Source organism: Polypterus senegalus, chromosome 5, assembly GCF_016835505.1.
Source record: "Polypterus senegalus isolate Bchr_013 chromosome 5, ASM1683550v1, whole genome shotgun sequence".
NCBI lineage: Eukaryota > Metazoa > Chordata > Cladistia > Polypteriformes > Polypteridae > Polypterus > Polypterus senegalus.
The window spans coordinates 31275679-31564036 of record NC_053158.1 but is presented as its reverse complement, the minus strand read 5'-3'; the positions used below and the strand labels follow the sequence as shown (position 1 = coordinate 31564036).

Genomic DNA, 288358 nt, shown 5'->3' with positions numbered 1-288358 from the left:
TCTACTTTTTTGAGTATATGAAAAATATGATTGTGTGCTTGTTTATCTTTAACAGATGTTTGCTTTCAAGTAAAATTTATATTTCTCTGCAAGAATTTTTTTTTTTATTGTAGGGCAGCTTGAGTCTTTTACAGTTTGCTGGATTAATGCATGAATGATTGGTAAAGGTTATAACAGACAGACTGATTCCATTGAATCTTTCAATATGATATTTTACAACTATTTGTGGTCACGAATGTGCTGTAAGACCCAAAGTCTTGAGTTTATAACTCTTATATATTTTAGAAATTCCATATACACCTTTAAATTGTAATCAATGATTCCATGACTTGCAAGCCCAGAGGCAGCACAACCTGTTTACGCAGCTAGCCTCACAGTTGGGATGATGTCTTAGTGTTATATGCAGTATTTTATTGTTTTTCAAGCATAACACAGTATGCTTTAACCATATTATCGAACATTTCTGTTCCCAGAATGTTCCAGTAATGCTGAATGACATGCAGCATTGTTTGAGAGCAGTGATTTTATGTATGGCAACTTCCCATAAATACTATTCATGGATGCTGGCATTAAGTGCATGACATGCCTTGGAAATCCCTAGCTGTCACATTATGACCCTTTTTTACAGTGATGTTTACAGGACCTCCACATTGCTAGAGAGTAGCAATTGTACTGCTCATAAAAATATCTCGTTGACTAAAATTCACAACTCCTGATCATCCTTTTTTTGTCTTTACATGTTTATCCCCATCTCTTGATCGGGAATATTTAAACAGCAGCAAATGATGGTATATTTTGAAAGGGAAATGTACTGCTTGGGACATGTCATCTTTTAAAATAGCCTGTTTACTGAAAGAAATAAATCCTTAACCCTATGCTCATAATGGAGAAGTGTAATATGGCACAGAATCAAGGATATACTTAACTACCATTTTGATGTGAGCTCTTACTCCAGAAATAACATTTGAAGAGAATCCCAGTATAATAATTACAGTTCCATCATTGAGTGTCCTGACCTTGCCAGCTGCTCACATACCAAGTAGGAATAAGGATTTTCTTCCAGGTTTGGCATTGGGATTTTGTTTTCCATGAATGAGCTCCAGAGTGTACACAGTGTGACCACCCCTTTAAAATCCTGGACCAAGCTTTGTTTATAGGTTTACCAATGAAATGCAGGCCCTTTTTACAACTGGCTGCATGCTACTATGGGTAACATTTGCTCCCACCATTCCTTCCCAGGAGTCAAACAGCTGATCCAACCCCACTCTGCAATAACATTTAACTTTTTAGAAAGTTCCAGACACTTGTGCTGTCACTGTAAAATGTATTGTTTGTGCAAATGCCTGTATACTGACTGTAAAAATGTTAGTTTTGCAAGTATTTATGATGCACTTATTGTAGTAAATCACTACTATTTCATGTCCATAGCCATATAAAACTTAAATATTCCCTGAATTACATATAAAACAACTTCTCTTCCTTCCTACTTTAAATAGTTTTGTGTAATACACAATTTTAGATTAGGGTTTAATATTGAATTCTAATTTCAAGTTTCAGAGAATTTCCCTGTGAGGCAGTGCTTTCTTTTATTGTAAAGGGGACAAAAGAAAAATAAGATGAGATGGGAATGAATACTTAAGTTATAACCAACTGTGCACACATTTTGTTTTTCCAATAATTTGCAAACTTAACTTGTTTACAAAGTCAGTGTACAGTATATTGTTTTCCTTTAATTGTTAAAATGTTTCTATTTTTTACAATCCATTGTGCTTTCCAGAGTATGCAGAGTGTCCCCCAAAGTGGAACTGTAAACATAATGTATAATTACTACAAAATAGAAATTCTTACTTAATCTGCAGCTAAATAATTCTGTGGTAATGCAGTTGTGGATATGAATATAAATGTAATGATTGGTGGTGGATGTTCAGTTTAAATGCTTATTCATGTCTGTGCATGTTCTTGTCCAATGTTGGTCAAAATAAATATAAAAAAAAAAATCCATTTTTGGGGAAATCCTGTTACTCTTGTCATATAATCCACATATGTAGTCTTCCAGTCATATGCTTACATGGGATTTTGCTAAAATATTAAATTAAAATGGACCGTGTTCAGATGCAAATGAGCACAACTCTGGATTGGATAAGTGGGTTTCCATTCTCACTCAAAGGTTGCTGCAGTTTTTAAAATGCAAAATTTAAATTATTGGCTACAAAAGTATTGTTGAATTTGAGTAAGCTTGGCAGACATTGTTTTTGTAATTTGGACACTGTGCATCTTCGTTTTAGGATGAAGAAAATAATCCATTGGAAACGGAATTTGGGCTTTGTACATATAAAGATCATCAGACTCTTTCTATTCAGGAAATGCCAGAAAAAGCTCCTGCTGGCCAGTTGCCACGCTCCGTAGATATAATTGCAGATGATGATTTGGTAGATAAAGTGAAACCTGGTGACAGAGTTCAGGTAGTGGGAGTCTATCGGTGCCTGCCTGCAAAACAAGGCGCATACACATCAGCTACGTTCAGGTAACGCTTCCTTAAATGCATTGATCTGAGCGCACACTATAATATCGTATGAGTGCCTGGATTCTCATATATTTTATTTATTTATTTTTTTTTTTATATATATCTAAGTTTCTCATGTGATACATTTTCCCAGTATAAAGGTTAATCCATGTTTCTTGTAATGCTCCTTCCCTTTTATTAAATGTAAGAGGTTTTATTTAGCATGAGTAATTTTTATTGTTATAAGATCTGATTCGATGCAGATTTTAATGTTGAAATTAGGATGCAGTGGTTAGTGAGTTTTGTTCAAATTCAAGCCTGATAACTCTGCACAATGTTTAAGTGTGTTTCTTCTCCTTGCTTGAGTTTTCTCCAGGTAGTCTTTTGCATACCAGTAGACATTATTTATGTTGATCAGAATGGTAAGGTGATTGAGTGTGCTGTCCGGCCCTGTGCTTAGTGTTGCCTGGGCAACTAGGTTTGTAAAATTATTTTGTGTATTATAATGTGTTTCTCTTTGATGTGTTTTTAATTTAACAATGGTCTATTTATATAGCTATTATAATGATGAGAAAAAAAAATAAAATGAATGTTTAATGGAGGATAAAAAAAAATGCTGCTGCTTCGTGAAAACTATAGGGTCAAGACAGTTATTTCAAGAAGTAAATGTTGTTAAATCCTACAGTAACTGTATTACCCCCGTGACCCTGTAGTTAGGATATAGCAGGCTGGATAATGGATGGATGGATGGAGTAACTATATTAGTAGTAGTATTGTTGCATGTACATAGTACTTGTTACTAGGAAATTTTTACCAAAACCTAAAAATGAATTGGACCATAAAATGCCATAAATGCAAATTCCTATGTAAAACATCTGTGATTTTGTCACTGTAAAGTGAAGTTAATTCTACTGGAAATAATGAACCTTATGAGCTAGTAGAAACGCTTCTAGACCACCAGGAGCCATTACCAACTGCTGAGGACATTTAATAGTAATGTATTTTGTCTGCTTCCTCGGGAGCATAATATATTAAAAATGAAAGTAAAAACATTTCACCTAAATATGCTGCATCTATAGAGAAGCTTTGAAGTTTTAGTCGGTGGTGAAAACGAGGCCACATCAAATCTCCAAATTCCAGCACTCTGGGATTGCTGATTTAATGCTGCTTCTAATGTTTGAGTACATTTGATAATAAACTCTCTGGAACTCTATCTAAACAAAATATGATGAGACAGCTACTGTCAAATACTTTCAAAAGATGAACATTTTTATTCTGTAAAAGTGCTACCTTTAACTTGCATGGGCAGGACAGTACATTAATACAAAGTGTCTAACCTGTCTGTTTGAACCTGTTAGCAAATGTAATAATGCCACACAGTACCTAATTTTATATTGTGAATTTATCATACAAGGCAAAACACCATTATTAAAATTAATGAATTTGAGTCATCAATTGTTTTTCGTCAAGTTTTACTGTATGTATTGCCATTTACAGTGTAATCATAAGAGTGCACTACAGGGCATATACGATTACAATACAGTATTAAAATGACAATTCTTGTCTTCTATTCATTAAGAGTTTATGGAGTGTAGGAAGTCAGGTCATTGTCTGTTTGTAGTTTGCTCAAAGTAGTATTGTCATGTACAGAATACAGTAAAATTCACACTTGCATGTTAAATCTGTGATGGCTTTCTGAGTACTTCGATTACCATCCACCATTTTGGATAGCCTGTAATTTTGCATTAACTGGGAATGAGTCAGTGTGGGAGCTTCTCTGTGCCAAATGGTGTCCTGGCATTCGATCCAGGATTAGTTTCTGCCTAGAACCTGATAAAACTGCAACAGAAGAAATAATAAAGTGCAACAAATACATTTTTTGTGAAATTTGTAACTGCAGTACTAAAGGAACTCTGATTATATAAAAAAAAATAAAAAAAAAAAGTTATAAGTGCATTTTACTCTGCCTCTCCCATTTCTTTTCTATAATGGAAATAATGTAATTCTGGATAGCGGTACATGCTGTGGTCTTAACTGCAGAGACTAGTTTATTGTTCAGTCAAATTGTGTAAAGTTTGATCATTTGCCTTATGTTTTAATGTTTTTTTTTTTCTGTTTTCACTGCATAGGTGTTTCTATGTGATTAATTGAATACTCTAAATTTGCTTGAAAAGAGTGAGTGCCCCAGGATGGCCATTATACCCTTACCATGTTGATTCATGTATTATGCTTATCAGATTTTTTGGTCCTCCCAGCTCTGTAATGAAGAAATCCCACCAGAACACAAATGGATGGACAAATAATGCCCACAATGTTAAGATTTAAAATCATTAAAGTGTTTATGTATTTTTTTTTTTTTTTTTTGCATTTTTAATAAATACTAAATAGGACCATTTTGTTGGCCAATCACATTAAACTGATGAGCAAAGAAATTACACCAACATTTTCAGCAGATGACGTAAGCAAGATAAAAAAATTTTGCAAAGCTCATTCAAAGGTATGTGTGTGTGGTTTTTTGACTTTCACTAAATATTTTGTTCTCAAGGTTAAAATGAAACATTTTAAATATTCTTCATAAGGTTGATACAACACCACCTCTTGTGTTAATTATGTAGTTGTATGTTGTCCCGTGTGTGTGTGTTCACATTAATCAATTTATTTTTGGCTATTTGTGTACCTTTTAGAACACTCTAGATGAGAACAGGCCATTCAGCCCAACAAAGCTTGCCTGTCCTATCCACTTGTATCCTCCAAGAAAACATCAAGTCGAGTTTTGAAAGTGCCTGTCTTACTGTGTACCACACTACTTGGTAGCTTATTCCAAGTGTCTATCGTTCTTTGTGTAAAGAAAAACTTCCTAATTTTTGTGCAAAATTTACCCTTAACAAGTTTCCAACTGTGTCCCCGTGTTCTTGTTGAACTCATTTTAAAATACAAGTCTCAATCCACTGTACTAATTCCCTTCATAATTTTAAACATATCAATCATGTCACCTCTTAATCTTTTGCTTAAACCGTAAAGGCTCAGCTCTTTTAATCTTTCCTCATAATTCAACCCCTGTAGTCCTGGAATCGGCCTAGTCGCTCTTCTTTGGACCTTTTCTAGCACTGCTATGTCCTTTTTGTAGCCTGGAGACCAAAACTGCACACAGTACTCAAGATGAGGCCTCACCAGTGCATTTATAAAGGTTGCGCATAACCTCCTTGGACTTGTACTCCACACATCGTGCTATATAACCTGACATTCTGTTAGCCTTCTTAATGGCTTCTGAACACTGTTGGGAAGTTGATAGCTTAGAGTCCACTATGACTCCTAAATCCTTCTCATAAGGTGTACTCTTGATTTTCCGACCGCCCATTGTGTATTCAAACCTAACATTTTTACTTCCTATGTGTAATACTTTACATTTACTGACATTAAATTTCATCTGCCACAAATCTTCCCAAGCCTGTATGCTATCCAAGTCCTTCTGTAATGATATAATGGATTCCAAATTATCTGCTAATCCACCTATCTTGGTATCATCTGCAAACTTAACCAGCTTATTACTTATATTCCTATTTAAATCATTTATTTATATATATATATATATTAAATATAAAATGATATATATATAGCAGCGGCCCTAGCACTGACCCCTGTGGAACACCACTCTTGACATTGGCCAGTTCTGATGAGGTTCCTCGCACCATCACCCTCTGCTTCCCATGTCTGAGCCAATTCTGCACCCATCTAAAAACCATCACCCTGAACTCCCACTTCTTTTTAACTTGATGCCCAACCTCTCATGTGGCAGGTTATCAAATGCTTTCTGAAAGTCCAGATAAATATCATAAGCTCCACTTTGATCGTATGCTTTTGTTGCCTCCTCATAGAATTCCAACATGTTAGTTGGACCTCCCTCTTTTGAACCCATGCTGACTATTCAGAATAACTCCTGTCCTTGCCATGTGTTGCTCAATCTTATCCTTAATTCCTTCCATTAATTTTCCTGTAATGCATGTTAAGCTTACTGGCCTATAGTTGCTTGGATCTGCCCTGTCACCCTTTTTATATAAATGGATGATATTTGCCATTTTACAGTCCTTCGGAATCTCTCCAGTGCTCAGTGACTTCCTAAAAAAGTGTCAAGGGTTTATATCTGTACTCACTAGCCTCCTTAAGAACACGAGGATAAATATTATCTGGGCCTGGTGATTTGTTTGATTTCATCTTATTTAATCTGAGCAGCACTTCTCCCTCTACAATTTCCAAATCCCTCAGTACCTTCTTAGTAGTTGTGTTTACCTCTGGGAGGTTATCCACTTGCTCACTTGTAAACACCTCAGAAAAATGTAAGTTTAGGGCATCTGCTATTTCATTGTCTCTTTTAATTCTCCTTTACTATTCCTGATGAACTTGACCTCCTCCTTAACTGTTCTTTTATTACTAAAATACTGAAAGAATCTCTTGGGATCTTCTTTCGCCTTATCTGCTATATTCCTCTCCAACTGTCTTTTAGCCTGTCTGATATCCTTCTTAATGGTTGCCCTCATGTTCTCATACGCGCTACGATTCACTTTGCAGTCATTAGTCTTATATGCCTTATACAGCAGTTTTTTCCTTTGCAACTTCTTTTTTAAATCTTTATTAATCCATCGTGGAGTTTTTCTTAGTTTCCTATTAATTCCAAATTTAGGTATGTATCTGTCCTGCATTACATGTAAAACATTTTTAAACCTGTTCCACTGCTCCTCAACTGTCTCCACATTTAAAAGCTTATCCCAGTCTATCCTACTTAGACTTTGTCGCATCTCCTCAAAATTAGCCCTACCAAAGTTCAACTTAACAATTTTAGTCTTTGCATCTGTACTCTTTAAAAAATAGTGAGAATTGTATTATATTATGGTCACTTGACCCTAGGGGTTCAATCACCTCTACACCCTCAATTCTATCCTGATTATTACAGAATACTAAATCCAGACCTCTGACCATAGTTAGCCTCAGACTTGTAAGCCAACAGTGAATACAGTTTGGTCCCTCCATGTTTCTTGGATTTGTTTTGTATTGCAGAATTTGGCAGCATCATTCTACTCATGTAGTGGTTTTCTTTTTTGGGAGTATTTAGAGAGTATTAAAACCTTAATGAAGAACCACAAGGACTAATGGCAGTTTGACTGCATTAGCTAAGACTACAGTGGTATTCAAATCAATGTCTTTTCAATATTATACTTTATAAAAAATAAGTGAACAGACTTGGTCTGATTGGAACCAACAGGATCAGCAACTGTATCCTTTAAGGTGTTTGCTGTCAAGTTAACTGTATGCAAAATTTGCTAATATGATAAACTATGTAGATCTCTGTTACAAGCATTATCCACTTAACCAGACTGAAATGACTAAACTCGCCACTTTCTGTCCTAGACATTATCAAAGCTCAAAGATTTGTATGGTTTATTTCCTCTTTTAATCAGATTTCCTCCATTTTTGGCTTGGATTTCAGTCCTGCATAACTCCACTTTTGCTTTCACCTTGAAAATGAGTTGTTTCAGACTGCTACCAACAAAATCACTCCAACTAGGTGTTTGTTCTGGTGTAGTAAACCTTTTAAACAAGTTAAGTGTGTATATAAGATGAATGCAGACTTTAAGGATGCCAGATATTGAAAAATGTAATCTATGAATTCTTAATTTACCAAATATTTAAATTAGTTTGTGTATACACTAAATGTTCCTAAAAGGCTATCTTTTCTTTGTCAGGATATATTTGACCGTTTGAGTAAATCCTTGGCCCCAAGTATCCATGGTCATGATTATATTAAAAAAGCCATCCTTTGTCTGTTACTTGGAGGGAATGAGAAAGTTCTGGAAAATGGAACTAGAATCCGAGGGGATATCAATGTTTTGTTAATAGGTAAGTTAAATCTGAAATTTTCTTTTACCGTTGTTTTCAGTTTTTTCGAAGCACAAGGCAAGTTGCCAGTCCATTGCATGGCACATTCATGCCAGCTCATATCAACTCATAGTTTGTGATAGAAACGGAAGGTTGTAGGTTTGAAGTTAGATTCGGGAAAGTCCAATGGGGCAGGGTACATATGGGTGGTAAACAGTTTGGGGGGGGAAAAATACAGTTTTTTGGAGGATGTGGGTATGTAAAAACAAATGTAGTGACTTTAAGAGTGGTCTGCACTTAGCAAGTGTTGGATGTTTTGAAGAAAGTAGGGAAGTTCTGCTACTTGGTTGAGTTCATTTTATAGAAAAATGTATAAGCGACAATCTACATTTGAGTGTTGCAGCTTTTTTTTTTTTTCTCCATCCATCCTTCTAAAAGTCAACATATTTTGAACATATTTTTAAGTTGCTGTATTTGAATTTTAATAATCATGACTATGAGTGATGGAGAAGAATATAGTGCAATATCAATGGCTGGCTTTACATACATCAGGAACCACATGGAGGAAGTCATGTACAGCTGTCCGCTTTGTCTTGATTGTTAAAAGCTGAGCACAATACAATATAGAAAATTGCACTGACCTAATCCAGGTGTTCAGAATTCTTGAAAGTGTTGATAAATTAATTCAGCAGAATTCTTTCAATTAAGTAGCTAATTATAAATTATAGCACCAGCGTAAATCAAGAGGAAATACATATTTAAGAATAAAACCAAGAAGTAGCACTTCTAAACCTTGTGGAACTCTCAAACAATCTGCTTAATCATGATGTTGAAGTGGACATTTCCAAATACTTTTAAAGAGATATTGGGACAGTTTTGTAAAGCCGATTCTTTGGGTTGTTTGCTTTTGGCCTGTTTGTGTTAATTGTAAATTAAGTGCCTAAAGTCACTACAGGTTCAGGACAAGACAGAATTGTTAATGGAATGCCAATGATGTGCTTGAATACTGGCAAACACAGGCATACACCAGAGCTACCAACTCCAGTCTGCCTTGTATATGTCTGTGGGCCTGAAGCCTAATATACTTTTTAGGATGGCCAACTGAAGGCTAAATTCATTTGGTTTGAGTGTAGGAGGGTGTACAGTATGTCTTAGAATGAACTAGTACTCCATAATGAGTAGGCCTTGGGCCTGTGCTCAGTAAGCTCAAGAGGAGCTTTGTCTCAACTTGGTTTTAGGGTCTAGTAAAGATGATTCATTGAATGGATGAAGGAATATTCATTTTTAGAAAGAATAACACTTCGTAGATCATGATGGTAAAATTTATTTGCTAAATTACTTTAAAACATTCATAATTTTGATTCATAACAATCTGTTTTAAAAAGAGTGAATTTGAAATGCTGTAACTTTTTTGCTTAAACTTTTAATGTTAAAATTGCTGACTTTGCAAAATTATTAATACTTATAGGTGATCCTTCAGTAGCAAAGTCTCAGCTACTTCGGTATGTGCTGCACACTGCCCCACGTGCTATTCCTACTACTGGTAGGGGGTCAACTGGTGTAGGATTAACAGCGGCAGTGACAACTGATCAGGAAACGGGTAAGTTATGACTCTTCATTTTTGTTTAAAACATTTACTCACATTTTAGGTAACATATCTGAGTTGCTTATATCTAACCTCAAACGTCTTTAACTAAACTATATTTTAAATATATAAAAGCCTGCTTTAACAGTTGTTACTACTGGTGCCTCAAAGCTCCAGGGACCTGGATTCAATACCCAGTTGAGTCACTTGTGTATATATAAAATTTTTGCATTTTATTGCTTGAAAAGAGTCTTCATATTTAAACTTTTTTTACCCTCAAAATGTGTTATCTCAAATGAATACGTCCATTACAAAAAATGAATAACTAAAATTGAGAATTGTTTGGATGTGTTAAATGAACATATGTAGTAAATTGGAAAACTTTGCTTGAATGCAGAGGGCCACTCAAGCATTTAAAGCCAGAAGCTGTTTCCGATTTTTTTGTGTTCCTCTCCTACAGTGGGTGTAGAAAGTATTGCTGCTACCACAATTTATTGTTGCTACCAAAATGTGCATTTTATTCAATTTTTTTAACACAAAATGCACTTGATATTTTTATTGGTTATTATCAATTTTACTTTAAGTGTAAAAGTGTTTTTTTTTTTTTTTTTTTTTTTCTTTTACATATCAAAAAGTGGCATCACTACTACAATGTTAAACTACCATAATTTAAAAACAAAAATAAACAGCAGATCTGAAACAAGATGTGAATGATTAATGTCATTCTTCTGTGAAAAATTACAAATAAACATCCTAAACTACTAAAATGAATTGCCCATTTACTAAATGATCACAATGACAGGGCTCCACTTAAAGTATAGCAACCAATCTTGGTACCCTTGGATATGACCGTCTTTCCTATGAACGTAACATGCCAATCATAGAGAGTAAGTCTGTTGCGAAATAGTATGGGCTAATTACTTGATGAAGGATAGTGTCAAAATAGGCATAAAATCATGGTCAGACCTGCAAGTAAGAATTTAAATGATCTTTGTATATGTGACAATACTTCACAACACTGCTACTGCACAATGAAAAAATGTTGATATGCAAATGACTGAATTAGTAATGATGCTCAAGCAAAGCATATATTGTAGAATAAGGTGTTTGCTTTAACATTTCATTAATAGGAGACAAAATTTAACAAACTAATTTCTTATTGGTTGATGGTACTCTATTTGAAGGTGCCTTCCAAGTGTGATTACCCTTTGAAACCTAAATCTAGTTAACAAATGTCATTAAAGTTTTGTCTGTCCTTAGGAGAAAGACGCCTTGAAGCTGGTGCTATGGTTTTAGCTGACAGAGGTGTTGTCTGCATAGATGAATTTGACAAAATGTCCGACATGGACAGAACAGCCATCCATGAGGTGATGGAGCAAGGTCGGGTGACAGTTGCAAAGGCTGGCATTCAGGCGCGACTAAATGCTCGCTGCAGTGTGTTGGCAGCTGCAAACCCAGTCTATGGCAGAGTAAGCATCTTTGTTTAATTTTTAAAGCATCTATTTTTAATTATATTGGAGTCGCTTTATAAAGGGTAAATGTGCCTTTATGTACTCTTTATTTTGTTTATTCATGATGAGTTTAAGATTAATCTGCTAAAGCCTTTTAAAATATAAATATGCTATTTATACACTGTCAAGTAATGGTTCTTTGGCTAAATGTAAATCAGCTGCTGCTTTCTTGCTTTAATATTTGCTCTTCACCATTGCAGATTAGGCATTTAAGGTGCATTGAAGTGTTTGTTTTTTTTTTTGTTTTTTTTTAATCGGGCGATTCATTTGAAAAATGTCTGTCTGTTTAAAAGTGGATAGAAACTGTTTTGTTTTATGTACAAGATAAAATAGTCCCTTTTTATGGAATTTTTTTTTATACTTGCACACAGTTTCTTTAAAATGTACACATTATAACCAGTATATTAATTTATCATTCACAAAATCCCACACCCAGCCATCCCTGTTCAATTTTATGTTTCCACAGGCCAGCAGGATCAGGCACAAAACTAGAAGAAACCCATCACTGGACACCCAACAATATAGATATACATGGAAAAAATGTAATAAAACACACACACATGAATATTCAGAAGAGACATCTAGGAATAATACATACCTTTTATTTAGGTAATCTATCTCCAGGGCTGTTTTAACAGCATTATAGGCTCCCGGGCAAAGGAGTGCACTGGGGCCCCTACCTACACAACCACTCAAAGTCACAACATGCATAGATTAGTGTGGGGCCCCCAGGCAACTGCCCAGCATGCCCATGCGTTAAGACGGCCCTGTCTATCTCCATAATGAGTACACCATATCAACTGCTAGGTTTTCTTTTAGGTTAAAATCTGTCACCATCTGGTTCTTTTAGCTTATTGTTCGCTTTTTATATAAAGCATTGCAAGTAAAAATATAGTTTCAAATTATTTATTACTAGACAATATAATTTGAATGAACGTGTGCTGCTCTCTGCAGTAGTTCTGTTTCCATTCTTGCATTCTTACAGGTTTTATACTGTAAGTAAATTTGGGATGGTGCTATCTGTGAAGTTGCTGCATTTCATAAAGAATTAAGATTTAATGCATTTTTAGGGTCTGCTCAAAGTGCAAATACATTTAATTTCATATAGTGTCTCTATACTGAATGCTGCCCAAATAAAGTCATCTAGTACTGATACCTCGTGCAACACTACATAAAATTGTAACAACATACAGTATGCATATAAAGTGTGTATGTAAAGTGTTTTGTTCATTGCCACAAATGGGAGCAGGAGCTGACTTTGACTTTTCCTTTTCTGGTTTAGAGAACAGTCCATTAACCACTATGTCACATTGTCTACACGCGTTTATGCTCGATTTGTATAAATACCAAAATTTCATAAAACCTAGAAAGATGAGTCAAAATTCTCTTACAGGAGATTTTGTATTGAATGCCAATGGACTTTCCATGTAAAATTCATTTTTGACTTATTCATCATGGTTAATAACACAGGTGAATTATTGGTGCTGTAAGTCCCTTTTCTCCTAAGCAGGAATTAATATTTTCTTAATGCATTACCTTACTTGCTTTTTACCCCACACAGGAGTGAGGGGAGTGCATGTGTAGGAAAGCCACTATTAGTAGGTGCATTAGCACAAGACACTGCTCTGTTCTGAAGTTTTTTGTATTTGTGCTCCAAGTTGCAAAATTTACAGAATGCATGCATCTTTCTCTCATTAGATTCAAATTACATTCAATTCAATTTTATTGTCATTGATTTAGTACGAGTATCATGAAAATGAAATGCAGTTTTGTATCTAAGCAGAAGTGCAAATAGAAGTTAATTGCAAGTAATCGGATAAGTATAAAACTTAGAGTATACAGAATTAGTGACAGTTAAAATACAATATGGACAGTGCATACAGTAAATATAGTATGGATAGAATGCATACAGTAAAATATAAAAGCAGTTTAAGTAATAGAAACTGACATACGGGCAGTTATATAGGTACAAGTACAGCAGAGCCCTGGTAGTTCTAAGTTGGCAAGAGTCCAAGACAATAGTGCAAACGTTCTAGACTAGAGGCAAAGTCAGAGCTCCATTAATTCCACTGAGTTTTACTAATATTCAAGAATTCTCGGTCTCCCCCATCTACAATCATATTTGTTCACTAATACTCCTGTACTGGATGTGAGTTACTCTTTAATTACTCCTTTAAATATATACCTGTCACTTTTTGGTACCCAGTATTTAGTTTCTGCTTCAAAAGCATATTCAGTCATAATGTTTTATTAGCTGGAATATTTTTTTTGTTTGCAGTATGATCAGTATAAAACTCCGATGGAAAATATTGGACTGCAGGACTCTCTGTTGTCAAGGTTTGATTTGCTGTTTATTGTACTGGATCAGATGGATCCTGACAGCGACAGAGAAATTTCTGATCATGTCCTGCGTATGCACAGATATCGAATGCCTGGAGAGCAAGATGGCACTGGTGAGAATTTTTTCTCTTTCTTTTTGGTTTAAATAACCCACTAACTGTATTTCTAAATATAACATACACTGATTTACTGTTCATTGGTTTATTTATGAATAGTTATTACTTTTGTAAATGAGGTTTACTGTAGGTGGTTTGGATCTGAGATTTTATTAATTGATAAACCACCTAAAAAGTAATAGTTTCTTGGAATAGTTGGGTGGTATGTGTGTTTGAAGGAGATTGTTACTCTAGAAACTGTTATAGTATTTTAAAGCTTACCTTAAATGAAGAGATTAAGACCCATTTCTGGTGGCAAACCATAAGGTAGTTGTCCCTATTGAACATTTTGGAGGGAGTCGGCCTAAATATCTGCAGGGGGCTGCTATGAGTTGACTAACTACAAAGTGAAGGGGTGGTGTTTCTGGGTGTTGCCAGTATGGTGACAGGCAGGGGTGGGGCAGGAATAAACTTTGCACTGCAAAATAAGTGATGAACAATCCCTTTCAAAAGCACTCTATTCTAAACTTGTAGAAACAATTTTGGGGTCATTACACAGAGCTTAAAAACCACACAAAAAATCTGAATAAATCTTTAGCAGCAAGTCCGGTTCAGTAACCTGTTATCAGATTCAATCCTATTCAGATTTCTACTTCAGAGCTACTCTCCTTCAGAGGGGCAGTGATATTATCCATACCGATCTAACAGATAGATACAACACACCTGAGGAAAGGCTTTTTATTGGAGGAACACATGCTTAAGGCAAGATATATGATTTGCATGTTAAGGCAGTTGCACCTCTGATTATTCATGAAAATGAAGACTAGACACCAGAACTTCAGGTTGATTAAGAGTATTAAAAACGTCCCATGCGAGTGTGGGTGAGTACAAGAGTTGGCCCAGAGGATAGACTAGGGCCATGTCCAGGGCTGTTTGTTGCCTTACACACAGTGCTGTCAGGATCGGCTCTGATCTCCATGGTGTAGATTGCTTTTGCACTTTAAATATGTTCAATTAAAAGTCCCATTGCCTCTTCTAGCAATGCCTCTTGGATGCACAGTGGATGTCTTCACTACAAGTGACCCAAATATTATTGATGCCGCAGAGCAAGAGCTGAAGATTTATGAGAAACATGATAATCTTTTACATGGTTACAAAAGAAAAAGGTGATGTGAACAAAAGAGCTGAAAGTATATCATTTGAACTCTATGTAAAGTGAATATTATATAGTGTTTAATTGTGGTACCAGATGTGTGTTTAAGACTATTTTTTTTTTCTGTAATTGTCAATGGATATGTGGTATAACACAAAATTACCCAAAGTTGTCACTTTAAATGTACGCTTTGAATTGTTACCAGAGGTGTTCTAGATACCATAGTTCAAAAAGGATTTTTTTGCACAGAAAAGTAACAGGTGTATATTCTTTACCAAAGTGTCTCAGATAAATGGCATCTTCACCACAAACCTGGTTTCTTATTTTGATTGTATAACAAATCCAGTTGTGTGTTCTATCAGACATTGTTTTGTGAGGTGTTGCTTTTTTCACCTGATAATTTGATACCAGAAATGCTTGCTTAGCTTGGTATCTCGGTTGGATGCAGGCTTCCCATCCAGGTATGTTTGTCCCCCTACACAAATTCGATGTTTGGTTAAGCCACAGAATAATCATTCATGAATGTTTATGCCTACAGTTGATTTTGTTTCATTTTATGATCTTTTATTGCACTGAGCGATAAATTCAGAACAGTGAGTTGGAATGTTTGCATGCATGAACCTGTACGCTTACGGGTACCATCTTAATGTGTGCTTGTTTAATTAATTTCCTTGGCTTTGGGTTGGCTGAGAAGAACAGTGAGAATCTGACATGGAATTGTGTAAGATGAAATTCTGTTTAGTTTATTGCATGTGCACTCTGGCATATTTGTTGTAAACTGAAAACACTTGCAATTTTATATTTATTGCAATTGTGCGTTGTTCTCACTCTGCTGCTGATGCTACAGAACAGATAATGCTTTCCTAAATGTAATGGTTATTGCTCAAAAAAGATGACTTAACGCCTAATAAATGAACTGCTTACCTAAACCATTTTGAAATAAAAATGGTAAATGGCACCATCATGATGGAGCTGCAAATGTCAGTGTCTTCCCTTATTGTACTGTTGCCTGAGATGCCCAAAATGTGGCCTTCGGATGTTCTCTTCCTGGTTATGTAGGTTCCTGTTTGAACACCATTTTCTCCACTATTATCCAAAGGTCAATTGACAACTTGAAATTGGTCTCATGCCAGTGTTCTAATTCTGCTCTGCAAAGAAATGGCATCCTTATCCAGTGGTGATTTTATATTTTGGATTTGTTAATATTAATTTTTTTTTTCACTTTTTCACATGGTGTGTATTTTTATACATTCCTGTTAGGTAGGCAATAAGGTAGGCGGTTCTGTTGTCACTAATTACATTTTTACATTCAGCGGGAGTAGAAGTAATTCATTAAAAGAATGTTTGGGTTTTTTTTTTTTTTCAAAATTAAGTACTTTATGTCCTATTTGAATACAGTAGCTATCCATATGAGAAGTGGTTTCATGACCACCAGAAGCCTTCCTAGACAGACTGAATAGTTTTGTGTTTTTTTTTTTCCCCCCCTCATATTATTATATATATACACTAGCAGAATACCCGCGCTTCGCAGCGGAGAAGTAGTGTGTTAAAGAAGTTATGAAAAAGAAAAGCAAACATTTTAAAAATAACGTAAGATGATTGTTAATGTAATTGTTTTGTCATTGATGTGAGTGTTGCTGGCATATATATATATATATATATATATATATATATATATATATATATATATATATATATATATATATATATATATATATATATATATATATATATATATATATATATATATATATATATATATATATATATATGTGTATATATATATATATATATATATATATATATATATATATACACACATATACTATATATACATATATATCTATATTAGGGGTTGGACTCGATTAAAAAAATTAATCCAATTAGAGGCTGTGTAAGAATTAATCTTGATTAATCGTATGTAATCGCTACGTAAATTTGCCCCAAATCGCAAATGTTTTTTTTTTTAATTTAAAACGGGTTTTAGTGGGCTTACAGAATCAAATAATAGACATGGACATGAATATTGTAAACTGAAGCTGTTTTAATTTCTGAAAAAAAAGCTTTTAAACTGCATTTGAATTCAAAACAGAAACAAAAATATCATCCCTGGTTAAAATTGGGCAGACTTAAAAATAAAGTGGTAGTTTAAGTACTTTAAGTACATTTTCAGAATAGTATTGTCTTTAAATAATAATAACCAAAATTTCAACATAAAGTGCAGTTTTCTTCTTAAAAAAATAAGTCAGAAACATAAAAGGTAATTTGACCAACTTAATCTTTAAACTCTGAGTAACATTAGCCAAAATTATTTTGTACATTAGGCTAAAACAGTGTGATCATTGAACATTTTGTAATTAGATGTATTTAGAATTACTAACGGTCACGGAAGTCCAATGATCCCCAGTAAGAGCCACAAAGTCCGCTTTCTGTAATGCATCTAATTTTGCTTGCTTTTCAGTGTGCACAAAACCATGCTTTTATCAAGGCTTCGCCGGGTAGTCGAAATGATCAGTCGTAGGAACGCGCTTTATTCCGACTCTAACATTTTTGTAGCTGTGATGTGTGCATCAGTGTAATGGATGTACCAGAAAATCATGCATTGACAAAAGTTCCCGTTTGCTTGGAATTGAAAGTGTGATTAAATGCGTTATTTTTTAACGCGTTATGGAGTACATGCATCGAAGCTTCTCAGCTGTGCTTGTGCTAAGAAAGGGAAAATTTAAAAATAACGTAACATGATTCTCGTTAACCTAATATTTTTTCATACGCCCCAAACCAAGGAGATGCTAAGGTAAAATGAATCAGGTAGCGCACATAGTCAGTACACCCCTCTCGAATCGAACCTCGAAAGTCGGAGTTAGAGGCTAAGACTCTACAATTAGCCACAGCGTGTGGCTTGTCTATGCTAAAGTATGTATTGTAGATCGGGTATATATATACATTTATATATATATACCCGTGTATCAGTGGAGAAGTAGAAGTTATGAAAAGAAAAGGGAACATTTTAAAAATAACGTAACATGATTGTCAATATACAGTAATTGTTTTGTGAGTGTTATTGAATGTTGCTGTCATCAAGGATTTGATTATCATTATTTCTTTCAATCAGGCTCGTATTTGTAGGATGTGTTCAAGTTACATTCCGTGTTTGTCAATCGTTGTAAAGATAAGAGGTTTCATTCATCGATTAGTTCCTTACTGCATCAATAAACAGCTCGTCTTCCTCTTTATCTGAGACGTGACAAACTGCATGCACGTTTTTTTTACACTGTCTTCCTTTAGCGGGACATTCACTTTTTCCACCGTGTGCTTTGTTTCCGCAGTAGCTGCACTTATGAATATGATTGTATGTATAAGACGCTTCATATTTTTTTGCTGCCTTCTCAATTGTGTAATTCGGTGTTAGCTCAGCACTCTTTGGAACTGTTGCTTTTTGTCTGCGCATTGCGTCAGTTCACGTGAGCCGCTTGGTGTTCTTGCATCGAAGGTTCCCAGCTGTACTGGTGCCATCTCGTGTAATGTCAGCTAAGACCCGCACTTAAAAGTTTCTCTCGCAGTTTCAATGAGTTTGTGCCAAACACCACCCTGACCATCTCATCTTCCTCTGCATAAGCGCAGTCCTTCACCCGTGAACATTTACCGGCAGTGTTTGTATTGGATTGCCGCTGATGGACGGCCTTATATGGGCAGGCACTAAATTACAAACGCTAGTGGCAGCCTGTCTATGAACTTAATTTAATATAAACTTACAGTTCACGCCGTGCTTTGTTTCCGCAGTAGCTGTACTTATGAATATGCTTGTATGCATCATTTGCTTCATAATGTTTTTCTGCCTTCTCAATTGTGAAATGGCGTTTTGTGCTCATCGCTAGTTTGGAGTTCTTCCGTGTTCTCTACGTACTTACGTAGGAGGCGTGATGATGTCACACGAAACTCCGCCCCCCACGACCATCTATAACTCAAGACTCCATTACATTATATGGGGAAAAATAGCTTCCAGTTATGACCCTTATGCGTATAATTTCGAAATTAAACCTGCCCAACTTTTGTAAGTAAGCTGTAAGGAATATGCCTGCCAAATTTCAGCCTTCTACCTACACGGGAAGTTGGAGAGTGAGTGAGTGAGTGAGTGCTTTGCCTTTTATTAGTATAGATATATGTTTAAACAGTGTGATGTTCCCTTTAGAACTGTGCTTTTCCCCCACCATCATGATGTCCAGAATGTGTTCTGCTTTTTCACATGTATGGTAATTGTGAGCAATTAATTGCAGGTTTTTTTGTTTTTTTTTTTTCTTTCTCTCAACAGGGACAGCATTGTCAGCATGGAGTTCATTAGGAAATATATACATGTGGCTAAACTTGTAAAGCCAGTGTTAACTCAAGAAGCAGCGGATTACATCTCAGAAGAATACTCCAAACTTAGGAGTCATGATCAGATGAGTTCAACAAGTGCAAGAGTAAGTATTAACATGTCAACAGTGAAAGTGCATTTGCCATATATGTCTGAGAGTAAAAGTTAGATATGTCAGTTTATATCTCGTTTCCTGTATTTGTGGTTACCTTTTAAATTCTTTGATATGGTAATCCATTCATTGGTTACCGTCGGGAAGGTGGTCAGTTCTAGGTGCCTTCCATTATAAGACAACACTAAAAGAATCATAACTTCTATTAAATTGATTACTTCAAATGATCGTAATGAACTTTGTGTACTTCCCCATGTAGAAAGTAAGAAGAAACTGCCTGTAGTGCGAATTTTTATGTTCAACTATGTTAGTGTTTTGATCAGGACTATTTAATGCTGTATAAAGCAGATGAAACATTCCATGATTTCTAGTCTTTGGATATGTTAAACTTGCCAGATGTGAATGTCTTCACCTGACTATGTCAGTTTACACGATTATAATAACTGGGCAAGTAAAATTTAGTGACTGCATGTCAACCTTCTAGTATAATGGTGTCTCCCTTTTTGTGACGGTCAGTAGCATGCTGCCTGATGGCTCTGTATGAAAGGATAGCAGATATGAAGAGGTATGGTAAACATGAGACATCAGACACTCAAGCCTCTCCTATTTGTGTGGTCCAAAACCTCTGCATTCCTTATTCCTCGTCACTGCTTAACACAAAGATTAGCCATAACATGAAAATCACTGATGGGGGAAGTGAATAAGCTTGATTGTCATTAAACGGTGGCTGTCGATGGGTGGGATATATTAGGCAAATACACAGTGCTTGAAGATGACGTTTTGTAAGCAGGAAAAATGGACAAGTAAGAATCTGAGGGACTTGGACAAGGGTGAAATTGTGATAGCTAGATGACTGGGTCAGATCATCTCTACAGCAGGTCTTGTGAGATGTTCCTGGTATGCTGTCGTTATCTACCAAATGTTGTCCAAAGGAGGTCAACCAGCAAGGTCATATGTGCTCAAGGCTCATTGGGTGTGGAGATGGAAAGTTAGCCTCTAGTGGCCATGAGAGAAAAGTGTCAGAACACAGTGCATCACAGCCTGCTGCAGACCCTTTTTGTGTCTAGAAATTGGCATGTGAGCATTAGAACTGGACCGTGGCACAATGGAAGAAGGAGGCTTGGTTTGATGAATGTTTTAGATCATGCGAAGGGCTGGGTGTGCATGAGTTTTCCTGCATAGACATGGCAACAGGATGCACTTTGGAAACGAGCCAGTCGACGGGGGCACTATGATGCTCTAGGCAAAGTTCTGCTGGGAAACCTTGGGTCCTGCCATTCATGTGGAAGTTACTTTGACACATACCACTGACATAGATTGTTGTAAACCAAGTGCACCCCTTCATGGCAACAGGAATGGTTTGAGGAACATGACAGAGCTCAAGGTGTTGAGTTGGCCTGCACATTTCCAGATATCAATCTGATCGACCATCTGTGGGATGTGCTGGAAAAACATGTTCGATTCATGGAGGCCCTTCCTCACATCTTGCTGAACTTAAAGAATCTTCTGCTAACATCTTGGTGCCAGGTACCACTAGACATCTTTTAGGGCTCTTGTGGATTTTATGCATTGATAGATCAGAGGTATTTTGGTGGCATGAGGGTAACCTACAAAATATTAAGTAGGTTGTTTTAATGTTGTGGCTTATCGGTGTATGCATTGTACTTCCAGCTGAGCACTCATTGGTTGTCAGCTCTTATGCGTACACGGCCAACCCTACGAATTAAGACCAAATCAAACCTGTCTTATTTTTGACATAGTTTGATATGAGTTGACCGGCTCTCATGGGCATACTCTTGCTACTTCCTCCCACTCTAAGGTTATGTAAATAAAGGCTGTGACTGAAAATCTCTGAAAAAGTCCTCTAATGTGTTGTCTAATTAGTCCCTTTTTTCCCAACCTTTGATGCATAATAAAGATCAGGATATAGTCAGATAAGTATCCATGCTATACTGAACACTGCCATAAACCCAAACTGCAGTAAGTTCTTGAATGTCGTTTGTGTTTTGGTACATTCATGATAGATTTTCACATAACACAAAAATCTAAACAACCAAAGTAAGTATTAATTGCTCACAGAAGAAAGTTATTTAACGACAGTTTTAAACTATATGGGAACACAAACTGAAATAATTCAATGACAGCAACATCACCATTCCTAGTTGACCAAAGATTCCATGTTGTTGCTGTGTTTAGAAAGTTGACTTTGTGTAATAATTGTAGGTTTTAAAGGTCAAATACTAAGGAATTAAGATCGGTTATCCTTGGGATAAAGCAAACTCCTAAAACGATAAATATTTTTTTAAACTTAAGTGGTTTCTTGAATAAAATCAATTTTTAAATAAGTTATGCTTCTACAAATCTAGCTTTGACTGTTTATTCACTGTCCATTTTTATTTTGCATGGGTTCCTGTGGATTTTATCTTGATCAAATTTCCTTGTCCCATCTCAGACTTGCATGATTAGTTGGTGTCTAAAAAATGGATCTGACTGTTCCTTGTGATGGACTGGAGATGTTTGGGTTTTTTTATATACAGTTTTACTGTAGTTTCTGGTTTACTTATTAAGCACACAGTGGAAAGAAATTTCATTTAAAGTCTGTTGTACTTGGGTGGGGATTGAATTCTGTTTTGTTAAATTCAGCTTGATTTTAGAATGTTTTCTTCAAATTAAATTTATAAAAATGTAACTCTGCTGCAGACCAGTTTGATGAAGCCTTTGATCCTATCAGCTGTATCTGCTTTGTCAAAATTAAACTTTTCTGTACTTTGTAATGCATTCTGTCTACAGACCATGCCAGTTACTGCTAGAGCACTAGAAACTATGATTAGACTGTCGACAGCCCATGCAAAAGCTAGAATGAGCAAAACTATAGAGCTGCAGGATTCTGAGGCTGCCCTGGAACTTGTTCAGTTTGCATATTTTAAAAAGGTATTTGGATTCTTTTATCTCTTATTTTTAAAGTGCATACTCTGACAGCTACATGAGCACACCTGTTGTGTGTGTTTAAGTTGTTATGTATTATCTATCACCTTTAGTCTCTGAAAGACCTGCAGTTGATACTCTGAACTCCTGAGAAACTTGAATTTGTGGCACAGCCACTCTGTCAAGCACAGATTCTTGATTTGTTCCCAGTGCTGCTGGGATAGGCTCTAGGTCACTATCAGCCCTCTACTGAAAAAAGAATGTCTGTAATAGGAATGGATAACTGTTAGGACTAAATATGACATGAAAAAAATGTTTTGATACTTTTAACTAAAGGTAATGCAGATGACTAAAATATACAGTGGAACCTTGGTTTACGAGTGTTTTGCAAGACGAGCAAAATTAAATTTTAACTTGATAAACGAGCGATGTCTTGCAATACGACTAGTATTGATACACTTTGCTGAGCGTCATCTGGTCACAACTGAGCTGATGGTGGTTCTCTCTCTCTCTCTCCTCTTCGTCTCCTATTCTCCATCTGAGTCTGTGTGCCTCACTCATATAGTCAACATCCGTACGAGCGTATACGGTTTACTACAGCATTGTGACTGTGTGTGTGTGTGCGCGCACGTTTGTGTTGTGAAGTGCGAGTCCCCATCTTGCGCCCCAAAACACAAAGCTGAGTCTCAGTACTTTAACATCAGCTTTATTCAGCTTGAAACAGCAACAGTGCTGCTGTTTATTGTAGCGGGATCTTTATAATGTTCCTTGTATGACCCATTGACGACAGGCGCTTATAGCATGTCTGCGATCTTTTTGGATACGCTTATACGGCGAACTGCTACAACGCTGGGAGACTGCGATTTGCTTTGGGACGCTCTTCCAAGTGTCGTCCCGTTGGGTGGAATCCCACAAGAGTTTAGAAACTCCCTCACACCAGCCATGATTCTTTTTAAAGGTAAAGTGCAGGTTAATTTGTTTTGTATTTTTACTTTATATTTTGTATTAATCATTTTTATATGAATAGTTTTGGGTTGTGGAATGAATCATCTGAGTTTCCATTATTTGCTATGGGGAAATTCACTTTGATATACGAGTGCTTTGGACTGCGAGCACATTTCCGGAACGAATTATGCTCGCAAACCGAGGTTCCACTGTATTTTAAATTTCAACATTTTACAGCAAATGACACAAATGGTGGTGGTACAGTTGATGATTGTTGTCAGTTTTACCTCTCAAGGTTTACACTTCAGCAGCTTATTCCTGTTAAAGTAAAAGTCCAAACAGATTGGATTAAGCATGGGATGCCCCTTCTACTCGGTGTCAAGCCAGGACAGGCACCAATTTCCTGCATTTCTGAACTAGATAAATTAATCAAAAATTAGTTTAAAAGTACAAACTATAACAGATTTGGTTTTGACATGTTAACCAAATCATTGTGTTAGCTGACTGTAAAATGACTTACGTGAGTGAATAAAATACTTGAAGTGTGATTCTGATAAATTAATTTTTATTTGTGAATTTAGTATTTGCGAACCATGTTCTTGCTTCCCTAGATTTTGGAAAAAGAGAGAAAGAAGAGAAAGGAAGATGAAGATGAAGGTGAAAATATTTCGCCAAGTCAGCCAGAATCAAGCCAAGACGGCACACGGTGAGATGTGAACTTTCTAATGTAGAAGTCCGTTTACAGCATAAAACTACAATATAATTTTTCATCTTTCTATAGAAAGAGCTCCCGGCTCATTGCTAAAGGAATGGATGTGTCAGGAATTGGAAGTGATGCAGACCCTTATGAGTTTTCTGCAGATGGACGGGATGAAAGTAAGATTTCTATTTTGTTAGCTTTTTCATCGTTGCTATACTTCTGTATACTGCATTTCTGTTTATTTTAAGCACAAGCACTGCGATAGGTCTTATTTTAACATCCTGAATGGATGCTCAAAATACACAATTTTAAGTAATTTGTAGATGTCCATAGATTTCCACTATTGCTTTCAGTAGAAATCATAAAGGCAGCTTGCTATATAATGTATTATAAATATTACATGTAAAAGCAGATCCATTTCCTATTGCATTGAATCCGGCAAACAAATGTCAATATTCAATACACTAGTATGTCCTTTTTAAATCATTAATCTTATATTTGGAACCAGGTTTTTTTTAATTCATATTTGGTGGTGCAGTAGTTATCACTGTAACCTCAAACCTTCAAAACTCTCAGTTCCAATTTAGTCAGTGCCTTGGACGAGACTGCACTTTCTACACATACTCCTTTCTTCCTGCATGTTGATTGGCATCTCTGAGCTGGCCTAGTATGAATGAATGCAAGTTAAAATGTCCACTGATGAGCTAGCAACAAGGGCAGCAATAAAATGAATATTTTTATCATTTACATAGTGAATAATAAAACAATTTATTAACTTACCTGAAAATTTATGGATTATGAAATACACTGGAAGCTTTATACTTTGAGACCTGTAGGTAGTGCACCTGCACATCGAACACTAAGGCACAATCAAACCAAACAAGTAACCGGTTCACGTAGTGATGTATTTTATTTATTTATGTAAAAAATAAAAAAAAATAAAAAAACTTTTACAGGTTTTATCACCTGATAAATCAGTCACCATTTTTCTTTTGTACCTACACTCTCCTCTAAGCAAACCTTGTTCACCTCTTCCCATTTCTGACCCGTGGATGATGCAGAGTGGCTGCTGGCTGCTTTTCAACATGAACCCTGGAGAACAGGATTCCCACTGGAAGTACTTCTGGGACTGGTGGAACCTGCTCCCACCAGCTCTTTGTAGTGGCACCTGAGAACACCAACAGGGCTGCTAGACACAACTACATCTCTCAGGCAGCCCTGTGGGTATTCAGTCAGGAACCATGCCAGAGGGCTACTGCCACCCAGTGGGAGGCAGTTGCCCTCTGGCCTCCTGATTGGGAATAGTACTACTAACCAACCCAGTCAGGATGCCATTTATATTCTTCCTTTATCATGACTTCCTGGCCGGACTAGTGACCATCCACCATGGCTGGGGTGTCATTCAATTTGTATATTCTCTGGCAACTTATTGTGAAAACAGATGTTGCATGAGAACTTGAAATTGCATGCTGTTAGCATTGTGATTTTTAAAATCATTTAAGCACACAGATCTTGCATATGTCATTTTTCTTTCAGGTGAATGTGCCATTTTAAAAACTAGTTTAGTTTGTCCTTTAACAAAGTGTAAAGTTATGAAGGGACTTGTACTAATGGCACTAGTGGGTGCTGGGCACAACAGTTTGATTGGCAATGCTTTGAAGAGGATGCTAAACAATTGTGGTTTAAACCTGCTATCGAGTGATAGTGTTTAAAACCGCGCCATGAGGTATCAGTTATCCTATTCCATGAAGACCCATGATTAGCATACAGTATAATGAGTCATGACATGATCCTGTATTGATGCTAAAGCAGGACTGCATTGTAGTCTCATCAAATACTGGACCTGCTGCCCAGAAGGGATTTTCACAATTTTGTTACATTTACGCGTTAGTTACCAAAATGGTTTTAATATATTCAAAACACTAATTCAAAATAATGCATGCAAAATAACTGCATGTCCATTTTCCATTGTAGTTTTGTTATTTTATGAGACTCCTAAGTTAACAAATACAGTACAACTGCAAGGCATTTTGTTTCTGTAGATGGCTCTTTAAATATCGACAGTCTAGGTGCTCTTGGAGAGAAAAAGCAAAGTCTTGTGTTAAACTCAATAAAAACATTAGATTTTTTTTTTCTTAATTCACCCTTCATCAGAAATACATTTTAGTGTGGTCTTGCCTGTTACCCAATTTTCTTGCAGCTGCTGTTCTGCATAATGTCATTTTGGTAACACTGTGTGTGTGTGTGTGTGTGTGTGTGGAAATGCTCATCCATGGCTTCTTCCATTTGCACTCCGTGCTGGTGAAATCCTTTGAGTCCTTTGTAAATTTGTGTGTATTTCTTGGGGTCTAAATTTTTTTTAAGTCCAGCTTAGGCCTCTGCTAACAAGTTAGCTATTTATTAAAACATAATTACTTTACAAATGTATTTTCTTTGGCAACATTCTCTCATTTAAACTCTCATTCTCTGAAAATGTGGGAATTACTTTAAAATAAATGTACTGTGATACCAAGCATTTAATCTGCCTATTGGATTTTTGCTTTTATTTTCTTATAGTAATGACTTTACTGGTGTTGCAGTTGGTAGAAACTGTAACTAACTTAATTATGCCAGAGATGATGCCCTTAAGTAATTCAAGTGGGGGCTACAAATGCAGGACCTATGTTTTGGGGCAGAGAGGCAGAGGGCCAAAGATCTGGGTGGTATGTCATATACAACCTTTCAAAAAAAGTGTTTGAGTGCATTTAATAAATTACAAAAAATAAAATAGCAGAAACAGTCAAGTGGTAACCCTAGAGCTGAAATGGAAAATGCCTGACTTAGAGAGTGTTCCCAAAGTAAATTTGAAGTTGGAAAGTTATTTAATCTCCTCCTTGAACCGTCACCTTATCGTGGTGGAGGGGTTTGCGTGTCCCAATGATCCTAGGAGCTATGTTGTCCGGGGCTTTATGCCCCTGGTAGGGCCACCCAAGGCAAACTGGTCCTAGGTGAGGGATGAGACAAAGAGCGGTTCAATAAACCTCCAATGAAAATAAAACTTGGACGCGTTTTCCCTTGCCGGACGCTGGGTCACCGGGCCCCCTCTGGAGCCAGGCCTGGAGGTGGGGCTCGATGGCGGCGCCTGGTGGCGGGCCTGCACCCATGGGGCTTGGCCGGGCACAGCCCGAAGAGGTAACGTGGGTCCTCCTCCCCATGGGCTCACCACCTATGGGAGGGGCCAAGGAGGTTGGGTGCAGTGTGAGTTGGGTGGTGGCGAGGCGGGACCTTGGCGGTCTGATCCTCGGCTACAGAAACTGGCTCTTGGGACGTGAAATGTCACCTCTCTGAAGGGGAAGGAGCCTGAGCTAGTGCGCGAGGTCGAGAGGTTCCGGCTAGATATAGTCGGACTCACCTCGACGCACAGCTTGGACTCTGGAACCAATCTCCTTGAGAGTGGCTGGACTCTCTACCACTCTGGAGTTGCCCCCGGTGAGAGGCGCCGAGCAGGTGTGGGCATACTTAGCCCCCACTGGAGCCTGTGCATTGGGGTTTACCCCGGTGGGCGAGAGGGTGGCCTCCCTCCGCCTTCGGGTGGGGGGAAGGGTCCTGACTGTTGTTTGTGCGTATGCGCCGAACAGCAGTTTGGAGTATCCACCCTTTTTGGAGTCTCTGGAGGGTTGCTAGAGGGCATACCTTCTGGGGATTCCCTCGTTTTGCTGGGAGACTTCAATGCTCCGTGGGCAATGACAGTGAGACCTGGAAGGGCGTGATTGGGAGGAATGGCCCCGATCTGAACCCGGCGGTGTTTTGTTATTGGACTTCTGTGCTCGTCACGGATTGTCCATAACGAACACCATGTTCAAGCATAAGGGTGTTCATATGTGCACTTGGCACCAGGACACCCTAGGCCTCAGGTCGATGATCGACTTTGTGGTGGTCGTGGACTTGCGGCCATATGTCTTGGACACTCGGGTGAAGAGAGGGCGAGCTGTCAACTGATCACCACCTGGTGGTGAGTTGGCTTCGATGGTGGGGAAGATGCGGTCAGACCTGGTAGGCCCAAGCGTGTTGTGAGGGTCTGCTGGGAGCGGCTGGCAGAGTCCCCTGTCAGAAGTAGCTTCAACTCCCACCTCCGCAGAACTTCAACCCGTCCCGAGGGAGGTGGGGACATTGAGTCGAATGGGCCATGTTCCGTGCCTCTATTGTTGAGGCGGCTGACGGGAGCTGTGGCCGCAAGGTGGTGGTGCCTGTCGTGGCGGCAATCCCGAACCCGTTGGTGGACACCGGTGAGGGATGCCGTCAAGCTGAAGAAGGAGTCCTATAGGACTTTTTGTCCTGTGGGTCTCTGGAGGCAGCTGATAGGTACCGGCAGGCCAAGCGAAGCGCTGCTTCGTTGTTGCTGAGGCAAAACTTCGGGCATGGGAGGAGTTTGGAGGCCATGGAGAGCGACTTTGGACGGCTTCGAGGAGATTCTGGTCCACCGTCCGGCGTCTCAGGAGGGAAGCAGTGCAGTGTCAACACCGTATATAGTGGGGATGGTGCGCTGCTGACCTCGACTTCGGGCGTTATGGGTCGGTGGGAGGAGTACTTCAAGACCTCCTCAATCCCACTAACATGCCTTCCAATGAGGAAGCAGAGCCTGGGGACTCTGAGGTGGGCTCTCCCATCTCTGGGACTGAAGTCACCGAGGTGGTCAAAAACTCCTTGGTGGCAGGGCCCGGGGTGGATGAGATCGCCCGGAGTTCCTTAAGGCTCTGGATGTTGTAGGACTGTCTTGGTTGACACGTCTCTGCAACATCGCATGGACATCGAGGACAGTGCCTCTGGATTGGCAGACCGGGGTGGTGGTCCCCCTCTTTAAAAGGGGACGGAGGGTGTGTTCCAACTATAGAGGGATCACACTCCTCAGCCTCCCTGGAAAAGTCTATTGGGGGTTCTGGAGAGGAGGGTCCGTCCGGATAGTCAACCTCGGATTCAGGAGGAACAGTGTGGTTTTAGTCCCTGGTCGCGGAACAGTGGACCAGCTCTTCACCCTTAGCAGAGTCCTGGAGGGTGCATGGGAGTTTGCCCGACCGGTCTACATGTGTTTTGTGGACTTGGAAAAGGCATTCGACCGTGTCCCTCGGGAATCCTGTGGGGGTGCTCGGGAGTATGGGGTAACGGACCCCCTGATAAGAGCTGTTCGGTCTCTGTACAACCGGTGTCAGAGCTTGGTCCGCATTGCCGGCAGTAAGTCGAGCCCGTTTCCAGTGAGAGTTGGACTCCGCCAGGGCTGCCCTTTGTCACCGATTCTGTTCATAACTTTTATGGACAGAATTTCTAGGCGCAGCCAGGGTGTTGAAGGGGTCGGTTTGGTGGACTCAGGATTGGGTCACTGCTTTTGCAGATGATGTTGTCCTGTTTGCTTCATCAGGCCGTGATCTTCAGCTCTCTCTGGATCGGTTCGCAGCTGAGTGTGAAGCGGCTGGGATGAGAATCAGCACCTCCAAATCCGAGAGCATGGTCCTCAGCCGGAAAAGGGTGGAGTGCCCTCTCAGGGTTGGGGGAGAGATCCTGCCCCAAGTGGAGGAGTTCAAGTATCTCGGGGTCTTGTTCACGAGTGATGGAAGAATGGAGCGTGAGATCGACAGGCGGATCGGTGCGGCATCCGCAGTGATGGGGCTCTGCATCGGTCTGTCGTGGTGAACAAGGAGCTGAGCCGTAAGGCAAAGCTCTCAATTTACCAGTCGATCTACCTCCTACCCTCACCTATGGTCATGAGCTATGGGTAGTGACGAAAGAACGAGATCGCGAATACAAGCGGCTGAAATGAGTTTCCTCCGCAGGATGTCTGGGCTTTCCCTTAAAGATAGGGTGAGAAGCTCAGTCATCCGGGAGGGGCTCAGAGTAGAGCCGCTGCTCCTCCGCATCGAGAGGAGTCAGATGAGGTGGCTCGGGCATCTGATCAGGATGCCTCCTGGACGCCTCCCTGGTGAGGTGTTCCAGGCACGTCCAACCGGGAGGAGGCCCCGGGGAAGACCCAGGACACGCTGGAGGGACTATGTCTCCCGGCTGGCCTGGGAACGCCTTTGGATTCTCCCGAAGAGCTGGAAGAAGTGGCCGGGAGAGGGAAGTCTGGGTCTCTCTGCTTAAGCTGCTGCCCCCGCGACCCGACCTCGGATAAGCGGAAGAGAATGGATGGATGGATGGAAGTTATTTAATCTGTCCTTTTAGAGAGGTCGAGCATTTCTAACAAACACTTTAAGGGCATCGGAATAGACCATATGACGTGGGAACCCCAGTGCTTTAAGTGTGTGTGTGTGTGTGTGTGTGTGTGTGTGTGAAAGTCTTCAGTATTGAACAATCATCTAGGAACACAGTGTTTTGGCTTTTGGGCACCTATCATCACATTTCACAAAATGCTTCCAGATGGTTTTAAAGACCCTGGTGAAATAGTTTTGAAAATGTGCATTTTTTTTTCCCCCTTTCTTCACAATTGCGACAGTCCAGCAGTGGCTTAAGGTTGTGTATAAGAATCAAAAAAGTAATGAAAATTTAAACAAAGTAAATGATCCAAATTATTTTCATTCCGCTGAATAACTTACAAATACTTTTAAATTGCATTGTAAATTACAAAATATTATATAAATAATACTTAATTGTTGTTTGTTACTTATTGAGTATGCTTTACACCAGAACCTTTTTGTACTGCTGTATTGCACCTAGTTTAATGAGAAAACGTGTGTGCGTGTTCTTGCATTAAACTATATAGATAAATATCATTCACTTAAACTGTTAAGTACTTTAGCATAGCATTAAAAGAAAAATAAGTGTGAGAAAGACATTTAGAATTAACTTAATTTGTAGCCTGTTCTACTTAAATAACCAATACTCCATGTAAAGAAAAGGTGGAGGTCCTCCATGAGAGAATTGGCTGAAGTCGCGCCATATTTTCTCATTTTGATATCACGTTTATAACATTTAATATTGTGCATTTGAAATTTGATATCACACTTTTGAAATTTGATATCGAGCTTTTGAAGTTTGATATCAAACCTTTGAAATTTATCACGCTTTTGAAATTTGATATCAAGTTTTTAAAAATGGATATCAACATTGTAATGTTATCAAGTTTCCAAATTGATATCGCTTTTTTAAAATTACGTGAGCTTGAACTGGCTGCACACAAACAGGGGTAAACGCTGATGATTGCAGGCTCATCTAAGTGCAGCGGCTGAATCCCAGAGACAGTGGTGCTGCAGTTTTGCCGAGGCCGGCAGTAGTCGTGAGCTGGCTGCTCAACGAATGTACGGCACTGACTGATCAGCTCCAGCGTGCTGGCAAATTGCTCTAAGAAGCAAATATAGCCGGTTGCGGGGTTCAATGAATGTACGTCGCCGAATATATCCACGCCCTGCGTGCTGGCAAATTGCACTGAGACACGACTATAGCCGGTTGCGGAGTTGAATGTATGACGCCGCATATACTCGGCTTCGACAACTGACTGTAGCCGGTTGCGGCGTTCAACAAATGTGCTTTTCCGAATATACTTGCGTGCTGGCAGTAATTAGCTTGTTACATATTTTAGTCCGTTATTTTTTATTTTGGCATAATATAATACATGATGTGAAAAACTACAACACTTTTCCTTCAGAGTGTGATGATTTAACATCTTTCTCTGACTGCGAAATCATTGCTATGTATTCCTGCTACCTGTACTCCCTCTGAGCGTCTCTTCTCAGCAGCTGGGAACATTGTCTCAAAGAAGAGAGCCAGCCTCACACCAGAGCACGTCGAAATGCTCACGTTCCTGCACTGCAATCGGGAATATATGAACAGAGTCTTTTTTTATATAAACTGTACATTATTGTTTTATTTGAATTGAAGCTTTATTTAAACTTTTGGACTTGAAGACGCATTTGTGGCCATTTTTTGTTGAGTTAAATGCACTTTTTTGTTTAAAGACTATGTGCACTTTAGTTTGTATTTAATGTATTTTTTCATGATGGTCAAACTAATATAAAACATCTGGTTATTTTCAGGGGGAAAATGGAACGATTAGTCGACTACCAAAATCATTAGTTGCAGCCCTAAACTTAATTTAACGTGGCTAGTTCAGGGACTGGGGCCCTTGTTAAAGTTGAGGGTCGGATGAATTCAACCCAATATCAACATTCTTCAGGATAATGTTCAAGCATCAGTCACAAAGTTGAAGTTACGCAGGGGTTGGATATTCCAACAAGACAATGACCCAAAACACAGTTCGAAATCTACAAAGGCATTCATGCAGACTTGAATATCATCGAAAATCTATGGAATGATTTGAAGCAGACTCGTCCATGCTCGGCAGCCATCAAATGTAACTGAACTAGAGAGATTTTATATAGTAGCATGGTCAAAAATGCCTCCATCCAGAATCCAGACACTCAAAGGGTATAGGAGGCGTTTAGAGGCTGTTATATTTGCAAAAGGAGGCTCAACTAAGTATTGATGTAATATCTCTGTTGGGGTGCCCACATTTATGCACCTGTCTAATTTTGTAATGATGCATATTGCATATTCTGTTAATCCAATAAAATTTAATTTCACTGCTGAAGTACTACTGTTTCCATAAGGTATGTCAAATATTAAAAGGAAGTTGCTACTTTGAAAGCTCAGCCAATGATGAACAAAAATCCAAAGAATTAAGAGGGGTTCACAAACATTTTTCTTATGACTGTAATTTTAGAGGTTCCTACATGCTGTTACTAATTTTTTTATTTTTTTTTTTTTATTTACCTGTTCACAGGTTTTTCAACTGTAAAGTCAAAGCTAACAAGAAAATCTCCTGTGGATGAAGGCAGCAGTCAAAAGAAAAAAATTCTTAGCCGTGACAGGTATATTCATTTTTTGTCTTTGTACTAATTAATTTGCAGTTTTTCATTGGTATTACTTTTGTATTAACATTCAGGTGAGAGACAATAGAATTTCAGAAAATTAATGAGTATTTCATTAAACCCAGTTCTTAAGATGCTAACATGTGCATTATGTTGCTATATATATATATATATATATATAGAAAGAGTTACTTTTTGGTTAGTCATTTTAACAGAATATGAATACTTTTGTCAAATCCTTTGCTAAATATGGTCATTAGAAAAGGGGCCTAATGCTGAAGCTAGTTGTGGTCGCCTTCCAAGCTATTGAAAGTCCAGGGAATGGTTGGCTCCTTTTTATTAAATGTAATATTACAGCTGTATATTCCTTCCATCCTACCCTCCCATTCTACTCAAGATTGGTTCCTGCCTTGCACTCAAAGCTGTCAACTTTGGAAAGTGAATGGATGGAGGGGTGTGTATTTTACACCTCTTATCACTGTTGGTTTCTAGAGTTGAGCAGAACATTCCCATTATATAAACATTGAAGTTTAGGTACAGAATTTGAAGTGAATTGGTTGATAGCTATCATTTTCTGATTCTGTCCGATTATATTCACAAAGCCCATGTATAGTGTGTGTTCATTACAATTTTCTTAATTATAACACTTTGGTAATGTTCAATATGTATGGCAATGTTAACTCTGTACAGTACATATGAATCTCTGAACATGCGCAAGAGCTAATGGCACATGGCATATTTCTGGTGTGTACCAATTCAAAAATAAGAGGTAACCCTAATATTTAACAATGGAAACTTCATGTTCAGTTAACATTTAACAGTATTGGAGATTTTTAAATCAAGCTTAATAATTTAACCAAAAAGTTGATTTTTTATTAACTTTTTTTTTTTTAAATGTTTATTGTTGCTAAGCTTATTAGGTTTAGAGAAATCCCTTTTTGAAAATGATGTAGTAGTGTTTTAAAGCTTAAAAGACATGCAAGAACTTTAATACCAGTAAAAAAAAGTATGCATTTAAATATGTAATACCAGTAATATCACATTGAGAATTTAACTAATTTTTACCTTTTGGATTCTCAAGTGAGAATGCTTATTTTGCAGTTTTTGCCAAAAAATAAAATTGAAAACCTTGGTAACAAAGGAAAGCAAGAAGGGAAACTCAAGACATTCTTGATCCCTTCACCTATTAGGTTAATGTTGTATATTTTGTTAATGTTTAAAATTTTACACTTTATGCATCATTAAAGAAATGCATCATTACTTGAACTTCTCACTATAGTCTGTTTTCTGCATTTATATGCAGGATTTTTCTCTAATCCATATTAGTTATGTACTGTACTCTGTACTGTAAAATTTAGAAATAGAAATATTTAATGAATGTAAATTGTAATTTGATTTTGAATTATGGAGCCTTTTCTCATTTTAAAGGTTTAGTTCTTATGCTTACCTCTTTATTTCTTTTTACATTGTTTCTTGTTTCAAAAAACGTATAGCCATCTGGAAATCACATTGCAGAGACAATGTTCTCTTTGTATATAAACATGTCCTTAACTATATTGCTTCTTTAACATAATTTATTATAACCCACTGTATTAAACTCCTGTTTTACCATTTAGTCCCCTCCAAATGCAAGTTCTGTTTAATGCCATTTCAGAGCAGTTTTCCATTTTCCCCATCGTCCTTGCTTTTCCTTGTTTGTATATTGTCTGACTTGAACATCATTGTTCATTGACCTTATGATGGTTTATATGCTAGTTATGTATTAATACAATGACATAGTAATGGGGGGAGGGGTGTTGTTACATACATTCAAACATTTTAAGGTCATTTATGTGTAGTGTGGAAATGTAAACATTTCTTTGGGGACAAAATGCTTCCTTAATACAGAATGACTGGAAACTACAAAGATTCTACACCATTCTGCCTTATTAAGCAACAATTTTTTTAGTTTGATCAACTTACACTTTTTTAGGCAATATATGCATCACTCATATAATGAGGCATAGGCTAATCAGAGAATGATGCAAACATTTAATCATTTTGGTAATAGTAATTTGTTGGTGTTTTTTTTTGTTTAAATCATGTAAAGAATTTTTTTTTTCTTTTGACTGAAGTCCTACTGATTTGAAAGGGATAGGAACAACTTTATGTGAATAATACTGGCAGGAGATTCAGTGGAACTTTGTATCTACACTAGTGTTATGTTGAACATACTGTAAGCTATATACAGGGTAAACTACATACATGTACTGTATACAGTGTGTCTGCATAAATATGTAAAAATGTATAAATCAACAATACAGCACCATGTGGTATGCAAGAATCAATTGCTGGGAGGGAGGAAAGGGTGCAGCAGTTTTCACTGTTTTATGGATGAGAACACTCCAGCTGTGTTGGTATGTGGCCAGGCTTAAGTGAAATAAGTTAAAGCATATCTTGGACTTTACACATTGGTTTATACACAGGCTTAATGTACAAAACATGTGATTGCTGTTATTTTGAAAGATTAACAGTATCTAGAGTGCTTTGATACCTCTTGGAGAATACTGATCTAGTATAACTCTCCTGGTGTTTTTAGACGTTGTTTTTCCTGGTGCAGATCACTCTAAGAGGATGCAGGCTGGGATTTGGGCTGGTCAGGGCCTTTCTTCCATAAAATGGTCCAGAGTAAACAAACTGACTTTTCCTACAGCAACAGTGACAAAGCCCTCTGTCCACAAAACCCATCCTGCTGCAACTATTAAAACTGGCTTGACTTCATGTAGAAAAACCGTAGCTATCCTCCTAGATTGTCCTTTTCAGATTGTATAAAACAGCCTTAAGCAGTGAAAGATGTGAAAATTAGATTACTCTGCAATCATGGCACTATAATTCCCTAGTTTAGTAGGGGAGCCTACCATCGATAGTTAAAAAAAAAACCAAAAAAAAAAAACCAGTACAAGTAATGTCTTAATGAGCAAAATATATTGAAGTGTTTTTTGGGGGGAAACGCAAATCAGCAGAATTAATTTCCATGCTTTGTATACAGTAATTGGTGACCAATTTCTTCAATTTTTTTTTTCCAGAATGAAGTTATTTAAGGCTGCGCTACTAAAAGCTTTTAAAGTTACCCGATCTCAGTCCACCTCAATTGCAGATCTGGTCAAACTTATCAATAAAGGAAACAATGATCCTTTTGAAGTAGATGAGGTAAAACAAGCGCTAAATCAAATGCAAGATGATAACCAAGTTATGGTTTCAGATGATGTTGTATTTTTGATCTAAATCTGTATTGTTCAAACTGGAAGTCTTACTACTTTTACAATGGCATTTTTCTGTTTGTGTGTATTTATAAATAAACACATTTTTGCATTAGATTAAGTACTTGCTTGTTTTACAGTGAAAATTGATTCTAGATGATTTTATTCATGTTGAAGGGAGAGAAATGCCTTGTTTGAAATTATGAATAAAATTCTCCAATTCCTTTGTCATCTTCGTTCCTCCTCAAATTCCTGTATTGACATAGTGTGTCTATACAGCATTCTTCTGCAAATAAAAAAAAAATATATATATATATCTTTTCATCTCAGAATATACACTGTTTGATAAAAATCAAACCTGAATCCTACTAAACTGGCTGATTGACTCGGGGGAACAGAAAATTAAGTTTATTATACCTAAAACTTTACACATTCAAATCTTAGTAATAACTAATCAAATAGGAAGTTGTTTGGATTAATAGCTAAAATTAGTTTTTGTGAGTTTGCAGTTAATGAAGTATGAAAGTAAAGTACTTCAGCCCTATGAGGTGAAGGCACTTGAGTGTATGGCCTGTGCTGTAAAAGTTATTAAGCAGTAATTGGTAAATTTATTTTGTAATGAACAAGGCATATGGACATTTCATTTCATCACCATAATAGCCGGCCTCATTTTGTTATATTTTGAGGGTTTTTTTCCACTTACATTTTGTAATATTATTCCTTGATCTTTGCTTTTCTTTTTGTATTTCTTCTTAAGGCAGCATGTACTTATTATAGTAATAACAAGCATGACTGCAAAAACCACAACAGAAGATACTGCTGCTGCGATAACTGTGTCCTCTTTTCTTCCTTTTGTTTCACATCTTTCCCCAAAATACCACCAGTCTTCACCTACTGCACATCTGGAAAAATAAGTTTTTTACACTGTATGAATTGCTATGACTGCTAATATAATGGCCAGACTTTATGGTTAAATGTTTTCAATTTCTGTTACTAAATAAATGTACTTTACCTGCAAGTCGGTTTCATGTCTAACTCGACACAGATTCCATCATTTTCACATACAATATTTTCGCAGAGCTTTCCAGGAGGTAAAGTAGTTACCGGCTTCTCAGTCAATGGTGGGCTTGTAATTGTTGGCACATCCTGTGTCTTGAGTAGGTGTGAGACATCTATAATGAAGTCATTTTTTGCTCATAGTGTGTTTTTTGTTTAAATAATTAAACATTGATACTTTTGTATTAGTTCTGGTTTATTAACCCTCCACACCCTTATCTGGCTTAACCACTCTGATTGACTTACCTATATCAAATCATCTTTAGACTACAAAATTGTAACTCCAAACCGTTCAAAGTACTTGCAGCCATAATCCTAAGTAAAATGGGCCTATTAGATACTGGAGGCCATGCGATAGTCAGTCAATCCTAAAGTAGAAGTTTGCAATTTGCTCATTGTGACCCTGAGCAAGTCAAACTGCAAGTACCCCACCGTACAAAAATGAGAAGTCTTTGATATTTAGTACAGAGAGATTATATATAATGTTTCTCTACCCTACTGCCTCATTCTGTAAATCACATTAATGTTTGCATCTCCTGCTCTGTGAAACACTGTCCTTCAGTCTGTGTATGAAGTTCAGTTATTCATGATGTCCCCATTTCAGGTGCATTTGTATGTTCACTTATTCTTCAAGAAAATTTGTCAAGACAGTTCAATTATCAATGAGGTCACATTATCAATCTTGATGATTTGCCATTGAAAACCATATTAACAAACTAAAAACATTCTGAGTGATTTCAAGTACAAATTAGTTTACTGTTTCAATTTCTCTTTGAGAGCAGGGACTTCAGCTTGTACATTATTTTAAAAATGTGTTTTTTACTCATTTGACTCCAGATGGTAAAAGAGTGAAACACCTGCATTCGTGCACGCTGAAGCAAGTAATCTTCTGGATGGGGAGGGGTTAGTTGTGGACACAGTTGGATGACATGAGAATTACCATTTAAGAAAGGTACAACTTTAGTTGTAAATTGATATATTCATTTCTTTATTTGTTCAATGCAGTAGTAATGACCTTGTATGGTAATGAACAATCAATTTAAATGCCATCCCATACTTTTCGGAGTACAGAGGACGGCCTTGCCATATGTTAACAGTCTAGCTTCTGCCTTTGCCCAAATCTGCACTTCTCTGTGGCTGCGTAATGGCTTGTCTGATCCGCTGTCACAGCAGCTTGTTTATCATGCTTTTTGAAATCGAAGTGTGTAAGCAACCAGACGCTCATGTAGGTAAACATATATTAAACGCAACTTATGTAGAAGTGTATGAAAGATTGGTCTGACGCATTACGCTACAGTGACTAAACGTGTATTCGTGTTTTACATTCCAGTAAAATCAACCTCACAGCTGCATTGTCTAAAGATTATAATGATTCAACACTTCTCTGGGACTGTATTTAATCAATAGAGCTTCACAATGATCTATGTAACAATTATTCGGATGCAGCCATCAATTGTACTTTGCTAGTTGAGCATAATAATTTAAATCACCATTAGCTACTCTGAAAAATTGTTAATGAAATTTGAAATAACAATTAGTTGCAAACTCGCCACATCCAACTAACAGCAACACTTGAATCTTTACTTCACCTGAATTGGAATCTGCCATCTGATAATTTCAGTCTCGTCTTTTGGTTGCCCCCATTAGGGGTGACTACAGCGAATCATCTGTTTTCATATCTTCCTGTCCTCTACATCTTGCTTTGTCACAACCAAAACCACCTGCATGTCCTCTCTCACCACATCTGTAAACCTCCTCTTGCCTGGCAGCTCTATTCTTAGCATCCTTCTCCCAATATACCCAGCATCTCTTCTCCACACATGTCCAAACCAAAGCAATCTTGCCTCTGACTTTGTCTCCCAACCTCAGCTGACCCTCTAATGTCATCATTTCTAATCCTGTCCATCCTCATCACACCCAATGCAAATCTTAACATTAACTCTGGCACCTCCAGCTCTGATTTCCTTTTACTGCCACCATCTCCAACCCATATACCATAGCTGGTCTCACTACTGTCTTAACATAACCACATCTAAAAACACTTGTATATTACACCATACATTTTCTTTCTTGGTACTTGAACTTCATTTGCTGTGCACATTTATTAGAAACTGCGTTAGGAGTGTTTACAATTCATATACTGTACTTTTCATGCAGTTGATCAGTGCCTTGACTTGGAGTATTAAAATCGCAACATGTTTATAGTAAAAAAAAAAAAAACAATTCATCCTCTGGCTTTCTAAGCAAGTGTCTTTCATACTCTGTTATAGACTACTTGTATTTCCTCAGCTTGGGAGATGCACAATTTTTCTCTTTTCCAAGGCTTTGTGATACTTGGCATAAACTCAAATGTAGCTTTCTTTCTCCTACCCTTTTGAAGTCACTCTTCAAGGCTTTTTATAGGACTTCATAAGCATTAATGTTTAAAACAGAATTAAAAGCACACTACTGCCTTGTGTATCATCTCCATACATTCTGTATCTGTCCACCCTGGCCATCGGACCTTACTCTTCTTCTATGTTAATTAATGTTGACTTATGTTTCTTTTATTGTGTCTTCTATTTCTCTATTCATTTTGTAAAGCACTTTGAGCTACATTTTTTTGTATGAATATGTGCTATATAAATAAATGTTGGTTGGTTGATTGATTGATTGATTGATTGTATTTGAATCTCAAACTGCGAATATCCACCTTAACTACAGTGCATCTGGAAAGTATTCACAGTGCATCACTTTTTCCACATTTTATGTTACAGCCTTATTCCAAAATGGATTAAATTCATTTTTTTTCCTCAGAATTCTACACACAACACCCTATAATAACAATGTGAAAAAAGTTTACTTTAGGTTTTTGCAAATGTATTAAATAAAAAAAACTGTGAAATCGCATGTACATAAATGTACATAATGCATTGGCACAGCCTTTGCTCAATACTTTGCACATTTGGCAGCAATTACAGCCTCAAGTCTTTTTGAATATGATGCCACAAGCTTGGCACACCTATCCTTGGCCAGTTTCGCCCATTCATCTTTGCAGCACCTCTCAAGCTCCATCAGGTTGGATGGGAAGCGTCAGTGCACAGCCATTTTAAGATCTCTCCAGAGATGTTCAATCGGATTCAAGTCTGGGCTCTGGCTGGGCCACTCAAGGACATTCAGAGAGTTGTACTGAAGCCACTCCTTTGATATCTTGGCTGTGTGCTTAGGGTCGTTGTCCTGCTGAAAGATGAACCGTCGCCCCAGTCTGAGGTCAAGAGTGCTCTGGAGCAGGTTTTCAGCCAGGATGTCTCTGTACATTGCTGCAGTCATCTTTCCCTTTATCCTGACTAGTCTCCCAGTTCCTACCGCTGAAAAACATCCCCACAGCATGATGCTGCCACCACCATGCTTCACTGTAGGGATAGTATAGGCCTGGTGATGATCGGTGCCTGGTTTCCTCCAAACGTGACGCCTGGCATTCACACCAAAGAGTTCAATCTTTGTCTCATCAGACCAGAGAATTTTGTTTCTCATGGTCTGAGAAGTCCTTCAGGTGCCTTTTGGCAAACTCCAGGCGGGCTGCCATGTGCCTTTTACTAAGGAGTGGTTTCCGTCTGGCCACTCTACCATACAGGCCTGATTGGTGGATTGCTGCAGAGATGGTTGTCCTTCTGGAAGGTTCTCCTGTCTCCACAGAGGACCTCTGGAGCTCTGACAGAGTGACCATCGGGTTCTTGGTCACCTCACTGACTAAGGCCCTTCTCCCCCGATCGCTCAGTTTAGATGGCCGGCCAGCTTTAGGAAGAGTCCTGGTGGTTTCGAACTTCTTCCACTTACGGATGATGGAAGCCACTGTGCTCATTGGGACCTTCAAAGCAGCAGAGATTTTTCTGTAACCTTCCCCAGATTTGTGCCTCGAGACAATCCTGTCTCGGAGGTCTATAGACAATTCCTTTGACTTCGTGCTTGGTTTGTGCTCTGGCATGACCTGTCAACTGTGGGACCTTATATAGACAGGTGTGTGCCTTTCCAAATCATGTCCAATCAACTGAATTTACCACAGGTGGACTCCAGTTAAGCTGCAGGAACATCTCAAAGATGATCAGGGGAAACAGGATGCACTTGAGCTCAGTTTTGAGCTTCATGGCAAAGGCTGTGAATACTTATGTACATGTGCTTTCTCAATTTTTTTTTATTTGTAGTAAATTTGCAAAAATCTCAAACTTTTTTACGTTGTCATTATGGGGTGTTGTGTGTAGAATTCTGAGAAAAAAACATGAATTCAATCCATTTTGGAATAAGGCTGTAACATAACAAAATGTGGAAAAAGTGATGCACTGTGAATACTTTCTGGATGCACTGTATGCAAATGCATCTAGTGATGCTTCTGTACACATCTTCCGTGATGCATTTGGCATCCTCAGATTTTTGGGTTCTTTCAACATCATACACCCTACACCAGGAAATCCAGTTAAGGCTGTTCAGGTCCCCAGCATCTGTTCTGCTGGCTTACTAGCGATTTGTCCCCATTGCTCTCCTCTTGTGCGACAAAGCTACCTTAAGGCTTCTTATGGCACGGAGATGTTGCAGAAGTCTCTCTCTCTCTCTCCCTCCCCACAAAAACTGAAAAGAGGCTTGTCTGTCTGTCTCTTGTGTTTGTAACTTTACAGAAAGATGGGCGTAGACTATGGCTGAAATTGCCCTACCTTAAAAAAATACTTGTACAGTCATCAGTATTATGAGAGAGCACATTCATTTTCCTATCAAAAGAAGTCAGCGGTGAGTCGCAGGATCTGTTATCCTCTCTGATTCGTAGAGGTTCTCAAGATGACACGATTCAGCCAGTAAGTCTGACATGCTGTTGAGCTTTTGGGTTCAAGAACATGAAAGGGATCAACATTCTTCTTCTTATTCTGGTTGCTCCCATTAGGGATTGCCACAGTGGATCATCTTTATCTTTCTGCCCTCTGCATCTTGTTCTGTTACAACCATCACCTGCATGTCTTCCCTCACCACATCTGTAAACTTTCTCTTAGTCCTTTCTCTTTTCACCCTCTTTGACAGCTCTATCCTTCGCATCCTTTTCCCAATATACCCAGCATCTCTCCTCTGCACATGACCAAACCAACACAATCTCGCCTTTCTGACTTTGTCTCCTAACCATCCAACTTGAGCTGACCCTCTAATGTACTCCTTTCTAATCCTGTCCATCCTCGTCACACTCAATGCAAATCTTGGTTGGCATCTTTAACTCTGCCACCTCCAGCTCTGTCTCCTGCTTTCTGGTCAGTGCCACCGTCTCCAATCCATATGACATAGCTGGTTGCACTACTGTCCTGTAGACCTTCCCTTTCACTCTTGCTGATATCAGTCTGTCACAAATCACTCCTGACACTCTTCTCCACCCTGCCTGCACTCTTTTTCACCTCTTTGAAAGGGATCAACATTACTGCTTTAAAATTTTTTTTAGGTTTATAGCATTAGTTAGAGCTAATTTTAGCTTGTCTTTAAATTTGGTGCCTTTCAGAGCCAAATAATTCAATCTGATCAAGATGACGGTTTACTACTTTTTGTTCCAGCATTGGCTTTTTCTTTATATTGAATAATGACAGATTTTTGCATAGACACACCAATTGCTGCCTCACAGTACTTGATCCTCAGTTCAGATCCTGACCAGAGCTCATGTTCTCTGTGTTTTTGTGGATTTTCTCTGGGATTTCTTACCTTGTTTGTTTGGATTTTTCCTATCAATGCGACCTGTTCAAATATTGTATCCATAGACCTTGATCATATGATTATTGAATGTCTATTTATAGAACACATTTAAAACATCTGTAGTGATGTAGCCCAAGTGTTTACATTAAAACATATAATGAAAATAAATAAAAGTACAGTAAAACAAAATCCAGCCAGGAGTGAGATAAAGAAGATGACTAAGAGTAGGGAAACCAACCATTAGTAGCAGTGAAGGTCACTGAAAGCTACAGAATAGAAATTAGTCTCCCATTTCCTATTATGTAGCAAGGCCTTAACAAACACTTCTTTGGGTCTTCATAACTCCTACAAAGCATCAGTGAAGTGTCTCTTCATCTCTGCAATGTGACCTACTAATAAAACTTCACTTTGGAGTGCTCTGAGTTGGCTTAACTGAACACACGGCTCTTGATGTTCCATATTTAGTATAACACCTGTGAATCCTCCATATTAACACGTAATTTTACCATCATGTCAATGTGCCACACTGCAGAGAGATGAGTAACAGATCAACTGATTTTTTACAAGTGTTATGAAGACCAAAAGAAGCCTTTGTTAAGGTCCTGTTACATAAGAGTAGATGATTAATAGATGCATTTTTGCAGTACCTAAAGTAAAGTATCACCAATGTTCTTTACATATCCAGGTTATGCAGCCTGAAGACTCTCCCCTTTACCTAAAGTGTACTGCTTACCTTCCACTGTTAAGAGAAAAATCACTGAATCTTCTTTGATGAAATCTCTGCTTCTCAGTCTTTCATGTGTTAGAAAAGATGATGTGCCTTCTCCGGGACCCCGAAAGAAGGCGTTTCCATCTTCATCTGTTACTTTGTTTCCAAATTTACTAGGATTGTCCCAAAAGTATCCGCCGTCTTCTAAAAGAAGAAAAAAAATTGGGTTTTTTTTTTAAAACCCAATTTCTTAAAATTAATTATTGCTGTTAAAACAGTTATTGCAGATTCCCCACGCTTAATTGCTTATTTTAGTCTTGAAACGGCTGCATTTACTGTTTTATATAGTCTTTCTCAGCAACAAAATGCAAATGATAGCGGGACCAGCCGTTCTCCATTGAACTTGTTTCTATTTACACCTGTGTATTCATCCTCAACTATCTCACTGAATAATAATATATTTGGATGGAAATGGAAAAGAAAAATGAAGGACTGAGAATCACTCATCTTTTTCAGGCTGCAAATCACTTGAAAGAAATTCTTGGAAAAAAATAAAACTGATAGTGTAGAATGAAAACCCCAACAAACCATAAAATTTGTTATTGGTAAGGATTGGATACTAATTAATTAACTGGGCTGGAACAGGACCCCTGCTCTGGATCGCTACACCGATGACTGCATACACACAGACTTATTCCTCAAGTGGTTGTAATCTTCATTAAGAAAATGACATGCTGTTTGTGTAAAATACAAAATGACTAAATGTTTTCCTATTAGCAGTGCAAAGAGGAAGTGGAGGCTACAGCAGGGTGGTTAGTCTGAGTCTGCATGGAAGGCACCAACAGCCCTCCATATTTGAAGGACCCATTTCTCGCATGACTAGTCAAGGCAAGCAGAACCACTCGGTTATGAAGTTCTTTATTGGAAACTGCAGAGCCAAGTGATTCTGTTCCGCCTCTCATCTTGATTAGGTTATAGTTTCCAACACCCACTGGAATGTTTTGCGTGGCTAAGATGAGACTTATCATGTGTAAGATGTGTTAGAGAGTTACATCAACAGATGGGTCAACTTTAGTCATTGGAAATAAGCTGTATAGATGTCTTTCCACTTATGGTGCTGCCTCAGATCCACAAGGGTGACAAAATAACTGCAGCAACAACAAAAATAAATCGTGACACATCTATTTCTTTATACAAGAATTTTAATGCCTAAGTAGGTAGGTATGTCTGATACTTCCTTATCAATCGAATATCGCATACATTCCTAAATGCTAGCTTATTACTGCTTGGCGTGCACTGTTCATGTTGCCTTAACGTATGTATTCGTGTAGAGTGAGCTCTGTACAAACGTATTATACATGTGTGTGCACTAAACGGAATGGTAGTATAGAAAAACGATATTTTGCATTAAGTCAGCTTGGCTTCTGCCGCAAACTGAGCACAGGTTACAACAATCTAGCAGGAGTCAGTCGTAATAACACCACAACAATACATTCTGGAAGAAATTATTTAGTTTTTGCAAAATAACACCTACACTACTTCAGGTCCATGTCGATTACCCTGGGTAGGTCTTTGCAATTCACTGATGCCACTACAATACGCAACTCTAGAATCGGCCCCCTTTGAGTGCTGGAGCTTGACTTGTTTTATAATAAGCTTGTGTTAAAGAATCATTGAGCACAATAACAGACTCTGCTGTGAGATCCAAATGCATATCTGCGTGGTGAATGTTGCTGTAGCAGTTAGACCGCACTCTTTCAGTTAGCTGAGGCGCTCTCAGTACAATGGCTGTCATGTCCAGATGTTTGTCTGTGTCCAGCATTCAGTGGTAGTGGCATTCTCAATGCTAACCTGTGGTAACACTTTTTTTATTATTACTTTAAGATAATATTTTGTTGAAACAAATCATTCTGTGTTTAACCATGAACTCTTATGCACTACCAATTGCTGAAAACAAAGGACTTGCTCAGTATTTCCACCAGACTGTGAAATACTCTCACTTCTGTCACCTTCAGTAAGTCACTTAACCTGCCTGTACACTGACAAAAAAAAAAAAAATTAAATCTGTAAATGGTTATAACACATCAGCAGGTAATCCACTTTAAGCTAATTGTTTTTGGGCCCAGCTGGTGTTTGGATGGGAGACCAAGGTGTTGGTGGGGCCAGCGGATGGCACATACCCCGTGCTCTGAAGGTGGATCCCAATGCCCCAGTGCAGTGACAGGGACACTATATGCTGTAAAAATGGCACCATCCTTAAGATGAGATGTAAAACCAAAGTCCTGATTCTCTGTGACCATTGCAGATCCCTGGCCATTCTTTGTAAAGAGAAGGGTTTATCCCGATGTCCTGGCTTGATGGCCCATCGCAGCCTCTCATCCCTTCACCCCCTAAAAGCTAATGTGTGGTGAGTTTACTGGTGTAAAATGGCTGCCGTCGCATTATCCAGGTGGATACTGCACATTAGGGGTGATTGAAGTTGATCCCCACTCAACTATGTAAAGTGCTTTAAGTAATGAGAAAAACATTACATAAATATAAAGGAAGAATTATTATCATAATCTTAGTCACCATGGAAGACATTCTCTTAATATACAATGTTCAGTCTGTGTCCCCACCCTCACTTTTGGGCCTAAGCTTTAGATAGTAAATGAAATCCTGGGTTCAAGTGACAGACACAAAGCTCTTTATTGTTCGCTAGTCTCTCTTGCTCTGACAGGGTGAGAAGCTCAATGATGTCACAAATCAGCGGCTTGCAAACAGCAGTGGTGCACTGCTTAGTGTTGCTCCTCATGCTTGGTGGCATTTGAAGGACTAGAGTGTTTTCTATGCATCCTCCGATCTATAGCATATAAACATTTATCCTTGTGGATGTGCTTTTTGGCTTTATCTGAATTTTTCCAAAGTGAAGTGCAGATCTTGTATAATCCCTCGTGTAAACTAACTCAAGTCGGTTTTAAAATTAATATTTTTTTTTCTTATTAATTGGATGGGTAGTAAGCAATTATTAATATGAAAATGCAATAAACATAAGCAAAACAAACCTGACTTTTTATTAGGATCAGTAGTTACACTTCTTTGATTAGACATCTGATGGCGAATATCTGGGTTTTGGTCCAAGAGCAGCATTGTTCCCTGTTTCCATGGGCAGGGCCAGGCCAGGTTATTGTCATTGTCTCCAGAAGTCAGATGAAAGTAAATGGCAAGATTCCCAGGATTAGCAGTAGTTCCATTCAAATATAACCCAATTTGAAAAGAATATCCCTCTTTCGAGAGAAATCGAGGACTGTATATCCTTCCAGAGGTACCAGGGCTGCTTGTAGCTAAAAGATGAGTAAAATTCTTTATGTGCCAAATATGATGGGAACATTCAGTCTCAGAGAGGTTGATGTCATCAATAGAAAGACCTCCTTGTGACACTCCAGCTCCTTTTTTGCCTTCAAATACCACACGGAACTTATTTGAGGCCTTGAGGTTAAACTGATAAAACTGCCAGTAATTCTGTGGTTTGCCTGGAATGAAGAGAATACAACACACATTGTAACCTGCATAGTTATGAGCCCCATTTACCAAAAACTGCAGAAATATAGTATACCCTATACATAATACAACATGCATTGTAAATAAATTATGGGCTCCCAGGAAGCACTTCTTGACATCAAGAGTTGTGGGGTTCTGGAAAAAACTACTGAGGCATGTGGTTTGAAGCAGAAATCTAAACAACCTTCAACAAGACGTTGTGAGATATTGAAAACTTTGCTATTAACTAAACAAACTAGTTTGATGAACTGAATACTCTCATCTCGTTTATCAAATAATACCTTACATTTAATTACAACAACTTTATCAATATACCATTGCTTCTTGGGTAGGCTTTAGTATCCAGTGAGCCTGAAATGGATTAAACATTTAAGAATATGTTGTTATGTAAACTGGCTGGTTGGCACAGCGTAGAGTTCCACTGGGACTTTTGTTCAGTTTTTGGGCTGCTTAATGTCAGCTTACAGTTTCTCCAGTTTTTCAAGTGATTTTTTTCTGAGTGCACATTTATGTTTAAGGAAATTGTGATTCCATTTCTATAATGGCCTAGAATGAGCACTTTTGTTGGACAAGCCAAGAACACCCGCCCTCCAGTAATCTAGGACCAGCGAGTCCGAGTACAGATAGACACAACAAGATGCTTTACAAAGAACAAATACATTTCTTTATTAACAATTCTAAAAATGGTCTATTGAAAGTGTCCTAATTGTGCAATAGATAACTTTAAAAAATATTCATAAAAAACATCTATACAAAATTCTCCTCCTTTTCTCTCAGCTAAATTAAAGGGGGATAGTCTTGTCTTTTTTTTATTGGCTAAAGGTTTTCTTTCCTGTGGGAGCTTTGAAAAAATCTTTGTCACTGCTCTAGTACTGGAAGGGTGGAAGAACTCCAATCCCAAGAATCAATGTGGCAGTTATGGCATGGGTTGGCCACGCAACTCATAGCTGATGTCGATGCATTGATGCCTGGAATTTTGAGTTCTCCCACTAGCTCAATATTAGACAAATGACGCCACCAATACACTGTTTGGCTATCTTATGAAAATGGTTGCATCATCTCACGTCACAATTTTTTCAAAGTGCCATCGTGGATGAATGCTTTTCGCTATTACAAAACAGAAAAAACACACAGTTTTCCTTTAAATCATGTTCGCATATCCCCTCTTTTTACCCCTTTCATTGGTTCATTGAAGCCCCACAGTCAGCCTTAGACTGGATGCTTGCAACTACTTCATCTCGCCAAGTTCTTCGTGCTCTGATCGTATGCCTACCCTCTTCTCAAGTCCTGATGTTTTCTTTCTTTCCATGACAGTTTATGGTACTTTTTAAATTGTGTACCCATCACATGACCTGGCAATCTCACAGCGATTACCTGCCAATACTTGTTAACGGGTCAATAAATTAAGTGAGCCCAGATACGCACACACCAACCCTACCTGAAGTCCCATCACAAACATGCACCTGCATGACATCCTCCACTAAATATGTGGAACAACAGTGAACAGCTGCCACTGGTCTCTGAGATTAGTAAAGAGCTCTGCTTTTTAGGTGTGCTCACATATAATGAGTGAAGCACCTACTGCGATAGCCATGTCTGTTCGCATGAAACTACTCGGTCCTGAAAAAGGACAAATTTTGTTGGAAATTGACAGACATTTTCTTCAAAGAAATTTGTTGAGATGGTTCAGTTTTTGTTGAGATATCTTAAGATTGTGCTGTACACAGTTTTAAATTTCAAAATCTTCTATTCAAAGGTATTCTTGAATTTTCTAGCTTGTCTGTTTTAAAATAATGCAACCATCTGTGTGACATCAAGTACAACTTAGTTTACTGTTTCAGCTTGTCCATTTTGTATACTTTCCTTTTTCATCTTCGATAGCCACTACTAGTAGCAAACAGATCCCCAGTGTAAGTTAATGAAACCTCATCAGACTGTGTGTGAGTGAGTGGGAAGTTGTTGTCATTGGCTGCTTCAGAGTGCACAGGACTGCAGTCCAAAGCACACACAACTTAAGTAATAAATATCATCTAATGGATTAATCATTTCTACCCGAGGGTGAAAGATTGATTAGGAACTTATGTTAAATTTGAACAGCATCATAATGAGGACCAAGAAGCAGACAAAAATAGAAAGTACTGCCATTAAATTGTTTCCACATCATTTTTTTTTTGGTGCCCTGTTCATAAAGCAGACATGAAACCAGTGAGGATGGACTTTGTGTAGGCATACATGCCACACAAGTGTCCCAGTTTGGGATTTTGAATATCTGGTCCTTGGATAATTTACCTTCAGAGTGCCACATTCACCAGTTGCCCATAATGGTCACCCACTGTAATAATGTTTGCCTTTCACTTCTGTTATTCCCAAACATTTGTTATAATTGAATAGCTTAACAGTCTGTTGAGGGCTCTAGTGCCTGCACAGCTCTTGACCGCCCCTGAATGTCATGCCATGCATACATTTTCTGACTTGTTTTCTCTGTTCCTGACACTGTACCACAGAGTCAGCTTTACTTATTCATCCATCCATTATCCAACCTGCTATATCCCAACTACAGGGGTCATGGGGGTCTGCTGGAGCCAGTCCCAGCCAACACAAGGCGCAAGGCATTAAACAAACCCCGGGGAGTGTGCCAGCCCACCACAGGGCACACACACACCAAGCACAATTTAGGATCGCCAATGCACCTAACCTGCATGTCTTTGGACTGCAGGAGGAAACCCACACAGACACGGGGAGAACATGCAAACTCCACACAGGGAGGACCTGGGAAGCGACCCCAGGTCTCCTAACTGCGAGGCAGCAGCACTACCCACCGTGCCACCCAGCTTTACTTATTTATTTTCATAATCCCTTATCTAAATGTGTGCGATGGTGCATAACTGAGTACTGTCATGGACTGGTGTCCCATCCATGACTGGTTTCCAGCTTGCACCAGTGCTACTGGGATAGACTACTTTTGTTATGTAATGCTAAAGCTTTATTTATCATATATGGTTTATTCAACTGCATTTGAAAAATAGTCTAAAGTGTTATTATTTTAGCCTGATAAATTGTAGAAAATAAACATGTTTTATGATGAATAGAATTGTTGTGTGTAGTTTGTTTATCATTCTGTTAGTTTTCTGAGCCCAGCTCTTCCATTTTGCCAATATCACTGTCAAGGAAGGAGCAAGGTAAGAGCCAGCCTTAGTCAGGGGATAATAATTAAGGGTGTAGACATGAAATTATCTTTATTGAGGGTCAAGAAATACCTGAACTAATCAATCAGTTGGAAATGTCACAAACTATTTTAAGGGGATTTATATCTGCCACCCTGACTACATTCACTGTACTTGGCTACCCCATCACAAGGACCCACAAGTCCAACGTGGAATCACCAGTGAACCTGACCGACATGTCTTTAGGGATGAGTTTTGAAAAATAGAGCACATGGAGATAAAACCACACAGACATGTTGTGAATGTGCAGACAACACATAAACTGAGACTGGCTTGTGATCCGAAGTCAGGATGTTGGATCTGTAAGGCTGCAGAGCTAACTACTGCACAATGTGCCAAAAAAACAAATTGTTTTGAATATTATACTGATTTTTTTAGAAATTAAATACAAAAATTTCTTAGCATTTTATCCTTTTATATTGTGAGTATGGAAACAACACTATACAAATATAATAATATATTAATAATGTAAGCTCAAATATAATGCACATTGTACAGCTTTTAAGTATCAGAGATATTGTATTAAAATGTGAAGGAGAAGGAATCGGATGTCTTTGTCTTAAAAACAGGGCCATATGGAACAGAAGCTGAGATTTTAAACTGTAATCCCCTGTAAACAAAACACATAACTTGTATGTACTCAAATTGTAAAAAATAACATGAAATGTAACATTATAAAGATGTCTGCCAAATGTAGAGTAATAATAATATGCAAGTTTCCTGGGATAAAAGAACCATCTTAATGTGTATGCATAAAGAATATACAGTTTTGCACGTACCTTTTATTTGCCCGAATCCTTTCAGTGTGCCATTACTTTCTGAATCACTGTATTGTCTGACGTGGATATTCAGTTCGTCGTTCTCATTACCACTGTTGTAATAAAAGAACTGCAAGCACTGGTAATTCCTTTTTGGGTACAGGGTCCTGCTTTCCAGGTATGATTTGCTCCCCACTGACCCCTCTGCTGTGCTGAAGTGCATGAAATATCCTGTGCCTGCAATAAGAAGAGCACTGACAACACACTGCGGTACGAACCATGTTCTTATCAGTCAAATGTTATCTGCTTCTATCAAACAATAAAACATCTCCTGAACATACTAGGGAACTTTTATTTTTTTTTTTTTTTAATTAATTTTATTACAATCCATACAAAGCAAAAAAAAAAAAAAGAAAAATTAAGTTAAGAACAGATCGATCCCCACCCCTGAGAGAGAGAGCAAGCCCAACGGCGTTAAATTTAAGGCTTGTAAACATACCTAAATTAATAAATTCTCTGTGCTTTATGAGCTTATTTTAAAATATTACTGATTAGATCCTGCCATGTTTTGAAAAAAGTCTGTACGGATCCTCTGAGTATTTGATTTTTTCCAATTTCAAATAGTATAACACATCGGTTTCCCACTGACTTAAAAGAGGAGAGTTTGGGTTCTTCCAGTTTATCAGAATAAGTCTGCGTGCCAACAGTGTAGTGAAGGCAATCACAATTTGTTTGTCTTTCTCCACTTTAAACCCATCTGGAAGAACACCAAACACAGCTGTTAATGGGTTAGGAGGGATTGTGAGTCCAAGGCTGTCTGAAAGGTAATTAAAAATGTTGGTCCAGAATGATGTTAATTTGGTGCAGGCCCAGAACATGTGACCTAGTGAGGCTGGGGCTTGGTTGCAACGTTCGCAGGTTGGATCATGCCCTGGATACATTTTGGAGAGTTTTAGTCGAGACAGATGTGCTCGATATATAATTTTGAGTTGTATAATTGTATGTTTTGCGCATATGGAGCTCGAGTGAATTCTCTGCATTGCTACTTTCCACTCCTTTTCTGATAAATTAATTAAGAGATCTTTTTCCCAGTGTCCTCTTGGATGATCTTTGAAAGGGAGGGATTGTAAAATGATTTTATATATTGTAGAGATGGAGTCTAATTCCTTAAAATTGAGCAATATTTTTTCCAGCATGGATGAGGGTGCAAGATGAGGAAAATCTGGAAGGTTCTGTTTAACAAAGTTCCTGATTTGAAGATAGTGAAAGAAATGTGTAGCTGGAATGTTAAATTTGGAATGTAATTGTTCATAGGATGCAAAGACGTTGTCTATATAAAGATCTCTAAGCAAGTAAATTCCAATTTTTTTCCAGATATTAAAAACTGCATATGTTTGTGAAGGTTGAAAGAGGTGCTTCTCTTGCAGAGGTGCCACAGATAGAAGCTTCTCTGTCTTAAAATGCTTTCTGCATTGGTTCCAGATTCTAAGTGAGTGAAGCACAATTGGGTTATTAGTGTATTACCGATAACGTGTGTTTATTGGAGCACAGAGCAAGGAATACAAAGAAGTACTGCAGGATTTTAATTCTATTGCGGTCCATGCCTGTGTATGTTCTTCTATTTGTGTCCAGGTTCTTATCGACTGTATATTTGCTGCCCAGTAATAAAACTAGAAGTTAGGTAGAGCCATGCCACCTTCTGCCTTTTGTCTTTGTAGGGTCGCTCTTTTGATGCGTGGATGTTTTGAATTCCAAATAAATGAGGTTATTGTTGAATCTAATTGCCTAAAAATGATTTATTAATGTATATTGGGATGTTTTGAAATAAAAAAAGGAGTTTAGGAAGAATATTCATCTTAACAGTGTTTATTCTTCCAGCTAAAGTGAGATGAAGGGTTGACCATCTATGCAAGTCTTGCTTAATTTTTTTTATGATGACAGCAAATTTTGGTGATAAAGAGCTTTATGTTTACTTGTGATGTTTACCCCGAGGTATTTAAACTGTTCTGCAATGATAAAAGGAAGGGTGTCTAATCTAATATTATATGCTTGCGAATTCACTGGAAAGAGTACACTTTTATTCAGATTAATTCTGAGACCAGAGATCTTTTGAAATTCTGTGAGTGCTGCTAAGACTGCAGGCACTGCATGTTGAATTTTTTTTACATTATTTCTCACTTTGGATTTTTTTTTCATGAATATTAAAGCCTGATTATATTTCTTTTCATTCTGGACCAAGTTACAAGTAGTTAATTATGGTACATCAGTTCAAAAAAGTTTATCTTGGGTAACAGTTATCTAATGCACACGATTAAGGCTCAACAGCAAAAACTTTCTTAAATTGCTTTTTCATAGTTGTTTTTTTTTTTTTGGTCCAGTTCCAATAGATTATATTATGTTTTACAATATAATTTACTGAATAGATATGCAATTATTATTAACAACTACTATTCTCTGTTTTCTTTTCTGTTTTTCTTCAGCACTGTTGTCTGATCAAAGTACTTTACAGCTACTTGTGATGTTGGAAGGATTGTGAACACTCCAATTTTCTGTGGCAGAGCACCAAGAGAGTAATGAACGCCTTCATGGTACATTTATGTTTTATAGGAAGTTCACTGGGGCCTTGGTGTCCTTTTGGCCTTGCAGGTTTATTTTCTACAGCATCTTGCCAGTTGGAGTTTTTGTTTTTCTGTCCTCCCTGCCCATCTGATCATAGCGTCAGACTTACCATTATAGCCATCAGAGACCTTAATGAGTTTAGCAATTTAATCCCAATTTTAGGACTCTTCTATTACTTTTTAATGGATGCATTTCATTTTTTTTTTATATGTAATTTCATTTAATTATTTATCCTTAGTGTCTGGAATTTGTTTTTGGAATATCTTTTAACTCTTTCAGGGCTGAATATGTTTTCCAAAAATCTCTGGCTGCACAGGGACGGGTCAATGGCCAGCAGGAATACACTGCAGGCCGGCTACCTCTCTGTCTTCCTCCGCTACACAAATATGTTCAGCACCACAATTAACTGGGGACTGATAGGCTGATGCAGGTACCTCATTTTTCGTTTTCCATCTCCAGATCACTTGCATCAAATTCAGAGTTTGAAAAGTCAAAGTCTGATTCATAAATAATATGTAAATCTTCCATGGAGTATTTTGCTTTGCACATTTGCTTTAGTCTCTCGCCAGATGTCGCTGCCATTTTAGAGGCTGTTTGCTCTACACTACTCATGCACGTGCAGGGAATCGAGGTCAATTCAACAAAGCTACGTAACTTTCCTTCAAGCAAAAGAGAGTTGAACTAAAACATAAAGGGCAAGTTTTGTTGCAGTTTACAGCTGATTACCGTCCTCTACCCCTGAATTTTGATAAATAAAAATCAACATCAGCCCTGAAAGAGTTAATAATAATTCTTTGCATTTATATTGTGCTTTTCTCACTACTCAAAGCGCTCGGCAATTGCAGGTTTAGGTCCTTGCTCAAGGGCCCAACAGAGCAGAGTCCCCTTTGGCATTTACAGGATTCGAACTGGCAACCTTCCGATTGCCAGTACAGATCCTTAGCCTCAGAGCCACCACTCCACTTTAAAAAACACTTTGAGTTACATATCTTGCATGAAAATGTGCTATATAAATTAAAGGTGTTGTTGTAATGCTAGATACCATATTAGCTGAAGGAAAGGGGCCGACCCATTCAAATGAAAATATGAAATTTTCTGTGTTTGGTTTGCTGAGAACTGGCTTTATTAATGGTTTGATAAGGAATCAAGGGGTTACACACTTGGCCCAGCCATAATTTACAGTAAGCTTGGTTGACAGGTGTCAAAACTGTAGTGCATGGGTGTATGGGAAAGTAAGTAGCAAAATGGTCAGAATAACACCACTACAATGACGAAAAAAGATTCAGGTCAGCAAATTATCTGGTAGATAACTGAAGCTGAACAGAACCAGCCACCTGTAGAGACAAGGCAAGACACTGGCTGACAAAGTACAAAATTCAAAACCCAAAAGGTTCCTACGGTATTCCAAACCCCAATGAGAAATCCTAAATTTGAAATCAAATATCAAGCATTAAAGTAAAAAACTAAACGTTTTTGCAATTTGGTGTGCTGATTGTCTACAATCTTGGACTCTGCGAAGCATGTGGCACCAGATTTTGAATTGTCACTTTGATGACATCACATAGCAGTGCCCACGAACACCAAAAGCCCAGGCAAGAAAAATATTCAAATTCAAAAAAGAAAGGTAATGACACATGAAATCCATAAAAAACTAATGTCCTTAATAAAATGGCCATTGTCTGTGTTTTGTTTTTAATATCTCTAATTGGTTTCTAAGTCTTTAAAAAAATGTGAAACTTTGTTTTGGTTATTTTGCAGGCCAGGAAATTCAAGAGTTATGTTTAGCGAACGTGTTTTTAACAATTCTAAACATGAAATGCCTTGTCTTGCAGCACCATCTTGCCTTTTTGCTTTTTGAGTTTCTCTTGACAGTTGCTAAGCTGGTGTGAGGTACATTCAACTGGAACTGTGCGACACGTGACATCACCAGGTCCAAGTTTGTGAATACAACTTAAACCCCTCTACTGAGTTGCTTTGAGTTTTAAATCAATTTCTGGCTTCAGACATTTTCTGTAAATTGACCACATGCTCCAGTTTGTATCTTGGCCCTGTGCACAGATTACTTTATTGGTTTTCCATTCTTTTGGTACACCCCCTTTAAACAGACTTTTGGTTTCTCATTCTGAACTTGTTTCCTTGATTCTCAATATCCCTGTTTTGACCTTAGCTTATTTATACTACCAGCTCCCCTCACCTGATTCATTTATTTTGCGACTGCTGCCATTTGCAAAAGCAATAGTACTAAAAACAAAAGGATAGCATAAAATATAAACTAGCCCCTCTGTTAGTAGAGTTAAATGTTGTGCCACTTTTTGTAATCATCTTGTTAAGTTGCAGCGCCAGCTCCAGGATTAAGTTGTTGCCCACAAGTGCTGCCATTAGGCTGTGCCGCAGTATCTGAGGATTATATTCAGCACCTGCTGCCACCATTCACCTGCAGTGGCATTAGTTAGTATGAGCGGCATTCTTCTGCTCCCTTTTGGGTGCATTTTTCGATTAAGTTTAGAAGTCTTTTGATTTTTGTTTTCAATTTTTGTGTTTTTTTTTTTTTTAATTTTGGCTCTGTATAAATGATTTATCTTCATAGAACTGTGGAATTTGACTTCATGGTTTTTACATTCTTGTTTAGAGATTTTTACATTTCTGTAAGTTGTTGTCTTATATTACGTTTAATTTTTTTTTGTTTTATTAATTTAGTTTTGTTTGTTGATATTTAAATTTTTGCATATTTTAATTCTTCCTTTCTCTTTAATTTCACTCTCTATGTGTAATAAATAAAACTGGCCAGTGTTTTTCCTAGTGAGTTGCCTCCACCTTTGGCATTCATTTAAGAGTGAAATCATAAATGCAAGCACATGCGGACAGGACTGAAGACTCAAAACATCAAACTTCAAAATAATTTGAGTCTTCAAAAAAATCTTTTTGTTTCAGAATAAGTCTTAATAATTGTTTTAGTGCTAGAGCTCACTGTTACTGGTGGTATGTGCCAGCATAGCAGCCATTGAGAATGAAAATATGATTATTATTACCAAGAAGGTTAGTTATGAGAAAATTTTATCTTGTTACCACTAGTCCCTTGAAGAGGCCGCTCTGTGCGGGCGGCTTCATGCTATAATCCCCCGGAGAAAAAGGGGCACACAACTTCAGCTGTCTGTTTTTGAGAGCATCAGAATATGAAACTTTTGATTGACTTTGAATTAGAAACATGGATATGGAAATGATTAGTTTTTCAGTATTGTATGGAAGGCTAGGTCTAAGGCAGCGGTTCTCAACCTTTCTAGTGCCGCGACCCTTTAATACAATTTCCCAAGCTGTGGCAACCCCAACCGTAAAATTATTTTTATTGCTACTTCATAACTGTAATTTTGCTACTGTTATGAATCATAATGTAAATATCTGATATGCAGGATGTATTTTCATTGTTATAAATTGAACATAATTAAAGCGTAGTGATTAATAACAAAAACAATATGTAATTATATATTGTGAAATATTTATTTCTAATTACAAATAAATTAAATTTTGTCTTTATGACTTACGTTTATTTGTTTTTCTTCATTGTGTATTGAACTGTATTCACCATATTCATGTTGTATACTTATGTGAATATGTGAAAAGCATGGCATAGCATGGGTAACAGTCTTTATAACAACAGTAAACTACATTGCTACAAAATTGTTGCGACAGTACGCGTAAAAAGCCAACGTCAGTGCGAAGGTTGAGGCTGCTTCTTTCTCACCAGATCAGAATTTCTCGGGGCAGTCTTTGCAAGAGCACAACGAAGACCATCTTCTGCAACAAGTCTACTTCTGTATTTAGACTTGATAACCAACAAGCTGGAAAACCCTGTTTTGCAAAGATATGTTGTTGGAAATGGAAGAAGAAGTCCATAACCGTTCGATGTACAGTAATGTAAACAGTTAAGAATAATAAAGTTACGACAAAACGTTTGAAATTATTCTGATTCAATTGTCTGCAACATCTACCCTCGAATGACAATTATAGTAAAAAACTAGTAACTAACAATGGAAAAAATTTGTACAATAACAAGTTTTACACATTAGAATAGACAAAACCCATATTTCCAATGGTCTTAGGCGACCCTTGGCAAATCATCATGTTGGGGGTCGCGACCCACAGGTTGACAACCGCTGGTCTAAGGGATAATAAAGCCTTGTATATGTTCGAGGATAACCTCTCACCACAATCATTTACGTTTATGGTTCTCCAGGGCTGGCCTGTTGGAACATAAGTGGAGTACGGTATAAAGCTATGTTGATTTTGATGGTGAAATGTTGAGAGAGGATCGGGCCAAACTTAGGAAAAGTATCAGCGCACTGACAGAGAAATGACTGTCATAGGACTGGACAAAGTATTTGTATCGTGATGCCAATTGGGGAGGCCCTTTTTTTTCATAGGCAGATTTTATAGTCCTGCTGTCACTATCAGTTTATGCTTTAAAAATAAGGCCATATTCCAGGCTCGAGTGTTCTTTGGTCTGAGTTAAATATTTCTTGATGTTATCCAGCATTGCACTCAGATCTTTAATCTGTTTTATTGCACTTTAACTACATGATTATCTTTTCACCTCATGTGAAGTTTAAGAAATTAGCATAGTTCAGTAGCTTTTTTTTTTAATTTAAAGATAAACGTTTATGCTATCAGCCAAGCTAAGATACATTTAAGAAGTTATGGATAGATATTGGGTCATATTTACCTTGGCAGGTGCCCATGTTTGTGTGATCAGTATCTGGCGCTCCATTAGCTTTCATGACATGCTGCCAGTCTGCATTATCGTCTGAGCCTTGGATCATACCGCATATGTTTTCCTTCTCAAAACTGCAGTGCTCCATAAATGTCAGGGAAGATGCTAAAACAGACAGAGAGTAAAAGAGAAGTGCCAAAAAGCATCCATTGTCCGCTTCTTCTGACATAAAGCAGAGAGAGTACAGCTTGTGAAAATAAAAAGTAAAACATATCATCTGTTAGGTTTATGTCTGGAGCTACTCAAATACTATATAAGAATTAATGAAATGAACATTTTCATACTTTGAAAGTAATGCCAGTGACCAGAATTGTTCTACCCTTCCAGGTATTTTTGCAAGACTTTACAAAGACCTAAATTAGTGGAAAACCCCCAGGCAGCTTGGAGTTCCATTGCAGAAAGTTGAGACTGCTGTGAGCTACATGGCAGGACAGCCTGCCTGGGCTCCACATCTTAAAGTCTATGCTGATCAAGTCATGTAAGTGCAAAACTACATGGCATCACTGGAGGGTCGCAAAACTTATGGCCCCAGATCATCTATATGGCATCCGGGACCATGGAAGTTATTCTCAGAATTTACGTGAAAATAGTAACTGTCATGATGATCTAGTACTTGTGGTCATTTTGTTCTTTCATTTTGACACCATTTACTAATAGCTTTTAGTTTACATTGCTGTTAGGACAGGTGTTTGTAATGTTAAAAGTTATTCCTGCTGGGCACCATCATGTCCTGGAGTCTTTCGTTTACAGTTGCTGTAGAGTTACTATGCTTGGGTAGGTAGAGGCACTTGGTGTGTGATGTCACTGACACAACACTATAAAGGTCTACGGTTGTTCATCCAAGATTGCGGATTCTGGTAAGAATTCTTTCTTTGTAATACTTTTGATGGAATAAATGTCAAAAGGCTATCATATAACAAAGTCTTGGGTGGTCTTCATATTCCATATATGGGATGTCTCTATGTGATATCTGTGAGCCTATCAGGTATATGTTGATGAAGCCATTGTATAACGACATTGAAATGCAATACATACGCAAGTGGCCTATTTAAGTTTGGCACTTTTTATGTGTTTTCCCAACTGTAGATACCTCCTTGCTCCACCTTTTGTTTGCTTTCAATTTTGGCTCAGTTATAGCGTGGTCTTGAATTGAAACGCAATACACCTGTGCTGTTGCTTAGCGAAGTGTAACACATCTGCTTTGCTTTTAGTTATGAAGCGCGATCTATGGACATAAATTCAAATGTAATGTGCTTTTGTATTGCAATTTAAACTGACATTAAAATTGTGTGCTGCAGTGAAATTTTGTTGATATGTTTTTAAAATGATATGTTGCCAAAATTAAACAACCTACTTCCATATACATTGCATTGCAGCGTAGTTAACATGTTGGATTGCATTAAATTTTGGTACAAATAATCTTCCATACTATGCTCCTTTGATATAACCTGGCTAAATAAAATATTTCAATACATTGCTGAACCTGAGTATTTCACTGACAATTGGCTGATACTAAATTTTTAGTGTGTGACTTTTTATATTTAGCACTCCTGATTTCATGATATTTTGCTTAAGATTTACAACTACAGGTTGAGTTTAGTATTGTAGGCCTTTTTGCCCAATCTATTGACATCCCTGATATTCGATCTGTGGTTTTGATTTTTGGACACATTTCATCTCCTCATCTCTAATTTAAAAAAAAAAAAAGCATGCCTTGTTCTTTTCACCAGCAGAACAATTAAAGATTAGGCCTGTAATGTCTCATCTGGTCATTCCATAGAGAAGATTAGGCTTGGCAGCGTTGGGCAATTAGAGGCAAAGGCTTAACTCGCAGGACCGAGATGCCAGGCTAGGGAATAGGAGTATTCTTAAAGAAAGCCAAGCAGAATGTGTTAGTACAGAATTTGTGAGCAAGTGGGCTAGCCACCCCATGCAGTAGTCAAAGACAACCACATACAGAAATGGGCCCAGTAGAGTTTTAGGCTCCAGCTCCACTGCCTCAGGACCCTGTCCTGATAAAGCTGTTTAAGAAAATGGATGGATGGATTATTCAAATTCTCCTCCATGTTCAAGAACAGTTCAAGTTCACAAGTTCCTTCAAGTTCACAATACAAATGATCACCAGGCAGAGGTGGAAACATCAAAGAATATGCAAACTATTTGAATAGCCTTGCATTGTATTCATCTGGGAGCAATTTATTTTGATTCCTTAGCAATGCTGAATCAGCTCAGTTTGAGAGTGCTTAGATGTTAATTCATGCAGAAACAATAATAACAATAAAAACTTACAGCAATTGTACAGTCTATTGAGTTTCAGCAAGTCGCTGTCACTAAACTCCATCCTTTGGCCAATGACATTCATAAACTGTGGAATCTGGGTTACTATTGTTGGATTTGTTCCATTCTGGAAGGCTGTCTTACTGTAGTGCATGACCGAGGTGTAGTCATAAGCCACATTTAGAGAGTTTGACTGTTTGTCACTGTACTTATTAAAGTTGTGTTCCTTCCCTAGGAAGAAGAAAAAAAATGTCATACAGCACCTTTCACATGTTTCACTTTGGAAAAGCTGCTGCTATGTAACACCTTTAACAATGCTAAGAAACCTCTGGTAAAAAGAATTCATTCTACAGTACATTAAGTAAATCCTGTCTTTATTATTGACGCAGGGAGAAAACCCATTCCAGCTCAAGGAGGATGTGCAAACTTTACGCGGACAGTAGACAGTTTAGTATGATGCCCACCCAGAACACTACATCTGCGACATATTGAGTCTACCCACTGCACCACCGGGCCTTTACAGGGCCCACTCATTGTTACGTATCAATGTATGTTTATGTATTTCATTGTTATTTTTGTTGTTTAAATCTGGTTGAAGTGAACGAGTGCCCTTGAATGAACAATCTGCAGTACTTCCATCACTTAGGAGAAAGTGGGCATTGTCCATTCACACCAGGACTGGTAAGAAAGCAGATTTAGCAGGGATGCAGGCGTCCGGCTGCACATTCCCACTTACATTCCAAACTAAGTGACTGAACTCCAGGATCCGCCTGGACTTCATCAGATAACAAAGGTGTAAATCAGAGTTGAACTGGCACCTTTCCAGAGGCCCCTTGTTGAGCCATAAAATGCAAAATGGACGTAAGTGAGAACAAAAAGCTATAAAGGCATGAAATGCAGGAATGAATGTATATTAACAAATGAAATAAAGTTGACCAGACAAAACGTGAAAAATATGTTTTGTTCCTACTGTCTACAATGAAATAAAAGCCAAAGTAAATTTAAGAATTGCAGCATTTTTTATTTATTTATTGCATTATCCCTACTGTCCCAGCTTTTTCTGATTTGGGGTTGTAGTTACACTCATCACATCTAGCCATATTCTCTGGCTCTCTCAAAGAAACTCTTTTTCGGATTCCCTGAGGTGCTGTGCAAAAAAACTCTAAAACAACCCCTCTCTCTGAAACTTACATGCAAGAAGAATCCTCCACTTGATGTCAGAGCAGCAACAAAGCAGCAGCTCCACACAACACTGGACATCATCTTTATACACTTGGTATAGTAAATCTATTTATCTCTAATGCTCTCTGTTTTATGTTTGTCTGTCTGCATCCTGTCCTATATATAGACAGATAGATGCAGTTATCATATTTCTATAATACTTGTGTTGTATGAATACATCGCATTATTCTGTTTTTAAAACCGGTGTGCTTCAGCTACCTTGACAGAAGTCTAAAGGCCAGAGACCCCATCCTAACACAGTTAATGGTAAGGGAAATCAAGTAGCAGCCTTGCTGAATTATTTGCTAAATTACTGACATTGCCAAAGACAACAAATATAATTGATTAACAGAGTCAAATCTCTCCTCCTTCCCACCTTATTACAACTGTCCCTGGGTGGGCAAGTCAAAATTCATCTTTACATTCCTATATCAGACCCATCCACTCAATCCAGTCCAACCAGCTGACCTAACACATACATTTTTAGGATATGCTAAAGATCCTGGAGAAAATCCACATGAATACCAAGATCACATCCTCCTAATTCCTTTTACAGAAACAATATCATGCATACCTTGTGAAATTTCATTCCAAATAATTTCCACATAGCCGTCTCGGTCAGCTCTAGACTGTTCATGCCAGAATCCAAGGGCATGAAGAAACTCATGTTCAATGGTCGCTATCCGGTCACAGTTGGCTCCAATAGATAACTGTTGCTTGCCAACACGCCGATTCCCAATAGAAGAGAAGCACCTAATTATACAAAGAAATGTTATGTTCTTATAACATTAGAGAATATGATTATCATTAAGTATCTGAATACTCCATTTTTACCTTCTATATCTTAAATTTTTTTCTGTGAATACTTGATACTGACAAGTATGTGATAAAAATGATGAAACTTTGTTTCATACAAAAAAAGGAAACATAAAGCAGACAGCATTGTGACCATTTTTATTTTATTTTATTGTCTTGCAGACATGCACCTCTTACAATATACGACTTTTGCCTTCAGGTGAGAATTGAAAGGGAGAGAACCTGCTGCTATGTAACGGGCAAGCTTGCAGTAAGAAACCCCAGTCAGCGACTGTACCAAAAGGAGTTCTTCTTCAGCTGCATTAGCTGCAAAGGCTATTTAAGAATTCGAAAACCCAGAGTTTGAGACCCACTGCTGACTAAAGGAGGATTAGAACTGAAAGGGGGCATCATCTATCCATCCATCCTCCAACCCGCTATATCCTAACTACAGGGTCACAGGGGTCTGCTAGAGCCAATCCCAGCCAACACAGGGCACAAGGCAGGAAACAAACCCCAGGCAGGGCACATACCCACACACCAAGCACACACTAGGGACAATTTAGAATCGCCAATGCACCTAACCTGACCAAAAGAACGGTTCTTTGATAATGTGTTATGATGAATGCTGAAGCTTTACCCAAAGTCTCAAATCTTCCGTAATGCATCTGGCACTGAGCTCCGTTCTGTTTTCAAAGGTTCTGTCAAGCACTTTATTGCAGTATAGAGGTAGTTAGGATATGCATTTGTTTATTTGGCTTTTTTTCAGGCCTTCATGACTAGACGTGACATGAAGTATTTCACGCCAAGCCAGCTTAGAGATAGCACAGGCATCTTTCAGATGTGAGAGGAAAAGTGGTATATCTGAATAAAAACTCATACGGACAGAAGGGAAATGTGCCAATTCCACCCACTTGTTCACCAGGATGGCATCTTAACTTGGGACTTTAGGACTGCATGGCAGTTAGGTGTGAAATTATGAAATGCCAATAATGACTGTATGTGCTTTAAAGAGCTCTGTTTTTTTTCCATTAACTAAAATCCTGAATGGTTTGCAGACAAGATAAAGCAATTTAGCTCTTCAGTATAACATCCCATATTTACTTACCCACTACCTTTAAACACAGAAATGTAGTTTTTTTCTCCAGACCAGGGTTTGTAGTCAATGCAAGTCTTTAATCGATATTGTTCAAATGCCTTCAGAATTACTCCTTTAGCATTTATTTCTTGGAGGGGAGGAGATGACAGTTACTGATTAAAACACTGCTAGTCATTACCGTAGATCATATACAGTATCACATACTTCCGTGTTTTAGAAAAGTAAAACATATTACAGCCCTAAAGCAATGCATTTTGAGATGGGCACTCGTTGCTGTAATGGCATGAAACAGTATGAGGAGAAATACTAAATAAAGCTTATACACGTTTAAATTCTTGTTTATAGATTGAACTATTATTTATCTACCTTTATATCTAAATTCCTTCAATTATATGAAATCAAAGTTATAATTTTAAATTTCTCTATTCAGTGTTATTCCTAATGGACTTCAAAGGAAAGATCGAGCATCACATGTCACTGGCCAACAGTCTGTGCGTTCATACACTACCAGTCAAAAGTTTTAGAATACCTCCGATTTTCCCATTTTTCTTCAAATTTAATCAGTTAAAATGCAATGACGGACCTAAAATGGTGAAAAGGTAAGCAGAAAATGACTTAAGGTTTAAGTTAGCAAAAACTGAGAAAAGGGAAATACAGGGAGTCCTCGGGTTACAATGTTTCGAGTTTACAACTCTCACTCCCATAAAAACTTTAAAAAATTGAGACATGAGTGTTTTGGCTTACACCATTAGCGTCGTACTTACAGACTGCATGGGCGAACTAGTTTGGTTGCACACAGCGGAAGAATACGCAGTAACGCAATGTATGAGTGAGGGAGTTGGCAAACTCGTTGTGTTGCATGCGGATGAAGTGTTCCGTTGTGGCGACTTTGTGGCCCTTATCATTGCTCAAACTAAAGTCAGAGTCTTCAGATGGTAGTGCTTCGAAGAAGAGGAAACGCATCACGATGGAAGTGAAATTAGACATTGTAAAGAGATTGGAAGGAATAAAGGTAAGGAATTTTTTTACACTAATTTTTTGTCATTTTTTTTTCTGTTACTGCAGTATAGTGTACAGTACAGTATATTTTTGTCCTTTTCCTTTTTCTGTGGCTTAGTTGTGTTTTTATGTTCTAAAGTAGGTTATGATTTTGCAAATGTGTTAGGATAGGTAAGTGACTTAGGCTAGGGTGTGCTTCGACTTACACCAAAATTTGGGTTACTTCACTGTTATAGGAACGGAACTATGTCGTAACCTGAGGACTCCCTGTATCAGAATATTACAAATGGACCTTTCTCAGGGAACAGTTAACAGGTTACAATCTCCAGATGTTCTGCAGCAATTAAAGGAAGCTTTGCAAGATGAAACAGACAATTTGCACAGGTGTCCCACCTTCTGTTGAGTACTTAAAACTCCTCTGTGTGTCTTAAAGCAGAGTTGGAACAGACTGTGTTACTTCACCCTCTGAATTCCTACTTGGACAATATAACAGTGATAATGGCAAGAAAATGGCAATTAACAAATGAAATGAGATGGAGCATTATTACCATTAGAAGTGTAGGCCTTTCATTTAGAGAAATCACAAAAAAAAAAAAATCAAAGTGTCAGTGAGTCCAGTGGTGTCCTACAAGGCAATTGGAAACTGGAAGAAACTCATAGGAGGAGATCTGGGCAGACCCAAAGTCACAACCTAATCAGGAGACAAGTTTCTAATGGTCACCATGTTGTGCAATAGGCGCCTCACCATACAACAGCTTCAAGCACAGCTTCATAATGCAGCTCGACAAAAGCAAGTGTCAGTTTCTACTGTGAAGAGGAGACTTTGTGCTGCAGCTTTCACAGGGTGAGTGTGAGTGTCAGGAAGGAAGCCATTCCTTAAAGGACAAAATAAGGCCTTGAAATACCAGCTGTGGACTTCTGCAGACTGGAAGAAAGTCTGATGGACTGATGAATCAAAATTTGAAATCTTTGCTTCATCACACAGGGTGTTTGTATGCCATTGAGTTGTTGAAAGGATGATTTCCTCAGTGTGTGACACCAACTGTCAAACATGGAGGAGGAAGTGTCATGGTCAATGGTTCTTATGCTGGAGGCAGAGCTGGTGTCTCAAAAAGGGTTACAACAGTTTGGCTTTGATGAATCAGAAATGTGAACATTTTGTACACTTATTTGTTTTTATTTACCATTGTTTATTTGTTCTATGCCTTGATTTCTGCGTGTATTTCCATAAAAACTGAGATGTTGTAAGTTTTTGACCAGTAGTGTATATTCACACACATATATACAGTATATATATGTATATATATATATATATGTATATATATATAAAATAAATATATATAGATAGATAGATAGATATCTCAATTTCAAGGAAATAGACATAATACAAACATTAAAATATTAGTCCCATATGTGCAAAGTAAACATGTAAACATCTTACCCAGACTGTCTTCTAGATAGTAAGGAATAGTTTTTGGCCACCGGTACTCATCACCAATAATTGAATTTTTCTCTTGTCTCTAAAATTTGAAATGCATATTATTACAAATGCACCACATATTACTATTATGGTAAACGATTAAAGGTCTGCTTCACCAATTAACTCTTGAAGGGAATTAAAATTAAATTAGAATTAAAGCCGCAATCATCCACACCCAGTGGCGTAGCTGGGGGCAAGGGGAGACATCTGTCCCCAGGCGCAGCATCCAGGGGGCGCCAAATTGATACTACGAAAATTTAGAATGAAATGTTTTTCATTCTTAAATGCACTAAAAAGTAAATAAAAAACATTTGCATACTCAGTCCATCACTCCATCAGTATGACGATATCTTTTCCTATGTTTTTTGTCTCTTTCTGATTTCGAAGCACGTATTAGTTCTGTATACCCAACAGACAATAATTGATCCCCTCCACTACTCTAACATGCTTGACTCCCACCCAGAAACATTTTTGACGTTATTAAACAGGTCGTGCGACTGACATGCGGCATTAGTGTATCGTTGTCTAAGTTGTTGCAAACACCATTTCTGTGTGAAAGTGATTTGTGTTTATGTGTTTGATAGAAAATTGATTGGGCTGTGGTAAAGTATTCTAGTAGATGGCTGCAAAAGTCTAGACGTTTCCCCATCATATTTTAATACAAATAAATTGTAAGTAATGCAGTTTTTATAAATATATAATTATTTTGCTTTATAATTTGCTATATACTTTATTTAAAATCATTTTTAAATGCGGAAAACAATTTTTTTTCTTACAAAAACTAATAACAGATTTAGATTTTAAACAACACGAGGCGGTGTTATCATTTTCGGAGACTTATATGAAATTTTTTTCTTAAAATACTATTATTTTAAATACATTTTTTAAAAATTTCTTTCCCTTCCCCATTGCATTTTGGCAAACAGGAGGGGGCGTGAAATCTTCAGTTGTCCCCCCAGGAAACCCTAGCTACGCCTCTGAACACACCTTTAATGGTAGAATTCAAAGGTAAATTCAAATATAAAGGAAATATTGTAAATTTGCTCATATGAAACATTCCCCAGAAAAACAAGTAACAAGAAGACCATAAGAAAAATAGCTGCCCTGATAAATCTTAAATAGACTAGGGGGCTTTGCCCCCTGCTATCTTCGCTTGCTAACCCCTCTGGTCTGCGTTACGCACCAGCCACTTCATGTCTCTGTCACTTGCGTATGTGGTTTTCACTTTCGCCAAACAACAAATCTTTTAATTCTCGCGGATACACCTCTTCATTGAGAAGAAACACTACTTTTCCCTGATGGCAACACGAATTAGACGATCTAAAAGTCTCCGACTTAAAAGTTTAAATCAGAACAATATATTCGATCTCTTTTCACTGTTCCATTATTTCACAGAGTAATAATTTCCTTTTATTTGTGCTAATGCAATTTTTCCTATCCTTTTTTTTTTTTTTGAGACTTTTGAATTTTAGTTCTTTCATTATCTCTAACCTACTCTGCATGTGTATTGTGCCAGCGTTTTTGGATTCTTTGCAACGTTCTACTTTGTCATCTACTCTTTGTCTTTTATTTCCAGCCCCAGGTGTCGTTAACTCTCTTGGTACAAAGTCTCGTCTCGCGGGACATGAAAGTATCTCTCTGAAAAAGTCACGTCTTGCCCCAGGCTAGAAAGTCTCGTCTCATCCCAGGATTTTTTTTTTTATTATAATAGAGAGATTTAAAGAATATAATCTCCAAAACATCTTTTACAACCAGTTAATTTCATCACACTTGTCACCATTGCCCACGGATTATATTACTTTATTTGTCTCTAAAAGGAAATTAAACATTTTACAGATTCTCAAAAAATCTGTATTATTTATGTGCATATTTACGTGTATTATTTATATTGTAATAAAAATAAATAAAAATACCCAAAACACCACATTATAACAACTTCTGGCTAACCCTAATAGAGAGCTGCTGGTGTCAATTAGCTCCAAATACGCACTTTTCTTCAATGTTATTTCTTATACTTGTGTGTGCTACAGACTCACCGGATCAAGAATGATGTCACCTTCTGTTAGATCTAACCCAGATGCTAAAAAAAAAAAAAAAAAAAAAAAAAATCAGAATTTAAAATATACATTTGTTAACACGCATCTAATTTACAATGACATTGTATTTTTGTTTTTTATTTTTACCTTCATTGATGTCAAATATGTCTAGCTCTTTCCCTTGATCAACGTCAATTTCTGAAAAGAAACAAGGCAAAGATGAACGAAAGCCGATGCAATGCACATGCTGTATTCAAATTTGTATTTTTCACACAGATTATGTCAGGGAATTCTGTATTAAAAATGTGTGGTGTTTTAGTTTTAAATGCATATTTTATAGACGTCCAAATTTTTAAAAGTCACTTACCAACTGTTTTTGAAGTGGGCTAAAAAGAAGAAAAAAACAAAAAAACATTTACAATTCATCGGCTGTTCCAAACCTTCCTGATTTTCATGTTTGTCTTATTGATTACATTATTCATGAAATCTAAATATGTGAGCTGACTTGGAAATGTCTTAAGTGCGTCTTACATTTCTAAGAGACATGCTTATTAAATAAGACATCAATAGGATGAGATTCTGCAACACTTTTTCCTAAACTTCAACCCACCCACTCTCACCCTGGTGACACCCTAGGTTGGTCACCCAGCCCCCCTTATCCCTAACAATGACTTCTTGCACCCCCTGATAAAAGAGCTGCTCAGCCTGATTGAATAAGTTTGTACATCACTGCCCTTCATTGGACCGAGAACACTTTTAATTTGTACCTTTTGCTTCCAGTTTGGTGCTGAGGTGTCACTGGCTGCACTCGGGTCCCAATCCAGTTGGTACTTCATGTGGTGAGAGTGGCAACATGCTATCAGCGCAAGCAAACCCCACCCCAACCCTATCCCCCCCTCTCACAATGGAGTGACCGATGTACACTGCTCAAAAAAATAAATGGAACACTGGATATCTGTGCTGATAAGGACTGGGTAATGTGTTAGGAACAAAAGGATGCCACATCGTTTGATGGAAATGAAAATTATTAACCTACAGAGAGCAGAATTCAAAGACGCCCTAAAAATCAAAGTGAAAAGATGATCAGGCAGGCAGGCAGGCGAGTCCATTTTGCTGAAATTTCATTGCAGCAACTCCAAATTGTACACCGTAGTTTGTATGGCCCCCACGTGCTTGTATGCATGCCTGGCAACGTCGGGGGGAGGGGGGGTTCATGCTTCTAATGAGATGACAGATGGTGTCCTGGGGGACCTCCTCCCAGATCTGGACCAGGGCATCACTGAGCTCCTGGACAGCCTGAGGTGCAACCTGGTGGCATCAAATGGACCAAAACATAATGACCCCGTGGTGTTCTGTTGGATTTAGGTCAGGTGAGCGTGAGGGCCAGTCAATGGTATCAATTCCTTCATCCTCCAGGAACTGCCTGCATACTCTCACCATGTAAGGCCGGGCATTGTCGTGCACCATGAGGAACCCAGGACCCACTGCACCAGCATAGGGTCTGACAATGGGTTCATGGATTTCAATCCAATACCTAATGGCAGTCAAGGTGCCGTTGTCTAGCCTGTAGAGGTCTAATGTCCCTCCATGGATATGCCTCCCCAGACCATCACAGACCCACCACCAAACTGGTCATGGTGAACGATGTTACAGGTAGCATAATGTTCTCCACGGCTTCTCCAGACCCTTTCACATCTGTCACATGTGCCCAAAATGAACCTGCTCTTATCTGTGAAAAGCACAGGGCGCCAGTGGTGGACCTGCCAATTCTGGAATTCTATGGCAAATGCCAATCGAGCTCCATGGTGCCGGCCAGTGAGCACAGGGCCCACTAGTTTACATCAGGCCCTCCAGCCACCCTCATGAAGTCTGTTTCTGATTGTTTGATCAGAGACATTCACAACAGTGGGCTGATGGAGATCATTTTGAAGGGCTATGGCAGGGCTCATCCTGTTCCTCCTTGGCCAAAGGAGCAGATACCGGTTCTGCTGATGGTTTAAGGACCTTCTAATGCCCTGTGCAGCTCTCCTAGAGTAACTGCCTGTCTCCTGAAATCTCCTCCATGCTGGGAGACACAGCAATGCACGTATTGATGCACCATCCTGGAGAAGCTGGACTACCTGTACAACCTCTGTTTGGTCCAGATATGGCCTCATGGTACCAGTGGTGACAATGACCATAGCCAAATGCAAAACTAGTGAAAACACAGTCCGAAAAGATAAGGAGGGAAAAATGTCAGTGGCTTCACCTGTTAAACCATTCCTGTTTTGGGGGTCGTCTCATTGTTGCCCCTCTAGTGCACCTGATGTTAATTTCACTATTATCAAAGCAACTGAAACTGAGTAACAACCCCCCTGCTACTTACCTGACCAGATCAATAGCCAGAAGTTTAATTGTCTTGATGCTATACTCTGATTCTGATTTAAAAGTGTGCCTTTCATTTTTTGGAGCAGTATATTTATGCTATATGCATTCATGATGAATAAGCTCTGAGATCTTTCAAATCAAGGAGACAGAAAGTTCAAGGTATAGTAATTGTATTCACTAATTGTGGCACCAGTGAGGACAGCATTTATTAACACATGAAATTAAGACTTTCACTGCACTCTGTTCCTATAAAGGGTGTGAGGTCAGATGAAAAGCAATCCATAGTCCTAGTGAGCTGAATGACTTCTGGCTTGTCGCTCTGACATCACATGTGATGAAGACCATGGACTGGCTGCTGCTTCGCCACCTGAGGCCACAGGTCCGCCACGCCCTCGACCCTCTACAGTTCGCATACCAGGAGAAGGTGGGAGCGGAGGATGCCATCATCTACATGCTACACCAATCCCTCTCCCACCTGGACAGAGGCAGTGGTGCTGTAAGAATTATGTTTCTGGACTTCTCTAGAGCCTTCAAAACCATCCAACCTCTGCTCCTCAGGGACAAGCTGACAGAGATGGGAGTAGACTCACACCTGGTGGCATGGATCGTGGACGATCTTACAGACAGACCTCAGTATGTGCGTCTCGGGAACTGCAGGTCTGACATGGTGGTCAGCAACACAGGAGCGCCGCAGGGGACTGTACTTTCTCCGGTCCTGTAAATACCTGGGAGTGCAACTGGATGATAAATTCGACTGGACTGCCAATACTGATGCTCTGTGTAAGAAAGGTCAGAGCCGACTATACTTCCTTAGAAGACTGGCGTCCTTCAACATCTGCAATAAGATGCTGCAGATGTTCTATCAGACGGTTGTGGCGAGCGCCCTCTTCAATGCGGTGGAGTGCTGGGGAGGCAGCATAAAGAAGAAGGACACCTCATGCCTGGTGAGGAAGGGAGGCTCTGTTGTAGGCACGGAGTTGGACGGTTTGACATCTGTGGCATAGTGACGGGCACTGAGCAGGCTCCTGTCAATCATGGAGAATCCACTGCATCCACTGAACAGGATCATCTCCAGACAGAGGAGCAGCTTCAGATAGACTGCTGTCACCGTCCTGCTCCACTGACAGACTGAAGAAATCGTTTGTCCCCCACACCATGCGACTCTTCAATTCCACCCAGGGAGGTAAACGTTAACATTATACAAAGTTATTGTCTGTTATACTTTCATTGTTATCACTCTTTAATTTAATATTTTTTTTTATCAGTATGCTGCTGCTGGAGTATGTGAATTTCCCCTTGGGATTAATAAAGTATCTATCTATCTATCTATCTATCTATCTATCTATCTATCTATCTATCTATCTATCTATCTAATGGATGGCATTTGGCAATGAGTAATGACAGCCCTGAACAACAATGACATTTATTTCTATAACACGTTTTCAAACAAATGATGTAGCTCAAAGTGATTTACAAGGTGAAGAAAGAAAAAAGAAAAATATAAAAATAAGATTAAGCAATACTAAGTAACAAAGAATAAAGTAAGGTCTGATGGCCAGGGAGGACAGAGAAAAAACAAAATCTACAGGAGCTCTGAGGCCACGAGACCACCCAGCCCCCTCTGGGCATTCTACCTAACATCAATGATCTCAATCAGTCCTCATGGTTTTCTGGCTTCCCGTGGAAGAAGTAGACAATGATGGTCATGTGGACCTCTGGCCTTCAGTCCATCAATGTAGAGACTGCATGGTGAAGAACAGTGTGGAGCCATCCTGGATGGTCAGTCCTGACAAGCCCAACTGTGAGGAGGAGGTGTGATGTCAGTCAGGTGACAGGTACATATGAGGCACATCAGACAAGAATCGGTCCGCTTGTACTTTGTGGAGTGTCGTTTATGGCGAGTGCCATCATAAGGCATTTTACGCAGCTTTAAAGACACATTTGTCAAAAAAGTAGTAGGATCTCACAGAGCCAATAAGAAGGGCTTGTCTGGAGATTCTTCCACAGGTCTGTTGATGCGTAGACCAAAAGTCTGTGCAACCGCAAGAAACTAATTCACAATGTATGCTTGAGAATAAGGTGATAATAAACAGAGGATATACACACAGTAATATAGTGATGGAAGAAAAATAACAAATACTCTCTGAAACGTCTTCACTGGGGAACACAACTGTCTTGCGGTTTCTTTTTTATTACTATAAACACACGCACATGCGCACCATGACTATTAAACAAGAGATTGAGAGCATTTTACAATCCTATGTTAACAAGTTCATTAATAGATAGGTGATACTTTATTTGTCCCCAAGGGTAATGTCCACATTTTTATTGCTTATGCAATATTTTCCTATTGACATTTTATATTGCATCAAAAAAGGAACTTAAGAAAGGGATGAATACAAAGTAATAACAGACTACAGGCCACGGTCCTCTCACACTTTTAAAAAGGATTAAATCACAAGGTTGGTCATCCCTCGCTAGCACGTCACCTACGAATCTCTTAGCCTGCAAAAAAAATGTCATTTCCAGTATCTGGTCCCAGGTACAGGAGGTGGCCACTTACGAAAGTAGGAAAGAGATTTAATGGCACAGGGGTGCCCAACTGCCCAGTGTGACAGCTTCATGCTTCTGAGAATTCAGGCTCCCGTTTGTCTTATTCTGACATGTCTAAGTGTCAGACCAGTGCATTTAGAGATTCACTGAAATCGGCCAAATGTGCCCTGGACAGGTTTGTATTCCAGTATGCTAACATGAAATATCATATGTAAAAGCTTTACATACATAGTGGGCTTCCTAATTAAGGGGGATGCATAAAGGTGGAGATGGCTGCTGTTGTCCACCTTAAAAGTGCAGGGGTCTCTCAAAGGAAGGTGTTTAACTGTACGTACGGGTGGTGTAATCGGGTGTGAATGTGCATCGTTTTATTAAGCGAGTCCTGCACATGAAGCTAGCTCTGTGTCATTGCTGCCTGTGACTGTCCCGTGCCAACACTGTAGGTGAAATATAAGAACAGGAGGACTAAAACACTGTGGCACACGTATTACACATAGCCAGGTTCACTGTCTTTGACTTATCCATCCATTATCCAACCCACTATATCCTAACTAAAGGGTCACAGGGGTCTGCTGGAGCCAATCCCAGCCAACACAGGCCACAAGGCAGGAAACAAACCCTGGGCAGGGTGCCAGCCCACCGGAGGGCACACACACACACCAAGCACAACTTTAGAATCACCAAAGCACCTGACCTGCATGTCTTTGGACTGTGGGAGGAAACCCACGCAGACACGGGGAGAACATGCAGACTCCACACAGAGAGGACCCGGGAAGCGAACCCAGGCCTCCTAACTGCGAGGCAGTAGTGCTACCCACTGCACCACCCTGTTTGACTTACGTCCAAAATAATAAAAAAGTGGCATCAAATGGTTCATCCACTGCTTCCACTCTTTAAAATCCTGGTTCTTTAATGGCATTTTATGGTTGTTCGTTGGGTTGGGTGCTTCCTCTTAGAGCTGTTGCTTGACAAAACGCCATTCCATTCTGGGAAGGATCTTCTGCGTATGAAGGTGATCCAATGTGCTTTGTAGAAAAAAATGTGAAATCTTTCATATTTGGTAGGCTAGCTAACAGGACACTAACAGGTTAAGAAATCCTGAACTTAGCCAGTGTGGTTGTACACAGGAAGTGTCCTTTCAAAATCACGAGCCGTCTGTATTTCACAAATCTGTTACCATCTGTCCATGGTTATTCACTGTGTGGAGCCTGTTATGGATCTCAGTAAATGAAGGATCTTTGTGGAACCGAAAGTGGCTCCCCTATGGCATCGCTCTGAAGATTCACCTTCATTTTTAAGTGTGTATGTAATGCACTAGTGAGATCACTTCTGGAGTACTATGTGAAGTTCTGGTCACCACACTACAAGAAAAGACATACTGTAGCTGACGTCGTCTTCTTCTTCTTCTTCAGTAGCCATTCCCAATTTTATATGGGGTCGTTTTTGTAACTAGACTTCTCCAATATAGCAGTACACTCTTCAAAGTAAAGGTTCTAAAATGGCACTTAACTGGGATTTGTGGCCATTCTAAAGAACTGTTTCATTCTCTAAAGGGTTCTTTTTATATGAAGATGGTTCTTTGGGCTTTGTAGGTCACTAATACAGGGAAAAATCTAGATATCCATCCATCCATCCATTTTCTAACCTGCTGAATCTGAACACATGGTCACAGGGGTCTGCTGGAGCCAATCTCAGCCAACACAGGGCACAAGGCAGGAACCAATCCTGGGCAGGGTGCCAACCCACCGCAGAAAATCTAGATATACAGTATATAAAAGTCAATGTGCGTGTATGTATGTATGTTCCAGCAGCACGTCCGGACGGCTGGAGCGATTTTCATGAAACTTGGTATACTTGTTTCTCATTGGTCGACTAAAAATACTGTTGGGTGAAATCAACCCTAGTGTGGGGGGTCTTGTATGCATGTTATCATCCAGTTGACACTTGGAATGACCACCAGAGGGCGAGCTGGAGGTGACTGCCAGCATTCTTTATGTTTGCCTGTTGCAGTTGGCCAGTTCTGAATGATAATATACATACAAGACTGCAAGACAAGCACATTAGTGAATCTTCGTTGTTTGCCAGTTTATTTTTATTTTTAAAGTTGTGTTTTTTTTTAATTATATTTTTCTTGAACAATTAAAAAAAACCCTTTATTTTCCTCCCTGGCAACGCTGGGTATTTCAGCTAGTAAGTAATATTTAATGTATAGTATATCAGCCAAGTGAGATACAAAAGACCAAGAAAACCTGAAGTTAGCAGGTCTTGTTGTATGTAGCAAGAGTCCTCTTATAGTCAGGAAGCCAGTGATGTTTTATAAATCTGCTATTATCTGTTCACAGGGCCATCTTAAAAACATCATAGGCTCCCAGACAAAGTAGTGCACTGGGGCCCCTGTTTTTATAGCAGAACAGAAACATACATAGGCTTCAGAAACATTGCAGGCCCCTATGGTCCTGGGGGCCCCCGGCCACTGCCCATACGTTAGGACAGCCCTATTAACTATCCATCCATCCATTTTCCAACCCGCTGAATCTGAACACAGGGTCACAGGGGTCTGCTGGAGCCAATTCCAGCCAACACAGGGCACAAGGCAGGAACCAATCCTGGGCAGGGTGCCAACCCACCGCAAGACACACACAAACACACACTAGGGCCAATTTAGAATCACCAATCAACCTAACCTGCATGTCTTTGGATTGTGGGAGGAAACCGGAGCGCCCGGAGGAAACCACTCAAACACGGGGAGAGCATGCAAACTCCACGCAGGGAGGACCCGGGACCCTATTAACTATCCATGGTTTAAATAAATAAGGAATCTTTCTGGAACCTGGATGGTTCTTTGGGGAACCCTCCGGAAATGACCCTCTATCTGCCGCAGCCAGGTGTTACGTGGGTGACCCCTTGCCCTTGTCCAACCACTCGGGTCCCCAACAATGAGGATCATATGTGCCGGATCACCCTCGGGGAAACGGGCCACATGGCCGTAGTGCCATAACTGACGCTCCATCACAATGCAGGTACTCCATGAGCAACACAAAGTCAAACCAACGGTACCCAAGGATTTTCCGCAGAGACACAGTACACAGTAGGAGTCGAGTCTTCATCTCAGGTCACTGGATAGCGTCCATGTCTCGCAACCAAATAGGAAGACAGGAAGCACCAGGACTCTAAAGACTTGGACCTTCGTCCTTTTGCATAGATATCAGGAGCGCCACACACCCCTTTATAGCGACCTTATGACCCCCCATGCTCTCCCAATCCATCTACTAACTTCACAGGAAGAGTCACCAGAGACATGAATATCCCTGCCAAGGTAAGTAAACCTCTCGACGAGGTCGACACTCTGTCTGTCTGTCTGTCTGTTTATAATAAGAATAACACGAAACAAACTGTTAGGAGAACTGGCCACCCAGCACATTCTTACGGGATGTTTCTGTGCAGTTCACGTTTCTAAAACACCATCCTAGTGGACATCTGAACACCTGCAGGTCTGCCTTTCGAGTGCCCCCCGCTCAGGCCCACTCCTGTCATTTCTATCATCCGTCCATTTTCGAACACCCAATCCCCCCACCACAATCCAGTTCAGGATCAGCGCTGAGCGGAGCCCCGGTACATCGCATGGCCGCGTATGCCACGTTAGTTCTTGATCTCAGTTTGTTTAAAACATGAAGACCCCCCTCGCCACTCTCGGCTCCCGTGTTCTTCCATGGCGAATCTTCAAGCCTGCAGCGTTAAAAAAGTGAATGCGATGACAAACTTAAAAGTCAAGAAAACGTTTAATATACTGTACAGTACGTTTAGATCTTCTCTATTAATTTTCTGCACACGGTTTTACGTACAGTATGTGTCTGCCAAATTTTAGGAAGATCCACTAATAATCTGTCCAATGCCTTCGGTAGTTTCTGAATGCATATGCGTAAATCAGATTTCTTTTTTCTGTGTTTTTAATTACGCAAACGATTTATTAAACAATTATTTATTGGAAAGAAAACAATTATTTACTCACCAGACAAGAGCCGCATATGAAACATAGAAATAAAATGACCGTGCTAGACAAAGTGCCCATTCTCCAGGACTTTGTTACACATTTGAGGAAGTGTGTGAGACAAGTGTGTCAAACAAGCGGTATTTAAGACATACGTAAGTAGTGCCATAAAGATATTAAACTTTGCCCTTTATAAGGTAAAAAAGTGCACATTCTTAAACCGCTATCCACAGATAAAAAGATACACGACAGCGATAAACGGGCGAAAGGAATGGAGCGCGGACGACTGGGACTTCATGGACGAGTGAAGCGCGGCTACTGCTGTTCCTGTTGCGGGGTTCGTTTATATGGACTCGGGGTCACATTCGGGACATCTTTACCAAGTAGTACTTTTCTGACGCGCCCACTCTGTGCAGTTCATCACCGCAGTCTCCCCGAGCTCATCCTGTAGGGCTGGAGCCATCCTGGTCGGAGCGGCGGGGACACACGCACGCGCACGCGCATCAACGCTCGTTCAAGACAATTCAGAGAGAGAAAATACTTTTATTATCCACTCAGTGGACACTGAACAGCACATACACGTTAACTGGGTCTGACTCGCAAGTGGGTCTGACTCAGTGGGCAATGCCCCCGGGGGCGTGGATAAAGAGGAATATGTAAGAAATAGAACGTGATGGGCAGTGTTTTTTAACGGTAACTCGAATTTTCAGATAATTCAGAATCGTGCTTGCAATCTTAGCATAACTGAAATCAAAACTGCAAAACAGTCCGAATACGAATAAACCGTCCTAATCCGTTGTGTTCGTTAGAAATACCTCTGTGAGGTAGAAGTACATAATAAACAAGAACGGTTGCGTCAAGTATTTTAAATATTAAAATGTGTGCGTGAAATTAAAATTTTAAAATCTAAATCATCCTCGCTATAATAAACTGCTCAAAAAAATTAATGGAACACTTTGAAAACACATCAGATCTCAATGGGAAAAAAATGCTGGATATCTCTACTGACATGATACTGGGTAATGTGTTAGGAATGAAAGGATGCCATATCGTTTGATGGAAATGGAACTTGTGAACCTACAGAGGGCTGAATTCAAAGACACCCTGAAAATCAAAGTGAAAAAATGATGCGGCAGGCGCGTCCATTTTGCAGAAATTTCACTGCAGCATCTCAAAATCGTACTCAGTAGTTTGTATGGCCCCCACATGCTTGTATGCATGCCTGACAACGTCACTTCTAATGAGACGACAGATGGTGTCCTGGGGGATCTCCTCCCAGATCTGGACCAGGGCATCACTGAGCTCCTGGACAGTCTGAGGTGCAACCTGGCGGGGTCGACTGGACCAAAAACATAATGTCCCAGTGTCAATTGGATTTAGGTCAGGCGAGCATGGGGGCCAGTCAATGGTATCAATTCCTTCATCCTCCAGGTACTGTCTGCATACTCTCGCCACATGAGGCCGGGCATTGTCATGTACCAGGAGGAACCCATGACCCACTGCACCAGCATAGGGTCTGACAATGGGTCCCATGATTTCATTCCAATACCTAATGGCAGCCAAGGTGCCATTGTCTAGCCTGTAGAGATCTGTGTCTCCCTCCATGGATATGCCTCCCCAGACCATCACTGACCCACCACAAAACCAGTCATGCTGAACGATGTTACAGGCAGTATAACATTCTCCATGGCTTTTCCAGACCCTTTCATGTCTGTCACATGTGCTCAGGTTGAACCTGCTTTCATCTGTGAAAAACACAGGGCGCCAGTGGTGGACCTGCCAATTCTGATATTCTATGGTAAATGCCAATCAAGCCCCACAGTGACAGACAGTTAGCACAGGGCCCACTAGATGATGTCGGGCCCTCAGACCACCCTCATGAAGTCTGTTTCTGAATGTTTGGTCAGAGACATTCACACCAGTGGCCTGCTGGAGGTAATTCTGTAGGGCTCTGGCAATGCTCATCTTGTTCCTCCTTGCTCAAAGTAGCAGATACTGGTCCTGCTGATGGATTATGGACCTTCTATATCTTTGTCCAACTCAACTAGAGTAACTGCCTGTCTCCTGGAATCTCCTCCATGCCCTTAAGATTGTACTGAGTGACACAGCAAACCTTCTGGCAATGGCACGTATTGATGTGCTATCCTGGAGAAGTTTGACAACCTGTGCAACCTCTGCAGGGTCCAGGTCTCCCCTAATGCTACCAGTAGTGACACTGACTGTAGCCAAATGCAAAACTAGTGAAGAAACAGTCAGAAAAGATGAGGAGGGAAAAATGTCAGTGGCCTCCACCTGTTAAACCATTCCTGTTTTGGGGGTCATCTCATTGTTGCCCCTCTAGTGCATCTGTTGTTAATTTCATTAACACCACAGCAGCTGAAACTGATTAACAACCCCCTCTGCTACTTAACTGACCAGATCAATAGCCCAGAAGGTTCATTGACTTGATGCTATATTCTAATTAAAAAGTGTTCCTTTAATTTTTTTGAGCAGTATAGAAGTGCGTCAAGTTCACCCGCTGATAGAGGACCAGAGAGGGCTAATAAAGGAGTAAAAAATCAAAAATGACATCAAACCACTGATCCTGAAATTATCTAAAACAATGAACCACATGCTTAGGTTTGAAATTCGTCATTTTTATACTTCTGGTAAAGGGCTAGGACCACAGGTAAAGAATCAAATATCAGAAATATGATCGTTATTTGTGATCCGCAACCTCGAAATAGCATAAAACAACACTTATACTCTTAGAAATAAAGGTGCCAGGGCGGTTCTTCAGGTCGATGCCATAGAGGAACCATTTTAGGTCCCAAAAAGGCTCATCTACGTAAAGCTTCCACAAAGAGCATCAGTTTATTTAGATCTGGAAACAGCGGGCTTCATACACCAACTAACCCTGAGCAGACGGTAACAGGTTTGTGAATTACCGATGGATGGATGGCTCGTGACTCACCCTGCACAGAATCACACAGGCGAGGTGCACGAGTTGTCCTTCCTTTAGTGTCCTGCTTTGTACAGCAGCTTACCATACATTCAGGTTTCACTTGTTCTCTACATATTAGGACGTCTTGCAAAGCACAAAGAACCAACTTCATATGCAGCGAACTACCCAGAATGAAAAGGTGTTTTGTCCTGCGAAGAAACTACGAATGCAGCGCTTTATTTTAAAATAATTTTATTATAATTATTTAATACAATATTATCAAATGTATCATTTATACATTGTGACATTACATATAACAAAATAAACATAATACAAAATATTCAGAGAATAACATAATGCCAGGGGAATATTGTCATACATAACATAGACAAACTACATATACATATTAAATAAATTTATATTTGGATAACAAATGTAATACTTTAATTGCTTTACTTTTTAATATTTTGATAGAGTACAGCATATAAAAGTATCGTGGTCATCAATAAATAAATCATAGTTTGGAATTCTGATAATAGCTCTAATTTTGTGGATTAAGTGTTTTTGCAAGTAATATGAAGAGATGTATTACAGTTTCATTCTTTACTGCTTTTTGTATAGCAAAATATATTGTAACGACCCGGCAGCAAGCGCTGGCGGAGTGACGCCGTATGGGTAATTTATGTAAATAGTTTGTGGGGAATTTATGGGTAATTTATGTAAAGCTTATTGTTGTGTCGAAATTAATTTAGTAACCTAATTGTCTTTCTTGTTGTAAGTGTTGTATGTGTTTGTGCTCAATCAGTGGGGTGGGTTGGGTTATCGCCGTCCGGGGTTGTTGTTATTGTAAATAGTCACCATCAACGAGAAAGATGGCTCTGTAAATGACCTTGACCATGGCTACACAATGAGTTTTAAGCCTTGTTTTACTGGTTATCTGTTAATAAAAAGATACAACAGAACAGAGCTGTATCATTGCTAAGATTCTATCTAAGCAATTATTGCCGAGACACTCGGAGTCATGCGGTGTATGGGACACGAGTGCTCGTTATCTAAAGAGCTGGGTGTAGCTGCGTGCATAACGCTGGCAATCCGGTAGCTGACAGCTTGGGAGAGAGTTCGGCTCTAAAATCTTTAAAGACTCCACCACGGGTCGCTACGATATCACCATTCTCTGTATTTATTATAGTATTCGTTTTTTCCAAAATCCTTCATTAAAACAAGCCACAACGTTTTCAAACATACACAGCTACCGTAAACATGTTCAATACAATCGTTGTTTTCACCACAAAAGCTGCATACATGTAATATATCTGGAATACATTCGGATATTGAGCTGTAATATTTATGAATGATCTGACAAGTCGCGAGTGACGTCAAAACCTCGGACTGTGGTCACTTTCTATTGGTCAAGAAAAACGCGGTAAACCCGTAGGCTCGCCGCCATAGAGCGGAATCTGCAAAGCATTATGGGATGATTTACGTAGAAAATGTGCTGTGCCGCGCGGCTAAGCTGGAGTTCGAACACTGCTAGAAGTCTGTGCTTGAGTGGCAAGCACTTTGTAAGAAAAACGTTTTGCAAGCGAATTGTGGTTAGTTCTGTAAAAATGTAACAATTTGGCTGCGACACAAAATGTATGCTTCTCTCACATTTGGTAGAAATCTTAAGTCCATGTGAAACGTCAACGTGAGTTTGCATCTCTGCCAGCGGGTTTTAAAGTAGGCCGGTTAGTGTGCGTCAGCTTCATTAATTCATTTTGGATGGTTTTCTCCTTTTCTGTTTCTTGACTGATTTTATTATGGTGTAAATTAACAATTTGATGTTCTATAGAGCTGTTTGGGTGGGATTAGTTAAAGTATTTATTATGGAAGGACCTCAGTAATTTTCGAGATCAATTAGGATGGGATTAGTATTTACAGCAAGAGATGGGGGGATGAAAGTAATAATTATCTGAGGAGCACTGTATCATTATTCTCATTCGACTGTATTTTACTGACACAATGTCCACTGAAATAGTTTAACCTGGAGTCATTTTTACGGACTTTTTATTGAAGATAACAGGCTCCGTAATATTTACTGAGATGTGAACGCGCAGTCCTTAAAAAAATATATCCTGACACGAGCGATTCGGCCGGGATTGCAATCTGAGGACCTTCGGTAATAATTACTTGACCCCACCTCCGTCCGAATGGGGCTGAAGACGCAGTATAGACCGGTGTTTCCCAGGCTGCAGGTTTTGATTCCATCCAAATTCACAATTAGTGATAATAATTGATCTCATTTATGTAGATGGTGTTTTTTCCCTTATCTTATTCTGCCTTTAGGAAAGCACAGCAGTATGATTTTTAAATTTGAGACATTTAGAAATATTTCTACTTTTGCTTTAAACGCGTACCTCTCTTTTACTGTTGTCATATTATATATATATTTTTTATGTAGTTTGCACCCTTCATTGTATCCTAAGAATAATTAAAACAAACAGAACTGACAGCCAGGAAAACAACATTGAGAGATGAAAGGCTGCAATAACTTTAGCATCAGACCCACTAATTAGTAGATAATAAATGAAACAATAGGAAACACATAGAAAAGCAGAATGAAAATCGGGCTAAAAAAAAAGCCCTTACAAGTGCTTAGTACATTTTAATAAAAATTTACCAAACGTAGTTTTGTTTTTTCTCCATTGACTCCAAAACACAGAAACTGGGAAATGACAGCTCACTTAATCGCTCTAAGAGTCCAATTAAAAAAGAAGCTTGTTGGAACAAAAACCTGCAGCCACAGTGGGGTCCACAAGACCTGTTTGGGAAGCACTGGTGTAGAACAGAGCTATAATTTTATGATTGATAGAGAGGAGATTCCTTAAAGATGTATGAAATTAACATGAGGGTATGTGTGCATCGTTTTAAAATCTGTAAAACAGCTGGTGAATAAACATGTCTATGGAGCATTTATACTTCATTTGGGATGTCTTTTAAACTCTTCTCAGGTACCTTGAAATGAATAACGGATGTTGAGTGGTGTATTTAAAGATATACAGGTGGTCCAGATCTAATTCTGCACATCCAGATCGTCTCGATGACTTTGATTTATGCGGGGACGATTCCAGTTCGGCGTGAAGACGATTCTTCATGTCGTCAGATCGCACACTTCTCGATGGTCCGGGATTTTTCAGGTGATTTTCTGTGTAATAAACTTAATAAGTTACAGCGTAATGAAAATTGCATAATTAGATCTGAACCACCCTATATTTCAGTAATTGAGAGATATCGTAAATGTTTTACACTACTGTCAGGTCATTTCAAGATGCTGTAAGCGCAGCTCTTTTGGTTGATAAGATGTGCAGGTTTGTCCTCCAGAGCTGTGAAGGCCGAATTGCCGCCATGATTCTCCCTGATAAAGACCCCTTGCTGTCTGTTACAGAACTTCATGTGGTTTTCGTAGACGTTGCTTGATCAGATAGCTGAGAGACGTATCTATTGCTTTGCTTCAATAATTTCCCTTTCTCTAGCAGGCAGGGGTGATAAGTGTACAAAGAGATCCTTCGGTCCTTTGTGCAGAGGGAAACTGCCACTTTGTCTTGCACAGAGGGTACTGTGAACTACTCTGTCATGGTGGTTAGACAGTAGGCCACCACTTTGTCCTTGCACGGCTGATTGACCGGTCATGGAGTTTGCTGATCTTGCCTAAGCGTGTTTTGTTTGGAAAATCATATGAAACTTGCAGAAAGAGTATGGCGAGCCGTGGCTGCTGCTGTGTGCTGTTCAATCCCACCCTGTGTTGTGTTAATGCACTTGGTATTGAGCCAAGATAGCTGAATGTGGGCATTGGCTTCTGAAAAGTGTCCTGTCCTGCCATTATCATTGCCGCCTTGTCCATAGCAACATGTTTGCCTGGATTTCAGCTTTTAACAGCATGACACAGTACCTGTGGTAGTCGGCCGTTACCGTCACTCTTTGTCCAGAGCGTTTGAGCAGAGTCCCTCATCAGTCTTCACAAAGTTACTGCAGTGTTTTACAGTGAGCCGTAATCTACACTTCCTTTCTGTGCTTTCCACTTCCTGAACCCACAAGGGTCACAGGGAGCCACAACTTCACCTGAGGACCTAACCCTGTATAGAGTGGCAATCCACTTCCCAACATCAAGAAGGGTAATGACCACGTTGCCGGACAGGCTCAGCGCATTCGTATCTGCAGCTTTTCAAGTTAAGCACCATCTTGTTTCACAAATGTTTGTCTGGCTGATGGGGTCGGCCCTTCCTGTTGAGTGCTGCTGACACAAGATTAAGTAGTTTTCTCAAAATGTCTTCACTTCCTCCTTCTACCCTGTGAAATACAACCCCTTGTACCTGGGCCAGCAGGCTGAGACTCCGACTCTCATCCGGTTTATTTACAGAGTCTCTGAAACTCCATTGTGTGTCATGTATCTTATCTGTTTTCTAGCCTGCTTATCATTTAGTTTGCTGGCAGCATAGGATTCAAACTTGTGCCCATATGAAAGTGGGAAATAATACATTTAGAACTGTGTAACTGATAACTGTAAGAAAGGTGTGACACAACAGCAATCAAGTTGTGGTTTTCTAGCCAGACTGTATAATCAGTTTATTAAATTGGTAAGAACGGGCTGTGCCGTCTGTTTCTGCTGTTCTAATAAGCCTTGGAAAGAGGTTAGAAAGTTCACTCTGAGTGCAGTTTGTTTGAATCCCATGAGTCAAAAACAAGAAGACATACAGCAGCAAACAGCACGCAGGACAGAAAAAGAAAATGAGTTTTAAATATGCATGTGACTATGTATTTACTGTATATATGCACTGAGCGCAGTGCATTCATGTATATGTATTCATTTATTACGACTATTGTATGTTATATGCAAGTATGATGTGTGTAAAAATACTCCAAAAAAAGTCTGCCTACATTGGAAATTGTACAGGTATACACCTGTGGTGGCAATTATTTAAACGTCAAACTCCAGTCCTGCAGGTGGCTGCAGGTTTTCATTCTAACCATCTTCTTAATTAGTGACCAGTTTCTGCTGCTAATTACTTCTTTTAATGAACTTGACTCAGGCCCTTTAGTTGTTTCTTTTTCCTTAATTAGCTGCCAAACAATAATGAGACACAAAACAAGCCGCAATATCTGAAAATAAAGAAAGGTGACGGTCTCAGTAAGGTTGATCTGTCAACTCACCAAAACACTTTGACGATGTTCTTATGATAAACAGAAAATCAACAGTTTTGGAAATGTCAGCTGTGGCAGAACGAGGGCAACAACAAGCCATGGAATTAAATAACGAGTTTAATTAACAGCAAGAATTGGCTTCACATTAAGAAACTGGTTAGAGTTTGAAGCCCCAGTTTAGCTGGTCATCTGTTGGCTCGTTTCACGTCTCATTTCTGTTTGGCTGCCATTTTAATGAGGAAACTAATCAATTCAGAGGCCTGAATCCTACTAACAGGGCTATTAAAATGTGAATTAGCAGTGAAAACTGGTCACTGATTAGGAAAAGGGTTAGAATGAAAACCTGTAGCCGCTGCGGCCCTCCAGGCCTGGAGTTCGACACCCGTGTCTTAGAGCATTCGCGAGAATATAGAACTACAATATTCTTTTTGAAGTAGTGTATGTAATAAATATGTTCTGAGACTTGTTTAGGTAAGGAAGACCGAAGGTAGTTATGCTCACTAATCATGCCTCTGGAGATATTGGGCATATTGTATGTTTGTTAACACGGTAAGAATTGCAGTGCACTCTGTACAGTGACATTCTTATAATGTGACACTGTGTTATTTTGTGACATTAATAACCCAACAAGCCTATCTTGTTTGTATGTACTGTATATACTAGCAGGAGTCTCAGCGCTGCCCACAGTAGAGGCGCCAACTCATTTTCAGAGTGAAGCACAGCCTATGACGTTTCCCTCTACGAAATGGAAATCTGCTCAAAATTTCATGGAAACAACCTAAGAACCCTGTGAATGCTGTGTGTGTATTTGCATATCTGATGAACACAATCAGGGGTGCCTGGCACTGCCCACGGTGGGGGCAGTGATTACATCATTAAATGACACAGCCTATGGTTTCCCCTGTATAAATGGGGAATCTGGGAAAACTCTGGCAGCGATGGATTCAACAGTGTGGACCAGACGAACACACATTCAGCTTGTAACAAAGCAATATATAAGCGCCCGACATAGATTCACACTGGAGGCACGTATAAAATAAAAAGACTTTTTATTGTTCTTCACCTGTGGGGTTCGTCTTCCCCGTAATCCCCACAGGCACAACACAGTCCCAAGTGTATCACAACACCAGTTAAACACCACACTCCTCTCTTTCTTCCACCACCACTCCTCCTCCTCCAAACTTTGTCCTCTTCCTCCTGACTCTGACTCTGGCCAGTGAGTGGTGGTCGCTGGCATCTTTTATTAGGCACCCGGGTGTGGTGAAACCTGTGCCCAAAAGGGGATAGCGGCTTTTGCAGAACCCAACAGGGCCACACCAAACTCCAACTCCCATGAAGCCCTGCAGTAGTCCGAGACACCGCTGCAACCCAGGGAGGCTGCCGTCTAGCGTCCAGGGGGAGATATTGCCTTTCCCATGCTTGCTCCCCTAGAATATATGCTGCAGGGGCGTCCTGGCCACACATCACAAGCTTTATATATGGTGGTCTGCTTCTGCAAGTTGCCCTAGATAAAGGCATTTTTTAAAGATATCATATTGTTGTATGGTAACACAACAAACTGCCTAATACCTTTCCACAAGTAAATGATTTCTTTGTGTACATCAGCTCAAATTTACATCGCTGCCTAGCCTCCTCATCATTGCAGGGTCATTTAGGGTCCTTTGCACTGTCCTTCACACATTAGTGGCCTCTAATGGACAGCAGGCGAGTCACCAATTGATTTCTTTTGTCCACTGTTTTTGTTTTTTTTAAAGCACCTCGTAGCCAACTCTGTGCCCTCTCATACAGGACTGCAAACCTAATCGATTAAATTCCTTCTAGATAGATCATTTAAAAACAGCAACAGAATATAAAAAAAAAAATCAGTTTAATTTCTTATATAGCTGCAATTTATTTTTATTACACAGTAGTACCTGGTGAATAGCAGAGGCTGATTAGCGAGCAATTTCTTTAAACATAACCAGGATATTTGGCAGATGACATGTTGTAATGTAAGTCGACCAGGATACACTGTAAGGTACTGTATGTGTCACTACGCCTGGTTACAGTGTGGCATCATAGTGTGATTACTGTATAGGTATGGGTATGGTATCATAAACTCAGTAATGAAGTACTAAATAACTAAATTAAGGTGTGACAGGTAAGTGTGGAGTCACAGATGTCACAAACTTGTGTCACCTCTAAGGTCCAGTGTCTTGACTTAAAGGCTGTCAACTTAATATGCAATATTCTCAAAAATATTTTACAAGCATATGAATGACATTAAGAATACAGAAAAAAAAATGTTCCTGAGAGCTTGTTATAATAAGAATGTGCAGTAGATCAGCCGCTGTGAACTCCTGAATGTGCGTATTACTATAAAGTTGAAGGTGAGAAATGCATTCCAAGTATGTTATTTGACTTACAAAGATAAGAATACTATTGTCAGTAACTAAAGACCACCACTACTACGTGCAGCTTTTGCTTCTAGAAGATATAAAGTTTGTTCAGAGTATCCTTTTCATTAACTGCAATAATTCCATAAATGCTACGTGTTAAATTGCTGTCGGGTGTCTACAGTATGTGAAAATAATTGGAGGAAATGTAAAAAAACATTAAGACCTCAAAATATGCTGCATGTGTTTTTAAACTGATCATCCTCCATTCTATGTATTGCATTTTGTAGATTATTGCACTCCGAGCTGGTTCATTGCATACATGAATTGTAAGATGCCAGGAGAATTGCCTGCTCATTTATTGCATCATCCTGTGAAACATCCTGCAAAAATAAAAAAAAAAAGTACAAACATTACAAAAATGAACGGATTGGAGCCCTGTGAAATGTGCACAGACGGGGACCACTTAGATTTTCTGGCACTCATTTTTTAAAAGGCCAGATATCTGGTTCCCTTTGACTTCCATTACATATTCTGTTTTCTCTCAAAGGGAGTAGCATTCCTTTCCTTTGGCATGATGCGAGTACCATGTAGCCTTAAAGAAAGTGTTCCCTGTGCATCGATCTTCTCATCACATTAGGTTTCTTTAACAGTCTCACAACAGTTTACATGTTTAGAAATTCAAGTTTTCTTTGTTTTCTCATCCATATATTAGTATGCATACAGTACAAGAGGCAAAATAAAGTTAGTTCTAGAACTGCGGTGCAAGACATTTGCACAGTACAGTGACAAACAAAATGCAATTTATAAGCAAAAACAATATCAACTTGGGCAGTAGGAATGCTAAGAAATATAACAGTATAAATACAGTAAATACACGGCAGTGTGCAACATTGCATACAGTACAGATGTGAAACAGTCTACTGTAGCAGCACTCCTGTAGTATAATATGTAAAGCTGTTCTGTACAAAAGTACGGAAACATTATTTTAAATGGTATGTTTGCTAAGTAATATTACAGTGTATATTTACAGAACACGCCATTATGTAAAGGGACATAAGAACATAAACAGTCTACTTTGGCAACACTAGTCTAATATGTACAGCTGTTCTGTAAAAAAAAAAAAAAACACAAGGCCTTACTTCTAATATAAGGAAACCGCAGACACTGATCTGTGCAAAAAGCACTTGAAACATAATTACTCCTTTCAATATAGCAACCATTTGTACTGTGATTTAAACTAGAAAAATTGTTTGAAAAAGATACATTACAAAAATACATACAATTTAAAGAATTATTCAAATTTAAATTATAGCAGTGGGATTGAAAGTGTTAAACCTTATTAATGAAATGTCATTGTGGGTTATGGACTATAGTTTTAGTGGACAGAAATGGCACATTTAAAATTTAAATCTACAGCACTACAGAATGTACAGAAAGTGAAGGAGTCTGAATACTTTCTGATTCCACTGTACGCAGACATACTTCATTGTTCCAGAATACTTTTAAATATATATTCTGAAATCATTCTGTAAAGGGTTTGCTGTGTGTATATATTTATTGATTTATTTAGTAGATCTGAGAGGGAGAAATTCCACTTTAACCACTCTAACTAGACCAAGACCAAGAACTTGGCTTCTATAGACATAGATATGAAGGACTAAGAAGTAGTTATCATTTGTGGAAAGTTACAGACTTAAAGTACACAACGTATATAGATCGCAGGATTCGGGCTATACCAAGTTTCAGGTGAGGCTAACTAAATCTTTTTTTTTTTTATTTTAATAGCAAAGTACATAAGTGTGTATGTGTAGACTTTGCTAAAAGAAACTTGTCCAGCTTCTCTCAATATCTACTGTAGATATTAGCTTTCTAGTGGTAAAGGTGTAGGTGGTATCTCCAAGCTACGCCAGTGCTTTCAAAAGTTTCCTTCTAGAAAATGTGAGACAGTGCTGGGGAAGATGCACATGTAGCTGGAATAAATGCTACACTGTAACTGCTTTATAAAGACAATTTTTATAAAATATGGATGTCCCCACAATGTTAACCATCCTTTAAGTGTTTTCCTTGTTGCAAAAAATGTAGGTTTTATTTATTTACTATCCGTTTTTATACAGTAGGTAATCAAGATTGGTAACTGTACTGTAGGAGCGGCCATGCTCCATGAACAATTCAAAGTATCTGTTGGATATTTTGACATATTATTAATCTTTGTTCAAATATAACTATTTTTGTCTTTATGATAGATGATACAGTACATGTTAAAGGTTAATATTGCCTACCATAAAATCTTGCACATAAAATGAATGTCTTAAGTTAAGATGTCCTAAGAAGTTTCTGCTTTGATAAGATGGGTCTCCATAAGGCATGCTGGCACAAATCGGACATACCTTGGGGGGGAAAAATAAACACAAAAAATGTACAAATGACTTTCAGCATAATAATGTTGTGAATAATCACAATCACCACACTCTGTGTCATTCGTTTAAAAAATGTATTTTAATTACCACTCTTCTGGTGTCATTTCGATGGAACTCATTACAGTGCCAGATCAGACTTGGCTCATTCAATCCATCCTCATTGCAGTAAGGACACTGGAAGGTCAGGAACTCATAACTGAAAAATACATTTCATTTGTTATTATAATTTTTAAAATCGGCAGATTGTACATTTAGACCATTTGTCATCCCTTCTATTGCCACGTGACTCTTTTTCTCTTTTACCTAAACATTGTGCAGCCCAGCTTCTGCCTCCATTTCGTAATGAATCAGCCTTCTACAATAAATCGCTTTGCCTCTTGACTACTGATTGAGGCCTCTGACCCTGCTTTTTCACTGTGTCTCCCACTGTTAACCCATGGTGATACAAGCCTCTTTGCCCTCATGTTGGCTCTCTTATATTACAGAGGATGGTGCCAAAAGGCCACCAGGAAGCAAGCAGATGTCAGTGGGCAGTGACATGTGAGCAGTTCTATGACTACATCTGCATGATTGATTTGTAAGTTTTAATATTAGTGAAATTGCGTGATGACCTCAGTTGACTTTACACAGAAGAGCAAACCTTATCAGATGAGTTCAATGAAGCCCTCTTCCTGCTTTGATGCATCTGTTGTTTCTGTACTGTATATCTGTGCCAATAGGTGGTTAACCAGCTGTCTGCATTGACATGTTTTTATTCATAAAAGTATGACTTGCATGCATTTTTTTCTTGGATAACAAAATGTAATCAAGAAGTTATGATTTGAAATGTTAATTTCAAAAATGGGCAAGGTTAAAAAAAGTATATGTGCATTAGAACACTATGCAAACCGTGCACGTTCCTGACTAGAGCTAATTGGACTAAAAGTCCTAAACATCAATATAATTGGATAATGGCCTTTTTTTACTGGACAGATTATTCCCTTAGCCATAGTTACATTGCTCGGGTGGTTTGAGATTCTGCCTTGATAATGACCTTAGGTAAGAATAATAAAATGTAATCACATTGAAGTTGGATATTATTTTAAAGCCAGACATTAAAAAGTTTTGACTTATCAGTTTCAAGCCAGATAATGGAGAGAGCCTGAAAACTTAAAAGGCCATTTGCCTAGATTGCTTTAAAAAAAAAAAAGCAGCCTTTTAATTGTCAAATAAGAGCAGTTTATGGACCTGCTAAAACATAATCACCCAGATGGTGTGCTCCGTAGAGGCCCTCTGCTTTATCAACTTTACCATCTACATCCATGCACCTCAGGTTTTTTAAAATGTCTGGTTATATTTTTGCAATGATTCAATTTTATAAGCACTTAAAATGTGTAATCTTTTATGTATTTGTTATTTATAGGCTAACATTTGTACTGAAATGTTTGTTTAAATAAAATAAAAAAGGCACTTTTTTTTGGGGGGGGGACTTATTGAAGTTGAGCAAGGAAAAAAAGTATTGGCAGAGATGAATACAGAAATAAAGGCAAAGGGAAAGGTAAAAAGAAGTAATTAAAATAAGACTAGGGCCCTGCTATTGGATCACAAAAATGTAGCTCTTACTTAAGCATATTCTGTAGGCAACTGTTGGTAGTGAAGTGATAATAATAATACTAGTAGTAGTAGTAGTAATAATAATACCTTTTGTAAAGCAGTTTTCTAACCTAGTCAGCTTGCTTTGCATAAACTGTGGGAAAACTACTTCAACCTCCACCAGTGTGTGGCATTCTGCTAGATGATGTGGGGCAGCAATTCTTGCACCAGTATGCTCAACACGCATCAGTTATTAGAAGGTGAATGGCTGAGAGAGAGAGAGAGAATAGCCAATTAGAGAAGGGGGGTTATTAGGGAGCCAGAATGGATAAAGTAATGATGGGCTATTTAGCTAGGACCTTGGGGTACACCTTTACTACGGATGCCCAGGAATTTATTTTGACCACAGAGAGTCAGAACCTCAGTTTTATGTCTTATCTAAAGGATTTTGCCAATTTTTACTGCACAGTGTCCTTGTCTCATTCAACAGGATAAGCACCCCGATGGTTTCACTCTGTTTTCGTAGATGGTATGTGGATGGGCCCAAATATGGCTAGCTTCAAGTGGATTACCTATTCTGAAGTGCAGGGTGATGCACTATTTAAATATACTGTAATAGTACTGTTTGCAGATAAAAACACATTTAAACTTTTTGTTTTTTTTAAATGGAAAGCTTTCACCACAACTGTACATTTACCTACACCACAAGCAACCTCCCACAACCTGAATTAGATAAACCACCCGCAAAGACACCACTTCGGTAGTGATACATTTATTTTGTCTTTCTAAAATTACTGGTCCGTTTAAGTTTGTGGAGAGTTGTTATAACCAAATGAATAATTTTTTTAAAACAACTTTGGAAATTGCTAAGAGCAAATGTAACTGACATCTTCAATAATAAAAACAAAATCTTTAAGGAAATTTCCCTTTAAAGGCAAAAAACTGTGAAGTCTGACATAACACGTTGTTGCTGCAGCATATTTAAAATTTTTTTCAACTGGCAGTATAATTCAGTGTTTTTAGATTCAGTTTATTTTTGGGACATGTCTAAGGTTTGTTTTGGTTGTAGTCATTATTGTTACTCTTGCTTGCTCCAGCACTGCTGCAGTTTTGCATTTGACAGGTAACTGTATTTTTACAGCAAATGTGATTCAGAAACTGTACGTTAATTCCTCCCTATACTGCTTAAGTGTTATTTGAGCACTTACATTTCTATTTTAACTTTTACCAAAGTGTTTGTCAAAGCCTCCATTCAAATGTAATCTTCTTGTGATTTATTATACTATTATGAAAATATCTTTGCCCAGGTACCTACTACTACTTGCTAATAATTGTCCTTAGTGGAATTTGCACTTTGTTTCCATGTCGGCACTTTTCAGGTTAGTTAATAAGAAATTCTAAGCTGGCTTCATTTAAGAGTGTGTGTGCATAAGTGAGAAGTGTGATGGACTATCTCCCCATCCCAGGTTGGCTCTAGTTTTACAACTGCTGAGATAGACTTAATTAAATTAAAGCATTTTATGCTGTGCACGGTACTAAATATTAGGAAAGTGTTTTAGGAGGGACTTAATCATACAATATAGTGCTTGTACTGTATATGGCTTATTTAATTTTTGTGTAATAGATTTTTAATTGCATGTTATGATGAGTGTATTATAAAGATATTTTATTTTTTCTCAGGATACATGACTCCCGGTTTATGCTGCTTAGGATTTTGTAGTCGCTGTATCATGATCCACAGTATGCATTTCATCATGAACTGGTTAGCATGACGATAAATTCCTAAGATAAAAAGAATTTGTAAGGGGGTTTAGAATTTTTATTAAATTCGACTCATAATATTTGTTGCTTTATTTTTAATAAAATGTAGCGATTAAGTGGATAAACTGTGTGACCAAGATTATAGCTATACTGTATAAGGCCTTTAAGGAAAAACTAGCATTGATTTTATCTGCATTTAAACAAGATTTCAGCAGAAAAGCACGGAGACTGCAGCCATTTAGCTTAACAGTGACGTCATACTGTCGGGGTCAAACAGGGGAGGGACAGCGACAAAAGTGAATAAAGACAAGAGTTTTAGGCACTAGTGAGAAATGTAAACGTTTCAGAGCTAAGAATGTGAGAACTTTAGAAAAGGGGTCCAACAGATCTGTTATTCTTTTAAGCCGTCAGCTGAACAAGCTGAGAGAGAAAGTTGTGACAGACCACCCAGACTGGTACCCGAGTGCAGCTGTGCAATGGGTGATCCCTCAGCACCACATTGGAACAGTGCGAGTTTTTTGTTTTCTCAATCTTCTGCTTTTTGACTAATGTCGGTTACTAAAAATAGCCATCAAACCTCATAAAACAAAGCACCTACTGCTTTCATGCACACTCGGTTGTGGAGAGGGAATAGACCCGAGACGAACAATATGCCAGCTTTGAAAATGAAGGAATCTCGCTAGTTTTTGACATGAGAACACTATGCCTGCTATGAAAAGTTGAGTTAAGAAGACAAGGAGGAATGTGACGCGCTAACTACGAAGTAAAAATGCAAGTGGACTGAGCCTGCTTCATTGTGGGACATCTCTATAAGGATTGCCTTAGTTGGATTAAACAGAATGGATACTTTTAGTGAGCCAAAGCCTGCTGTTTCAGACTCTGATTTGAATCGTTCATGTTGTATTTTTATTCTGCTTTTTACTTCTAGTATTTAATATCTGGTTTCTCTGCCAATATGCATAATTAATGATTACATTAAAGTCTGAAGATTTCTTTCTGATATAATCTGCCCATGGTGTGTGTAAGTTGCCTAATTTGTTATTTGTTTAGCTCTTTCAGGAGTAGCGATCTGGCTTTGTTGAATTGTGTCTTTTATTTTGGTCACCATGTAAGTCATGCTTCTTCTGTAAGAATTGTACAGCCCTTTCAGGGGTGGTGAAGTAGCCATCTTCTAACTCCGCTAATGTTCTGAAACTGATGTCGTCCACTTCTGTTGCTTTCTTTGATTTGTTCGGCCTTTTCAGGGGAAGTGCTCAGATCCAGTGTAAAAGTGCTCTGTTTCGAGGCTGAGGTCACTAGCTTTGGCCATATTGCTCGATTTGATTTGTATACTTGAGTTAGGAGTGATGAGTGAATGTCATGGGTTGTACATGTAAATCAAGGCGAAAAGTTTAGGCCGGGGTGGCGAACTCCAGGCCTGGAGTGCTGTAGTGACTACTGGTTTTCATTTTAACCCTTTTCCTAATCAGTGACCAGTTTTTACTGCTAATTCACTTTTCCCCATCACTTTAATAGCCCTGTTAGAAAAGTTCAGCCCTCTGAAATGATTCCTTTCTTCATTAAATAACAGCCAAGCACAAATGAGATGTGAAACGAGCTAACAGATGACCAGCTAAACTGGGGCTTCAAACTCCAACCAATTTCACTCCAATCGCTTTCTTAATGAGAAGCCAATTCTTGCTGTTAATTAAACTCGTTATTTAATTCCATGGCTTGTTGCTGCTCTCATTCTGCTACAGCACACATTTCGAAAACTGTTGTTTTTCTGTTCTTTCTAAGAGCACCGTCAAGATGTTTTGGTGACCTGAGAGATCAGCCTTACCAAGACCATCACCTCTCTTTATTTTCAGATATTGTGTGATGGGCGCAGGGGAGCTGGTCATTGTTTTGTGTCTCTTTATTGTTTGGCTGCTAATTACAGAAAAAGAAACAACTATGGGGCCGGAGTGAAGTTAATTAAAAGAAGTAATCAGCAGCAAAAATTGGTCACTACTTAAGAAGATGGTAAGAATGAAAACCTGCAGCCACTGCAGCCCTCGAGGCCTGGAGTTCGCCACCCCTGGTTTAGGCGTTTCAAGTATTAACTTGTCTGGCAATTTAAAAAAACTTACAGGTTAAAGTGTCTTTCCTGGACACCTTTACACACCTAAAAATTATTTTATTTCTAATTTGTAAATAAAGACAAGTTTTGTGGAAGAATTTGTATTTTATTGCCACTGATTATAGTAGTCCCAATTAATTATACTAACAATTTTCCAAAACATATAAATCAGAAAATCATTAAAAATATGATCAGATTAGTTTAATAGTGGACTTTAAACATAGTTGCCTGTTTTACCTGCTTACATTATTGCTTAGTAAGGCAATTAAACGTTAAATCTCAAGAAAGCATTTTGAGCAACATGAGTTGTATGCGTGCTGGTGCCCTTGAAGACCATTTGGCAGGAATACTACAATGAAGAATAGTAAAGCGGCCTGGCTGGACCCTTGCATTGTATCCACACGACATTGGCAGGAAGGTAACTAGCAGTGTGCACAAGTGTGTTGTTCTCTAGTCCAAATCTAATACCGAGTGGGGAGGAACAGTGATGGTGGCTGTTGACAACTAGTGGTCACTAGAGGGCACACTGTCCTAGAAGAAACTATATTAGACAGTGCTGTTCCTCTGACAGAGCAGACCTGCCCTGAAGACATGACTCCATAATGGCAGTTAACACTTCAGGGCTGCTGGAACACCAAGAGCTATTAGTTGGACTTGTCTATAAATGTAGGGCCACATCTAACCTCAGAAGTGATTCCACAGATTGCCAGAACTGATCTGGTAACAGCATTGAAAGAAATATAGACTAAGTCTAGAATGAAAGTCTTGGAAAGCGCTTTTGCTGCAGGAGGAAGAAAGTCTATAGAGTGTAAATAGTAAGTGAGAGACAGACAGACAGACAGACAGAAACAGGGAGAGAGAGAAGAAAGGCGAGAAGTGATTTTTTTGATAGTACCGTGTAGTGCAGAATGCACTGTGTATTTCTCTCTCTCTCTGTGTATTTTTATACATACATACATACATTATATCTATAGTTCCGGGTTGCAGGTCCCAGAGCTCATTCAGGCACCGTCGGGTTTGAGGCAGAGATGAGTCATGTAAGTCACGCCAGTCTAACACAAGGCACGCAAGTACACACAGCTACAATCACACAAAGCATTCCAAGTAGATGCAAGACATAGTTAAAAAGAATCAATCTGCTTAATTTGTTAATGAAGTACATTATCATAATGAAAGAAACAAACACTACTGAAAATATAAATACAAACCAGTCTGCATTGGATATTTCAGAATTGGCAAAGGGAAAATGTGTAGTGCTTTCATTGTCATGTTCTGCACGATGCTTTTTAACTAGTGAGAGAGGTACCTGGAAGAGAAAAAAAGATTATGAAAAATCATTTCATTTTCTTTTACTGCTCTCAGAAATATACATATGTTTTGACATATTCACATAAACTAGCTGAAAACTTTTGAACTCTTCACATTTGGGATTTATATCCTAGACTGACTGGAATGTGATACAGGAGTACAAACCACACAGGACAGAGAGGCCAATTACAGCATTGTGCTGACTACTCAGAAATTAAAGATCCTGGACCATAATACAGGAATCCAGGCAACAGACCTTTCTCACTTTTATAGCCTAACAGATTTAATTGAAACATTACCGTCCAGACCAGCATGATTAGTAGCAGCTTTGCTCCTGAACAGCAATATGATTAACTGGCCGCTATTTACTATAAAACATGGTGATTTCAACAACAATGCAACAAAAAGAATGAAAACAAAAAAAAAATCGAGCACATAAAATATAGAAAATGCATTATTATCTTTAAAAGGTACTACAGTATGTCTGTGGCCTGCTATAAATGTTCTATCACAGCCATAATACTGTAGAGTTGTTGCTACCTGTGAGAAATGTAGGGGAAAGGTATCGGTGTGCATTCTAAAATCCTCTTTGTAAAAAATGTGCTAAAGCAGGGGTCGCCAAGTCCGGTACAGGAGGACCACCGTGGCTGCAGGTTTTCATTCTGACCCTTTTTTAATGAGTGCCCTGTTTGTGCTGCTAATTAACTTGTGAATTAATTTTAATAGAATTGCTCTTTTAAGATTTGTTCCCCAGAATGTCTTCATTGTTTCATCTGAATCGCTTCACTTCTTTCCTTAAATGGCACCCAAACAGAAGTGAAATGTGAAGTGAGTGAGCCAACAGAAGACCAACTAAGTCAGGGCCTCAAACGCCAACCAATTTCACTCCAACCAGCTGCTTAATGAGGTGCCAATTCTTGTCGTTAACTAAACTCGTTCTTTAATTCGGTGGCTTGTCGCTGCTCTCATTGTGTAATATAATACTTTTACAATACTGAAATTGTTGATTTTCTCTTTTCTAAGAGCACTGATAAAATGTTTTGGGGACCTGAGCAGACCAACATTCCTGATACCTTCATCGTTCTTTATTTTCAGATATCATATGATGGTCACCAGTTGTTTTGGCTCATTTTGTATCTCATTGTTTGGCTGCTAATTAAGGAAGAAGAAGCAATTAAGGGGTCTGAGTCTTCAAGAGCAAGTCAGTTAAAATGAGTTCAAAAGAAGTTAATTAGCAGCAAAAACAAGACACTCATTCAGAAAAGGGTTAGAATGAAAACCTGCAGCCATGATGGTCCTCCAGGACTGGAGTTGGCGAGCACTGTGCTAGAGAGTAAAAAAAATACTAGCAAAGATACTCGGCATTGCAAAGTGAACAGGTGGAAAGGTAACAAGTAGTTGCAAATTATGTGTTATTGAACTTTATTACTCTGAAATTTGTTGCATTGTAGTACATAAGTATTGTTAGTAATGGAAAATATTCTTTGTTGTTGTTTTGTATTGCAAAGAATTCATCCATCCATCCATTTTCCAACCTGCTGAATCCGAATACAGGGTCATGGGGAGCCAATCCCAGCCAACACAGGGCACAAGGCAGGAACCAATCCTGGGCAGGGTGCCAACCCACCGCAGGACACACACAAACACACCAAGCACACACTAGGGCCAATTTCGAATCGCCAATCCACCTAACTGGCATGTCTCTGGATTGTGGGAGGAAACCGGAGCACCCGGAGGAAACCCATGCAGACACGGGGAGAACATGCAAACTCCACGCAGGGAGGACCCGGGAAGCGAACCCGGGTCTCCTAACTGCGAGGCAGCAGCGCTACCACTGCGCCACCGTGCCGCCCATTGCAAAGAATACCAAAATTAAATATAAGTCTGGAGACAATATGGTGTTGCCTGTGATGGTTTGTTGGGGCCAGGACAAAACTAGTGAGAAAAGTGCTTCATTGAAGAAAAAGTAAAATGTAAACATGTAATGCTTAGTGCTCCATGAACCCCAACATGATTACATCTTGTATGTCTTGTATTTCTAGCCTAGGACCAGTGGTAGAGAGTAATGCGACACAGATCAAAATACAAGTGTACTGTATAAAATCACTAGACAAAGTCAGTGTTATTCGCAAAAAAAAAAAAAAGAAGAAACACATAACAAAGCAAAAAAATTCTTTACAAGAAAAAAAAAAAGATCCTCTCACGCCCACCTCCCTTTAGGTCTGCTCCACTACCTGAATGACGAAAGGCAACAAGATGACTTCTTGCATCTGTCAATGAGTTTTATATGACTGTGAGATTGTCACAACCAGCCCTGCTCTCTTCCCTGCCAATGGGTGCTGAGCTCAGCTGCAAGTGAGGATGTGCTTCATTCTCCTGACAGTAACTTCTAATACAGACCTTTTCATTTGGGCTTTGCACTTTTCCTTTCTTTCTCTAGTTGCTATACTTTAGTTACATCTATGCACAGTAGCAGCATAATGCAGTTGCGCAGCTGTCAACCCATCGTGGCCTTGTCATTTCCTCACACCTATGCTAAGTGATTTTTGTAAACTATCAATAAACGTAAGAGAATAGTTTTAACTTACCAACATATGTACTAATTTTGTGAGGTGTGCCATCACAAAATGGCAGAAATCAACCCCAGATTTCTAGGCGAAGGAAGCCTGTTAACACGTGGTGCTGTTTTCTGTCACTAGGTCACATTGCAGTATTTCATTACACTCACTATTGATAAACTGTAGCTCATTTTTTCCTGGCTTTGTCTATGTATTTTCAAACTTTGCTGTAAATGAATGTAAGAATAAACTACTTTGTTTAGATTAAATATGATTGGTGACCCCAACTTATGAGATATGAGGTTGCTACACTTGCTTTAACCCCCTAGCTGTCCCTGCTACCCTTAGGAGGGGTTGGGTCTGAACGTTCTAAATGAAAAACATGAATTATGGTTGAGAAGTAGTTGTGCGTCAAATTTCACTTTTGTGGCTGGAGAGGTAGTGTTGTGAACAAAGAACAAACCAACAAACGGTGATTGTGCTTTACAGAAACAGAGAGTGAATTAAATTTGTGTTAACATTCAAATTTTGGATTAAGCAGAACCCTCCATTTCCCTACTGTGTTTGAGAGAACTTCTTAATTATAATTAAAAGCCAAGAAATGGTACCACTACTAACTAAAAGAAAATGATAGAATAAAAAAATAAAGAAGAAATACATTAAACAGGCTGTTGTATGTTTATAACAATACAGAGCAAGATGGAAAGCATTGACATGAAAGTGTGCCATTCTTTTCCATGCTGGAAATCCATTTTATTTATTACCTACATTAGCTATTGATAATTGTGTTTGGCATAAAAAAATGTTTAGCATGTCAGACTTAATCTTGTTTACGAACGTTTTCCAGATTCAATTTCAAAGTAAATTTCAGATTTTTTTTGTTTTATCAATTTCCTTCAACATACAATCTTAAATATAGCAAATCATAATCTGCCTTTCTTTGGAAAGCTAGACATCTTTTAATATGTCTCATATTGAGATGTTGAGATCACTTAGCTAACAGGTTACCAAACAGGTTTAATTAACTACAGGGCTCCCTGTTATTTGTCAGACTAAGTATCCTGTTTTCTTATTGAGTCTGGACTCTCAAGAGGTCACGCTTCTATGACAGCTGCCCACTGTCTGTCTTATGGTGTACAGGATATCACTTCTATGGCCTTCTGCCAGTCACCCAGGTCTTCTCATCTCCTCCCTGACTTCTAGGGCAGGCAGCATACCTGAACACCACATGTCTTGCAGGTGGCTGTCTTGTAGGTCATCCGTGCAATGACATCGTTGGCCTGCACTGTGGTGGTGTCTTGGCCACGGCATGTCGGACAGTGGTTTCGTGTTTGGATTGAACTGGAGAGACACAAATGACAGAACCTAAAAGGCAAACATAAATTTATTACTGTCCACTGAAATCTGTAAACTCAGGTTTAACACAGCCACTGGTTTGGGGGAAAAATCTTTACTTGTACCAGCAATGACAACTTTAAGTGGGATGGGACTAAACTTTTACATTACATGACTTTAGATTTTTGTTTCCAATTTAGTCAAAGTTAGTCAAAATGTGTTGCAAGCGTCCTGTCCACGGTCGATTCCTGCCTGTAGAGTTGAGCTGTAGGCCCCTCAGAACCCTGACTTAGAATGAGCTGGTTCAAAACTAGACTGAAGGACGGAGATGTAATATACAGTACTCTTTAATATAAATGGAGTGAATTGTGCGGTGTCCCTGTGCCCTGCACTGGATTAAGAAGGTGCACACAGCAAACTGATTAGTGGTAAATCAACACTGTAGATAGATGCAAAGCTCATACTTTCCCAGTGTACATAGGACTCCACTCTGGAAAATGTAAAATTAACATTTTTGAGATGCTTAAAACATTTCATATTACTGAAGAATAATTTATTCAGAACTTTATAGAGCATAAATACAAATTTACAACAACATTCTCAAACCTATCTGATTCAGTTCAGTGTTGTGGGGGATCACAGCCTCTCCTGGCAGCACAGTTCTCCCAACTAATAGATCTTTGGGAATACTGAGAAAGAGCAAACGCCACACAGACGATCAGGCATTGGCTTTGGACCCAGTAATCTATAAAGAGGCACCACTGCGCAATATGCCACGTAAGTGACACTGCTTTGTGTGACCGCTTTAATAGTGGTAGGTAACTGTAACTGTCACTGTCAGGTGTACAAGTAACATTTCTTAGTAGTGACATTAAGACACTGGACAAAAATATGCATTCCAGGGCTTTTGTTTTGCTTTTTAAAGTATATAATTTCCAAAACAAATAAAAAAAAAAAATCTTTCTTGGATCACTTTATGCTTGCAAATTTCTCAATTTGCTTTTAAAAGAACACGATTGAACAGTCTTGAGGAAGATATTTAGTGTAATATTTTTTAACTTATTTCAAGTGTCTAAAGTACCCCAAAACAAGTCAATGCATGAACAGACACATGCACATTGAAATCAGCTGCCCCTTGAGTGAACAACCAAAATGTGGTACTGTTTTGTGGAAGTGTAAATTTACACTCCATAAAATACTTGATGTGGAATTAAAATAGTACTGCCTGGTGTAAAGCATGCAAAATGAAAACTCAAAGGTCAACCCTGGATTTGTGCTGCCTTACTTTAAAAAGACTTGATGCAGCTCAGGTCACCTATACATTTTAGTTCGTGCCGCCTATGTGGAATGTTATCACAAAGCAACATACCCTTGTAATCTCGCACCCTGAAGGTATTTAGTTATTTTCCTGGCCTGCATACTGTCAGGGTAGAGTTTGCATGTTATAATATATTAGAATAGACTATACCACTCGTGCATTCATTTTCCATCTAATAATTGAAGAGTTTCAGTTGAACTGGCACACTCCTATGTCTGAATATTTTTTAAATTTAAATTCATTATACTGTACATAGAGACATGAAAGATCTAAACATTGCTCAGGAGATACAAAGTCCAGCACCTTAGATAAAAAGGAATATTCACTGTTTAGACGTGACAGATACAAAGTCCTCTGGTGTTTTTTTGGGTCAGCCTGTTTTATTTCTTAAGAACTCTCGCCACCAGATGTCTCCAAGTCTGCGAAGACACCCATTGTTTGTGGTTCTCACTGAAGCTCAGTGAAGACAATTGAATGAAGATCCTGTGAACATTAGGTAATCTGAAGCAAGAAAAGGAAGCAACTTCTGCTCAGTAGAGAACAGGTATGTGGTGTACTTCATTGTACTTCTACACTGAAGAGGACTAGATAGTTAGAAAGCAAGATGGATAAAACAATTTGGAGTTCTACATTTTTGACATGATGAAATCACATACCATGTACTTTTACTTATGGCCGTGTGCAGAATGGAGAAAACAAAGTTAAGGATATAATACAAGCCAATGTTTACCAATGCTGTAAGCAATGTGAAAAATAAAACCTCCATGGAAAAAAATAATCTCATGTTACTCATATCGCATAATCCACATGTCAGTTATCCAGTTGTATGCTCAAAACATGCAAAACTGTTCATAATATTGGTAAATATATTGTTTCACATCAAGTCAGGTCAGGTTGGGGAGCATGCACTAGTTCAGCATGTTGCTACGCCCACCTAATGACAAAACAGCTCAGGATCCTGGTTGGTAAACCCCCGGGCAGACACGTGGTCAAGTCCCACCTCCCTGAAATGACCATCTGTTTGCCACAGCCAGGTGTTAGTGGCCGTCCCCTTGGCCTGGTTCAACATTTTGGGTCCTCAACCATGAGTGTCCCGTGAGCCGGATAACCCTGGGGGGATTGGACTACATGGCCGTAGTGTCATAACTGACGCACCCTCACAATGTAGGTAATGTGTCTCATTCGGGACTCTGTGAGCAACTGCTCATTCGACACAAAGTCAAACCAGTGGTACCCAAGGATTCTCTGAAGAGACACAGTACCGAAGGAGTCCAGTCTCCGTCTCAGGTCACTGGATAGTGGTCATGTCTCACAACCAAATAGCAAAACAGGAAGCACCAGGACTCTAAAGACTTGGACCTTCATCCTTTTGCAAAGATATCAGGAGCGCCACACACCCCTTTCCAGCGACCTCATGACCCCCCATGCTTTCCCAGTCCATTTACCGACTTCATAGGACGAGTCGCCAGAGACATGAATGTCACTGCCAAGGTAAGTAAACCTCTAGATAAGGTTGACACTCTCTCCGCAGACAGACACACTGCTGATGGCTGTGCCCAAGAGGTCATTAAAGGCCTGGATCTTGACTCTGTGAAGATCACAGAATCGTTGGCAAAGTCAAGATCAGTGAATCTTTTAATAATATCCAGCAACTTCAGGGGGATCCTGTGAAGTCGAATTCTTTACGAAAATCGATGAAGCCTGCAAAGAAACTCTGCTGATATTCACATCATAAACTGGAAACTAAAGGTAAATTAGGTTTGGCATTTGTATCATTGGTGTAAAGCCTTGTCTTCAATTCAAAAAGTCAACCCATGTGGCTTCAGTTTCCTGTTTATGATGTGCCCTGATTTTTCTGTGTCTTTTTGCTTGTGTCTTGTGTGTTTTGAACATATGACTGAATAACTGACAAATGTGGATTATCCAACAAGAATAACATGAGATTTTCTTCTTTTTTATTTGCATGGAAGAAATCAGAGCAGATAATAAACAGAATAAATGAATGCTCAAACTAAGCCAGGGATATAATTATAGAAAAGGACGTATCTGGAGAAATACACAAGATCATCTCGAAGGCGCTTTAACATACCTCAGGGTTCAGTGCACTCCATTATATGGAAGTGCACAGTCAGGAAACTACAGCCATACTGCCCAGGTTAGGCCACACCTGACACAGTTGTCACTCTGATTTGCAAAAAACGTGACTGCAATTAAAGAGGATGTTCTTGGCTCATTGATCTCAAAGGCATTGCACTAGAGGGCCTTTATGGAGTGACAAGGAAGGAGCCCTGGCTGGTGCTGGTGGGCTAAACAAAAACATGTTCTTATCTATTAAGAATTTACAAAATGCCAATGGGAAGATGCTGCAAAGATGTAGCACAGAGTCTTGTAGTCTGATAAGATTAAAGTGGAACTTTTTGGCTTGAACATTAAGCGGTGTGTGTGGTGTTAGAAATTCTAACACTGCACACCAAGCAGGTAACACCATTTCACAATGTCAGACATGTTGCTGGCAGCAGCATTATGTGGGTAAACTTTTCAGCAGCATGGTCTTTTAATCTGCTCAGGATTGAAGGCAAGATGAATGCTGCACCCTGCTGACAGATCCAGGAGAAAAACCTGACAGAAAGCTTGAACTGGGGAGGAAATTTGTCATTCAGCAGAACAGGGAGCCTGAGCAACAACAGAGGGGACTCAAATCAAGACAACTGATGTCCTAGAGTGGCCCAGTCAGAGTCCTAAAGCCATTGTATATCTGTGTCCCAGTGGCACAGCTTCAGTCATTTTGAAAGGAGGAGTGGGGAGAATCCTGGTCATTTGCTTTGTGCAAAATTAGTAAAGACATCCACAAAGTCTGCTTTCTGTAGTAACTGCGAGAGAGGATTCAGCTAAGTAGTCAATGCAATTTAGGAGAAGGTGGGGGGGATCAGTTTTCTATTATCTATGGAAAACTGTGCCATCATTGCCACATGAGTGTGTGTGTGTCTGCATTTGTATGTACAGTATAAAGTGTACACTATGTATTATGAGCATGTTATGTGTGAGCATATAATGTTACATGTACATACAAGTGTGTGTGTGTGTACATATTTATACATATACATTATTTACATAAAAAACACACACCCATGTACGTACCTGTGTACATGTTGTCATCCTTATACACATAAACCTACGGAGTTCTGCACATCCACCATCTGCTATAGACTCTAAAACTTAAACGTGTGCATGCATACATATTTAAATACAGTGCACATACATTTGATGTGCAGTACATTAAATATAGTACACTATATACTGTCTGAATTCTAGTCACACTCTTAAGTAAGATATTTTTTTACTTGGCTCAGTTGGCTTTAAGATGTATTTCTGACGATCTGTGCGCTTGCCACATTCATCAAAGACGACTGTGTGCTGTGATCGGATTGTAAGAGCTGCGCGTGTAAAAGGTTCATAAAATATCAGAATGGAGAGCCCTCTGATGAACAGCGATTGGCTCACTTTCACCACTGATTCTTTGTAACTAGGGAGTTTGTGATCTGACGTCTCAGACGATGTGAAAGTGAAAGCAGTCCCAGTGGCACTTGGAATCCCCCTGTTCTTCGTCCGATGGGGCTGAGCTTTGATATTCTCCACAAGCTTCCTCTTCTACACAAGTCTTCAAATCTTCTTCTCACCTTGTAGTTAGGCAGGTAACCTGTGTGCCAGGCTAGGAACATTACCCTTAAAATAATAAACCCAACATGGGAGGAGTAATAACTGCTGAATCCACCTCAAGGCAGAACTAGCTGGCCCCTGGAATGTGACCTTGGAGTGAAGGTACAGAAAAAGTGGGTCACCAGAGAAAGGAAGGAGATGAGGGTTCAGGTGGAGCGTGACTGTAAGAGGATTTAGCAGACGGTCAAATGTGGCACCCATCTTCAAGTAAGGTATGCTTTGTTTATCCCCTTTGATGGCATAGTCACTCCCACCAGGGACTTTGTTTTGTGCCTGATTTTAATTCTTATGCCCTGTGAGAGTGCAGAGGTGCACAATAATTCATTCTTAAAGGCATACAGTCATCTCATGAACTGGGATAATTTACACTACTGTAAATAGTGTTGACACCTAAACTTAAAAAGCACATCTATTCATGACATCTGCTCCTTCTCACTTGGTTACACTCACTGCCAATGACCGGTAGAACCAGCTGCCATTTCTGTAATTAGTCACTTTGTGGCATTAAGAGGAGCTAAAATATGTAGTCGGCATACGTCCCGAAAATGGTAAGCAGACCCTTAACAACAATTACAGAGGAGACACTGTATTGCAGAGCACTGCACTTGTAGGTTAGTTAAGTTGAAATTCAAAGATTAAAGTCATACAGAGCTCAGATCCTAGAGGACCCGGTGAGAAATGCAAAGGAGGCGTTCTGGTTTTACTTGTCAGTAATCAGGCAACAGTGTACTGTACACAGTTTATTTAAACAATGCATAATGCCTGCGTTTCATAAATTTAGCACTAACTATTTTCTTCCTTTAATGTAAACTTCACATGTTGGATTTTACTCTTCATTTGTCAACAAACCCCTCATAATAGTAATCAGTCAAGTTTAGTTTTTGGTTTTTTTAAAGGCTGACTAGTCTAGCATGTGTAACGTCCTGAAAACACAATGAAGAAAGAAAGGGGTCTACTTACACATGCTTACACGGCAAGGAAACAGGATCAAATAAGACATCCCTGCAGATGGGACATTCAAACTCTTCTGCATTCCCCGGTTCAAAATCAAACGCATCCATCAAGCCAGCTTTCAGAGGCGCCACTGACTGACGTGCTGCTTAGGCTTTACATTGTAAACACTGTACTTCCTTGTGACTCAGCTGCACAGAGATTTAAAAAAAAAACTCCCTCCTCCGCACAAAAGGCCCTCCTTTTGGTGAAAGGTTTTTCTTTCACTTTACGCAAAGATTATTTGATGCTAGTAGGACTGCATTTCTCACTAGATCTTTACAGGAACTTCTGTGTGAGAGTGACGCAGAATATAATACAGGAAATCAGCATTTTATACAGTGCCTTTCACATATACCTAACTATTATACAGTGCTGTTTTAAACCTTCGAACTTCCAAACTTGGTTGTTCAGGGCAGGGATAGGGTCACAGGGCAGTTGGAGCCTATCCCAGCAAACGTCAGGTGCAGGGCAGGCACAGTCCTTGGAGGGGGTGCCTGCCAGGCCATCGCAGGGCAAACACACTCGTAACAAACATACGCAGAGGCCAGTTTAAATTCAGGAAAGCTAGTTCACCTAACGGGCATGACTTTGGGCTGTGGGGGGAAACAAAGTGTCTTGTATACTTCTTATTACAAATTAAGGAAAAACAGTTACAAATATTACTGTCTAGCTATATAACTTATGGTGCCTCCCATACTTCTTAATATATCAAAGTAAAATATTAGATTAAGTTTATACTCGTCCCCAAAGTCCTTTCTATTACTATAGTGCCTTTACCACCAATCTATATTATATAGTTTCCTTCAGTATTATGTAGTGGTTTTCATCGATATACAGTGGCAAGTAAAAATATTCAATTTAATTGAAAGTCATCATAATTTTCTGCATGACAAAATATTTTGCACATATTTATCCTTTCAGTATTTTTAAGGTGTACTCTTAAGCTGTAATAATACATTTCCAAAGTCAAACCATTTTCTGTAGATATCTAAATGAAGAAGAAAAACCTCAAAAGTTAGACGGATTTAAATATTTATGCCAACACGATCTGTCTGTCAGTCACATGGTGTGTTGCATATCCACCTGTCTCTTCTATAGTGTCTTTCCTTTCTTGTCCTGTCTATCATACGGAGCCTTTCATCTACCTACCTACCTACCTATCTATCACACCATCCCTTTAATCTGTTCAACTATCACTCGGGTAGCGCTGCTATTCTGAGGAGTTTAGCACAAAAGAACAACAAAGTATGTGTGTGAGTGAGACGCGGCGAGGCTCTCCACACAATTCTCTACTGGAGGGATAGGGAAAGGCATCATTTTTGTTAATAGACATGTGGTACTTTCACATATACAGTATGTCACAGAAAAAGGGTACCCAAGATACATGCAAAAGGAAGCAAATTCCAAAAACAAGCTGTTTTAGGATTTTTAAAGTCACATTTAATAGCTAGGGATTCTGCTGGTGTTATCACAAAACACATTAATGATGATTAAAGCAAATGGGGGAGAGGTTAAAAGAAAAAACAGGGACGATCAAAGTAGTATGTTTTGTGACCATATACATTTTTTTTGTTGTTGCTGTTTTCATGTTTTGCACACTCCACGAGCTCCAGCCTTCTTATTTCCATAAATTGTTTAGAAACGACATTAGCGTTAATGTAACTGAATGATGAAATAATTTAGTACTGCACTCATTTATATGTACAGTTTTACAATGAAGATTGAGGACCTTGTAAACAATTGCCTTCTCCCTATTGTGCTCAAAGTGCTGAGCTGCCTGCAGACTCTAACTACAAGAATGACATTCATTGGCCTCCAACCCAAAGCATGTTTTCTGATGCCCACAATTGTCCTGATATACACGATTGCAGCAAAGAGGCAGGCACTATTTAACTAACAATAAGGGAATACCTTATCAGTGAGCACTGACTACCCTTATGTGCTATGGTGGACAGGCCTATTCTGCATGCAGCAATTAGCCTTTATCTTTTTAATTAAGCATTTTTTCAGGAGAAGTCTTGATGGTTTAGAACGCTCCATTTTGAACCCTGCCATTCCAGGGTGTGAGGTTGCCACATTGTGTTCAAATCCCTATGTGTCCTTTGTGCCGTTTAGATATTCTGCCCATGTCTGGGTGGACTTTTCTTTGAGTACCCTAATTTCCTCCCACATCCCAAAGGCGTATGGAGCTCTAAATTGTCCCAGTGTGTGTATATTGTTTGTGATGGAGTGGTTCCCTGTGCAGGTTTAGAAAACCCTGGATGTAAAGAAATGGTTGGGTTGGTCATCTTAAAAGCTGCATTGTCAGGGTGGGCATATTAAACGCTGCTTAACAATTTGTTGACCACTAGACTCGCTTGCTTTTTATCATAAGGAACATAGGTGGGTGAGCAATTGGGAATCTGACTACTGTATTAATAATATCTTCAGGGCAATAAGAAAGGGAATTCTAATGGGGTCTCTTCTTTCCTGGAATAATGCAGGGAAGATACAAATCCATATAAATAAAATTCTGAACTGTTTGTTCTTTAATCACACAAACACAGCCAAACCAATTTTCACAAAATTTTGTATGAGCCTTGCCATTTGTCAGACTTAAGATATAGGCTATATGTCATAACCAGCCAAATGGCCTCCAGGAGCTGCACCTGCTGGGGGCCGCATGTCGGTTTAATTTTTATTCAGTTTTTTTGTGCCTTTCTCTCTGCATGTCACTTTTATATTGGGTCTGCCTTGGCAGAATTCTGAAGATGGAGAGAAACTACTCGCGTAAAGTCTCCTGATGCACCAGTCAAGTTCACTTTTTGCTCAGTATACTCCAAGCACTAAAAACACACTCAAGAATTAAATATTGTAGCTGGTAAACTAAAAAAATAAGAGGAAGTCAGCATGGATGAAAGGACATCTACTCCTGCATTTCTAGTGTTCCCACAGCCTGTATAAAGCGTTGCTTGCTTCTGCTGAGCGACATCTTCATCACATGTCCTTTTGTTAGTGGAAAATCCTCGAGAAAACTCACACATTTGGCTTGAAGTGGTTGACCTGTGATTGTGTGTCTGATGGCAACTTCTCAACATGGACGCTCAGTAGCTCCTTTCAAAATCCATCCAGTCTGCACACACTTTTCAAATGGCTAGCCTTAGAAAATTTACTTGAATCAGGCATTCATTTATATAGTTCATCAGAAGAGTGCATTAGAGTCCAGTGCTCAGGTTTTTGTTTTTTAAGTGAATCATTTCTGCATTGGCATGGTTTACTCAGTTATAAACACCAATGTCTGTTTTCCTGAGCGTATCTTCACATTATGCATGTTTCACCTGGCAACTTTCTGGTTGTATTCAAACATGAAGCGGCCTCATAAATTCCCAGGAATTACAATAGGCCTTAATCGGGTAATTGCTAGCTTCAGTTTTCTGAAATGTTTAGCTTCTTCACTTGCCAGTTTCCTACTTAATTTATGTTAAATGGGCTTGTTTCTCAGCAACATTTCACCTCTGGTTTCCTCGATAGGGCATTTGGTAGTGGAAACTACACAATTGTGTAAGGACTCCTTGAAAGCATGGAGTGACCATAGCACCTGTCAACTTTTACATGCGACTTTCTGCTGCAGGGCTACACCAACAATTGACGGTTGAACGAAAGCTGGTGGAACTGGTCGCTGCTGCTCACTGGTAACTTTTTCACGATTAACTTATGATTAATGGACTAAGCAACTGTATTCATTTTGGGCAGATTTATTCATTGAGTTTTATTTCTCAGTCATTCAAAGCTAGACTGATTTCTAGCTCGACTGGTGATTTGGCTGTGTATGGACTATTTTCAGCCTAAATCTGCTTTGAGACTTACCTGGCTCTGTTCTCTGGACATCTGAGTTGTCTGCGTCTACGCTTACAATGTGGACTGGTAGGATATTTATTTGGTTCGTGTTTGTTTGGTCCCTCCTGTCGCTCGCTATCCCACCTGCGACGGGCCTGATTCAGTACTGAGCTGCTGAGCTCCTCCAACTCCGCTTCCACCTGTCCGAGCCTCTACTGACTGGGCTGTATCTCCACCCGGACATCGTATTCCTCCCCCGTCGGAGATACATCCACCGTGGGTCCCTGCTGGAGTCTCCAGGCTGACACTTCGAAAATAATAAACTCCATCTGGTCCAGTTCTCAATGTCCTCCACTTAACTTAGGCAGGGTCGCTGACCACAGTGTGTTGTTGGTCTGTTGAACATCCACTGACTTACAAGCAAGGGACATCTCATTCCACGATCTCCTCACTGATCGTGAGTTTGACTTTTTCTGTCTAACCGAGACATGGCAACAACCTCATGACTCTTCCCAGCTTAACGAATCCACCCCCCGGGGTTTGTTTACATCTGTCAACCCCGTGGCTCTGGCCGGGGAGATGGTCTCACGATAATATATATAAATCAAATAATGACGTTCTGAATGACTTTGCTGTTTTTCTTACACACTTATCTACTGCTTCATCAAACATAATACTTCCGGGAGATTTCAGTATACAGTCAACCCTCGTTTATCGCGGTTAATCCGTTCCAGACTCTGCCGCGATAAATGAATTTCCGTGAAGTAGGATTCTTTATTTATAAATCGAATATTTTCGCAGTTAGAGCATAGAAAACCTGTTTACGACCTTCTAAATACTGTACATATGGATAATATCAATGTCCCTATTACTAGAGACTTTACATCCGGCCTTGAGAGTTTTGGATTCCAGCTGATGTTCCCACTCTAAAGGACATATCTTGGACTTACCTCACTTCATTGTACTGCAGATGAACTCCCCATAACTGATCACTTTCTTATTTCATTCAATGTTAAACTTGCTCTTTCCAATACTAAGTTTTCCCGTCTCATTTCTTTCCGTAATATTAATATTAACTTGGACTTTCTTTCCTCTAGTAGTGATTCCCTTATGGATAGTCAATTTATCCACTCCTGAAGAACTGGTTTCACACTATAACACTGGACTTAATGGTATTTTTAACTCTCTCACTCCGTTAAAAACTAGATCTGTTTTTCTTTCTACTTCTGTTCTCCCTGGTTCACGCCTGAACTTCGGTTTTTGAAAGCCAAAGGCTGGCAATTTGGAAAGTTGTGTAAAAAACTGGACTCTCTGTTCACAAAGAGATGTACAAAAACCATATACTTTATTACTTCTTACCACCATGGGGAGCAGAGCATTCAGTTGTTCTGCTCTCCAGCTCTGGAACTCACTACCACCTGAGCTTAGAAATAGTGAATCATTCTCACTTTTCAAATCTAAACTTAAAACTTATTTGTTTAAGACTGCTTTTTCTCAGACTGTCTGATTTTAAATTTTGTATTTTAGTTTTATTTATAATGTTTATTGTTCGTTGTCCTTGAGTGTTTAGAAAGGTGCCTACGGATAAATAAAATGTAGTAGTATTATTGTAAGAGCCAATCTTAGAAAGTTAAGTTTTGAGTTAAACTCATATTAATATTTGCTTAATTTGAATAGAATATAAATGTCTTTCATAGTCATAACTTATGGATTAGTCTTTTCCCCCTATAAGTTAGCAAGAGATAGAACCTTCTTACTGGAACTGAGAAACAGTGTGATAATAAGTTCAGTTACTGTTTAGAACAGGTCTCAGTACACAGGGACTTAAAACACTCATTTGAAACTTAGAAATGGGATAAGCATACAGTTTTCTGACTGTTTTGAAATGGTTCAGAAATGTTAAGTAAATAGTAATAGTATTAGTACTATTTACTTAACATGCTGTTACTCTTCAGAGGAGTCAAAGGGAAGCACAACTTGCAACTGACCACCTTAAATACCTTTTCTCATGATTGGACACACCTGTCTATGAAGTTCAAGGCTTGAAGAGATAATCCAACCAATTTGGTGTTGCAAGTAATCAGTATTGAGCAGTGACAGGCATTCAAATCAGCAAAATTACAAGGGGACCCACATTTTTGCACAGCCAGTTTTTCACATTTGATTTAATTTCATACAACTAAATATTGCTTCATTAAAAATCTTTGTTCGGAAAACACGCCAGTACTCAGATGTTCCTAGGAAATGAAAGACATACCACTGTTATCTGTTATGTTAAATGTAAATTATTATGCAGACTGAGAGGGGTTCCCAAACTTTTTCATATGACTGTAGAAGCCTTATAAAATCTTTAACTTTTGTCCATTTAACCATTATTGGCTGGCATATTTATTTCCTTTTAACACTTTTTATTGCACTATTTATAGAGCTGCAAATGAAAATGCACTTTGAACTGGATTTTAGAATTTGCACATAATGTACATTTAAGTGTACATTTACTCTGAAATCTGCGTTCTTCTCTGTTGCACTGGCCTCAGGTGCCCGTGTCATGCCCAAAACTGGGTTAGTACTGCCTGATTTCAGTGACTCTGAATGATGTCCAAAGAGATGAGGCACCCCTTCTGTTTCACCCCCGACCCTTTATTTTATTATTAGTAGTATTAGTGAGACAAAAATATTTTTTTAATCTAAGGTAAATAAGAAAATGAAATCGATGTCAGAAATTAAGAATCTTTTACCTAAACCATCCTGTAAAAAGGAGGCTTCAGAGGATTAAAAGTCATTGATGCCCATGCAGACTGGAGAGAGGCGCACAAGACTTGGCAAGCATGAAACCAGAAAAAAAGAGCAGCAAGGGGGCCAACTTAGAAATTAAGACGATATAATGCTGACCACTGATCAACCATCATCTCCCAAGCAAGCACATTGACAGAGTATTCAGATGGCCTACGCCGCTCAGACATTCATACAAGACTATGTTAAACAAAAAGGGTTTCCAAAAATATGCAGAGAGAGAATTAGGATTTTTCCGGTTCAAGAGACACCGGCTTGTTTTGAAAGGGGAGGTTAAACCAGGAGAAGAAACGTAAAAGGGGATGCAAACACTGAGAATAGAAGACTGGCTATTGAAAATGGCAGACCAAACCCCCAGGCCCATTAGAAGTCATTTTTGCTCAATGTCTGCGCCATTGGTCACTTGCATCTCTACATTCTATGTACTCACAAATGAGTTACTCACTTCCAGTGAAACGCGAGTTATTAATGTTGCAAGATGCTAAAACTCTGTTGATCAATGTCATTCCAGTAGATTCTACTCTACAGACAAACAGCAGCTTTGCATTGTTGTAAATTGTACCCTAACTGCAGCTCAATTTCGGAAAGGAGAAAAATAGTATTTTCAACAAGATCCATTTCCATTTTATTTCACATAGTAAAAATATTGGATTGGTAAAACGACAGGTTTCTGAAACTCATCGGAAAGGTAAAAGTCATGTGCTAGATATATTGACTTTTATTTATTTTAAGAGTAACTAACCTTCTTCCCTTTCCATCCAATGATACAAGTATAAAAGGGGTGGGCGGGCGTAGTCCAAACAGGATTTCCATTTTGTAAAGCTGCTATGCTGAAGTGTGTGTGTGTCTGCTCTAAAATCCAATCCTGAAAGTCATCCAATCCTGAAAGTCAACAGATGTTCACTTCAGCTGTCTATACGTGTATTACCTTCTCTAGTGCTACCATCAGCCCATTCGGCCATCATCTGAACCCCACTGTTTGTGGCCTGAAGTGAGAAGAGACCAATAGATTATCGGGTGAGTAACCAACATACCACAATCCTAGACTGTAAGTCAAATTTAATTGTTCAACTTCATCAACTAAGTTTCCTTTTGGCTTGATGGCACTTCCTTGCACAAGGAGGAAATCTGAATGGCCAGAGAAAACTTATGAGAACAATAAGAAAATGTACAGAGTGCAGCTTGAAATGAAAAATCAGTCTAAACCTTGTAAGGCAGCAGTGGCGCCTCAGTCCATCTCTGTGCAGGAGAAACAGAAGAGCATGGCAAAACAAAACAAAGGTCTGTGGGAGAAGCTAGATGACTTCCAAAGTAACAATGCAACTAATTAATAAATTAAAGAAAATTGACCTTACCAAACAGGGGCCTTCGCATCCATTAGTGACATCTTTTACTTCCATCTGAAGCAGGCGCTCTTCTCCCTTACTTTTACCATGCAGTAAAGATCAAGCTTCTCTGTCTTGGCTACCTTGTCTTCATGACTAACTTACATGCTTTCACACAGCCATTTTTAAGTCACATGTCTGGTCACACCCACAGTATGCACCCAAGGCAAATGAAGTCAGTATACAGTACAGTGCAGTCTTCTAATTGACTTGAAATGTATAATGCCATCTAACTTAAAGTAGAACCTTCCTTTGCCAGAAACAGAGGAGAAAGGATTTGCATCCTGCAGTATTTTGTGCTCACAGCAGTGCCACCAGTGAATTTGAACTTGAGTATATAAAATAGATTTACCTAGGGGACCACTGTCCATCCATCCATTTTCTTCCACTTGTCCAGATCCAGGTTGCAGAGACAGCCAGATGTCCGTTTTTCTCTGCCACCTCCTCCATCTCCCCCATAGACATTCCCAAGGCAGCCAGGAGATATCTCTCCAGCATGTTCTGGGTTTGCCCCGAGGTCTCCTTCCAGTTATATATGCTCAGAACATCTCCCCAGGAAGGCATCTAGGAGGCTACACTTCTCACCCTCTCTCTAAGACTGAGCCAAGACACCCGTGAAGGAAACTTGTTTCTGCTGCTTGTATCCATGATTTAGTTCTTTCAGTCATGACCCAACGCTCATGTCAATAGGACAGGGCAGGAATGTAGACCAATTGCTAAAGCAAGAGCTTCACCTTTCAGCTCAGTATCATTTCACCACAACTATGAACGCTGCTCCAATCCACCTGTCAGTCTCCCACTCCCTTCATCCCCCCATTCGTGAACAAGATCCTGAGATGTTTAAACTCCTGCGCTTGAGGCAACAACTCATTCCCATCCTGGACAGGGCACATCACCCTTTTCTGGTTGAGGAACATGTCCATAGAGTTGGAGGTGCAGTTCTTCTTCCTGGCCGCTTCACCACCCCAGTGCATGTCTGAGGTCACAGCCCGATGAGGCCAGCAGGACCACATCTTTGGCAAAAAGTAGAGAAGTGATCCTGGGGCCACTGAACTGGACCACCTCACTCCTTGGCTGTGTGTGGCTAGAAAGTCTGTCCATAAAAATGATGAATGTCTGAAATATGAAGTGCAGTTACTGATCTCTGCACATCAGTATTTAACAAGTTAACTGTAAGTGACAACAACACATACAAGGAAAACAGATTTGTTACGCAAATATTTTATTCTAAGCTTTTTAATTTGACATTTTGTACGTTTTCAGGTTGCATTTATTTTCTTTTAATTTTTTCTTATTTTTTTATGGAATTTGAGAAAATGTTAATTGTATACTCTATATGTTTGGAAAAGAGAAACAAAGCAGTGAATTTCCCCTTGGAATTAATAAAGTTTCTATCTATCCATCTATCTAGTATTTAACATTACAGCTTGAATCTGAATTTACAAATTAGTTGGACAAAACAATTTTAGGTTAAGTTTTTAAAAATTAAGCATTTTGATTTAATGCTTGTATGAAATAGTTGTTACCTATATTACATATTTATTTTCAGTTTTTTTCACAATTAAGAAACAGTTAATATATTTAGAAAAGGAATAGGGTTCATTTTTCCTTTTTTTGTTTTATAATGTAGCATCTCACATTGGGGGAAAAAGTGACAGTTAATGCATTCTTTTAGTGGAAACTTACAAGTGGATGGTGGTTATTATTCTGCTGGTGTAACGATGGGTAATATTGCAGGGGGATACATATCATATGATGGCAAAATTAGCAAAAACAAATATAAATGTTAACAAGTTAATAATGCAGTGCCAGGATAGGCGTCTGTCTTCTGTGACCGTGAATTGAATTATGATATTATAATATGCACATTTCACTGGTAATCTAGACTAATTTACGCATGCCAAGGACAGGCAAAAGTAACAATAAGAGAATCAACTTGGCAGCACTTCAGAGGTACAAATGCATAGAAAAATATACCACACATTTGTGATTAGGATGTCTCATTGGATTAAAGCCTCATCACCTCCATCAAGTTGGACCTGAATATGAAAAGGCAAACTAACATATATACTGTGCCCACAAAAGATCAGGTAAAAGCAGCTCAACAGATGTACAGTTAGGTCCATAAAAATTTGGACAGAGACAGCTTTTTTCTAATTTTGGTTCTGTACATTAGCACAATGAATTTTAAATGTAACAACTCAGATGCAGTTGAAGTGCAGACTTTCAGCTTTAATTCAGTGGATTGAACAAAACGATTACATAAAAATATGAGGCAACTAAAACATTTTTTTAACACAATCCTTTCATCTCAGGGGCTCAAAAGTAATTGGACAATTGACTCAAAGGCTATTTCATGAGCAGGTGTGTTCAAGTCCGTCGTTATATCTTATCAATTAAGCAGATAAAAGGCCTGGAGTTGATTTGAGGTGTGGTGCTTACATGTGGGAGATTTTTCTGTGAACAGACCACATGCGGTCAAAGGAGGTCTCCATGCAGGTGAAAGAAGCCATCCTTAAGCTGCGAAAACAGAAAAAACCCATCCGAGAAATTGCTACAATATTACGAGTGGCAAAATCTACAGTTTGGTACATCCTGAGAAAGAAAGGAAGCACTGGTGAACTCAGCAACGCAAAAAGACCTGGACGTCCACCGAAGACAACAGTGGTGGATGATCGCAGAATCATTTCCATGGTGAAGAGAAACCCCTTCACAACAGCCCACCAAGTGAACAACACTCTCCAGGGCTTGGTAGGCGTATCGATATCCAAGTCTACCATCAAGAGAAGACTGCATGAAAGTAAATACAGAGGGTGCACTGCAAAGTACAAGCCACTCATAAGCCTCAAGAATAGAAAGGCTAGATTGGACTTTGCTAAAAAACATCTAAAAAAGCCAGCACAGTTCTGGAAAAACATTCTTTGGACAGATGAAACCAAGATCAACCTCTACCAGAATGATGGCAAGAAAAAAGTATGGAGAAGGCGTGGAACAGCTCACTATCCAAAGCCACTGTGGCACTGGGACACTAGTGTTTATTGATGATGTGACACAGGACAGGAGCAGCCAAATTAATTCTGAGGTGTTCAGAGACATACTGTCTGCTCAGATCCAGCTAAATGCAGTCAAATTGATTGGGCGGCGTTTCATGATACAGATGGACAATGACCCAAAACATACAGCCAAAGCAACCCAGGAGTTTAGTAAAGCAAAGAAGTGGAAAATTCTTGAATGGCCAAGTCAGTCACCTGATCTTAACCCAATTGAGCATGCATTTCACTTGTTGAAGACTAAACTTCAGACAGAAAGGCCCACAAACAAACAGCAACTGAAAGTAAAGCCGCTGCAGTAAAGGCCTGGCAGAGCATTAAAAAGGAGGAAACCCAGCATCTGGTGATGTCCAGGAGTTCAAGACTTCAGGCTGTCATTGCCAGCAAAGGGTTTTCAACCAAGTAGTAGAAATGAACATTTTATTTCCAGTTATTTAATTTGTCCAATTACTTTTGAGGCCCTGAAATAAATGGATTGTGTTAAAAAACACTTTAGTTGCCTCACATTTTTATGCAATCGTTTTGTTCAATCCACTGAATTAAAGCTGAAAGTCTGCACTTCAACTGCATCTGAGTTGTTACATTTAAAATTCATTGTGCTAATGTACAGAACCAAAATTAGAAAAAAGTGGTCTCTGTCCAAATATTTAGGGACCTAACTAAGTCTGATCACTCACCCCTTTTTAAAACACTACGTCATTTTTCACTCTCTCCTTTTTATTTTGCTCCTGCCGCATTAAACATTTTTACATGCTACAGAATGGTGAATGACTATTCCATTTTCAGACAGTTATCCCAAATTATCAAGATTACTGGAGATGTCAATGGTAGATGACTACATATCCACTTAGTCACGTACAGGCATGTACGGTACCTCCATTAAAGACAAAAACTGCTTTGCCGAACAACATTTACACCTGCCCAGGTGGCATCGATGTCCTCTTACATCAGCTCTGCTACAAATAAACGGTATATATTGGTAATAAAAATGTGTGTGTATCTGGCAATCTTGTATCTTTTAAATTTAAACAATGGGCCTTGTGCCAGTCTTAATTTACTGAATTTGTTGTAGGAAGTATCTTCTCATCTACACGTGTGAAACAGTGAGACGGATAACAGACCGTTTCATTAAGATCCAAGACCTCACAAAGCCTATAGTAGATCATTTCACATTCCTTCACAAAGCCACACTGATCTCTGTGTTCTTTCACTGGGCTCCAAAGACACTTGTCAAACAGAAACAGAAGAAGCATGGCTCATTCTCGGCCTGGGATCACACATTTCTCCCAATCTTAATGGTCAACTAACTTTTTAATATCCCCTTTCTTCTCTAATCCCAGTTTTTTCTCCCCTTTCACCTTTTCTCCTTTCATATGCCCTGGCTTTGTTCCCTCCATCCCCTCATATATATGTTACCTACTCTTTCCTTTTTATTTGTATATATATATATATATATATATATATATAATGCTAATCACTTGTGATCAAACTCCCAAGACATTTAAACTCCTCCACTAGTTGTTCTTCCCTCACCTGGAGAGGGAAATCCACTTTGTTTTTCCAACAGAGACCTGACCCCAGACTTGCGGTTGCTGATCCTCATCCCAGTCGCTTCACACTAGACACCAAATCACTTTGTGTGCATATTAGACTCTTCAGCAGACCCAAGACAACCTGAAGGAATTACATCTCTCGACTGACTTGGAAATGCCTGGGAACTTCCCAGACAGAAAATCAGTAAAATAGGAACAGAGAAGTCTGGGCTGCTGCCACCATGACTCTCACCAGGAAAACCAGTTTCATAAAGTGAGACGAGTTTTGCTAACGAACAGCTAAGTGTTACACAGTTTACAGCGACAATGTCTTTAAGTCTCATCACATGTAACAAGTGCCCATCACAGAGTGGTCCTCCCACCAGTGCTCATTGGCGACGTCAATTCTATAAACAACCCGTTGAACATTTGAACAGCCTAGATTATGGCTGTTAAGATCAGAACTGCTTAATTTCACAGTCATGTGATGGAAAGGGCCATTCTGTTAAAGGAATTGACTTTAGTAAACAGGAAAATGCACCTAACACTCAGATCACTCTTATGTCTCCTAACTCAGATGGAAGCTCTTTAATTTGCGTATTCTGTTTCTGTTGCGCTGTTCTCCCTTATTGACGCTCTCCCTTTTACCAGTTACGCTAGCCTTCAGCCTTGTGGCCCAGCCGCTGCTATAAGCCCCTCTCTGGTCCTTGGGAAACCTGCTGTCTTATCCAAATATTTTTGATGGCTTCATTATTGTTTAATGCACAAGTATTGTCGGGATACATTTGATTATATGCTACATGGTTTATGAAACACTTCATTGCTAATCTTTTCATTTAGATTGAGAAGAGACTACAGTTTATATTGTGAAGCTTAAATCGTATTGTTTCTTTAATTAATGCAATTCAGAGCTGTTTTTAATTACATTTTTTTTCTTCAACATTACGAGCGAACCAAAAATTTGTTAAAAGGTATATCATTAAGTTAAAATGTTCAGTCTAATCTTTTATTATTAATTATAATTTTGGGGTAAAATGTAAAGTACAGACGGCATGTTTATAAGATATCAATTTGTTATTGATGTCTAAAAATAAAAATGTTAGAAATCAGTTTACCTATATTAAAGTGTAATTTTAACAGAAAAGAAAATATAGAAAATCTGAGACATAAGAAGTGCAACTATGTAAATACCAAATGTGTTGACATATTTTTTTCTTTTTCTTTTTTCTTTTTTTATTGTCTGCGATGCTCAGTGCCTGGAATTCATAGCGGACTGTGGCTGTTGTTTTGGTCAGACCAGATGTTCAATCAGGCCATTATTCCACTCAGCAATAGACTCCTCAATAGCAGTTTCTAGATGCAGGTCTTCTTCCTCATGAATATTCTTTAATGACAAGAAATGTTATATGATTAACAGTAATGAATTCTCCCACAACACTTAGTCTCCTTGACTCAAGTGTCCATATTAAGTAATTAACAGAGCAATAGGCAAATTAGATATAGTACTGTACTTCTGTTTTTGGGAGCAGCCAATGCACTTTGTAATTTATTAAGTATCTGTCAGAGACTTTAAGGCATTACAATACACAACAAAAGCTACCACATATTGGCAATTTATTAATAAAAAATATATTTTATGTGAATAAATGCTGCAAAATATCTAACATTTTAATATTTTCAATGAGTGGCTTTTGCCAATGTCTTACTTAATCATGTAATATTGAGTCAGTTATTTCAACTCTTTACAGGATATACATTATGAATTAAAATGAGTCCAAGTGAATCTGGCACAAGTTTACTGGGGGGCATCAGACAGAAATTATTTAATAAAAGGCACAATAAATCCTATTAAAATAAATTGAGAAGAATTGTCTAAATATGTATATACAGTATGTTGAACATTTGTGCTGGGGAGATGGCAGCAGTCCCAGTCCGACTTACTGTAAAGGAGTTACACAGCTGAGGTGGTACACCAGCCAATTCATATGGTGGACTGACAACACAAGTCAAGTTGGGGAGCATGCACTGTACAGTCAATTGACACAAAGTCAAACCAACGGTACCCAAGGATTTCCCGGAGAGACACAGTACCAAAGGAGTCCAGTCTTCATCTCTGGTCACTGGATAGCGTCCATGTCTCGCAACCAGGACTCTAAAGACTTGGACCTTCGTCCTTTTGCCTAGATATCGGGAGCGCCACACACCCCTTTATAGCGACCTCATGACCCCCCATGCTCTTCCAATCTGTCTACTGACGTCATAGGAAGAGTCACCAGAGACATGAATGTCACTGCCAATGTAAGTAAACCTCTCGACAAGGTCAACACTCTCTCCGCAAACAGACACACTGCTGATGGCCGTGCCCAAGAGGTCATTAAAGGCCTGGATCTTGGTTTTTATCAGGGCACTCGCAAGCCCAGACACTCAGACTCCTCGCTCAGTTTCTCTCTCAAAACAATACATTATTGTAAAAAAAAAAAAAAACTTGGTCATTCCGGTTTTACCCAAAGACACACACAAAGAAAACTCTTGTGAATAATTTAAAGAAGATCTGATACAATTTTGGCCTTATATCTGAAGCTACAGTACATTTTGTTCCATTCATAACAGTGTCATCCTAAAACTTGTCTTCATGCTGCAAGTCATATGTTGGAATTGTCATGCTGGAACAATGTTTCTCTGTTTTGGGTGCCTAGAAGACATAAAGTAAAATCCGTGTGACGATATTTTGGACCTGCCACTGTCTACTCGACTTGGAAGAGCACCATCATCTAGGTGGACAATAATCCAAAATATAGTGACAAAGCCACACCGGAATGGCTCAAAAACAATGAGTAAATTGGGAGTATCCAGCTGTGATTGAACATTGTTGCTAATTTCCAGTCTAGTCACTTTATCATACTGAGGAAAAGTGAGCAAAGACTACAGTGTACAGATGTGCGAAGTTGGGGAAGAGCAGCCTAAACATCTGGGGTGAAACTAATATTACCTCAAGAAGAACAGACATCTACATGATCTACTATTTTATGTTTTTTGTTTATAATTTACCTAAAAGGTTCTGTTATTTTTCTTTACACTCTTAACATTAGAGGATTACTTGTCAATCAATAGCACAAGTCCGTATTAAAATAATGATTCCCTATTCCTCTACAGTGAAATATATGAAAGACTAATGGGTTGAATCGCTTTAATAAAACAGATTAAAGATTAAATGTACTTAAATGACCACATTACCCAACTCATAGTAGTAGTAGCAGTAATACTGTCACATGCACAGAGGCTAACCAACATGTGATACAGTAGATAGTTGTATGATAAGACTGGTGTGTAAAAAGAGTGCAGAAGTCTTTAGAAATTTCAGTAACTTACCACATAATCAGCATAGTTGAATCTGTGCCTTAGATTTAAATGTTCGACAAAGTTTCTGCTTGCATAGTTTGAGTCGCCCCATGGCATAGATGAGCAGATAGGACACACCTACACAGAGTGGCAAATTAGTGCTTAAGGGCCAAGATAATAAAGCTTTATAAATGCATTTTCCATGTTACTTAAGTATTCCCAATTCCATTTATTTTTGCGAGTACACCATCGACAGACTTACCACAGAAGTGTGATTTCCTGTGTGATCACTGTTGCAATGTGACAGTAGCGCTGTGTCCGAAAGACCCATCAGTTGGCAGTATGGACAGGAATAGGTTTCTCTCAAGCTGAAAAATATTTTAAAATGAAATAGATGTGAAGAAAACAAGATAAGTATATTAAGAATGTGAACGTATCAATATCTTAAGATATTCTCTAAAGAATTTCCTTATGTTCATGTTAATGTGGTTACCTCAAGTCATTGTTTTATACATTTATTTATATATATATATTCACTGAACAGTATCTTTTGGTCAAGAGTAAAGTATATGCTGTACTGGTATGCCCTCTCTCTGAAATGTTTCAGTGCCACATTCCAAAGGGTTTTATAATCACTATTTACGTGTTAATAATTTGGTTCTACTATGAGTTAACCATCCTCATTTCAACCTTGAAACAAGACGAAAAAGTCCAAAATTTAAACCAGAATATGATTAGGCGTTTAAAATCAAACTAACAGCAAAAGCATCTGACATACAGCATTTCTCTTGACATGAAGCATTTGTTCACAACATTAAGAGATGCTGAGAAAAACATTTTGACAAGAACACACCTCTGAAATAGTGTCCAGCTCTTATGTGAGGAAAGTAAATGATATCATCAATGTGTACTCTCTTCTGTTCCTGAATATCTCTTAACTGAAGATTATCTATGATGTTTGTGTTTAATGGTTACGTACGTTGTAAATCTGTGCTTCAACTGTTTTCTGAAACACATCTCGGTGAATTGTCAAAAAAAATGTGAAGTTGCCAGCTGAATGGACAGTTACTGTATATTGTTTTGCACAGAGCTCCTTTATACGAGTGAAATATGTCAAAATCAAAACAATATCAATACGCCTCTTTAAATAATAAAGCAAGTATGTAAGTAATATTGAATAATAAATAAAAATTCAGGCACCAAGACACAAGAGTGAAATTGTTTTGTGACTGATCTATAAAGCAGCGGGTTGTTCAGAGAATGAAGTGTGATATGTGAAGCCCTCGTGTCAGAGTTCCCACCGATAAATCTGATCCTCACCACTGTATACAGTACAGTAAATCCTTTCAGCGCACTGAGCAGAACTAAACTGATACAGTATTGGCCCTCCATTTCAGTCAGGTTAGCTTTACGATTGGGTTTACAATTAAAATGCTTCACCATTTTAATCCGCATTAACAGCTGTCACTATTATCCCGAGTACTGTGAAAAAAGTTGTCTTTAAAACAAAAAAATAAATATTTCTTGCCTACCTTTGCATTATTTGTCCATTGTTATCATAGCTTCTCCTGAAATTAATCAGGTAATATTATTAAAGTTGTATTAAAAACAGTGAACATTATTTCTAAATAGCAACTCTGGCCATTATTATTGGCCAGTAACTAAAACACATCTGAAAAACAGAAAATAATAAGTTGCAGTCATTTTTTTTAATTACACCAATTGAAAAGAATGCTTAAAGAGAAAGACTGCAACCTGAAATATTTTGTATTTTTCATTTACATTTGAAAAGAACATTTCTTAAAGGTTAAGGTTGGCATACTAATTAATTTCTCATGGAAAATTGTGTTCCTAAACATTTTTATAAAATAAACAATACCTGGGGTTTGTTTCCTGCCTTGCGCCCTGTGTTGGCTGGGATTGGCTCCAGCAGACCCCCGTGACCCTGTAGTTAGGATATAGTGGGATGGATAATGGATGGATGGACAATACTGTGCCTGTTCTTGTGGTTTAAAATTGTGTTTACGGGGCAGCAGTGCAAATGTAAAAACAAAAAGCCTTAAAACTTATGAAACACATTTATTTTCAAGATGGGAATATTCTCAGGTGTTGATACATACTGTAAAAAAGAGTATGCATGGTATGCCACCCTATGTGCATGCTTATCTGTATCTAGTTTTTAAGAATGTTGTTGAATCAAGCACTTCTGCTAAGAGATTTCTAGGACTTTACACAAATAAGTTGCCATTTTGTACTCGCTAATATACGTACATTTATCCACCCTAAGTTTGAATTGCCTTTTCAGGAGAACGTGCAGACTCCACTCTGACTAGGCAGAAGATTCAGTCCCCAGGATGATGGTAGATCCGTGAAGAAGCATTTCTGCCCAAGGGTTATTCACTTCGCTAGTAAGCAACATTTCTAACATAATACGGCTCTATTTGTATCTCATTTCGCTTTCAGCTGCAATGTGGGTGACTCACCTAGAAAATGATTGTAACTGAAGTAGAGTTCAGAAACCGGTGGTCAGGACCCTTTTTTCTTTTCCTCCTAAGCTGTAAGTTGTTGTCCTTGGAAAGGTGAGCATGGCAAACTCATAGACTGGCTTCCTGAGGGTTTTCATTTGAGGTGTACACATCTATCCTAAGCTCTACAAGCCACAAGGGGTCAACGGAAACTTTAAACAATTTATTTTTTCATTTTATTTTCAGACCCTAGATGCATACATTTTCTAATCGTTTTAACACAAAACACAACGTCACACTAACCAGCTTCAGACGTAGGCATACTTTCTTGCTATTCTGCTTCATACTTCAGGAAAAACTGTACCAAGAATCTGCGCTAAAATGGTATTCCTTCCAATTTCCATTTGTAACTACACATGAACAAGCACATACGCTCCATGAAATGTTCCTTTTAACAAATGTGGATTTGATCTTCATTTAAACAAAGCCAGCTACCAGAGAGCCAAGAATATATTTACAGACAAAACTGACATCTCTCTTCACGTTTTGTTGAATAAATTAAAACTTAAATTTAAATATTTTTTCACATGACTGTAAATACACCTCAGAAACACAGGAGGCATGTCTAGTAAAAACCTTTGCTGCTTCCAAGCAGATGTGTTTGGTAAGTTCTAAGGCTTTTGTTTTGGATCAGTGCCTGTTACACCTCAAGAACACGAATGCTATTTTTTAATTTATAAATCTGCCTTAGTTAAGAATTGCAAAATCTGTAAGTTACAAAAGAAGAATACATTTATTTACAAGTGAGAAAAAAATAACTTTCAGAGAATGTGCTTTTGATATGACAAATACAGCCTGTAATGTGTAAAATTACGCAGAGTGATCCGTGCTTTAAGGAATGTTTTTTGTTTTGAGGGTAGAATGAAGAGTCAGGTGACAATAGTATGCACGTACTGTACTTGTCAAATGACTTGCACTGACCTAGGGTTACAAGAGTGCCCTTAGATTTATAGGAACCCAATTGTGTGGATCTGTTGTGTCCTGCCTTGCAGGAGATCTTCTGAGAATGAGCAAAAAGTGCACAAGTTAGCACATCATATTTACAATATTGATTCCTTTTCTAAAAATTCCTATAAAAATATGTGGAAAGCACTCAAAGGAACACGGTGTGCTAATATTTTAAATTCATTGAATCAATAGTTCTTGCAAAGGGGCTTACAAAGTGTAAAAGTGCCTTACTGCTTTGGATTGCTTCCAGCCATGGAGATGGCAAATGTCTTTCTTGATTTGGTGTCATACTTTTCTCAGGTTTTATGATGCAAAAATATGAACATTGCTAAATAAAACACTCAAGTGTCAACACAAGGTAATTTAGCAGAATTTGAATCCTGCAGTTGTTTAATTATAAACATTTGTCAAAATACCAAACAATACCAATGATTAAACAAATAATGTTCTGACCTCTCTCTGTCGGATAAAACGTTTAGTGACTGCTCCTTACCGGTTCATTGGTACATTCACTCTGCCTGTGATTTGAGATCGAGGCACAACTGGAGTTGCAAGAAGAATGCCATATTCATCCTTGTACAGCTGGCAGTACTTGTAGTGAGATCTCATTTTGCTAAAGTACATCTTTATGGAGTGAAATAAGAGGAAATATTTCATGAACAAATAAATCTGAATGAGAACAATGAGGTTATTGCTGCAGTGTACATCCCTCACAATCAGCACATACAGTATGACTATCTATATGAATTCATGTCTTATACTACAGTAATTAAACAAGGTGCAAAAAAAAATGGTGGCAGTTAATTCTGTGCGATTAAGAGGGGTTACAGTGACAATGAGCTAAAAGACATTGAAGGGCATATCCTAAAATGGAAGAGCAACAGCAGTGATTGATTCTTGCACTTCATTTTGTAGCTGGTCCAGTTCCTCAACAGTTCATGGTAGACTGGCTATCCATGTGTAAGAGGTGGCAGTCTTGCTAATGAAATGGCATGGCCATCACATGCATAACATGACTTCCTCCGTATAATCTAGTGGCAATTCTTTTTAGCCTGGAGCATTGTTTTGGAGTTTAGGGGATCTTCACTTTATTGCTAAAACCTCAATGATCAATTTAGACTCCAAAACATTTCACATCTTCGATCATCAAAAATGCCAGTGCACCCAGTGCTATCTAATGACACTCATAAACCAAACAGCAGAGGTTTCCAACTCAGGTCTGGAAGGGCTAGAATAACTGTAGATTGTATTAATTAGAATCCATTCTTTGCTAATTAAATATACCATTTATTTAACACATGGCCTGTTCGTTATCGTTTTATTTTCATTGATCTCCTTATTCTGTGAACATCTAAATGTGTGGTTGAATGGAGCAAAATCACTGCTTCTCACTTCTTCAGTTTGGATTTCCTTTCTGATCTTCAGATGAAAAGAAGCAGTTACGACTTCTAAATCTTATCTAGTGAGTACATTAAAATTATACCAAAAGGTATTATTTCATTAGCAACAATACTTATCTTCTAATCAGGCCGGGCTCCATGGTATCATTTAGTTCAGGGGTGCCCAACTCCAGTCCTGGAGGGCCGCAGTCGCTGCAGGTTTTCTTTCTATCCATTTTCTTAATTAGTGATCTGTTTTTGCTGATAATTAATTTCTTCTGAATTCATTTTAATTGACTTGGTTTTTAAGAAACGTTTCCCTGAATTTCTTCATCATTCCTCTGAATTGCTTCATTTCTTTCCTTAAATGGCACCCAAACAGAAGTGAAGTGTCAAGTGAGTGAGCCAACAGAAGGCCAACTAAGTCAGGGCCTCAAACTCCAACCAGTTACTTAATTAGGCCGCAAGTCTTTTGTTAATTAAACCCGCTCTTTAATTCCATGGATTGTTGCTGCTCTCAGTGTGCAACACCAGACATTTCCGAAATTGTGGATTTTCTCTTTCCTAAGAGCAGATCAGCATTCCTGAGACCTTCACCTTTCTTTATTTTCAGATATTGTATAATGGTAACAGTTTGCTGGTCCTGTTTTGACTCATTTTGTGTCTCATTATTGCTTGGCTGCTAATTAAGGAAAAAACAATTGAGGGGTCTGAGTCTTCAAGAGCAAGTCAAATAAAATAAATTTAAAAAGTTAATTACCAGCAAAAACAGGTCACTAATTAAGAAAAGGGTTAGAATGAAAACCTGCAGACACTGCGGCCCACCAGGACTGGAGTTTGGCACCCCTGATTTAGTTGGGCTAAGCCCCTCAGATATGTCGTGCCCCCTCACCCATCATGTCAGGTATACAGTTGCATGGCGGGATCTTTCATCATGATCATACCATTCCCCACCCAATATTCTGAATGCCCCCCTTTATCATTATGGTCTGGATCTGGGGCTGCTACTAATTAAGTGGCTGAAACAAAAATCTGCATCTGAGGCATCAGTCTAGGAACTGAGTTTTAGTATTGTTAGTGAAAGAGATGAGATGGAAAAATATATATTTAGTTGACTTTTGTTATCAGAATTATTTACAAACAAAATAGGTAGTATAATTGTTTCCATATACTGGAGATGTTGCCAGCAGGTTAAGTGACTTATTTACAAGTAAAAGCAAACTAATAGTGAAGACTTGTGAGTAGGTGGCAAACGTTCTGCCTTACAACCCAATGCCCGTCAGCAGGTCACACTAAGAGCTATGAGTTAGCACTCCGGTAAAAAACTACAATCTCCGTGTTGTTCCTTATCTGATTGGAAGAGTGTAGTTCATGAAACAATCTCAGGCCATGGCATTCAGAGTTATTAGCTAAACTTTTGATTATTTTTATTAAAAAAACACACTATATTATGAGTTGGCCAGGCTGAAAATTATACAAATTATGACAGAAATGGGAACGGAGCTTTCTGGCTATTACAAGTTATGTATAATTATTTAATTAAAGACCTCAGCCACCCTGCATAGCTGTTGTTCTCACTCCTCCCTCCTCGACCGTTGGCTCTCGCACCAGTAGGCCCAGGGTCAGTTTCTACCCACAATTCAAAAGGTTAGATTAGATCAGATATGTTCTGTTAATTCCAAGGGGGAAATTCAAACGGACAGGGCAACGAAACAGAGTACAGAGTACAAAGATACGGACTAAAATAAAATATAAGACCACAGAATAAAACGTGTAGACATACTATGCCAAAAATAACTACTTTATTGAAGTCTATACGATCTTCCTATGGCTTCTGGATGGAAGGGACATTGGGAGGAAGCACTGCAGCACTTGATGGCAGTGGGCAGAAAAGATCCGCAGAGACACATCTCATTGCACTGTGGTGGAATGAGCCGATAGCTAAAAGTACTCTAAGAAAGCACCCCCTGGGTGGGATGGACACAATTGTTCATAATGGCATTCAATTTTGTCATCATCCTCTTTTCCACAGCAACCTCCAGAGTATCCTGAGTTAGTCCTGTGATGCAGTTGGTTTTACTGATACGTTTGTTCAGGTATTTGGCATCTCCAGAACTCAAGTAGCTTCCTCAGGAAAGCACAGCGTAGAACACCACGCTGGCTACAATGGACTGTTAAACACGTCAAAGACACGGGTCTCCTCAGAAAGTACAGTCTGCTCTGGCCCTTCTTATATGGCGCCACTGTGTTGTCAGGCCAGGCCAGTTTGCTGTTCACATGGATGGGTGTACTTGCACCTCTGCACCACCTCCACTTCCTCCCCCATGGTGACTGGTCTCAGGGGCTCCCAAGCACATCAGAAGTTCTCCACCAACTCTTCTGTCCTGTTGATGTTGATCTGCAGGTGGTTCTTCCTGCACCGCAAAACAAAGTCCTTCAACACCCTCCTACAGCCAGACATGTCTCCATTATCAGCATAAGAGCTGGGAAGGGAGACCTGAGGTGCCCCAGTATTACACACCACCATCATTGACACAGAGCCATTAAGCCACACACATGGCCCTCTATTGGTCTGACAGTCTGTAATCCAAGAGAGAGCGTGAACATCAAGATTCATAGCCTTACTGAACAATCACAACAATTCAAATATATGCTAGCTGTTCTATCTGACTTGGCTCGAAGACTGATAATAGACACATGAACTGTGTAAAATAAATCCAAAGAAGATTCGACACTTACAAACTCCCCATTGCAGCAGAAAGACGTGCATTTTAAAGTATTTAGCATCTGGTGTTCCTAAACTTGTGCCCTTGCAAAATTACATTTAAGATTCAGAGATACAGAAGTAATTTTGCAGCAAACAGTGATAATTATCTCAAAAATAATATTATAAAATGTTAAACAACCTATAGAATGCACCACAGTCATGACGTCCAACTCAATTGCTAGGAGCCAAATGGCAGTTGACCGTAAACAACGCCGCCGGGGTATCTCCATGAAGCGTCTGCCCGCTCTCACTCCTGCCATCTCAAAAGAATTGTTTTGTTTTAGCTCCAGCACAGAGCCCGTCACAAATGTGACAAACATGAATAATGTGATTGTCATAAAATGAGAATTCAGAAAAAAGGAAATGGATTTTTGATGCAATCATTAAAGAGTTACTGTGCGGCAAATGTAAAAAATCTTGTTTTTCTTTCAGCAGGCTTAAATATTTAAAAATCCTCTGTAATTATTGTGTCCATAAACACCTTGAAATTGGTATTGTTTTGTTATGTTATTGTTCTAACTATTTTTAAGTAAAAAATCACATTAATATAATGTTGTGTTCTGCAGATACTGACTCTAAAAGTTGTAAAAGTCCAGGAAAATTGGCAACTTAGATTGATCTCTCAGTTTTTACCTTTACTAGTTATTTATACATGTGAAATTTAAAATTTTATTAGCATATGTTCAAATTTAGGCTTAAAGCAGAAATAAGTGCAGTGGTTTTTGTGTGATGCTCAGAGAAATGAAATTTAAAGAATAATATATAGATTGTAAATAAGCAAGGTGCCCTTCCTTCCAAGCAATTTCAGTATGGTACACTTTGACCTGTCGCAGCCATCTAGCGGATGTACTTCAGGTAATTTTGTATTATATAAGCTGACAATGGCAAATATTAGTGAAGTCTCAGTTTTTACTTTTTTCTAGATACTTGTGTGTAGAAAACAACAGGCAGACTAAGTTTCATATACATATATGTTTTTGTAACATAAAAAATTAAAACACTAATCAAGAATCACAATGTTAAAATAAATATATATAGTGCAGTGTGGTGACACAGTGCTTAGCTCTGAGTCTTTGTCACCGCTGGTATGAATTTTGCATATTCTCCAGATGTCTGAGAGGTTCACCTATCCATACTTCCAAACATATGTGTGTGGTAAGTTAGTTGGCAGCTCCAAATCTGCCCCGTGTGTGAGAGATAGTATGGATGTGTGGGAGTGGGCACTGCGAGGGACTGGCACCTCATACACAGTTACAGCTCTGTGTGCAAGGTAGGAATCAATAGGTAGGCTTCAGTCAGTTCTGTCAGCCGTGTTTTGGATTAAGCAGGTTTATGAATATTAGGAGTAGAATGTCATGAATGTTTATATGTATATACTGTATACTGTACTGTATTCCAGTAGCCAGAGGCAGATGTTGAGCAAACTGGATTCTAAAAGATACTGTAATTGTCTTGTCAAGCTGGAACGCTATTCCTTTGTCTTACTAAGATAAAGCTCTTTTAATACAAATTGACATTTCTAAGCGAGAATGCGTCACAATGCTTTTTAAGAACTGTTTTGAAAATTACTTTTTGGGTAAAATTTAGAACTGGGAGAAATATGGATGCAATTTCATAATGTCTCAAAATAATTGCTTAACCTGCCTGTGGCAGTGTCGTCCCTGATGTTGGCATCACCCAGTGCAGTAACCAAGGCTAGATTAAGACCCCCACAGGCCCCTTGGTAACTTAATGAATTGATCCCCTTAACACTTGGTGAGTTGAGCATACTTTAAACATCAGCCGTCGGACACTTGATCGTTTCATTGCCCCTGCCAGTGGTTACTCAATAATTTCATCAAGCACATGGGAGTGGGCCCACCTCTTGGTGATATCAGCCTAAATCACTGCACACAACTTTTACAGACAGTCACTTGGGAGTCATCCCTTCTGATGGTGCAGTCCACACGACCTGCATGTCCACAGTGATGCCACTGCCCTGTAAACAGTACTTTCTTCAGGATGGTTTCCTGTGTAAAGTTCCTTTCAACAATAAAACTCAGCATTTTAAGTTTTTGCTTTTGAACTTGAATAAAATGACCTAAAAGTTATGTAACTGAATTGCATTTTCCAGAAAGCACTGTGGTGAGCTGGCACCCTACCAGAAATTTGTTCCTGCCTTGCACCCTGTGTTGGCTGGGATTGGCTCCAGCAGACCCTCGTGACCCTGTGTTAGGATGTAGTGGGTTGGACACTGACTGACTGACAAAGGGACTTGGATTGAATTTATTATAAATCACCAGTTTATATTGTATATGTAAAGAGCCTCAGAAAATGTAATCTTACCACTTGTTTGGTTTCACTTTTAAAGTGATAGTGAAAGAACATTGTTGTTTACAGCCTTCAAGTAACAGGCATAAAATTCCCCTTCTGACTGGAATACAACATGTGACACGATGGCAGGCGTCTTAGAGGAAATATTTAATGAAGCTGGGAAGCACCTTAAATAAGCTGTGTCTACAGTAGCCTGTCACTGTTTCTAGTTTTCTGCAAATCACAATATGGGGACTTTATAAGTAAAACCAGAATTTCCCAAACCTCATTATAAACAATTAGAAAACTCATCACATGTGTAAGGCGTGCCCTGGCTGGTTAGATGGTGCCAAGAAATGATGGTGGCAGCCTGATGTGGAATAAACGCTGGCAAGCAGAGTCCACACCTATATGCTACTGTGTTTAAGAATGAGCTGCAAGTGGATATTATGCCCTGTCAGAAAGGGTTGGGGGTGAAGAGGATTTCCTAGATCTGCCCGTGGCCTATACTACAGAAGTGCTTTCGAGGCTTGGCTTAGTAAAGGTGAAACGACTGCTCCCCGGCAGTGTACTGTTGAGCCAGGAACTGAGAAGTGACAGAGAAAAGCGAGGTGAGACGGGCACTTTGTACTGGCATCAGCTTATAAGAATTTGGAGAAGTCACTCAAATTCCTAATTCAAGAAATGATATATGGTGAATAAAGAATTTAAAATTACAAAAAAAAGAGGAGATGTAGTGGTAATGGGTTTAGAGAAAATAGTAAAGTCATCCACCTGACATAGAGCAGGACAACCTATAGAGGTGCGTTTTTTATTTATGGTCTCCATTGCTTTTTGGAACTACAATTGTATGAGCTGATGACACACAGGGCAGCACTGTAGCCCAGTCTGATGTTCGAAGGATCATGGCTCAAATCACACGTCGTCGTCGTCTTGTTGTCCTTGTGGAGTCTGCATCTTCTTTTTGTGTCAAGAGCGGGTGCTCCGGTTCTCTCATGATGTGTACGTTAGGTTAAGTGATGAGAATAAATTGGCCCTGTGAGAGTATTTGTGTGGCTGTGTGTGTGATTTAGCCCTGTTATGGACTGGCTCCCACCTTGTACACAATACTGTAGTGATGCATTTAGGCCAATTTACGACCCTTGATTAAGTGAGTTTAAGAGTGTTAACATTTATTTATTTGGCTAACGCCTTTATCCAAGGTGACTTAGAACATTTATGATACAAAGTTTATGAATTTGGACATTGACTATGGCTTCTCTTACTTGTGTCTATTGTAGTAATAGACAATCATTATTTTTCCTGCTGCACTGTCAGCATTTGTTTATGTCATTTGGCCTTGTTTTTATTATATTCCTTTTAGTATTGTGAACAAGTGGTTTACTTGGTTGGTTTTTACTAAAGTCACTTCAATGGTGTGATTTTTAGTGGATCAGGTAGGTGGGCCTGTGTTGTCAACAAGTTTAAATGTCTGGTATATAAATGACTGCAGCTAGCAGAGAACATCTTCAAATTATATCACAAGTTGTGTTACAGCCACCCTGCAGTGACTTTTGCTAAAAGAGTATGTCTCATAAATCATGCCGCTTATTAATAGTACTGCTGTGACTGCTACTACCACGACTGTCTCAACAGGTTGCAGGTTCTACTGCATCTTTAAGGACTGGGTACCAGTAAGACACTGGGCTGCCTGATCAATGATGCAAGCAGGCACCAGAAGCTGAATCATGCCTTGCTATGCTCACTTGCTGCCATTTGTTTGCTTAGGGGAATAACACTAACTTCAGAACTACCCTGATGTTTTTAGGACATCCAAAACACTTTATAGCTCTCTAAAAGAAGTCACCCTTTTACCATCACTGGCTTTTAAAGGGAATTTAAACTCATTATGGTGGACTTCTCTTTCTGGATATACTACTGGGTGCTTCTCCCATGTTTTCCTGCGTCTCAGCAGCCCTTTGCCACCTGTTTCCATGTACATATTGTCACACATGCATGTTGGAGGACCTCCTCACAGGCTCTGTTGAGGTATGTAAGAACTTGCTTGGATTAAGGGGTGCTGTCGCCAACAGTGTCGTCTCCTTCTCTCCCCACTGTGTAGAGAAACTGCCAAGTGAGAACAACGGGCTCCACCCATTCCGGTTCAGCCTCCATAAAAAGGCAGAGTTTCCTGGAAGGAGGCGTCATTTCTGGCAAGAGCAACCCGCTGGATACAGCGTAGCTATCAAAGTGACCTCGCCACTGGATAACCAGCCAGACAACTTTGTTTTGAGTTTAACTCCTGCTTTGCGGGACATGCAAGCCAGAGAGCGTGGATTTTGGTTTTTGTGTTGGACAATAAACAGTTGGTACCCCAAATTGTCCAGTTCCTGGCCACAATATATAAATTACAGTATTGATACATTGCATATTAGGATAAAGCAAGACCAAAGCCAATCCAGACAGCAATTGGTGGAACACAAAAATTCTAATATGAATGTAGTTTACTACAATAAGAATTCAATTCTGGTTGTGCTTCTGTAAATAATTTCTGTATTCAAATGTATTGATTTTGCCTCCACTTGTATCGTTAACTCTAGAGAGAGACATGACAGGTCAAACTATTTTACTTATGTCTCATGTACCTCAGCATTGCAAGCACGGCATTTGCCTTTCTTTATATTCATCCTGCGACTGACAGCAGTGGCTTTTTTTTCATTTTCCTTCACAGGCCCGCGGCACATTGGGCATTGAAGTCCTCGGGTTCTTACTGCTGTAAGAAAGCAGCTTTTACAAAACCTGGGGAAACAAAAGTGTTTTGACTCAATTCAGACTGCATGAATAGTACATACAGTGCATCCGGACAGTATTCACAGCACATCACTTTTTCCACATTTTGTTATGTTACAGCCTTATTCCAAAATGGATTAAATTCATTTTTTTCCTCAGAATTCTACACACAACACCCCATAATGACAACGTGAAAAAACTTTTGAGGTTTTTGCAAAATTATTAAAAATAAAAAAACTGAGAAAGCACATGTACATAAGTATTCACAGCCTTTGCCATGAAGCTCCAAATTGAGCTCAAGTGCATCCTGTTTCCCCTGATCATCCTTGAGATGTTTAATTGGAGTCCACCTGTGTTAAATTCAGTTGACTGGACATGATTTGGAAAGGCACACACCTGTCTATAGAAGGTCCCACAGTTGACAGTTCATGTCAGAGCACAAACCAAGTATGAAGTCAAAGGAATTGTCTATAGACCTCCGAGACAGAATTGTCTCGAGGCACAAATCTGGGGAAGGTTACAGAAAAATTTCTGCTGCTTTGAAGGTCCCAATGAGCACAGTGGCCTCCATCATCCGTAAGTGGAAGAAGTTCAAAACCACCAGGACTCTTCCTAGAGCTGGCCGGCCATCTAAACTGAGCGATCGGGGGAGAAGGGTCTTAGTCAGAGAGTGACCAAGAACCCGATGGTCACTCTGTCAGAGCTCCAGAGGTCCTCTGTGGAGAGAGGAGAACCTTCCAGAAGAACAACCATCTCTGCAGCAATCCACCAATCAGGCCTGTATGGTAGAGTGGCCAGACAGAAGCCACTCTTTAGTAAAAGGCACATGGCAGCCCGCCTGGAGTTTGCCAAAAGGCACTTGAAGGACTCTCAGACCATGAGAAACAAAATTCTCTGGTCTAATGAGACAAAGATAGAACTCTTTGGTGTGAATGCCAGGCATCACGTTTGGAGGAAACCAGGCACCGCTCATCACCAGGCCAATACCATCCCTACAGTGAAGCATGGTGGTGGCAGCATCATGCTGTGGGGATGTTTTTCAGTGGCTGGAACTGGGAGACTAGTCAGGATAAAGGGAAAGATGTACAGAGACATCCTGGATGAAAACCTGCTCCAGAGCACTCTTGACCTCAGACTGGGGCGACGGTTCATCTTTCAGCAGGACAACGACCCTAAGCACACAGCCAAGATATCAAAGGAGTGGCTTCAGGACAACTCTGTGAATCTCCTTGAGTGGCCAGCCAGAGCCCAGACTTGAATCCGATTGAACATCTCTGGAGAGATCTTAAAATGGCTGTGCACCGACGCTTCCCATCCAACCTGATGGAGCTTGAGAGGTGCTGCAAAGAGGAATGGGCTAAACTGGCCAAGGATAGGTGTGCCAAGCTTGTGGCATCATATTCAAAAAGTCTTGAGGCTGTAATTGCTGCCAAAGGTGCATCGACAAAGTATTGAACAAAGGCTGTGAATACTTATGTACATGGGATTTCCCAGTTTTTTAATTTTTAATAAATTTGCAAAAACCTCAAGTAAACGTTTTTCACATTGTCTTTATGGGGTGTTGTGTGTAGAATTCTGAGGAAAAAAATGAATTTAATCCATTTAGGAATAAGGCTATAACATAACAAAATGTGGAAAAAGTGATGCGCTGTGAATATTTTCCGGATGCACTATATATCAACACATTTGTTTTTAGCATTACCAATGATAGTCTCACTGGCCTTAACTGAAATAATGTTAGGGCAGCTGGCCAGGATGGACACAGATATCCAGTATATTGTACATGATATTGAATTATCAAATGTAGAAAAAACTAAGGTGTTTAGGAGAGATGGCATTGGAGTTTCTAACCAGATTGTTTAATGCACTCTTGGAAAGTAAGAGGATGCCTTAGAAGAAGAAGAAGAAGAAGAAGAAGTGTACTGGTGCCGATATTTAAGAATAATGGGGATGTGCAGAACTGTAGTAACTACATAGACTACATAGGGATAAAATTGATGAGCCACAGCATGAAGTTATGGGGAAGAAGTAGTGGAAGCTTAGTTAAGAAGGGAGTGATGATTAGTGAGCAGCAGTATGGTTTCATGCCAGGAGAGAGCACCACAGATGCGATGTTTACTCTGAGGGTGTTGATGGTGAAGTTTAGAGAAGGCCAGATGGAGCTGCATTATGTCTTTGTAGACCTGGAAAAAGCATATGACAGGGTGCCTCGAGAGGAGTTGTGGTATTGTATGAAGACGTCAGTAGTGGCAGAGAAGGATGTGAGAGTGGTAGAGGATATGTATCAGGGAAGTGTGACCGTGGTGAGGTCTGCGGTAGGAGTGACGGATGCATTCAACGTGGATGTGGGATTACATCAGGGATCGGCTCTGAGCCCTTTCTTATTTGCAATAGTGATGGACAGGAATCCCCGTGGACTATAATGTTTGCGGATGACATTGTGATCTGTAACAAGAGCAGGTTGAGGAGACCCTGCAGTGATGGAGATATGCCCTAGAGAGGAGAGAAATGAAGGTCAGTGGGAGCAAAACAGAATACATGTGTGTGAATGACAAGGAGGTCAGAAGAATGGTGAGGATGCAGGGAGTAGAGTTGGTAAAGATGGAAGAGTTAAAAAAAACAATGGTAGCGAGAAGCAGTGAGTGTGGAATGTAGGTTAAGAAGAGAGTACAGGCAGGGTGGACTTGGTGGAGACGAGTGTCAGGAGTGATTTGTGACAGATGGGTATCAGCAAGAGTGAAAGGAAAGGTCCACAGGACGGTAGTGAGACCAGCTTTGTTATATGGGTTGGAGACGGTGGCACTGACCAGAAAGCAGGAGATGGCAGAGTTAAAGATGCTAAGATTTGCATTGGGTGTGACGAGGATGGATAGGATTAGAAATGAGGACATTAGAGGGTCAGCTCAAGTTGGACGGTTGGGAGACAAAGTCAGAGAGGCGAGATTGTGTTGGCTTGGACATGAGCGGAGGAGAGATGCTGAGGAAATTGGGAGAAGGATGCTAAGGACAGAGCTGCCAGGGAAGAGGAAAAGAGGAAGGCCTAAGAGAAGGTTTATAGATGTGGTGACTGAGGACATACAGGAGCAGTCGAAAGACGAAGAAGATATTAAATAATTGACAATTAAAATATCTTTGGAAAAGAAGTAGTAAGAGTTTTAATAACATGTTTAAATATTAAAACACTTACACATGTTTGCAGCTTTGTGTCATAACTGGCATTCTGAGAACTTCTTGGCAGATTGGACAATCAAAAGTCTCACTAGAATCCAAGTCAGCTGTAGACTCATCGTCTTTGTTCAGAGAAGCCAGTTCTTCTGTTGGGTTCATCTTAAGAAGGACTTAAGTCAGGATGAAATGAACCTTCCTTTCAAAATATAAAGTTTTCTTATCAATGTTTGTCTGAGATGTCCATTTAAAGCCTAACGTAAGTACTATTCAAAATAGTCTACCAAAACATTCTCCCATTGCTTACTTTTATTATTCTTTGTCGGTAATTTTAGTTAAGAAAATTCTTCCAAACGTGTAATTAAGACAAGTATACATACTGTATGCATTTCCTGCATTTTCTTTTGGGTTTAAATATATATACACTATTGTGCCAAAAGTATTGGGGCGCCTGCCTTTACACACACATGAACTTTAATGACAATCCATTCTTAATACATAGGCTTTATTATGGAGTTGGCCCACCCTTTGCAGCTATAGCAGCTTCAACTCTTCTGGGAAGGCTTTCCACAAGGCGACAAGGCGTAGAAGTGTGTTTATGGGAATCTTTTCACCATTCTTCCAGGAGAGCATTTGTGAGGTCAGACACTGATGTTGGACAAGAAGGCCTGGCTCTGCTCTAATTCATCCCAAAGCTGTTTGATGGGGTTGAGGTCAGGGCTCTGTGCAGGCCACTCAAGTTCCTCCACACCAAACTCGCTCATCCATTTCTTTATAGACCTTGCTTTGTGCACTGGTGTGCAGTAATGTTGGAACAGGAAGGGGCCATCCCCAAACTGTTCCTACAAAGTTTGGAGCATGAAATTGTCCAAAATTACTTTGTATGTTGAAGCATAAGAGTTCCTTTCACTGGAACTAAGGGGCCAAGCCCAACCCCTGAAAAACAACCCCACACCATAATTCCTCCTCCACCAAACTTTACACTCGGCACAACGCAGTCAGGCAAATACTGTTCTCCTGGCAACCACCAAACCAATACTCGTCCATCGAATTGCCAGACAGAGAAGTGTGATTCATCACTCCAGAGGACACGTCTTTACTGCTCTACAGTCCAGAGGCGGTGTGCTTCAGACCACTGCATCCAACGCTTTGCATTGCACTTGGTGATAAGGCTTGGAAGCAGTGTCTCGGCCATGGAAACCCATTCCATGAAGCTGTCTCTCTACCCTGCACTGTTCTTGAGCTTTTGGAGGTCTGTAGCTATTGACTTTGCAGAAAGTTGGTGACTTCTGCACACCTCAGCATGCGCTGTCTCCGCTCTGTGATTTTACGTGGCCTACCACTTCGTGGCTGAGTTGCCGTTGTTCTCAATTGCTTCCACTTTGTTATAATAACACTAACAGTTGACCGTGGAGTATTTAGTACCGAGGAAATTTCATGAATGGACTTATTGCACAGGTGGCATTCCTGTCACTGAACCACACTTCTTGAATTCACTGAGCCCCTGGGAGCGACCCATTCTTTCACAAATGTTTGTAGAAACAGTTTGCATGCCAAGGTGCTCGATGTTGTACACCTGTTACCATTGAAGTGATTTGAACACCTGGCAATATGGTGCGAGTGTGTGTGTGTGTATATATAAAATTAAAATCTTGGGTCGAGATGTGGTTTTCTCGGAGACACTTTAACATCCTGCGAAACAAGGAGGACAGCTGCTGTACAGGCTTTTAAATGATCGACGTGCAGCGCGACATGCAGATCACGCAGCACGGCACAAGCAGCAGCAGCAGCAAGCCAGCTGATCGAGCATAGAGGAGGTAAAAAAAAAAAAACTGTTTCCCATTGTATCACCGTTTTAGAGGGGGTTTCGGAGGAGCGACCGCATCTCCTTAGCATGCGTTCAGCCCCCCTCTTCACAACACGACAGGCAGAGACGTGTAGTGTGCCTCCTTTGGGAGGAATAACTCATTCAGCTTTATTACTGGCAAATATCAAGAAATAAAAAATAAACAAAATGAAAATAACAATCTCTTTAAATTGTATGTCTGGTTAACCAAACCCGGGATGGGAGATCGAAGCGAGCAGGGGGCAGAGCCCCATAGTGTATTTATATATATATATATTTATATTTATTATAGAGAGATCCCTTCATAATGTTTGGGACAAACACCCAAGACACATTAATTTACCCCTCTGCTCCAAAGTTTAAAATCACAATTTAAATGTGATCAAAGTGTACATTGCAGACTTTACCTTTAAGGGTATTTGCATGCATTTCAGTCACAGCATGTAGGAATTGCAACACTTTTTATACATGGTCCCTCATTTCAGGGCACCATAAGGTGTCTTTGTCCCTAACTTTATGGAGGCCACTGTGTGTGTAATTTTAACATTGTCCCAAAAATTTGGCAAATGTGACAAGGAGGAGTACTGTTGAGAAATTATAATCAAAATATCACTCTTACTTTACATGGTTGTGCAGACATGTGTGACCGTTTTGCTCTTCAGCATTTACATATTTAGCATTTACCAAGACAAAGTATTTTAGCTTTTCCTAGTACTAGGGACTTGTACCATGTTAGCCATTATGGATTGCCTGAAGAATGGGCCTGAGTTGCCTCGAAAGCTGGCATATTGTAGGTAGCCAATAAAAGGTGTAATTTTGCTTAACTTCTCCGCTTTTCCTAGGAATATTAGATCCTGTATGAACAGTAAAACTAAGACAACGGCCTTATCACATACAAATATTTGCTTAACAAGATGGAGTTAGATGGTCAAACACAACATCTTTTACTGTATATAACCAGAACCTGCCATAATAATCTCATTACAATGATGAAGAAGAAGGGCATTTTTCCGAACGGTATCATTTACTGTTTTAATTCTTGTCACCTGGATACAAATGAGCAGCCACAACCTCAGCCATTGACAAACACTGTGGCCATGTTCCTGGAGCACCAGAGACTTCTGCTCTGATGATGTGCTGCTTTGGCAGCTCTTTGCTCCTGGAAGTTAAATAAGCATTAAAACTGCAACTTTTCTGTAAATGTTTTTTCCTTTGCTGGGATGGTGGTTTGTTTTTGTAGGCTTGCAATAGGGTACTCAAATAACCAGATTTTTCATGGCATGTGTATAGTCTCCAAAATTGAAATAGGTTGCCAAGATGTCGGGCTAGGAGAAACGGGCACAAGCTGTTCATTAGCAGGTTGTTATTCTCCTGCAGATAAGCGTGGAGTGGTAGGGGGAGAATCACCTGGACCTTTTAAAGTTTGTCTCTTTAGGAGGGGCTTCCAGAGGTTGCTGTGCCACACAGCTTGATCCAGAAAGTTATTCTGACCTCAGCTGAGCAGGGTGTTGGGGTAACTGATACTGGTAGGAGGAGGAGGAGGAAGATTACTTGGCAGGCTAAAAACACTGACAGTGGGGGCAGCAGTGCTTATTGTGGGCACCTAGACCAAGGTAGGACTGGAGAGGTGCAGAATCCCTGTGCTGCTTCTTTTTTATTTTCACTTTGCATTCTTACTCCCTAAATGTCCCTTTTTAGGTCCTTTATGATGCTGATATTGGATTGCATAATGAATCAAGAGACAACCACCTTCTAATGCACTGTGCGATTCCATAAATCATTTTCAGCTTTTAGCTTTGTATTTATATTTTTTTTCAAAAGACTAATCTATAACCTGATGACAGTAAGTAAAACTGTGGAAATTAATTAAAGGTCAGTACTTTTGCTTAAATAATTTAGGCTGAACTCTTACACTCCGGTTCTAGATGTTTCACTGTTTTCTCTTCTGGCCAACTGCAATGCTTTTTATTTTTTTTATTTCAGGCCGACATTCACAATAATATTTTAGTCCTGTAATTTGTGCAAAATGAAACTATGAAAACTAAAGTTATTTCAGAAAGGCAAAACATGTGCATATCCTATACAAGAATATATAAACTACATACCTCATGACACAAAGACCCACAAATGCCTACTAATGGCGCCCCAGAAATCTCCCTCAGATGATTTGCTAACAAGCCCTAAACTTAAAACCAGATGCATAAAATAAAAGAAAACATATTGCAGAAATTAGTATCTGTATGCACTTGACTATCAATATCATGTGATTTAAAAAAAGGTGTTCAAAGTTGTTCTGCCGGAATTGTTGTAATATCTGATAAAAGAGTGACATCATACAGGAGGACGTGCAGCGTGATTGTGATTTCAGGGCCTTTCACTGACATGCCTGAGGTGTTTTAACAGGCAGGAACAAGGAAATTAATAAAACGCTGCATTAAAAACCTCTTTGTAATGAACAGCGATTTCTGTTTTCTCCCTTTCTTAGTCATTTTTTTACAGTTCAAAGCATAGCTACCAAAAATGTTTAATTTGAAAGATTTATGGAATCACCTATCACCTATTATATTAAACACATTTCAAGAGGAGTGTAAAGTAACTGCAGTGAAGATTAATGTGTATGTTACACTTCGAATCAATGAAGAGCCGTATGTGTTTACTGATGACCCTACACCCTTGAACTGGATTAGGTGGCTCGGGTAAATGGAGGAATGTTTAAGAACATGAAGGTGATGAGGAGATCGATCACTTAGTGTGTGGACATTGCCTTGGCTGTCCAGCCAAGTCTTTGGACAAAATATTTAATTTATTGGTTGGTTATTACATCTCTATCCTCTGGTAATGACCAAAAGAAAGAGACCTCACATAAAAGGGGCTGAAATGAGATTCCTGAACAGGTTTGCTGGGCTCACTGTCCATGTTGGTGTAACAGGTTCAACAATAGTGTAGGACAGACCAAGAGGAGCCAGTTGAGGTGATCTGGGCACGTAGTAAGTAAGATCTAAAGAGGTGTCTACGGTACTCGAGTCTCTCAACTGGCCCTGAGAGTTTGTGGGGAGAACACTGGCCTGCTTATTCTGACACAGTCTATTGCGGCCACAACCTTCATCAAGATAGGTGTAGACTAAAAGAATAAATGAAACAATGGACAGATGGTCACACCATTACACAGTAAATAAAACAAGCAAATGTGTAGAAAGTATAGGTGGCCAGTGACCAAGTGCGTTAGATTTAACTTAAACAACTCGCAAGAAGGATTTAGGAGTCGCAGTGGATTCAGCACTATAAACATGCAGACAGAGCTCAGAAGCCATTAAGATTGTGAGGTTATATAGCACCCTGATGTGGTGAGTACAAGTCACAGGAGGTTCTGCTCAACCTTTACAACACACTGGTGAGGCCTCATCTTGAGCACTGTGTGCAGTTTTGGTCTCCAGACTACAAAAAGGACACAGCAGCCCTAGAAAAAGCCAAGAGAAGAGCGACTAGGCTGATTCCAGGCCTACAGGAGTTGAAATATGAGGAAAGATTAAAAGAGCTGAGCCTTTACAGTTTAAGCAAAAGAAGATTAAGAGGTGAAATGATTGAAGTGTTTAAAATTATGAAGGGAATTAGCACAGTGGATCGAGACTTGTATTTTAAAATGAGTTCATCAAGAACACGGGGACACAGTTGGAAACTTGTGAAGGGTAAATTTCGCACAAACATTAGGAAGTTTTTCTTCACTCAGAGAACCATAAAAGCATGGAAAAATTTACCAAGTAGTGCGTTAGAAAGTTAAGACTTTAGGGACGTTCAGAACTTGACTTGCATTATTTTAGAATCAAGTGGATCGGACTGACTGAAGGGCCTGTTCTCCTCCAGATTGTTCTAATGTTCTAACTCTGTGAAAAGTGTCTGTGCATCGAAAGAGCAAAAACAACTTAAAAAGAAAAAGGAGACCAACACTTGCAGTGGATTCCTCCTTAGCAAATATTTTGGGTTTCAGTAAAAGTGACAGACGTTTAAAAAGAACAAAACAGAAGACCCAGAGAAGATTTCCATTTCTTAAAATTAATTTGAAAATGGTGATCCTCCTGAAGATTTTCAGAATGTGTATGACTAAAACAAATGAATTTGAATTTAATTCAGAATAAGAGGTGGAAATCATTACCCGTCTGTCTTATGTTGTTACATAGTGGCAAAGAGCAATTTTAAATAGTGAAGACGATTTGCAGAATTTATAAAATAATTTTAGAATCATTTTGAACAGACCTAAAACATGTAAAAAAAAAGTGTTTTGTTAATGAGAAGACAGGTTTTATTACGGGCAAATTCATAACGTTATAATAGTGGCTACATTATTATTGACCCCACTAGAGTTACGGTGCTCGTCTTTCACATACACACTCGGCTCGGCTGTACTTCCAGTTCTATGAATTTATTGATGATTATGAACTGAATTGTTCAATATACCCAGGCCACCATCAGCAGCATGTGGCAAGTGACTCTTTACAATTAATCCAGACCTTTTACAATAGTAACATACAGTAGACAAGTTATTAGTTGTCTCCAGTTTAAAAAATGTTAAATAAACCACTGAGCTCACTGGATATTTACTCCCAGTTCATTCTTTAAAACATTGCACATTTTGTTCTACGCTGTTGTGCTCTGCTGGCCTGGTCAGTGAGCCACACCGAGTGTTACGCCTGCTTGTGGGCGCCTGCTGCAGTAAAGTTGTTAACCCTGGACAGTTCACAGCTGCCTGCATTCTCTTCTAAGCCTTATGCCCAACCTGGGCCTGGCCAGTCTGACACCACCCCACACCTCGTTCCTACTTGCGAATTTACTTACTTACACAGAAGGAGCTGCTGGTTTGTTCAGATTAACAGTGGAGTAGCAACTTCATAAAGTAATCTGCTGCCTTTCTGTGAAAAGAAAAAAGAAACCAAGATATGTAAATTCAGTTTCTATTAATCCTTGCTAGACAGGATAAACAATAGGACGGCCTTCCTTTTATTCACACTCAGATATTCACGCTTTAAGGCAGGGAGGCACTCGTGTGTGTGTTTATATGTCGCCGTGTCGCTGCCAGCCTTGTAGCTCCTCAGTGGTAGCTCATCTCCTTTCTCATTATTTGGTGGCTCTAAATCAGCCCTGTCATGGTGTGGTGCCCTTCTCCAGTGTTGGTCCAGTCTTACGCTCGTGACCCTGAACTGGCCATGACGGTTAGGAGATGGAGGGGGTTACTGCACTTGTATATTTTATTGTGATTACCATTAAACAGCCACTTGTATTATTTTATGACATTGACAGGGCCATATAACGGCGTACAACAGAGCAGTCCACCTTGAGAGGCAGCCCCATTTTTTCTAAAATTATAAATGATAATCTTGTTGGTGTTTTGTTTTCAGTCCAGCTCAATCAATGGAATGACACCTGACAACTTCTAGTGAAACTTTTACAGCATTTCGTAAACACAAGATAAATGATAGAAGATGCAATACATCTGTCTTTAGTTAATTCTGTTGAACCCCAGCGTGTTCTTTTTAAATTCCTTCACAGAAATAGATCTGCCAGAACTCCAGAGAGTCATTTCTTAACGAGCATGCAGCCAAGCAGAACAGCCAGAACTGTTTAAAAACACAGGGCTGATTTGCCAAGTGCTTACTGGTTCAGTGCTCACTAGGGCATGTAAAAGAAAACATTTTCAGGTTTAGACGACGTCCACTAAAGTGCTAGAAAACACAATGGCGTTTGAAGGCTGTGATCAGGTCTGAACCACTGCTGGGCCAATGCTGCTGACTAGTGGACTGAGGCAGCTCTACAGTGAAAAATATGACATGCCAAGCCAAAGGCACTGTGGACATTATGTACATCTTCACCACTGGATGAAAAAGCTTATAAAGTTAATACAAACCTACGTTCAAAACTGTAGCAGCATATTACTAATTATCCTGCCCAAACACCACTGAAATATTCTGTGGTTTCCTATTCCTCCTTTTCCCTAAACCTGTTCGATCCTACAATTGACAATTTCTATAACACAAGGACGGTAGTGTTCATGACGGGTAGGAAAATATGATCTGTTACACTCCATTATCACAATATGCCCCCAGTGTTAACTCATTCCTGGATTATACAGTCTATGATGAATACAGAAATAAAACATACATTCAATTTAAAATAACTTTTTGTGACATTACCTATTTTCTGATATAGATAAATTCTGTGCAATCTGCCAGTTTCTGTTCCAGTAGTAAATGTGCAACAGGAAAACACCGTGAGTGGAGAGGAACTTACAGTTTTTAAATTATTAGATGAAGACGGTATTTTAAAAACAATGTCCAGTGTCTTAGCCAGAAAAACATGTTATAATAAATAAAACACTGCATTAATGTCGGACTGATCAAATAACACCACATTGTTTTTATTACTGTTATGGCATCTAACAATTGTGCTGTTATTTGTGTAGCATTATGATCTCCCATAATCCCTTGTTGAATATGCAAATAAGCAAACCATGAAGCTGCTTTTCGCTTCAGAGTCTGATAGACAGATAGAAAAATAAAGCGGTAAATAATGGATAAGGTACTATGTGATAGATAGATAGATAGATAGACAGAAACTTTGTTTGACCCAAAGGGAAAATTTATAAAAACATATTGCCATATTTGTGAAGAAGCCCAAGTAGTAGTTTTGCTGAGTAACTCATGGCCTGAAGCCTCCAATGCTTGTGAGTTAGAAAGAGGATGGGCAACACTGTTCATAATGCTCCTCAGTTTTGTCTTCATTCTCTTGTCTGTTACGACTTCCAGCAGGCCGAGTGTGTGTGTGTGTTTCCATAACTGAGCCAGCCCTGTTAGTTAGCTTGTTGACTCGGTGGGCTTCTCTTGAAGTGCTGTTACCAGGCTAGCACACCACACTGGCCCCCACAGAGTTATTGAACCTGTAAAGGATGTTGTTACTCACATGAAGGGAATGTAGTCTCTTGTTCTGCCCTTTTTTATATACGGTGGCCTCCATAATGTTGGATATACAAAGACATATTTTTCCTTGATTTACCCCTCTGCTCCATATTTTAAAATTACAAATCAAACAATTCAGACCTGATTAAAGTGTGCTTTACAGACTTTGGTTGATGGGTATTTGCATACATTTTGGTCACACCATGCAGAAATGACAACACTTTTTTTATACAGCCCCCCATTCCAGGGCACTGTAATGTTTGTGATTCCTCAGGTGGGTTTCATTGCTTCACCCCTGTATTTATTACAACCTCAGATCAGAATTCGATGAGGTGCAAATGACGAAAAGAGCATTAGAGAGTATCTTGTCCTATTTAACCTTTAGACAATTGGTTTAGTTTGCTTTTTGTTGTTTTATTATATTTACATTCACGGATTTGGCTGATACTTTTATCCAAAGTGGCCTCCAACATTTCTTTTGTTTTTCCAACTAAAGCACTGGCAGCTGAAGTGACTTGCTCAGGGTCACACTGTGTCAGTAGCAGGGTTTGCATTCCCAAACCTTACACACTATGACACACTTCATGCATCAGGAGGCCTCTGAAGGTTCAACATGCCTAAGTACCTGGAAAGGGATTTAAAAAGGTGTCCATACAACTGGAAATCAATCTTTACACTGTCCAGAAAATCATCTATAGATGGAGAAGGAAATGACGCCATTTATTGGCTAACTAAAAAGATTACAATATGCAAATATGTAGTATATGTAATTACAATATGCCTGAAGAAAAGGCTTGAGTTGCCTCAAAAGCTTGCATATTGTAATCATTTTAGTTAGCCAGTAAAAGGTGTCACTGCTTGACTTCTCACTAGGTAGGCGGTTTGTTGTTGATGCTTTGTAGCTGTGGATTTGTCCATCCTCTCTGAGCCTGTACTTTTGTGGCTGGTGCCATACAAACATTAACTGAATTTTCAGCTCTAAACTGGCCCTGCATGAAGATGTGTGGCCTGTAATGGTGGTGCTGGATTCCAGCTTTGTGTCCACGCTGGTCTTTCCTTAAACACTGCATATGCTAAGCTCACCCCTTGAACATGAGTGAACTTAAGTTAATAAATGCAGGCCAGTGTTAGGTGTTGTTAAGCACACAATCATGTGCACAAGTCCATATGGACTAAGCAAGGGGGCTCGCAGGACCGGGCTCTTGACAGCACCAGCTCTGCTTGCAAGTGGTATGTTTCAGCCACCTGGCTGGGGTTCAAGTCCTTATTTTGTGTTTAGTTTTATTTTGGCCGATTTATTTGCTTTGTTCCTTGTTTTTTTATTTTTAATTGTTGCTGTATTACTGTTGCCTTTACTATGTGCCTTGTGTGTTTTTGGGTGGGCCACCTGCCGATCACCACCCAGATCTGCCCTCTGCCCGATATATCTGAGGGTCTCCCACAGTTTCTGGCAGTTCATTTCAAATGTACTTAGGAGTGGTCATTTGTTGTAAATTTGTTGCGCTTTTTGCTGGTTTTTCAACTTTCTACTCTGCTCTTTGACCTGCTGTTGTAATCTGTATTGGGACTTGTTTGATTTGGACTGCCTTCTTGTTACAGGCAACTCCATTTTGTTTTTCTGTTCCACAGAACTTCAATGGATTGACATACTATTTTGTGGAGAATAAATCTTTTACTTTCTAAAGATTCAGTGCTTGCTCTTATTACTAGCCAGAGTTTGATGCTGATATCCCCCTCTAGTGAACGTTATTGGAAGTGTTTGGGACTCGTGCTCTACAACTCTTTATCTCTTGAGACTCTTAGTTCTCGACAGCACAGACCATTGCCAGGCATTTTTACGAGGCTGCTGACCATGAGATAAGAACAAAAACAGAAGCCGGGGTCAGAGTCAAGGAGACCAAAGATCTGGCAGCAAGTCCAAACCACTGGACCTGCTCAAAGTTCACTGACTATTGTTACATTCAAAACCCAAACGATTCCTGTTTCTTTCACCAAACCCAAGACATAATCCTCAATTCTAAATTGAGAGAATGCTGCAGAATTTGAAACCCTAAAATTCCAAAACGAAAGGAAGTGTTCATAATTTCGAAGCAGTGTTTTATCAATAGTATAAAACGGTACTAGGAAATAACAAAAAGGAAAATAAGATAAAAATGAAATGCAGCCAAAACAATGTAGGCTCACACCAGTTCTCACACTTTTTATTGGTCAATAATTCAGTGGATTTTTAATGTTAATGTAGTATGCAATGACAACTGGTGCCTTTTAATTATTCAAAATGTCACAATTAGGGTTCCTAAGTGAGATTTGCAATCACGAATTCAGAAGATGAACCCGATAGATCAGACTGTATGGGCCAAGCAGCACATGGGCCTGTTTAGCCTTATAGGGGGGTGCCTGGCATTGCACGGCTCTCTTAAGGTGATTCACTCAAGAAGTACATGTTTGCAGGTTAGATTTTTACTGTAATTATTCTTTATTTTCAATCAAATTCATGACATATTCAAAGAATTATTAAATAGTATTCTATGGGTAATCCTTTTTCTGCAAGGAAATGTTTGGATTTGAATAGTTTTTCTGTATTTGAAACTAGACCGAGGAACAAGCAAAACAAGCTAAAAAAAATCAAACATTACGCCTCTCTTATCTCTGCCATTCTCTTTTCATCAGTCCGTTTCTTTGCTTATTTAGAAATGTCTTTGTACCTTTATAGGGAGACTTCCTTCTGTAGGCATTGTTTTTTTTTTTTTTGCTTGTTAAAAACATCTGTTTTCACTCAGTATGTTGTTCTCTCCATGAATTCATCTTAGTATTTATACTAGGCCAACTTAGCTCTTTGTTAACCAGAAGAACCTGCCAGGGCGAATGATCTCCTCTTGTTTGTCAGTGTTCTGTTTTATTTGTCGTGGGCAGACACCATCCAATGTGAGACTGTGATTTTTTTGTATCTCTTTTAGGTCTCTTCCCATACTGCTTTGACATGGTGCATGTTTGGTTGGTTCAGTTTCATAACGTCCTTCCAATGGATGATGGCGAGGAGTAAGCACAGCTTTCCTGTGTAGGTGACTACTTGTATTTAAATGTTTACTAAAGTATGTGTTTTTAATTTTAACTTAAATGTTTGTCAGCTGCTATCTCTATAATTATTCTAATTCCATTGATGAGAAGACCGTCATCTCGACTGCCTGTACTTTTTCATTTATCAAGTATGTTAACTGTTCCCAGTTGCTCCACACTTTGCCTTCAGCCCATTCCTTTCCATACATTGCTCTGCTTTTTTCTGTAGACAGATACAACTTAATTTCTCCCCCAAGGGGAAATTTGGCATATGGAAAGCAAATGATCTTTACATTATTATTCTCCTCAAGCTATTTATTAGACCTGATAGAAAATACACAGGTGAAAATGGAGAACTGCTAGTTCCTTCATGTCCATCTTAATGCTGATAAGGAACAAATAAAACAGTGAATGGAGCAGTTTAGGACTCAAATCAGCAAATCAGAGTTCAACAGCAATAACCGACTTCTCATTTAGAAACAAAGATCTGCATCCACTACGACCCCCCGGGACTGGCTTTGCAGACCCCTAATCAAGTTATTTTGTTTGAAAACATTATATTCACAAATATTATTACACAGGTGGCTATTTATATATGTAATGTGAAAAAAAAACGTTGTGTTCTTTGTAATTGTCATAATGTGTGATCATATAATAAACACATTAAAATTGTGTTAAATTAACAGGCAATAATGTGGTGTAACAAAACCACCTTTTTTAGGACTTATTAATTAACATAAGTCTTTGTGTGGTGAAATTCATTACCTAGTGTGTTACAATGCAGATGGAATAACTAATTTGGCTAGAATTAAACTGACTCTGGAAATTAAGTCTAAATTATTTGAATCATTTACATGGATTTTTTACACAGAATTGAATTAAATCTTTAAATTCAAATAAAAAGTTTAAAGTTACCACACAAGATAAAAGGATGTGACCACAGCCAACAATAATAAAATACTCTAAAATGTACAGACGTGATGCTTATTAAATAACATTCGGAAACAAAACGTTATTTCATGAGCAAAATAAAATCTTTTGTATAATAAGATGCCTTTCATGCCAGCTTACCATAATTTAGAAATTTGTATTCCTCATTTCCAAATAATTATACATTTAGATTTTTGAAGGTCCCCAGGTTCTAATTTTAATTATATTGCTACAGAGAGTCTCTGCTTCCAGTTGTGTCCTTTTTATTCTTGGTAGAAAGGCTGTGCCAGCCTGCATCTGCAAACTGAATTAACATGTAAAACCAACTCCAAAAGCCAAAATGTCACATTCCTGACTTTAGTGTCACAAAGACTCGAGAATCCTGATCTGTTTAGTGATCTTGTGCATTTACTGATTTTTCAAACTTGAGTATTCTAGTAATGGATTCTTGCAACTCAGAGCCTGCCACGGCAGTCTTGGGTGCAAGTCAGGACTGAACCATGAATGGGGCACCACTGGCACCCTGACATCCTCTGACCAGGCCAATCGGGAGTTGTACTGAGACTCCTTTAGGAAGAAACCAGTGCAGAAAAGCCACCCTGAGAGAATGAGGACACAGCCGTACAGGGCCTGTGCCTCCAATTGTTGATCTGCTTAGTGCTTTAACTTCAGAGTGCCCTGAGAATGCTGGTGGTTCCTGGCCAAGACAAACCTATTTTTATTTTGCAATGTTAGCAACAGCTTTCTTACAGTGACTCAACCTGTCCACCAGCAAGTCAAAGGGTCATGGAACTTGGAGTTTTTCACCACAGCCTTGCTGGATACCATGGGGGCCACCGGAGGACACTGCAGGGAGGCCCAGGGACTTATACTTTCCTTATAGCCCGGAAGTAATTCACAATTGTGAAAAGGGAAGAAATGATACACTTCCAGGCTGAAGAAAAAGAGAAGATTACCCGACCCGGAAGTGTTGGATAATCACATGGACTGAGGGCTCAGAAACATTTCCGGGTCGAGGAGTATAAAGGACTGTGGGAGATCCCAGACAGACGAGCTGAGTTGGGAGGCAGGGTGGCTAAGCGTCTGGGAGATTGGAGGATTGTTTATTGTTATTGGTTTATTGAGAATTGTGGAGAGGAGCGTGCTTTGTGCACATTATTATTATAATAAATATTATTATTGGACTTTTACCTGGTGTCTGACGTGTGGTCTGAGGGTACAAGGGGGCAAGAAAGCCCTAATCTGTCACAGTATGTAGTTCAGGATTTCCTACTCTGCATACATTGACATTCTTAGCATTTATCTCAGGTGTGTATTCACCTCTCAATGACGTGTATGACTTGGAGTATCAATGAAAAACAGGAGTCCAATTCCTTGCTTGTGAGCAGTCTTGGCTGATAAACGCGATTCTGGTTCTGATTAGGAAAATAAAGTTTATGCACAGTAAAGGGGCTACAACGTCCTTTCTGATAAACTAACATACTAGTAGTTAGAAATCATTAAGGCCAGATTAAGACCACCACAGGCCCCAGAGTTGCAAAGCTCGCCTCAGTAGCTCCACTAACCACAAATATACACTCACACATTGTGAACATCACATATACCAGTAATAAATTAGGTGCAGGATTTGAAGTGGAACAAAAAACTTTATATTGAGTCAACTTCACCTTTTTCTTTCATTAATGTACTAGGGGGGCAAGGCACCCTGGCACCTTTGCCGCCCAACCTCCAGTTGCGGCCAGAATATTAGTAAAATCTGTAAATGTACAAAAGAAAAAATATTATTTATTGGAGTCAAAATCATGAAATTCTATAAATATGTAAAAGAATAAAGAATAAAATATTTACTCTCTTACCGATTGGAGTATTCCTGTTAAACTGAGGTCCACTGTGCTTGATGAGTATTTATAAGAGACTAAATAAACAATATATTTGTTTTAACTGACAAAAAACACGACTTCCTTGATATTTTAGTTTATAATTTAAAAATGGAATAGCAATCTGAAAATCTAACAACATCACATTGAAGTTCAATAAATTCTGAAAAGAATGATACCAAACATATATACTGTATGTAGGTTTAAAAATAAGACTGATTTAAAGTGTGACAAAAAAGTAACATAAAATCATTGCACTTTTAGGTTTAGGATTTTATATATGTAGAGCAGATTTCAGTGAATATAACAAAGTAATTTATGAGTGCAATGGCAGAGCTACACAAAATCAGCTTTCTTCTGATAGCGCAGTTAATGACAAACAATGAAACATTTCTAAAAGGCCTGTGCCACTTTGATGCACTGTGTTCTGACTTTTTATATTTGCAACAAATTAAATAAAAGAAAGTGTTCAGAATCTACATTATTTGGGGTGTCTTATGTTTTTCCCTTTTTACACAGTTGCCCATGTCTATGTTGGTCTTATGGAATGCCACAGAATCGGACTGCACATTGGTGATAGAAGCCAAGGTGTTAGTCAGGTCAGGAAAAGCCTACCTGTAAGGTCACTCTCATTAGTCTTTACTGCAGGATTTGCGGCTTCTTCAAATCATCATTTTGGTTTATTTGTTTTTAATGTCAGTGATAGTTTTCACCAAACTGTGTCTTTTGTGCCTCAACGCTTTTTTTTTTTAATTTTCTTTTCATTGCAGCAATAAGCTCTAGTTTTAAATGACCTTCCATTTGGACTGATTCTCTGTTGTGGTCCTGTGACACATCATGTACCCTTTCATAAAAGTAACCCATAGGCACCTGCTCAGATCACACCCCACCCATATCAACCAGGACTCATATTTTTCTTTTAAAAGCTTTTTATTTAGGTGTGATTGGACAGATTTAGAATCACAAGGGTCAAAGTGCGGTTAGGGGTGTGTGCTGGAAGACTGACTGCTGCCAGCGCCTGTACTGTCTGGCATTTTCTTTTTTCAGCTAGGCGAGCAGGGCCCTAGGGTGTGCGCCTAAGTCACCCTGATGAGAGATCCAGCCATGACAATTTTGGACAAATATTTTAGCCATGTTGTGATTTTCATGCCCCTGAAGTGAAATTCAAATGACCCTTGAAATTACAAATGCAGAAATAAAATTGGGCACTAATTTGTGTCTAGAACTGTGACACTGCTTTCTTTGGGTGACTAATGATTTGATTATGGAGGCAGACTTTGGCTAAACCAGCTTATTAATTATTTTAGACCTTGGTGTAAGAATGGAGGACATTCTGGGTATCTTGGGCACCTCCCTCTAGTCGTTTAAATCCTGTCTGATGAATTGATAGGGAAGCGTTGGTTAGGCTTGGCAACAGCAGGTCCAGCTCACAGGCGGACACACAAGGAGTTCTGTCCTCAGGCCTCTGCTGTTCTGTATCTACAGTCTTCCCCTTGGCCATATTACTCATAGCTTTGGACTGGGTTATTATTTTATGTAGATGATACCCAGATCTATTTCTGTGTTAATAGTGAACACTTCCCAGAGTTTGCTCAGCTTATGGCTTGATTCAGTAAAATGAAATCCTGGATGGAACAGAACTCTCTAAAAATAAACCACAACCAAACTGAAATTGTGCTGACACTAAAGCTCCTCTTAAGAAAATGAGCTACTTCTCAGTCCTCTTGGTGACAATATCATCAGACCTTCTCTTTCTGCCATTTCAGTTTCCTCTATTCCTTATTCTACCCACATAAATCATATTAAGAAACTTTCTTACATCCACCTCCATGACATATTATGTTTACTCATTCCTCTCCTTTTCTTATGCTGAGAAACCTGTCCATTTTTTATTGCACATTACATGAAATATTACAAACAAGAGGAGACCATTTAGTCTGTCAAGCTTTTTTGTGTAGCTAAGCTGTCCCAATAACTCATCCAGAAAACTTGTTAAAGGTTGCCAAGATATCTGCCTCGACTACGTCTCAGTAGTTTGTTCGAGATTCCCTTAACCTTTTGTGTAAAGAAGGGCTTCCTAGCTTCGGCCTAAAACATCCTGCAAACTTTCCAAAACAGTAATAATATTACAGTTATTATTCCAACTAACACTGTATTACCAAAACACATTTTTTTTGGTCCAATGTAGGTCATTTTATTATGTTATGCACGCACCAGAGGTCAGGGCAGTAATGGCTAAAAAGCTCAACAATGACAGAGGATGAGTAAGTACTGTTGTTATTTTGAGCTTGTCGTTCGCTGTAAACTTTGTTTTGGTAGCAAAGCTCTTTGAACTGCAAAAAACACAACATCATCTGACATGGCACCACAGCATCAATGTGAAACTTGTGGAACAAGACGCTGGCGCTGACAGGGAGGCTTTTATGGCCAGTGATGCATGCAATCCAGATAAACAAACACAACTGGATTTCAGAGCAGAACACTCTCTCTGGTGGAGTGAAGTTAAGTGGATGGGATTTGAATAAGCTCGACGCTGAGGATACTGTAAGAGAGATGTTACCTGTTTTAACTGCCGAGTCACCATCATTTTGACGCATAACTGTGAAAATACCCACGAAGAGCAATGTTACACTGCCACAAACAAAGACATTTGCTGGGTACTTTGATAGAGAATATGCAAAGATGGAATCTAATTTGAAAGCCATTCTTGGAGAGGTAGACAAAAGCTTTCTGGGTGCGACACTTCACTAGATCAGCAGATCCACTTTGGAGCGCAACAAGGCTGCCATAACATGTAAGAGAATCAGAGTTTGGCACACATTTGATGTTAATGGAGCAGATATAACACAAATTCATTCACTGTAAGGACTGCTTGGCAAAGTTGTAGCTACTGTGACAATGTGCCAGATTTTGCCAAGGCGTTTAAAATATATCAGCCTGTGAAACCGGAGTCTGATTCTGGACTGGAAGACATTGATGAGGATGTCCCTTTTACAGATCTCACAGAAGGCCTCTCCACTGAGACTGATGGCCAGTTTGTTCTCCCCCTGCGTTACAGGTGTGCATCACATACAAGTAAACTAATTTCCAACGCTTAAATACTTAACTTCCAGTGCAGATGCCACAGCTGTGTATAGAAGTACTGCAAAATGCTCAGCTCTTTGGACAAAGGCAAGTCGAACATGTGAAGGAAGCTACTGGTGCCATCATCCACAAGGTGGAATTTCTTTTATGAAGCCGTTTCCAGAATCACTGAAATGCCTATGAACGAGCTGAACAGCCTCTGTCTCAAACTAGGAATGAAGTGCCTCAATGACAAGGAGGACCAATTCCTGCAGGAGTTCTGTACCGTCATGAAGCAACTTACAGCAGCACTGCACATGTTATGGGATTTTATTACCAACGCTCAAAGTGCTGATGACAAGGATGCTTGGCTTGAAAGACACTCTCTCAAGGATGACAGCTGGCCTTCCAAATGTCATAGTGAAGGCATGGCTGTATTCCTAATCCTCTTATAATTTAGCAAATGTATTCAGGCAGATTTGTTGCATTGCACTTTTCATGACAGAAGGAACAGACCATACTGAAATGTTTTGTTTTTAAAGCAGTTGGCACAATTATCTAAACAATACCAGTCAAAATAATGATCATTGTCATCAAAGCAACAGAAGATTAAAACAAATAAAAGGGTCAATACATAGCCTAAGCAATAAATTAAATTTTCCATCATGGGAAGAAGGGTGGTTTAGGTCTATGATAGCATGCATAAAAAACAATTCAAATGACAAATTAAATTATAATTAATTACCAAATTCTATTTTTCAGGCCATCCACACTCATTTTGCTGATGTACTGGATAGTAAAGATGCACTTCTGGGAGCTGCCAGTTGTCCAAAGTGCAGACTCAGATGACTGAGAAATGATGGTCAGAGAGAGCTTACAAGGGAGCTTCTGACAGCAGAGGGTCACACAATTGCTTCTGCAGGGGGGTCTGCCTGTGTGTCATCAACCAGCCTTGATGAAAAAGACTTATTTGCATTTAAGACAGAGCCTGAGGACAACTTCTCAGCAGAAAAAGAAGTTATAGATGTGAGGTCATGAGGTTGATACTTTGAACAAGTTCTCAAATATAAAAAACATGTACATTAAGTACAACACTCAAAGCCCTTCTAGCACATCTGTGGAGTGGCTTTCAGTTTAGGAGGTTTAGTGCTCACCCTAAGAAAGCACAGATTGTCTGATACAAGGTTTGAGAAGCTTGCATTAATGACATACAATCATCGTTTCACTCCTGAACACTGCAACCATATTTAATATGCCAGACAAGGATAACAAAATTGGAGGCTGGGCATGATCTGAATGTTTATTGTTTTGAAAATGTTTGGTAAAACTGTTAAACTCCTTTCTGTTGGAAGAATATTTAAGTTAAAAAGTCGGGAGAAACTGCTACAATGTTTGTGGTTCTGCAGTTTGATTGTCGATTCCTTCTCTACAAGGTCAATTATTCCAATAAAGTGGATTTATTTTTAAAAGAATTTAATTTTATGACCCTGTTATGGTGGGGGTGGTGGTGTTGGTGTTGAAAGTAATATAGTAATATAATGAGTACAGTGATCCCTCGGTATATCGTGCTTTGACTTATGCGGCTTCACTCCATCGCGGATTTTAAATGTAAGCATATCTAAATATATATCATGGATTTTTTGCTGGTTCGCGGATTGTGGGTCTTTTAATTTATGGTACATGCTTCCTCAGTTGATTTCATACAAGGGACGCTATTGGCAGATGGCTGAGAAGCTACCCAATCAGAGCATGTATTACGTATTAAATAAAACTCCTCAATGATATACAATATGCTTCCCGCGCGGCGCTTCACATACTTGAAAGCCCGAACAGCACGTATTGATTTTTGATTGTTTGCTTTTCTCGGTCTCTCTCACTCTCTCTGACATTCTCTGCTCCTGACGGAGGGGGTGTGAGCAAGAGGGGCTGTTTGCACAGAGGCTGTTTGCCTAGAGGGTACGTACGCTCCTCTCAAAAATGCTGAAAGACTACCTTCACTCCCTTCCTTGCGGCCAGTTTATCGTGGTGGTTCGCATACTTAAAAGCCCCACAGTTTAAACGTTTGACTAAAGGGTGTTATTTCATGTCTAGAGGGCTCTAATAATGTTGAAAAACGTATTTAGAAGGTCGTAAACAGGTTTTCTATGCTCTAACTGCAAAAATATTAGATTTATAAATAAAGAATCCTACTTCGCGGAAATTCATGTATCACGGTAGAGTCTGGAACGGATTAACTGTGATAAACAAGGGTTTACTGTATTGTAACTAATTGCCTTTGGTACTAAGCAATAAGAGTGATAAGTAAAAAGTAACTTATCACATTTCCTGAGTAATTTGTCAAACAGTGGTCATTGAGTATGTGATTCACCCTTATGCTGAAAAAATTCTGCTGGATCAACTTTAACAATGCCTTTGAGGATTTTGAAGACCTGAATTAGGTCTCCACATGTTCTCCTCAATTTGAGACCAAGGAGGTTTGATTGTCCAAGTCTGCCAGAGTAGGACAGGTGATTCAGTCCTACTCTCCTCTGCACAAAGTCAACTGCTGCTATTTGTATATTGTAGCCTATATAACCTAACATTTTAGTTTCCTTTTTTAATTGCCTTGGAGCATGAAAATGTTTTGTAGAACAGTGTCTCCCATCTTCTATTTATGATTGACATTGCTTTCCTCCACATATAGCTCTTTGCACTTTTCAATGTTACACTGCACTTTCCAAGTGTTCGCCCAGTTCTTAAGCATGTCCAAGTGTTTATTTTTTTTTTGTAAAGTCTTCTCTGTGTCTGCCAATCCTCCAATTTTAGTGTCATCTGTGAATTTCACAAGTTTGCTACCTATATCGGAAAAAATGTCATTAATATAAATCAGAAAAAGTAACAGTAAAATAAGAAACCCTGAGGGACTCCACCGATGCACTTTCTGATCTGTCAGTTCAGAACTCTGCTTATTGATTTTCTACACAGATCTGCAACGCACAACAGCCATCCTACTCTGGCTCGCGGAGTCTTACAGAACAGAGTCTAAAATATTATTACTGACCTATAAAGCTTTAAATAGCCTTGCACCAGACTACATCCGTAACCTCCTCCATTACTGTGTTCCTGTTCGCCCACTAAGGTCCATTTGTTCTAAATCTCGTTGTGCCCCAAACTAACCTGTGCTTCGCGAGTGACAGTGCCTACAGCTCCATTGCACGCAGATTATGGAATGACCTCTAAAGTTAATGCGATGAGTGGACTCAAATAATTCTTTAAAAATAAAACATAACTAAAAAATCATTTGTTCAGGATGGCAATTAACTTATACTCTGACATTCTGACCCTTCTTTTCAGTTTTTCCTCTCTTTCCAGATGTTCAAGGTGATTCATATTTGTATCACAAATTATAATTTTTGTTCGTGATTTTCTTGTAACATTTTGTATATTCTTTATTTTGGTTTATTGTCTCTTATTCTAATTCAAAGCTTTGCATTTCTTGTATTGTTTTTTATTTAGTGTTTTATGTGGATATTATTTGTTTCCAGACTTGTATAAAGTCTATTATTTTGGAATTCCTGTGAAGCGCTTTGAGCATGGGAAAGGCACAATATAAATAAAATGTACTATTACTTGTATTATTATTAGTCAATCCGCGATGAATGAGCCCCTTCACGATTTAGATTAGATTAGAAAATCCCGTTTTCCTGAATTGAGTATTCCTTTATAATAGAGAGCACAAGGTTTTCGTTTAAAGACAACGCGCTGTTTTACATGTTGGCTTGCCTTAGACCGTTCTAGTCAATTATACTTTCTTTGTTAGCTAATCTAATTCGCTTTATAAAATGTACTGAAATGTAAAAGTGCCCCTTAGCCACTGCCTAACAGAATGTCTGTGCACGTCACTCCATTTAGTTAATTTTAAACCCATCAAAATTAAACCTTACAGAATTTGTAAACAAACAAAAAATACACACATTTACCAGCAGAACAAACTCGAAATTAAGAGTGCTGTCACACGGATCCTGAAGTTCTTACTTGCATGTGCTACAATATGCACCACGTTGACACTCGCCAGCGCTATCTTTACGTCCCTTATAGTGACTGCTTAAAGAGGAGGCGCTTCTAAAAGTATCAAAGTCCTCTGAGACACGAGTAAATCGCCAACAGCAGAGTCCGCTAATTCCATTTACTGAGAGTTGTCCAAAGTACTGCGGAAAGTCTCCTCCTGACAGCCACGAGCTCCTCTGTCTTCACATCACCGCCTGGCCGTCGCCGGCGCTGTTTACAAAGCTGCCCGCGTCACGTGACCGCCCCCGCTGCCTCACGGGAAAGAATTCGATCAGCAGGGAAATCCACAGTTCAACATGGCTGCTCTTGGGTGGCAGTAGAGGGGACTTATTTTTATTTCGGGACGATTCGGTTTGACAGCTCGCCAGCAGGAGGTGAATAAGCAAGAGCGGCTGGCAACCCATTCCCAGTCATCTTTCCTCGCCGTCCAGGGCACTCCAACTCGCCATGGCTCAGTGTCTGCAGTCCGTGCAGGAGTTTATTCAAGATTCTTTCGTACCCATGGTGGCTGTCTTGTGCAGCGAAGATGCGGAGAAAGTGACTCGGAAGAACAATTTGAATTTCGCCGAACTGGTCCGCCCTTTTTGCCGGCTCACGTCTGAAGGTGTGTGGTGTTATTTACCTCAAACTGTCTGCATATCTTACAAGGTTAACCATGTGAAGGCTGAGGTTTTAAGCCGGGTTGCGCGAATAAAACAAAATGAGAGACTGGGCGTTAAAAGGGAGTGATAAGCAGAGCGGGCCGTCTCCCGTTTCTTGTCGCTGACAATAGGCACAGTTTCATCAATATTTAAGTAGTAGTCCCGCGGTGTCGTTTTCCAGGCAGTTGCAGTTCTGCTGTCAGGTCTGTCATGAGATGAGCTTTGTGTGCCCAGTGGAGCAGGCCAAACAGGAACTACCCGAAACGCACCCCGGATTGGGACGACTGATGCAGGCACAGGAGTAGAGAAGTGGAAATCCTCGGTTGACGAGCAGGGAGAGGAAATCAAGAGGCTGTCACCTGATTGAGGGTTAAAAATACTGATGTTCGGCTGGAGCTGTAGCCGCACATTTCTCTTGCTTTACGTTCTTTTCATGTCGCGGAGTACCGAATAGGCGTTCGAGAGAATGTTAGCTTTAGTTCTGTCGTTCGAGGGCTGTGCTGTCACATTAAAAATCACAAAGCCTTAGGGGCAGTGTCACCTCGTAATACTGACTGGAATGGAAGACTTTTGTCACCATTTACGTCCAGGTTTAGTTTTGACATAATTATTTAACCACTCTGCATGGACAGAAAGCCATAATGTAAATACAAGTATCAGTTTTTTTTTTCTTTGACATAGAGCATGTATGCAATTCAACAAAATATTAGACTATGCAGTGTGATGAATGGGTTGTGCCAGTTGACCATGTGTGTTATCCTCATTTACAGTACATTCAGAAAGCACTCCAACTCCTTAACGTTTTTCACATTTTATTACCTTGCATCCTTGTGCAAAATGTTTAAAAAATAATTTTCCCCACATCAAGCAATATTCAGTACATCAGAATGACAAAGCAAAAAACTGTATTTTAGAAGTGTTTGCATTTTCTTAATAAAAAATGAAATATGACATTGACACAGATATTCAGACCATTTTCTTAGTACTTACTTGAAGCACCTTTGACAGCGATTCCAGCCTCTAGTCTACTTGGATTTGATGTGACAAGCTTGGCACTCCTGGATTGCCGTTTTTTCTGCCATACTATTCTACAGAATCTCAAGCTCAGTCTGCCTGGATGGAGACCATCAGCAGACAACTATAGGGTGGTCCAGATCTAATTATGCAATTTTCATTACGCTATAACTTAATTTTATTACATAGACAATCACCCAAAAAATCCCGGACCATTGAGAAGTGTCCGAACTGACGACATGAAGAATCGTCTTCACACCGAACTGGAATCGTCCCTGCATAAATCAAAGTCATCCAGACGATCTGGATCTGCATAATTAGATCTGGACCACCCGGTATTTTAAGGTATCCCCTGAGATGTTTGATTACTCTGGCTGGACCGCTGAGGGACATTCCCAGAGTTGGCCCTAAGCAATGCTGTGGTGCGTTACTTGTAAAAGTAACTAGTCACTTTACGTTTAATGTAATTATGTAACATTGTTACTTATTGTCAAATGCAATGCATTACAAACAGTGTGTTACTTTGGCATTAGTTTTTCTTTTGTGTAAAAAAACACACATTTCACTGGCCACCATTTGTTATTAAATCATAACTGATCAGAAACACATCCAGATGTGACTATTTTCCTGTGTTTTATAAAAACTGTAGTGTCCTTGGGTCCAGACACAAAAAGGACATGCTCCTCAGGTGTTGAGACCTTTCTGGAGGTGTGTATGTGCATGATGGTACCCTGACAGCAGCGGGTAACGTCTGTGTGGAAAAATAAATTATATATATTTGATGTGGTGGGAATAATCTTTTTTAGTATCTCAGTAGCACAAGTGAGTTTTTTTTTAAAGTAATGCAGTTATTGCGTTACGTTAATCATTACTTTAAAAAGTATTTTGACCAAAATGTGACGCACATTACTCCCTACAAAGTCGCTAATCCACTCCTGTGTTGTCTTTGCTTTGCACTTATGGTCGTGATCCTGTTGGAATGTAATCCTTCGGCCCAGTCTGAGGTTTAGTGCGCTCTGTATCAGGTTTTCATTTAGGGTTAGGATGTCTGTACTTCAGTCCTCACTGCTGTAAAATGACCCCACATCATGATGCTGCCACCACCATACTTCACCATTAAAATGGTGTTGGACAGGTGATGGACGCTGCCTGGTTTCCTCCAGCCTAGGCACTGTTCTTGGTTTCATCAGGCCAGTGAATCTCTTTCTTGCACTTAGCAAGCCCTTTAGGTGCCTTTTTGCAAACTCCAAGTGGGCCTGTATGGTTATTTATCTGGGGAGAGACTTCTGCCCGGCCTCTCTGTCATAAAGCATAGATCGATGGAGTGTTGCAGTGTTTGTTGTTCTCCTGAAAGTTTCTCCCAACTCCCAACAGGTTCTCTGGAGCACAGCCAGGCTGACCACTTGCTTCTTGGTCACATCTCATATTATGGCCCTTTTTGCATGATTGCTCATATTGATTGGGTGGTCAGCTGGTTATTCAAAACTTAGTTCATTTAAGAATTATCTTGGGAACCTTCAAAGCTTTAGTAATGTTTTTGCAACCTTCCCCATATCTGTGCCTTTAAGATCTGCTTGTAGTTGTTTTGACCTCATCGCTTGGTGTTTGCTCTGGTAGACATTATCAGCTATAGCACCTTCTATGGACAAATGCGTGCCTTTCCTAATGATGTCCGTTCAATTGGATTGATTCCTGGTGGACTCCAAACAAGGTGTAGAGACCTCTCAATAATGATCAATATAATGGGGCGTACCTGAGCCAAAGTGTCTGAATACTTGTGTCAATGGTATATTTCAGTTTTTTATTTTTAATAACTTTGGAGAAATTTCTGAAAGCCTGTTTTCACTTTGTAATTCCAGGGTACTGAGGTTTGCTTTATTTGTAGGGGAAATGAATTTAAACTATTTTAGCAGAATTCGGCAGCATACTGTATCAAAATGTGAAAACATATAAGGGTCTGAGTACTTTCTAAGTCCATTGTATATGTGACATTCTGAAACTGTCGTAGTTTGGTTCATGGTTGCTTTGGGTCAGAGCCGGGTAATTCCGTGTCAAATCATCACACTTTTGGACCTCATTGTCACAGATTTTAATGAAACCTGGCATGCTGATTTGGTCATACGAGTAACCCATGGAAGTGGAATTGCATGTGTCCCTAATCGATATTAAGGGAGATTTAAGCTAACAAAAGTTTGAATTATTTGGGGGATTTATGACTTTGGCTGACCATATCTCTCTAAATATGTCACACAGAAATGGTTCTCCTGTCACTCTAAAGCTATTTTCCAGCTCTCTATTTTACGTAAATACTATGATATCCCCAAAATGAAAATTAACATTTTAGGAATCATTATAATATTAAAAACTAGCTGAAATACCCAGCGTTGTCCGGGAGGAAATTAAAGGTTTTTTTTTAATTGTTTGAGAAAAACATAATAATAATATTAAAAAAAACACTTTAAAATAAAAATAAATTAACAAACAATAAAAACTCACTATTGTCCTTGTCTTGCGGTCTTGTATGTATGTTATCATCCAGTTGACACTCTGAACCGGCCAACTCTATTTAATTTCAAAATGGGCGCAATGGCGCTCAAACGTAAAGAATGCTGGCAGTTGCCTGGTATATACTAACTGTGTAAGCCGATCCTAGAAAGTATTTAAACCGTCAGAACTACTCTGGGTATCTCTCTGTTAGAAGAATTCGTGTTGCCGAAGTGCTCGCATCGTTTGTGCGTTAGCAGCTAAGCCACTGTCTTTCTTAGGAGGTTTCCTTTTGCCAGTGTACTGGCCTCGCTTGCGTATCCTCGGTGCTGGAGCCCTCACCCTGACTCTACATCTCGCTTCTGGGCCGGACAGACACACACACTTCCACACGTAGAACTCTTATTTAATTTCAAAAACAGCAGGACGCTGTGGTGCTCAAACATAAAGAATGCTGGCAGTTGCCTCATGTTCGCCCTCTGGTGGTCGTTCCAAGTGTCAACTGGATGATAACATGCATACAAGACTTCAAGATCACCCCCCACCCTACCGAGAAGGGGATGGGTTATAGCTGATTTCACACTACAGCATTTTTAGTTAACCAATGAGGAACATGTGTACCACCTTTCATGAAAATCGCTCCAGCCGTTTCGGACGTGATGCTGGAACATACATACACACATTGACTTGGATTAAATAGCGAAAAAAAACCTTTATTTTAAAATTGGTCAATATTTTTTTTTTTTTTTTTTAAACTAAAGGTAGGTTTATGAGGTCATGAACATCTCCAGGAAATGTGGTCTTTGGTTTTTGAGTCGTTGCTGAGCTATCATTACTTATAGGTGGCATCACATGGTTTCATATCACTAAATGGGCTTTTTTCATAGCAGCCATATTGTCATGAAACAGTATGGCAAGCACAGGGGTCAGTAAGGCTCCAATTATGCCACACTGAAATTGAACTAGTGACCTCTGTGCTTGCCATACTGTTTCATGTCAAAATGACTGCCATGAAAGGGCCCATTCTAATATGGCTAGTAAATGCCAGTGCTCTGCCCTGCGGTATTCAGAGGGGAGTGAGGTGTGCAAATCAGTTGGGCATAATCAATCATTAGCAAATGCTGTCAATTACCTGATGGAAATAAAAACATTGTCTTTGCTACAGCTGCATACATTTTCACAATGTCTTTGGTAGAGAAGTTGTTAAGACTTAATCAGAAATCTTTTTGTGACCCCTTCAAATGTAATTTCAAGAAGAAAAGCTTTAAAAGATGTGCTTGAGACCGCAACATAGGATCAGCCCGGTCTTACCATTTGTAGAAACTGCTGTGTGAGACTATCAAAACTCACACCCGAGAACAAACAGATCTGTCAGTCTGACTCTTCCAGTCATGACTTAGCAGACCCTCCCAGTCCTGAACCTATGGCTGGTCCCTCAGCATCTGGAGATGAAGGTACATGGCTAGGGTGTGTTGAAGAAATGATGCCCAGCACTGGAGAGTTGAGACTGAACTTTTTTATATCCACATGGACCATCTCCATCCTACTCATTCCCATACCGTCCTGATACACTTGTCATCAGGATGTTCTTTTATAGTTGAACCTGTGACAACAACAGGATAGATGTGTACAATTTCAGGCTAAGGCGCAATTGGCGCATCAAAGGCTCTGATGGAGTACAAATTGAGGGAGCAGCAATTTTATATTCTTATATTCCCACCTTCCCATTCAAACAGTACAGCGGCTTGTATGTGAGTTATTCATGATTCCACCAAAGCTGAATTTCTTTCATCACTCCAGTAGTCTAAAAGCCCATCTAGTTTCAGTTTCGTTTTTGTGTTAGGGTTTCAGGTTTATGAGGAAAGGCTTGATGTATATTTTCTGAAAACATACAATGAGAGAGTACATGATCTGAAATATGATTTTCTTAATTCAAGACCCTTTTTAGTAGGACAGTGTCTCTCAAGAAGTCAAAAGTGTGAACTGAAGAGAAAAACTAAAACTATTCTGATTTTACCATTAATTCTATGTTGTTTTAATTGCTTTGGCATTCTTGTCTTTTTGTCTTCATTTTTACCTGTAATTTTTATTTTTATTTTAATTAAAATGATATTTTCACTTCTATTTCTGGCTTTAGTCTTCTGTTTCATGAACCCTAATAACCCTCATCACTAACTGCTTATCAACAGCATTGTAAGGAATTATGGATTTGATGCACACTTAAGATGAAGCAGTGAAGTTTCTTTGCTATTCAATTTTTAATATTCTAAACACTCATAACAGGGTAATTTTTTCATTTAGTGGATAGCATAGCATTTACACAAAATGCAAAGTTGGAAAAGAGCTTTAAAACAATATGGGGACCCTTTCTGTGCAACTTATGTTTAGGACAATATAGCAAGTCATAAAGTGTGAGTTCAAACATTGTTGGCTTAAATCTACCGGAGTATTCATTCAAGACACGTGCAATTTCAGTTCCTTTGGTTACTCCTATGACCAAATCAGCATGCTAAGTGCCATTAAACTCTGTGATGATGAGGTCCAGAAGGGTGATGATTTGACATGGACTTACAAAGCCTGTCTTGGCAGCACTGGGGTGCACATCCTGTTGCAAGGCCCACAAACAACTTAGCAATGGCTGAATTAAAATTACTAAATAGGCTTAACATGTATATTCTTGTCATATGGGGGGAAACCAGAGAAAAAGATATGCAGACAGGGATTGAATGTTCAGACTCTAAGCACAGCAGCCAAACCCGAGACAGTGAATCTGTGAGGCCATGCTGTCCTTTTAGTACCATATGTAATAAGGCTATAATATGTGTACTCCTAGCAAAACTTCACTTTAACAAGTCTTGGCATGGGTCATGAAACATGTCTTTAAAGACAGCTGCAGAGTGACTCTTTAGGGACCTAATATATTGACAATCCATTTTAATTTTCTATGTTGTGCTGAATTAAAGAGGCACATAATATATATATTTTTATTTTTTATTTTATTTTTTAGTAAGTCTGTTTTCTGGACTTAACTTCATAGGCTTTCACATTTGGAACTTACTGTGAAGTCTACAAGTCAAAGTTGTCCCTGCAGCGTCAGGTGAAATTCAACAAAGATTAGTGTTATGGTTGGTTACCATAAAAAGTGACAATTGATTATCTAGCAGCCTGTCTTCCTTAATGAGACTGAGTGATTCTAGAAGAGCCCAGACATATTTATTTAAAAAGATAATTTAGTTAAGTGAAAGTAGTGTTGGAAACATTACATTTCTTTAACCACGAATCAAAAAAAAAAAGATAAAAAGGGTGAAACATTATACGCGTATGACAAAATAAATCTGTATTTCTCTGAATATGATTCACCTAAACATGAATTGGCATTGCTAAATTTGCCCTTGTGTGTACTGTATGTCCACCCGGTGATGGACTGCTGTCCTGTCCAGTTGTGCACCCTGTGGTTGCTGGAATTTGCTCCATCTGTCTCGTAACCCTGTTCTGGATAAGCGGGTTAAGAAAATGGGTGGATGAGTCGCCCATGTCTGCTAAAAATAAAAGTATGTTTTCTCATAGACTGTCTGCATAACAAATATGGATAACGATAGCTGTTTTTGTTACTAATTTGAAATGATAATGTTGTCCATCAAGGTTTTCTGTGTACTCTTTGAATGTCTAAATAGTCAAATCTTTGATCATTACATTTAGGGACAGTAGGGGCAGGTGGTTCCATCTTGTAGCTGCCTCTGCAAATTTGGATTCTCCTCTTTCCTTTGCCATCTTTTTGTCTGTACCATTTTAAAGATGAAGTGATGACTTTGTGGGGCTAGGATTGTCCAGCTAGTAGTGTTAATCTGATCTTTTGTAAGGTAGGCCTGGAAGAGGTCTTCTCTGTCGTCGCCAGTTTTTGAGACCTCAGCAGAGATGCAAATGGAGAATTTATATCTTGAGTCAGATGTTCAGATATGATGGCCTCTACAAAAGATTTTTTTTTTGTGAGTTAATGAGTGAGGACTCTAGAATTGGTGAATATGATCTAAGTATAGGGCAGGGAGTCTGCCGGATGTAGCACCTGAACTTGCACACATTTGTAAACACTGATATTTTCAAAGGTGTAAAGTGCTCTTTACCAAACTTTTTTCACTGCATGCATCACATTATTCATAGGGTCTTGTCTTCAAATACAGCACAGTACAGTCAAAGTTTTAGTGTCTGGTAGGTGCTCAGCATTAAAACGTTAATATGTACAGTATTAGAAAATACATTTACCAGCTTGTCACCCTAGTGTATACTGCTGGATTTCCCCTACGTTTTTTCATGTGAAGTTTCTAATGGTGTTTTCCATTAACTGTTAAAGGAGAAACAATGAATACCCTTCTTAAATAATTTTGGTCATGGCACATGCCATTTACATAGCTGTACCACAGCCGCATTGATTTTTCTTTGCTATGCTTTTCTACATGAACTAGGATTTTGCAGCTCTAGTTTGCAAAAGTTCTTCAGTTAAACAGTGTTCTTTTGGGGGGGCCAAAAGTGAACCCCAGTCATATTTATAATAATTTACTAACCTATTTTACTTGTAAATCAATTAATTCCTTATCTATTATTATTTGACATGACAACATAAAAAATGTTCACCTTGCCTTTTGAAAGCGAATAATCAAATGGGTTTATAACAAGAAAGTGAAAGTTATGGGACTTTCTGTTCTATCTGACTTTCAGTTCTCAGCACTGCTAACTTTTGATAATGAAAAAAGAAACAGCCTCCTTATCTGGCTGAATGGTTTCAAATAAACATTTGAATTTAGCTTTTTTTTGTTGTTGTTGCTGTCTAGAGAAAAGGCTATCATTTCTTGACATACAGCTGTAGGAACTGGTACAATTAGATGGATACCCCCTGCTTGCTTTTTTTGGAAGCATTCTTTGAATGACCGCCTCCATTTTTGAAAGCTGTACTGTTGGCAAATTAGAAAACATTGCTGCAAACCTTATTAGTTATGTTGTAAGCCTTCACATGAACAGAGTAATCATTTGTCGTTTATCTGGTGATTTGTCACTTACCATGTGATCACTGAGCAAGCCACTTATCTTATCTGTGCTTCAGTTACCAAACGTTTGTGAACAATTGTTTCATGCCTCTCTTCTTTTAAAGTGTTTTGTGATGTTGCATTTGTTTATTCTTAACGGTGTATCTTCCTATTCATAAAACTACTGTACACAAAGTAAGTTAGTAAATGAAACCAGTTATTCCTACTTAGTAAAGGTGAGAGGCTATTAACTGGTAACCAGTGTTGGCACCAATTTAATTAGTTAATTAAATTAATGATTAATTTAATTAATGATTGAGTCGGTCCTATTAGTTTTTATCTTCCCACATTATTTGAAAATGCTGTTTATGCCAAATTTCCCTGGTGGACAAATAAAGATTGATCTATCAATCTGCCTGCCTGCCTGTGCTCTATGTACAATATAGATGTAGATCTTTTTACAATAATTTAGTATCTGTTACTGTTGTCCACTGGTTTCTTGCATCAGGTTATTTTTCTGTGTTCCAAGTTGGCAATATAGGCATTGGGACAGACATGTTAAGCTGCTATGAAAAGCATGGGCAGGCTGAGTCTGTGATGCCTTCCAGCCAAACCTTATGCTATCAAGAAGTTGCACCACAAGAATAATGCATCTAGGGAGATGTTTGTGGGGCTAATTGCACGTTAAATCATCACACTTTTCAACCCCATCATCACAGATTTTAATTAAACTTGGCATGCTGATTTGGTCATATGAGTATCCCATGGAACTGAAATTGCACGTGTCTTGAATCAAAATTAAGGGATATTTAAGCTACTAAAGTTTTAACTTATTGGGGTGGTTGGGTTGGTAATTATGACTTGGACTGGCTGGATCTCCCTAAATTGCACAGAAATGGTTCCTATATTGTTTTAAAGTTCTTTTCCAGTGTTATTTTGCCTAAATACTATGCTATCTCTAAAATTAAAGAATTCTATGTAATGAATGATTATAATAATAAAAATTGAGCAGCAAAAATATTTTTAAATTGGTAATTTTTTTTTTTTTTTTTTTTAAACTAAAGCTAACTCATTGTGTTCCTGTCCAAAAGTGTGATGATTTGACGTGGAATTACCCTGTAATTTAACTTTTTATGTCAACATTTTTTCTCAAGCTTATTATTAATAATAATAATAATAATACATTTTATTTATATCGCACCTTTCCCATGCTCAAGGTGCTTTACAGAGTCTCAACAAGCTATGTATAACATTAGATACAAATCCTTAAGTAGAATAAAAGACAATAATCCAGAGTAAAACGCTAAATTCAATACTAGATGAAAACCCTGAACAAATTAAATAATTTGTGGTACAACATACACACACAAATTATACTGAGCATCTGGACAGAGAGGTAAACTGAACAAAGATTCAAATGTTCGGGTAAGTTAAAAGCCTTCCTGAACACGAGTTTTAAGTTGTTTTCTTAAAAGAATGAATCAAGTCAGCTGATTGAATTAATTTAGGGAGGTCATTCCAAAGTCTGGGTGCCTTAGAGCTGAATGCTCTGTTCCCATAGAATGCAGGTTAAAAAGTTTAGACTCTTTTGTGGATAAAAGTACATTTTTTAGATACTAAAGCAAAGAATGGCTTTAATAGTTACTTTTGTCAACTTGTATATACAGTATTATGAACTAAATACGTTATAAAACATCTACCCAACCACTAACTATACTTGTCTGCTCTCATTTTTTTTGTTCAAAAGAAGTTAATTTGCACATTCATGTAATTTGCAATGCCTATTACGCTGTTTCTTCAGCTGGAGTGCTCCTATTTACAGTACATTAAATGTATGCTCTTTGCATAGAAGATATTAAAATAGAACAGTTGTACATTACACATCTGTTTTTTTTTTAACAGTTATGAAGTTAGACTTTTTATACAAGAATTTATCATAAAACATTTTTTCTACCAAGATGCTAAAAATCTGATTTTTGTCAAATTTGAATTAAAATGTTTTTTAAATAGAATAATTCATAAAGGGCACCATTACAAGGTGCTCTATAAAGCAAGAAAGTTTCCAGTTCAAAGTAGGTTAGAAATTTCAAAGAGCCCACACAAGTAAAGCAGTGCATACACACACATAGTTGCATTAAGGCAAATAACCCAGTTTCTTAATATGCGTTTACATGAACAAGAAATTTGCTGGAGTTCTCTTTTGACAAAACTCTCTGACATCATTAAACTGCAAAAAATGTCATCACCAGTTGCTGTGACTTTTTAAATAAGCATGACATCTGTGATAATTTTGTGTTTTTTAAATATGTTTAGTCAAACTGATGCTTTATTAACAGATTTCTGTTACTGGATTGCAAGCTTCAAACTCTTTTCTGCTTGTCTGTGTGATTGAGCCCTTCACAGGACTAGTAAGCCTATTTCTTGGCTTATGCCCAGTGCTGCTGAAATAATAATATTGCAGGTACTTTTACTTCAATAAGATATGCAAAGTTTATTCATTAATTGAAAAAGTAATCAGATTACTGTACTTAACACAAATTACTCTTAATGTATTTTTCTGTTCTGTTGAGATTGTGTTGCTGAGTTTAGCAATGTACATTCAGCTTATCAACATGCATTTAGTGATTTTTGAAATATTGAGACCAATTATTTTAGCCTGGAAAAGGAATTGCTTGAACAGTTGCCTCTGGAGATTTTGTGGACGGTTCTACCTGTGCCTGCTGAAAATGTGTGCCAAGCAAATACATGAAAAGGTTGACAGAGTGCAACAGACATGTGTTGACTACAAAATCCTTAACAGTAACCCAGTTATGAGTTTACATGGCCACATAATAGGATTGTTCTTTTTTTTTAACCAGATTCTTCAGAGGCCCAATTTCTCTAATCGGAACAAGGGTTTGCATGGCATAATAATTGGGATTTTTAATGCATAATTTTTCATGTGGGAATAGGTAGTTTTCTAAATGTAGCATGTTCATTCTGTGACTGCGTTTCCATTGCTGTTACGTGAAAAATTGAAACAATACTTCTGATAAGTCGACAAAACACAAATGTAAATTATTTGTCTTTCCACTGAGTGGTTTTATACGAATAAAATTTCTTTTATCACCTGATATTGAAAATGACAACTGATATGATGGGTGATGGCCCTGTTATTTCAGTAGCCTCTACAATCGCCATGTTCATTTTTAATCGGAGACGATGAGAGACCGTGAATACAATAAAGGTGAATTCCCTATGCTTGGCAGAGACCACATAGTAGAGATTTCTTTGAAATCATCTGCAGTGATGTTTACTGAGGTCATAAAATTTTAGGATGCAGCTCAACATTCATGGAGTTAAGTAGCGTAATAGGCCCTCTTGTGCCCCCTGCTGTAGCATACATGAGGGAGCCAGTCCCAACCAAGAAGCACATAGCCGTCATGCCCAGAGGATCAAGGACCCCTGGATATCAGCACTTCCGCCACACCCGAAAGCAATACCAGGGACACCCGGAGTGCTTCCGAGTGCTCATGCGGAAGTGCCACAGGAAGATCGTCGGAGTGCACCTGGAGCACATCCGGGTGGATATAAAAGAGGCCACCTTCCTCCAGTCAATAGCCGGAGTCGGGAGGAAGAAGAGGCGGTGGAAGAAGGACCAGAAAGAGGCCTGGACTTTGAAAGGGTGTTTGGTGCAGGAGCACTGTGTTGTGTGTGGAACTTTATAAAATAAATGTGTGTGATTCGGGACTTCCTGTGTCTGTCTGTATTGGTGTATACACAAGTATATATGTGTGTATACAGTGTAACCTCAGGTTATGACTGTAATTGGTTCTAAAACTGGTCGTAACCCGATTTTTGACCTGAAGTAATTTCCCCCATAGGATTGTATATAAATACAAATAATCCGTTCCAGACTGTACGAACTGTATGTAAACAATAGTAATGTAATAGTAAACTAAATGTAAAAACATTGAATAACACTGAGAAAACCTTGAACAACAGAGAAAACTAACACTGCAAGAGTTCGCGCTATAGCGCCACAAGCTGCTCGCTCAAAACACTTTTTTTTTAATGAGTTTTAAGCACAGGGAAAAAAATAAACATTTGAAAAATCCATAATTTAATAAACCACCAAGAAAAGTAACATTGCAACAATGCGCGCTACAAACCGATCACTGTAAACAGAAGTGAAGTGGAGGTTAAAATCCAATAGAAAAAAGTATTCATTAAATACAAGGTTTAAAACAATGCTGGAATCTGTCTCTTTAAAAACAAGCCCGGTGCATTCTTTAACTGCCTTCTCGGGCTAGCCCTCTCTCTCTCACGTGCGTGCGTCTGTCCCTGTCTCTGTCGTCTGCATGTGCGTGTCTCTCTCTCTCTCTCGCGCTACACTCGGAATGCACAGGGAGAGACTGAACACTTGCGGAAATCATCAGTGCGCACAAACCGAAAGGGAAACTGGCTTGTTCCTATACCGAGTGTGTGGTCGTGAACAGATGCAAAAGTTTGGCGAACTTTTTGGTCGTAACCCTATTTGTACGTGTTCAGAGACGTTTGTGAACCAAGGTTCCACTGTGTGTATATATGTGTGTATATATATATATATATATATATATATATATAATATAGTGTGTGTGTGTATATATGTATATATATATATATGTAATATACTAGGGGGTTTACCCCCTGCTCTCTTCACTCGCCAACCCCCCTTGCCTGCACTATGCACCAGCCACTTTGTGTCTCTGCTGCTCACATTGTGAAGAGGGGGGCTGAACGCAACCCAAGGAGACACGGTTGCTCCACTGAAATCCCCTCTTAAACGGTGATACAATGGGAAACAAATCGTTTTTTTTGTTTTTTTTTTTTTAACCTCCTCTTTGCTCGATCAGCTGCTGGTTTGCTACTGCTGCCGTGCCGTGTAATCTAAAAATAAAGTGGAGCCAAGCACATTGCCTTTTTCTATCTATTGTAAGAGTCAAGACAAAGTCACTTTTAAGAGCTCCGACACGTTAAACAGTTATTAATCAATTCTTTCTTCCTTTTCCTTTTGTCAAATTGGGTAATGATGTTCATTTTGAGAAAGTAGGATGGAGCTATAGGTTTTCAAAAGAGAAAGTAGCAAAAGCACTGAAACAGATAAGCAGCAGGGCCATTTGGAGTGGTGTTGGATATTTTAATGGTAGTGAAAGATCCTGGAGTAAAATGGTTGACACACCTGTGTAACACAATTGTGTGTGAAGGGAGGATTTCTGAAGGCTGAATTAAGTATGCTAATTGCTGGAGTGTGGATCATATCAAACAATCAGGCTTATGGAGCAGGTAATAAAGGAGACTAAGACAGGTGCTAGGAAAGCGAAAAAGGGATTTATTCAAAGTTAGTAAATTACAGATCGATTTGTTACTTGGGAAGGGAACAGACAATGATTTTTTGTTTTCAGCACAATGTAGGAAACCATCTGGTGAAAGAAGAGAAGCTACATTAAGAATTTGTAGATCTGTAGTTGGCTTGACAGGGTGCCAGTGAGGGATGGTGAGATGGGCACTGAGAAAGTTGGATGTGAATGATTGAATGGTGTCTTCAGTGATGCTATTGTATGAGGAAATATAGTGGGTAGTCAGAACAACAGGTGAGGCATAGTTGGTTTCTGATGAAACTCTGTGGCTGAACCAGGGATCTCCTGAGTCAGTCAAAAGTGCTTGCATAAAATATATTGTGGTGTGTAATGTAGTCGGCAGTTGGAAAGTGCGAGTTTTATATAAAGTGTGTGAGAGGGATACAAAATGCTGATGTAGGTATCGGCAGTGGAGTTGTTTTGGAGAGAGTAGGAAAGTTCTGCTGCCAAATGACATGTGAAGTGCAGATGGAGGTTTTCTGCTTTAATTCAGAGTAAAGCTGTGTACTTTGTGCCTTTTTTTAATATTTAATCATTGTATGACATAGTTTACAATCTGCATTTAACTTGTCTAGTACTCAAAATCTTTCTATGTTTTTGACTTGAATGCCACAGAAGTAGGTCAAAGTTCATCTGACATATTGAGTAACCATTTTTAGTGACTGTGACAGTGCATGTGTAGAAGAAAAAGTCTGATAAGAACTGTGATGGTGAGTTGTTAGTTTCTCCTACATGTTGTCATTTAAACTTCACTGTTATTTTTGAAAATGCTTGTTTTTTAGCAAGCCAATTACTGTACGACACTGCTCTGTTGAGCTGCTGAGCAAGGCCCTTAACCTAAAGTTTCTTCATCCTGGGTACAGCGTTCATCTGCATCCAGCCCTGCAAGCATGTCCTCCAACTTGCAGGGAAGACTTCAGGGTTGGTGGCAGGATTAGCACTCCAGCCACAGAAAAAATTGTACACTGTTCCAGTGTGATGCTGAGGTGTCACTCACTGCACTCGGTTTTCTGGTCCAGGTGGTTCGTCATGTGGTGGGTATGGCAACACGCTATCGGAGCATGCTCCCAACCTCTCTTATTTACTGTACTGTGCATATTGATAGAAAGAGTCAGACAAACCTACTCTGAATCTTCAGGCAAAAATAACAAAAGTTTTCACTTAGATGCATATATTTTAGTGCCCCCTTTCGTCTTGTGATTTCAAATTAAAATGTTCATATATATTTTAATTTAAATCCCTGATGACCCTGAATTGGAATTGAGACTATTATGTTAATTTCATTAAAAGCTTGAGTGATTCCTGTTCTGCACATGCTTTTTCTGTTCAGGGTCTTCTGAAGACTGTTACTATACTGGTGAGAAGAGGCTCAGCAGGAAGGAGTCCTGAGTAGAATTCCAGTTTGTCGCACCTATAAACCCCTGTTCTGTGTCAGCCTCTGTTCTGTCTCCACCCTTTGCAGTAAATTTAGATTTTCGAAACATTTTAAAATTTTATCTTTAGTAAGTGGAGGGAAGTGGACTCTTCTAAGAAAGCCCTGAGAGGTATTGGGAGAACTTAGAGTGGACAGAGTATTCAAGGTGGCATTTTAAGGAGACAAAGCCGTTTGTGCCACACTCCTACAGCTTTACTTTGAGATTTCATTTCATAAATGATGAGAAATTATTTTACAGATGTGTGCTGTTTTTTGTAAATGTATCGCAGAAAGAGGAAGTGATGACCTCTAGAAAAATCTTAAAAGAAATACTGTTTTCTTTTATCTGTTACTTACCCTGTGGTGTTTATAGTGATGGCCTAGAAAAAATAAGAAAAATAAGTAAAATCCTGTTTTCATGGAAAATACTACACTGTTAAATTGAAGACTTGCCAGCCATCATTGGTCAAGAGTCCTGTTTTCTTAGGACTAGCCATGTGATGGAGCAAGCTTTCCTGATACGTTTGCACAGGCATTGCTCATCGTTTGAGTTCAAGTTGCTTCCCCAGGAGACCCCAGTGTAGAACAATTTACTGGCTACTACCCTGAATTGGAATATGCAGGTTAACAAAATCTGTAGGTGGATGGAATTTACATAATACTTCACATGGTACTTCACTTCACATGGTACATGTCAGCAGTCATAGAGAGTTTCCAGATTGAGTTTATATGTTGCTAAAACATTGCATATGTTTTACTTTGGGTAAAAAATGAAGTTCTGCTTTTGCTTATTTTTTTTTTTATTATTCCTTTCTTTAGGCCACATGAGGGATCCCAACAATCAGGTCCAGGTCATCAAAAATTTGAAGATTAGTGTCACAAATATTGTTACACAAGCACCTCAGCCTGCTGCCATTCGAAAAGTGCTTAATGAAGTTGTCTTATTGTGCCAACCCGCAGAAGGTCTTGTAGCCAATGTGATTACAGCAGGAGATTATGATCTCAATATAAGTGGTAAGTTGTATTGGAATTTATTTTAAGTGATACGTGTTACTTTGGAAATCTAATGCTTAATACAGCGTAGAAATGTATTGGATGACAAACTATTTTTGTGGCAACCTCACCAGATAAAAACATACAGAATCAGTTTATAGTTTGCATACACATGATTCAGCATTGACATAGTATAGTTCAGGTCTAATAATGAAGGAAGCAGTTTTCCCTAAACAAACATTTAACCCCAGCATTTTCCACAACCTTTCCATAAATGGGCTATGACTGTTCTCTCTTATGCTATTACTGTAATTCAGCTTTGTATATATTGTTGCCTATGATGTTTCTACAATATTGCGCATTATTCACATGAAATTTGTCAAAGTTAATATTATACCAACAGGAAAGTGGGCAGATCATGTGTAATGCTGGTATTTAATGTGTGCATTACAGTTATTTTATGCCTAGTGTCCTACATGAAAAAACAGTTGCCTGTTTTGACTCCACAATCTTTAGAAGGCATACAGTAGCTGTAACCAGGTATTTATTATTGTTGTATGTCAGCCTGTGGAAGCACTGTGGATGATCTGTGGCCAGTTCATTGCAAGATTACTTTAGTTCAGTGATACTGACTTGTTCTCTGTGCATAAAAATGTGTTTCTGGCCCTGCTAAAGCTTACATATTTTTTTCTTTGACACCTCTGACTTCATTTTTGGATGATTTTTGATGCAAGACCCCAAACTGCTTAATCTTAAGACCACGCACAAATGATCTGATGTCCTCTAGCAGGATACTGAGACTTATGGATATTTTATACAATAGTTTTGTTAAAGATGTAAAGTGGTTGAGGTTCAAGTCCTGATCCAACAAAGCATCCTTACACTGTGAAATTGCCTACAAACTGGTTATTAGTTGGTGTGACTTTTGCAATATGTAATACTAGTTTTTCTCTTGATATAATGTGGCCAAACTTGGTCAAAAAGTCATGATTTTTGACTATTCTGTCTATAAAAAATTATTTTTAAACTCCCATCATCCTGAGAGATATTGCGGCTTATCCTTAGAATTTGGCAAGGCAGCCATTTCTTGCAAGATTAGAGAATAGGTTATCTTTATGGCATATATCTTCCAATATTTTTGTAGGTGGAACTTACAGTTAAATTCAGGTAGGTATACCGTTTATTTTATGATTGATACTAATTAGATTTCTGGTAAGCCAATAAATGTTTTATTCATCTTCTAATGTTTGACATTTTTATACACGCACTATACATGAATATGAATGTGCCACGCTTTTCATTATGAGCAGTTTGTGTCATTTTTGAGTTTGCAAGAGATACTTCTCCATCATTTGTTTTGAGCACTGTGTTATTCTTACACCTGCTTTTTCTTAGTGTTATGTTGACTAAATAACAGAGGAGATATAATCATGCTAGTCTATTTAAAGATAGTCTTTTTTGTTTTGTTTCAGTCAGACATATTTAAGTATGTTACTGACAGACAGTTGGGAAATATGAATTAGATGCCCTGTTGGTGGCAGTTTCATCTTGAGAGATCAGTGGCACGCTGTCGTTTTAATTGTTTCAGTTGTTGTTTAGTTTAGCTGAAATATAATTGTTGATGTCTGGTTTCTGAACAACGTTGTTGCTTCTGGTATTATGTAGACTTTATTCTGGTTTTTCAATTGAACAACATATTTGTGCCAAGATAAGCTCATCTGTCAATGAAGCTTATCTGTGGGTTAAAGCTGTCAGCTTATATGCTGAAGTTTGAATGTCAGACTGCTGCCCTGACCCTCATATGTGCCACCTTTAAGTGAATGCTTCTAATGATACTCTTAGCTTTAAGTTTATCTTATTTTTTTAAGCACCTTCAGCACATTAGATATACTTTATTAATTATGAGAGATATTATTATCAAACTGACATTTAATTATGTGACACCTACTTTTAAGCCAATACCACAGTTTTCTTGTTTGTTGTTTTTTTTCTTTTTTTAATGAAGCCCTCCCCACCGCTACCCACTTTAGTGAGAAGAGATGTATATGTACCTTCATGAGTTTTCAAATTGGCAAATGAAAGTTTTATTTGGCATATTAACAGATCATTACCTTTCTTCACACACATTGTTGGCATTGCATGGGTTTATTATGTGCATATATTTCTTAGTCTGTGGTACACACAGTTTCTAATATGGTACCTATTTATTTTACAGTTTACTTTCTTTTTAATTAGCCTTCTCATAGATGCCCAAAATGGGTCCAGAACAGGGATCTGTGAATCCCTAATTTATGAGCAATGAAACACCAGAATGCTTAAACATTGAAATTGTCTAAAGGGAGACGAACTATTTTTGTCACAATATAAATTATGTTACAGCCAAAATGTCATTCATAATGTACTACAAAAGGAGACAAATCATTCTTGTATCAGTATATCCCACAACAACTGATTTGATAATTGGTGTATGAAATAGCACACAAGTGTTCAGTGAACGTGTTAAACTTCCTAACTGATAGTTCCTTGTGTCCTGCATGACACTGGATAACGTGTTACACTATATCCCTTAACTGCACTTTTTGTTTGTGTGTTTGATTACATTTAGTGGAATAAAATCAAAATGATGTGCATACTAGCATAACAAGGAAGCTCCCAGCTTAATTAGCTGCTAAATGAAAATAAAATGTATTTATTTTAATAAAAGTATTTTTTTGTTTTACAATTTTGAGACTGAGTATTTAATGAGTGGCCATCTAGGAAGTGCTTTAAACCATCTTATGTAGTTGCATGTACTAAGACCTGTAACCCCTAAATGTTTGGAGTGCTAGCACAGCACCCAAAACAAATAAACATGTTATAGTTAAAAACCTTTAATGCATCAATAAAGCATTGGTCTCAAAATGTTCTAAGAGAAACTGGCCAACTGTAGTAGCCTACAAAATGATTTGATTAGATTCGGTAAGCGTTATTAATCCCAAAGGATAATGTAGATTCAGACAGCAGCAGAAACTTATAAAACAAATAACATGACTCACAGAACAAATAATGCAGTTAAGCGATAGATAAATAATAAATGTATAGTGTTCAGAAATATACAATTAATGAGTGGAATTGTTTAGTCTAGAATATTGGGAGGATGCATTGAATTGTTTGATAGCAGTGAGCATAAAAGATCCACAGAGACCCTTCTTGGCACACTGTGGAGGAATGAGCCAGTGGATATAAGTGCTCCAAGGGTGTGCCTTAAGAGGAGATAGAGGGCATAATGACATCCCATTTTGTCTCCATTGTTTGTTTGTTTTTTTTTTTTGTTTTTTTTTACACAACCTGTTCCAGTGTGTCCAAGGTTAGCAATGTTATGAAACAGGCTTTCCTAACGGGTTTCTTCAAGCATTTTGTGTCATTTGTACTGAAGTTGCTTCCCCAGGAGATCATAATGTAAAACTGGCTACTACAGACTGGTAACACACCTTCAGCAGATTGGTAAATACTGGCATTCACAGTTTTATATTGATCTATTTACTGATAAATTTCTATTTGATTTATTTAGCACTAGCAAAATACCCGCGCTTCGCATCGGAGAAGTAGTGTGTTAAAGAAGTTATGAAAAAGAAAAGGAAACATTTTAAAATAGCGTAACATGATTGACATTGTCATGAGTGTTGCTGTCATATATATATATATATATATATATATATATATATATATATATATATATATGTATATGTGTGTGTGTGTGTATATATATATATATATATATATATATATACTGCTCAAAAGAATTAAAGGAACACTTTTAATCAGAGTATAGCATAAAGTCAATGAAACTTATGGGATATTAATCTGGTCAGTTAAGTAGCAGAGGGGTTGTTAATCAGTTTCAGCTGCTGTGGTGTTAATGAAATTAACAACAGATGCACTAGAGGGGCAACAATGAGATGACCCCAAAACAGGAATGGTTTAACAGGTGGAGGCCACTGACATTTTCCCTCCTCATCTTTTCTGACTGTTTCTTCACTAGTTTTGCATTTGGCTACAGTCAGTGTCACTACTGGTAGCATGAGGCGATACCTGGACCCTACAGAGGTTGCACAGGTAGTCCAACTTCTCCAGGATGGCACATCAATACGTGTCATTGCCAGAAGGTTTGCTGTGTCTCCCTGCACAGTCTCAAGGGCATGGAGGAGATTCTAGGAGACAAGCAGTTACTCTAGGAGAGCTGGAGAGGGCCATAGAAGGTCCATAACCCATCAGCAGGACCAGTATCTGCTCCTTTGGGCAGGAGGAACAGGATGAGCACTGCCAGAGCCCTACAAAATGACCTCCAGCAGGCCACTGTTGTGAATGTCTCTGACCAAACAATCAGAAACAGACTTCATGAGGGTTGCCTGAGGGCCCAAATGTCTACTGCCCTGTGCTCACTGCACAGCACCGGGAGCTCAATTGGCATTTGCCATAGAATACCAAATTGGCAGGTCCACCACTGGCATCCTGTGCTTTTCACAGATGAGAGCAGGTTCACCCTGAGTATATGTGAAAGGCGTGAAAGGGTCGGGAGAAGCCGTGGAGAATATTATGCTGCCTGTAACATCGTTTAGCATGACTGGTTTGGTGGTGGGTCAGTGATGATCTTGGAGGCATATCCATGGAGCGACTCACAGACCTCTACAGGCTAGACAACGGCATCTTGACTGCCATTAGGTATCAGGATGAAATCCTTGGACCCATTGTCAGACCCTACGCTGGTGCAGTAGGTCCTGGTTTCCTCCTAATGCATGACAATGCCCGGCCTCATGTGGCAAGAGTATGCAGGCAGTACCTGGAGGATGAAGGAATTGAAACAATTGAATGGCCTTCACGATCCCCTGACTTAAACCCAATAGAACATCTGTGGGACATTATGTTTCGGTCCATTAGGCGCCAGGTTGCTCCTCAGACTGTACAACAGCTCAGGGATGCCCTCATACAGATCTGGGAGGCAATGCCACAAGACACCATCCGTTGTCTCATTAGGAGCATGCCCGACGTTGTCAAGCATGCATACAAGCTCGTGGGGCCACACAAGATACTGAAAAGCATTTTGAGTAGCAGAAATTAAGTTTTTGAAAAAATGGACTAGCCTGCCACATCTTCATTTCACTCTGATTTTAGGGTGTCTACACAATTGAGCCCTCTGTAGGCAGAAAACTTTTATTTCCATTAAAAGACTTGGCATCCTTTTGTTCCTAAGACATTGCCCTGTCGTTATTTGTATAGATATCCAACTTCATATTGAGATCTGATATATCTAATGTGTTTCTTTAAAGTGTTCCTTTAATTTTTGTGAGCAGTATATATATATATATATATACATATCCACATATATATATTAGGGGTGGGACTCGATTAAAAAAATTAATCTAATTAATTAGAGGCTTTGTAATTAATTAATCTTGATTCATCGCATGTAATCGCACACGTAAATTTGCCCCAAAGCTCAAATGTTTTTTTTAATTTTAAAAGGGTTTTAGTGGGCGACAGAATCAAATAATAGAAATGGACATGAATATTGTAAACTCAAGCTCTTTTAATTTCTGAAAAAAAAATGCATTTAAACTGCATTTCACTTCAAATAAGAATCTGTGGCTAAAATTGGGCAGACTTAAAAATAAAGTGGTATTGTAAGTACTTTAAGTACATGTTCAGAATGGTATTGTCTTTAAATAATAAGAAAAATGTTAACATAAAGTGCAGTTTTTCATCTTAAAAAAAATTAGGCAGAAACATAAAAGTTAATTTGACCAGCTTCACCTTTAAACTCTGAGTAACCTTAGCCAAAATTATTTTGTACATTAAGCTAAAACAGTGTGATCATTGAACATTTTGTAATTATATGTAATTAAAATTACTAACAGTCACGGAAGTCCAATGATCCCCAATAAGAGCCACAAAGTCCGCTTTCTGTAATGCATCTAATTTTGCTTGCTTTTCAGTGTCATGAAGCTGTTGAATTTTACTTGAAATAGTCTCTCGGCACGGCAGTTGAAAAACTGGATCACCTGACGGTAACTGTAGCACATTTTCTAACCCCCTGTCTTTCACCACTGTTAGTGGTCTACAGTCCAAAGCAATCCATTTTTCGAGAGAATTTGTAAGTTTGACCGATGTTGACTTACTAATTTTGGTCCTGAAGCCAGTTATTTCATCAGTTTTGGGCTGCCGACACCTTTTGTTGGTACTCAAACTCGTACTGCTAGTGCTAACAGCATACACAGTTTCTGTGTTCGCTGTAACGTGTTTTGCATTTAGATGGTACCGTAAGGTTGAAGTGCCTCGGTGTTATGCAAACTCCTTTTTCCACAGTTTACATAAAACCACGCTTTTATCAAGGCTTCCGTCGGGTAGTCTTTTGAAATGAAAAGTTGGTTCCGCAAGACTGCATTAGCTGCGGAGCTCAGCTCAGAGCGAAATGAGGTGAATGGGAGAGAAGATGATGACATGACTCCCCCATCCGCCTAAACTGTCCATCCCCCCACAAACACAGTCTCTTCTCAGAATTTGCATAAGCACAGCCCTTCACCTGCAATTTTAACTTAGTTACAAAGTGATCAAAACTCTCGTTTATATCCTGCGTCCTCTCATTAAACTTTTATCCCGCATTAGCCGTGGGCATGACAAATGCCAGCAGCAGCCTGTCTATGAACTTAATTTAAACTTTAGGTTTACACCGTTCTTTGTTTCCGAAGTAGCAGCACTCATGAATATGGTTGTATATGTCACTCGCTCACTTCTTATTGTTTCGCTGCTTTCTCAAATAATGCATGTTTTCTTCAGCGCTTTTTGGAGCTCTTCCTTGTTTTCTACGTACTGCGTTGACAGTCAGTTCACGTGATTACATGGGAGGCGTGATGATGTCACACGAAACTCCTCCCCCCACGGCCATCGAGCTCAACTCCATTACAGTATATGGAGAAAAATAGCTTCCAGTTATGACCATTACATGTAGAATTTCGAAATGAAACCTGCCCAACTTTTGTAAGGAAGCTGTTAGGAATGAGCCTGCCAAATTTCAGCCTTCCACCCACACGGGAAGTTGGAGAATTAGTGATAAGTGAGTGAGTCAGTCAGTGAGGGCTTTGCCTTTTATTAGTATAGATAAAGGAAGCTGAAGTTGATTACTCTATTCTGGTAGATGAGTGCAGTCTTTTATACTCTCTGATATTGCGCCTAATGTCAGCTTATTATCTTCTTATATAATGCGCTACAGTGGCTGTTCGTTTGTCTGTCCAGGATTTTAAATCACCTGTAGTTCGCAAACCGTTTTACCTATTTACTTGAAATTTGGTACACATATACTATGTGACGTCTACTATCCGCTATCGGGGTGGTGATTTTTATTTCATTATATTGTAGAATCAACTCTCGGCTGCGCGCAGCAGGCGGCCGTACGGTGCATGCGTATGGGCAGCGTTCTCATTCCCTACCACCTTCACTAATCATTCTTGAGGCAGATTGAAGACGTAAGTGTCAGTTTAAGTGAAAAATTAAAGAAAACGTACTAAGTGTTTGCAACACAAAAACTAACAATCAGTTTTAATGCGAAAAGATGCCGACGAAAGAAGAGAAGAAGCGGGCCGCTAGGGTGGAGAAAAGGAGCTGCTCAGGAAGCAGCAACTACATCAACCTCTGAGCAAATGAATGCTAAATGTACAGAAAAAGAGGATGAAAACAAGGAATGCTCAAGTCAAGTGTATTCACTGCATGTTATCGTGCAGTATGTAGTTACTGGTTGTAAATAATATTGATCTCAAGTTTATTTGACTGTATTAACTGGAGTTACTGTTTAAATATGGTGAATGTAAGCTCCTGTTTGGTGTTTTTGCATGTGTGCTTGAAAGAACAAGGCTGATTATCTGCTGTTTTTGGAAGTCGTTTTTTAAATGAGGCATTCCATGAGCAGTTTGGTCTGGTAGCATAATTATTATCCGGCAGTGACTCCTGTCCAATCTTGCTTTTTCCAATTTTACTAAAGAAAATGATGAAATTCTGAAGGCACTCAAGAATCTTGACACATAGAGATGCCATGATTGGCCACCAATCCAAGTTGTATGATTTTTAATACAAAAAATTTGATCAGTGACCAGTAATTTGGCAGATCACAAAAATTGAGTTTTGTATCATCTGCTTTTCTGAATGTTTTGGTAATTTAGTTGTTGTGCTCCTTTACACAAGGTGTTATGGTAGTTGAGCCAGCACATGTATCTTTCTTTATTTATTTTTGCTGTGAACTGAAAGCAGCAATGGAGACTTTAATGGAGGGAGAAGATTGGAATTTTAACCTTTACATTAAAGAAAGAGGAGTAATAAACTAGGAGAAAGGAATCAAAGGAGTCATCCTGTGTAATTTGAAATATGCTGTCTTTTAATTAAAATGGACACTACTTGTCAGTGAGTGATCTTCTGTTAAGTGTAGCAGCTCATATTTTCAATTAGAAATAGGAAACATAAAGAATTTCAAATATCTACTTAGTAAACAATAGGCTTGTTAGCTAAACAGCAAAATTTGTCTGTTTTACTTGTAAACTTGTTAAGCTTGTTAGTCTTGTATCTTTTGATAAACATCTAGTGAACATTTGATAGATTTGTGACTTTTTAAAAGGATTGTACTGTGTTTATTATTTGTATGTGTGTGTCATACACTGTAAATTTTGGTTAAAAATGAGTACTGCCTAATTAAAATGATGATCCATGTTTATAATGACCACTGCAAGAGTGAGGAATGTCTAGCTGGTACAATGCCAAAAATGAAATAAAACCTGTATAAATATTGTAATTGTACGTTTTTACAGCCAAAAAAGCTGTAGTTTAATGATTAAAAATTATTAAAACCATTAAGTACATGTACAGGTGCTGGTCATAAAATTAGAATATCATGACAAAGTTGATTTATTTCAGTAATTCCATTCAAAAAGTGAAACTTGTATATTAGATTCACTCATTACACACAGACTGATGTACAGTAATCCCGCCTCGATCGCGGGGGTTGCGTTCCAGAATACACCTATTAACCCGCGATAGGTGAAAATCCGCAAAGTAGAAACCATATGTTTGTATGATTATTTTTATATATTTTAACCCCTTATAAACTCTCCCAAACTGTTTATAAATATTCCCCGCACAATTATACAGCATAAACCCTTTGTATTCTCTTAGTTATTAGGTAAGATTCATTGAAATTATGTTTGTAAACACACTGTTTATATACAATAAAACCTAAATATTATTTTAAAGATATCGAGTGTCTCCGATATCACATATGTTATAGCCATTACGATAGACAGGCCACCAGCAATAAATACGTACAATGCAAGAAAAATTGTATACAGTAAATGTGTGTACATTTACTTAGTACATACATGTACTAAGTACTGTAAGTAGAAAATTAATTATAGTTACTCACCAACAATGACACGATGACTTGTCTGATAATGATGAGTTTAATTTTACTGCACAACAAAGGAGAGCGTTACAGCCCTTCTAAAGGAGCCTCTTCAGGCGACTGTGTAGCACCGCCGTTGTTCTTCTTCAATCCAAATCCCTAAAGCAGATTCCATCCAGATTACTGCCTTATTACATCCACTTGCAACTCGTTTTGCACCCTGGTTAAAAGGACACTGCGGCCGTAGATCTTATATTCCTTTCATACTTTTTAAATAAAAAGAATCGTAGCCTCATTGATGCCGTAATGGCGTCCTACAGCGGTGTAGCTTTTCCCTTCCTTCAACATATCCAAAACATTTACCTTTTCCGCAATCGTTAACATCTTCCGTTGGCGCTTGGGCACGGCCCCATAAGCAGTAACAGTAGCAGTAGGAGATCGTTTTGGAGCCACAATCATGGGCTTGACTATGCACAAAGATAAACACAAAAGAGCACAAAAGTTAACTCTTTACACAGCGAAACACGTTGATGCTGAATGAGCGAGACGAGACTTCCTGGTTAACACCGCAGAATCGAATTCAGCGCTCTGTCGCTGAGCCATTCAGCACACAGGAACTTAACTGCGTGCTGTGAGTGGTTAGCCTCTCAGCCAACCGCCAATAGTGTCCCTTGTATTAAATCAACTGGGCAAACCAACTGAGGAAGCATGTACAGGAAGTAAAAAGACCCATTGTCTGCAGAACCTGCGAAGCTGCGAAAAATCCGCGTTACAGTGAAGCCGCGAAAATCAAAGCGCGATATAGCGAGGGATTACTGTATTTCAAATGTTTATTTCTTTTAATTTTGATGATTATAACTGACAACTAATGAAAGTCCCAAATTCAGTATCTCGCAAAATTAGAATATCAATTAAGACCAATGCAAAAATTTTTTTGAAATTTTTAGAAATGTTGGCCAACTGAAAGGTATGAATATGAAAAGTATGAGCATGTACAGCACTCAATATTTAGTTGGGGCTCCTTTGGCCTGGATTACTGCAGCAATGCGGCGTGGCATGGAGTCGATCAGTCTGTGGCACTGCTCAGGTGTTATGAGAGCCCATGTTGCTCTGATAGTGGCCTTCAGCTCTTCTGAATTTTTGGGTCTGGCGTATTGCATCTTCCTCTTCACAATACCCCATAGATTTTCTATGGGGTTAAGGTCAGTTGAGTTTGTTGGCCAATCAAGAACAGGGATACCATGGTCCTTAAACCAGGTACTGGTAGGTTTGGCCTATGTGCAGGTGCCAAGTCCTGTTGGAAAGTGAAATCTGCATCTCCATAAAGTTTGTCAGCAGCAGGAAGCATGAAGTGCTCTAAAACTTCCTGGTAGACGGCTGCATTGACCTTGGACCTCAGAAAACACAATGGACCAACACCAGCAGATGACCTGGCACCCCAAACCATCACTGACTGTGGAAACTTCACACTGGACCTCAAGCAACGTGGATTCTGTGCCTCTACTCTCTTCCTCCAGACTCTGGGACCTTGATTTCCAACGGAAATGCAAAATTTACTTTCATCAGAGAACATAACTTTGGACTGCTTAGCCCAGGCGAGAGTCTTCTGACGCTGTCTCTTGTTCAAGAGTGGCTTGACACAAGGAATGCGACAGCTGAAACCCATGTCTTGCATACGTCTGTGCGTGGTGGTTCTTGAAGCACTGACTCCAGCTGCAGTCCACTCTTTGTGAATCTCCCCCAAAGTTTTGAAGGTGTTTTGTTTCACAATCCTCTCTAGGGTGCGGTTATCCCTATTGCTTGTACACTTTTTTCTACCACATCTTGTCCTTCCCTTCGCCTCTCTATTAATGTGCCTGGACACAGAGCTCTGTGAACAGCCAACCTCTTTAGCAATGACCTTTTGTGTCTTGCCCTCCTTGTGCAAGGTGTCAATGGTCATGTTTTGGACAACTGTCAAGTCAGCAGTCTTCCCCATGATTGTGTAGCCTACAGAACTAGACTGAGAGACCATTTAAAGGCTTTTGCAGGTGTTTTGAGTTAATTAGCTGAGTAGAGTGTGGCACCAGGTGTCTTCAATATTGAACCTTTTCACAATATTCTAATTTTCCGAGATACTGAATTTGGGGCTTTCATTAGTTGTCAGTTATAATCATCAAAATTAAAAGAAATAAACATTTGAAATACATCAGTCTGTGTGTAATGAATGAATCTAATATACAAGTTTCACTTTTTGAATGGAATTACTGAAATAAATCAACTTTGTCATGATATTCTAGTTTTATATTAAGCAGTTTTTAACTCCCATGATTAATTAAGTTAATCCATGTGCGAGAATATATATATATATATATACACATTATGGATAAGTATTTTCTGTACATATTTTATTACTTTAAAAAGTATGTATTTTAAGGGAATTTTATTATTGTGGTTTTTTTTTGTGGTCACTGAACAATAAGACTACAGAGTTTCATTTTGTTTATAAAAATGAACAGGCAACACCTGTGCTCTGTATTTATGAAAAATACCCAAGTTAACAGACTAGATACTGTATATAATACAAAACATAAGACTTCTATGCACTTGGTTATGCAGGAGCTTAGTGCAAAAATTTTGAAAGGGATAAAAAAAATTAGAAATCATTGTTGGACTTGGCCAGTTCAGTACCATGAAAGCAGTGGTTGGTATCAACCCTAAAAACCGCAATCTGAGCATCCCTAATTTTGAGTTGGTGTATATTTTATTTCTTTGTTGTAAACATTAAGTATTATAAATGTACAGTATATATTTCAGATCAAAATTTTGAATGTGTCACTTTTCCTTTTGACTGTAGGATATGGAAATATCAATAGAAAAAGTAATCCATACTACAGTACTTAAATACTGCAATTTGTGTTTGAATTAGAGGTCTAACAAATTCCCAAATCTGTGTATTGATTTAATCTGTAAACATGTATTCCACATCATATTCTTGGATACTTCTTTTCATACACACACACACACATGTTCTGGCACAATTAGCAAAGATATTCAATTATTTAGCAATCAGTTAAAGTCCATCTTACTGAAGCTGTGATGCATTTATCATCATTGATTATACAATGATGGGCAAGGTGAGATGTTTTATTTTATATAGTTTAAAAAAGCAAAACACACACACACAGTAAGCTATGTGACCCCAAAAAAAGGTCTATGCTGGTGCTTGTGAGGTGCAGTGCAACGAATCTAGAAGTTTAACTTGTATGTTGATTACTTACATTTATATTTTCATGACAGGTGCTGGTATTTTTATTATTTCTTAAGGATATATATATAAGTATATAATATCATGTGTCTGAAATTAAATAAAAAAGACCATTATGAACCTCGTAACATCTCTCTTCACGATGTTCTCCCTGTGTTTACATGGTATTCCTCTGGTTACTTTGGTTTCCTGCCACAGTCCAAAGACATGCAGACTAAAAGAACTGGCCCATGTGTATATTCACCCTGTGATGGACTGACACCATGCCTAGGTGTTGTTCCCACCTTGGCCCTGAGGCCTGCTGGGATTGACTTCCCCACAACTCTGTTCAGGATAAGTGGGTTTGAAAATGGATGGGTGCATGTATGAAAAGGTGAAGTAATATTTATATGAATGATTATGAAAATAGCATTAATATAATGACATGAAAAAGTGAGCTGTTGGGCTACATATATTCAATACTGTACACACTTTTTTGAACTGTGGGAAAACGTTTTGTTTAGCAAACATATTGAGGAGTAACTATAAGATGCAGAAGTTCCAGATTTTTTCTGATGCATTTCAAGAATCAAGTTTGCTTGATTTTAGTATGCTGTATTTACCAATAAAACATTCTTGACAAAGTTAAAAATTCTGCAACAAAGCCAGAAGATTAAATAAGTCAGAAATGGACTGACTATGAGGTTTTCTTACGTAGCAGACCTTGTTGATGGAAGAGATGCAGGTGACAGCTATTCAAGAGAGAATCACTGTGCACAGCACTGCACTAAAATGGAGAATGAACTGACAAATCAAAGATCTATTTTCAAACTTGCACTGCTTTTGTTACAGTTCAGCTGTGATTGAGGATGGCAGAATGGTTGATGGCACATGGACAGTTTTTTGGACAGAACATTATTTGGAGATGACAGATAGTTTTGGTTGCACTCTGCAGTTTTATGAAAATGCTCTGGACCTGTTAGAAAGTAAAGGAAATGCCTTTTCCATTTGCAGCAATCTGCTTATGCATGCCATAGCCTTACTTTAACAACCACATGCTAAAGGACACCTTCAGTTAATATTCTAAAATTAAGAGCATATTCTGACTGTTATCTGGAGTAGGTTTCATGAAAATTGTCTGAGTAAATAATAAACAAACTTAATACTTTTTCAACTGTTTCCCAACATGTTCCATTATTTGATATTTAATGATGCAGTTTTAGGTGCTTCTTTGTTGAGTTCTCCCCTCCATTAGCATGGGGAAAAAATATTTATTAGTTATAAACTAAACTGTTGATACTCTAAATGTCATGCATTGTTTCATTATTACACCTGAAAAGTACATATAAATGTTTAAAATGAGTACAGTATTACAAAACCATCAATAACACAGAATAAAGTACTAATTGAATGGTAACAAGGTGACTCAAAAAAGAGTATGTGTTGTAGTTATTGATGTACGAGTTAAAAGAAAACTAATATCTTAAGTAACAAACACAACATAAATATCCCAAACATAATCACATACTGTAAGGATCAGTATACCATTCAGAGTTAATAATGAAATTTATTTATAAAATGTTTTTCTTAAACACAGAGAGCTATAAAGCATAACAACAAAGTAAAAAGTACAAGACTGAGTAGAAATTGATAAAATATAAAACAATATATAGGAAACATAAATATACAACAAGGCAAAGTAATGAACTAATACAAAAAATGGAAAGTAGAAGCAAACCCCAAAAGGTTAAAATCCATAAGAGCCTCATTGGATTGGTGTGTTTTAAGTAGCGTCTTAGAACAGCGAATATCAGAGGCATTTCTAATGAGCCTTATATGATGAGCTTCATCTTCTTACAAACTTGTAGCAGCCTAGTTTAGAAAAAATGCTAGTGAAGAGACTGAAATTGTGCATATTTTCACAACAGTAGTAATCAAAGTTTTGATCTGCTAACATTTCTTTCACAGGATATAAACTTTCAAAATAGTAAATTAAAAGTCAGTTGTAATTATTTTCCAACTTTTGAGGTGTTTCATTTCTCATGTAGGACATGTTTTATTGAATAATGTAATATATCCTATGTTTTGTATAATTTGCTTGTGCTTTCTACATATAAAAGATTTTCTTATTAACCTAATTTTTTTTCTTTCATTGCTATATGAGTTAAACCACTGCTTTATTTTCTATATTTGTTTTTATTATTTTTCTTCATAATAAGTTAATAATTTGATATTTTATTCCCATTAGATCGCTCAGTTAAAGCTAGTGTTCCTTGGTACAATAGTTGGAAAGAAACACTGACGCAGCTGAACACTTCAAGGTTCTTTACAGGTATACTCCAAACTTGGTCCTAGGCTCTCCTTCAACCCTTTTAATTTCTAATCTCTTAATCCTAGTCCCGAATCAAAAATCTGTAGCTGAACCTACTGACTGTATTTCCCAAACCTCCTTCATTCTTTTTGATTTTGTTGTTGTTTTATGAAATTTTGTCTTTGCTGTTTTCTCTGTAATGTTTGTTTGGTTTTGTAATCAACATGTTTGTGCTAGTACATGTGTTGAACGTTTTGTATGTGCAAGTTTAATTTTTTAAAAGCAAATATTTCCTTTTTACATGCATAGAAATTTCACACATATAGTCCCTTTGCATTCCTTCCTAAATTTCTGAAATGAACATTGTTTCCATCAATATTTTATTTTAAACTTTGCTGTTGTTTTATACACTTGTTTATGACTCCATGCAAATGTACATTACTAGGATACACATTTAGCCTCCTTAAGACACCAAATTTTGGGGCAGTAATGATAATCGAGAAGGTTTACTTGAGAGGATAGTGTAAACCTTAGATCATAAAGGATTTTTAATATGGTTTAATGCTTTTGAAGTTACTTATTTTTTCCACAATTGTCAAAGTCATTTGCACTAGATTCTTGCTTTAATTGAATCTGTATTTAGTAATTTTATGAAAAAAGTTGCTATTTCTGCAAATAAGGCACTAAAACAAAACAAAAGCCTTAAATCTTGCTGAGTTGATATATTTTGAAGTGACAAAATTTCTGATTTTTTTATAAAACAGGCCTTTTGCATTTCACAAATATATTTATGGCAACATAAAGGTAAGTGAATAAGTGTGACGATGTGGGTTCAGCTCAATGCTCCCTTCTTACTTTTCGGGAGCTCTTGAACCCCACACTCAGTAATGTGACTGGATGAGCTGAACAGTGAGGACACCAAAACAAAGCAAGGGGACAGGTGCAAAAGTGCTTTTATTTTAAAACAGTCAAAAACAAGAAGTGTTCAAATAAATGGTGCAGTGACTCAAAAACGTCAGTAAATAAATAATCCATAAAAAGTAAGTGAAATGTGGAGGTTAAAATAATTCCAATAAAAACGAGGTTAAAACAATAGCTGGAAGCAGTCCTTTAAAAACAAAACCTGGTGCTTTATTCAACTGGCGGATCCCCTGCTTCTCTCTTCCGGGCCCTGCACCAGGGGAGTCGCCCTACCTGCAGCTGACCTTCTTCACATCCGGTTGCCTTCTGTCCTCTGGCTCCGTATGGCACCACAACCCAGACTGAGACTTGGGTTCCACCAGCGGCCATGGAGCTTACGCTGGTGTTCCGATCCCAAATCTCTGACTCTCGCAGCTCCTCTCAAGTGCTCAACAGGAGCGACCCAATCAAACTGCCCCGGGTGCTCCACTAGGGCTCACTTCTCGCAGCTGTCTGTCCTTATAGCTACCCGGCTCTCGCTCACTCACTCACTTCCAGCTTCCCTTTCTTCCACCTTTAACCTCCATTCTTTTCTTTCAATCTGTTTTTCTTCTCCCTTTTGCACTCGCACTCCTACTATATATAATGGGGACGTGGTACAGGTGGGTGATTGGCAGCTCCTAGCATCAATTACGGATGTGGACAATTCTTCACCTGTGCACATAAGCAAGGAAATGGCTGCAGCGCATCACGTCCTAGAACCGCTCCGGCCACACTAACACATCCCCTCCATAAGTTGCGACTGTGGCGATAATTTATTTAAAAACTGGCCTTTTATTTTGAGCCACGGACCCAAAATATCACAATAAGTTGTTTTTTCTTTGGTATTTGTGCTATTAGTGTACCACAAAATTGCTGTGAAAACAGTGTAAAGCCTGAGTTTATTACTGGCTTTCAGAAAGCTCAAGTTACCACAGCCTAGCAATAAAACAGAAACAGAGAAATTCTAATAACACTTAGACTTCTTACAGTACTAGTTTAATCTCACAAAAAAAGTGGAACACATTGTTATGAGAACACTGGACAGACTGACAAACAGACAGGCAGGCAGACAGAAAGTATTTTATTTGTCTCAAGGGGAAATTGAGCTTTTACAGAACTCTCAAAATAAAGAAATACAGTTTTTGTTATATGCAGGAGTTACCTTTCTGGAAAACTCTGTGGATACGGACGGACAATGCTGATACTAAAGCATTGATCCTATGGGAAGAGTGCGATTAGGATCCAGCTGCTCAAATGGAGGAAGATGAGGTTGTGTGGACGTGCCAGACTTCCACTCTCACCCTTCATTAATGAACCTTCTACAAGTTTGCCTACAAAAATCACGTTTGGACTTTTACTTCCTCTTTAGTCGAGTTATGTTCCATGTGCATCGCCAGAAGCTCTGAGTGACTACAGCAAGATGGATCTGAGGATCTCATTAAACCATTCATTTGACAGTAGCCACAGACGGAGTTTGCAAAGACTTACTCAGTGCATGCTTATGACATGTACTTAGTAGGAATTCCTTGTTCCTTGTTGTTGTTGTTGCAGAACAATTGCAAGCCCTGGTCACAGTCACTAAGTTCAACAGCATCCCGTGCCTTTGATGCTGGGCAGACACAACTGGATACATTCAGTGTAGTGTGCGTGTAGCCCTCTCCATCTAAGCATATCGCAGACCTGTTATTGCTCAATCTCACGTCTCACTTATGCATGATAGGCCTCTGGGATATTTTTTATGCTGTGCTTGCCTGCAAATAAAACTACCTGCTGCCTGTCCCTGCCACAGTCCACAACCTTCAACGATGACCTTATCCATGAATAGGTGCAATAAGACTCTGGATGTCATGAAATGGGTTACACTTTTATAATAGATAAGCAAATACATAGATAGTGAGGATTTACTATATAACCAACATAGACCACCTTAAACGCAGAAAAAAATTACAAAAAAGCAAAATAAACTTCTGAATTGGCTAAGAAAACAACAGTAGCAGTGAGGCATTAATAAGAACATTTATTTCTGTAAGTATGAAGGAGCCCTTGTAGTGTTTCTTGACACATTTCTGCTGACTAATTCTAAATTCTAAGATAGATCATTCTAATGGCTAAATGTACCTAAAGCTAGTTTGTCATAGAGATTATCAGTTTTGTCTTCATTTTCTCCTCTGCTGCTACCTTGACAGTGACAGTTGACAGTGCATTCCAAAACTGAGCCTGCTTTATTTAGCTTGTTAATTTGGTGGGTCTCTCTTCAAGAAATGTTATCAGCCCAGCACACTGCAGTGTAGGAAATTGCACTGGTGATCAGAGTTGTACAACACCTAAAGGATATCATCACTCACATTAAAGTAACATGTTGTCCTAAAAGAAAAGAGTCTACTCTGCCCTTCCTTCTATTGTTCCTCTGGGTTACTAGTAATAGACCAGTGCAGCCTGTCACCAATGTAGCAGTGCATCCGTTCTCTGAATAGTGACCAGACTTAGAGGCTTTTTGGTGCAACAAAAGTCAATAAACCAGTTCCTTGATTTTGCTGATGCCAAGTTGCAGACAGTTCTCTTTGAACCAGAAAACGAAGTCCTCAAACCTTTCTCCTATACTCTGTCACATCATTCTGGTCAATACACCCCATTATCACAGAATCATCTAAGAATGTCTGCAAGTGACAAGACCTGGTATTATATTTAAAGTCTTGAGATGTGTACTCTAAACATTAAAGTTAACAGAACCGTTCCTTGTGATGCTTCAGTGTTGCTCACATCCAATTTAGAAAGACGGCCCTTAAGCCTCAGAAATTACATTCTGCCTGAATTTTCCAGGGTACCATAGGTTCCACAACCTGCATATCCCTTAGCTTACCCCTTAAGAGCCATGGCTGGATGGTACTAACATAATCCTCCCAGTGCTGCTAGTTTGAAAACATGAATCAGTACTAGAACATTTTCTGTTGACATTCAGTTAATTTTAAAGCTTTTGTTTTATATTTGGACAAGTGGCCTGTGATTGTCTTGTTGGAATTTTTATTTATTTACTAAATACAGCTTCATGTAACCAAAGTGTCTTTCACATTTTCATTGTGAAAAGTAGCGTAAAAAATAATGAGCTTCGAAAGAAAAATTATTACACTGCTTAACATTTATTAGTTAGTTATTACTATGTATGCCTTTTTCAAAATTAGTTGTGTTCTATCATCTAGTTCTAAAATGACTGCATGCCAATGTATGAGATGAAGTTGCAGTAACCAAATCACAACTAATCAGTAGTTTTGGTTTTTCCATTTTCCTATTTATGACACCTTATCCTTTCTATTATAAAATTGTCCAAACTAAAATTTGCATTTCTGGTGACTTAACTAAGTAAACATTTTTACTTTTGAATATGATGGCCTACATCTGGGTGTTTTTACTGTTTTTTTTTAAACATCACTGAACTCAACAACTACATTTGTCCTGTTTGTTTAACTCTGAATAGTTTTTTTAAAGATGTTAGATTTTTGCCCGCTGTTGCTATCTAACTTTTTTTTTTTTACAGGAGAAAAAAAATTTCAAGAGAAGATAATCTTGTCCATTCATTTTTTACATTTAGTTGTTACGGTCATTGGCATGTTCTTATGTTTGTAATTTTGTTAATATTTGCCCTATGTTTGAGTTTTGTTTTATGAATTCAGTGTTGAGTGGTGTCCTTTTTTATTGCTAACCTAAAACAAAATGTATTTCTTTTTTTATTTTTTGTTATAGATTTTTTCAAGGAGAATGTTTCCCTAATAAAGTAATTGTCTCTATTTATATGTGATTTCTTCTTTTTTTTTCAGATTAGAACTTGGCAAACAAAATAATGGTTCAAAAGTTTCATGGTTCATACTGAACTTTGAACTTTGCTTCATAGTATGGTTCTACATAAAATGTGAACACTATTGGAATGTCATGTTTCCTTTGCTTATTTATTAAATATAGAAAAAAAAATCACAAATACATGGCTAAATCAAATTTAACAGGAAATATTTACAACTTTTTTGGTTAACTTGAAATGTCATGCTTGCTAATTCAGCGCTGCCGAATAGACTTTCCAACCACATGTGTAGTCGGCCGTTGCATTAAACCTGTCTGGCGATGACAACTAATAACAATACATAAGTTTACAAATACAGAAAGCAACTGCAAAATTTGGGTGGCTTTTCCATGCACCACATGGCCCTGATGTTCTTTTATCCCCAGATTTCCATCTTTTTGAAGGCCTTAAAGAAGTCATCTGTGCAAAAAGGTTTGGAAGTGTTGCCATGATTGATGATATGAATAATCTGATCTGAGTGCAGGAATTACTCTTACAAGATAGGGGCACATGTTGTTATTTCCCAATGGATGAACTATTTTTAAGTTAGCTGAGATTGTTTACAGAAGTAAAGAACGTAGCAGACATATCTAGCAGTCATATGACTAAGTTCAAAAATACTGTAATTGAAGTTACTAACAGTAAAAAAAAAAAAAAGAAAAAGTGTTCTAAAACTTTCTGGTCAATCCTCATATTATGGGGAAAAAAACATTGTTGAACCTGCCAAATGTAGTGCTTTCAGTATTGTCTTTTCTAAGTGATGTCCTTTATTCTTCACATACAACAAACCAGTAACAACTTTTCAGGTTACCTGAGGATATTTAAAAAAAACTGTAGTCACCCACAGACATCATTTGTATTATTTTGGGTGTTGCTGGAGTTACTATTAAAGAAAGTTTTCTTGTAGAAATGACTTGATAAATGATACAGCAATGTGTACAAGCAGTTCTTTTTTTAATATTGACACATGATATGGGTTACAACACTGTGATTCACTTTCCAGTACATTCTCACTTGTTTGATGTATATATTTCCTTATGGTTCTGATGCTTAGTGTTTTTCTCTTGGTTTTTGTTAGTTTGTTTAGCTGCATAAAGTAATGAGTACAAAATTGTCATTTTAACTGCTACTGCTTTTGAAATCTATGTACACCCTAAATACATATACATGGGGTCTCTGTAAACTCAAGCCAGGAAGAACGTGGTTAACATTGTTCATGACTGTAATAAATTAAGTTGCAGGAGTAACCCTAAATGCCATTTGCACATACTTGGTCCCAAGTCAGGGCAATGTGATCATATAGAGCTGATACTGAACTTAAATTATGGCCAGAAGACTGACACTTTATGATACTGGTGATAATGGTGGTTGGAATAGCATGCATGCACTTTTCCTCCAATAACATTATGAATGAAAATACTTTATGAAAAGGTTTCCTTGGTCTTTTTTTTTTTTTTATTGTTTTTGCCTTCATGCCAACAGTTTATATTGCGTTTGGAAAAGGAAGTACAAGGCTGCTTATTTATCAAAGGAGTAATGTGAATCTGAATAGGCAATTAGAATTAAAACTTCTTTTGTTGTGCTTTAGATATAAATGTTTCTGTCTCAGCTTGGTTATTAGATAACAGGATGTACAGAAACTGCCAGTCTGACTGGTTCCTGATGTGGATGTGTTTTGAAAAATTGAATTTACCCTCTATTCTGTTCATGTATACAATTATTCCATCAGTGATGACTTCATGGAATTACTTCATTAATAAAAATTTGGTGTTTTTCAAAATATTTTTCTCATATAATGTATATATATATATATATATATATATAGTGCATCCGGAAAGTATTCACAGCACATCACTTTTTCCACATCTTGTTATGTTACAGCCTTATTCCAAAATGGATTAAATTCATTTTTTTCCCTCAGAATTCTACACACAACACCTCATAATGACAACGTGAAAAAAGTTTACTTGAGGTTTTTGTGAATTTATTATAAATAAAAAAACTGAGAGATCACATGTACATAAGTATTCACAGCCTTTGCTCAATACTTTGTCGATGCACCTTTGGCAGCAATTACAGCCTCAAGACTTTTTGAATATGATGCCACAAGCTTGGCACACCTATCCTTGGCCAGTTTGGCCCATTCCTCTTTGCAGCATCTCTCAAGCTCCATCAGGTTGGAAGGGAAGCGTCGGTGCACAGCCATTTTAAGATCTCTCCAGAGATGTTCAATCGGATTCAAGTCTGGGCTCTGGCTGGGCCACTCAAGGACATTCACAGAGTTGTACTGAAGCCACTCCTTTGATATCTTGGCTGTGTGCTTAGGGTCGTTGTCCTGCTGAAAGATGAACTGTCGCTCTAGTCTGAGGTCAAGAGCGCTCTGGAGCAGGTTTTCATCCAGGATGTCTCTGTACATTGCTGCAGTCATCTTTCCCTTTATCCTGACTAGTCTCCCAGTTCCTGCCGCTGAAAAACATCCCCACAGTATGATGCTGCCACCACCATGCTTCACTGTAGGGATGGTATTGGCCTGGTGATGAGCAGTGCCTGGTTTCCTCCAAACATGACGCCTGGCATTCACACCAAAGAGTTCAATCTTTGTCTCATCAGACCAGAGAATTTTGTTTCTCATGGTCTGAAAGTCCTTCAGGTGCCTTTTGGCAAACTCCAGGCGGGCTGCCATGTGCCTTTTACTAAGGAGTGGCTTCCGTCTGGCCACTCTAGCATACAGGCCTGATTGGTGGATTGCTGCAGGGATGGTTGTCCTTCTGGAAGGTTCTCCTCTCTTCCCAGAGGACCTCTGGAGCTCTGACAGAGTGATCATCGGGTTCTTGGCGACCTCCCTGACTAAGGCCCTTCTCCCCCGATCGCTCAGTTTAGATGGCCGGCCAGCTCTAGGAAGAGTCCTGGTGGTTTCGAACTTCTTCCACTTACGGATGATGGAGGCCACTGTGCTCATTGGGACCTTCAAAGCAGCAGAAATTTTTCTGTAACCTTCCACCAGATTTGTGCCTCGAGAAAATCCTGTCTCGGAGGTCTACAGACAATTCCTTTGACTTCATGCTTGGTTTGTGCTCTGACATGAACTGTCAACTGTGGGACCTTATATAGACAGGTGTGTGCCTGTCCAAATCATGTTCAATCAACTGAATTTACTACAGGTGGACTCCAATTAAGCTGCAGAAACATCTCAAGGATGATCAGAGGAAACAGGATGCACCTGAGCTCAATTTGGAGCTTCATTGCAAAGGCTGTGAATACTTATGTACATGTGCTTTCTCATTTTTTTAATTTTTAATAAATTTGCAAAAATCTCAAGTAAACGTTTTTCACATTGTCATTATGGGGTGTTGTGTGCAGAATTCTGAGGAAAAAAATGAATTTAATCCATTTTGGAATAAGACTGTAACATAACAAAATGTGGAGAAAGTGATGCACTATGAATACTTTCTGGATGCACTGTATATGTGTGTGTGTTATATATATATATATATATATATATATATATATATAATTTATTTAGATTATGTATATACATAGTGAAAATATTTAGGTTTAACATTCACACTGCCCCCTTAGCTGTGTGGGTTTCTTCTTGGTGCACCAGTTTCCTCCCATTGTCACATGCAGGCTAGGTGGATTGGTGACATTAAATCGGCCCTGGCATAGGTGTGCGCGTGTGTGTGCATGTGTGCCCTTTGATGAACAGGTGTCCTGTTCGGGTTTGTTCCTGCCTTGTGCCCTATGCTATCATGAATAGGCTCTAGTAAAACCCCTGTAACCCTAGTCTGGATTAAGTGGGTTAGAAAATGACATCTTTTTAACATGCCGTATTCTTTGTTTTCAATTAAATTTTTGATAATGCATATTTAACCATGGATTGATGCTCCATGCAGTCTTGAATCGTTTGGCCTTTGGTCATACTTGCCCACAAGCTTTTAGTTTAGTCATGTTGAAGTATTTGTGAGAATAGTCTAGCATGAAAGATGTGTTTTTGCCCTCTGCTATGAAAAGCATATCTTGAGTCTCATTCATAATGATTCTCATCAGCTGTTTAGCAGTGGGGATTGAGTTGTAGATTTATTTACCATATTAACATTTTTCTTTATAAAATCCAGTTGAAGTTCCTGTCTTGAGTTTGTTCCACACAGAAAGTGATTAAAGAATCAGTGACACTGTTATTTTTTAGATCCTAATAAAAATGTGATGGGATACAATACATTTCAGAACCTAATAAAGCATTGTATAATATCTATAAATTAATGATAAAATGTTTAGTAATTGTGTACCAAAGTGGAGTCTTTAACCTACCTTGATGTACCCGGTAAACTGATAGATGACAGTAAATTGGCCAGGGATGGATTTGCATTAATATGTACATAACTGTGTGTCCTGTGATGAATAAGCATAACCTGCCCAAGGTTGGTTGGAATCTTGTGCTTGATGCTTCCAAGATGTCCTCTGACTCCCAACAAACCTGAACAAAATTAAACTGTTTAAAAAAAATGGAGGGATGAATTATATTTCCCTTTGATCTTGGAATATTGGAATATGTTAAAATATGAAAAATCATATAAGACATGAAAATATCACCATAATCTTATGATATTGGTATGTGCAAACGAGTATCAGTTTCATACTTTTAGGCTTCGTTTCACAGTTTCTGTTTATTTGTTCTCTTCATCTCTACTTTGTTCTCTTCATCTCTACGTGTGTATGTATGTATATATATGTGTGTGTGTGTGTGTGCGTATATGTATATTTGTGTGTATTTCAACAAAAACAATAATATAAATTAAAATTTAAAGCAAGAAATGTATTTAAGCAGAAGTCTGTTTGAGTATGAATTTATTGTTCCCATTTTCTCATGTTCCAGGAGCCTGTAGCTTGGCTGAGAAGGGTTAAGCGTGTATAGCAGGAACAAAATCTAGACAGGGCACATTCAAGTACACACTTGTACTCAGCCACTGTAACTTCTGAAGTATCCCTGTGGGCATGGGCAAAATGGGCATATTCCACAAACACATGATGACATTTTATATTGTGTTGCTAACAGATTCGCAGTATGAAAGTGTTAAATTGATTTAATTTTGTGTATTGTCTTTTTTGAATTAATGTTTACACATTAGGAATTTAGCAAACATTGTACTCTAGCGTAAATGGTTGCATGTGAGATATATTCCTTGTCATGTGTAAAGGTGGTTAAGTCTAAAGGTAAGAAGCCTTTATAACTGTTTAACGAAAAAGATGAATAAAGGAGTTTTGACTCCTTTAGATTTTTTTTTCAGATGTAACAACTGTGACAACATATGACACAGCTGTGTTTGAATTTAGAATTTAATTTACAAACCAAAGTAACATGAAATATTTTTGAGAATATTCTGTTTATTTCATTTCAGCAACCACACCATGGTTTGAAGCCTACAGAGAAAGCTTCTTTCAGTCTATGCAAGCATCAGAGCATGAATTTCTTAACCACTACTTGGCTTGTATCCTTTTTGTACTTTTGTACTTTTGGAAATATTTGAAATATGTTTTCCTAAGTTTAATATTTGGAAATGTTGTCTTGCACAATATTATACTTTTTAAATTTGCTATCTTTAAAATCCAATGTGGATTATGACTTTTATTCAGATTATTTCTTCCTTTTAACTATTTATTTAATCGTACCATTTCTTCTCGCAAACATTTAGAAATAAACACAACATACTGCATTTCACATTTAAACAAGAAGCTAACCTTTAGTTTGCATGTTTCTGATCATGTGCTCAAACATTAAAACACTGACTAGAAGAAAATCGCAGGTGATCAGTTCATCTCATGTCAAGAATAGCTTTGTAGAGTTAGTGTTAACAGATTGATTTTAATCAAATACGTTACAGTAGGATGTTTTAATTTACCTTAGGCTGGAAATCAGTATTATGGATTACATTAACATCAAATTTAGATGTGAAATACTTATTATTACTTTCTTTTACTTCGTACAGATCCTAAACAAGCAAAAAGTCTCTTCCCATGGGTGACAGTTGCTTAAATTATTATTTGATGCTCTGATTCAGGAGAGAAGTAATTATGAAGAATGGTCAACCATAGTGTAAATATTCTGAAGCAAACTGGCCAAAGTCAAAAGTGTCATATGAATAAGAAATTCCATCAGCATTGGAACAAAAACTGAAGTACCAATATTACTATACCTGTAAGATATACAGTACATAAGGAATTACATGAAAATAAAATGGCAATAAGTGACTTGTGTCCTCACGCACTTTCAGTGATTCATTAGAAACCAGTGAGCCTCTAGGAACTTTTATCTAGTTTAGAACATTATTTCAAGGATCAGCTTCACCTATTCTATGGCATAAAAGTACAAAAGAGTCTTCAAAAAGCACATTGAACAGTCAAAATAAAGTTTCATAAGAAAACATTTGTAACTCTGGTCACATTCGGTGCTTTTTCTTTGGGAGTGTAAAGCACATACTTTGGAGTTGTTTCAGATTTCTTTGAAATGTTCAGAAACTAGTAAACATTAAGTCATTTAAGTTAGTGCAGTAAAGAATCATATTAGTTGTAGTATACATCCATTTTTTCAAACCTCTTTTACTCATGTCAGGTTCATGTTAAATTAGAGCACGTTTCTTTAGCATTGGGCTCGGGCCTTGAATTGGTGCAAATGCATTATATGTGAGACTTGATCGTACCAAACCACCTCTGAAAATTACACACGTTTTAGGGATGTAAGTGAAAAACCCAAGTACTCTGAGAAAACCCATTCAGTATGGTGAGAACCTCTAAGGTCCTTAAAGACAGTGGCATGGCAGTAATCCCTCAAGCAGGGTTAGTTTTAGAATACATTCCATTATGGCCTTTGGACAATTCCTTCCACTTTTGTAGTTGTTAGCACCCTGCATAAACACAGAAGACAGATTACTGGGAACCCTTACAGTGCACATAATAGCTGGTAGTGTATTGAGATTTTTCATCTTAGCCAATATTTCTCTGATGACATAAATCATAAAAGTTCAACTTCTAGTGACAGTACCTGAATTTCACAGGTATTGTATATATGTGGTCTTGTTAGCCTTAACCCATTTTGATATATAATAAAAAAGGAGAAGTCCAAATTAAGCAAAATAAATAAATAAATGTATATCATTTACTTTAAATAGTAGCTTTCAAAGTTTGACTATAATATTATTCCATCGTTTTATAAGGTAGGCACTTGAATTTAGTTATGTGGTTCTCAGGGAAAATTAAAAAAAAAAAAAGATTTAAGGTATTTTGATACCTTTAATAAAAAAAAACCTCTTGCATTTATACTAGAGTTTCTTATTTGAATGTGTATAATTCATCACTTCAGCTTGGTTTGAATTCCCCTTTGTTTCAGCTTTTACACATGTTCTTTTTACTTTTATCCTTAAAATTATGAACAATAGATTTATTTCCACAATAACACATTAGTGGGAAATACCACATTGTGACGCATCATACCATGCAGAAATCTCCCAAAAGCAAACAAATTAAGATCTGTTTGTGTTAGGCTATATGCCAAACACTTTTTACTGCTTTGGATATAATTTCTGTTTGATTAATCCTTAATATAAATAGGCATGCTTGTAGTTTCATCTCATGAAGCACAGCCATTGGATCAGTTCCTAAAGCTTTCTCAGGAACAGAACCGCATTCAGCACAGCAGTGATTATGCCTATCCAAAGTGGTTTATTCCAAATACTCTCAAATACTATGTGCTGATACATGACATCAGTGAAGAAAATGAACAAAGGTAATCATAGTAAAAAATTTGTACTAATGTTTTTGGAAGTATGGTTTTGTGTCTTCTTTTTCAGTCATTTCTTATAATAATTTATTTTTTTACAGTTCATGATCTCTGTGAACAAAGGTGCCATAGCTCTTTTTTTCAACATTTTATGCACATACTTTATTTTCTACATATTTTCTGATAAGTTTTCCAGATTGTCAAGCTTGAGGTGTACTCTAAGCAGTGTTAATACTTCCGTTACTACACTTACAAGATTACATTGAACCATACAAAGCACAGCATGGTCAGTTGAAAAAGGGTATGCTTTATAGAATACAGTAAATTTTGATCATCAGGTTAGCTATATGATTGCAAATGATTAAAATGATGATAATTATACCACCGTTAGACAGAGAGATTATAAGTGTTGTCTGTCAGTCGATCATTTTCCAGCCTGCTTAGTCCTGAATCCGGGTCATGGGGGTCTGCTGGAGCTAGTCCCAGCTAGTATAGGGTGCAAGACAGGAACAAAAACTGCACAGGGCAACAGACCATAGCTTGAGGAGGCACGTGTTTATCTTCACTAGTACATAGCAAGCACCATTATCTAGACAGAGAACCATTGTCACTCTTTGCATTAAGTTTGATTAGAGCCCTATTGCCACCTTTGAAAGCAGTACAAAGCACAAATTTTAAGTTTAAAGATTGATATCTTTATTACAAGGGAAAAGATAAAGAAAGAATTTGTATAAGTTTTGTACAGCAAGCTAGTGTTATAGAGGATTAATGAAGCACAAAATACAGGTGGAATCCCATTATAATGAAACTCAAATATTTAATTATAATGTAAATTTCATTATAACAAAAATATGGGAAAATAATTGTAGTATTGTGACCGGGGTCACCGGTGATTTGCAATCTCTGACAAGAACAGCTCGGTGCTGCTCTGCTGCATCTGATAAACGGTAAACCAAGGGAAAAGTAATCGGTTGTCCTTTGCAAGGGCAGGATTAAAGCATAACATGCTCGTTGCACAATGTTTAGAACATTTGATCTTCTCTTCCTCACATTCTCCTTCCTGAACTCTCTTCTCCAGGCTGCGTCTGCCAAAGCAGAGTGTCCATGCCGCTGGTGTTCTTCTAATCTAATGATGGGAGCTAAAGCAGCACTCTTGCCTGTGTTGAGGCTCCAAATATCTCATATTTTGAATGAAGTGTTGATAATGTACCTGCTTTCTCTATACAGCAATAAAGTACATTTATTTCCCTTGAAAACCAGGACTTGCCTTCCTGTCTCTTGTGCAACTCTGTGACCCAAGCTTGACAATACCTACAGTGATTCCGGAAAGTATTCACAGCGCATCACTTTTTCCACATTTTGTTATGTTAAAGCCTTATTCCAAAATGGATTCAATTCATTTTTTTCCTCAGAATTCTACACACAACACCCCATAATGACAACATGAAAAAAGTTTGCTTGATGTTTTTGCAAATTTATTAAAAATTAAAAAACTGAGAAATCACATGTACATAAGTATTCACAGCCTTTGCGCAATACTTTGCCTCTGCACCTTTGGCAGCAATTACAGCCTCAAGTCTTTTTGAATATGATGCCACAAGCTTGGCACACCTATCCTTGGCCAGTTTCACCCATTCCTCTTTGCAGCACTTCTCAAGCTCCATCAGGTTGGATGGGAAGTGTTGCTGCACAGCCATTTTAAGATCTCTCCATAGATGTTCAATCGGATTCAAGTCTGGGCTGGGCCACTCAAGGACATTCACAGAGTTGTCCTGAAGCCACTCCTTTGATATCTTGGCTGTGTGCTTAGGGTCGTTGTCCTGCTGAAAGATGAACCATCGCCCCAGTCTGAGGTCAAGACTGCTCTGAAGCAGGTTTTCATCCAGGATGTCTCTGTACATTGCTGCAGTCATCTTTCCCTTTATCCTGACTAGTCTCCCAGTTCCTGCCGCTGAAAAACATCCCCACAGTATGATGCTGCCACCACCATGCTTCACTGCAGGGATGGTATTGGCCTGGTGATGAGCGGTGCCTGGTTTCCTTCAAACGTGAGGCCTGGCATTCACACCAAAGAGTTCAATCTTTTGTTTCTCATGGTCTGAGAGTCCTTCAGGTGCCTTTTGGCAAACTCCAGGCGGGCTGCATATGTGCCTTTTACTAAGGAGTGGCTTCCGTCTGGCCACTCTACCATACAGGCCTTATTGGTGGATTGCTGCATAGATGGTTGTCCTTCTGGAAGGTTCTCCTCTCTCCATAGAGGACCTCTGGAGCTCTGACAGAGTAACCATCGGGTTCTTGGTCACCTCCCTGACTAAGGCCCTTCTCCCCCGATCGCTCAGTTTAGATAGCTGGCCAGCTCTAGGAAGAGTCCTGATGGTTTTGAACTTCTTCCACTTACGGATGATGGAGGCCACTGTGCTCTTTGGGACCTTCAAAGCAGCAGAAATTTATCTGTAACCTTCCCCAGATTTGTGCCTCGAGACAATCCTGTCTCGGAGGTCTACAGACAATTCCTTTGACTTCATGCTTGGTTTGTGCTCTGACATGAACTGTCAACTGTGGGACCTTATATAGACAGGTGTGTGCCTTTCCAAATCATTTTCAATCAACTGAATTTACCACAGGTGGACTCCAATTAAGCTGCAGAAACATCTCAAGGATGATCAGGGGAAACAGGATGGACCTGAGCTCAGTTTTGAGGTTCATGGCAAAGGCTGGGAATACTTATGTACATGTGCTTTCTCAATTTTTTTATTTTTAATAAATTTGCAAAAAGTCTCAAGTAAACTTCTTTCTCGTTGTCATTATGGGGTGTTGTGTGCAGAGTTCTGAGGAAAAAAATTAATTTAATCCATTTTGGAATAAGGCTGTAACATAACAAAATGTGGAAAAAGTGATGCGCTGTGAATACTTTCCGGATGCACTGTATATAAAAAAAGTGCTTCTTAAACTGAAAAAAAATATTGTACTTGAAAATGAGACGTTAGATGTAACTTTTTTTTCATAGAAATACAGGTGTGAAAGTACAAAATGAAAATAAGACATAAGATGTAACTTGACTCATGTCCAGAACAGTCAAATCCCTTGCAGAGCCAATAGGTTCTGGCCTGTTGGGAAATGGAACTGGTGTGGTGCTGAGGTGTCGCCAGTTTGAGGCATCTCCTCTGGGTGGGTGTGTGGAATGTCTTGTCTCTTGTCTTGTAAACTCTGTATTTTAGTGGCGGCACTTTCTGACGTGTGCAGACCTGGGACTAGCCCAGATCTGTGTGGGTGGGTTCACCTTTTACTGGTCGGGTTGCTTTGATGGCTGTTATACTCCTGGCTTCTTTCAATTGTGTCCAAAGTCACTCATTTTTACAAGGGTATTATGAAGCTCAGATTTTTCAGTGTATGCTCCAGTGAGTGATGCTTCAGTGAGGGAGATGTTTTTTTTAACAACTTTGCTTCTTTGTTAATGGGTGCCCATGAGGTAACACTCCTCTGGTCATGGGTGACTTCATTGCGACCACTGGCACTGACAGGGCTGTCTATGAGGATTGTGTCGGTCCCATGGGTCTGGCGATCGTCATGAAAGTGGCTCCTTGAATTTGAAAAAGGTCAGGGGCTACCCATTGCTAGATCCTGGTTCCAGCGCCCTAAGCTGCATTGTTGGACTTGGCATTCCAATACTGGTGGTACGGTGGAGGATATCATTCACATCCTCATGGGCAGACACTGTAGGCTTCTGCAGAACTACAGGGTCTACAGAAGTGCCCAGTTTGTGAATTCTGACCACAGATTTGTTGCTACTCTGAAGATCATGCTTAGGTCCAGTAGGCTACCACCTACTAGCAAAATGAGTCTGGACCTGGCCAGACTCCAAGATCAAGCTGTTTCTAATTAGTTGCAAGCAGTTTGTGTGACAAACTTACAGACTTGTGTGTGACTGCTGATCCTAATGTGATGTGGGAGACCTTGCATGACATGACCCTGAAGGTTGTGGTGTTGTTGCTGGTGTCCCCAGAAGTAGGGGTTTCATCTCACAGGCCGCCCTGGATATCAGTTGCAGTGCACGGCATGATGATAACTACGGTCTGCACCAGTTACTGAGAAGGATGAATACTAGGACTCTGAAGGTAGATAGTCATTTGTTAGAGGAATCTGTGAGCAAGTGACACACCATTTATGGTCTAGTGCACTTGTTTTATTATATTTGTGTCTTTTGTGAAAATGTTTATTTGATATTTGGACTTCAGTCGTCGCATATTATACACTTCACGTCAGCATTTGGCCAATTATTAGTAAATAGAACATAAAAAAAGTTTCTGTTCTAATTATGTGTTCAACATTTCTTCCTGTCATCCTACATTTACACATATCGTTGTAAACATGGAACACACATGAGAATGTATGTGTTCCAAATAATGATATAATATTTATCCAATACAGTTCAAGGCACCTCACACCCAGATGAACAGACTTGAGCTGGGAGAACTTTGTGTACAACTAAAGCGTCGGTGGGGGGATGGATTAACAGGCTGCCGGTGCTTATCGACATATTTGCAAAACAATGTTGAGGATGAGGGGGTGAGAGGGAATTTAAGGTGGCCCGGGATTGCATGTTTTTTCGTAGGCTTCAGCAATTTTAATGTTAAAACTTGCTTTGGACTTCAAATCCTGAGGTTATGGGTTCAAATCCAATTACTGACACTATATAACTATTAACAGTCACTTCCCCTGCCTATGCTTCAACTGGAAAAAAAGACAAAAAGAAATGGAAGCAGTTGTATTTCCCAGATGTTGTAAGTCATCTTGGATAAAGGCATCAACCAAATAATAACTAGTAATAGTAATCTTAATGGCCTAGATCAGTTGGCTTGAATATTTTAAATTATAATCTAAGTTTGTCTATGTGCAAGACGGAAAACAAAGGAAAAAAAATCAAAAGTTTGCTTCTATTATAAATCATGGTCCACTAATTGACCTTTTCATTTGGAAATAATTGACTTTAAGTATGCAGAACTTTATGTGAAGATTTTCTTGTGAAATCAAATCATATATGTCACCTAAATATAATTGTTCATTTAGTAGTATTTTAATATTTGCAAAACTTTGTTTTATATTCTTCTTTTCTCAATTGTATAGGGCTGATTCTGTTTATGAGGAGATGAAGCAAAGATATGGAACTCAGGGTTGTTACTTACTTAAAATTAATTCTCGAACTTCATCTGTTGGGTCAGATGAGCAGATTCCTGACCCTTGGAGTCAGTATTTACAGAAAACTGTCTTGCTTAATCAGGTAAAATTTAGATTACATTTCATATTATTTGTTTTTCTGTATTTCATAGTACTCAGTGCATTTAGATTTTTAATTTATGCAGGCTATTATTTTATGATTTGTTAATATATAGGATTGGATTCAATTTTAAAATGTTAATATTGTGTTGGGGTTATATGGTATACAGTTCCAAAAAACCCAATTTTTAAACAATGTATCATTTCTGTATTTTCTGCACTGGAAGTAAATATTAGTTTTCCTCGGCCACAGTTAAATGTAGGTCGATTCACCCTCTTTGTAAATCTGCCCACTTCTCACTCTTAGACGTGCTGGAGGCTCCATGGCAGACTAGTGCTCTTTGACACACTGGAAGCTCCATGGGGGAATAAAATATGTCCTTCAGATTACCGGTACTTTGAAATTTGCTGGAAGTTCTGTTGGATTATTGTTGATTGAGGATATAAACTAAATAAAATCCCATAAAACATATTAACTAATAAAATGGACACAAAATATTAATAATACAAAAGCATCAATTACTCACAAAAAGTCACAATCTAATTTTAGAGTCATGGTATGGTGTCAATTCTTCATGAGGAACAAACACATAGACACCCGAACTCCTTCATAGCCAGTTCAATTTAGATTTAACAGGTAGCCTAGGAGGCACATCTTTGAGATGTCAGTGGAAAACCAGAGCACCTAGAGAACAGAACACACAGACTTCACCCAGGTATACACCAGTTACCAAATACAAATTACCAAAAGAATCAGAATACAGTAAAATGTTACCTAAGTTAAAAGGTACTGCTGTGATCTATGAAACACATAAGATTGAACACAGAGTTGCAATATATTGTCACTGAAAATGCAGTTTAAAAGGAGCAGCATGTTGCATTTTGCAGTAGGTATACAATGTCATGGTTATATGTTAATAAAAGTGTAATTATCATAATATCTTTAACAGTAATCCCATTCCATTCAATACCTTTAAATTAAATTCCTATTGCAAGTGTATATCTATTGCAAGAAATATGGTTTTATTTTTATCACTGAGTTGCAGTTCTCTCTACTTAATCACTTTGTCCCTCCTCCTTTAATTTGTATTTTATGAAATATATACTATTTTATTTTCTTTATTCTTTGAATGATGTTACACAATGTATAAATAAAGTTTAAGAGGGTGTATAGTTAAAATAAGAATTTAAATTCCCTGGGCACAAATCCTTTGACCTAATAAAATGTGTCTTTATTTTATTATATATATGTTTTAATTGAACTACAATGCATCCAGAAAGTATTCACAGCGCATCACTTTTTCCATATTTTGTTATGTTACAGCCTTATTCCAAAATGGATGAAATTAATTTTTTTTCCTCAGAATTCTAAACACAACACCCGATAATGACGTGAAAAAAGTTTACTTGAGATTTTTGCAACCAAGCATGAAGTCAAAGGAATTGTCTGTAGACCTCCGAGACAGGATTGTCTCGAGGCACAAATCTGGGGAAGGTTACAGAAAAACTTCTGCTGCTTTTAAGGTCCCGTTAAGCACAGTGGCCTCCATCATCTGTAAGTGGAAGAAGTTCGAAACCACCAGGACTCTTCCTAGAGCTGGCCGGCCATCTAAACTGAGCGACTGGGGGAGAAGGGCCTTAGTCAGGGAGGTGACCAAGAACCCGATGGTCACTCTGTCAGAGCTCCAGAGGTCCTCTGTGGAGAGAGGAGAACCTTCCAGAAGGACAACCATGTCTGCAGCAATCCACCAATCAGGCCTGTAGTGGCCAGACGGAAGCCACTCCTTAGCAAAAGGCACATGGCAGCCCGCCTGGAGTTTGCCAAAAGGCACCTGAAGGACTCTCAGACCATGAGAAACAAAATTCTCTGGTCTGATGAGACAAAGATTGAACTCTTTGGTGTGAATGACAGTTGTCACATTTGGAGGAAACCAGGCACCGCTCATCACCAGGCCAATACCATCCCTACAGTGAAGCATGGTGGTGGCAGAGCTATGCTGTGGGGATGTTTTTCTCTTAAAATGGCTGTGCACCAACGCTTCCCATCCACCCTGATGGAGATTGAGAGGTGCCCCAATTAGGAATGGGCAAAACTGGCCAAGGATAGGTGTGCCAAGCTTGTGGCATCATATTCAAAAAGACTTGAGGCTGTAATTGCTGCCAAAGGTGCATCGACAAAGTATTGAGCAAAGGCTGTGAATACTCATGTACATGTGATTTATCAGTTTTTTAATTTTTAATAAATTTGCAAAAACCTCAAGTAAACGTTTGTCACGTCATTATGGGGTGTTGTGTGTAGAATTCTGAGGAAAAAAAATGAATTTAATCCGTTTTGGAATAAGGCTGTAATATAACAAAATGTGGAAAAAGTGATGTGCTGTGAATACTTTCTGGATGCACTGTATATAATAGTTATTTTTTTCTGAGTTTAAGTACATTTTAGGAATAATGCTTAATACCTGAATATCAATATTATTTACACTATCAAGATAACAAAGTTTGTTTTTTGGACATATTATAAAATCTGGTTTTCAGAGTATACCTATTAACTCTCTAAATCAAAACTGAAATACAGTACCCAAAATATAATCACGATTATAAACTTGTGTTGTTTAGGAGCTCTATGAAGATGGGGTTGCTATTGTGAACAGCAAGAATGCAGAAAACAGTGTCAATGCACAAGACCTTGACATGCTTGACCTCTCTGTAAAAGGTCTGTATTATTTATTTCTTTGTGTTCTTGTTTTAATAAATAGATGTGAAAAGTGTTTATCTCATTATTCACTCCAACATGAAGTAGTTATTAATGAATTCACTGAGTAAACGCACAAATAATAAGTGCCATAAATTGGCCTTTTCTAAAATGTATAGGAATAATTTCAAAATTATAGCTTAATTTTAGCTTAGTCAAAAACTGTTTTAGAACCGAATTTAAAAAAAAAGTTAGTATCTGCACCATCTTATTTTGGTTTTTTTTTTGGGTTTTTTTTTTTTTTGTGTGTTTCTTATTGGTAATTGGAAAAGAAGCATAATGGGGTAGACTGATTATTTGTTTTCATTGTATTCAAACACATATATATATATTTTTCTACACTTTACGATTTGTTGGTTCTATTTTAAACCAGTCTCAGTATGTGCTGACATTTTAAAAGTATTCCAACTGTCTTGGTGGCTGCCTTTTGACCTTGTCAGCTCAGATCATGCTATCTTGGCTAATTCAGGGTCAACCAAGAGATGTAACTGTTGCAGCATTTGCTGTTCGCAAGTATGGATACATTGTAGTACATTTTTTTTTTTTTTTGCAATTGGAGCAAATTGCTCAAGGTCACAGACGAGAACTGAACTCGCTACTTAGTGGTTTGTAGTTCATTTCCTTATCCTGCTTGCCACACTTTAAGACCATCATAAAAAGGGAAAAACAAGAGAAAGCTATTATTATTTATAACAGTGCTTAAATTCATTGTTCTTTTTAATCTAACCCAAAACTGAACCTTAGTTAACATAAATTTATTGCCTGAAATATTTAATCCAAATCCTATACATTTTGTGCCACTCGGGTCACAAACTAAATCTAAAATATGCCCACAAATAAGTGGGGAACTAACCATCTGGTCAAAACCCTCTGAACAGTACGGTAAAATTGGCCCTAACGATGCACTGAAATCAGCCAACATAATCACCTAGTATAATTCATTGAATGTAAATAGGTCATATAATTCAGAAAAAAATAACCATGAAAGAGCCAAAGGGGAAGTGTACTACTACAAAAAAAGCACAGGGAATAACCCCCAGTTTGATTCGCGATAGTAAGTGAGCTGGAATTTTCCTGATTAGTAACTTCTTGTGAAAAAATAACAACCAAGTCATGTCTCTGTTAAACATGTAATCTCAGATTTTGTGGTAATACAGTCATCTGTAGTCGCGGTGTTTCAGAATTTACAGTTGTTCTGAAAATGTGTTGCTTATATCACATTAATGGCTAGTCAGAGTCAGGTTTAAAAATCATTATTGACATTGTTAGTGTGAATAAAAATACAAAACTTCTACTGCTAATGTAAGGAGGAAAGGCAGATTTAATTCCTTGCTGGTAAGGTTTAGGAATCGGTGGGAGAATTATCATATTGCATTTGTAACTGCTTGAAGTAGCACCTAATTAAACAGAAGAATGTACTCTTGACAATCTAAGAAGAGATCATTGCTGCCTAAAGAAATAGCAGCACAAGAAACTCCCATGTTGACCCTTGAAGTCAGAGCCTGTCCAATCTTTTTGTTTAATATTATATTTTTAAACATGATGCTCCTGCTTAACATTTTTTATGATATGCAATACTTAGAATGCAGAATATTTTAAAGTACAGTATGTTCTTACCACTTCGGGAGTATTTTTGGTCAATAAATTAGGGATCTAGCCACTGTAATAAGTAGAGACTTGAGGCGTGAAAGGTTTGGGGCAGCCACCCGTTTAATTCGGTTTCCTGGCTGCAAACGCATTTGAGACATCATAGTCAAGTTTACACAACAGAGTCCAAAACAGAACTGCCTGCCTAAGCAAGGCAGTGAGCTTTATAGCTCAGAGGGCGGAAATGATGTCGCCCTCTGGGCCGAACTGGAAGTGACATCACCCTTGGGGCCGGAACCGAAGTGACCTCATTCTTGGGGCCGGAACCGAGGTGGTGTGTCCTTCCTGGAAATGGCGGCTCCTGGTGGGATTTCCGGTAAGACCTGCAGAGAACTCAGAAAGAGCGTCAGCGTACCCGCCCTGGGCAGATGTATAAACAGTATTGTCTAAGCCCTTCAGCTGCTTCCCATGCACACGCAGTGACAAGACTCCCCTCAGCCCAGACCCGTGGGTCGGGCGACCTGCACCGAGAGGTCGTGGGCCGGGAGAGGGCATCGGCGTTGGCATGAAGGGACCCCTGTCGATGAACGGCGATATTTGTACTGCTGCAGGTCAAGAAACCACCTCGTGACCCGCGGATTCACTCCCTGTGAAGGGCCATCCACTTTAAAGGCGCATGATCCGTCACCAGAGTGAACACGCGACCCAAGAGGTAGTACCGCAGCTGCGCCACCGCCCATTTGATCGCCAGAGCCTCCTTCTCCACCGCCGCGTACCTGGTCTCCCGTCCAACAGTTTCCGCTCAGGTACATAACGGGTTTCAACACCGTCGACGCTTTGGCTCAACACGGCTCCCAAGCCTGTGTCCGGCGTCCGCCTGGAGGACAAAGGGAGAGAGAAGTTAGGGGAGATTAAGATAGGTGCTGAAGTCAGAGCCCTTTTTAAGTCACTGAATGCAGCCCCCGCTTTATCAGACCATACCACCGTATTAGGAGCTCTTTTCTTTGTCAAGTCGGTCAAGGCGCCGCTCTCGAGAAGCGAGGCACAAACCGGCGGTAGTACCCGCCAAACCGAGAAAGGATTGGACTTGCCGCTTGGTTTGGACGGGCCAGGCCATTATGGCTTGCAACTTGGAACACTGTGGCCTCACAGTACCCCGCCCACTAGGTAGCCCAAATATTTGGCTTCCTCAACCCAAGTAACATTTCTTGGGGTTGATGCGGAGCCCGGCCTCTCCCAATGTCCGTAATACTGCTGTGACCTGCTGTATGTGCTCCTTCCAGGTGCTGGAATAGATGACAACGTCATCCAGATAGGCAGCACAGAGCGAGTTATGGGGCCGGAGCACTTTGTCCACCAGACGCTGAAAAGTCGCAGGCGCTGTAACCCGAATGGAAGGACACGATACTGCCAGTGTCCGCTAGGAGTGCTAAACGCGTTTTTCCTTCGCGACTCCGTTAAAGGAACCTGCCAGTACCCCTTTGTCATGTCAAGTGTAGTCAAGAATTTGGGCTGGTCCCAGTCTATCGAGGAGGTCGTCCACGCGAGGCATGGGATAAGCATCAAATCGGGAAACTTGGTTGAGCCGACGGAAGTCATTGCAAAACCTCCAACTGCCGTCAGGCTTAGCAATCAAGACGATGGGGCTGGACCAGGGACTACTACTTTCCTCGATCACTCCTAGTGCCAGCATTCGCTTGATTTCCAGTTCCACTTCTACTTTCTTTGCCTCCGGGAGTCTGTAGGGTCGCCACGGACGATCACCCCGGTCAGTCACTATGTCGCGCAATCAGAGAGGTCCGACCTGGTTGTTCACTTACCACCTCTGGGACCGAGCGGATAGCTGCTTCGAGCTCCTGTCTCTGTCTGGGAGATAGCTGTTCACGAAATTAAGGGCACTTACTTCGCGAGAGAGAGCAGGGCTGTCCGGAGGAGGGATCGGGATCCCTCTCCTTCCACGGTTTCAGCAGGTTTACATGATATATTCGCTCAGCTGGTCGGCGATTGGGCTGTTTCACCAAATAGTCGACCAATCCCTTCCTCTCCTTAATTTCAGTAGGGGCCTAGCCAATGTGCGAGCAGTTTAGAGTGTGAAGTAGGAACCAATACCATGACGCGATCCCCGGTTGGAACTCCCGGAGAGTCGTACCACGGTCATACAGGCGGGCCTGTGCTGATTGTGCCTCCTCGATATGACTTTTTAGTATAGGTCTTATTACATCAAATCTATCGCGCAATTGGGCGATATACTCCAAAATGTTAGTGGAGGGCTGTGCCTCCCCTTCCCAGCCCTCTTTTAAAATATCTAATAAGCCCCGGGGCTGTCTTCCGTATAGTAATTCAAAGGGAGAGAACCCCGTAGAGGCTTGAGGGACTTCCGGTAGGCAAAGAGGACAAGGGGAGGAGTTGGTCCCAATTCCTCCCATCCTTGCTGACTACCTTACGTAGCATTTGCTTGAGAGTTTGATTGAATCTCTCCACTAGCCCATCGGTTTGAGGATGATACACGAGGTTTTAAATGCTTTATTTTCAGTAACTTGGCAGTCTCCTTGAGCGTTTCCGAGGTGAAAGGCGCCTTGGTCCGTCAGGACTTCTCTAGGAATGCCCACGCGTGAAAAGACTCCTACTAGTTCCCGTGCAATATTTTTAGTGGTAGCCGAGCAATGGAACGGCTTCAGGGAATCGGGTTGCATAATCCACGAGGACGAGTATATATTTATATCCTCGGCTGAGGGCTCCAGGGTCCTACTATATCCACCCCAATCCTGTCAAAGGAACGTCAATAAGGGGAAGGGGAATCAGAGGAGCACGGTCCTTCCTAGGAATTTGCCGCAGTTGACACTCCGGCAGGAAATGCAAAAGCGCGAACCTCCTCATTAATCCCGGCCAAAAAGCGGAGCTTAATGCGCTCTAATGTTTTATCGGAGCCGAGATGGCCTCCAAGAAGGTGAGAGTGGGCTAACTCGCAAACCTGCCGCCGTAGGTCCGCGGGACTAGCAACAACTTCCGGACCTTCCCTCATGTTCAGCAACCCGATACAATAATTCATTATCCATGACAAAGTGAGGTCCCTGTGGCATGGGCAAATGCGCGTTGGCGTTAACGAGAACCACTGCATTCTTTATGTGCTTCAGAGAGTCGTCATTCCACTGTTCTCTCTTGAAAGAAGCCGGAGTCGCTCTAAACTGAAAGTGCAACTCAGAGAGCGGGTCCGGTCTGACCTCAAGGGGCGGAGAATCCTCCTCGCTGCCGGGCGCTAGTGGATGACGTAGTAGCCCGCGACGGTCCGGGAGTATCTTCGTCACTCTCTTGGCCTACCGCCCACTCCCTGTCGGCTGATTACACGGTGTGGAAGCAGCTTGAGATGAGTCTTTATCATCTATAACGAGGCCAAAAGCTTTTCGGGAATGCTTTCTAAACTACCGTTACTGTCAGACCAGTCCGCCCGAGGATTACGGAAACGGAGGATCCGGTGTACCGCTTCGTAAGCGCGAAGGGTTCCTCCGAGACACACGTAACACGGGCGGTATTGTACGAGCGGATATCTCCGTGTATACATTTTAGACTGGTCTTTTTCTTAATCCATTGTTGCGGTAGAACAAAACGGCGAGCAACGACAGACACGCTACTGCCGGAATCAAACAGCGCTGTTACCTATGTCCATTAATAATAAGCTCTCCGTATGTTTATCCGCCAGGGATTGCTAAGGGCACACAAACAACCCCGCCATTGTCCCCTACGGTCCGCCTTGTTCCCGACAGGTCGCAAGCCAGGCGGCCGGCGACTTCGAACAGGCTCTGGATTGCGTGGAAGGGACTGCTTTAGTGGGACATAACTCCCGGTAGTCCACAAGCAGCTGTTCTGCCCTCCCAGGTTTCACAGCCGGCCTCTGGGTTTTAGGAGCTGTAGCAGCTCGTCCATGAATGGAATTCCCCCAGGCCGGCTGGGCAAATTCCTGGGTAGGTGTTGTAGCAGCAAAAACAGGCCACTTGCTGCACTATTTGTAAGGGGCTTAATCAAATGGCGTAGCCACTCACCCCACCTGTTGCCAGAGAGCCATAGCCTGCTCTGACAGCCCTTTACTGGGGTTAAACTCCCAGTTTATATTTCTTTACCTGCCGGCCTGGGGATAACCCATCATTAACAGGGACCTTGGTCCCGATGGGCCTCGGCTTTCCTGCCCAGGAGAGCATACTGAGCCACTCGTGTGTGTTCCCCAGAAGCCAGCCCACGCCTGTGGGTCCCCTCTACCTTCTCCACGAGATGGGTTGGTAGCCCCGGTTATGCTCGTGGAGCAGAGCCTGCACCGCGTCCTTCCTGACCCCCGCGCACTCCCTGCCCCAAACTCGGCCCGGTACTCACCCACCTGGTTCCTTGAAGGTCGTGTCCCGGTTCTTCAGGGACACCATCCTGCCGACTACGCCACTGTAATAAGTAGAGACCAGAGCGAAAAGGTTTGGGGCAGCCACCCGCTTAATTCGGTTTCCTGGCTGCAAAGCTTTGAGACATCATAGTCAAGTTTACACAACAGAGTCCAAAACAGAACTGCCTGCCTAAGCAAGGCAGTGAGCTTTATAGCTCAGAGGGCGGAAATGATGTCGCCCTCTGGGCCGGAACTGGAAGTGACATCACCCTTGGGGCCGGAACCGAAGTGACCTCATTCTTGGGGCCGGAACCGAGGTGGTGTGTCCTTCCTGGAAATGGCGGCTCCTGGTGGGATTTCCGGGTAAGACCTGCAGAGAACTCAGAAAGAGCGTCAGCGCCCCCCTGGGCAGATGTATAAACAGTATTGTCTAAGCCCTTCAGCTGCTTCCCATGCACGCGTGTGACGCCACAGTTATTTTGCATTTTTAATTCTTGCGACCATACAGTGGAGTGTAAAAATATTCAATCCCTTTCAAAGTATCATAATTTTTTGCCTGACAAATATGTACACGTTTTTATCTTTTCAGTATTTTTAATGTGCACTCTTATGCTGTAACAATACATTTCCAAAATCAAAATAAAACCATTTTCTATACATATTTAACTGATGAAGAATACTTACGCTAACACTAACTTTGGAGTTTTTCAAGTCCTATGCATTAACACTTTGTCGAGAACACTTTTGCTGCAACAGTCTTCATTCTTTTGACGTATGTACCAGTTTTGCACATTGTTCAGAAAGGATTCTTCCCCATTCTTCTTGGCAGAATTTGTAGAGATTCTTTAGGTTGGTGTGATGGCACATCTGGACAGCAGTTTTTAAATAGTGCCACAGATTCTCAATAGGATTACTATCAGGGCTTTGACTTAGCCATTCCAAAACACTTGCTATTTGTTTTTGAGCCATTTCAGTGTGGCTTTGGTATTATGCTTACAGTCATTGTCTTTTTGAAAGATGAATCTTCTCCTGAGCCGTGGGCTTATAGCAGACTGGAACAAACTCTCCTGCAATATTGTACATTTTGTTTTGCTATCCATTGTCCCATCAGTCCAGACAAGATTCCCAGTCTCAGCACATGAAAAGCATCCCTATAGCATGATTCTGCCCCCATCATATTTCACTGTAGATATGGTGTTTCTTGAAGCATGGGCAGTGTTAGTTTTACGCCACACATACTTCCTTGTAGTACAGCCAAAAAGTTATATTTTTGACTCATCAGACCATCAAACATTTTCCCTCATCTTAACTGGGTGTTTCTTATGCTTTGTAGCAAATGCTATATAACAACAGCATTTATTTATATAGCACGTTTTCATACAAACAATGTACTTCAAAGTGCTTTAGAAAATGAAATAAAAGGAAGTTAATATAAAACATAAACAAACAAATTAGGCAATAATATTATACATTTTGCAACAAAGAAAAGGTAAAGTTGAATAGCCAGGAGGACAGAAAAAACAAAGGCCAAAAGACCGCCCAGCCCCAAGTGGGCATTCTACCTTACATACATGTTCTAAATCAGTCCTTATGGTTTTCAGGCTTCATGTTTAGGAAACTGATGATAATGGGCATGTGGACATCTGGGACACCCACCATTGAATCCATAAACTCAGTGGGCAGCATGGTACCTTGATCAGGGGGTGGTGGAGCAGATTGTCACCACAGAAGAACTGGAAAAGACAGCTGCGAATAGTGAGGATTGTTAGGGAATTTCAGAAACCAGAGAAAAATGATAATTCAGTGTCCATATAGTGTAATAGGGATACAACTAAAATGTAGCTAAGAAAAAGACATTTTAAAATAATGGGTGTTTAGCAGTTATTTAAATTGTTCTACAATATTAGCCTGGTGAATTTCTTTTGGTAAATTATTCCAAATCTTATGAGGTGTAATCACCACAACTAACAAAAGAATTTTCTACCCATTAAGTAAGACTGAAACCAAATTAAGATACAGTATTGCTAGAGTTGTCCACCCATTGACTAATGTGATTTATAAGAATACTGTGGATGAGTGGTGTCTAAGAGAAAAAGAACAGATATACGGCCTCTGTCCGCATTAACCCATAAGTTATTTAATACTTTAACCAGTGCAGTTTCTGTACTGTGATTTGTTCTAAAACCTGACTGAAACTTGCCAAGAATAGAATGTTTATTCAAGTAATCATTTAGTTGCAATATGACTGCCTTTTCTAGAATTTTACTTTTAAAAGACAGGTTAGATATTGGTCTGAAATGATCAAAAACAGAGGAGTCGAGATTATTTTTCTTGAGCAGGTGTTTGACAACTACAGTCTTTATACAGTCATGGAAGACCCCCGTATCTAATGATGAGTTCACTTTGTCAAGTAGACTATCAATTAGCACAGCAGAGACTTCTTTGATAAAGCCTGTGGGTATTGGGGTCAAGGATACAGGTGGAGAGCTTCACTTGAGAAGTTATTCTACATAGTTCAGGCAGATCTATATGTGTCTTTATGTTGACATTCTTAAGGAATGCCATCTTTCTTGCTACCCTCCCATAGAGGCCTATTTTATGGGGAGCTTTTGAAATTATTGACTTTTGAGAGTAACAGTTGATGTGTTGCCCTGATTTTTAGGGGCTATGAATCAAAGCAGCATTGCTGGTGGGCTTTTCAGACACAAACAAGACTGCTTTCTGCCTAGATTCCTTCTTTTGAATATCAATTTCTTACCAAATAAGGTGTTAAAATACTTTTCCTTATCTGCTTAGAACAGGATTTAACAGTTTATTCTTCTACTCTGTTTTGCTAAAATGTGGCTGAATTTATCAGTGCCACACTCGGCGATGGGGACTCTAGGTTAATAGTTGCTTTCGGTGAGTTACGAAGGTTTATTAAGATGCAGACTACTTGATTTAATAAGTGAATATATTTACATGCTCTCATATGTAGTAAGTTAGCATTTTTACCATAGATTGTTAGCCATGCCATTTATTTTTTGACATGTAATTAGGAAATGTCAATTTTTTTGAGTGACTTGCTGCCTGACTGTTGGGGAAATAATAGCAGCTGTTCTTATTATTATTATTACATTATTCTTCCAACTAATTCCATCAAAATGTTCTTTTAACTTAGGCAAGTGCTAAATATTATTTTTACAAACAAATCTGTTTGCTGGTTTTAACTTTATTTTATAGTTATCAACATCGATACACAAGCATGTTGCAGAGATGCTGGTTTTACTTTTTTCCTACCATTAAAGAACCAAGTGTGTTTAATTTGTTTTAAAAAGTTGTTTTAAGATTACAGATAATGTCTAATAATACATACTGTATTGTAGTCATTTTATTTGATTGGTATTGTCATATTCCATGTAATTGTTTTTATTTAGTTGAAGTTTATGATGTGATATATGAAGGTTATTGGTTTATTTATTTATTTCTTTGTTTGTTTTTGTAGCTGATGGCATTCCCAACAATTTTAAGATGCATCCCCTGCAGCTTGACCATCCCAGTGATCCGGGTGGAAATATCGACACCTTAAAGTCCAACATGCATATACCTGATGGAAAAAAAACAAATACCTCCACAAGTCATGGTGCTTGTTTAACACTTAGTGATCATGATCGGATACGGCAGTTCATTAATGAATTCACGTTCAGGGGACTGCTTCCGCATATTGAAAAGACCATCCGGCAGCTTAATGATCAGGTGAGAAGGAGCTTTCGTATTGTTTACATTTGCACTAACCTTTTCTGCCTGTATTTCTTTTTTCCAAAGTAAGGAATTACTTGCGGGCATGTTAACCGTGTGTACAGTTCTTGTGTTTACCTTGTCTGACACATTTGTTTTTGTATATACTGGTAATAAGAATCTTGGGTATTTTTTTTATATAAATGCTTAGGATTGGTTCCAGTCTTTCTAACAGGATAGGCTGTGTAACCCCTTGAAGTAGTAGTAAACATTTCTAAGCAGGACACACAATACAATACACTATCAGAAAGGGCAATTAGGTGTCATGCAGTAAGCTCCTGAACTGGATTAAGAAGGCATGCTAATGGATAGCTACAATATTCTTTCTTTTTATTTATTTATTGTTTATTGATTTTATTTGAAATCACACATTTCATACAAATAAATCATTTTTACAAAAATAAGACCGAAAACAAATCAACCCCCACCCCTGAGAAGGAGAGCTAAGCCAGTACAGTAAAACTTAAAACTAATAAAAATAAGTAAATAGATGAATTAATAATGATAAATGGAGAAGAAAAAAAAAAAAAAGGGGGAGAGAATCTGCTTCCTCAGTGCACTTTAAATGCGTGTTCTAAAATGTTATTTATTAGATCCTGCCAGTTTTTGAAAAATGTTCTGCACAGATCATCTAAGTGTGAATTTGATTTTTTTTCCAGTTTCAAATAGTATATAACATCAGTTACTCACTGACTTAGAATAGGAGAGTTAGGATTCTTCCAGTTGAGCAATACAAGTCTACGTGTCAATAGTGTAGTGAAGGCAATTACAGTTTGTTTGTCCTTCTCCACTTTAAGCCCATCTGGGAGTCCACCAAACCCAGCTGTTAGTGGGTTAGGAGGGATTGTGACACCAAGGCTGTCTGACAGGCATTTAAAGATTTTTGGTCCAGAATGATGTTAATTTGGCGCAGGCCCAGAACATGTGGCCTAGTGAGGCTGGAGCTCGATTGCAGCGTTTGCAGGTTGGATCTCGCCCTGGAAACATTTTGGACAGTTTTAAGCAAAACAGATGTGCTCGATATATAATTTTGAGTTGAATAATTGTATGCTTTGCACATATGGAGCTCGAGTGAATTCCCCACATTGCTATCTTCTACTCTTTTTGTGACATGTTGAGTGAGAGATCCTTTTCCCACTGTCCTCTTGGATCTTTGAAAGGGAGGGACTGTAGAATGGTTTTATATACTACAGAAATGCTGTCTGAGTCCTTAAGACTGATCAGTATTTTTTCTGGCATAGAGGTACAGTAGGTGGGAGGTGAGGATAATTGGGCAGGTTCTGTTTAACAAAGTTTATGATTTGAAAGTAGTGAAAAAAGTCTGTTGCTGGAAAGTTAAATTTGGAGTGTAATTGTTTATAGGATGCAAAGATGTTGTCTATGTACAGATCTCTAAGTGATTTAATCCTAAATGTTCTCGAGACAATAAAAACTACATACATTTGAGAGGGTGGAAAAAGGTGGTTCACTTGCAGAGGTGCCACAGATAAGATAGCTAAAAAATTATTTTGCACGATTTACTGCTTCGAGCCTGTATGTAATTCTCACTGTTTTAGTCATGGAGTGAAATACCATTTTTTATTTTATCACATGTCACTTTCAGACAACGTAATATCTTGAGATGGGCAGGCATTTTCAGAATTAGCTAAATATTTTGTCAGATAAATAGGAAATTGTAATCAGCCATAAATATCATAATCCATGCACCTATAGCCAGGACATTTTTTATAAACAATGTTAATGAAAATCTTTCAATTTATTATAGTTTCCTGTTTGACTGGAGTTTTAATACTCTTTTCTGTTTATATCACTGTCTATGTGTTTCATATACATAGAACCAAAGTGCAGTTTTAACAGCTTGTGCTCCATGGTGTTGAACTGACACACCATACTAATGTGAAACTGACCACACCCCACATAGTTTTGCACAGATTTAATTGTTGGCATGAGTAGTGCCATTCTTATTTATACAACTTTTTTGGGAGCTCAGTAGAATAAGTAGAACTTGGCTTAGTATTAGGAAAATGGCATGGGATCATAAGGCCCAAGACTACTAAACCCTTTTATATTAAAAGATCATTTTTGTTTAATTTGAGTAGATGTTAGTGTCCAGTAAAATGTTTTATGCCTTGCTTTCATAACAACTGTAAAACATTTTTTATTCAAGTTTGCCTTTCAAGAAATTCAGGTACATATTACAAGATAAAACCATAAAATACAGGGTGGTCCAGATCTAATTATGCAGATCCAGATAGTCTGGATGACTTTGATTTATGCAGGGACGATTCCAGTTCGGTGCGAAGACAATTCTTCATGTCGTCAGTTTGCACACTTCTCGATGGTCCGGGATTTTTCAGGTCATTTTCTATGTAATAAACTTAATAAGTTATAGCGTAATGAAAATTGCATAATAATTTTTCATTATTTTGAACACTTCAATCATGTCACCTCTTAATCTCCATTTGCTTAACCTGAAAAGGCTCAGCTGTTTTCATTTTCCGATTAACTCGTCCCCTGCAGTCCCAGAATTAACCTAGCCCCTCTTCTGTCTACCTTTTCTGTTGCTTCTGTGTCTTTTTTTTTGTCACCTGGTGACCAAAACTACACACAGTACTCCAGGTAAGGCCTTGCCAGTGTGTTATGAAGTTTGAGGATAGCCTCCTTGAAGTTGTACTCTACACATCAGGATGCTATATAATGTAACATTCTGTTAGCCTTCTTAATGGCTTCTGAACAGTGTCTGGCAGTTGAAAGTGATGAGACCACTGCAACCCCTAAATCCTTCTCATAAGGTGTACAGTAATCCCTCGCTATATCGCGGTTCGACTTTCGCGGCTTCACTCTATTGCGGATTTTATATGAAAGCATATCTAAATATATAACACGGATTTTTCGCTGCTTCGCGGGTTCTGCGGACAATGTGTCTTTTTTACTTCCTGTAAATGCTTCCTCAGCTGGTTTGCCCAGTTGATTTCATACGAGGGACGCTATTGGCGGATGACTGAGAAGCTAACCAATCAGAGCATGCAGTTAAGTTCCTGCCTGCTGAATGCAGTGTTAACCAGGAAGTCTCGTCTCACTCATTCAGCATCAACGTGTTTCTCTGTGTAAAGAGTTGTGCTCTTTTGTGTTTATCTTTGTGCATAGTCAAGCCCTTCATTATGGCTCCAAAACGATCTGCTACTGCTTTAAGGGCGTGCCCAAGCGCAAACGGAAGATGTTAACGATTGCTGAAAAGGTAAACGTTTTGGATTTGTTGAAGGCTACGATTCTTTTTATTTAAAAAGTAGGAAAGGAATATAAGATCTATGGCTGCAGTGTCCTTTTAACCAGGGTGCAAAATGAGTTGTAAGTGGATGTAATAAGGCAGTAGTCTGGATGGAATCTGCCTTAGGGATTTGCATTGAAGACTGCCAGAAGAAGAACAACGGCAGTGCTACACAATCGCCTGAAGTGGCTACTTTAGAAGAACTGTAACGCTCTCCTTTGTTGTGCAGTAAAATTAAACTCATTGTTATCGGACAAGTCATCGTATCATTGTTGGTGAGTAACCATTATTCATTTTCTACTTACAGTACTTAGTACATGTACGTACGTTTAGTGTCACTGTACACACATTTACTGTATACTATTTTTCTTGCGTTGTATGTATTTATTGCTGGTGGCCTGTCTATCGTAATGGCTGTAACATATGTGATATCGTAGACACTCAATATCTTTAAAATAATATTTTTTTTACTGTATATAAACAGTGTGTTTATATACATAATTTCAATGAATCTTACCTATTATCTAAGAGAATACAAAGGGATTATGCTGTATAACTCTGTGGGGAATATTTATAAACAGTATGGGAGAGTTTAAAAGGGCTTAAAATATATAAAAATAACCATACAAACATATGGTTTCTACTTCGGGGATTTTCACCTATCGCGGGGGGGTCAGGAACGCAACCCCCGCGATCGAGGAGGGATTACTGTACTTTCAAGTTTCAGACTTTCCATTGTGTATTTAAACCCAACATTTTTCCTTCCTACGTGTAATACTTTACATTAGATTTCATCTGCCACAACTCTGCCTAAGCCTGTATGCTTTCAAAGTCCATGTATGGTTTCTCTAACTGCCTCTCTACCAACTCTCCCACTACTGTAAATTTTTCATTTTTTGATCCCAAGAAAAATTTGTTTCTACCCTTTACTGTATAAAGCATCTTACAAACCTCTGCAGTCAGGCACATTCTTGGGAGCAATATCAGGAAAAGAACTGTGCATTAGAAGTTTTGTGAAATGGGTTTCCATGGCCGTGCAGTTGCAGACAAGCCTACGATTACTATGTGCTAAGCACAGCACCATTGAACTCTGGAACAGAGAAAATGTGTTCTCAGAAATGATGCATCACATTTTACTATATGACAATCTGATGGTGTCTGGGATTGGTAGATGCCAGGAGAAAGCAACCTGATTAAGCTACCTGGTTACTGCATAATGCCTATTGTAAAGTCTGGTGGTGGATGAGGGTGTAATGGTGTAGGGCTGTTCAGGGTTTGGTCTAGGTTCCTTGGTTCTAGTGAAGGGTACTTTTTAATGCTACAAAGTACACACAGATTTTGCGGCAGTAGTTTGGGGAAGGTCTTTTTTTTTGGTCCAGCATGACTGAGGCCCTGTGCACAAAGACTGGTCCATAAATATATAGTTGATGAGATGTACAGAGCCCTGGTCTTCTTATCCACAATCAGTACCTAACCTGAAAGCCTTCCCTGAAGAGTTACAGCTGCAAAGTGAAGCCCAGCTCTATTTGAATGTCCATGGTTTTGAAATAAGATGTCCAACAAGATCATGCAGATGTGATGGTCAGGTGTCCATAAACATTCGCCGTGTTTCTTATTGTAAAGCTTTAGTTAAGTGCTCAAAAAATTGCATTTAAGTCTGATTTATCATTGTTGACTAAATTCATATGTTGTCACAAATTGCATTTCTCTCAAAAGTAAATAATTTCTTTCTTTAAAAACATAATATCACTGATATGGTGTAGTGTAATTTTGTATTAATTCTATGTTTGTCAGCTGTATTCTGTAAACCCTATGCTATATAATTTCGGATGATAAAGATAATACCCAATTCTTTCTGACATTTAAATTCAGATGTTGCAAGGTATATGTGCCATGAGAAAGCTTGATGCCAGTGTTATTCTAAATTACATTTGCAAAAGCATAGTGAACCCTGAATATAGTTAAATTATGATTGATTTTTCAGATGAATAAGAAGTTAAGAATACTATTTTGGAATGTTTACAAAAATATATTCTTGAACGTATTTGTTTTATTCCATTTTTCTAGCTTGTATCCCGGAAAGGAATAAGCAGATCATTGCTTTCAGCAACCAAAAAGTGGTTTAGTGGTGGAAAAGTCCCGGAAAAAAGCATAAATGAATTGAAAAACACAGCAGGCCTGTTGTAAGTAATTTTCTTTTATCTGCCTTCTAACCAGACTTACATCTGACAGAGTACATGTTACTACAGTTTAAAATAGACCATTAAAAAAAGCTATTAAATCAAATGCATTTGATATTCATTTTACTTCAATTTTAGTTTTCTCTGAGCTGTATTATCATTCTACTAGCATACCTAATAGAGCAGGATTTATGGCCATTTTATGTAATACAGTTATGAGCAACTTCCAGGGGACAAAAAAAGTATTTAAGGAATGTATAAGAGTGAAAAAAACAAGTTTTTAAGGCATTTGCTTTTAATCCTTCTCATATTGTGTTTCCAATTTCATATTTTATTACAAGTCTTGGTGTTATTTTTTAACATGCCAGTAATATTAATATCATTATGTATGAATATTTCAACCACTGTTTTATCTAGAGCAGACAACTGTTTTCTTTTGTTACATAAGTGTGTAGTTATAACCTTTGTAATTAGAGCTACTTACACATTTTCCTCTCTGTAAATAAGATATATACTGTATGTTATATGTTGCAGCTTACACTTCGCCTTAACTGAGTGCTCTATTTAAAGAACCTGCTTTATTATTGTGAAGATAATATTATTATTATTAAGTTTTATTTATGTAGCACCTTTCATACACTCAAGGACAGTTTACAATTTAATGCACACATTAACAAGACAGTAGAAATTACATACACAAGAAAGAATAATACTCATTGAAAAGATGTGTTTTTAACAAAAGTTTGAAATTAATAAAAGATTTTTCCTTGCAAAGGCTGAGAGGGAGAGAATTCCAAATTTTAGGGGCTATCACTTTGAAAGGTCTGCCACCCATAGTTATTAACCTGTATTTAGGTACAGTGAGTAAGTTAGCGCCCGATGATCGTAATGCACATGCAGTAGTGTAAGGAAGCAGCAGATAATGAGGGGCTAACCCATGAAGGGCTTTAAAGGTGAAAAGGATAATTTTATATTTGATTCTTGAAGATACTGGTAACCAATGTAAATCATAGAGGACAGGAGCGATGTGAGCAGATTTTTTAGTGTGTGTAAGTAAATGAGCAGCAGAATTCTGAACATATTGTATCTATTGATATATTCAGTCGGTAGGCCATAAAACAAAGCATTGCAATAGTCCAGACAGGTAGTGATGAAAGCGTGAATAAGTGTCTCAGTATCTATCACATTGAGGAAAGAATGCAGATGAGCAATGTTGCGAAGATGAAAAAAGGCTGTCTGTACTATTACTATTGAGCTAATGTGTGATTGAAAATATCTGGTCAGGCTGTGTGAAGCTGCCGCTGTAAGGGTAAAAGTGCAGTCCTTGTGCTTGTGCTCGGTGGAATGATGAAGGATAAGGAAACAGCCAGTAGGCATCCTGGCCAGATTAATTTCAAGTGGCAGTCTCACCCCACTAGCATTTTTGTGTGTTGAAATGTTTTTTAGCTTGCAATGAAGTGTTTGAGGTTTACTTCAAACTCTACAATAGAATAACTGAATGCTTGAATTCCCTTTTCTATATTATTTTAACATGTCATGAATTTATCTGTTTGGTATAAGTGGCCTTTAAAATGTAACTTCTGATAAGTTTGTTTCCTGGTGCTAATGATAGTTGCTGGTTAATCAGTTTGTTCAAGTTATGTAGTCCAGATAAAGCTTGCAGGGATGGTGGTGGGTGTTTTTGTTGTACCAGCAAAAAGAAAGCAGTTAAACACTATGTGGAATATTATGTAATAAGAATGAAAATTAGCTGAACATGTTAACAGTTGATAAGTGTGTCTGTAGTCAACAGTCACATTTTTGCAACGTCATAACAGCCAAATTGCTCAGCTTTCTAGAATGTTTGTGAAGTTGCAGTGTTCATGAATCAGACAAAAAAATAAAATAAAAGTCTTAATAGTTTGAGTCAATTAGCCTAACGTCAATTACATATTTCTTTACCAAAATATTTCAGAAGTCGCAAATTATTTTAAAAAGTGGGCCGTTTTTGGAGTAAACAAAATAATCCGTTGTATGTTAAATAATACATGATTAGCTTTAGTTGTAATTTGTATATGGCCCTCAAGCCTGAAGTTGAGCAGGTCTTTGCTTGACTCTGTTTTCAAAAGTTGCCATGCATGTGTTGTATGAGGGAGGATGTCTTCATTTTTCTTCTAAATTTTTTTTTTTTTTTTTTTTTTTTGTAGATATCCTCCAGAGGCTCCAGAGCTACAAATTAGAAAAATGGCAGATTTGTGCTTCTTGGTGCAGCATTATGATTTGGCATATAGTTACTACCATACAGCTAAGAAGGACTTCCTAAATGATCAAGCACTGCTTTATGCAGCTGGCGCTTTGGTAAGCTTGTAAAGTTCCAGTATTTTTTACAAGTTTAATTCCAAACCTGGTTTACTCTTTTAAAAAAAAAAAAAACTCTTATGTTTTACGCTTTGGTGGGAAGTAGATCTTAATGTTCTTAATTATTTCTTAAAACCTTATTAGAAAAAATAATGGCACTGCTTAAACTTTTAATAACTAAGTATATTTTATTAACGTGCTGATTGTCAAGCTCAGATATTTAAGATAGTAAAATGGCTTAAAAATGAAATTGTGTAGTTTGTATGCAAGTTTTGAATTGTAAAGTTTACCTTTGCTGAAGAATTAGTAAAGAGAAAATTTGTTTTGCTTATTAAAGTGTGTTGTTTAAGCATTGTGTGTCTGAAAAATAGACTTTTGTGGCTAAAAATATAATCTTGGATAGACAAATACAGAAATTTATCTTGATTTACCTCTCTGCACCACAGATTAAAATTACAAATCAGATAAGTCAGATGTGACTAAAGTACACATTGCAGGCACATTTGAGAATATTTCCATGCATTTCGCTCACACCATGTAGAAATTACACTTTTTATTCATAGTTCCGCTACTTTTACATTTTGCTCTGTACTTGTACTTTTACTGTTGTACTATTGTATTCCTGTGATGGCAATGATAGACTGGCCATCTAGATCTGTGAAGAGAATTACTTGTGCCCTGTTCTGCGTACTGTATTGTATTTACCCCATTTTTTTGACACCCGTTGCATGCCCAGCCTACATAGAAAGGGGTATCTCTCTCTGAAATGCCTTTCCCAAGATTTCTTCTATGTTTTTCCCTACAAGGGTGTTTTTGAGGAGTTTTTTCTTGTATTCTCAGGGGGTGGGGAGACACTGAGCAGCAGGAAGTGGTGTGCAGGGGACACCTCTACAACATTGGTGCACATATGCTGCAAAGCTTTAGGAGGGAGAGGAACAATTACTGGGTGACCACCCTACTACACCCCTGGTACAAGGCCAAGATGGGGGAGTTTATAGAGCCTAGCCAGCAGGAACGGAGGATGTGCTACTACCTTCATTCTGTCCTTACCAGCAAGCCCCCCACCCCCCATAAAAACAAATGATTTGTTTTGTACCAAGTCTTGTTAAAACTTATTTGTATAGAAAGTTATTTGTTATTAAAATCAATAAAATCCAAAAAAATAAAGGCACATTAATACAGTATATAGTAGGTGAACTCAATTTAAGGAGCTTAACAGATAAGTAAATAATGCAGGTTCTGAAATTATTTTTATGAAACATATATAGGATAAATAATAAGTCATCTATGCTTTTTGTCAATTGTGAAGGTTGATCTTAATGTTCCATGTCAATATAAGAGAAGGAGGCTGCCGTTTAGGTCCTTGTTTATATGAAAAATAATGACCTTTATCAAAATTCATTACAAATGTGAAGAAGTGTATTAGAAAGCAATATTTTTCTTATCAGCAGTAACCCATTAATAAATGTAAAGCAACTGTTAAATACTTTACTTTGACCAGCAACAAGACTAATCATCATCATCATCAGTTATCAAAATATTTATTTTGTTACAAATCTAGTTGTTTCAAACATCAGCAGCTTTATACCTTTATCACAACAACATAACTTCGAACTGTCAATTTATAGAACTATTTTCTGTAAGCTGTTGTCTAAGAAAAAAAATTCTAGGTCTTCCCACTAGATGGCAGCACCTTAACAGGCACAGTGAGATATGTCATAACTCGCACCTCGTGTTAAGATGTTGGAGCTTGTGCAAATGTTTGTGAGCTAAACACAGATAACATTACATACTTGGCACTGTGGGTAAACCTGAGGCTGTCACTTCTGTTATAATGGTAAATGAGCTTTAATTAGCAGAATGTTAGCATCAGATGTAGAGTTTCACGGTTTTACCAGTTACCAGTACTGGAAAAGTACTGATAATCCCAAATTTTAAAATGGTATGGTACCAGCAATTTGGGATTCTTGGTACTGGAAGTCAACGTCAACTTAACTGTCAGTCCTCCCCTACACATTCCCTTGATACACAAAAGTGTACACATGGAAATAATGTCTGTTCTGCGGACATAACAGGCTCCGAAGCAATCAGCAATTCACACAGAATGTACCAACATTGTTTAGACGAGTTCAGGATTTCTTTGGCACTGTTGCAATTGGAACTTAAAAGAGAAATGTTGCTTTGATGCAAACAGGACTTGACAGGGGACTTTATCATTTAGATTTACAGGGAGCCCCACCTTCTTGCTTCAACATGATCAAGACTTCACAGAGGAATTCCCACAATCCAACCCCATTGCTTCAATGATTGTACAACTCACGCTTTTAAAGGGAAAGCGATGCATAATACACCAGAGAAACTGGAGTAAGTTGGGCAGGTTTGAAATTGCCCGTTATTTTCCTCAGAACCATTTTGGTACTGGTACTGAGGTATGAAAGCTGGTATCGATAATAAAGTAAAATGTTTAGTACCGATCTAATGCTGGTCAGATCTAGCAGCCTGAATGTTCATGCAACTTGAATGAATGCTGCCAGTGTGGAGCTATTCACAATATTTTTTCTGATGTGATTTTGCAAAATATGACTATTAAAAAAATTAAAACAGACTCCATTTTCAGGCTGTATTTGCAGGTTCTTAATTATTCTCTATAGTGCTTTATGCCATTTGCTGGAAATTGCCCTTTAGCTGACTTAAATGAGCATTTTTACCCAGCACCCCATGATGGCTTTGCAAGGCCTGTGTGACATCACAGTGCAGTAAAAACCATGCGCTGAACTTATGCTGCCCATTTTGCTTTGCCTATGTGTGATATCAGGACTAGATCCAGCTGATTTGCACCCAGCATGCATTTAAAAAAAAAAAAAACTTTCATTGGAGGATTACGTTGGCTATCTATAATGAGAATATTACAAGAAATGCCACTGGATATGTAACAGTGATCGTTCAGTTGCATGCTTAGCACCACATGGCTAATTATGCATGTATAAATAGCCCATGTCCAAGTACCAGTCAAAGCCAGCCTTAAGGGAGCCCTCCCCCTCCTCACTTCAAAATAAGACCTTCTGTAACAATAAACAAAATGTGTATTACTATTTACAAGATGTTTGTCTTCTTGATGGAAGAAAAAAAGTGCAAAGTATCTGTACAGATAGAGCAGAAACAAAAAAGATATTCCAGATGTGCCTAGAGCTGCAAGTTCAAACAATAGAAGAAACCAGTCCTACTCTGCTTCGAATGTGTGCTTCAAAATTATGAGCAGAATGATACTTTTTTTTATTTTATGACTTATTTACTATTTTTTGGCTATTTGTTGTATTTTGTTTATAGTTATCATTCCATCTGCATCTTTTGTTGTTTGAGACATGGTGATGGAGTGGTTAGAACTGCTACCTCACAGCTCATATCACATTTATGGCCAATTAATCAGTTGGTTCTGTATAGTCAGCAGATGCTTTCCTAGCCCTCATTGACACTTAGAAGACCACTGCACCATTATAATCTACTCAAAACTCCTTCAGTCCCTCCTTCTTTATTAACTTCAGTGCATTTCAGAGTTCAGTGAAGTTCCCAAACATTTCCTTTATTTTAACAAAACTCACAGCAAAGACAGTTTTGCTGGGTTTGCTTATCAATAGTGTTGACCAGAACTGCGCACAATACTCCAGATGCTGTTTCACTAATGCATTATATAGTCTAAGCATAACGTCCATTGATTTATATTCAAGGTTTTACAATATAACCTAGCATTTTATGTGTGTATATATAAATATAATAAATATATATATATATATATTTTTTTTAATTTCTTCACATTGCTTAGACAATGAGATCGTTGTGTCAGCACAAATCCTTAAATCCCTTCCAGTGATTTCTTCCTGTAGGACACTGTCTGTCATCTTGTATTTATAATTGAAATTCCTTTGTGCAATGTGTAGTACTTTTCCACTTTTCTATACTGAACTTAATTTTGCAAATGCATATCCAGTTCTGAAGATTGTCCAAGTCTTTTGGAATCAGTTTTACTACCTCCTCAATATCTGCTATCCCACCAGTGTTTATATCATCATCTTATACTAAGAGTTCGTCATCAACATAAAATAGCCTTCATATTACTTCTGGGCTTCCTAACAGTGCATAAGAAGGCTAATTACAAATGGAAATTACAATACCTTTTAGCTAAGTCTATTCTCTATGGCAGCAGTGTGGATTGTTCAGTTTTCCCATTGGCTAATTTTGTACTTTAGCCTGTTTTAGAGATAAAATTGTTATAAAACCATGAGTGTTATCTGTTTCTTCCCTTTAGGAAATGGCAGCCGTATCAGCCTTTTTGCAATTTGGAGCTCCTCGACCGTACCCAGCTCATTATATGGACACTGCGATTCAGACCTACAGAGATGAATGCAGGTTTGTTGAAAAACATCTACTGTTAGTGCTAACAGGAAGCAGCAAAGGATTCAACCTGTACTTTTCATAATTAGGAAAGTATTTTGAATTAAGATGAAAAGTAAATAGTAAACATAGTACACTTTTAAATTATAAAATATTATTACCTTTAGATAATTGTTCCTACTGTGCTGTGTATTGTTTCATTTTCTTTCAATTTACTGCTGTTGATATTTCTTTTTGTGCTTTCATTTTCTTTCAATTTACTGCAGTTGATATTTCTTTTTGTGCTAGACCTAATATAATTTTTATTTTTACAGTTCTTATGTTTTTAATTGTCTTTTGCTTGTGTTATGTTGTTTTGAATTGTTCATTACAAGCTTTGTAGAATGTCTTGTGATGTTGAGGAAAAAATTACAGCTTGTAACAGTATTGGCACTAGTGATGAATTAATTTTCTGATGGAGCACAAGTACATTTTGAAACCTTGTTGGTCCATGGAATGTGCATGTAATTTCCTCCCATTCTAGTTGACTGTATAACTGCAAGCTATTGCTGATAGATCTATACACATACAGCAGTGTAAGGCAGAACCTGGTTATAGTAAGTGGCAAGTATATGTAAAGATGTTAGGTACAATAGTGGTCAGAGAAAAGGCATTGATTCGTATAGTAGATTTAAATATATTTTGTCTTAACATAAAGGACAACTTAACGTCACGGTTAAAGCCCAAAGTTCATTATCCTGATACTCTTTTTAAGAAGAGGTATCTTAAGAAGTAATTTTCACTTGCAATAGATCTTTCTAGTTAAGAGGAGCTCAACAGTTCATTAAATGGCAGCAGTGGTATTACAGTTACATGCCCATCAGCAGGGCCTTTTCCTGGCACCTGATGAAACAATTATAAACCAAGATAAAAAAATAGAACTGTGTGTAACTGCTCCGCATGTAATGACAATATCCATACCTTATTTACAAAGGAAATTCTGCCTTAATATGTACTGGTGATGATAGTACTTCATAGCTTCTGCAGGTATCAGCCAGTGCTACATTTTTTGTTTCATTTGTATGTACTGTTTGAGTTTGTTTTGTTGTAATTTCTTTGCGTATTTTAATAGTTTATTAATTTACTTAAGTTTTGCAGTGGTGGAGTGTGCTGTTATTTTTGACATGTAAAATAAAGCTAAAGATTATTAATGTTGTCAAATTTAAAATAATTATAAGAACTTCTCTTCAAATTGTTATTAAGCCATTGTGATTTGAGGCCTTAAAAGTGAATTATGTTCATTTAGATTTATCTTTCCTTTTGTGTATTTAATTTTGATTGTTTTCTTCCAGGAATATGGTGCTAGCCGAAAGGTGTGCTTTGCTGAGTGCAGAAATACTAAAAAGCCAGTCCAAATATTCTGAAGCTGCTACACTTTTGATTCGGATGACTGGTGAGGTAAAACAAGAGCTAATATAAAATATTTATTTTTCATCCCTTTCCAAATTACTCTGAGCTATTAAATTCCATCACTTGGTATCATGTTAATGTAAGGCACAGTGCAGTCAATTTTAATTTTACAATAGCAGCCTTTTTTATTTTATTTAAATAAACAGTATGAAAAGTCCATTTTGGTATTAAATTAGATGAAACATTTTAAGAGGTACAATAGAGGATTTGTAATTTTTTTGTCTCACCTTTCATTTGCACCATGATACACGAAAGCTATTTTAGGTTTAAGTTTGTGAGAACAAACTGAACTTAAAAATGAGCTCTTAACTATGCAAAAGTCTTACGTACCCTGCATTTGTTTTATATAGTTTTGATGTTTATTTTTTGTCTTTGCATAGGTGTGTTAGTAGAATGGAACATATTTCAGATCTCCAAATATTAATCTTCCAACCGTTGAATATTAGGGGAACTTTTTGTGTGTAATTGAAATAGGTAACATATTGCGTAACAGACCACTCTTCAGATAGAAATGTGGTTACTTTGCAGGTATATAATGCATGATTAAACAAAGATAGCAGACAGGTGCTATTGACTAATAACAAAATAAAATGATGGAAATAAACTAATTAGCTGAAACAGAAAAGTAATAAAACTGATAGAAGAACCACAAAAGTAAATTATAAGTGTGTGGTAGATGTGCCTGTTTAACCAAGAGTGAGTACAGCGGCAAAATACAAAGTGATGCATGATCAGAGTCTCTCCCAAGCAGAAATTTTACAACAGGCAGGAGTTTCAAGATAAGCTGTCAGAATTTATCTGGAGAATCACAAGGAAATGGGCAAGAATGAGGACCAGAAATGCAGTTATGGTTGGCTACAGAAGCTCAGTGCAGCAGAAGGCCGGCACTGTTGTAACTTCTGTGCTCACAGAAATCACTGGAACCCAGTATACCACTCAACATTACAGAGCAGTCTTGTTAAAAGTAGCCATAATTCACAGATTCTCATCCATCATGCGATACAATCAGGTGTCTGATCTGTTCCAGCTTCATTCTTCAGCAGGACTCCAAACGCTTGACCCAGGCAGCAAAAAGAGAAGTTTTACAACAGATGGTTTGGTCACAACAGAGTCCTGCCTTGTCTCAACATCATTGAGTGTGTCTGGAATTACAGAAGCAAGTGCTACTGCCAAAGTCTGCAGAAAACCTGGGGCCACATTCTCCAGCAGGCGTGAAACACACTACCAGCTGATTTTCTCATAACGGTGCATGACTGTGAATCTAAGAGAACACGTACAATGTTACAGGCAAGGGGTTGTCACACCAAATAGAGATTTTCTTTTTCTCTATTTTAAGGCTCTTTAAAGTAATTTTGATATTTTGAAACATTCTGTTTCATTATTTTTGAAAACAACTTCTTTTTACATTATACAACATCTACAAAAATTAATAAGAAATGATCTATTAGACAAGTAAACCTTACACAGCTGTCATTCCGGGTAGTATGCAGCTTTGTCATTACAGATAATGGTCGGGGCAGACTAGTGCTGACAAACTAAATGACATATGTAGCTGTGTTATGATCATTTTTATGTGTGTGTATGAGAGGTTTTTTTTTTACACAGTTTCCTAACTACTTTAATGCTTTACAAATCCTTTATTGTGGTATTTTTCTCCTGTATTGTGCTGTACAGCATTTATGCACTTGTCCTTTTTTATTTGTACAGATACAGTACTTTTCAGTTAATAGTAAGTTATTTTACAGTCATTGTTTTAGTGTCATTTTGTTTATATACTTATACATACTCTTCCTGCCAGTTTGAGAATGTTAACATTTTTAAGAAGTTCTAAGTGTCTGTTTTATTGTGTTTTTCTTCATTGGAGTCCTTGTTGACTTTATAAATACTACTCATTTTTGCAATTAAGGATTCAGACCTACGAAGTGCCCTTTTACTGGAACAAGCTGCCCATTGTTTCATCAATATGAGAAGTCCAATGGTTCGCAAGTTTGCATTTCACATGATCCTGGCTGGACACAGGTTTAGTAAAGCTGGGCAGGTACGTTTATCAGATTTCATTTTCTTTTGAAAAAGTATGTCAAATGAGTGAGAGGGGGCAATCTGAACCACAAATACAGATAGGTTAGGTTCAGATTTTCTAGTTATAATTTAACTTGTACTAGAATGCAGGAACTGAATATGAAATTATCTTATTTTTTATTTACTTTAGTTACAAAAAAAAAAAAAAACAGTCCTTTTTGATGTGAGGTCTTTTTATCAGTTTTTTTCACTTTGTTTGATACATGTTTTTGGGGAACCAGAGCCTCTACACGTATAAGGTTAAAGACCACAATCACCAGTCCACCACAGACAACAATCATGAATTCAGTGATATTTACTTACAGCACACTAGGCAACTTTGGGGATGTGAGTTAACCCAGTACACATATCTTTGAGATTTGATATGAAATAAGAATACCTGTAGAATACTTACATAGAAAAAAGGAGAAAGTTCAAACTCAAAAGAGCTGGGAGGCAACATTAATAATTTTAACTTTTTATTTACATTTTCACTTTTTGTGTATGATTGCTGTGATGGGTTCCAGCTGCCCTGTGACACCAGTCTGGATAAGCGGGTTAAGGAATATGGATTGATAAGTAGATAAATATGGCTTTCCCTTTGTTGTTACAATTGTATCTTAAGCATTCCCATTATTGTTTAGTGCATTAAAGAGCTGGACCTAAAATTAAAGGTTAGTCACAGACTTCACCAATTAGTCAATTGAAGGTTTCCACATTTTTTGGAAATTTGGCTACCAAACTGATTAAAGAAATAACTGGTAAAGCAGGTACTCATGGTACATTCTTAGAAAGTAGATTTGCCTATATTTGACTGAGCAATCACTCCCACTTTGTGTGAAGGTATATTGACCCAGGTGTGATTCTTTTGTTTAATTATTTGAGTGATAAAAGCTTTTATGTAATCATGGCCATTGAGTAGAAGACTTATGGAAAGTTAGGTGATCACAGCTCACTGAGGAAGTTGTGTCAAGCAGACTCTAACTGCATTTCACTGAAGGAGACTTTTTGAACTCTGTTAATATTTTTTTTTATTTCTATTAGAAAGAAATCTATTGTTTTTTCAGGTACATTATTTTATGTAGCTATTTTCTTTTATTTTACACATGCACTTATATATGGTGTAAATGCAGATTTATATATTAACTTTTCTTTTATACTCTTATTCCATGCGTTTTAATGGAAAGAACCATGACTTAGGTTTGGAGTTGTTATTTTTCTTCCTAGGCACCTCACGCCCAACTGCAGAATATTACAGTGTGTGCTGGAAATCTTAGTCTGTTAAAGTAAAAAAGTAACATCATCATCGTTCATAAACAGGAGAGATGGAAAACCTTAGATTCTAACTGTAGAGACTGCCCAAGCCTTGAGTGTAGTTTAATAACCTTTCCATAAAAAATTTAAATGGTAGAAGAGACAAGATTCACCCATGGTCCCAAGGTGGCATCCTTAGAATTGGCTTAGTGTCACATATACAACCAAAACTTATTTCATAATTTATTTTTCTGAGTTGTCCAATAGATTGTGATAACCTCATCATGGCTTTCTTAAAGCTTGACAGCTTCCCTTAATACTACTGCCTATCAATAGGTTTATTAGGAGAATAATGAGTTCACCGTTCACCATTTGTCATTACTCAAGTGTATACAATATAAAGCTACAGATCAGATGACTTAATTGCAAAGTTAATCATTAATTTAAACCAAGCTAGATTTATGAGCAACATGGTGTTTATTATGAACAATCACTAATTAGAACAAAAGTCTGAAAATTTAAAAACTTAAGTGAACATCGAAATCTCTGAAGAAGAGAGTGCAGTCAGTTGATGATACCTTTGTAAGAATCAAATCCAAAACAAAAATGGGAGGACATAGTTTAGTACATGAGTTTGAGTTCCTTTCTGCAACTTAAAATGTAATTGAAGCAACCCATATATCAATAGGGACAAACTGTCAACTGTGTGACACCCATTTACAGTATGAGAAAGAGACCACCCTTGATTGTGAAGTCTGGTTCCACAGCCAGTGATTTGTGAACAGAACGTCTAAATGTTTTTAGCTGGTATTCTTCATTCTTCCACACAAAATCTAGTTCCTCCCTCTGCAGACATGGTGTCCCGTGGCCCTAGATGGATGGATGGATAGATGGATAGATAGGATGAATAAAGTATGTACGTATCTATCTATCTAAGGGGAAATTCACCTAGAGCGAGGTTCCAGTATCCCGCACATTTCCCAGGGAGGTGGGAAGAACATATGATATGATATGATATTTTCAAATTACTGAAGTTTCGTTGTGAAAACATGTTAGTAATGTGCCGTAGCAAGAATTCATCCTATCATTTCCTGATTGTCAAGTGTCTTATAATTAGAATTTGCCTTAGGTTTAAGTAAGTTATAAAATATTATTTTTCTTTAAAATGGAGTCAGATTTTTTGGATTTTTACCTGAAGTAACACTTAAATTTAAAAACTTATCTAGGTCCAATGACTTTTTCTTTCTTTATTTCCTGATAGAAAAGACATGCCTTACGCTGCTACTGCCAAGCAATGCAAGTATATAAAGGAAAAGGTTGGACGCTTGCAGAAGATCATATCAATTTTACCATCGGCCGTCAGTCATTTACACTAAGGCAACTGGACAATGCAGTTTCAGCCTTTAGGCACATATTAATTAATGACAGCAAACAAACAGCTGCTCAGCAAGGAGCTTTTTTGAGAGAATACCTTTATGTGTACAAGGTAAGTGAAATACCTACTAAGTGCCTGTCTTGTAAATAAGGCCATTGAGTTATACTGTTGTATTGATTAAGTGACATAAAAGCCTGCAATTCCAATGCAAACAAGGCAACAAAAATGACAAAGGATATCAATTCTAGATTTTTTAATTTTACTGCTTCATTGTAATTACATGTTATTAAAATTCTCTTGATCACTAGGTTCACTATAACAGCCTTATATATATTTCTTTAATCATAAATATAAACATGTGAGTGCAATTTGGGGACAGTGGTTAGCACTGCTGTCTTATTGCAACAGGAACTTGTGTAGTTCTTCTATCCAGCAAGTCCATTGTTTTGTTTGTCTATTTTTCCCTCACCCCAAACATTTGCATGCTAGACAAATTAGAGACTAGTTTAAAAAAAATGAACAATTTTGGTTTGTTTTTCTGGGGATGAACATAACGCTAATGAGGCTACATGTAAGCTTAGCTGAATGTCAACAAGAAATAGTATGTTTCAGTGGGGAGAAAGTTATTTATTTTACAAAGAAGGAATCAAAGTTCTCATCTGAATTTCTAACACAAATGTTAAAGAAATATTTATTCTATGGTACCCACTTCATTGTAAAACAATTGATAGATTAGCTGTACTGTACAGCATGCACCTGTTATAGGAGTTTACAAAGGACAATTACTAATTAATACCCAATATTATTATGTTGCCATCATCAGAAATCCCAGTACCATTTGAATGAAGCAACATCCATTTCCAGTTCTTCCAGTATTTGCAATGACAACAGTCAAGGGCAGAGATTTAGAAAAAATAGCATTAAATTTAAATGAACTTTTTGGATGTGGACAGTTTTATATGGTACTTTCTTGGGTTCAAAGAAGGCAGAATTTAAAAGTATTATTCAGTGGAAAATGTGCAGTTGAAACATTTTTAGATAGAAGTAGTTTTTGTAAAATACATTTTAATTATTGATTTGAAAGAACTAACTTGTATATTGTAAAACCCTAAAAGTAAAAATGATAGGTGCTCACTACTGTAGTATTGTTTAAAACAATAAGAAACAGTAAGTGTCATTATTTTAATAATCTGTAACTGATCTAGAAAAATAAATAACAGCAGCAAAATAGAGACTGGAGAAAGGATGACTGTCTACATAAAAGACGTGGCTTCCAGCAAAGAGCTCAGCATTGGGGAATCCTTTTTATAAACATCAAAATAACACAGCTGCCATTTTTCTATTTTAAGGCAAAAAAGTAGGGCTTCACATTAATGATTGGAAATAAATAAGCAAGCTTTATTAGAGGTTTTCACGTGTAATGAATCCATTTTATAACACACTAGCCGAAGCCTGCCGTAGCATATGGCGGTGTAGAATATGGCGTGTAAGAATAGGAACGGAAAATGGCGCAGTAAGGAATTCAGTATAACAAAGGCTTAGGAAACCACCGTTGCAGTATAGCAAAAATAGCAGGGAGTGAAACCAATGGCAATGGTTGAGAGAGTACCCTTAAACTAATACAGGTAGATGTAGAAGCCGGGATTTCTGATGAAAAAACAATAATGTTTTAAACAGTATCGTTTACATACAACAGATTTTGGCGAATCGTTTACATGCAATTATTTATATCCATTTATACAGTAATAATGGCAATTTTTAAATAATAATAATTATTATTATTATTATTTTTATTAAATAGTTCCTCCCGTATAAGTAACATTTCTCGGACTATTTTCTTCCATCTCCGAAAACATTTCTAGACTTCGTCCTGTTCTTATGCAACACAGTACTAAAGTATTGGTTAATGTCCGAGTCACCTCACGTATAGATTACTGTAATGGTATTCTATCTGTCATCTCACAAAAACTTATCCATCGCTTACAATTTATTCAAAATCCTGCTGCCAGCATAATCACCTGCTGTTCTAAATCCACTGAACATATTGCACCTGTTGTCTCTCAGCTTCACTGGCTCCCTGTTCACTACAGAATACAATACTAAATACCGCTCTTAACATTTAATGCTCTCCACAGCCTCACTGATCTCCTACAGACTGACACTCGTCTCGCTCACTCAGATTCTCATCTGCAGCTGTACTTTCTGTACCACACATCAAACTCTGTGCTATGGGAGCTCGAGCATCTCTCATAGTGCTCCTCAACTCGGAAATTCTCTTCTCTCTCATATACATCAGCTCGATTCAATAACACATTTTAAAACTACCCTCAAAACTAATCTCTTTAATTGTGCATTTTGCACTGTTACTGCCAGTTATCTTTGTTTGTTTGCTAATTATTGCTGTTTGATCGAGAGCGACAGTGGACGCAGAAGTAGGATTAGAGATGGTGGGCGGGGCTCTGTCGTGCGTATCCCATGGTCTTAGAGTTGGTGGGCGGGGCTCTCTGTCTTGCTTGCCCTGAGAGTTGGCAGGCGGACTTTGGTGGGCATGACTCGCAGTCTTGCGTGCGCTCTCTGTCTTGCTTGCGCTCACTGTCTTGCGTGGCCTTAGTGAATTACATATATAGATGAAGATGCAAGCTTAACAGTGGCAGTCAAAAACATGTTGACAGAAATGGGGCCATAGATACTCATTTAAGAGGTAAGATAAATATATAAAAGAACTTTTATTTTAGAGACTACATTAGTCAGTTTTCTAAAATCTATTGATGTTTTATCCCAATTTCTAGCCATAATCCAAAGCCTGTGAATTTCAGCCATATTGCATTAAAATATTTTGATAGACTATGAAATATTTTACATTAAACATTTAAGGACAGAATTAACAAAATTAACACTTGAAAAATTTGGAAAGCATTGCATGTGTGATAAAGGTGCTATATGAGCGCTGACCTGACACAGACAGACACGGGAGGCACACTGATAAAACAAATGAATGTTTCATTTCTATTTCTTCACCTGTGGGCAACGCCTTCCCCGTTCCCACAGGCACAACACAGTCCCCACAAGCACAACTCCACACAATACTTTTATGTCTCTTATTCGTCCTCCTCCTCCTCCCAACTCTGGCCTCCGGAGTATTGGCTGTTGGCTCCTTTTATAATACACCCGGAAGTGCTCCAGGTGCTTGATGACTTCATTTCTGGCAGTACTTCTGGGTGTGGCAGAAGGACTGCCCATAAGGGCTCAGCAACTCCAGCTGCAGCTCCCCCTGGCGGCGCCTGCGGATCCCAACAGAGCTTCACCAAACTCCAACTCCCATGAAGCCCTGCAGGACGGGGGTTGCCATCTAGCGTCCTGGGGGAGGTAACGTACTGGCCACGCTTGTTCCCCTTTTCCTCTCAGCGTGGAGGCGTCCCGGGCACACGCTACACATGTATTACAAGTCTTAGATGTACATGGAGTACTATCCAGCCATACACTATTTGGATTCAGGCTGCATCACTAAATAGAGCAGTAACATTAGCTACCATGTTCCCTATTGTTTATATAACTAGTTAGCAAGATACCTAGAAGAATGCTAAAATGGGTGATTATACACCCTGTAATAAGGTAAGAAACAACAAAATTAGATATCAGAGCAGGTACATTGTTAGCTTCCTTAATAGAGCTAAGTGTAAAGAAAGCAAGTTTAGTAAGAAGCAGATGCTTGAATTAACCAGCTTCACACTGGTAAACTAAATTGTACACGTCATGTAACCTATTTGATTTTTCTTTAAATAATAGTCTGTATCGTATTTCAATGAGTTTTTAAATGTGAATCAGCTTTATGTTCAATAACTAGTCATGTATTTATAAGCAATATTCTTTACTTTTAATTTTGTTTTTTTTTGTATTATTATCTAGAATGTAAACCAGTTGTCACCAGATGGACCTCTTCCACAACTTCCACTTCCTTGTATACAGAGTTCACAAACTAGAATATTCTTTGGGCATGATCGGCGACTGGCCGAAGGTTTGTATTTAATATGGTAAATATATATGGTAATTTAATATGGTAAATAGTTATATTACTTAAGTATATATGTTTAAAATTTATATTACTTAAATTGCTGAAATTTGGCAGGATAGTACATCTAGGGCAGTGAGTAACTGTTAAGAAAGGACATTTTGATAAATCGACATTTAGAGATAAACCCAAAACAAACCCCTTCCCCCTGTATAGTAAGTGTATGGGGATTCTTAGGTAGCATGTCTTTGTTTTGTCTTAGCCAAATGAACACTACAAGCAGAAGAGCCCTATTGGCCAAGCTGTAGCTGTAATCGAGCAGAGAAATGGGGCTGCCACTGAGTGAAGAAGGGAAGCTGCCATGCACACAAAAAAGGAGATGAGGTGGCAAGCTGCCTGGAAAATGAGATGTGTAGTTAAAAAAAGACAGCTAGGCAATCCTCCAAGAAAGATGTGGTTAGCAAGTGGGGTCATTGGGTAAAACGGTTACTCCTTATTTTGTTGGCTGCTTCTTACTCCCCACAATGTGGTATAAAATGCATATAATTTCATACAGGAGTGGAATGTTAGGAGTGCTTATATACATATACTTCAAAGAAGGATTGTTGGGGTGGTGGGGCAAATACTTGGTGGTAAAATGCATTCAGCAGTGCAGAGAACTGGAGTGTCCCCTTGGAGGTCAGACTCCAACGTGCTACTATACTCCTGTTTGCCGGTACAGCACACCAGCCCAGTTCAGTTTTCCAGTGTACTACACAAGCTGGGAAGATAACATATTTTGCATATATGTGATGTGACAGTAATTCGATCTTCTTACAGAAACATGACATGAAAAATGAGAGCATAATTTTTACCTTTAATAATTTTCTTTAGTTATTGCTCCTGGACTACCATAAACCCCCCTTCCCCTCACACCCCACACCTATGGAAGTCACTGTGCACTGGGGAAATTCCGAAGTGCTAGAAAATGGCAAATATCATTCCATTATATAAAAAGGGTGACAGGGCAGATCCAAGCAACTATAAGCTTAACCAGTAAGCTTAACATGCATCACAGGAAAATTAATTGAAGGAATTAGTAAGGATAAGATTAAGCAACATATGGCAAGTACAGGAGTTATTAGGAACATTCAGCATGGGTTTAGAAGTGGGAGGTCGTGTTTTACTAACATTCTATGAGGAGGCAACAAAAGGAATACAATCAAAGTGGAGTAGATGATATTATTTATCTTGACTTTCAGAAAGCATTTGATAAGGCACCACATGAGAGGTTGGGTATCAAATTAAATGAAGTGGGAGTTCAGGGTGATGTTTTTAGATGCGTGCAGAATTGGCTCAGACACTGGAAGCAGAGGGTGATGGTGCGAGGAACCTCATCAGAACTGGCCGATGTTAAGAGTGGTGTTCCACAGGGGTCAGTGCTAGGGCCACTGCTATTTTTAATATATAGAAATGATTTAGATAGGATTACAAGTAACAAACTGGTTAAGTTTGCAGATGATACAAGATAGGTGGATTAGCAGATAATTTGGAATCCATTATATCATTACAGAAGGACTTGGATAGCAATACAGGCTTGGTCAGATTTGTGGCAGATGAAATTTAATGTCAGTAAATGTAAAGTGTTATACATAGGAAGTAAAAATGTTAGGTTTGAATACACAATGGGCAGTCGGAAAATCGAGAGTACACCTTATGAGAAGGATTTAGGGGTCATAGTGGATTTGACAGTATTAACTTCCAGACAGAAGTTAAGTGTTGAGAAGCTATTAAGAAGGCTAACAGAATGTTAGGTTATATAGCACAATGTATGGAGTACAAGTAACAGGAGGTTATACTTGAGTTTTATAACACACTGGTGAGGAGGCCTCATCTTGAGTCCTGTGTGCAGTTTTGGTCTCCAGGCTACAAAAAGGACATAGCAGTGCTAGAAAAGGTCCAGAGAAGAGCGACTAGACTGAATTCAGTGCTACAGGGGTTGAATTATGAGGAAAGATTAAAAGAGCTGAGTCTTTACAGTTTAAGCAAAAGAAGAACAAGACAAGACATTATTGAAGTGTTTAAAATTATGAAGGGAATTAGTCCAGTGGACTGAGACTGTTATTTTAAAATGAGTTCATCAAGAACACGGACACAGTTTGAAACTTGTTAAGGGTAACTTTCTCACAAAAATTAGGTAGTTTTTCTTTACACAAAGAACGATAGACACTTGGAATAAGCTACCAAGTAGTGTGGTACACGGTAAGGGACTTTTAGTACTCGACTTGATATTTTTTTGGAAGAAATAAGTGGATAGGTGTGCTGCTACAGCCGCCTGTGTTAATATTGTTATTAGACTGTTTGGTACATTCCTACCTCCACCCCCTATTTAATTAATACATATTGGTATGTCCCTATCACCCTTTTTGCTATTGGCGCTGCTTTAGCCTTTGCTTTACCATCCGCCATATTGTACTTTACGTTAAGGAAATTATCGTCCTTTTACCTTCGAGTTGTCATGGTTTTCACGTTTAATACTTGTATGACTTCTTGCCAAAAATCTATATTAAAGTATACAGATTCTCAGCCTTGACTTTCTTGGTGAGTAAAACTATCTGTCCACGTTCACTACAACCAGTGGGGCGACGCACACTCCATACGGGCTGGGTCTTAGAAGATAAGCCTCGCTAATACGGCGTTCAGGGACAGAATAATAGGACTGGCGAACTTTGTTAGGCTGATGGCCTGTTCTCATCTAGATTGTTTTAATGTCAGTGTGTGTATAAATCAAGTAAATAAATACCAGTACCACATACTGACCTATGGCAAGGCATGGTTAAATGTGTAATTTGAAACTTTTAAATACAATTTAATTTCTCAAAACCTTTAAAGGTAGATACTGGATGTACAGGTGCTGGTCATAAAATTATAATATGACAAAGTTGATTTATTTCAGTAATTCCATTCAAAAAGTGAAACTTGTATATTAGATTCATTCATTACACACAGACTGATGTATTTCAAATGTTTATTGGGACTGAATTACTGAATTTGGGACTTTCATTAGTTGTCAGTTATGATCATCAAAATTAAAAGAAATAAACATTTGAAATACATCAGTCTATGTGTAATGAATGAATCAAATATACAAGTTTCACTTTTTGAATGGAATTACTGAAATAAATTAACTTTGTCATGATATGCTAATTTTATGACTGGCACTTGTATATGTAATTCTTTAGGTTCGCACTTATCTTTTTTGTGTTACTCTTTTGTATTGTTAAAAAAATACATGAAAATGACTCCCTGACCAGAGCACTGCCTGAGGCATTTGCCTTAGTGCCAGCCCTGGATGTGACCATATTTTTTAACGCGTTCAACAAGCCACTGCCAGACATGACTTCTGCTTTTTTTCTTTTTGACATATGTTGATGTGGGTAGCATCAACAATGTGAGTCATTTTTATTTGAAGTTTTTACTAATGTTTTTATCATGTATTATCATGCTTTCTTGAGTAATTTATCTATCTACAGTCATGCATGAGTGCAGAAGAAACTCTCTCTGTACTATAGTGATACTGTAAAAAAAGCTGTTACTTTCTAATTGAATTTGTACCGAAGTATCAGTTGTTTTGACATCCTTACCTATGAGGCACCAAACTTCCCTGTCTCACACATTGTTCCATCTGATTTGCAAGCTAAAATGTTGTGGCTTTACATCCTTCAAGCCTGCGGATCAAGTTGCTGATAAATCCTTTATACAGAGTTTTTTGTTCTGGCCCATAGGGTTTCTCTTTGATTCTTGTGTTACAGAGCTCTTGCTGCATGTCCAAACAATTGTGGTCCTTGGATAAGACTTGCACGCTTTCTGGTCTTATTTATCTATGCATCAAAAAGAACCCTAATTTAGTTATTTATTTATTTACAGTATAGAGTTTGATGTTATTGAAATTCTGTTTGTTACTGTTCATTTTTCCAGTATCTTTTATTTATTTATTTATTTATTTATTCATTTTACTAAATTCCACACAACTGAAGTTTTGTGTGCTGCTTTTATACTTTTGCAATACAGTGTTTTAAAAGATGATACAGCTGTTTGGTTTATTATTTTTAACTTTTTATAACATTAGTTGTTGTATACTATCAAAAAAAGAAAACAAAAATGTTATTTTGTTTTTAAGGGGAAAAACAGGCAGCAACACATGTTAGCTTGGACCAGGAATTTGATCGCGAATTGTCACAACAGTGGAAAGACCTTGAAGAAAAGGTTGTAGCTGTTGCTAATAAAGGAGTAATTCCACTCAATTTCCAACCTGCACAGTACTGCCTAAACAGTCAAACAGACAACCAGAGGTTCCCTTTGGCAGTTGTTGAAGGTGAGTGTGAAACTGTTGGAATTTTGTGCTTGTTACACTAAATAAAATACGTGAGGCAATATGTTAATAAATAATTAAAGTTTTAGTATGTAATTATTACATACATGTTCTGACAGGGGATTTTTACTTAGAAGTACTATGGGGCTCCGCCCCCTGCTTGCTTTGCTCGCCCACCCCCATGTTTGGTTTACCGGATATACAATTTAAAGAGATTGTTATTTTCATGGGAATTGTTACATATGCATTATTTTCACTTTTACTTTAAAAACAATACTTGCCCTTTATTTCGGACCCCGTACGTGTTTACATTTCCCTCTCGCCAGGCGGATAATGCTGCTTGCGTTGGGGGTTGTGGCTGAACGCACACTAAGGATATGCCGTTGGATCATCTGCTCTCTTTTTGCTGTTTGCGAGCTGCCTGTACTGCTTGTCGCATGTCGTTGTTTTAAGAGCTGGGAGCACGTGATGCTTGTCTGCCAAAAGCAATCCAACAACTGCTTGGTTAGATGTCTGTGGACTTGTCTTAAATGATGGCTCACTGCCTTGTCTCGCGTGAAGTTGTAAAAACAATAATTGTCCTTTATTTCCGGCCCCGGCCGTGGTTAAATCTCTTTCTTGTAGGGCGTATAACGCTGTTTGCGTTGTGAAGAGGTGTTGATCATTTTAAAGCCTTACAGCCGCTGTCCTGTTTACCACTTCGTGTCTCTGCTGCTCGCGTTGTGATAGCTTCTCTGTGATCATAAATATACACCTGACTGAATTGTGTTTTCTTTGAAATTAAACTTGTCGTTGCTTTAACTGTTGCGGGACCACAGATTCTCATAGCATAAATGATGTGTATTGAATGATGCGAAGGTGAAAAGACTTTGTTTTCTGCTCTTTGCCTTTTATTTCTGACCTCGCTTTTTCCTGTTATTTTTTCAATTACACCTGGTCCTGATGATTAATTTCCTTTTGTTTGCGCTAATGCAATCTTTTAGTCATATATGCACTGAGAGCCCTGTATCTGTGTGTGCTGCGTGCCTTAACACTACTGATTTTTTTTTTTTTTTTGCTGGCCGTGCTCTGATATTGCTTATAACTAGGGGCGTGTCTTGCAAGAATCTCATGTTCTATATCCCCACGAGACGCTCCGTGGCCATTCTCTTTTGTCTCGCAGGTCTTTTATTTGTCTTCGGTGATCTTAACGTGAAGATCACGTGTCGTCTCCTGGTCATTCCTTCCCACAGGATTTTTTTTTTATAATAGAGAGAAGAGTTTCTGCTATTGAACTTCAGTGACAGATTAATTAGGTATTAAAAACTAGCTTGGCATACATTGTGCACTACAAAAATGAATAATTGAGATCTACTGTTAATAAATAACACCGCTCTCAATTTGATCATGACCTGTTAGCACTGTGAGGACAAGGAATGAAAGACACCCAGAAATGGCAACCAGTATAAATTAATATTACACAATTTATCAAGACATTTTTAGATCAGAATTAAAAATTGTCTTCAGATTAGATTACAATGTATAGTTATTTTGATTTAAGTATAATATGCCTGCATTTTTTATCACTACCAGTTTCTTTTTCTGTTCTTGTTTGTCTTATTTTACTCTACAACAGATATCCAATGTATTATATAATCCTGCTTCTCTAATCAGGAAGTCAATCTTAGATTATAATCAACTATCAACTTTAAACAGGCTATTTAAGATACTATGTGAGGTGCATCTACCACATTTATAAAGAATTCACCTTTTACCCAAGGCTGATAGACGCTTTGATAGTTGTCCTTGAGTATGACAGGAATGAGGAAACTAATCCTATTAAAGTTAAACTAAATTAACTCAGTTGTACTATATAAATGCAAGATTTCTGCAGCTTTGCAAAAATATAGTCCAAATGGCATATACTACTGGCCTTGAGACTCTGCAGTTTGGTAGTAACGCCTACAAGAGCATTGATCATTACAGTTCTCTGTCTTTTCCAGACTCATTAAGCAGGGTAAACAGGGTGTAAATGCTCCTAAATACTTGTAAAAAACTAACAACAGAGAAAGGTGGCCCATTTAAAAATAAAAAAATGAGAGGGAGAGAGTCTATCGACTCCTTTTGCCATGAATAAACTACTCTTTTCTTCCATGCATTATGGAGGAAGTGCATTAAATGTTTAACTCCCGAACTGCCTTAATGCTTCTACTGTAAATATTTTATGCCCATTTAGTTCTTGTTCTGTCTAACAGATTCCCTTGTTTTTAGCCTGTTGAGTTTTCACCTGTTCACAGCCTTATTTTTCAGAAAACAGAATTGGATCTAAAACACAAACTTTATTAATGGTCCTATAACCCAATGTGCTTGAGCACAAATGGTGAATAATTTCCTCTCTGTGTTTTGTAGTCATTTTGTTGAGACTCTTGTGTACCCTGAAACAAGTCTGATTTATTGCACCCTTTTGGGAAGCTTGCATTCCATCTTCAATTCCACTAATGAAAGGGGTTTTTGAGTTGGAGACAAATTTGTACTGTAAATTTGACCTAATAATGATAGTATGTGCACAACTCTGGTTAGTTCTGAAACATTCAAAAGTATTATTGGTAAAAACTTGCAAAATAACTTAAAACAATACAATCATGCAGTACTTTTTGGTGATTTACTCAAAACATTATAAGAAACTTTAGATTGTAACTGAATCCTGTCTTATATACATTCACAGTCAAATTTCTTTTTATACTCAAATGTTAGTCTCAAGTCTTTATATGGAAAATACTGTCATTAAAATTACAATTATGGAATCCTGTTGGACTCACAAAATCAAATTAATATATTATGAGTTCAGTTTTGGAATTTGATTTTAGGAATGGACTTAATGTAATTTAAATTACTACATCCTATTTTATGTGATTGTGATGTAAACTGTAAATTATTGCTTTTATTTTATAAATTGTTTTGTATTTAACATTCCTGTAAATTGCTTGTTTGTTTGTTCAGTATAAGTATTGTTCAGATTGAAAGGTCAATTTTCTTTCCTTCTTGACTAATAAGTACAATTTATGATTGATCCTCATATCCTTTGCCTGACTTCATGCTGAATGTTGGATTATTAGAAAATGCCAGGTGTTTTACAGTGTATACTAGTTCTTTTTTTTTTTTTTAGCAGTTTTTTTGTAACCAAGTTTTTATGAAACCAAAAACATAGGTAACAGAAGACATAAATAACAAAGAACTATAACATAGAAAATAACACAGACCAACCCTTCCCATCATGTTCCAGTGTGAGCCTGGGGGTAAATATTTTGGGAAAATCCAGTCACAAGATATGAAGAATGAAGAATTAAAGATCGAGATCGAGCCACAACACCAAAGATTTAAAAAAAAAAAAGACAAAAGCAGTAGTTGCCAGAGTTACCCAAAAAACTAACTCAAGGCATTATAGCAAACTAGGGTTAAACAAGTGAGCAATAGTAGTCCATGTTTCATCTAAATTGCTGGAGGTGCCATTAATCTGTGCTACAGGTAATTCAAGATGTATTAAATTGTAGATGGAAGACTGGCATTGTCCACTGTAATGTGCTTGGCTCCCTTCAGTCGGGAAGCAAGAGTTCATTTGGCTCCCTGAGTACCAAGAAAGAATAATTTACTGTATGTTGGGGAGGTTTAAGGGGAAGCATAGAGAGGTCCAAAAGAAGAAAGATTTGAGGTAACAGGGAAACATTTGAAGAAACCAAAAAGTATAATAGGTGACATACGTGGGTCCAAAAGGAATAGATGGGAGTAGTACCAGAACATGTAAAGTGCTAAATTAACCAAAGGAACATAACTGACATGAGATCAGGGTGAGACCCACTAGTTGGATAAAGGATTAAAGTCTGTGCAGAATTCTTCTCAGCCATTTTCATTTCATTTCGTAATGTAATAATGTATTAATTTTTAGTTGAGTGCAAACTGAAAGCAGACTTGATGTTACTGCACTACTATTTACTTGAAACAATTGTGCACTCTCTTTGACTCATAATTCATATTAGAAGCTCTGAGATAAACTTGGTTTGTTCGTTGTGACGGGTCACTGCCCTCAAAAAACACATTGTTGTGTGCCATTTTTTTGACCTGTTAGTCTTCCAGTAGTATGGAATGTTTTATATAAGTGCATTTTCATAAGCAGAATTTGCAAATATTTGTATGTTTGGTCAGGGTTATGGCCTGCAAAAGCCAAATATCTGTTTTTTCATATATCTACTTTTAAGTTTATTTGCATTTTGGAGTACTGTACACCCGCCCTTGTGAATATTCTTTGGAGAAATATGATCTTTAGTTTAAAGATTTATTTTCTAATTTTGCGATTTAAATTTTTTCTCTCTCTTTTTTTTTTTAATCTCAGAGCCAATCATTGTTGAAGTAATCTTTAAAAACCCATTAAAGGTTCCACTTCTTTTAACTGATCTGTCATTACTATGGAAGTTTCACCAAAAAAATTTCAATCTGTCTCATAGTGGGAAAGAATATGAACCAATAAGCAATGAAAAGGATGCACATTTGAAGGTGAGCTTTTAGGACATTTTAAACTGACTAATGTGAATATTGTCAATTTGGTATATGGTTATAAACTTTTTACTGTTGGCATTAGCACAATGCTGTACACTTTGATTTTCATGTTATGTGGTATTTTTTAGCGTATTTCTGATTACTTGATTAATGCATGTTTCAAGGTGTGTTTTTATGCAAACTACAATAGGCTTTGCCATTTAAAACCTTCGTTTTACTAGTTATAAAAACTTTATAGTTTTGCTGAAGCGTATTTTAACAAAACCTACTCATCCCATCAAAATTTGTTCTTTTCATGAGGAGTTGCAGGGGACATTCAAAAGTGAAGTCATGGGCACAGAGGTTATACCAGAGTTCTACATGAACAGTGAAGAAACGAAAGTGGTATGATTATGTGAATTTATCTTTTACATATTTTAGACTTGTTTTAACTATAAACATCATAGAACAGAACATTTAAAATTAGCCCATGTGACTATAGAAAACCAGTCACCTACCAGAATTTCACAGCTTTTATTTTAAAATGTTAAATAATATTACAGAAAGGTGGTGCAGTATTTCATGCCGATACTTTATAGCTCCATGGGCCCTGTTCAGTTTTCTGGCTGGTTCATTATATCTGTTAAAGTAGCAGGTTCCATAATGACCTCACGAGTTTTCACCATGTGTTGTGGTTTCCTTCCATAAAAGAACAATATGAGTATACAGTTAATGCACAACTGTAAACTGGTATAGTATGAGTGATTATGAGTGAGTGCATTAGTGTGCTCAGTAATAAACTGGTAACATGCAGCGAGATAAGTTCCTGCTTTCTAATTAATGTTACAGGGATTGATTTCAGGGTTTTGATTCCAGTGTTTTGCAAAACATTTTATTGGATAAAGAGGATTCAGAAAAGTGTTGGGTTATGGTAGATATTTAAGTACTTGCATTATCTATCTATCTATCTATCTATCTATCTATCTATCTATCTATCTATCTATCTATCTATCTATCTATCTATCTATCTATATGTGTAATGTATACAAGTATTGGATTTAACCAAGAGCAATATAAAGGCACACACTATGACAGAGAAACACAGCTTCCTTGTGTTATTTACAATTTCTCATTAAAATTATTGGCTACCTTAAAATATATAAACTAATAGGAAAAAATTATGCTTGTCTCCTCTGAGACTTGTAACAGGTCTCTGTTAATATTAGTAGTTTTCATCTTTTTTTTCCATTATGTCTCAATGTTGTGTCTCTGGGTACTGTGTAAAAATTGGTGACCAAGCCCTGCAAGGCACTGCATCAAATGCACCCTTCCAGACAATTTAAAAATGTCTTTGTGCCAGACACATATATCTTTCTGTGTTGTTTACAATTCAAGTTTCACTGCTTCTGTTCACTTTTAAATAGTTCTATTTTGTTAACTGTGAGATCAGGATGTAGTTGTGATCTGTACATTTTATTTTTGCATGAATGTGCACATAATGATATAAATTGTATATTTAGCTTATTATTGCCTGACATTTTCCCTGAGTGAAGCCCTAGCAATAGAATCATCCCATCAAGGGAAAGGGAAATTTCAAAATGACGATTCCTTCATTTAACAGAAAACTTTACTTGGCAGCAGTAGTTGTACTAATAAGTTGTTCTTTTGATGAAGATGGCCACTTTTTATTGTGTATTTCCAGTCACAGTCCCGTTTGTGCAGTTCTGAACACAAGACCAATGTGCGTCAGGTGCTTTGTAAATGTGATTCTGTTTCATTTATTTGGCTTATTTTGTGTACATAGAATATTATATTGATATACCATTTGAATGAAATGCAGGCTTTTTTGGAAAGTTCAGCATTATTTGCTTACTGTAAGGGTGTCCTGAGTGGGGTCTGGAGAACAGTGAAGCACTGAATGATTTGAACTGTAAGGAAATCTCTTCAAATATCATTAAATTTGTCTTGTGTATTGTTATGCTGAATTTAAATTACACTTTTAAGTTCTCCAATGTGAAAACAGGCAAATTAGAAATTAAGTTTTAAGGAAAGCAGAAAATATTTATTAATGGGCAATAGAACTTGAAGAGCTGGTGGTTTCCTGCACAACATTGTGTTTTTATTGAATATCTGGTTTTTGATTTTACATTCTAAATAATAAAAGTGGGAGAAGGCCTTCAAATCCACAGGTGTTTGCAAAGCCCAGAAACAGAAGTCATTTTGATGTTTTAAATAATCCTCCATGCCTATCCATTTACTTCTTAATATTTTTAATTCATGACAAAATTGTCTTTCTACGTTTTCACAAATGATTTAGGTGTTATTTTATTTTTTATAGGCACGCTTAAAGCTCTATCCTCATCAGACTGGAGACTTGCATATACTTGGTGTTGTTTATAATTTGGGCACTGTCACATCAGTAAATTCTATAGATGGAATGGACCCTTCATCGGGGGTTAAAATGGAAGGTGAGAAAAATTAAATTTTAAATGAATAGGTTATTAATCAGAACTGTATCTGAAGTATTTTGGAACATATTTTTTGTGTAAGATGGATTGACCCCAATGTGTGCATGTGTTGTGTGCGTGTGTATTCAGGCTGTAATGGACTGGTGCCCTTTTTATAATGAAATACTTATTAAAGGGATCATTTTGAACGCACAAAGTGTTTAATGATATGGCTAATGCTAATCTTTTAAAAGGCTTATACTTAATTTCTGTACTTTCTGTAATTTCAGTTTTCTCTACCCTGTCCCCTTTTTTAATTTAATTTATTTGTTGAGCCAGTATTGGAATGTTTTACTCCCTGTGTCAATGAATCTCTGCTCTGTTACTTTTTATGCAAAATTCAAAAACAAACACGTTCCTTTTATTTGTCTGTCCGAAAGATCCAGCAGTTGCTTATGTGCACTAACTTTTAGCAGGCAAATGCAACTTTATACTCTGTAATATTTACTGCCTGCTTACTACAAATGATTGAAAGATTAGCGCCTCTGGGAAATATGCTATGTAAATAATAATATAACATGGGAAATCCAGAAAAAGAAAAGCATATTTATTTATATATTCTCAAGTCTTTCTTATAAACTTTGTTTTCTGAATATTTAGAGAAGCTGGTAGAGAGTACTCATGCTTGCTCTTTCTCTCTCTCGTGTAGTTGTCCCTGTACATGTACTGTACCCTACAAGTCACGGCCAAATTAATTAACTGATCACAGTGAATTATTAGAGTTTGGACACACTGGTGCACTCTCAAGTCTCAGGTTACCAGTTTACCTGTCGGTGGATTCACATCCAAGAAATACTAGTCTACAAGTAATACATAATGTAATGTAATTATGTAATTCACATATCTGTTTGCACGAAATATAATGGATATGTTTCAGTTGTTTGTGTTTGTGTCCACAATTGCTGGTAAAGATTAGTGAAAGGGCTTATAAAAAAAAATCACCTATTGGTGAATTACCTTAATCTCACAATGAAAAAATTTTGAGAAATCCAACCTTTATACTGAAAAAAATCCCATATCAGGAAATAATTATTTTTAACAAAACTACATGTGCCATGATTTTAGGCACCCCTAGAAATTCTTATGAACAGAATGTAACTGAAGCATTTTTTTTCATTCAAATCTGATTTTTAAGTTGATCAGAATGTGTAGAAGCTGTCAAACAGCAATCCATGACTTCTGTTTCACTGAGGTATAAAACTGAGGTGCCACTGAGGCCAAATTACGTTATCCATTCATTAACATGGGAAAGATAAGAGAACACAAAATTCAAAGTAGAGAAAACTGCATTAACCTTGATGAGTATGAGGTTAATGATTATGGTTATGATTGTGGTTATGGTTTTGAGTATGGGTATGATTATTAAGAAAAATGGCAACTTTCCTGAAAATTCACATATTTACAGTTAGAGCAATAATTTAAAAAGTTCAAATCAACTGGAACTGTTACCTTGTTAACCTGCCAGGAAGAGGACCCAAGTTTATTTTGCCTCCACTTACAGTGAGCAAGATGTTAAGAGAGGTTAAAAAAATCGTCAGTCATTGTTGTAGAAATACTGTAAAAGTATAATATTGGGGTTCATCAAACTATCATCAAATGCCACCTCCATGACAATGGATTATTTGGAAGGCATGTAGGGGAAAAAAAGCCTTTCCTTTAACTTACAAACTTAAGCACGTAGAGTTTTCTAAATGCTACAGGAACTTTCATTGGAACCATGTCCACATTTCAGATGAAATGAAAATTCATCTTTTTGATAACACATGATAAATATGGGTTTGGTGTAAAAACAAGAATGGCTATACTGAAAAGAACCTTCTTTGATGTTGTAAGGCTGTTTTTCCTCTAGGGGCCTGGGGAACTTGGTTGCGGTGCATGGCATCATGGACTCCGTGCTATACTAGGAGTTTTTTAATTTAAATCTGGCTGCCTCTGCCAAGAAATTAAAACTGGGTTTCTGGACCTTCTAGTGATGGTGATGCAAAACATGCTTCCAAATCAACAACACAATTGGTGAAAGGAGCACAAAGTCAAGTTTCTGCCAGGGTCCTCTCAGTCCCTGGAACTAAACCCATTAAAAACCTGTTGGGTGAGCTGAAGAGGAGAGGGCACAAGAGAGGACCCTTGACCCTGGATGATCTGGACAGATTTCCTGCTCTGTATTCGCCAACCTAATAAGATGTTATAGGAGAAGACTCAGTGCTATTTTACATACAAAGGGAGGTTTTGTACAAAGTGTTAAATGCAGAGGTGCCAATAATCATGGCATTTGTGGTCTTTTTAAAAATATTTCCTGAAGTTCTATTCTAAAAGGAAATCTTGAGACGAGACTGTTTCCAAGAGATTTTGTCAAGTCCCACCCTAATCTCAACCATTTTCAAACATGCCTACGGTCCACTCAACTCTCATTCACATGAATGCTTTTGTCAGACACAGTTCCTGAACTCTTATAAATTTTTATGTTTTCCTCATTTAAAGTCATTGATGAAAAGTCCTCAGTTTCATCCTTTAAAGAAGCTTTTCTGAACAGTATTTTTAGGCATACAGTCTAATTATTTCCATCAATGTAGTCCTTTTCTGGACAGTAATTTTATACATTTTAGATGACATGACAACGACTAAGTGAAGAAGAAAGGGCAGTGCGTTGAAAAGAAGCCCAAAAGTGTTGGAGAGAAAAGAATTCAAACAAGAACAATAACAATCTTAAGTGCAAATCTGGAAAATAAGGAAAGTAATAATCAGCCCGGACCAAGTGGTATTGAAAACCTAGTTGGTCCAGGTGGGGTCAGCAATAAAAGACAAACAGTAGAAGACAAAATAGAGCCTCGTAAAGAGGTTCAAAAACGTTGGTGCAATACACATGCCCAGCAGGTTAGAGATTATGAAAGTACTAAAATTCGAAAGTCTCAGAAAAATGATAGTAAAGATCGCATTAGCGCTAACAAGCGTGAATTATTACTCTGTGAAATAACAGAACAAATATATGGACATAGGTGATATGAAGTATGTAGATATTGTTCGGATTTAAACTTTAAGTTTGAGACTTGTAGATCGTCTAATTCGTGTTGCCATCAGGCAAAAGTATAGGTGCATCTGCAAGAATTAAAAGATTTGTTGTTTGGTGAAAGTGAAATCCACAAACACTACAGGCAAAATATCTGGATCTACAATAATCTGTTCGGGATTGCAACATTCAGTGCTCAAAACGTAGATTTACACAATAATGGACCATACACTATGAGAATCTGTGTTCTACTTCAAGTTTAATTTCGAAGAAACCACAATTTGGTCAGGCTTATATTTATGATCATGGAGAAGTGATGCAACATAGAATCGAAAGAGTTAAACGATTGGACTTATTAGAAATTCTATAGCCAATAATGGATACAAATCCATACATCCAAAAGTATCGCACTTTACAAAAATATATATATACACTCACCTAAAGGATTGTTAGGAACACCATACTAATACAGTGTTTGACCCCCTTTCGCCTTCAGAACTGATTCAACAAGGTGTTGAAAGCATTCTTTAGAAATGTTGGCCCATATTGATAGGATAGCATCTTGCAGTTGATGGAGATTTGTGGGATGCACATCCAGGGCACGAAGCTCCCGTTCCACCACATCCCAAAAATGCTCTATTGGGTTGAGATCTGGTGACTGTGGGGGCCATTTTAGTACAGTGAACTCATTGTCATGTTCAAGAAACCAATTTGAAATGATTCGAGCTTTGTGACATGGTGCATTATCCTGCTGGAAGTAGCCATCAGAGGATGGGTACATAGTGGTCATGAAGGGATGGACATGGTCGGAAACAATGCTCAGGTAACCCGTGGCATTTAAATGAAGCCCAATTGGTACTAAGGGGCCTAAAGTGTGCCAAGAAAACATCCCCCACACCATTACACCACCACCACCAGCCTGCACTGTGGTAACAAGACATGATGGATCCATGTTCTCATTCTGTTTACGCCAAATTCTGACTCTACCATTTGAATGTCTCAACAGAAATCGACACTCATCAGACCAGGCAACATTTTTCCAGTCTTCAACTGTCCAATTTTGGTGAGCTTGTGCAAATTGTAGCCTCTTTTTCCTATTTGTAGTGGAGATGAGTGGTACCCGGTGGGGTCTTCTGCTGTTGTAGCCCATCCACCTCAAGGTTGTGCGTGTTGTGGCTTCACAAATGCTTTGCTGCATACCTCGGTTGTAATGAGTGGTTATTTCAGTCAAAGTTGCTCTTCTATCAGCTTGAATCAGTCGGCCCATTCTCCTCTGACCTCTAGCATCAACAAGGCATTTTTAGCCCACAGGACTGCCGCATACTGGATGTTTTTCCCTTTTCACACCATTCTTTGTAAACCCTAGAAATGGTTGTGTGTGAAAATCCCAGTAACTGAGCAGATTGTGAAATACTCAGACCGGCCCGTCTGGCACCAACAACCATGCCACGCTCAAAATTGCTTAACTCACCTTTCTTTCCCATTCTGACATTCAGTTTGGAGTTCAGGAGATTGTCTTGACCAGGACCACACCCCTAAATGCATTGAAGCAATTGCCATGTGATTGGTTGATTAGATAATTGCATTCATGTGAAATTGAACAGGTGTTCCTAATAATCCTTTAGATGAGTGTATATGAGAGAGTTCTTCACGTCCACTGTTGCATTTGTGTTCATCAATTTTTCTGTTTTTATTACTAGCATCCAAACATTATGTCAGTGTAAATGTAGAACTTTATGCAGTATTTACATCCTGTAACAGAAAACATGTAATGCAGTTTCTGTTGCTTAAATCAATTCAGAATCCCTCTTTGTTTTGCTAGAAAAAAAACTAAATTGTTTGGTATTTTTCAAAAATTTATTTGGCTTTATATTTTTAGCAAGTCTGGTTAGCAATGGCATGTCTGTTCGTGGTCACCAAGATTTGGAAATTCAAGGGCCTCGTCTAAATAACACTAAGGAAGAGAAGACATCAGTGAAGCATGGACCTGATCGGCGGTTAGATCCTATTATTACACCACCGATGCCATTGCTGGAGGTACGGATTCAGCGGGTTGGAAAATGGATGGATGGATAATCACTGATATATATTAATACAAGATAGTAAATTGTTCAGGAGGTTTTTTTTTCCCTATTTTTTTTTTATAAAATTGTTTGCATAGATATGTACTTTTTCATAGGTATAATAGTGCTTTATGTTTAAACTGGAGTAACTGAAATTTTCATTGGAGAGACATTTAGTCCTTTTATATTCCAAATTAAAACATTATAAGCTGAAAGTCCTCATATTAGGTTATTTTTTACTTTTTAGTTTATATTTTTTGGCAAAATATTCAGGTTTTTGGTTAGTCAAAAGTGAAATTAACAGCGATAAGTTTGAACTGTAACCAATACATTTTTGGATTACAATCTTGGAGTAGGAGACAGCACAGTGGTGTGGTGATTAGGATCCCATGCCTAGTCATTGCTTGTGTGGAGTTTATAAGTTTTGCTGAGCTGTTTTCTGGCTTGAACTCTAAATTGGATTAAACTAGTTTTTCATAGTTTGATACTATCCTGGACTTGCTAATCTTGTCTACATTAACTGGCTCCCATAAAATGTTACTGGTCCTGTCATAATCTTGGAAATGGTTATAGTTAGACAGAAATATCTGAATTGTGTTTTATTCAGTCATTCTTCTATGTTTGTATAACTTGTGCAGATGGGAGCATTTTTGTTTTCCTAATAAACATTTGGCACTTTTAAGTTAGTTTCTATTTGACATTTAAATGCACATTTCTTTTGCTTTTTGATAAAACTAAAACTTTTTTGTAGTAGTTGGATGTTTTATTAGCAATAACTTTATTGTGAACTATATGTACATAAAGTATATTTAATATATTCTGTTTGGTCCGCAGGTATTCTTTATTAATTTCCCTACTGGACTGTTGTGTGGCGAGATAAGGAAAGCCTATGTAGAGTTTGTTAATGTAAGCAAGGTTCCTCTTACTGGACTGAAGGTTGTATCAACTCATCCAGAGTTTTTCACATTTGGAAGCAATACAGCAGCACTGACACCACTAAGTCCCACTGCATCAGAAAACTGCAGTGCATACAAAACTGTTGTCACAGACATGTCTTCGGCGTGTAAGGCACTGACTTCTCTTGTGTCACCACAAGACTTTGGAGTAGGTTCTGAGAACTTGCCACATGGAGTTATTGACATTCCTTTGCCCGACTCAGTATTAATACCAGGAGCTTCCATTCAGTTGCCCTTATGGCTAAGGGGTCCTGATAAAGAAGGTGTTCATGAGATTAATTTCTTATTCTATTATGAAAACACAGAGAAAATTTCCAAGATGAGGTAAGTATAAAATAGCAATGTTTTGAATGTACAGTTTGATCTAATATTTACTTAAGGGTTGCATTCCTAAAGAAAGATGCATAGCAGCAGTTACATGTAACATGGATTTGCATATATGAGCCTAATTTAGTAATACATATACAGTCAAATACTATAACATTCAATTTCATTTACCGATGTGTTCAGTATAAATAGAAAAGCTCATCTTTAATTCACGAATTCTCTGAACATTTTTTTTTCTCTCCCCAATACAGAGTTAGTAGGGGTTGATTGGCCAGGGTGGATGTCACCTTCCTCCTTCATCACTAAATGTGCTCCTCAAAATATTGTCTGCATTGTTGAAAACCGTACCATTAGCGTAGCAGCGAGAGGATTTACTCTTTTATATCTTTTTGTAATATCCACGTTATACTTGATTATAACAGTTTGCAGTGTTTCTTATAAGTGGTATTGAATTGCTGCCGCTACAAAAGCTGAATCTGATCTCTGTTACAGTTTATAACCGGTTATGTCACATAAAAGAATCTGTTGAATTCTGGGTATGTTCCTTGCAGTCTTATTTTATTATTCCACATTGCATAAAGAAGTTCTGCGTTAAATAAAATACTCTCATGTTAAATTATTTTTTGTGCATGTATGAATTATTGTGGGTTGTGTAGAAAGCAAGGCAAGGACTGTCCTTTATGAAATGGGAGTTTTCCGGAAACACACTGTACGAATAATCACAGTATAATCACACTACATGATGGCATATAAATTTATATATATCCACTAGTATAGTTGTTTTGTTAGAACTTGAGCAACACAGTCATGTTACACAAAACACACATTGGTATCATGACATTAGCACTGTGCCATTCCTTGTGCAATGCGCTATTGTGTTTATTGGAGGAGTTTACTGGGGCTTAGGTTAGTGCTGCTGTTTCACAGGTCCGTCGTCTTGGATTTGAACCTGTACTTAGCCACTGTTTATGTCAAGTTTACATTTTCTCCCTGTCATCATGGGAGAACATCAAAAAGCTACTGTATATTAGATAAATTGGCTACAGTATGTTTCAGTGTAAGGTTCAGTGAGCGCTGCAGTGTGCTGTTTCCTGCCCAGAACTGTTGGAACAGGCTACAGCTCCTTCTGAGCCTGAATTGATTTAAGCAGATCTAAAGTTGTTTTGTTAGATTGTCTAGCAATCACATTAAAATCCCCTTTTTTCCTTAAATGAGGCCCAACTAAAAAGATATAGACAATGACAAATATCAAAAGTCTGAATTAGTGTAAGCCAGCCTAATTCTGGATGTTCATAAGAAATGTAATGATTTATAGCATGAGGCAGAAGTACATAATAAACAGGAATAGTTGCATCATACATTTCAAATATTAAAATGTGTTCTTCATTTTAAATGGTTAAAGTCCAAATATTCTCATTTATAACAGAAATTTGTAATTTACACTCTCTGATAGGGGATTTTTGTAAGCACTGACCTTTTAATAGTCTAAAACTATACCCCATATGCTTATGTTTGCAATTTGTCATTTTCAACCTTCTGTCAGTGGCTTTTCGAAAGCTTGGACCATCAGTAAAGAATCAAATATCAAAAATATTATCATAGTTGTGATCTGTAACAACATCAAAATAGCATAAAACAACACTCCACATTCCTATGAAGGAGTAACTTTAAGCCATCGTATCCCATTAATGGGCGAAACACCGTGGTGGGTTGATGTGGCATGAGCAACCTCTGATCATTTTTGCTAAAGACCCCTATTGATTTACTCTTTATCATAACGGTGTGATTTCCTGCACACAATATGGGCCAATAATGCCGTAAAAAGGTGTGCAGAAATTGAGCAGAGAAAAACCTCAAAATCATGCATAAATGGACCTCAAGATACATGTTGAATGTTATATCGTATGTAGGGTTTTTCTCATACTGATGAGTCAGAAGGTGCTTGACCAAAAAAAAAAAAACTGGTGATTTCAAAACATTCATAATGTAATCCTTTTGAACACAAAATTCTACATGGTTTGTGAAAAATAAGTATAGTCAGCAATAAGATAAGAGTTTTATTATCATTTTGACATAGGCTGCCATGCATTACTGGTCCTCTTGCACTGGTTTTCAAAGCCACTGTTTTTGCTTTTCAATGGGTATTAAAGAAATTCACAAGAGAATCTGGGTTAGTGAGAATGAATGTTCATTCTGAAGCACTTGACAAGGGAAATAGTTTATTTCCACTATGGAGTCAGCTGTGATGGTTGAGATTGAAAGAAGAACACTGTACTTTCAAACATTCTTTTTATATGATTAAAAACATTCCACAATAATTTGGATGTAGTACACTTACAGTAACACGTGAATGGTTTTTAAACAATTTACAGTGTAATAATACTTTTGTTATTTATATTTTTGTGTATACTCTAATTTTGAGAAACTCAACTTGTCTTAAGTTTGCTTTAAGGTACTGTTTTGTTCCTATTTCTTTGTTTTTTAATTTTCAGCCATAGAGTTCTGAGGCACACTGCAGTGATTTGTACCAATCGATCTCTGAGTGTGAAGGCTGCTGCTTGCCGAAGTAATGTTTTTCAAGGTGAAAATGATGGAAGAAACAGCAGTATGCTAGTTTTTGTGGATATAGAAAACATTAATACGGTAATTATTGGTTATATGTTTATTTGACTCTTCCCTACTACATTACCTTAAATGGGTATATGAGTAAAAATGTTAAGATTGTACTACTGTTTTACCAATGGCAGCAGAGGTTAGGTTAAGAAAAGTAGACCAATTAGTAATGTTTGACAAAACATGTAAGAGCTTCCTGCCATTGAATTTTACTTCCAAACTCTTTTTATGCAACCCAGGGCTATTGTTTGCCCCATTGTTCAGAAGTACTGAGGAGTACTGCATTAATCTCTGAGAGGCATCAATTTTAACATTGCCTAATTCTGAAAAGGCTATCAGACCTTAACATGTTTCTTTCCATGTTTAAACCAATTTTGCACCTATCTTTACACTCGGCCTTACACTCTTTCGTCTTTTAGTTTCATCATCACAAGCCTCTCATTGTGGCATCATTTCTCCTAAATTAAGACTACCTATGACATAGAGAAGCTTCTTAACCAATTCCAAGTTTTTGTAAAGGCACTGAGCAGGAAACATTATTTAAAACATTTACAGCTTCTCAGCCTCCCTCTGGGCAAAGTCATAATACAAGGGAAAGTATAGACATTTTCTTTGAGAAAATCTTAACACATTTTTCAAGAATATGAAAACTTTGAAGTTTAACCTTAAAGCATGACAAGAACACAAAACAGAGTTTCACTCAGCTGTACTGAGGAAAAATACAAATAACTTCTGAATTTCTTCAGACAGAATCACATTGTAAATCCAAATCAAATATTGTATCTTAATTTAGGATTACTTTTCAGAATTTCTGTGATCTGATAGAGCATTAAATATTTTAATGATGTTTTTAAAAATCTAAAAACTGTCATTGCTACCGATGTTGCTTTAACTTAGTACTTAGTTAGTGACTTGGGGACTAAAGCAGCTCTGGTATTTCCGTGTTTTGCTTTTAATATTTACTTATTTTATGCAGTTTCATTCTTTTTATAGTTGCATCTTTTAAAAATAAACACTTTACCTCCTTTAAAATGTGAATCCTGTTATATAATAGATGAATATAAAATGAACTTTTAATGCATGAAGCCAATATGTGCATGTCTTTGACACAACAAGATGATTTTGATTTCCACTGTAAAAATCTCCCATTAATCTGTCAGTTGTTTTAACAGTTCAGCTTTACAGGCCTGTCTAGACAACAATAAGCACTGATGGAGTATCAGTTCTTTATGGAGGAATGATCACATGCACCATTTCTGCAGTAATCAGTGCAACATCATGTCATGCAAATTGTACAGAAAGCCACCAGTGCCTAAACCAGTTACAACCCAAGCAACGATGAGCTGGAAACGCTGTCTGTAATGCTGCTTAACCCATGGAAAACTATGACTTGTTTTCACAGAATGAAGCAGGAGTACGTGAATTTCACATTGTCCAGGTGTCCAGTATTAGCAAACATTGGAAACTACAGAAATGTATAAACCCCTCTGAAGAGAAGGGTAAGTTCATCTGCTAATTTCCAAAAATTTGATTCCTTTTTAAACTATTTGTTTTATTAGTTTTTGATTATTTAGATGCATATTGTACATGTAGTAATTGCATCTGGTACATGAAAACAAAACAAATATTTAATTCACAGATTTTTTGCAATTTGTTAATTTTTGAAAATTGTGGTTGTATTATTGAGATAAAAACATGGGTGGTCCTATTTCAGTCAGTTCATAGCCTTCTGTTCCGGTGAGTATAAGTACCAGCATTACTTCTGGTAAAGTACTTGAGCCATATTAGCTCTTGTTTCTTGTTATGCGTTAAACTTAAATTTCTGTGTCTACATGCACATTTAAAAATGAGTCTGTCTTAAAGCTGTTATTGGTAAAAAATTGGAAGTCATAATATATTTCCTTTAATGTTTTTGGTGTTATTACTTACACCTTAAATAATAAACTGTTTTTACATCATGTCTTTGTGATTTTTTTTTCTTAGTTACATTATCAACTGATAAATTTAAAAACTCAAAATTATTTCATTTCAGTCATATGTTGGTTGTCGTTTAGTTGTCTCTTTTTCATGTGCTGAAGATCAAGATAAAATGTTTGCCTTTTTAATATTTTGTGTTTGAATGTAAAGTCTACTTTTGTTAAACATTGGAGTGAAGTGATTATTGTGACATAATAGTAAATAAAAATTTGGATACCATTACAAGAGAGCACAACTTGAATTTTTGTAATGTTAACTATACACTATTTTTACTGCTGTTACTGTCTGTACACAAAGCATGCCATATCATATACACATTTGTTGTATGATATAACCTTAGTATTATTGTGGATTAAAAAGGTTTTTTTTTTTTGTTTTTTTTTAAATATATTTGTCCCGTGTGTGTGTGTCCCCTGTGGTGGGCTGGCACCGTGCCTGGGATTTTGTTTCCTGCTTTGCGCCCTGTGTTGACTGTGATTGGGTACAACAGACCCCCGTGACCCTGTGTTAGGATATAGCGGGTTAGATGATGGATGGATGTTTTTATTGATTTTAATTTGAAGCAAATAACATTCCATACAATCAAGTCAAACTTGACAAACCAAAATTCAGCACCCACCCAAGGGGAAGAGAGGAGAGGAGAGCCAACAACTACAGTAAATCTTTAAGAGCAGCAAGGAAGGAAGGAAGAGTATCCTTTTTCCCTATATAGAAGCTGATCCTGAAATGTTATTGATTAGATCCTGCCATCTTCTAAAAAAGTTTTGAACAGATCCTCTTAAGTGAGAATTAGATTTTTTCCAATGTCAAATAGTATAGAACATTAGTTACCTACTGACTTAAAGGAATTGGGGTGGGATTCTTCCATTTCAGCAAGATAAGTCTACGTGCGAGTAGTGAGGTGAAGGCAATTACAGTTTGTTTATCTATCTCAACTTTTAAGTGAAAGTTTTTTTTTTCGCTAGCATGGATTAAAAACATAGTTCATATGGTAAATCTTCCCCGGCATCCTCAGTTACCTGCCTTCTAATTGGCAGAATATAAGTGACCTATGGGACACAGATGGGGATGAATCCAATTCAGTAAGGTTAAAAGGTTACACATTTTTTTCTTGGCCACCACTACAAAGTACATGGACTATACAACATATTACATTTTTGTTTTTCACTAGAATAATTCTTTAAAGGAGTTTTTTTTTCTTTATTTTGCTTGCATTTCTTTTTTGTCTTAGTTATTGCATTTTCTTGTTTTACTATGAATTTAGGTTTGAAGTTCTTTTGTGTGTAAAGCTATTACCATTATGTACATTTTAATAATTGAAAAATGTTTATTTCTTCTGTTCATTTTTCTTATCATATATATTTTGTAGATACAAAACTCACAAGTCGAGAAAGAGGAAAGCTATGCTTCAGAGCAACTACATACAACAGCAGCCAAGGTTAATAGTGATTTTGTTTTTTATATGTTATCCTTAAACAAAACAGTACAATATTTTTTTCAACAGAATTTTTCTCTTTTTACTTTTAGTCACCTCTGGTACATCAGAGAAATATACATTTTCAGATATCATTTTAGGTAATGAGCAGGTGAGTTTGTATTTTAATCAATACAATACCAAAAGTTTTTTAACAGTGTTTTTCCTTCAGCTCAGATGGTTTGTTGCTGTCTGTGCTATCTGCGCTTCTGTATTTGTAGCAATGCTTCTTGGTGCTTGCATGTAATTTTAACTTTTAAGCTGCTTCCTTTACTTACAACAAGTATTCTTTCTTTCTTTCTTTCACAAGATATTTTTCAGGTCTGTATTTCTTGTCTAACATTGATACACTATGCACATTTTTATATATTTCAAGAAGTACCCTTTTCCATGATAATTTTTCCCATTTTTTTGCACTTCCACTATTAGAACGTCTGTCCCAGACAATAATTGTTTTATTTGTAGGTTCATGCAGCACATACTGAAAAGCAAATAATGCACATTCTTTCATATTTTTCTAATAATTGTAACACTTCAGTATTGAAGATTATAACATCTCCATTTTGTCTGTAAATTTAATTACAACTTGTCCACTATAATATATATTAACAGATTTTCTTTGTTATCTTATAGATCATCAGCTCAACTACTCCATGTGCAGATTTTTTTTTCAGAAGCTCTCACTTTTCACAGTCAAGGACAACCTGCCTGAATACAGCCTCAGCCGTACCAAGATTACAAGCTGACAATGTGACCAAGCTTATCCAGCAGTGTAATGAAGTTAATTTGAGCATTATTGTCTTGTGGAAAGTAAGTTGTAATGTATTGGAACTATTACTAATATACTGTACAATTAAACCAATTTTTTCTTTTTATGCAGTTTAAATATAAATAACATAAGCCTTTAAAAATGAAAGTTATAGAATGTGTGGCAGTGAAGTGGAGAAAAGCAAAATTTAAGCCTATACAGCATTTTGGGATGAGAATACCAATGGCTAGAGAACTCTGTAATGCATAGCCTTAGAAATACTTAAATCTATCCAATCAAAGCTTTCTCTCTAATTTTATTCTATATACTATGGTGTAGGATAAAGTCCAAAACCTTAATGAGTTACTACAAAGATTTAACAGTGAGGCTGTTGTTGCTGATGCCAGCTGCATCCTGGCCATTTTGATTTCCAATTCAACCATCAGCAGGAGGGCTAATGAAGTGCCACCATTAAACAGCAAAAAGTGGAGACAATTCCAGAGATTTTAGAAACATATCACAAAACATGTGACAGTTGTGAATAAGTATTGTCTTTAATTATACCCTAAGAATATATAGTTTTGAAAAATATACAACTATGCGCCACGTAATGTCCATTTGGGTGACATCTGTCCGCGTATGTTCATGCTCCTATACGGTGGGTTTTTTTTTTTTGTTCTTTACTTCACCGTATACAATTTCTTGTATTAAGAATTTGTTAGTTTTCGAATACCCCTTGAGGTCAGAGCGCAGGGTCAGCCATTGTACAGCGCCCCTGGAGCAATTGCAGGTTATGGGTCTTGCTCAAGGGCCCAGCAGAGTAGGATCTCTTTTGGCAGTGACGTGGATTTGAACCGGCAACCTTCTGGATTCCAGCACAGATCCTTAGCCTCAGAGCCACCACTCCGCCCCTATTTAAAACTACTATTTTAATTTTTTTTTAATTAATACAAATAATAAAAAAATTTAAAAAAAATACTTTTTTTAATTTTTGAAGGTTATAGTGGAGTTTAGAAAACTGTCCCTAGCGGACGTAACAGGAGGCAGCAAATGCAACAGACTCCTCTACGCATCATGTGTATTTTGTATCTGTCATTATTTTAATCTGGAGTTTCCCTACTTCCCCAAAAAGAAAAAGAAAAAATAACCATATAATGTATGCTTTGATTCAAAGGCAGAATTACCAATTTTTATGTTTCTGAAGCACTGTAGTGTTATCTGTCTGTATTTAGTCAAAACAGGCACACCACAGCATCCCATATTGCTTTGCTAAGTACTGTATATAATATTATGTTTTCATAATTTCATAATGTCCTATTTCACACAACTTACTAATGCCAGCATTAAGTGGCACATACCTGTACTTTGCCTGCTGCCACAGCAACCCTCACCAGGAAAATGTTTTGGTCCTTTATATGAAGAATTATGAATATTGTCTTGCAATCTTTAGAAATATCATAATCTAAAAGGATTTCACTTAAGAACAAGTAGTTCCATGTACTCCATGACATCACTCTAGCAAGTGATAAGGTGATAACAAGAAGTTTCATTCAGCTTTATTGATGAATTCACTAACTATGTGTCTTCTGTGTACAACTGAAAATATTACTGTTCTGAATGACTTTCACTAATACCAACCCTGGACCAAAAGAATTGGCCCCCACGGTTGTCCCAAGCATGTTTTTATATTTTAGATAGATAGAACATTATTTGTCCACAGGGGGGAATTTTGGCTTTTTACAGAAACTCTTTAAATAAGTACAAAAAATAGGTAAATAAATATAAAGACACACATTCTGGTCTGAATACATAACAGAATGATTAAACAGAAAGAACATTTCTGACTTGACTGTCAGACATATTGTGGTCGGTATAAAGAAGCTCCAGTAGTGTTTCTTGACACACTTCTGCTGAATAATTTGTAGGCTGAAAATCCTAAGTGTTAGTGTGTGAGAGGGGAGGTGGTGCATTGTTCATAATGGCTGTCATTTTTGTTATAATTCCCTCCTTTGTCATTACCTCCAGAAGGACAAGAGTGTACCCTAGAACTGAGCCTTTTAATTAGCTTGTTGATTTGGTGGGCCTCTCTTGAAGTGATGTTACCAACCCAGCACATCACAGTGTAGAAAATCGCACTGGCCATCACAGAGTTATAAAAGATGTGAAGGATGTCACTTTCCACATTAAAGGAACATAGTCTCCTAAGAAAAAAGAGCCTGTTCTGCCCTTTCTTATATAGTAGTTCTGTGTTCTGAAACCAGTCCAATCTGTCATTAATGAGCACACTCAAGTACTTGTAGAAATAGACCACCCACCTCTACATCTAGTGCTTGAATAGTGACCAGACATAAAGGCTGTTTGGGGCAGCGAAATTCAATAACCATTTACTTGGTTTTGCTGATATTAACATGCAGACAATTAACCACTGCTACCATACAGCTTCAGCTACTGTACATACCTAATGTTTAATTCTCATTACAATTAATGCCTGTCTGAAATTTTCATGGTTTGTATGTAACGATAATTTCGGATAGGTACTGTAAATGGGGCCTTGGCCATTTAAAGTTTTATGTGCATGAACGAGGATTTTAAAATCTGCTCTAAGCCTAACTGGAAGCCAGTGTAAATATGCAAGAAGAGGAGATTATATTCTAGTATGTGTGGATGTCTTGTGAGTACGTTGTAGCTTTCTTGTAGAGACAGACATTTTTGGTTGCAGTTTCACTTTAAGTAAAGCACCAAAGCAGACCAGTGACGTAAACAGTTTCCACCATATTTATATGTATGCATGCATTCATTTTCTGATGTTAAATGTTCTAAAGGTCTTAGTGACCAGAGCGTTTAACTTTGGTCTCATCTGACAGACAGCTTTGTTATGGCATGGATGTCCTGTTACTGACAAGTCTTAAGAAACACTGGGTAATTATTATAATTATATCTTGTACTATTTTTAATGGTTAGTTGCTCTTATAGATATATACAGAATAAATATGTGAATATCTCAAAGAAATCTCAGGTTTAGTGATTTAACCCTGGATGATCACACACCTCTAATGGCACTCCCATACAGTCAGCATTAGAGTTAAATGTGCTTACTCAGGTACTTTTATTATTCTCTGCAAACTGGTTCAGCAAGATCATCTGATTTGAAATGCCACTTGCATGTCTTTATGTATTTTTGCAATATTGAAAGGATTCTTCTATATATTTTTAAGCCTTTCACCCTGGATATTTAATTTTTCTTCCATAATGAAGCTGAAGTGAAATAGTATTCTATGTATACATACAGTAGTGTACACAAACAACACTTACTGAAATGTGTATCAACTATTAACTTGTTAGTTATTGATCTACTGCTTTTTTTCCTTCCACAGTTTTTACAAAACATTATTAACTACAGTATATTTCGGCAGGCAGTGTGCTGTGTAGTTTAAGACTTTGTACTTCAAAACCTTGAGGTTGTGGGTTCATATCCTGCTGCTGACACTGTGTGACCATGAACAGGTTACTTCACCTGCCTGTGCTCCATTGGCAAACAAAAGAAATGTAACCAATTGTATTTATGTCATATGTTGCCTTCAATAAAGGCGTCAGCCAAATAAGTTAATAATAATAATAATGTAAAAGTATTTCTACTGTAAAGATAATATTAGCCTGCACATACAAGCCTCATGTGAAGGTTAGGTGGATTGAATGGTATTTGATGCACATCTTGCATTCAGTCCATTTTCAGTGTTGGCCAACTATAAAATCATAGTTTAATACATGTACTATTGTACATTTTAGAAATGCACCAGTGTCAATGATTTACATCTAAAAATAAGTTTTAGCAAAGTCAGTAACTACCCTCATATTTACAAGTTAATTTGTTGCAGTGAAATCCTTCAGTCATTCTAACCCTTCATAACCTCTGAAAGGGAACTAAGCACCCCTACTTTGGATCTGATCAAATTTAACTTTGTTTTTGAATTTTTTGATAATTGTTGCTGTAGTTTTGAGTGTTTGAATTTTATTATTGTTTTGAAATAATTTATATATCTTATTTCTATTCATTTACTTTGATTTAACCTTTATTGGGTTTAAACTAGTGTCACAAAAATTGGATAAAATAATTTGCCGAACTTAATAATTCATTTTTCTATCAGACTCCTTCAGTACTCAAACATCCCTGAGCTGATTCCTTTAGCTACATATTCGTGCTATTTTGCTTAATTATGTCCATAGCTGTTAGAATAAATCAGCATTTACTGATAATTTTGGACTGTTAGTGAAAGTAAGAACTACCTCACAAAGTATCCTGGTATGAAATCAGACTTTGAACCCAGGCATTGTTAGTGGCAGTACTGTGCCAGTGCAAGAGTTTTATGTTTTTTGTAAATTTACTCCAATGCTGTTATTCATGCCTTTTCATTAGGAAAGTTATTATGATTAACTGAATTTTGCTAATCTGACAATTAGGTAGGAAATTGTATAGCAATGAAAATACTCTAAATTCTCCTTGTAATCACTATTTCTAGGGAGTTTTGTTTGGATTAACATTTTCAGTTAACAGAAAAATGTACTGGTCATCTTTGTGTTACCTGGGTAAGAAAACTATTAATATGGATCTCCATTTTTGTTGTTTCTTTTTTTTAGGCTTATGTCGTTGAAGATAACAAACAACTTATCTTGGAAGGTCAGCTCCATGTCAATCTCCAGGCAATTGGAAAAGAAGCTTGCTCAGTATATCAAAAACAGGTATAGTTTGAAGGATGTTTTCTTTTTCTAATTATTATGTGTAATATATAAGCATATTGGTTTGTGAAACTGAAACTTTCCACCAGTAGACTGTGTGGCAGCTAGCCCAAGAATGCATCCAATTAAAATAAACTTATTTTCACCATTGAAAAGATTCTTGATACAAATCTATCACACTAGTCCTGGCTGTCCATTTCCTTAAGGCGCATTACATGCTTCAGCTCTGTAAACTTGGCAACAAGTACAGAAGGCAGCACAGTGCGTCTTCAACCACATATTAAGATGTCGGATTCACTTTGACAGTATTAGCTTCAATCATGAAAAAAAGTGAAATCCTAGCTGTTATAAAGTCTTGTGTTTTATTCATCGAAAAACCAACTTGTAAAAATCACGTGCCAGTCTCTTGAAATTCTCCTTCTGGCATGTTTTGTAGTGACTATACATACTGAAGTTTTGGCAAGGTTGTTATACTCATAAATCACAGTGCAGAGAGTGGTGACAAGTTGATTAGCACTGTACTCTGTACACATGACAGTAATGACCCTCTAAAGGGTGGAGGCTGTAATGTTTCCGTTTATTAATTATAGATTGTATCGTTTCTGAAGCCACTCAACTACTTTTATTGAAAGTCATCTGGAAAATGTAATCCCCTCACATCTACGCCCCTCCCACAAATTTATTTTACATGCAGCATTGCCACTTCCCTCATGATTTATAGATCATGCTGAAGGTAGCAACAGAGCTTTGGAAAAATTGATGCTAGTTAGTGTATTGGTCAGCTTCATGAAAGACCGTCACAAGACAAATCAGACCTACGGCAAAAATATTAGACTTGTAGATCATACTGTACTTGGTGGAATGGCAGATAATCTTGTGAATGATTACAGCTCGATCTGGACATAAAAAGAGTACAATATGGATACATAATGGTAAGTTTGAAACTTGAAAGATTAGACAGAGTTAAGAAACAGTAATGAAGGCTTATAGAGTATTAGGTTATATAACAGTTTTGACTGCAAGGATTTTTGAACATTTTCACCTGCCTAGTTTGTGGCACAGCATGACCATTCACTCATCCATCCAGTTCACAGCCTCTACATTCTGAATTTTAGTGGTACGGGAAGACATAACAATCTTCTGTTGTTTTGGAACAGTCTTTTGAGGTTATTTCTTAGTGTTTGTGTATTAGTTCGTAAGAGTCTGTTCTGATTGTTTAGTAAGTGAATTCAGCTTCATTTCAGTTGTGGATATTCCTTGTATACCGTGCTTATTTTGCATTAACCTGATTAAACACACAGATGAGAATCCATAGGATTTATGGAGCTAGTGATGCACAGGTGGCATGAAAGGTGCTGTTCTGAGCAGCACAGTATGTTAAATTACAAGACGGAGTGCATGGTGATGAGAGCTTGCAAAGCAGTGATTACCCTGAGAAGGTTTAGGCATTTCACTAGGTGTCTTCCAGGCTCAATAGCAGGAGTTAGACCGGGTCACATTCATTAAAAAGCTAATAAACGGCCTTACCAAGGACTAGTAGCTGTTGCCTGTGCCTGTGTGGCAGTACTTCATCTGCCACACCTTGTGTTGTTTCAATGCATTGTATCTATTAAAGAAGGTTAACTGTTTGAGGAAGTGAAAAATACGCTTATATTACATTTTGTTTGCAAAGATCTTAATTGAATGAAATATCAATTAATTAAAATGAATATGAGTGATTTTACCCAATGCCAATACCAAATTTTAATATGGCATATTCGTTGTTACTGCATTGAATATTGGGACTGAAAACAAAGTAAATACTTGGATAGTTACAGTAGCTCTGTTTCAACCACAATATTACTGCTCCTGAGAGAAGTTTGAATGTTACTTCTCGGTGAATCAACAAAAGTTATGTGAGTATGTACAACCACTGTGGATTTTCAAAGAAAAATAACTTTAAAAACTGAGATTGCTCTTTTGGAGTGATGATTTTTCTGGTTCTTCTTGTTCCTCTATTACACGAGTGAGTTGAGGTTTGAATAAGGGAGCCTCTCTGTTAAAATGAGTTTTTTTGTGCTATGATGGTTAGGAGTTTGCCGCTGAGGTTTGGGGTGGTGTATTCCTTGCCCAAAGAGCATTTGGTCTATGAGAATTTTGCTCCAGATCACTTCTATTTGATGACCACTATTATAAAAGCACTGTATGAGAAATGATTTCATACAAATGTTTACATACAAATATTGTTCATTTTTGGTAAGGATAGGCACATTGTAATATGTAAATTCCTACTTGCTCATTGGATCGAAATATGTCAGGTATAGTGCTGAAGACCCTACCTAGTACACCACTATCAGGTACTTGGATATCTTGGTCCATGTCCTATATATGCGAAGTAAAAACTTTATTTTACTGTGGCAATATATAGCCTTAAAGTGGACAATTCTGTCTGTACCATGTGGAACTGAATATATTAATTTGACTTTTATAGCAATAATTTGAGAATATAAATGAACACCCAGCTGTCCTGGTAAACTGAGCTTTGACTTATCTGTTCTTGTTAATGCCTTTAAATGTAAACCTGTGGTACCTTTAGACAGCTCTCACCATCTTTTCTGCCACCTATAAGCCTGTTATTGACAACAGGAGTTCTTATGGGGGTTGTTGTATGAATATTATGTTCTATAATATTTTTTTCTTCTCTTAAGCTTTCTGTCACTTTAATTTCTCTTTGAGACAAATACAATATTTCTAATATAATGAAATTGAATTGTATTTTTTTATTTATATTTACATTTTAAATCATTTGGAAAACATAAATATAATAACCCCTGTCTGAACATTAGACATTCATTTTGTTATTATCATAGGAAGCGCAGGAAATGGTTTTGTTGAAGTTCATCCGACCAGAAATACCACCTCTGCCAGCAAGACCATCAGTAGAGCAACTTTCTTGCCTAATCAAAACCAGTCTTCATTACCCAGAGTCTTACGATCATCATTTTCTACAAAAGAGGTAGGTAAAAACCATATGCCAGAGAATTTCATATATCCATACACCTTGTAACTTCAAGCTAATGTTCAGGCAGTGTTAAAAATTACATTTACCAATTAGTGTCAGACTTAATTTCTTCACTTATTTAAATTAACATCATTTGTAATCATTGAAAAATAAAGACCAGTAAAGGCACAATCTGAAGCTTTTCCATAATGCTGTTTCTTTTTTGATTCAATGTTTGATTGGTATTCAGTTAAGTCATAAATTAAAATTAAAAAAGTAAAAAAATGCCTCCTAATTGGAACGTGTCTCTAACGGAACATAAAATCTGCAAGATACAAGAATGTGAAATGAACTGATGGAGTGGCCAAAAACAAAGATGCAAGGCAAAAAAGTAAACTTCAAAGAAATAAAAGACAGTAGAGGCAAAATGTTTCAACTGAACTGAAAACTTCAAAGAAATAAAACAAAATGTTATAGAGAGCATTCTAAGGAAAATAAAGACTAAGGGTTTCAAGTGAACTGCAAATGAGGAAGATAAAAGGGTTGTGCTAGAAATCTTAAAGCAAGTGACTAAAAAGTCTTCAACTAGGAAAGGTTTACTTAAAAATGTAACAGAAGCAAAGTCATTGATAATTAAAAGAAAATGCATTTGATAATGATGCTTAGCTGAAACAAAACATTAGCACCTAACGGTATACTCTAATGAAGAACAAGTAAATACAGTCCATTTAAGAAAGGTAAGGACGTGGACTGAAAAGGACTGGTGACAAAAATGTTGAAGGTCTTGAAGTTAAATGGCAGATAGAGCTGTACACTTTGAAAAGGAAAAGTGAAGACTGCAGCAAATTGGAAAATTGTGGTCATTGCAGCATACAAAGGAAAGGGTGAGTTTGAGTGATTAAGATTAAGGAGTATGTTGTGAATCTCATCAAGAGAATGTTAAAGGAAAACAATAAGCAGTAGATGTGATTTATCTGATAATGCATACTGTGGAAAAGTATATGAAGGTAGTGAGTGAGTTGATGTGCCAAGAGCACAAATCTTGGTATGGATGCCAGATGTGGACAGTGAAATGTCTGAGTCAAAGGACTGGCAATGGTTGGTACTTTATTCGAATGAAATTAAAGAAGGAAGCTGGATTATGAGTAAAAATGCCTAAATTGAAAAGCGATTTAGAGGCAGCACTGCTAGTCATGAATATTTCTGTGTTTTGCCACTTTATAGTGACTTGTTAATATTTGTGAGTGGGGCAGAGCCTTCAACTGAAAACAAAATAACAAATGAAAATCTGTAAAGGCAGTTTTAGAACAAACTTGAGGCTGAACTATTGCTCAAATCAAGAGATGGTGACAATGATGTGAAGTGGTTGTCAAACATTGACATGGATAGTAAAACAGATACATATAGCATTGTACAACTGGACCACCGTAATATGCCTGGTGCCTTTGGATGTGTGAAGCTTCATCATGATATGACAGTAGCTATGTGGCAAAAATCTAAATTATTGCGATCAAGTATAAAGACAAGGAAAAATACTAAGCTAACACCTCCTAGGTACTGTTCACAATGCAGCAACTGTCAATGTTTGTGTCAGGGAAAATGTGGAAGTCACTACACCTTGAACTAAGGTAGCCTACATGAACACAGTATGCGCTCATGAGGATCAGGTAGTGACATTTGCAAGCAAAAAAAAAAAAAAAAGAAGAAAAATGTGCAAAGAAAACACACTTCAATGAACAGCCTTTGTCAAATCACAGTGTGGCTCATCGTTTTTAAATACTCAACCGCCAAAACTTAAAGGTGTATGTATATATTTCATTAATACTTATTTTATTAATACAATATCATGTCTATATAAGATATCTGCCTTAGGGGGTCTGCATGGATCTGTTCCAACAGGATTGGTTGCAAGGCAGGAACCAAAGAAAATTTCAAGAACAACTCACAGAACATGCATTTCACAGAGCAGCATAAGAACTTCTGTAAACTCCAGTCAGTGTTACTATTCTTCAGACATTTGTGTTGATGACGACTAAAGAATCACTTTAAGTTATACTAATGTCTGAAAGATTTACACCTTTAAACCACTTTTAAGTATTCGATTATTTACAAATCCAAATTAGTTTTTGAGTTATTTTGTTATTCTTTCTTTTGCAGTCTGTGTGTGGTTCCTGTAACTCTTATGCTTACAAACTGTTCTCATGGTGAAGTTGATGTGATAATTGATTTGCGTCACAAATCCACAAGGTATGGGGAATTAATTACATTTTTAACCATTCTTAATATTTTTGTTAATTTCTGTTTGTTTTCAGTTTTGTGTATAGCTTCGTAAAAACATTTTAGATTTTCAGCTTTACATACTTTTGATGTTACATATTATTAGCTTTTCATTCAAATTACAGTAATAAGTAAAATGATTGTCAGTAAACAGTGGTTATCATTTTGTAAATGAAGTAGTGTCCAATTGTGATGTTACATAAACATAATGATCTAATGATGCAGTGATCATGTATGGTTGCACCAACAATAGCATTAACCAGCTTCACCACATAAAAAGTACACTGTCCCTGTATGCTGTCTTGTAATAAATTAAAATGTGCAAAATGCTAACAATTCTGCTTTTCTTCAGTATGGTCAGTCTGTGCTGAGTGTAGGATGTTTGGATATTTGATCCTGGGATGCACAGCAGCCAGGCATTTTGTCTGTACCAACTACAGTGGAGTTTTCAGAAATCTAAAATTAAACTGCGTATACTTGACACTTACAAATGCACATCTCTTAACCAAGGTGTGCCATGGGTTCTTTCGCCTGGTGGTCAGGGCCAGGCACTGTTGCAGTATGCAAGAAATCCAGGATTAAATGAGAGGTCCCTTGCCAGATTCCCTCAGATAGTTTCAGTAATCACCTTCTGCCTGGAAAAGCAACGTCCTGCTTTGTCTGCAGCCATATTCAGTGTTAGCTGCCCATACCTGAGTTGAAAAGAGCCTTTCTTGTAGTGCTCGTCTACAGTGATGTGAGACACCAATGACAGGGAGATTATGGTCGAAATTCTAGTAGGCAGTGATGATTTTGTTTCCTGAACACTTTTGGGTGTATCTTACGAACTTTAGCCTGCTGTTCACAGAATCACCTGTAAATGTTCCTGTCATGCACTATTTAATTATAATCCCCTATTTTTGTGATTTTCTTTCACATTGTTAAGAGTACATATACAGTACAACAACTACAACTGGAACATCTGCGCTGATGTGATAAGGAATACAGCGTAGGTATGCTAAGTACTGCTGTATCATTTGCAATGGGACAGCCATGCTAAAGAGTCTCATTACATTAAAATGAACTATGCACTCTGTAAGGGTAGAAATGTATGGCACATAAACCACTTGTTGAATCCCAAAAGGATATTTTTGCTTCCTCTTCATATCATCCTTCATGAAAAAAAAAAATTGTGAAACTGATGACCAAAGAAGGTGAAGGATTCTGATATTTGAGACAAAAAATAACTGATGCAAAGATTAAGGAAGACATTTTTGTTGGTCCACAAATTAAAACATCATTAATGACAAGTGGTTTGAAGAACTGCTAGTGGGGATAGAGGAAATCACATGGAAAGCATTCAGCAACATTGTTAAAGAATTGTCTTGTCAACTACAGAGCACCAAACTACGTCCAGCTGGTTGACAACGTGCTACAAGCATACTAAACCATAAAGTGCACAATGACACTGAAGATTCATTTTCTACATTCACACTTGGACTTCTTCCCTGCTGGTCTTGGTGCAGTCAGTGATAAACTTGGCCAAAGGTTTCACCAGGACATTGCAGTGATGGAAAAGCGGTATCAGGGCAAGTGGAAATCCATCAGTGTTAGACACTGAAACAAGAAGCATCAGAGCCCAAGTATAAATGAGAGTCGGCAGCAAAATGTTTTTAGCTCAGTTGAACTAATACAGTGTGTCAGCATCAGTAAAGCACACTAAATTCAATACAAGTTGATTTCAGGTATTTGTAAATTCCTACATGATACAGTCCACTTGAAATTATATTAGTGTTCAGCTTGAAGATGTCTATCATAATCACTGAAAATTTTCAGAAAGCAGAAATTTCAAAAATTTGCAGTCCAATGTACTTGTAGTTAAAAGGAAATGCAGTTACTGAGTCAGTAGCTGTAATTGGTTTTTCAAAAGCTGTGCTGCTTGTTTGATCATTTTATTTATTAAATCAAACAAATTAGTGTTATTTGTTCACAGATTTTCCCTCGATGATTATTGTAACCTATGTTGTAATACTCCGTGTTAAAATCAAGCAAACACTCACAAGATCACAAAAAGATCAAACATTTTTTTTTTGCAGAACTGTTACATGTGTTATTTTGGCAACTGTCTTCCATTATCAGTTGTGCTTTAACACATTTAGTTTTCACTCTTTAATGAAATGTGGCATCTGAAATAAGAAATGTGAATAACCCACATAAGTAACTACGTCATTAAGCAAATTACTTGGGTTGCTGTGAGCACGCTAGTTGCTTTTGTGCTCCTTAATACTTTTATGGCCTTCTGCCTTAGCTACATCTGCAACAAAGATTTTTTAAGAATACTTCACCATCCAGCAGTTTTTATGTAATATGAAAGTATAGACCTAATAATAAAAATACTGGACTGGCATCATATAGTGAGTTTTGTGTCTGCTTTATATCTATTGATGTTTCAGAAAAAGATAGGCAGGTGTTGCAAATGAAAGCCAGTGCCGGGCACGTTTGTTTATTTTGTGCAGTTTCTGTGCCCATCATGCCCTTTATGCACATACTGCAAAACTCTGGGTGCTTCCTGGTTATATGTTTTGTAATGACAGTCTTCTACCCAGGCCCTCCCTTGTATATATTATTTTATTATTTGTGTATTTATTATTTTTCTTTACAGCCCTGAAGCTCTAGAGGTCCATGGTTCTTTCACTTGGCTTGGACAGACTCAATACAAACTTCAGCTTAAAGCTCAGGAAATTCACAAACTTCAGCTCAAAGCCTGCTTCATCCATGCAGGAGTGTATAATCTGGGAACACCCCGAGTGTTTGCCAGACTGACTGACCAAGGCTCCATGTGTGAGACTAGCCAGCAGAACTCTATGCCAGCATTGATCATCGTTAATAGCATTTAAACTTGACAAGATACTGGAAACGACAAAACTTTTGTACTGCTAAATAATTCCTGCAACAGATATACTTGTAAAAATAATAGAACTTAAATAAACATAGCTATTTTATTGTCTATAATATCAAGCACTATGGACTTAAGTGTATATGTAAAATTTTTCTTAAATATTTATCTCATCTCTACTTAAGTTGACATTTTTAAAAAAAAAAAGGTTTGGAAATGTGCAACAATTGCAGTTTTTCTGCCACGAAAAAATGTTGTGCACTAATTCTTAAATTTATAGAGGTTTGGTTGTGGTTTAGGAATTAAAATGTAAATGTGACACTTGTCTGCCTGAAGAGTTAGCACAGGACTGCGGTGTCGTCGAGGACAGAAAGCATATGTTGTGCATGAGCTGAGTTGCTCTTTGCAAATGTGACCATTAAAGCAGCACTGCTGTATTTCCGTTGTTGCATATTGTTTTATCCTGTACTCAGATTTATGGGGGAGTGGTTGCTGTGATCAACCAGCCCTGCATTTTTAACAACCATATCAGAAAATACATCTGCTAGGAAGAACCAGCCTGAAGTTCCTCCTTAAGGTTTTACTTTTCTTTTGAATTCACAAGCACAGAATTTTAATTCTCTAAACAAATTATTTACTATCCTGTGTAATTATAACATTTCATTTACTTTGCTGTTATTTAAATGTACCTACATAAATTTGAATTGATGCTTTTCAGAAGAGGATGTATTATATTTATAACAAATGTGCTGTAAATAGAATAAAAAATAACCAGTAGCTGTTGTAGTTGGGAGCACTCCCCTTCTTTGCATGGTGCAATATGGTTTAAATAACTCATAAAGTAAAAGGCTAACAGTAATAGTTGGCAAAAAAAGGTCTAAACATGGTGCTAGTATTTGTTGTTGTAAAAACATGTTGATTTTAGAATTACTGCTACCTCACAGCTCCAGGAATCTTGTGTTGCTGGTCACCCTGTCACCGCGTGTAGACTTTGTTCATAGTAATGTCTGCGTACTCCTGATCCCCCCGCTAGATCAGCATGTTAGGCCAGTTGACCACTGTAAGGTAAGAGCGAGTGTGGATGTGTGTCAGAAGGTGCCTGGTGATGCACGGCCTCCCCTTTTTGGGTTTGGGCGTCCAAAGTGTTGCTCCTTAATACTTCAGAGATACACTTTGGCTGCATGTGCCCTTTGAATGAACAGCTTGAATTTAGATAATATACATATAAACAGTTGTTTATGTATTTCAACAATGGTGGAGGTGTAAAGGTAACTAAAATACTTGTGGTCATACAGCAAGCCATTGGTAACCTTGTGATTAGCTACTATTCAACATTAGGAGCTAGCATTTCTAGTTTCGCTCTTATCCTAATGCTGCATAGTCAGAATGTTCTGGACAGCAACCAACTGTCATGTATGGTGCCGTCGTGTGTAGAAAGCCTCTATGAACTCAGTGCAGCGTTATGTAGTCCGTCCTAATGAAGGTTTGTTATCAGGGTGAGCCGTTGTTCTGGATAGAACTGAAAGCTCTGGAATATCAGTAAGGTATTCTGCTTTATATATTTGGTTTGTTTTGCAAAGTTATGATATTGTAATGTGACAAAAGCCTACATGTGTCTTCAAATTTCTGTTTTCAGCACTTCAAGCAATAGTTTGTGTCTTTAATGTGACGCCTAAAATGTAACTTAAAACTCCACACCAAGAAAACCAGAGTCATCCACAAGTGAGATCCCAGTATGCATATGAATCTGTTTGGAACCTGAAAAGTCTGCACCGCTCTGCCTAACTTAGAATCAGAAGTCGTCTTTTCCAAAAGAACAACAAAGATTGCTAAAAGTTTGCAACTGAGAAAAGAGGTAAGAATGATGAAAGCATCAGAGTTCACACTTTGGTCTGCTTTGCAGTAATGGACCCCACCTTACTGTATGGCTGGCTATAAAATAGAAATTGCAAACAAGAAACACTTGAGAGTGTTGGAGACCGTGTCAGTTCCAATTATGTATATTTTTGTGTACATCATTTAAGTACAGATTTGTAATTTTAAGGCAGAACCAGTATGCAGTATTTATAAACAGGTAGTGTGTTGCAGTTCTCCTGATAAAGGTTAAATGTAATAAAATAAGGTAAGAGCTTTTTTTAGTTGGGGGCAAAGCACAGTGTTTGCCAAGCTGGTCCCTGGGCATCAAACAGTCGATCATATTGTATGAAAGTGCAGCTGATTTTAGTTGATTCATACTGTGCGCTGCTCCAGTGTTCCAAGGCAAAGCAGACACATTTCTGAAATTACTTCAGCAATGGTGTAAAATACCAGGTTGAGAAAGTGAATGAGGAAGGGTTAGTAACACCCAGTCCTGAGGATTTCTACATTTATAATTTGGACAAAGGAGATAAAAAGGTGCAGCAGGAGCAGCCCTCACCCGCAGCTCTGACAGGGGTAAACTGTTCTGAGGCAATGGCGTTTTCAGCCTTGTTTTAAAGGGTAAGACCAGTTGGAGATTCTTTATAATTTCTCTAGTGATGTTGTCTTAACCTATGGTAGTCAGTTTAGGCATTTATGTGTTCAGTGGGGTAAAAGAGGCATTCATGGCTGCAAACCTTCAGTGAAGGATTTTGCAGCTGGCCAAACTATTGTACAAAGAGAAGTTCATGTATTATGGTATCTTTGTTGTCACGTATGCAGGGTATACTGAAACTCTTACTAATCGGCATGCACGGTCATAATTTGCATTTGCACACCATAAGGCTAAATGTATATGGACACCCCTCCAAACTGTTACATTCATGTGTTTCAGCCACACTCATTGATAACAGGAGCATAAAGTGTAACACACAGACACGTAATCACTGGCAGTAGAATGGGTCGTACTGAAGAGCTTGGTCACTTTAAAGGTGGCACTGTCGTAGGATGTCACCTTTGACACAAGTCAGTATGTGACATTTCTGCTACTCTAGAACTGCCTTTGACCACTGTAGGTGCTTATTATTGTGAAGTGGAAGCATTGAGTAGCAAGAACAGCTATGAAGTTGCTAAAGTGTATAGCACATAAAAATCTCCTGTAATGTCTTAGATTACTCACAACAGAGTTCCAAACGGCCTGTGGAAACAACCTCAGGACAAGAAGTGTGCATCAGTAACTTCATGGAACTTACACTGGGGGATCCATGGCTTAGTAGCTGCATACAAATCCATGATCACTGAGTACAGTGACAAGCGTCAGTTGGAGTGGTGTAGAGCATGCCGCCATTGCACACTGGGATGATGAAACACACTTCACTATCCGGAAGTACAATACAGTAAACAGGCACGTGTTAGGAGGACTCTACCTTCTGGACTGCATCATGTCTACTATAAAGTTCTTGTTTTCAGGGTTTGGTTAAACTCCATATTAATGCCCATGGTTTTGAAATTAGATGTCCAACAAACTCATTTAGGTGTGATGGCCAGGTGTTCACAAACCTTTCGCCATGTAGTGTATCGTCCTAGCTGCCTATTTCTCCATTAGGTATGGGATGAAATACCTGACAGAGTTGGCCCTATGCTGGAGAACATGTGGTAATGTGAAAGCTAAAGGATAGTCAGCAAAACTAAGAATTAAGTCAAACTAGTTCATTATTTTTATATGTTGTTTACCCCATGTAGTTTATACTGATAGTCGAGAAAAAAATTTAATCTCATATTTTCATTGAGAATTTAGAAAACAAAAGAGTCTAAGCTGGAGAACAGCAAATAATTTTAAAAACATCCATGAAAAAAAATCTCCTGTTACTTGTGTTGCATAATCCATGTGTCAAGTCGTGCGGTCATAGGCTCACGACATCCGAAGCACATATTTTTATTAAAATATCACTAAATAAATCACTTTTGGAAAACACTTGTAAATGAAAATGGAATAGCTCAGCCTCACCCAATCATTTGAATTGAAGACCTGCCTTTTTGCCCCATTCATTGGTCAGGAGTCCAGCCCACTAACAGCTTATTCATTGGCTAACGCTGTGATTCACACAATATCAAAAAAAGCATTCATTGTAAAACTAAAGATTAAAAGTTAAGGAAAAGCAAGTGAAAACATTCTCGGGAAGAGGAGATGCCCCAGACTTGTGCATATCTGAGGTGCTTCAACATGCTGATGGTCCATTCACCTGCACAGTTTTACAGACAACTGCTGAATAATCTCAAGCAACTCCACTTGTGGTTCACTGCTCTAAATATAATTATGATGGCAGGCCGCCCTAGAATTCAAATACTCCTTCTTGTCTGAGCGTGTTCCATTTTTGTTTTTGTTGGTGTTTTTCAGAGGTGGTCTATTTAACAATATTTGTTAATATGATGCGTGTGTTTGGGATGTTGTGAGCACACGACTGGACCTTCTGACGTGTCGATTGTGTGATATGAGTAACGCAAGACTTCTTCATGGACTTTTTGTTATTGTTTGCTGTTGTTGCTGCACTGGTCACTACAGACACTGATTGTACTGCAACAGAAGATGTGTTATCTGTGTTCTGCATGAAAACATGACATTAACATTTTATCTCAGCCATCACTATAGATTACATGGGGTAAGCAACATATAAAAAACGTGATACCAAGCTGGGGATTTCCATTAAGAGCAAGTTAGTGGAGTGGAGGCTATGTGATGTCTGTATTTTGCATCTGTAACATTGTGGATGCAATCCCAGTTTCTCCAGTGGGTATCTGGTTAAGCAGAAGTATATTTAGGACAGGTGGCATAGTGGTAGTCACTGCCGCCTCACATATCCTGTATCCAGGGCTTCAGTCCCACAGATGATTCTCTGACTTTGATTTCAGCATCTCACAGCTTTGCACAGAATTAAGTAGGTTTGTGAAATGGATGGATGATTAAAATAAATTCAAACTACTCCTAAGCATAAGAACCAAAGTAATGCTTCAAATGTGAAGAGACCGTTCAGTCCATCAAGCTTGTTTGATCAGCTCAAAGCTATGTTCTCCAAAGATCTCCTCCAGATACTTTTAAAAGTTACCAAGGTTTCTACTTCAACTATGTGCCTCAGTAATTTCCTGATTTTTTTGTTGGAAGTAGTGTTTCCAGGCATCTAATTTTAAACGCAGTTCTCTTTGAATGTCTGTCATTAATTCCTAGCAAGGATTTCCATTTGGGAAAGGGCCATGGCCAGAAAACTCAAACTCTGCTATTATTTTCTCATTGAGCCTTTTTTTTTGTGCATTTTACTCAGTGCCTTGATAAGATTACCCTGCTGGACGTGGGCTTTATGTCATGAAGGAATTTAGCTGTGGTGCTTGCGGCATTGATCTTTGTAGCACTCTCAGTGATGTTACTGGGACAAGACATAAACAAGAGAAACAGACTGAAAAAATGAAGGGAACTAAACAAAAAAACAAAAAAAAAACAGAGTTAATTGGGGCAAAAGTTGACCTCAAAATAAAAATTCATTGAGAGAACTCTGATCCGTATCTAAAAGTGTGCCGGTGCAAAATTCATAAAAGAGAGAGTGAAAACATTGTTTTTTGAGTTACTATTATTTGAAAAATAATAAAACATGCTACATTAGAGCACTTTTAAAATTTACAGTCAAAAAACATTACTGGTGCAGCTGTTGATGCCTTTGACAACTTTAAAGATTTGAGAAGGAAAAAAAGTTTACTCCACACTGTGGAAATGACCTAAAAAAAATTCTGACAATCAACTTGAGGCAAAAATGTCCTCCTTAAAATTAATTTTGAGTGGCGCTGCCAAATGATTTCATTTTAAATGGCTGCCTTCCTACTTGGCTTAAAGGTTCCAGTCGCTTACTGCTACTTTCGTCCTTTGTTAGTGTATTCGCTTCTTTCCCTTCTTGCTACTCTATGTTTTGTGGCTCATAATCAGTGTGGAAAATGTAACGTGATCTGAGAAAACCTGAGGCACAGCTGCCTTTTTGAGTAAATTGTGACTCGTGGTACTGAGCTTGTTTTAGATGTGCTGGTAATGAACAGAGTAAGTACAGTGCGTGACCAGCTAGTGCCGAGGATTAATTAAATA

General features: G+C 38.2%; 5 protein-coding genes across 17 annotated transcripts in view; 2 read left to right on the top strand and 3 right to left on the bottom strand.

Moving 5' to 3' along the window:
• The window catches only part of mcm3l (MCM3 minichromosome maintenance deficient 3 (S. cerevisiae), like), a 42804-nt gene extending 6256 nt beyond the window's left edge, over positions 1–36548 (top strand). The window contains exons 5-17 of the mRNA XM_039754082.1: positions 2286–2524; positions 4892–5000; positions 8242–8395; positions 9843–9974; positions 11220–11428; positions 13749–13923; positions 14945–15071; positions 19368–19518; positions 22315–22455; positions 24006–24100; positions 24176–24270; positions 32841–32928; positions 35994–36548. Of these exons, the coding sequence (XP_039610016.1) occupies positions 2286–2524; positions 4892–5000; positions 8242–8395; positions 9843–9974; positions 11220–11428; positions 13749–13923; positions 14945–15071; positions 19368–19518; positions 22315–22455; positions 24006–24100; positions 24176–24270; positions 32841–32928; positions 35994–36192 (1914 nt within the window). The 3' untranslated portion in view covers positions 36193–36548. The remainder of the gene's footprint in view (positions 1–2285; positions 2525–4891; positions 5001–8241; positions 8396–9842; positions 9975–11219; positions 11429–13748; positions 13924–14944; positions 15072–19367; positions 19519–22314; positions 22456–24005; positions 24101–24175; positions 24271–32840; positions 32929–35993) is intronic.
• A 93-nt stretch (positions 36549–36641) lies between these two features.
• Positions 36642–70619, bottom strand: LOC120529862 (meprin A subunit beta-like). The gene is made up of 14 exons (XM_039754080.1): positions 70560–70619; positions 68807–68825; positions 68587–68637; positions 68440–68483; positions 66365–66443; positions 63934–64051; positions 62605–62783; positions 60822–61040; positions 58485–58637; positions 51170–51385; positions 46671–47138; positions 43651–43830; positions 37180–37339; positions 36642–37069 (listed from the first exon to the last, which is right to left on the bottom strand). The coding sequence occupies exons 1-14, from the start codon at positions 70617–70619 to the stop codon at positions 36808–36810; spliced, it is 2208 nt and encodes a 735-aa protein (XP_039610014.1). The 3' UTR covers positions 36642–36807.
• Positions 70620–87296: 16677 nt separating this feature from the next.
• On the bottom strand, positions 87297–107057 carry LOC120530194 (E3 ubiquitin-protein ligase RNF114-like). Its single transcript, XM_039754454.1, has 6 exons — positions 106874–107057; positions 100761–100908; positions 96886–96983; positions 90331–90439; positions 90106–90213; positions 87297–88206 (listed from the first exon to the last, which is right to left on the bottom strand). Exons 1-6 carry the CDS (start codon positions 106972–106974, stop codon positions 88135–88137), a joined length of 636 nt encoding a protein of 211 aa, XP_039610388.1. The 5' UTR covers positions 106975–107057; the 3' UTR covers positions 87297–88134.
• An 11504-nt stretch (positions 107058–118561) lies between these two features.
• LOC120530191 (E3 ubiquitin-protein ligase RNF138-like) lies at positions 118562–160708 on the bottom strand. 12 transcript variants are annotated; one of them, XM_039754440.1, is made up of 11 exons: positions 160343–160708; positions 157129–157381; positions 153111–153199; positions 145343–145416; positions 138689–138865; positions 135357–135510; positions 126788–126918; positions 124354–124389; positions 123084–123189; positions 122852–122959; positions 118562–120866 (listed from the first exon to the last, which is right to left on the bottom strand). In XM_039754440.1, exons 5-11 carry the CDS (start codon positions 138826–138828, stop codon positions 120774–120776), a joined length of 768 nt encoding a protein of 255 aa, XP_039610374.1. In that variant the 5' UTR covers positions 138829–138865; positions 145343–145416; positions 153111–153199; positions 157129–157381; positions 160343–160708; the 3' UTR covers positions 118562–120773. The 12 variants fall into 12 exon arrangements, with proteins under 12 accessions (XP_039610374.1, XP_039610373.1, XP_039610384.1 ...); XM_039754439.1 differs by lacking the exon at positions 157129–157381 and having other exon boundaries at positions 160337–160708; XM_039754450.1 differs by lacking the exon at positions 157129–157381 and having other exon boundaries at positions 138689–138861; positions 160337–160708.
• A 29-nt stretch (positions 160709–160737) lies between these two features.
• On the top strand, positions 160738–283110 carry trappc8 (trafficking protein particle complex subunit 8). Of its 2 annotated transcripts, XM_039754426.1 has the most exons (30): positions 160738–161034; positions 177199–177393; positions 192265–192348; positions 202498–202587; positions 204704–204878; positions 209997–210150; positions 212763–212859; positions 222333–222583; positions 227961–228076; positions 230260–230410; positions 234714–234814; positions 236131–236236; positions 238155–238286; positions 240822–241046; positions 244842–244950; positions 249104–249298; positions 253662–253822; positions 254126–254209; positions 256143–256272; positions 261195–261352; positions 262213–262658; positions 265154–265304; positions 266677–266773; positions 268621–268689; positions 268779–268837; positions 269359–269535; positions 274109–274210; positions 277057–277202; positions 279345–279434; positions 282106–283110. In XM_039754426.1, the coding sequence occupies exons 1-30, from the start codon at positions 160878–160880 to the stop codon at positions 282338–282340; spliced, it is 4443 nt and encodes a 1480-aa protein (XP_039610360.1). In that variant the 5' UTR covers positions 160738–160877; the 3' UTR covers positions 282341–283110. The 2 variants fall into 2 exon arrangements, with proteins under 2 accessions (XP_039610360.1, XP_039610361.1); XM_039754427.1 differs by lacking the exon at positions 192265–192348 and having other exon boundaries at positions 160739–161034.
• The last annotated feature ends 5248 nt before the right edge of the window (positions 283111–288358 follow it).

What these genes read in the sequence shown, in the direction of transcription:
- LOC120529862 (XM_039754080.1), bottom strand. Translation starts at nt 70,619, where the DNA reads ATGGTCATTGTCACCACTGGTACCATGAGGCCATATCTGGACCAAACA. An exon ending in CATATTTGACATCAATGAAG is followed by an intron (nt 68,484 to 68,586) that starts GTAAAAATAAAA and finishes TTTTTTTTTTAG; the next exon opens with CATCTGGGTTAGATCTAACA. An exon ending in GACATGAAACCGACTTGCAG is followed by an intron (nt 37,070 to 37,179) that starts GTAAAGTACATT and finishes TTATTTTTCCAG; the next exon opens with ATGTGCAGTAGGTGAAGACT.
- LOC120530194 (XM_039754454.1), bottom strand. Translation starts at nt 106,974, where the DNA reads ATGGATGCGTTTGATTTTGAACCGGGGAATGCAGAAGAGTTTGAATGT. An exon ending in TCCTTGCCGTGTAAGCATGT is followed by an intron (nt 100,909 to 106,873) that starts GTAAGTAGACCC and finishes TTTGCCTTTTAG; the next exon opens with GTTCTGTCATTTGTGTCTCT. An exon ending in GCAAGACATGTGGTGTTCAG is followed by an intron (nt 96,984 to 100,760) that starts GTATGCTGCCTG and finishes TTTCTCTTCCAG; the next exon opens with GTACCTCTCTCACTAGTTAA.
- LOC120530191 (XM_039754439.1), bottom strand. Translation starts at nt 138,828, where the DNA reads ATGAACCCAACAGAAGAACTGGCTTCTCTGAACAAAGACGATGAGTCT. An exon ending in GTGAATGTACCAATGAACCG is followed by an intron (nt 124,390 to 126,787) that starts GTAAGGAGCAGT and finishes GATTAATTTCAG; the next exon opens with GAGAAGCTATGATAACAATG. An exon ending in AATGGACAAATAATGCAAAG is followed by an intron (nt 123,190 to 124,353) that starts GTAGGCAAGAAA and finishes AATATTTTTCAG; the next exon opens with CTTGAGAGAAACCTATTCCT.
- trappc8 (XM_039754426.1), top strand. Translation starts at nt 160,878, where the DNA reads ATGGCTCAGTGTCTGCAGTCCGTGCAGGAGTTTATTCAAGATTCTTTC. An exon ending in TTATGATCTCAATATAAGTG is followed by an intron (nt 177,394 to 192,264) that starts GTAAGTTGTATT and finishes TATTCCCATTAG; the next exon opens with ATCGCTCAGTTAAAGCTAGT. An exon ending in GCTTGACCTCTCTGTAAAAG is followed by an intron (nt 212,860 to 222,332) that starts GTCTGTATTATT and finishes TTGTTTTTGTAG; the next exon opens with CTGATGGCATTCCCAACAAT.